At 44.6% G+C, this 246,837-nt stretch overlaps 2 protein-coding genes across 10 annotated transcripts; one reads left to right on the top strand and one right to left on the bottom strand.

The window, feature by feature from the left end:
- Window positions 1-12,119: 12,119 nt before the first annotated feature.
- Window positions 12,120-160,417, top strand: UNC79 (unc-79 homolog, NALCN channel complex subunit). Of its 7 annotated transcripts, none has more exons than XM_082231728.1 (52): window positions 12,120-12,490; window positions 25,612-25,732; window positions 32,752-32,897; window positions 36,983-37,153; window positions 40,909-41,001; window positions 43,971-44,026; window positions 46,381-46,510; window positions 48,190-48,254; window positions 50,421-50,509; window positions 52,772-52,812; window positions 56,120-56,148; window positions 60,174-60,403; window positions 64,359-64,530; window positions 65,220-65,450; window positions 65,964-66,154; window positions 67,828-67,951; window positions 70,193-70,333; window positions 71,919-72,158; window positions 75,211-75,438; window positions 76,790-76,931; window positions 78,055-78,137; window positions 78,702-78,850; window positions 79,863-80,020; window positions 81,649-81,830; window positions 83,291-83,492; window positions 84,659-84,838; window positions 86,465-86,530; window positions 87,840-88,126; window positions 92,637-92,819; window positions 94,379-94,541; window positions 97,904-98,056; window positions 101,000-102,229; window positions 104,089-104,196; window positions 107,797-107,913; window positions 112,266-112,349; window positions 114,181-114,283; window positions 116,734-116,874; window positions 119,347-119,385; window positions 119,877-119,989; window positions 120,092-120,177; window positions 122,466-122,639; window positions 123,336-123,404; window positions 125,644-125,754; window positions 134,507-134,611; window positions 142,342-142,419; window positions 144,966-145,055; window positions 146,033-146,208; window positions 147,177-147,363; window positions 149,408-149,605; window positions 152,183-152,260; window positions 155,320-155,361; window positions 158,116-160,417. In XM_082231728.1, exons 1-52 carry the CDS (start codon window positions 12,469-12,471, stop codon window positions 158,314-158,316), a joined length of 7,998 nt encoding a protein of 2,665 aa, XP_082087854.1. In that variant the 5' UTR covers window positions 12,120-12,468; the 3' UTR covers window positions 158,317-160,417. The 7 variants fall into 7 exon arrangements, with proteins under 7 accessions (XP_082087854.1, XP_082087852.1, XP_082087851.1 ...); XM_082231726.1 differs by having other exon boundaries at window positions 32,593-32,897; window positions 78,058-78,137; XM_082231725.1 differs by having other exon boundaries at window positions 32,593-32,897; window positions 149,408-149,602.
- A 27,847-nt stretch (window positions 160,418-188,264) lies between these two features.
- Window positions 188,265-246,530, bottom strand: PRIMA1 (proline rich membrane anchor 1). 3 transcript variants are annotated; one of them, XM_082234269.1, is made up of 7 exons: window positions 246,203-246,530; window positions 245,203-245,346; window positions 222,161-222,308; window positions 203,677-203,806; window positions 197,040-197,289; window positions 191,819-193,687; window positions 188,265-191,784 (listed from the first exon to the last, which is right to left on the bottom strand). In XM_082234269.1, the coding sequence occupies exons 2-5, from the start codon at window positions 245,293-245,295 to the stop codon at window positions 197,103-197,105; spliced, it is 558 nt and encodes a 185-aa protein (XP_082090395.1). In that variant the 5' UTR covers window positions 245,296-245,346; window positions 246,203-246,530; the 3' UTR covers window positions 188,265-191,784; window positions 191,819-193,687; window positions 197,040-197,102. The 3 variants fall into 3 exon arrangements, with proteins under 3 accessions (XP_082090395.1, XP_082090394.1, XP_082090396.1); XM_082234268.1 differs by having other exon boundaries at window positions 191,822-193,687; XM_082234270.1 differs by lacking the exon at window positions 197,040-197,289 and having other exon boundaries at window positions 191,822-193,687; window positions 246,203-246,526.
- Window positions 246,531-246,837: the final 307 nt, after the last annotated feature.

Here is a 246,837-nt window from a genome sequence, read left to right as displayed (position 1 = left end):
CATATTTCAAGCTATAGAATGAGGTAGAAGACATTCTTCTGTGTCCGAGATGCATCAGATTCAGATCTGCTATCAACGGCCCTGGAAAAAAAGTCACCTTGAAGTCCTACCAGCTAAAAATAGAAGCAGCAATTCCAGGTTCTGCGCCTGTTGTTCTTACCTTACTGTTGCTTTGTGAAAACGCAAATGCTTATGGACAATAACTGCTTAAAATTGTGTTTAGCATTTATTTTGGAATTTCAAAGAAATGTAACTGCATTTTCTCATATATCAATCTGCAGCAAAAATCACCATTCATCTTGAATCATGAGTAGCATTTCTGTATCACTTTTAGACTGAGCCCTGGCCCGTCCTTGCCCAGGTGGATTGGTGCAGGTTTCCATTGCAGCTATGGAACTATTGGGTAGCTTCAGTGTTTCTCCTTAGAAATGGGAATTCTAGCCTAACTGAATGGGTTAATAACAGTCATGCATCAAGGAGACAAAAGAAGAGCCTGCTGGTTCAGGCCAGTGACCCATCCTGTTCCTGCAGTGGCCCCCCCCCCCCAGATGCCTGCAGGAAGCCTACAAGCAGGAGCCAGCAGTAAATCACAATGTGCAAACTGGAGTTAACTCTTTATTAGCAAAAACAATAACAGGAGTGCCAGGCCTAATGAGCACAGCAGTACCTCTCCGGTAGTTCTTGTCCCCATGAAGCAGTTGCTGAGACTGAAGTTTCCTGCCTTCCCACAGCTGCCTATATCCCCTCCTCTCCAGGGTTCCCCCCCAAGCAATCAGAGACTGTGTCTGCATGTCACCAATCTCTCCTCCGCCCTTTCCATGCCTCTTCTGGTTCTGGGAGACAAGGAGGGAGGGGAGTTTGTCGCAACAGGAGGGGGAGGCACTCAGGACTCTTCACCAGCCTAAATAATCTTCCACCCTTGTGCTTCAGTTTCTGTCTCTGATTCTGTCACAGATTCTCCCAGCTCACTAAATCCTGTTAACTCTTCAGCTTCCAACACCCCTCTTCCCAGTCTTCTCTCTTATCGCTGTCTGACCATTCATTGTTGTCCCACCACAAATCCATGGGCTCCGGACCTTAATCCCTTGGTGGTTCCCTAACTGGTTCCTCCCATCATTCCTCCTTGCCCAAGCCTTTCATAACACAGGGCCTGTGTACAAGGACCCTCCCTCCTCCTGTGGTTTCCAGCAACTGGTATTCAGAAGCATTGCAGTTGGAGACGCAGTCTAGCCATCGTGGCTGGTAGCCATTGATAGCCTTGAATTTGTCTAATCCTCTTTTAAAGCCACCTAATTTGGTGGCCAGCACTACCTCTGTGGGGGTGAGTCCCAGAGTTTAACTACGTGCCACATGAAGAAATAGGGACACGGGTGGCTCTGTGGGTTAAACCACAGAGCCTAGGGCTTGCCGATCAGAAGGTCGGCGGTTCGAATCCCCACGACAGGGTGAGTTCCCGTTGCTCAGTCCCTGCTCCCGCAAACCTAGCAGTTTGAAAGCACATCAAAGTGCAAGTAGATAAATAGGCACCGCTCCAGCGGGAAGGTAAATGGCATTTCCGTGCGCTGCTTTGGTTCGCCAGAAGCGGCTTAGTCATGCTGGCCACATACCCGGAAGCTGCAACGGCTCCCTCGGCCAGTAAAGCGAGATGAGCGCCGCAACCCCAGAGTCGTTCGTGACTGGACCTAACGGTCAGGGGTCCCTTTACCTTTACCTTACATGAAGAAATATTCCTTCCAGTAGCACCTTAAAGACCAACTAAGTTAGTTCTTGGTATGAGCTTTCGTGTGCATGCACACGAAAGCTCATACCAAGAACTAACTTAGTTGGTCTTTAAGGTGCTACTGGAAGGATTTTTTTTTATTTTGACTATGGCAGACCAACACGGCTACCTATCTATTACATGAAGAAGTACTTTCTTTTATTTGTCCTGAATCTCCCAAAAAGAATGAAGGAGTTTTAAAAAGTTGTGAGAATTGGCAGTAAAGGGTGAAGTCTGTATTTGTTGATGCTGCACTCATGTTGGATTCTCCCGCATAATCATTTAAGTCATCATTACTCAATGCCAGCCTTCCGTGAGGATTAGAGTTAAAGTCTCTGGGGGTATCTCAACTGATCTCATATTGAGCTGCTCAGCTCCTAGGTTTAGGATAGCTCTCTCTCACTACAGCCGGCCTGATTACAGACTTATTAGGTCCATGGGAAGATTCCCATAGTTTCAAGCGTGTGCTCCTTAGTGCAGGCTGCAAAACAACCCAGTGTTCATTAGATAACACCAAAGAGATTTTGACAAGGCGCAAACACAAAACTCTGATTTTACCAGCATGGTCACGCTTGAATTGAGGACACACGAGTAGTAATCCATCGAGGTCAAGGGGATCATTCGTGCACTTTGAGTTAATGAGCGTTCCTAATTGCTTAGAAGATTTGGGATTTAGTTGCATTTCACACACCCCATGTCTTTTCCTATATATATCATACAGGAAATAACTTGATGAGAGTTTGCCTGGTATTTATCTTTCATTAAAGTGTTGCTGATAAGCAATAAGGCTGTCTGCTGATAGACAAGTAAACAAAGGACATGGACCAGAGGAGTGGGAATGGCAGGAGATGAAACTGTGGGGTGTTGTTTTTTAAAAAAGAGATAAATAACATATTTGGGAAAGTACATCAATGTTTATATATTGCTCTGAGGTCTTGAGCAGTTGCTTGAAGTGTGGATTGGAATAAAAGGCCCTGGTGCATATTTTTTTTGCCAGTTTTCCTCTGGTATTATAAAGCATGTCTATTACACGATAGGAGAAGGGGAGCTGTTGTCCTTAATTGCTTGTGATTCGCTGGCCCGGCTCCCAATTTTTGTAGTTCCTTGCCCCAGGGAGAGATAGGCAATTCAGCTGTTTGTCCCATTGGGCCTCAAGGAAGATGCCTGAATCCAGAGGCAAGAAACTTGCTCTTCTGTAGCTTAGCAGTAGCTCTTAGTTCACCCTTCTCCACTGGTCTCACAGTCATCAGAAGAGGAGATAGGAGGCTGCCTTTGTACTGGATCTGGGGAAAGACTCTTTGTGCAGCGTGATCATCTGGGGTCTCCAGCAGTTGCCCCGTATTGCTTAGTGCTGTCCATGCGGGCACTGCCCACTAGGTGCCATTTCAGGGACTGGCTGGATGAGGAAGAGTGGTGGGAGGCCCCCGCACAAGAGCCCCCCCCGGAGGGCTCAGAAGAAGAAGACTTTGATCCCAGATCCTGGTGGTGGGACACTGGGGAGCAGTCTGGAGAAGGGACAAGCTGGGAGGTGCTACAAGCAAGGGGTTTGAGCAATCAAGGGGGGTGGGCGTCAGAAGAAGGAGGCCCTTCAGGACAGAGTTAAAGTCTGAGAGTCACAATCTGAGTGCAGACAGCCCCAGTCCTGCTGACACAGTGCTCATCTGCTTGGGAGGGATCCAGATTAAAAGGTTAGAAGGGGAGGGCAGAGCTATTGGTCAGTTTCAGCAAGGTCTCAGCCGGATTAGTACGAACCGGAGGACTCTGCTGTGTTGGTATTTTCTGTTGATAAAGACCTAATTGCAACCTGTGCCTCCCATGTGTGTGCCTGCCCTGTGGTTGACCTGGCTCGTTGACAGCAACCTGACATGACCACAGCAACATTCCTGTCATGGCGCTGTCAGGCACGGAATGTCCAGAGTGAGGAATTAAGTCAAAAGTACACTTACAAGTTAGGAAAAGGCATGTCCATCAGTCCTACTTTTCAGCTACTCCTAGGTGTATACCCGGTGATGCAGTTGCCACAACAGAGAGGCCCCATGTCAGGCTGCTGCCAGCAACTCCCAAGGGCGGTTGCCCAGGAACATACAAAAACAAGGAATGTTCTTACCATCCCCTTTTTATTCAGTATTTACAGAGAGAGGCTATAGAACCCAGCTTCCTGGATCATGGTGTTGTCCCAAGTGAATCTCTACACCCTGGTCTCTCCCACTTCCTCCTTCATCACTTTTATGGGTGCTGCTATGTGTCCTCTGTCTTTGAACTCTTTGCTCTCCTACTTTCAAGGCTCGCCGGGTTCTGGGAGGGGGGGTCTGTGTCCATCAGCTGTCGCCCCCTCTTCCTCCTCATCCTCTCCAATTAGTTCCCAATTTCCCCCCTCATCTGCCTCTGAGCTATGACATCCCTCCAACCCCTGTGGTAAATCTATACTGTCTTCCTCCTCCTCCTCCCTGGAATGGTCAGGCTGGGGAGCGAATCTCCACCATTCACCCTCTGCCCAGTCCCTGACACCCCGCCCTCAAGCTTGGCTTATGTATCTCCCCTACCTGAGCTGCACACAAGTAGGTGAAGACTCCACCTGGGTGTCACCTGCTTCTGCTACCCCCCCACTCCACTCCAATCCTCTCCTGGTCCTGGGAGACAGTGGAGCAACAGAGGCAACCGCAGAAAGAGGAGGCATGATAGTGCGGTAGGAGAGCTGAAAACAATGCCAATATATTGCACATCTAGAGCAAAATATACACCAGGGGGCTTAGTTTGGTCAGTATGCACAGTATACACAGAGTTATCGCTAAACACATTACTTCTGGTAAATGAGTCGCCATAGCTGCTAGAGGGCTGTGAAAATTTGTGTCCCTTGGGAGCCGAAATCCCAAGGGAGCAAAAAGACTATTTATGTAGGCGCCCATGGCTGCATGGATGGTATTGGCCCAGAGATGGAAAAAAGACAAAAGTCCCTACCAGAGAAGAATGGCAGATCGAGTTGATGGATTATGCTGAAATGGCTAAAATGACTGGAAGACTCAGAAATCAAAATTTTAATAAGGAATGGGGGAAATTTATAATTTATCTTAAAAACCAGTTAAAATCGTTAGTAGGATTGGAATAACACTTGTAGTTTAATGGTGAATTTTGGACACCATGGAGAGGTGAAAGACTTGGATTATTATAAAAGATGCAGGAGAAAATGATTTTAAAAAGGGGAGGAGGGAAGTCCACGAGATTCGTTGGAATCTTGTTTCTATGTTGTATGTTGAGTATGTGACTGTCAAGTTTTAATCTGGAAAACCAAATAAATTTATATATATATAAAAGGAAGAAAATTTGTGTCCCTGGCTTTTTAGACTCTACTACTACCCATGTGGGATGCGGGTGGCGCTGTGGGTTAAACCACTGAGCCTAGGACTTGCTGATCAGAAGGTTGGCGGTTCGAATCCCCGCGATGGGGTGAGCTCCCGTTGCTCGGTCCCTGCTCCTGCCAACCTAGCAGTTCGAAAGCATGTCAAAGTGCAAGTAGATAAATAGGTACTGCTCCGGCAGGAAGGTAAACGGCGTTTCCATGCGCTGCTCTGGTTCGCCAGAAGTGGCTTAGTCATGCTGGCCACATGACCCGGAAGTTGTACGCCGGCTCCCTCGGCCAATAAAGCGAGATCAGCGCCGCAACCCCAGCGTCGACTGGACCTAATGGTCAGGGGTCCCTTTATCTTTACTACCCATGTACTATCTGAAACTAAAGGGGCAGAAACCAATGCCTGATGTGAATTCCACCCCCTCCCTCAGCTCTCCTACCCCACTATGAAAGCCCTGGACTCTCCACCAGCCTGGCCTGTCCCTTCCTCCTCCTGCAACTGTTGTTCACTCTGGAATCCTGCAGCTTCTCTTGCTTCTGACTCTCAACTCCTGGCTGCTACAGGGTCTCCCAGATCACCTATCCCTTCTTCCAAGCCAGTCTCCAACCTCCCTTCCCCTGGTGCCCGCTCTTCAGAATCCAGCCACTACCCCTCAGTATCCAGCCCGTCACTGATAATTATGTAAAATGCCCACAAGCATAATGGAAATCCTAACTAGCTGTCATCTGCATCACAGACGGTTAAACAGGCCTTATAAAGTTGTTTTGAAACTGGGGTTCTTTATATTCTTCTTCTACTTTGCATCTGATTTATATTTAATAGTGTTAGAATATAATTGATAGAATCTGCTGTACTGAATATATACTTTAAAGAGCTAATTGGCAGAGAACACTCAACTAGCCTGCAGGGGGATCTTGCTTTCGTCCATGATCAACGAAGAAACACAACTTCCCCCAAATTAGTAGTCTGCACAAATCTCATTAGATGCTGCTGGAACACACATCTTAATTTGTTACCATAGGAATAGATAGAATTATGTGATCTCCCACACTGATAATTAGAACACAGCTAATGAACACACATGCTTAGTTGGTTGGGAATTACAAATCTGTTTTTATATGTGAAACAAAAGCACTGTGGGCCATCTAGGAGCTTCAATGTAAAGGGGAAGAGGCAAAGTAATAAGCAATCTTTAAATATTTGAATGGCTGTCACATAGATGAAGGCGAGAATTAGATTTCTGCTGCCCCAGAGGGCAGGATCCAAACCAACATCACAAGAAAAGGGGTTTAGATTCAAAATTAGGAAGAAGTTCTCCCGGACTGTACTGTTTGACTGTGGAACGGACTGCCTCAGAAGGTGTGGAACTCTCCTTTGTGAGAGCAGTAGCTTAATTTCATTTTTTCCCCCATTTCACTTTCAATTTGTATACCACCTTTCTATATTACTATACACAAGGCGGTTTTCAACAACACAATATACAGCAAAGAACACACATCTTCACAGGCATCTCTCAGAGCTGCCGCCTTTCCTCAGTGAATTCTCCAAAGGAGTTGCTATAATGATTTGTTTAGAGATTTATTTATTTTTTTTAAAAAATCCTCTTTAGGAGTCATGAATTGGATAAAATTGATGGAGAACCAGCAGCTATCTTTAAGACAGTCTAAAAGACAACTGAATTATATAGTTATGGAAGAGCTCTTTGAATGAGTGGCAGTTTAGTTATTATGGATACTGTATTTGTAAAATCAATTGATGGGTCATGAATTTGTGTTTTCCATTGATGACATTTGTAGAATTTAATATTATTAATAAAGTTTACAAATAGAAAAACTTTTTGCTATTTTTTTGGGGAGGACGACTCTCCTTCAGCCTTGTAGCTCAGCTGATAGAGCATGAGACTCTTAATCTATGGGCCATGGGTTCAAGCCCCACATTGGGCGAAAGATTCCCACAGGGTTGGGGGGTTGGACTAGATGACACTCAAGGTCCCTTCCAACTCTATGATTCTATGAAATCTCAACATTCTTCCCTTAAAGTGTTGTGGTTTCTAGGCTACACAGAGTGCCCATTTCTGCATGTTTCAATTGCCGCCACAGGTGCATGATGTCTGCGGCCAGTGCGGGAAGTCTGAGGAAAATGAACACAGGAGATTGGTATTGGGCTGAATTAGCCCACAACTTTATTGATTACAGGTAAGACTAGGTTTGGCTAAGGCCTGCCTACAGCCTGATAGGAACCCAGTGGGGCTGGCCCTGGGGCCTGGGAGCCAGTGTGGTTTAGTGGTTAAGAGCGGTAAACTCGTAATCTGGTGAACCGGCTTCGCGTCTCCGCTCCTCCACATGCAGCTGCTGGGTGACCTTGGGCTAGTCACACTTCTTTGAAGTCTCTCAGCCCCACTCACCTCACAGGGTGTTTGTTGTGGGGGAGGAAGGGAAAGGAGAATGTTAGCCGCTTTGAGACTCCTTAAAGGGAGTGAAAGGCGGGATATCAAATCCAAACTCTTCTTCTCTTCTGGGCTGGAAAGTTGCCACTGTTGTGGATCGGGTGCCACAACCCCACACAGGCCACCATTGGGAGAGGTGCACTGGTCCATCAGCACCTTCAAACCGAATACAGTGGTACCTCAGGTTAAGTACTTAATTCGTTCTGGAGGTCTGTACTTAACCTGAAACTGTTCTTAACCTGAAGCACCACTTTAGCTAATGGGGCCTCCTGTTGCTGCCGTGCCGCCGGAGCATGATTTCTGTTCTCATCTTGAAGCAAAGTTCTTAACCCAAGGTACTATTTCTGGGTTAGCAGAGTGTGTAACCTGAAGTGTATGTAACCTGAGGTACCATTGCAGTTGCCAAGAATTTCAAATAGCATATTTTACAGGAGGCATTTGAACGCTGTTATCATCATGAATATACAATTATTATTTTTTGCTACATAGTTGAAAATGAATCTTTTTTGGTTTGTTCTCTAGTATACCTTAATGTTTTAGTTCATTTTTATAGCTATGGACCAGTTTTCACCACACCATAAATCCTTATTTAATCCCTCTAGATATTTTCCATTTTCTTGCAATAGCTATTCTGGCTGCTAGCAAGAGATACAGAATCAAATATTTATTCAAGCCATCCTCATTTTGCCCTGTCGCATATCCCCATTCATGCTAATGAAGGAATTGATATCAGTTCTTGCATGCTTCCATTCTGAATATAATTTCATTCTGAGCAAAGTACAGTCGTACTTTGCTTTTTGAACAGCTTAGTTCTCATAGGTTTTGGCTCCAGAACGCTGCGAACCTGGAAGTGACTGTTCTGGTTTGCAAACTATTTTTGGAGGCCGAACGTCTGGCGGGGCTTCTGATTGGCTGCAGAAGTTTCCTGCAGCCAATCAGAAGTGGCGCTTTGGTTTCCGAATGTTTGGGAAGTTGAACGGACTGAGGACCATTGGAAATTCTGGCAAGCTGCCAACAATAATGAGCTAGATAGATCAATGGTCTGACTTGGTATAAGGTAGCTTTCTATGTTCCAAGTCCTAAGGCAGAGATCTTTCCCAGCAGCTTCCCCACATCTGCTCTAGGTCTTTTTATTGATTCTTGTTTTATTGGAATTGCGATTTTTAATCCATTTTCACAATCTATTTAGTCCCAGAGAACTATTGCTATTGGATGACTGATGAATGGAATAAACGATCAAATAAATGAGACAGCACTGGCTCTCACATACATAATTAAGGCTTCATTTGATCTCCACTGTGTTTTCTTTGCAGATGTATTGATTTTCATGTTAGTTGTGCATTCAGACATCATACAGGGGATATAGGAAGCTCCCTTTTGCATGTTCTCTGGGAATGCCTGCATCAGAAATCCAACCAAAATCAGGGCATTAAAGGATTTAGGCTTGAGAACCTCTCTCCTTCAAATAGCAAAATCAAAAGTTGTCATGGTACAGCTTATTCTTAAGCTTCTTCAACCCCCATCTATATCCAACTGAGTATGTGGAATAATCCAACAGTCTTCTGTCTCCTGAGAAAAGGGAGCGGCATTAACTCAGTAGCAAATTTTCTTGCCAGAAGCAGACTGTTTTTGCAGATCTGCTAGATAGACCTTGCCAAGTTAACATCCAGAAAGTTTTCCTCGTTATTTAAAGCAAACACGAACCACAATTTATTCCCCCACCATTTTTAATGAGCACTCCCAAGCATTTATGAACAATAAAAACCACATTGGGACATTGCACGGCAACAAAATATAAGCTGCAAAGTACATGCCATAATGTTTATTCAGAATAAAGAATTTATTTAAATATTTGCTGCATTTGGAAGCTCACAGATCTCAGTAACTTGCATTTTAAGTTGCTGCAAACATGGACTTTGAATATGCAAAGCTCTTGTATTGTTTGCTAGATAAAGATGTTTGCTTAATAATGGCTTTGATGGCTTATAGGTATTAATTACTTTCTGCTAGCTGAGAGGGGAAGGAAAGGCAATTAAGACTGTAAACCTATACCCATTAATCTGGGATTTGGCCCCATTGAACACAAGGGGACTGACTTCTGAGCAGAAGTTTTCAGAATTGCTCTGTGAGGCTGAAGTCCTGTTCCCACTTACCTGGGAGTAAGCCCCACTGAACTCAGTGGGTCATTTCTGCGCCAACATTCACAGGATTATGTTGTAAATGCAGCCAGTTGGAGGGAGGGAGGGAAAGACATGAGTGTCCCCCCCCCATCTGGTTGGCAGTACAACCAGGAAGATGATGCAGAATATTCCACATAATTAGAGTTTTGTTTCCTACTTGATTTACTTGCAGCAAAGGGAAGAGACAACAATCTGCAGCTGGATCGCCAAGGTTCTGTAGCAGTTCACTGGAGAATTAACTAAACAAAGTGACTCTGTGGAAGTTACGGGAAAACAATGACCTTAGCATTGAAGACACTTGAGTAATTTAATTCCCAGGACTTGGTGTTCTTGAATCTGCTACATTTAGATGTTTGGACAACCTAGGAGGCCGGAGCAACCTGTTTTATGTCACTGACATCTTCAAAAAATTTCCACAGAAATGTGACCTGTCTCAGACTTCTAATTCTTCTGTGTGTATTAAAAAAACAACAACCCAAAAACCTCAAGCTTTCCCCTTGAATTCGGGGAAAGAAAAAAAAATTCACCATGCTGCTTTGTTATATTGTAAGAAGAGAGCATGAAAATGACCACTGTTATAATAAAAGGTAAAGGGACCCCTGACCATTAGGTCCAGTTGTGACCGACTATGGGGATGCAGCGCTCATCTTACTTTATTGGCCAAGGGAGCTGGCGTACAGCTTCCGGGTCATGTGGCCAGCATGACTAACCGGGTCTTTTGGCCAGCATGGCGAACCAGAGCAGCGCAAGGAAATGCTGTTTACCTTCCCGCCGGAGCGGTACCTATTTATCTACTCGCACTTTGACGTGCTTTTGAACTGCTAGGTTGGCAGGAGCAGGGACCAAACAACAGGAGCTCACCCCGTCACGGGGATTCGAACCGCCGACCTTCTGATCAGCAAGCCCTAGGCTCTGTGGTTTAACCCACAGTACCGACCGTGTCCCTTTTACTGTTATAATACCACCTTGTTATTTTCAGCTCGCTGAAGCTCTAGACGTTTTGGCACCTGGGGCAAACCACAAAATGCCTCCTGCAGCCAGGGACAAAGCAGGGAGTGAAGATCCACACTGGGAACGATGGAGGGATGGGAATTTACACAGGGAACAAGAGGGGTGAGTGAAGATCTATATCAGGAACAAGGGGTGCGGGGCAGAAAAAAATCAACCTTAAATGATGGTTGAACTGGGAAGGGACGCGGGTGGCGCTGTGGTCTAAACCACTGAGCCTCTTGGGCTTGCCAGTTCCTGCCAACCTAGCAGTTCGAAAGCACGCCAGTGCAAGTAGATAAATAGGTACCACTGCGGTGGGAAGGTAAACAGCATTTCTGTGTGCCCTGGCTTCCCTACGGTGTTCTATTGTGTCAGAAGCAGTTGAGTCATGCAGGCCACACGACCTAGAAAGCTGTTCCAATGCCAGCTTCTTTGGCCTGAAAGCGAGATGAGCACCGCAACCCCATAAGTTGCCTTTGACTGGACTTAACTGTCTGGCTCCTTTACCTTTTTACCTTTTCATCTTGATCTGGGAACCAAAGGCCTCATGGAAGAAAGGGGCCTGCTGTGAATCACTAGGCAGGAGCAGAGCCCAGAAAATGTCTAGGGGCATTGGGGGGGGGGCGCAGGCAGATGAATCTAAACTGGACGCTGCACCCAGGGTTTGAATCCCCACTCTGCCAGGAAGCTCATTGGGTGACCTTGGGCTGGTCACTGTGTCTCATCCTAACCTTCCTCCCAGGGTTGTTCTGGGGATAAAATGAGGAAGGGGAGGGAGAACCATGTACACCACCCTGAGCTCCTTAGAGAAAAATGCATTGAATAAAAAGGTAGGAATGCAACAAAGAAACAAAGAAACCAAAGAAAACACCTTGGAAGAAAAATTACAATAAAAACATGCAAAAATGCAATGTCAATTCTAGTGCTTTAGTGCAAGGACATAAGAGCAGCTGGCTGGATGGCCAAGCAGCAGCTTATTATGGGAATCCTCCACCTCCCCTGATGCCATAAACACGTGCTTATTTTGGCGGGCGCTAGGGTTGCTATGTGTCCTCTTATTCAGGGGTATTTTTTTAAAAAAACAAATTGCATTTATTGCTTTGAATGGCCGTCACAGCGTCCTCTCTCTTTTTTGCTCTCCAAAACATGGCAACCCTAATTCCACCCCTGGAGCAGGTCCTGCAAAAGAAGTCGGCGCGCTTCCCATTCAGAAAACGCGGAAGCCTCTCCCTGCCGCGGGGGCTGCGAACGGCAGTCCCTTTAAAAGGCTGGCCGCGCTCAGCCGCCCGTCTTCATGAATGGAACACTCCCCCCTCCCCCGCCTCCACGTTCCTCTCCGGTCGAGCTCATTTCATGCAAACGCGGGGGGAAGGCCCTCTTGATTATTAATTTTTGCCTCGGCTGTAAAATGGGCCCTTCTCCGCGCGTGGCCGTTTAGGCGCGCTCTCCCCCGGACACCGCGTAGCCTAGGGCACGGAACGGGGGTCCGCGCTTGGAGCGCGCGGGGGCTCCTCGAAGCCGCCGCCCCCTCGTGGCTTCTCCCCTCCCTCCTTGGCCTGCTTCCCTTCCCTTCCCTGCAGCTCTGCGGCTCCGTAGCGATGGTAGAGGCAGCCGAGGGGGAGGGATGCAGCTCGGGAGACAGGGTGACTTCACCGCCGCGGCAGGAGAGCGCCGCTCCCCGCTAGCCGACGGAGAGGACCCCGCGCCGCCAATATTGGGAGCAACCACTTCCACCCGGGCCCCACCATGTCCACCAAAGCGGAGCAGTGTAAGTAGCCCACCCCGCGGAGGCAAAGAGACTGGGGTGGGGAGGGGGGGCAAATGAGAGCATCGGCAGGGACGGAAGGGGGCAAATTGGGGGCGTCAGGTGGTTGTGGGGTGAGGGGAAGAGACGGGAAGGGACGGCGTTGTCCGTGGTACTGAATGCGGCAGGCGATTTCTCCGCCCTTGCAGGCAGTGGGGAAGCCCTGATCTAGGAAGATCGAAGAGCACTGCGGTTTAAAGAGCTTGATTCGGGGGACCTTCTGGTCTCCCCTGGGCCTTCTGCGCCCATCACGTTGGCCACCCTTAAGGATGTTCATCTACAAAGCACAATCCCTTTAAAATCATCATGAAGTGTTTGAATCCCTATATTTACCAAAAGAGGGGAGATGGTTTTCTGTCTCCACACATATAGAGGAAATGCAGGCCTTTGATACGATTCTCCTCCCCCCACCTTTTTTTAAAAAGAGGACCTAGCTTAACGCACTTGATTTGATTTCGTTGCTAGGTTTTGGAAATCTTCCTACCAGTTTATTTTCATTTCCTGATTGCACTGTACTGGATGACTTGAAAATAAAAACAAAATCTCAGGGGCCTTCAAGTAATAGGCTATCTCTTGCCTTTCTCCCACACCCACTCTTGCTTTTGTTGATATTTTGGACTGGGTGGAGATTGTCTTCCTTTATGGCTTTTTCAAGTTGCCAGTGAAATAATATTTACACACTCAGATAAACAGAGATGTAATTAGCAGAGGAAAAGAGGGATTGGTCAGATCCATATATATGCAAGGCCGTTGCTTCCAAGACACCCTATCAGGTCACTGTGAGGCAGGATCAGCTGACTGTGTAGCTTCATTGACCAACACTGAATGAAAAGGTACAATAGAAGCATGGCACCGTATACTCGCAGGGGACCCTTGGATATTGCAGGTGCTCCATGTCTTGCAGGCAAAGTATCTATGACCGGTTCTTGCCTATCTTCCTTTGGCTACCTCTCAAGGAAGAAGATTCCAGAACTTCTCTTGGAAGTGTATAGAATTGTTTCTTCATTTATAGTGTTGCACTTAGGAAATTTTAGATTCTGGACTTAATTTTTAGGCCCTTCCCCCCATTAGATGGCAATGTGTAGTTCTTCACTTACTTTAAAAAATGTGCCAAGCAAGCTCTGCTGCATTGGGGAATTTCCTGCTCATTCTGCTGGACTTCTGCTCCCAAAGTCTTGCACTGAGTCCACCACTGATCCTTTAGAATAACCTCCTTAATGTTCAATCTTGCTTCAGTTAAATGCCCTTGGTACGTAGCAGGCAAATACTTCCTCCTTAGTGTGTCTAATGAAGGAAGATATGTGCTGATTATCTGTGGTTGAGCAATGCAGGATGAAATGATGTCACTGATCATAGAACTGCAGAGCCATAAATATGGACAGATCATTCCAGTCCACAAGCCAAAGACAGAACGGCCCCTATCTGAAGTATCTATCTTGTCTTTTCCTGAATACTATCAAGGAAGGAGCTCTGGACAGTGTGCACTAGAGCTTGGATAACTGAATCAGTTTGTGGATCAGAGCAACTAACTAACTAACTAACTAACTAACTAGAATAATGGGTTGTTCTTTCTGCTTGCCTTCCACAGTTCAGGGAAATGATGCTGATGTAATTTATTTTCTCCACATATTGTTAAAGGAAACAAAAGCGTTCACTTCCTTCTCTTACCCACTATCAGTTTCCAGAAACTCCCCCCAGCTCCAGGCCAGGGGTAATCAAGCAAATGATGGACTAAAGGCTCATTGTTATATTCGCTTACCACAATGGAACTCAATGAGAGTTACTTCTGCATAGACATACATAGAATTGTGCAGTCAAAGTCCTATTCCCATTGTTTTCAGGGCCAAAGTAGACATGGAGCAATAACAGTTAAGTGAGCATTTGAAAGTCAAGTAGCAGGCATAGAGCATCCAATCCAGAAAAAGTATGCAGGTGTGGAGGGGTTTTTTTACCCATTTTTCTACCCAATTGTGGCGCCAGTCCAGATAGCCCTCCTCCATGCCTGCTATTTGCACTGGAAAGAAAGTTTCCACTTGTGCGATTGAGAGACTTCCTTCCAATGCAAATATAGGGCAAATGTCCCCTGATCCTAATGAGTACTACAGCAGGGGACAAAGAGTTGAACCCTGTTTCCTGTGGTTATGATCCAGAACAACCCCCATGCACCTGCTATTTCCTTTTTAAAAATGCAGAGCTATTAATGCATATTATGTCGACTGCAGGTGGGTTTGGTACAGAGACAGCAGAGAAGATCCCACAGAGGACTCTTTCTACTGAGTCTATTGACATAAAAAGGATCTGAACTAGCATAAGGTGTAGGAAGTAGCTGAGGAAGAGGATTAGGTCAGAACTGAGTGTTCATGAGCCTGTTAACTGTGTGCAGACCCTTCCATCGACAGACCAAAGAAATACTGCTTCATTTAGCTCAAAAAAGCGAGCTGAGAGAAACCCAGTAATGTGTTATGAAATAATCTTGAATACAGATACCTAAGCTCCTTTTGAGGAAAATAATTTAAATGAAAATAAGCTGTTTTCCCAAGCACCTGGTGATGCTTCCTGATGATCTAGGTGTTAACGCTTCTGAAAACCAGGTCATCGGATATTTTAGGTGATTTGCTCTCTATATTGTGGCTGTAGCTGTGTTCTGCGTTTGACTTGGCAGTGTCCCTGGGGTCATAGCAACAGGTTGAAGGTGCCATTTGTGTGATGCACTGCATTGATGTCTGAACACCAGGTACAAAATCTGGGCCAACCACCATACTTGAAGTCTACCTTCTGTTTCCTTGTTTTTCAGCACAATTTTTTCCCCATAATTAGAAAAAGTCTGTAATACAGTATTTGACAGAAACACACAATTATATTAATTTGACATTCAAGCCAAATAAACATACACTTATAAGTCCCTTATATCCTTTCTGGGAGATGTTCGTGTGCCTTGGCTTTGAAGGTTGACCACCCCAGTGAAAATACTGCGTAGGGAGACTCCAAGACCTGCATTTTGGAATCTGCCAGGGAAAACTGAAATGGCTCTTTTGCTTCCCTGCACACTTTTCATGCAACGGTTGGGGCCATGTGAGGCAGGGGGGTAGGTGGGAGCACCCATCCTTTTAAATACAGGTCTTCCTGTATTCATTCACAACAAGGTATGCAAGGCAAAGTTGGGTTCTGAACTCTCCTTTTGCTCATGGTTTGCTTCTTTGCAGTCTCTCTCCTGAGATGATCCCTCTCCCCCTGCACCTGATCCTGGAAGTGAACTTGGCTGGGAGACACGGGTGCCATGTCCTGACCCACTTTGTGGGTGCCTGGCGTGGGCCTGTGACGTCACGCGCGTGGCGCACATATGACATCACCTGGCAGATGGAGGCCCATTGTGGCCTCTGGAAGGCCTAATGGGGCTCAACAGGGCCCGTTGCAGCCACGGAAAGGCCCATTGCAGCCTGTGGAAGGCCCATCGAGCCTTTCTGTGGTTGTGGTGGGCCTTGTCGGGCCTTCTCACAACTGCTGGGTACCTTGTTGGCCTTTCCTGCATCTGCTGCGGGCCTCGTCAGGCCTTCCTGTGGCTGCGATGGGCCCTGTTGGGTCTTCCAGAAGTCGCAATGGGCCTCCCTGTGGCCATGTCCGCTTTATGCTGGATGATGGCAGGCTCACATTTAAAGAGAAGTGTGTGCTGCTATCACATCTACATTGGCAAAAGAAGAAGGGAATTTTATCCTGGTAGCATCCATTAAAAGGGGAAGGTGAAAATACACTCATCAAAAAGTTCTGAATTAAAAAATTAGTTTCTTCTTCTGCTGGAAGAAGCAATCCCAACAGCTTTATTATATTTTAAGGATGTATTTTATATTTTTAAATTCTCAACTGCCATTCATCCTGATGGATTGCGGTGTTGAAGAAAAAAGTACAATGTAATAAAATAATCTCACCGCACATGCTTTTGTAATACAGTGGTGCCCCTCAAGACGAATGCCTCGCAAGACGGAAAACTCGCCAGACGAAAGAGTTTTCCGTTTTGGAGGTGTTTCGCAAAATGAATCTCCTATGGGCTTGCTTCGCAAGACGAAAATGTCTATCGAGTTCCTGCGGGTTTCCCCCCCCCCCGTCCCCCTTTTTCTAAGCCGCTAAGCCGCTTATCAGCTGATCCGATAAGCCGCTAAAAGCCGCTAATAGCGCTAATAGCACTAATCCGCTAATCCGTCAATGGGCTTGCTTCGCAAGACGAAAAAACCGCTAGACGAAGAGAATCACAGAAGTGAGTGAGGTGTGAGAGGTCTTGATCAGATATTACTGTCTCCAAACAGTAGGATTATACAGCAGGGTTGGGGGGAAATTGTGATAGTTAAACTGATACAAATTTATAGTCCAGATATATTCTAGATGATTGGGCTACGGAAAGTGTTGGCTTTTAAAAATATGACTTCATTCTCTTCAGATCTGTCATTTACCAATATAGCTCTAAATCACTCACAGACAAACATCTGGTTGTCACTGCAAAATACCTGTATGTTATTTATCTGTTTATTGAATTTGTATCTCACCCTTCCTTCCAAGTTTCCCAGGATAGGAAAACCCCTCTAAATCAAAAAATGCTACTCTGGGGCCTGAAATTTGATTTGTGACTGTTTCATTCTGACCACAGTTGCATATTAATCCAATTTCTCTGTCAATACAATCTTCTACCTGCAGCTTGACCCCAATAAAGGTGAAAGCATAGTGGCTACACTTGATCTTAGCCAAAAGACTGAGAAGCAATAATAAAATCTGTGTTACTGAATGTCAGTATGTCCATTGAACACATTTTTATGCTGTCAGGCCCATGCAGCTGTTTAAACTTTGTTGATTAGTCATTTTACTGATAATTTTGTATTGTTTTCATGGTGTTTTATGTAGTCGTGGACCAGATCTAGGCACTCTTGGGAGGAAAATGATTTTCTAGAGCCATTTTAATCAGGGTTTAGGTTGAGTTAATATATATATTTTCCTGCTTGGCAGGGGGTTGGACTCGATGGCCCTTGTGGTCTCTTCCAACTCTATGATTCTATGAGTTTTGGCACAGAAACTGATTTGATTGCCCCAAATGATTACTTCTGTTGGGAGAGAGACAGGGGAAATGCGCCCCTGTTAATTCTCCTTGATCTCTCAGTGACTTTCGATACCATCAGCCATGGTATTCTTCTGGAGTTAGGGATGGGTGGCAGTGCTTTGTGGTGGTTCCAATCCTACTTGGATGGCCATCTGCAGAGGGTGTTACTTGGGGAGTGTTTCTCAGCCCCATAGAGCCTTCATTGTGGGGTTCCACAGGGATCGATTCTATCCCCTACACTCTAACATCTACATGAAACAGCTGAGTGGGGTTATCTGGAGGTTTGGAGTATGTTGTCAGCAATATGCTGAAGACACACAGCTCTACTTCACCTTTACATTTGCAGGGGAGGCAGTGGATATACTTGACAATTGTCTTACTTCAATAGTGGACTGGATGAGAGCCTACAAACTGAAGCTCAATTCATTTAGACTGAGGCATTTCTAGACCAGAAGGCTGTGAGGTTACCTGCTCTTGATGGGAGAAGCAACTACGCAGCTTGGGATATTTCTGAATCCTTTGTTGTTACCTGAGGTTCAGATGCCCTCAGTGGAGCAGAGTGCCTTCCACCAGCCTGTCCAGCTGCACCCCTAATCTTTACAGGGACAGCCTAACTTGTCCATGCTCTGGTGACCTCTAGGCTAGATTACTGCAATCTGTTATATGTAGGGCTGCCTCTGAAAACGGTTCTGCTAGTGCAGAATTTGGTGACCAGGTTATTCATGGGGGCAAGACGGTCTGAGCATAAAACACCAATCCTGGCTCAACTGCACTGACTGCCAATTAGATTCCAGGTTCAATTAAAAGTACTGTTTTTGACCTATAAAGTCTTAAATGGCTTAGGACCGCAATACCTCAAGCACCACCTCTCTCCATATGAGCCTACTTGGACCCTGAGATCATCCTCTGAGGCCCTTCTTGTGTTCCCTTCACAAGAGGTCCAGAGAGCGGCAACACGAGAATGGGCTTCCTGTTTGTGGGCTGCTCTCCCCAAGGATCAGCTGGTGCCTTCATTATACACCTTTAGGCAGCAGGCAAAAACGTTCCTCTTTAACCAGACCTTTGGCAGATTGACATCTTAATGCCCTTTTATGTGTTGTGGAAGGGGCTGAGGATTATTGGGTTATCTTTGTTTTTATTATGCATTTTGTGTTTTTATATATTGTAATTCTGTGTTGTGAATCACCCTAAGATCAATGGATACAGGGCAATATATATATATATATATATATATATATATATATATATATATATATATATATATATATTTGCTTTCGTAGATTTTCACGGGTACAGGAATGCAGGTTTTGGTGTCTTCGGGTGTCTTCCCGTGTAAGAGTCGGGGTGTCTGTGCGACGTTTCGACGAGGTCTCACTCGTCATCTTCAGGCTGGTGCTTTCGGCTTCTTGTTACTGGAACAGAGCAGAGTCTGGTGTTTGAGTTCCTATAAATACTGTTGAGGGGTGTGGTGTATAGCCTCCAATGTTCTGGGCAGAGAGGAAGTTCCTAGATTAGTGTGCCTTTTCTTCTTTTGTTCCTTAATTACTTGAGGGATATCTTGAGTGATTTCATGAGTGATATTCTGAATACCACTGGGTGGGTCATTAAGTGTAGATTAGTTGCTAAAGCTTTCGTGTCTTGACCTTTTGAGCTTGTGAAGAGTTTTTCTGAGAAGATGGCTGTGCTGCATTTAGTTGTGCTCTGGCTTGGCTTCGTGTATAGGGGCGAGCTATGGTTTTGTGCCTTGTGCCAGCCAGATCTGTGTAGGGATTGCAGGGGGGTGCAGCATCCGGAGGTGCCACTATAGTTTGGTTACTGGATGGAGTCTGTAATATGTCTGTGGAGAGGGTCTGGGTTTGGGTCTGGTGTGGTTGATTGGTGACGGCGTTCTGTGTGCCTCTGGTTCTGGTGTCGGTTTTTGTGGGGAGGGCTAATTTCCAGATGTCTGGCAGGCGGGACGTGTCGTCACGCTTGTTCATGTTGTGAGGGTGTTTCTCTATCTCGATGGTTTCCATGATTATTCTCTTGTGGTGATGTTCCATGTTAAAGAGCAATTTGGAATCTGCAAAATTAATTTCGTGTCCTGTTTCTTTCATGTGTTGGAAAAGAGAGGAAGTTTTTTCTTCTTTTTTGACGGCATTCTTGTGTTCTGCGATACGTGCATTTATTCGTCTGTTTGTTTGTCCAATGTACGTGGCTGGGCAGACTTTGCAGGGTATTTCATAGACCCCTTGGTTTTCCAGCTGGATTTTGTCTTTTGGGTTTCTGAGGATATTGGCTATTTTTTGGTTGGTGCAGAAGGCTGTTTTGATATTGTGTTTATGGAGGATTTTGCTGATTTTGTCTGTAGTGCCCTTGATATAAGGAAGGAGGGCCATGCCATTGTTTTCTTCTGTGTCTTGGTTTTTGGGGGGTGTTTCTTTTTGGATTAGCTTCGTAACCCTGTTTTTCTGGTATCCATTGGCGATTAACACATTTGAGAGATTCTGTAACTCAGTTGTCAAGTGGTCTTTGTCAGCCAGGCGTTTGGTTCTGGAGATGAGAGTCTTGGCTACGGAGTTTATTTGTGCAGGGTGGTGGTGTGATTGTGCATGTAAGTAGCGGTTGGTGTGTGTTTTTTTCCGGTAGATAGTGTGTCCTAGGGAGCCATCAGGTTTTTTGTAGATTAGGACGTCAAGAAAGGGGAGTTGGTTGTTGTCTTCTATTTCCATAGTGAATTGTATTTTGGGGTGTAGGCTGTTGAGATGTGTGAGGAAGCTATCTAGTTTTTCTTTCCCGTGTGGCCAAATTACAAAGGTGTCGTCAACATATCTGAGCCAAAGTTTGGGTTTGTGTTCTGACTTGTCTAAAGCATTGGTTTCAAAGTGTTCCATGTACAAATTTGCGATGACCGGTGAGAGGGGTGATCCCATAGGTGCTCCTTCTATCTGTTTGTATCTTTGTCCATTGTGGATGAAGTACGTGTTGGTTAGGCAGTGGTTGGTCAGGTCCAGGATGTATTTGGGGGGGTTGTATTTGTTTTGAATGGCTGTCAAGGCTTCATTAATGGGCACTTGAGTGAAGAGAGATACAACATCGAAGCTCACAAGTAGGTCATCGGGATGTAGGTATTGTTTCTTTATTGTTTCTATGAACTGGAAGGAGTTAGTAACGTGTGAAGCGATGGATTCTGCATAGGGCTGAAGTTGCTTAGCGAGAAATTTAGCGAGATTTTGTAGAGGTGAGCCTATGGAGCTGACTATTGGTCTGAGTGGTGTTCCTTCTTTGTGTATCTTGGGGAGACTGTAGAGTTTGGGGCATCTGGATGATTTTTCTCTGGGGATGATTCTTAGCTGGATTTCTTCACTGATAGGAGAGGCTTTTATTTTGGATTTGGTGGTTTTTTCCAGATAGGTGGTGGGATCTGTTTTTATAGGTTGGTAGGTAGGGTCTTGGAGTAGATTTGATAGTTTTGCTTGGTAGTCCGATGTGTTCATCACAACAGTGGCGTTGCCTTTGTCTGCTGGGAGAATGATTATGTTGTTGTCTTTCCTCAGGTTGGTGAGTGCTTTCTGTTCTTCTTTGTGTAAATTGCTTCTGGGTGGTTTGCTGGAGCAGAGGATGTTGGTGACTTCAAGTCTGATTTTATTGGCTTCATCTGGGTCGATTTTGCAGAACACAAGAATCGCAGAACACAAGAATGCCGTCAAAAAAGAAGAAAAAACTTCCTCTCTTTTCCAACACATGAAAGAAACAGGACACGAAATTAATTTTGCAGATTCCAAATTGCTCTTTAACATGGAACATCACCACAAGAGAATAATCATGGAAGCCATCGAGATAGAGAAACACCCTCACAACATGAACAAGCGTGACGACACGTCCCGCCTGCCAGACATCTGGAAATTAGCCCTCCCCACAAAAACCGACACCAGAACCAGAGGCACACAGAACGCCGTCACCAATCAACCACACCAGACCCAAACCCAGACCCTCTCCACAGACATATTACAGACTCCATCCAGTAACCAAACTATAGTGGCACCTCCGGATGCTGCACCCCCCTGCAATCCCTACACAGATCTGGCTGGCACAAGGCACAAAACCATAGCTCGCCCCTATACACGAAGCCAAGCCAGAGCACAACTAAATGCAGCACAGCCATCTTCTCAGAAAAACTCTTCACAAGCTCAAAAGGTCAAGACACGAAAGCTTTAGCAACTAATCTACACTTAATGACCCACCCAGTGATATTCAGAATATCACTCATGAAATCACCCAAGATATCCCTCAAGTAATTAAGGAACAAAAGAAGAAAAGGCACACTAATCTAGGAACTTCCTCTCTGCCCAGAACATTGGAGGCTGTACACCACACCCCTCAACAGTATTTATAGGAACTCAAACACCAGACTCTGCTCTGTTCCAGTAACAAGAAGCCGAAAGCACCAGCCTGAAGATGACGAGTGAGACCTCGTCGAAACGTCGCACAGACACCCCGACTCTTACACGGGAAGACACCCGAAGACACCAAAACCTGCATTCCTGTACCCGTGAAAATCTACGAAAGCAAATATATATATATATATATATATATATATATATATATATATATATATATATATATGATTGCTCTCCACCTTGATATTTTATATGAGCTGGTGTGCTATAAATATTTTTATAATTTTTTAAAAAAATACCAGGTCCCCAGCTATGGCCTGAAGGCACACAAGGCTATCATGTTTCTGAAGCTAAGCAGCTCTAATCTTTGGTACCAAAAGAACCAGAATTATAGAGCCAGGAGGGATCTTGGAGGTCGTCTAGTTGAACCCCCCTTCTCAGTGCAGGAACTGTGATACAGGGCATAACTACATCATCCCTGGCTGATGGTTATCCAGCCTCTGCTCAAATACCTCTAATAAAGGAGAGAGCTCACTTGAGGCAGCCTATTTCACTGTTGAGTAGCTCCTGGTGTTAGGAAAGGTCTCTTAACAGTTACGGTAGCTGACGTCTTCTTCCCTGGAATTTCCACCCATGGATGGAAGCCTTGTGGAGCCTTGTGGAGCAATGGAGAAGAAGTCTGATCCATCTACTGCAGGGTTGGGGAACCTGTGGCCCTTCAGAGATGGTTGGACTCCAAGTCCCATAAGCCACAGCCAGCATGGCCAGGGATAGTGAGAGTAGTAGTTCACGTGCAAGTAGTTCATTACAATGGTCACTCAAATATCTGCTTAGGCATGCTGAGATTTCTCAGCAGTAAACATCTCAGTGACTCTTACAGAAGAAAACAGAGGCAGATGAACTCTATGAGTCACTGTTTTCTTTGCTACATGCAATCACATGATGAATGGGAAAATCTGGGGAAAGAGAATTTTTTTTCATACATTTGTTTCATTTCTAAGTTATTATGGTAACATTCCTTTACATTTTCCCTTTCTTACGATGATTAATAGGTTCCTGCTTAATTTATTGCCTTCATTGCCGTTGGCTGCATAATAAACCTATCAATTGCTTAACTGTAGGGTGAAAGTTTATTCATTTAAAACATTTCTACCTTCCCACTGAATATACAACACTCGCAAGGTATCTTACAACTTCAGTAAAAACAAGGGTAGATTTTTATCCCAGTTGGTTGTTGGATTTGAAATTGGGTGTGTGTATAATATATATGTACTTTTTATACATGCCATTGTTTTGTATATGTTTTTACTGAATTGTGAAATTGCTCCAAGTAATTCGACAGTATTTTCAAAATGAAAACCTACCATTGGCAGATTCCTGTGAGGGGTTGCTTATACAGCCAGCCATGGAACTAAGTTGTACACCGCCCTGAGAACTATGGGTATAGGGAAGTATACAAATTTTAATAATAATAATAATAATAATAATAATAATAATAATAATAGTTATTATTACAGTGGTGCCCTGCAAGACGAACGCCTCGCGAGACGAAAAACTCGCAAGACGAAAGGTTTTTCCGTTTTCGAGTTGCTTCGCAAGACGAATTTCCCTATGGGCTTGCTTCGCAAAACGAAGCTTGCCCCCGCACCCCAGACCTCTTTTGAAGCAAGGGGCGGCGGGGAGAAGATCGCTTCTCCCTGTTGCCAGCCCCGCAATCTCCGGGGACAGAGGGGAAGGCACGCACGCACCTTCCCCTCTGTCCCCGGACCCCTTTTGAACCAAGGGGCGGCAACGGGGAGAAGCGATCTTCTCCCCTCCACCCCTTGCTTCAAAAGAGGGGACAGAGGGGAAGGCGCGCACGCCTTCCCCTCTCTCCCCGGACCCCTTTTGAACCAAGGGGCGGCAACGGGGAGAAGCGATTCTCCCCGCTGCCCCTTCCCTTGCTTTAAAACAGGTCCCCTCTGTCCCCGGACGGTCTCCATAGGAACGCATTGATTGATTTTTCAATGCATTCCTATGGGAAACCGTGCTTCGCAAGACGAAAAACTCGCAAGAAGAAAAAACTTGCGGAACGAATTAATTTCATCTTGCGAGGCACCACTGTATTTATAAGAAGCAATTTATAAATGAAATGCAGTAATAACAGCAATGATGATTAAATGATAACAAAAAGCAACAAAAGTAATAAAAGCAGTGAATTAACTACTGTGATTGCTAATACGTACGACCAACTTACCAAGTAGTAAGCGTGACAAAGCCTTGCCACCTTCTCCACAAGAAAACACACATACCACGTTTTCATTAATACAAATGACTGGGCAAAACCGTGGTAGGAAACCTTACTCTTTGGTTGCCTGCAGCCAGCCATTCTATCAGTTATATTTAGCAAGTCAGTCAATAGATCGGGCTGTAACTTATTCCTAGGTGATGCCTCAATATGGCAGTGTCAGAAGCAAGAGCCATATCTTCTGGGGCCTCCAAAAACACCTCTGGTTTCTTGTCCCCTTGGTTGATCAGCCCACTGAGTACTGAGATGATACAGTTGTCTTTACACTGCTTCTTGAGGCCTCCCTATGCCATCTCAAGCCAGCTCCTTCTTGCAATGTAAAGCACAAACACATTTCCTGGCAAACCCCTTTTTACAGTGTAAAGCACATAGTGTACAGCAAACCAGGTGTACCCATACCTTGTGTTACTTGCCTGTTTTGGTTTCATGATTACAGCCGCCTAGCCGATGGCCAGTTTCCCAGGTAGCAGTGCAGGTGAAATAGATAATACATCACTGCTTATTCTGATCTCCTTAGTTCTGTCTCTTGTACTTCCAGTGATTTGGGCAAGCCTTCGAGAGAGAGGAAACTCTGAAGATGGTGTAAGATCTTGGCTTTCTCCAAGCCTGGTAACCACAGTTTCCCCATTTTGGGGCAGAATGGGAAACTATGGTTAGCTGTAGACTTCCTGATGTAATCATGGCATGCTGAGGAGAGAAGGGGTGCACGTTTGGGCAAAATATGGCAAGCCAAACCAATTTTCCATTGTTGGCCATGTACTTCTAAGCATATTTTTGGGATGTAAGCCCATATTGGAGACACTTTTGAGGGTTGAAAGGTGTTGTATGATTAATATTATGAAGACATAATCATTGCATTGATTTCCTGTCATTTTGCTTGACTTTGTACAAATATTATATGGGGTGTGGGGGTGGGAACAGACACCAATGAAATTGTTTAAGTTTGGTGGACATTTGGAATAAAATCGAACTGGCAACTGCCTTCAGCCTGAATATATTGGATGATGACCACAGTTCAACACAGAGTTAGTCATGCGGAAGTCCATTAAATTAAATGGGTTTCGGAGTATCTGAGGGTACAGTTAGTAGTCTTCCTTCCACCAGCACTATGGCCCCAATCCGATTGAATCCTCCTTCCCTCCCAACAACTGCTGTTAACTTTTTAAAAAACTGGGAGATCCATGATCATAGATCACAGTTAGTTAGCTTAGCTGTAACTGTGCTGGATTGTGGCCTGAATGCAGAAAAACTATATGATTTTTCTATCCACAAGAACAGAACTAAGATACATGTTCTTTTTCTTCCCCTTTCCATTTTCTTCGAACACAACAAAAACCAGTTGCTTCCAAGATCCGGTACTTGCAAGAATACCATAACCGTGTTCTTCACAACATTTACCCCGTCCCCTCTGGAACTGACATTGCAAACACTCTGAAATACTTTTCTCAGACATTGCTAAGGTAAGCTTTAAATTATGCTTTCATAGAAAATATATACTGGTTAAATGAAGTGTATGAATAGCTTTATGAAAAATAGAAGGGTGTTCTGCTAGATGTGTCAGAGCTCAATGAAGTATAAAATCTGGAAGCAATAAGTAACTTCAATATGTGCAGCAGAACGTGGGGAGAATGAGGTGATGGACTGTACCACTATTGGCAAGTATTTCATCTGTTTCCCCACCAAGTAGATTCCCTGCAATTGGAACACTAGCAAATCAGGGGGAAAGGTGATCAACCCCCCTTTATCTGTTATGCTGATTTTCTATTTGCAGGAGGTTGCTAATAATATACCAGAGCATTCAGAACTGTGATTGCCTGCAGTCAGTCAGCAGTGATCTAGTCCATTCTACCTGCCTTAACTTTCTCCACCCATTCTGCTGCATTTATGAAGACCAGTCCTCAGTTTGCCCAACCAAACTGCTTAACAACCAGTGGCTATATAACCTGTTCCGTACCACAGCATAACAGGAGTGGAAGGCAACTTGGTCAGTAATATCTCCTAACTCGTCACCCTAAGGCAGGATATCCTAACCCCAAAGTAGTTCCCTCTGATTCGTCTGCCAAATTTTCGTAAAATTTCCAATGGTGATAATATAAAATGCTTGCAATTTCCCCTAATTGGAGTTGGATGTGCAGTTGGAACCTATAATTAAAATCCATTGCATGTCTTTTCCTGGCCTCCTTAGATCGTTTGGCTAATTAGTTTCCCTTAACAGATATGAAGTTTTGCTAAAGAACAAATGCTGATCAATACACAAAAGCAACCCCTTTCTCAAACGATGCTTCTGGCCATGTGGGAAGGAGCAGGGCTGTAATGGCTCCCAGGCCAATAGCTTAATGCCCCAGAGGGTATTTCATAGAATCATAGAATCATAGAGTTGGAAGAGACCACAAGGGCCATCGAGTCCAGCCCCCTGCCAAGCAGGGTATTTGTTGGAGTGCACTTTGATCTATTGCCTTCAAGTCCCACTACCTCCCCCATGAGCTAGAAACGGGCTTAAAACATTTAGAGGTTGAGCTGGTGACTTGAAACCTGCACTCAGTTTTGGGTGGAAATGTGTCCTACTTTGTCCAAAACAAATCAGCAACCCAAATCCTAGTTCTGAACCTTCCAGAAGCTAGGAGGCATTAGAAGTGAAAAGGCAATTCTCCAGGCCTAGAATGTGAAAGCAACCTGTTAAGTCGGGGGCAAGGAAACTGTGACTCTCTAGACATTGTTGCATTGCAACTTCCATCAGCCCCAGCCAGCACAACCAAGAAGAAAGCAAGACGATCCTATTGGATCAGGCCAGTGGCCCATCTAGTCCACCATCCTGTTCCCAGCCAGATGGCCAAGGGTGATGGGCGTTGTTGTCCAACAACTTCTGGGTTGTCATAGGTTCTACACCAATGCATTGATTATTGATTATGAATGAATATTGTGCCAGAATCCTTAAGATGGACATTCATTTAAATGGAGTTACCTATCAGATTCAATGGCAATAAGTCTTGCATGGGAGAAATGCCCCATGGGTTGCATTTGCACCTTAAACCTGGATATATATATATAATGAACTTTTTCCCTTTTTTGAATTCTTGACAATTTGAACTCTTAGGGTGCAATTGTAAGCATGCCTGCTCAGAAGTAAGTCCTACTGAATGCAATGGGGCTGACTCCTGGGTAAGTGTGTTTAGGATTGCAGGTTTGCCTTAGTCCAGGGATGGGGAACTTGTGGCCGTTCAGATGCTTTGGACTCCAGCGCCCACCAGTGCCAGCCAGTATGGCCAGGAGTCAGGGATGATGGAAACTGGACCTCAGCAATATCTGGAAGAGCCACCTCTTTCCCATCTGTGACCTAGACCCACCCTGACACCATCACAGGGCAGGCCACACTAAGAGAGCTCTCAGTCCAGAAAACTAAATGCTCTTTGTGAGCTGGAAACTGCATAATCTAGTAGCAACTGGAGGAACATGGCTTGTTGATAGATATTCCTGAATGGTTTGCTGGTTTTATTCTCGATAGTCATATTCTCACCTGATTCAGCTGCTAGTTCCTGCACATCTCTAGCATGGAATCATTGGAAGGGTGCAGAACACTTCTGTTCTTTACTCAGAAGTGAGTCCCACCAAGTTCCATGTAACTTATTTCCAAGTAAGAGTTATTTCGATTACTAAAAGAAAGAAAAAAGAAAAACCTAGGTTCTCTTTCTAGCTAATAACAATTATTACATATATAAACTGGCACATTGAAGGATGAGGCTGTTCAGAAGGAGTCATCCCAGCTAGGTCACAAAGATGGATTTAACGGAAATTTGCAACATGCTAACATCTTTGGGGGAACAACAGACATTGGTTTCATGATGAGGTTGACTTCCTTTGCATTTGGATTTAGTTGGCTTTCTTTTAGTCACATGGGGGATGAACATGACCCTTGGACTTACAGACATCATTAAGGTGCACCAAATTTGGGGAGGGAAATTGGGCAGTGCTGGTTTTAGATGGGTGGGTGGGAAAATGTAAAGAAAATGCTTTTTTTTTTTTACAAATAAAACATCACATTAAAAATAAATCACCATGCACAGCGCATAACACATTGATTCATTGAGCTCCTCCTTGAGTTGACCTTCAGGCCAAAGCATTTCTCTGCATTAAGCATGAATTTAATTTTCATGCATTGCTCATTTCCAGCTTGTTTCCCCCCTAACTTGACTGCAAATATAACAAATGCCCCAGAAGGAAAAGATAATTATTATTTTCTTATCAAGAGAAAACCGTGTTTCTTTATCTATAAAATAGCAGCTGCTCAAGATACAGGACAGGATCCCTTCTCAGAGTTTCTGCAGGTGCAAAAGCTGTTCCAGATTTTTTAAAAAATGCATTCCCATGTCCTGCGTCAGAGGCTATTGCTGAAGATTACTTCAACTTCAGAAATAGACTTGCAGGGGCTGTGGGGCTGTGATAAAAGAAACAGGGTGTAAGGTGCTGATGCAGAGGTCCTCATGTTGAGTGATCTTTAGGGTGACTGGGTACAAAGGTGGGGCAGGATAGGATGAAGCAGGGCTGGGGAGTCCTTGCCCCTCCTAATGTTGTTGAACAGCTTCCATCATCCCTGACCATGCAGGCTGGGGCTGGTGGCAATTGGGGTCCAACAACACCACAGTTTCTCCATTCCTGGGATAGAACGGCAAGTGCAAATTGTCATGTAAACAAGAGTGAGTGAATATTCCTACTGAATATCCAGGTTTTTGCACAAGTGTAAAAGAAGCCCTGTCCTCTTTTATATTTGGCAGTTTTAGTGAAGGTTGCAAGTGCTCCTGAGCCATTTCAAGTCAAATCACCTCTGGGAGATGGTGGTGGGTACAGATTGAAAGCTGGACTCTACACCGTCTTCCCTTGAGGCTGTACTCGCTTTTAAGTTCCTCTTTATGGGAGTTAGATCATCATTGACAGTGTACTTGTGTAACAGGGGAGCCAACTTGGGCCCCAGGTTATGGGTACCCAGTGCGCGTGATGTCATGACATCACGCTGTGACATGACATCATGGCATCATGTGCACCCACCGTCCTTGGAACCTGACTTCCGGTGGTACCGGAAGTCAGGTTCCGAGATCTCAGAAAGACCTCAGAAAGCATCTCCAAGCACTCGGACGTGACTTCCGGTGCTTTGCGATGCACCAGACATTGCATCAGGGGCCCTGTGGCATGGGTGCTCAGCACCCACAACTATAGATGGCACCCCTGTAGCATAACTAGTCTGTATGGAGGTGTGTCACCTAACACACTACAAGTCCCAGCATGCAATGTCACACTATTTGGGTTAGGAAAAGCTCCCAAGGTGCACCATGGTTTATGGGCTGCCCATTGGTTTGGACAGCTCCATGGTGAGTAGAAGGCAACAGTTCCTAACATGGGGATGCTAGGGAACTAGGGATTTTTGCATGCTATGCAGCTATTAAAGACCCTGCACAGATGCACCTGAAGAACCAATTCAGTGCTTCTGCTGGTACATCCAACTGTGTCCACACAACCTTGACCTTGCTGCCAATCCCCAACACTGTCCAGGTAAGCTGTAGTGTTGCTGGTCTTAGCAGGACAGCTCTGCCCCACCACACCAGCCACAAGTGGCTATTAGTTACCTTCCCCGGCCCTGCAGACTCTACAATTTGCCTCAATCCTCTGCATGCACACCAAAAAGATATATGATAATCTGACTTGCTAAGAAAGCACATTGCCATGCAAATCCTTGGCCTTTAAACATTTAAAAGTTCCCTTGCTCTGGCCAGAAAGCACATTCGATAGCAATGGAGAATTGCATGCTGGGATGTGTAGTCTCTCGATGCTTCAGCTCCATTTTGAAGGAGGACAACCTTGAATGCCTTATACCTTCAGAGAGCCAGAGCTGATCGAGATTTATGCTTTGCAGCCAAATAAAGAAAAATGAGCAATTGGACTGCACTGGAACAGAATGAAATTGAGTAGCTAAGGCAATGGAACAGCACAGCACAGGAGAATAAATTAACCCCCCCTAAAAAAAACACCATCAGTCAGTGTAGACAGTAATGACAATGGTCCAATGACATAAGCCAGCTTCCTTTGCTTCTATTTATTAGTGTGGACATGATTATGATAGTGGTCTTTAGGCGATTTTATTGGTTTGCATTAATACCCTCACGGTAACTGGACGTTGGGATACCAAAAGGGATGAGGAAAGTATATAAGGCACAATAAACAAGGCATTTTAAAAAGCCGAATATAATGGGTACAACCTGCTGCTGTGTGGCCTCTGTTTGTATCACTGAGACTTGTAGAGTTGAGCAGATGGTACAGATTACTTGTTGGAAGACGGCAGCTGGCATACTTGACCAACCCAGAACATTTGTACAATCTCCAAACAGGTCGACAGTTCCTTTGTCACTACAATAAGCTCTTGTCCTGCACATGTTTAAATCACTTCCCCAGTGTCAGTATTCTCACTGGATGACTTTGGGGCACCTTCCTGCGAGTTGTGCATTTGCTTATTCGTGTGCAAGACAATTCATAAGGTCAACAGCATATAATGAGGCCGGTGATTTCAGAAATATCTTAAGTCTGGCTCAACATCCATCCTATAAATGATGAACAGTCAATGGGATGCTAACTTCTGTCTTTTGTAGATGGTCAACCGTAGAAATCTGTAGGAAGAGTAAGGTCAAGGATATACCAGGGTGACTCTCTAGATGTTGTTGGACAGCAACTCACATCAGCCCCAGCTAGCATGGCCAGTGGTCAGGGATGATGGGAGCTGGGAGTCCAGCAATATCTGAGGGCCACAAGTTGCCAGCCTCCAAGTAGGCATTTCAAACAGTGTTTCTTCCATGCCAAACACACAGGGGGGAAATGGGTATCTGGTCTGATGCATTGTAAACAAAATATATTTTTTGTAAGCTAGCTAATATATAGTCGTGGTGTGATAAATTAGTAAAAAGATGTGAAGAGACAAAATTAAGCACCTTTAAGCTCCTCTGATTTCAGTGGGAGAGACCCAAGCATATTTTAAAGGCTGCAGTCCTATGTGCAGCTTACCTGGGAATAAGCCCCATTGACTACACTTGCTTCTGAGTAAATTTGCATAGGGTTGTCTTGCGCCTCTTCTGTTGATTTCAGGGAGTTGTAAAGGTGCTTAACTTTGCCTGGATTAGTGCCCTTTAATCTTGTTGCAGTAGCAGCCTTTTTAAAATAGCCATTTCAGAAAAGTGGAATAATATGGTTGCAATGATATTGAGAAGGCGTAGCAATCTAATTTTTAGCCTTCGTTTTGATTCCCACTAAGCCTTTTAATTATTCTAAATTATTTCTCCTTTAGTCTGTAGTGAGTTTGTTCAATAAATAACGTAAGTAGCCTTAGCAATGTATGATAAGACCCTGTCTGATATGCAGCTATACAACGGGTGATGCTTGCTTAGCCCTTAGATTTCAAAAGTAACCATGTTAACAAGAGAGTGTTTGTATTCAGAAAATAAGATGTTTCCTTCCCCTAAATTAAACACACACACAAACTACCATTCTCATAAGCTCACAAACATGCTGCAGCCCATCGACAATATATTATTTTAAAGCTTTTCCAAACGTAGTTTAGCTAACATTTTAGAAATATTATATTATTTCTAAATCCATGTGCCTGTTGAAATCTCATTATCTCAGATGATACTGACAGAATGTCATGAAACAGTATCATGTAATACATACAGACATTATTTTGATGCAATAAACATGTGATTTTTAAGGCTCTCTTAACAAACACACATGTTTATTCTTTGCTAAAACATGTTTCTAGAAGTGCCACACCTATTTTTTGCAAGTATTTCCTCCTTGGTTTCCAACAACGATGTTCAAAATGTTTTCCCAATATTATCCTTTTCTTATATAATAATAATAATAATAATAATAATAATAATAATAATAATAATAATAATACACACATATATTTCAGACAATCTGATGCTGCCGCCGTTGCATTGTTTTTCTCCTTCCATAGCAAATTGCATCTAATTTTGCAGAACTGTGAAACATGGGTGTGCCACTGAAACATGCATTTTTATATTTTTGCTCCTTATGAACCAGATAACACATGAGATGCAATGGAAAATTTCCCCACAAGTAGCAGTTTCTGAATTGTATTTTTTCCCCAAGCATGGAAGTGAACTGTTGCTAGATTTTGCAAGATGCACTAGTTATTGGTAGAGATTGCATCTCATGTGGGATGTATCTGGAGTTTTATTATTTGTTTTATAGTGTCATTTCAATGTAATGTGCTGTTCTTTGTGTCTTTGTTGTCTCTTTTTTTTCTTTGTCCCCCCAACAGCATTTTGTCCCGCACAGGGAAGAAGGAGAACCAAGATGCCTCCAATTTGACAGTGCCCATGACCATGTGTCTTTTTCCTGTGCCATTCCCACTCACCCCATCTCTAAGACCACAGGTCAGTTCCATCAACCCTACTGTTACTCGCTCCCTCCTTTACAGCGTCCTGCGAGATGCTCCCACTGAACGCGGCCAGCAAAGTCGTGATGCTCAGTTATCAGACTACCCTTCATTGGACTATCAAGGACTATACGTGACATTGGTGACTCTGCTGGATCTAGTTCCTTTGCTACAACATGGCCAGCATGGTAAGTGCAACTTTTGAATCCTTACAGACAGCTTGGGGGCATGGCATTAACACTAGGCTTGTATGAATGAGAAAAAAAAAACAGATTTCAAAAATAGGCTTGAATTGGCACGGATCCAAATTTTGTATCTTGTTTCTGTACTGTAGATACACCATTATCTACACTGGGCTTATGTCAATAAGAAAACCTTAAATCGGCAGATATCTAGATGTTTTATGTTTTGCAAATTTGACGGATCCGAGGACAGTTATAATGTATTGGTGTAGAGATATGTATCTAAAAATGTTGTCTTAGATTCTAGAGGCACTCTACTCTTCTCTGCAAGTGCTTTAGGAATGGAGTCTTGCTGTGTTTATTAATATTATTTATTAAATTCATATACAGTCGTACCTTGGTTGACAAACGCCTTGCGATTCGAACGTTTTGGCTCCCAAACACCGCAAACCCGGAAGTGAGTGTTCCGGTTTGCGAACGTTCTTTGGAACCCGAACGTCCGACATGGCTTCTGCGGCTTCCGATTGGCTGCAGGAGCTTTCTGCAGCCAATTGGAAGCTGCGCCCTGGTTTCTGAATGTTTTGGAAGTTGAACAGACTTCTGGAAAGGAATCCGTTTGACTTCCGAGGTACGACTATACCACCCTTCAAGATTTCAGGGTGATCCACAAGTGTTGTGGGATCCAGACGTGTTGTGGGGGTCAGTCTTGCCTTAACCTTCTCCCACTCACCCCAAATCTCACATAGGACATTGCCTTATCCTGAGTTCAAATCATTGATCCATCTAGCTCAGTATTTCTTTCACTGGATTTCAGACAGGAGTCCTAACTGGAGGCACCAGAGATCAAACCTGGGATTTTCTGCATCCAAAGCAGATGTTTTTTCCAATGATCAATGCCCTTCCCCAAGCTTTCCTCATCCATTCTGCCAGCCATTTTAGGCTGTCTGATTTCATTCGTTCTCTCTCACACAAATATACACAACACCCCAGTGGCTTCTCTCTGCTTGATGGCTCGCTGCTGTGAACGAACAAATTGGCCCAGCTGTGCAGCATTGTGTCTGCACTGGCACAAGTGTTTTCCTTGTGGTGTTGCATTTACAAAGGCTTCCTCAGCCATCTAAGCCATGGCTTGACATTGCAGCTATCAGGGAATCAACATGCGAAGCAGCCCCCTTTTTTATAGACGTTCTTGCCCTTCTTTCATTGCAAATTCTGCCATGCTTCACTTTCAACCAGAAGGTGCAGTTGGCCCTTATTTCCAGTATATATCCACTGTGTCAAGACTCCCACAGCTTTAACGTCTTCTGATCTAGGGTAGCTGTGGGACAGGAGAAGGTCCAAAGTTTGGAGGGACCAGTCTGGGTACTGGAAACTTGTGTTCCGAGCGTAAGCACTCAGCTCCCCCTAAAATGCCTTAGCTGCACTCCCTCACCCTTAGTGGCAGAGAACATGCTTTGCAAGCTCAAGGTCCCAGGTTGAACCCTCAGGATCTCCAGGTAGCAGCTGCTGTTCAGTGCCTGAGGCACTGGAGAAAAACCACCTGGCAGGGTGGACAATACTGGCTTATGTGAACCCATGGCTCAGTTTGGCGCAGCTCCATGTGTTCAGAGACAGGCTGCACCCACAGCATACATTTAAAGCATCGTTATACCACTTTAACCAGTTGTCGCTTCTCCCAAAGAATTCTGGGAACTGTAGTTGCTTAAGGGTGCTGAGTGACCAAAAGGCTCCTGTTCCCCTCACGGAGCTACAGTCCTCATCGTGGTTTAACAATCAAGCTCTCTTTTCAGGGAATTGTAGCTCTGTGAGGAGAAAGTAACTCTCAGCAGCCTTGGCAGAATTTACCCAGGATTCTTTGGGAGAAGCCATGGCTGTTTAAGGGGATGTAAAAGTGCTTTAATGGTGCGGATGTGTTCCCATTTGCTTGACTAGTTTCAGCACTGTCCTTGGGAGAAGCCATCTGCTATAGAGACAGGAGCCTTAAGAAAGGCATTTACTTGAGGAAATAGGTATCTGTCAGAAAGTTCCTCTGGAAGTTTAGTCGGAAGCTCATTTCTCATAACTTGAAGTCATTGGTTTGGGTTCCATTTTCCTTTAGATATTGGAAGATGGCTGTCTCCTCTCAGTCTCCTCTTTATCAGGCTAAACATACCCAGGTCCCTCAACCATGCCTCATAAGGCTTGGTTTCCAGACCCTTTATTATTTTGGTCACCTTCCTCTGCACACATTCCAGTTTGTTGATATCCTTTTTAAATTGTGGTGCCCAGAATTGGACACTGTATTCCAGGTGTGGTCTGACCAAGGCAGAATAGAGCACTACTATTACTTCTCTTGATCTGGACACTAAATTTCTATTTTGCTGCTGCATCACATTGTTGACTCATATTATGCTTGTGGTCTACTAAGAGCCCTATATCGTTTTCACATGTACTACTGTCAAGCCAGAGTTCCCCCAACCTATATTTGAGCATCTGGTTTTTCCTGCCTAAGCGGAGAACTTTACATTTGTCCCTACTGAAATTCATTTTGTTGGTTTCGGCCCAATTCCCCAATCTTTTAAGGTAATCTTGAATCCGGATTCTGTCCTTAGCCACCTTTGCTACTCCTCCCATGTTGGTGTAATCTGCAAATTTGATAAACATCCCAAGTTGTTTATAGTGAGGTTGAACAACAATGGACCCTGGGGCACCCCACTTTTGACTGTTATTGCATGAAGTCTGGAAAGGAATTGAACCACCATGTTTAGAGATACTACCTTTGACAAGCAACCATGTGGGGCGGGGAATGATATTGTAGCCAAGAGAATGCTGTAATTATAGTAATACATTCAGTGTGTTAAATATAGTGACGTATCTTTTAATAGCTTTTTGCTTTGCGACAGATCACTCTGTGATGGATAGCATTGGTCCAAAGTATTTCTGCTGTAGATTTTGTATTCCTTGATTATGTATACTGAGGTTGCAGGTCTGTGCTTCTCTATTTAGGAGTAAATCAGCAAAACTATTATGTTCAATTGCATCCACAGTCCCTTTGGGATCCTCTCATTCAGAAATTCTGGCAGAAGGAGCGGTAATTTGATTTTGCCTTAAAGTTCGGGAGCGATCCAGCTAACAGGAGATCATTTCAAGTCCTAGTTTGGTTTCAATTGCATTAAGTGTCCCATTGAAATCAATGTAACTTGGAAGTGCTTTTAACTTTGGAAATTTTATGCCCCCTGGAGTGCTATAGGTCAGTGGCAGATCATCTGCCTTGCATGCAAAAGACCCCAAGTTCAATCTCATGAACCTCCAGGTAAGGCTGGGCAGACCCCTATCTGAAACCCCACAGAGTTACTGCCAGTCAGGGTCAACACTATTGAACTAGAGGGACCAATGGCCTGACTCACAGGGAGCTTCCTGTTTTCCTAAAATCCAGTCAAACAGTCACCACTGGTGCCTAATGAACTGGGCTTGGTACTTGGCTTGTTGCTGAAGAGGCTAGGAAGCTGGTTCTTCGCTTTTTCTAAATGTGTTGGACCAGGCCGTGCCTTCCTCCTCTCACTCACTTCCATCCTTCCTTTGTTCTCCTTTCTCCCTCATCCATACTGCATTTTCAGTGCAGTTTGGTTTCTGATGGCCTCAAGATGATGGTCTAGACCTCCATCCACCTCCTGCTCCTTATAGTCCCTCCTCACTCTACCGGATCCCATCAGCAACCGCTAGGGACTACCCAAGGCCTGGACAAATGGCAGTACCCAAAATGGGCTTATGGGCACTCAGGGTGGCTCAGCCCTGGGCAGAGCAGCCGTTGGGTCAAGCATTATTTTGAAAGGACTAGACAGTTTCCTCCAATTTCTGTTGTAAGCCCCCCCTCTCTCTTGCCTCCCAGTTCTCCCTGTGCCCCAGAAGGACTCCTTTGGTCATCAGTGACCTTGATTGGATCTATCACAGAAAGGTATAAAGCAGCTTACCCCCACCTGATACCCCACCTGCAGATGTTTTGGAGGGGTACCAGGTGGTGTGGGAAGGTTGATATAATACGTAGGGCGCCTTCTCCCGCTTTGATGGTAGTCGTGCATTTACTGTTGTCTGTTTTCTCTTCCTCTTGGCAGATCTCGGACAGTCCATTTTTTACACAACCACGTGCTTGCTCCCGTTTCTCAACGACGACATCTTGAGCACTTTACCGTATACCATGATCTCCACATTAGCCACATTCCCGCCCTTTCTGCACAAAGACATTGTCGAGTATCTCAGCACCTCGTTCTTGCCCATGGCTATATGTAAGTGAATTCCGAAAGAAAAGGGTGGTGGAAAAACACTTGTGTTTCCCATAGCAACGTGAGTGTACTGTATAGGATTAACCAGCCTGTAGAAACAACCTCAAGGCATCTCCTTGTCCTACATAAAAATATAGATTTTATAGTTAGGATGCTCCCAGTGGAATTCAATGTTGTGCTATTACAAATGTTTTGTATCAGCCTGGCAGATGGAACAATCCCCCGTCCCTTTCTCTTGCATCCTCTTCTGGGGGTTCACCTGATTCCCCCTGAGCCAATTTCAGGTGGTTTATGGTGTGTTTGAGGGAACAGAAGCCCTTATGCAGGGCTTTCACTGATAGGCTTTGTTAGGTGAGTGGTGGAATTTGCAATTTTGCAAATAAAGCGGCATTCTGCGCCAAAGCCTGTGGAAGGATGGCTCTGGGAAATTGAAAATACTATTGTACCAAAGCCTGTCAAGAGCTCCTTACTGACTTGAATGTTCTGGGCCTTACTATGGATATGCCACTGGTTCAGGAGCTTCATCGGCGCAAAACACCTCTCATGCCAAGGTCTCCTTTATTTATTTATCTGTAAAAGTATCTGTACACTACCTATTAGATGACAATGTGCAAGTTAAAACGATAAAAGCAGACAGAGTAAAATCAGAGTAATATAAATAAAATATGAATGGTAACCCCAAGGGCACCATTAATTGATCCAGAAAGGGTGTAGGGCACAGGTATGTTTTTCATAACAAGTGCCAAAATATCATCTTGGAACTTGTCAGAGTTCTGAGGGGGCTACCACAGAGAAGGCCCTACCCCTGGCTGTCATACCCAGGATACATGGCAGTTCATAAAATACAATGGTTTGTGTCTGAAGTTAGTCATACTCAGTGTAAACCCATTGAAATTTCACATACAACCCAGTATTTTTAAGACTCAGAGCGGTGCTGATTTGCTGTTAATGTGTAGAAAAGGTAACTCTGGAAAGGCATCAGAATTCGCTTTCTGTTTACTACATCAGTATTCTGAGGAAATTTTGTTTGTGGTACTGCACCCTAAAGAAAATCATAGGGTGTGTGTGTGACCTGAAAACAGACATTTTTCAGAATGCTCTTCCCTGTGCCATACACGAAGCAGCAAAGAGCAGTTGCTTCAGATGTCTGGTTCAGATGGGCTCTCCCTGACCCATGAGACTGGACCCTGTTTTTATCTGCTTAAATCTCCTGAATTTTTGTTTCATTTGCTTTTATATGCAATTGCGTGTTTTCATACTGCTGTTTTATTGGTTTTTGGATGTATTTTTGTTTCAATAACTTTTGAAATATTGTATACAAGGTTGAGAATAGAATATTAAGTAGTTTATAAATGCTTTTTAATCTGTCACCGAATCAGTACGCTAATAATAGTGGAATACTACATTTTCTGCCCTCTCTTGGCTCCATGTCTATATTTTCCTCTTACTTATGGAATAGTTCTCAAAAAAAAAAAAATAGTCAACATTAACTCATGCATGTAAGATGATGGGAAGAGGTGTATTTCATTTTTCTTCTCTGCCCACTATGCATCTACCTTTGTATTATGCTTGGTGGGTTAAAACATACCTATTTACTCTGGCTTTTGAATCTGGGACTTGTGTTTTCAGGACCCACCCTATTTCCAGGACTGTAATTTTAATAATAATAATAATAATAATAATAATAATGCATCTTGATTGATATTTATCTTTGAATACAATATCTGTTTTATTTCTTTCCTCTTAGTTCTGCTTTTGATGCCTTTATGTGTTTTGTATTTTCAATAATATACCATTGGAGCATGCCTATTTCAGAATTTCACAGTGCGATCATATTCAAGTCTACTCAGAAGCAAAAACAATCAGAACTTCCAGGAAAACAACGTACAGGGTCACAGTCTTAATTTTTACAAGCAGAATACATCACAACCATTTCCTGGGTCAGTTTTAGAGTATGTGTGGAGTCTGATTTCTTCAGGAGAAGAATGCTATCTGAGATACAATGCCATTTTAGCGTATATAAAATCATGAGCTGCTCATGATTAGATTAGCTCATTTGCTGAGTCCCCGCCTCCTTTGATATGCAGAACTGCTTTCTATGGCCACATAGCCAAAGCCTCTCCAGCTCACAGCACTTGGAAAAGGCAAGTTCCAGTTTATTTTGCATTTTATGGAGATGATCCCCAGAAGCGAAAGACTGGTGGCTGCTCAACTAATATCCAAACGCTATTGATTTTTTACAATTAGTGTTTCACATTCCAGAAGCTCTTTTGACTGCGCTTGCTCTCCAAGACATCCCTGCACTGAAGATCTTATCTGAAAATATTCAAACCAGCTGGAAATTTCTGCACTGCAGCTGCTTTCTGAAATCATTGATTCCTGAGTCACAATATCTTTAAACCTAAATAAGTTATTGTTATTCCACATTTGAAAATCCATCCTCTTGCTTCCTTTTATCCTGTCGTTAATGATTCAGGTAGGGATGGGCTTAGATGTAGCAATCTTTTATATCGATCCCAGATCTTTAGCAAAGCTTTCTATTACTCCAAAGTAATTTATATAGTGGGATGTCCATAATATTTTGCTCCAGTTTTGAAATATCTGAACATTATTCTATTGTCCGATCTGCTAACCAGTTAATACAATTTGTAATATACAACAAAGTTAAGTTTGGAACCTGAAGCCTCTTTCCTTCTCATCGTCCTTTTTTCTTTTCTTTTTTGCTTTTAATCTTGCTTTTTTTGTAATTCCAAATGAATTTCAATGAACGTTGTTGCCAAGTGTTCAGCAACTGTAGTGATGATGCAGGAAGTGATATAGCTGCAATCCTATATGATAGTCATCTTCAATCAGCTGCAATCCTATATGATAGTCATCTTCAAATATCTCAAGGGCTGTCATATGGAAGGTGAAGCAAGCTTGTTTTCTCCTGCTCTGGAGGGTAGGACTCGAACCAGTGGCTTCAAGTTACAAGGAAGGAGATTCCGACTAAAGATAGAGAAGAACTTTCTGACAGTAAGAGCTGTTCTACAGTGAAATGGTCTCCCTCAGGAACTTGTGGACACTCCTTCCTTGGAGGTTTTTAAGCAGAGGTTGGATGGCCATCTGTCATGGATGCTTTAGCTGAGATTCCTGCATTGCAGGGAATTGGATGATATGACCCTTGGGGTCCCTTCCAACTCTACAATTCTATGATTCCTTTTGTTGGCCCTGAATCTCCCAACGTTCGTAGCAAGTCTCATTTAGGTGGATGGATCTGCACGATTGCTCGTTCTCATGACGTGATAATTGGCTTAGTGTTATGTACAAACCAGGCAAATGTGAGTCAGGGAGGAGTCTTTGGCTATACAAACTACAGTGGTACCTCTGGTTAAGACCTTAATTCCGTTCTTAACCTGAAACTGTTCTTAACCTGAAGCACCACTTTAGCTAATGGGGCCTCCCACTGCCGCTGCACAATTTCTGTTCTCATCCTGAAGCAAAGTTCTTAACCCGAGGTACTATTTCTGGGTTAGCGGAGTCTGTTACCTGAAGCATCTGTAACCTGAAGTGACTGTAACCCGAGGTACCACTGTATGCAGAAAACAAGAGCTCTAGAATACTGCAGTAAGATGTATTGGGATAACCTTCCAGATGATATCATGCTTGTAGTGTCAGTTTAACTGAATAGTTAGAAATTCGATATTTGGATGAATTGCTTAGAATAATAGGGAAATTTGCATTGCTCGCTACTAATACCTTGTTTGTTTTCTTTGAAGTGGGCTCCTCAAGAAGAGAAGGAGTACCTGCTCATGTTAATCTTTCTGCATCTTCAATGCTAATGATCGCAATGCAGTATACATCCAACCCTGGTATGTACTGGTTTTTCTAACTGTTTGTTCACCTGTCATTCTTCCTGGACATAAATCACATAACGTTTAAAACATGGAAACGGTGAAAAACGTTTTTTGAGCAAAGCTACTGGGACGCGGATGGCACTGTGGATTAAATAACAGAGCCCAGGACTTGCCAGTCAGAAGGTTGGCGGTTCGAATCCCCGCAATGGGGTGAGCTCCCGTTGCTCGGTCCCTGCTCCTGCCAACCTAGCAGTTCGAAAGCACGTCAAAGTGCAAGTAAATAAATAGGTACCACTCCAGCGGGAAGGTAAACGGCATTTCCGTGCGCTGCTCTGGTTCGCCAGAAGCGGCTTAGTCATGCTGGCCACATGACCCGGAAGCTGTACGCCGGCTCCCTTGGCCAATAAAGCGAGATGAGCGCCGCAGCCCCAGAGTTGGTCACGACTGGACCTAATGGTCAGGGGTCCCTTTGCTACTGGAAAGCTAACACTACATGAATTGCTTCTCAACCAAGTCTTAATCCCTCTTGCTGTGTTCTTATTTTGCAAAAGAACTGAAAACAGCCCCATGAGAATGTCTGAGTCTAGTGCCGGAAGCAGCTATTTTGGTGATAATTAATTTCACAGTGTTTCAAAAGTACATTTGGATCCCAGTGTTGGAGACTTTGAACCAGTTCTATAAGTTCTATTTTAACACCAGAAAATTAAACAGCATCAGATATATTTTTTTTAACTAAACAAAACCCCACAACTGCCTTAGTGATAATTAAGGAACACTGAAGTTTCACATTAAATTTAGAGACGAATGTGTTGATTGCTTCATATCCTGCACTTTGGTAAGTTTCCCAATGAAGCCTCCTTATAGAAGGGCAAATTATGCCTCCTACAGTCTCATAAGTTGATTGCAATTAGAAAGATAGGAGCAGTCATGCTGGATCTGATAAACATATTCAGTTATTCTGTGTGAGGTATATCTGCCACCTTTAAAAAACAACAACAGACTGTACCAAGCAATAAACAGCAGGTGAACCTATCTCTCTTGTTACAGGTAGGTAGCCGTGTTGGTCTGCCATAGTCAAAATAAAAAAATTCCTTCCAGTAGCACCTTAAAGACCAACTAAGTTAGTTCTTGGTATGAGCTTTCGTGTGCATGCACACTTCTTCAGATACGTATCTGAAGAAGTGTGCATGCACACGAAAGCTCATACCAAGAACTAACTTAGTTGGTCTTTAAGGTGCTACTGGAAGGAATTTTTTTATTTTGACTATCTCTCTTGTGGCATAGATACACTGTGCACTCATCCATGGGCTTCAGCTGTTGACTTTTTCCTTGTGGCACACCTATTTTGGCACTGCTGTTGTTAAAAAGATACCAGCACCAGATCCTTCAAAAGAAGTTTCAAAATATTTAGGAAATGAGTTGGCCAAGCTTCCTGTTCTTAAGGTTTTTGTTTTCCTTTTAAGATGGGTTGGATTCAGACTTAGCTGAATTTAGGGCACTGTTTTACAATGCTTCCAGTCCTACGTACATGTTTGCATCCAAAGAGGAACACCGCCAGAATTCTCTTTGCCCCCAAAATCTGGACACACAAAGTTGTTGAGAAAACTTCAAAATTCCAGACATTTGGCCAATTTCCCCTGGACACTACGTCCGTCATCCCGGATTTATGGCATCCCGGATTTATGTTACCTATTTGTTATAATTTTGGCTGTGTTATGTGTATCAACTTTAAATTTAGCAGTCTGTACACAGCATAGACACTTTTAGATATTTTAAAATACTTTTTTGCTTTATTTTCATTGTTTCATTGTTTTACCACTTCAGAGTTTGCCACCCCAGGCTCCTTCTGGGCGGTCAATAGTGGCATCAAAATAAATAGACAAACAATATATCTTATATGATGGTGATGTATAAAAAATGTAACGAATGATAAGAAAGAATGTAAGGTCTCATATACATCTTTTACTAAGCTTACGAGTTATAGAATATTTGTACTGCAAACTTTCTTTAAAATCACATTTCCTCAGTTGTTTTCAAAGCAGTTGTCAGGGAACTGACATCGGAGCTAGAGGCGGAGGGAAGGCTCTCAAATGATGCTGGAGAAGGGCCCAGCAGGGAGAGAGGCAGCTCCGCAGATGGGGAAGCAAATCAGCGCAACACCAGGGATATAGAGGGGCTGATGGCGGAATCGGTGAGAGAGCTCCAGGACTCTTCACCGGACACCAGTGGGGAGAGCACGGGTCCTCCACTACCCACGCCCACCCTGCGCAGAAGACTTCTGCGCAGAGAGAGTAGGAGGAGACTGGGTGTCAAACAACTGTTATGTTGGAAAAGATTTAAGAAACGCCCACTGACGGATTCTGCTAGCGACTGAGGCAGCCACGAAGTGAAGGGCTGCCCAGACTGAAAGGTTTAGCAAGGCAACAAAGCCTGGAGAGGCGGCAACTTATGCACGAGCAACCCATACACATTACAGCAGTGTACACACAAAGCAGTCAAGGAAATAGCTAAAGCCTATTTCATTGGGTCAGCGCTAAGCATGACCAAGTTTGGATCTAACCCAGTAAGTTTTCTGCATACAGGCATGCTGAGACACGGGGAGCACATTCACACATGCGTTCTCCCACGTGGGTTCTGATATAGGCTCATGAGGACTGTATCATGTGAGCTTGATGAACATTTGAATTGACTTCCTGAATCCATGTAAGGGATACTCATTGGAATGTGGTGGGGGCTTTTTTTCAGTGGAGGTTTTTAAACAGACGTTGGATGGCCGTTTGCCAGGGATTCTTCAGCTGTGATTCCTGCATTGCAGGGAATTGGACAATTCCATGATCACCCTAACCAGACTTAGAAACTGCTATTGCTACCCATTTCCTATGCAGGCTTTGAACTGGCAGCTATGAATTAAGCCAATCAGCATGCTACAAAGCAATTTCGTTCCTTCATTTTGTGTTTCAAGGAGTCTGCTTTTTCTCTTCCAGTGTACCATTGTCAGTTACTGGAATGCCTTATGAAGTACAAACAAGAAGTTTGGAAAGTAAGTGCCGGACCAAATATGCTTTACAAAAAGAATAGAATGAACAATGCCCTATTTTAACATTGAAATCCTAGTAAATGATCAAATCAGTTGGGAAAATGTACACGTCTGATTCATTTCCTAAAGGGCCATATTGCAATATGAATTTGTGCATGCCATTCCCTCCTGCATCCTTGGTGGAATCCTTCTACATGGTTATGGTTTTAGAAGTGACTTAGGCCATCAGGGGAAATAGCACGGGGGGGGGGATAATAATAATAATAATAAATAATAAATTTTTATTTATATCCCGCCCTCCCCAGCTGAAGCCGGGCTCAAGGGCGGCTAACAACAATAAATAGCATTGATGCAGTCTTTTTGTTTCTTTAAACCAAATCCGTTCAAAACAACACATATTCCTAGAGGGCTAGAATGTTGCTTTGTTTTGTGGTTTTCAAAATTGAGGAGCCAGCACCATTGTCTAGAACAAGGTTTCCCAAACTTGGTTCTCCAGCTGTTTTTGGACTACCCTCCATCCCTAGCTAGCAGGACCAGTGGTCAGGGATGATGGGAACTCTAGTCCCCAAACAGCTGAAGATCCAACTTTGGGAAACCCTACTTTAGAACCCAGAGTATGGGGTAGGAAGCTTGGCTTTCTGGCCTTTGCAGCAACATAGTTGGTCATTGCTGGGTCCAATTTTTGTGGTTGCTGGAGGCCTGGATTCAGGACTGGCCCTACCATTAGGCAGAGTGAGGAAGCTTACTCAGGAAGATGATTTTTGGTCTCACGTGAGGGGCAGTAAATTGATTGCTATTTAATTTTGCACTTCTACTGCCAGAGAAGGGGAGAGGAACTTGCAGAATTTTCTGTTTGCAGTGCCTAAATAACTTAGGCAGTCATGGATAACTTGCCTTTCCTTAAAGAGAATGATGCTGGTGATCATTACCTTATGCATGTTCGTCTGTGTCTCTTTGGTGCTTCATACGCTTTTTGAAGTTCTATTGTTTTATTTCTCTTTCTGGCTGCATACATTTAAAGCACATGACCAAAGAATCATGGGAACTGTAGTTTTTTAAGGGTGCTGGAAATTGTAGCCTTGTGAGAGAGTAAACTACAGTTCCCAGGATTAATTGGTACGGGGAGTAATGTGCTTTAAGTGTATGGTGCATATGAAGCCTGAATTGCTTCATGGGAGCTTGGCTCTGAAAATTGAGTAATAATTAAATGGAATAAATACAATATAGGATGCACCTCTATTGTCTGTGCAGATGGGAGTATGTGCTCTTCTGCCTCAGGTAGCAAAATGCCTTGAACCAGCTCTGACCGGATGTTTCCTTTAACTTGGATTGCTCTACTACACCTGATTGTCTTCTTTTCTAGTTTGTTCAATCTTCAGCAGCCCTGTGGTTAATAACTGGTTTGCAATTAGTGATGGGCAAGACATTTGTTCAGCTCTCGTTTTAATGTGGACCTACCTAATTCACACAGGGGGAAATAAAAAGCAGACCAAATCGCAACTATCCTTTTGAAAGTTTTGACTTCTCTGAATTTTGCGATGCAGTCCTCCACCCCAAATGTGTGCAAAATACATATATCGGCAAAAAGGGTGCACATTAATGTGCAAAAATCCATTACATATCAGGAAATGGCTTGCAAAAATGCATGTAGTAGGGAAAGCGAACACAAAAATGTGCATGAATTTTCACGATGGCTAAAAAAAAAAAAAAAGCTCACAAACCAATGTGAACTTAATTTAAGATTAGAAAAATGAGAAACTGAAAGCTTTGCCCATTCTTGTTCACAGTGCAGCCACCACCAAGACAAACTACAAAACTAAACTAAAAAGGATAAAATAGCTAATAGCTGCTGCAGTTAGAACTCTGCAGCATATAATTACGCATTTAAAGATGGTCACAATGAATCTTTTGAACCTGCCTCAGAGCAAGTAGAGTAGGAAATTCTGTGGATGTCAACAGGAGGGGGATTCTTAAGTTTTGGCACCACCGCTGAGCATTTACTCCATATACATATCCCAGAAACACAGGGCAGCTAATAAAATAAAATACAATACTAAACAGAACAGAACAGAGGCAGGCGTTTTGAGGCAGTCGTTGCAATCCTGGTTGCATCTACTTGGAAGTGAGCCCCAGTTGAGTTCAATTGGGCTTGCTCCCTGGTAAGTGTGTAGTGCCCAAGACTGCTGCCAAACATCACAATCTACTCAGTAGTAAGAGCCACTGAGTTCAAGTGAGTGGGTATAGGATTGCAGCCAAAGTGCAGGCCTTCAAAGGTGCAACAAAATGCACACGGTTTTCTGCATTCTGCCCCTGTGACGCCTTCTGAAATTCAACCTACAGCCCTGTTTCTCTTTTAGGACTTGCTCTACGTAATAGCGTATGGTCCTTCTCAAGTAAAACCACCGGCCGTACAAATGCTTTTCCACTACTGGCCCAACTTAAAACCACCCGGGGCAATAAGTGAATACCGAGGACTGCAGTATACAGGTAAGTGATGCGCAGCGCACCTGTATCTTAGAGCTGGATGCTGAAGCCTAACTCAATATTGTCATGGATGCTAAAGAGATGGATGGTTCCCACCCCTGAATCGACACATTCACTTCTAACTAAGAGTGTGTTCGCAGAACTTTGTAGTAAATGCTTAAATGCAGCAAGGTGTTTCTGGGTTAACGTGTTCCTGGTAATTTAAAAAGTAAAGTAGGCGACAGTTTCTTGACTAGAAAAAAAGTTCAGTGTTGGAATGCGCTCCCAAGGTACTCCCTCCGTGAATTTTCAGATAGCTCTCAGATATGCTTTAGACTTAGGAAGTTCTCTTTCAGGGCAGAGGGCTGGATGAGGTGATCCATTGGGCACCTTCGAATTCTATGATTCTATAATGAAATTGCTGAGTTGCGCAGTTGGTCAGGCATGACACCTGTCAATCTGCCGCTGTGTGAATTCCCCTCTTGATATCTTTTCTGTAACTTGTTTGGATTCCAGGAGGGTAAGGGAAATGTCTTTCTTGGCTTTTCTGCTCCGCTTCTGCATTCTCTCTTTGTTCTCATGTAGGGGCAGTTCACGTGTGCTATTCTTTTAAACATTTCTTTAAAAGGGGGAACAGCTCACCTGAAGCATGGAGATTGGGAGGGGAAAGTCTGATAAGAGAACCAGCTTTCAGTGTGCTAGTATACATGCCAGCCACTCAAATTATGAAGCTGGGAAGGCTTGTGCTACAGCAGACAGACTTATTGTGGGTTCTCATTTTGATACTATGGCCCGTTCACAAGTCACGTACGATCTAGAATGAGCTGCAGGTGAGCTTCTGGCTTGTGTGATCCTCCCCATCACATTTTGACAGGAGGAGCAGTTCAGAAGCTTCTTCTGCTTTTGTTCAGCCACAATGCTCCTGAGCTGGAACTATGGATAGTTTAAACAAGCCAGCCTCAGAAACCATGGCTTGGAGCTAACTTGCTTTAAACTAACTATAAGCCAGTTTGTCGCTCCAGGAATGCAACAAACCATGGTTAAGCAGAAGTGGAAGCAAAAGCTTCCAGGGTCCTTCTAGTGACTATGCAAGAGGAAGAGAGAGGAGGAAGAAGCAGGTGAGCACAAAGTTCATTGAAATTTGTTACTGCTCATTATTGTGACGTGTGAACACAGCCAGTTCTTTCTTAACTCTGCAATGGCCCATTCCTCCCTCCATGCAAGGAAGCAAGCAAGCACATGCTGCAGAAGTCAAGTGATGAATATGACTGTGCGAACTAGCTGTAGAAATATGTTTTACTGTATATGCAGAATTATAAACAAGACTTCCCAGCATTAGAATAGAGGGAGATTCTCATTGAATTCAGTGTATTTGATGCCTCTCTAGGTTCCCAGACAAAATTCTTTTCTGCAGGCAGCCTGTTAGCGTTTAAATGGACGTGCTGATCATTGAACCTGGATCCATAATGCAGGCATGCACTCTTAGTGCCCCTCCACTCTGTAGTTGCCAGAGCTGACATCAGAACTGGAGAGTAAAAATAATTCTAAACTGGTGTTCAGTATCTCAACCTGAACCTGAAACAAAATCTCATCACCTGAAATGAGTACAGCTGGTAGAAATGGTCTCTCAGCATTGCATCTGACCCATATTTAGCTCATCAATAAACTTATGTGTGTTCATCAGTGATGGTTTTGTTTTTCAGCATGGAATCCCATACACTGTCAGCACATTGAATGCCATAATGCCATTAACAAGCCAGCAGTGAAGGTAATGGACACTTATGCACCCCTTAGACTGTGCCCACTGAGGGGCTAATGATGTCCCAGCAGTTGCTGGAATAGTGGGGTTATCTGTCATTAAGAGTGAACAAATGAAGGGACGGCCACATCTCCAAAATACCTTCTATTCAAACCATGGCATTGCCAGGCATAACCAAACATTACAGCAACCCCTGTATCCCTACCTTTGAATTGGTTAGAAACTTTTCTCTAGTTTGCCCCTGGAACGGGGATTTCTTCTTAATTCTGCTATAATTCTGCACCCAGAGACAAGTTTGCCTCTCCTTGAAGAGACACATTGCTTCCCATGCCCCTTGTGCATTGGACTACTTGGAATGTACACACTTTATAGAGGACCAGAGGCCTTACTGTGCCAGGAGCAAAGTGTGACCAAGAAAAGGTGGCCCTAAATTGGCCCCTCCTCCTATATAGGATAGTCCTACCTGTTGGAGCAGATGCTATCTGTCTTTGAGCCACTGTTCCCATCCTTCAGCTACAGGACTGGAGTGCTGGGCAACTGTAAACCTAAAAAGTACATTGCATTCTGTACTGTACTTTTGACAGCAGAATACTGGTAAAAACCACTCCCCAGTTTGGGTTTGGTGTTCCTGGGTAGCATCTTCATTCCTCAAATAGCTCAGGATGAAGGGTTAAACTACATATTATGCTGAGGACATTGTCATCGTGCATGTAATTGGATTTTTTTAAATAAGAAAATTAATACAAACCATCATTGGGGGGGGGATTTTCATCAGAACCGCAGTGCATGGGGAGGAGAGGTTTAATCCTCCCTTTGGCATCTGTGATGCCAACAAAAAGTGCCCTCCATGCTGCAGTGGGGTTCCCCCCAACCATGTTATTTGCTGCACTGGGAGGGGGATTTTTGTCAGGATCATCACAGCTGGAAAGGAAAGAGTCAACCCTCCTCTCTCCATGCGCTGTGGTTCCAATAAACATTTTCCCCTGTGCCTAGTACATGGCCACTCGCTACACGTTAGGAGTATAAATTTGTTTGGTCCTAATTGAGTGGATATGATATGGGGACATGGGTGGTGCTGTGGTCTAAACCACAGAGCCTAGGGCTTGCTGATCAGAAGGTCAGCAGTTTGAATACCCACGACGGGGTGAGCTCCCATTGTTCAGTCCCAGCACCTGCTCACCTAGCAGTTCGAAAGCACATCAAAATCCAAGTAGATAAATAGGTACCATTCCAGCGGGAAGGTAAACGGCGTTTCTGTGTGCTGCTCTGGTTCGCCAGAAGAGGCTTAGTCAGGCTGGCCACATGACCTGGAAGCTGTCTGTGGACAAACGCCGGCTCCCTCGGCCTGTAAAGCGAGATGAGCGTGCAACCCCAGAGTCGTCCACGACTGGACCTCAGGGGGTACCTTTACCTTTACCTTTAATTGTCAGATAGCTCTGAGTCGATATGATAGCATTTGAGCAGAGCTGAATGTATGATCTCATGGTAATTAGAGCAGAACATACTGAACATTACAGAAGACTCGGAGATACCACCCAAACTGATGTCCCTGTGTTGAGCTCCCCCAACCATGAGTAGTACCACCCATTTCCTATGTTGATATCAGGGCATAACCTGCGATTCCTGAGCAGTTACATATCAGGGGTTAACAATGACCCTGAATGACTCTCGTGCTCTAAAAGAGCCTGCTCGCATCCCTTCCATCCAGTAGGTTGCTTCCACATTTCAGTTCAGAAACAAGGGGATCCGGTTGTCTCTTAATATTGTAGTTTAACAGCCTTTTCTATTCTTGTCCACCCCAAATCTTGTTTGTGCAGAAGCTCTGCTTAGTTTGTGACTGATTTTTCTCCACAGAGAGCTCTGCAAACATTAATACGTTATTCTGAACCATTAGCAATGACAGTATTCTGTCTTCTTTCTCTGCAATTCCAACATCCCAAACAAAACATTCAGCTCACCTGTGCCATCTTAATTGATGAGCCTTTCCCATACCTAAGCACAAAGAAAGCTGGTAAGAATGCCCGAGAGAGGCTTGAGGCTCATGAACACAGATTCCCTTTCGCCAGTGGAAGCAATGAGGTGGTGGTTTTTTTGGTCACATGCAGGGGATTTGTGTTCACTGACTAGAGCACATTTCTGGAGAGAAACTGATTCTGTCCTTCCTGTGTGTTTCAGATGTGCATAGACCCTTCCTTGTCTGTGGCTTTGGGTGATAAACCACCCCCTCTCTACCTTTGTGAAGAATGCAGCCAGAGGATTGCAGGGTGGGTAGACTTAAGAGAGGCCTACCAAACCAAAAGAATCATGGTGAACTTAAGAAAATCTCTATCCTAAAAAGCTATGTAAAAACTTTGGAACCTGAATTAAGTCAAAAGCAAAAGCCACACAGTTTTCTCTTAAGCTGAATGGTTAAGTACTGAAACTTCTAGAAATCAGAATAAATCAAGGCACGTTTGCAAGTAAGTGCAAATGCTATTTGATGATTGAGCATGGTAAACCAATCCAGTCTGATTTATTAGACACCCAAGTCCATGTGGCATCACAGGACATGATTTGTTTGGAGGCAGTTCCACTCTTGCTGTCAGAAGTTGCTGTCTCCTGATTGCAAAACAGCCCGGTTTACTTTGGAGAGGGAGAAAAGGGATTCGCCGGATGTTGCAAGGAAGGATTTTTGGTTCAGGATGAGCGACGGCAAACTGGGAAAAGCAAATTGTTCTGATGGAAACCTATATCCACAAGAAATTGCTCAGGTCACTTCTGATTTTGTAGCTTGGGAGGGACAATATTCCCTCTGCCTTTTGAAACACATCCCCAGAGGCGTGAGGTCTGAAAATGGGACTGCAGCAGGGGCAGAGAGGGTTTTTTTTTTAAAAAAACAACAATAACAACAACAACTTACCTGCATATCACGGTCCCAATCTAAATCAAGCCCTAAAAAGTTGTGTGCAGGGCAACACATCTAGTTTGGCTCTGAGGGGGTCTGATATGGCCTCCTCACATCTAAACCTGGCATTTCATTTATTTATTAAATATATAACGGGGTCTGTGTGTGGCGAAATTCCAAAGTGTAGGTGCCCAATTCTGATATTGTACAGAGGAGACCTCCAGATAAGATGGTACAGTGGAACCTCGGTTGTCGAACGTAATCCATTCCGGAAGACCGTTTGGCTTCTGAAACCTTCGACATCCGAGGTGCAAAGGGCTGTCCGCAATTTCAGTGGTGAAAATTGAGAAACGTGCCTTGGAAGCCGTTCGACTTCTGAGGTGTGTTCAAAAACGGAAGCAATCACTTCCAGGTTTTTGGCATTTGGGTTCCGAAACGTTTGGCTTCCGAGACGCTCAAAAACTGAGGTTCCCCTGTACCTGTGTGAGGCCCTCATCTTCAGAGTGCAGTGATTAAGATAAGGGTTGAGAAAATATTTCAGGTATCCTAGTCCCAAGCTGTATAAGACATTACACACCAGAACTAGCACCTTGAAATGTGGTAGTCAGTTGGCAACCAGTGCAATTTTTTGAGCAGCGGCATAACATGCTGGCCCCAGTGAGCATTCAAGGTACTGCCTTTCATACTAACTGCACCCTCTGGACCAACATCAAGGGCAGCCCCACACAGAGTGCATCGCAGTAATCTCTCTACCATCCAACCTTGGCTGTACAGGATTAGGTTATAAACTTTGGCACAAAATCATGTATTTCTTCTCCATGCACCAGTTATTACAGGGAAGGGATAACACGACTTTCCATCTCAACAAGGCGTTGTTATTGCCTTCCGCAAGACATTTAGAAGGGAGCATATTTATAGTGTAATAAAATAGTGTAACAGTGGTTGCCGTTCAGTTTGGCGGGTTGCGGTTTAGAGAAGCACATTTTAAAATACACCGTGGCTTCACCGCTTTGATAGCGTTTTGCCTTAGTTTCAGAGTCCAATAATAATAAAAATTTAGGGCAAAGAAATTTACATTTACTAAAAATTAGACCAGAAGGTGCACTTCCTATTTTTGCCTGCTGCTTTATAGTGGCCTTGGCATCACAGCGAGGCCATTTGCAGAAGGGGGGGAAAGGTAATTTAATTTTATAGAAGTCACCTTGGTGTTGAAGTCATCTTTGATTTAAACCTGAAGTGAAAATAATTAAATTTGCTAGGAGCTCTGGCTTTTAAGCAGGAACAAGCGAATTAGATGGTGGAGCTGTTTGTTCTCTTTTTATGTTGGGATCACACCCGTAGCCATCTGAGGATAGTCAAAGGTGCTCTGTATTTCTTCATCTAATTGGGAATTTTCAATATAAGCTGCAAAAAATGGGTAGAACATAGCAGACCTGACATCAGTACAGCGGTAATGTGTGATAAATGCAATGTGACAAAGCAGTCCAGTTCAGAAGTAAAAATAACAGAGATCCATAATCAGGAGGAGCCCAGCCTGCGCAGTTTAAAAATCGCTTTTTCATATTTTATTTTATTTTATTTTGGTGGTGGTGGTAGGGAAAACACATCATAAACTACTCTGATTCTTTCCTTTCCTTTTAAGGGATCACAGTGAATGGTTGATTGATGTACTTTTACCACAAGGTAAGACCATTTAAAGTTGGATAGCAAGTACTAATGGCAATACCGTGATACGGGTGTTTTTATAGAATCATAGAATTGTGGGATTCTAAGGGTGCTCAAAGGTCATTCAAACCAAGCCCCTGTATCATAGCTTGGGGGTAGAGAACGTGGCATGCATGCAGGAGGTCCCGAGTTCAGATCCCCGGCACCTCCAGTTTAAAAAATCAGGCAGCAGGTGATGGGGAAGACCCTCTGTTTGAGACCCTGGAGAGCTGCTGCCAGTCAGAACAGGCGATACTGGACTAGATGGGCAAATGGTTTGAGCTGACATGAGTTCAGGAATGATCAGAGTTGAAATTAAAGATGCCAGAGAATTCAGACTGTTAAGTTGTGGGTGAACATATCAGACGACACAGCGATTCTTCAAGCAGCTCTTGTTTATTCACAGGCCAGAACAGAACAGGACTGAAGGGTTCAGTCAGCCTGCTTATATAGAGCTCCAGTACACATAATTGTAACAACTTTCTAAAACTATCCAATCACTGAACGTCACTTTCGATACCTTATTTGCATAACTATCTACAGTATCCCCCTGCTGGCCCAGGGTGAGAACTTCAGTACATAACACAGACAAAAGTGGGAAAGGAAGCGGAAATAACAGCAGTTCAGTTTCCAAAATGGAAATCAGTCAAACAAATATGACTCATTCACATTGTTGCTTTTAAGTCTACCATCTATACATAATTAGATAGATAGATAGATAGATAGATAGATAGATAATTTATTATGGTTGGAGACCAGCTTATAAAACACACTTGGGGGTACAGTCACAGAAGAAAAACAAACAATTAAAACAATGTACAGCAATAATTTTTTTAAAAAATGTACAACAATAAACTACCGCAGGGAGCCGATCCAGAGTCACCCATAGAACCGAGTTTGGGGATTTTCTTAACGAACTAGTTTGAGTTGGGAGGTGGTCTGCGCCTACAGGTCTGTACACAGAATCTGACGACCATCTGGGTCGTCTTCTGATCTTTGCCTAACAGAAAAAGGTCGAATTTTTGCTTTTCTGGGAGGTCAGCGAGCCTCACCAGCGGGGGATCAATGGTCTTACTACGTGCCTCTTCATAAAAGGGACATCTAAAGAACAAGTGTTCTGGGCTTCCTACCTCCCCCAATGGGCAGGTGCAAAGTCTCTGAGCACATGGGACTTTTTTAAAGGCTCCTTCCAGGACCGGTGAGGGTAGGGCCGAGCTTCTGGCAAGTGTAAAGGCCCTTCTTGCATTTTTAGATACGAGAAAGAAGAGATATGCTGCCGATACGGCTATATATCGCTTGATTTCTCCAATTTTATAGTCAGGGCACCTTGAACAGTCCCATTGTCTCTCAGTGTCTATGATTCTTTGCCTGACTGTAGCTTTTGCCTGGCCCAAGCCCAGACTTAGAAGGGCTTGAGGGGCAAAACCCAATTTCTGGAGGGGGTTCAGGACTGCTGTCTGCCAGCCTGACTGGAATTGGTCGCAGAGAATCAGTGGGACTATTCCTCGGGGGAGCAGCTTCAATGTCAGCCATTTGTAGATTGATGTTAGGGACATAACTACTGTATTTTTCGCTCTATAAGATGCACCAGGCCATAAGACGCACCTAGTTTCTGGAGGAGGAAAACAAGAAAAAAAATATTCTGAATCTCAGAAGCCAGAACAGCAAGAGGGATCACTGCACAGCGATCCCTCTCCCTGTTCTGGCTTCTGGGATAGTTGTGCAGCCTGCATCCGCTCCATAAGACGCACACACATTTCCCCTTACTTTTTAGGAAGAAAAAAGTGAGTCTTATAGAGCAAAAAATACGGTAGATACGTTTTTGACATTGTTTTAGCATTTGCTTTCCATTGAAATGAATGTCATGTTAGTTACATAACTTACATTAAATAGTGCACAGTGTGATGAATCGTGTATTCCTCACCGGAATCTGAACAGCAGCAGAAAGGAAGCAGCTCTGATTGCAACAAATACAGGCTGGAACGGTGGCGTAGGAAGGGGGGAGCGGCAGGTGCAGGGCGCCCTGGGTGTCATCCCTGAGGGGGGTGAATGCTGGGCCTGGCTTGCCGCGCGCCTGAGCCACACATCTCTTTTTTCAGTCGGAACTCACTGGAACTCGGTTCCAGCACCTCTCAGGTGGGCGCCATTGACATTCTAAGAGAATGAGGGAGGTGTTCATGTTGAGTTCTGGCACCTCTTTTTCTAGAAAAATAGCACTGCATTTATATTATACTATTATATTATATTATATTATATTATATTATATTATATTATATTATATTATATTATATTATATTATATTATATTATATTATATTATATTATATTATATTATATTATATTATATTATATTCATGCAGTGCTGGTTCCAGAATTTTGTGTTTTGTGCAAAGCAGAAATGGTAGCACTTTTCTGGAACCTGGCAAATGCTAGGTCTTGACACCCTCTGGTGCTGATCTTGTTCTTTTGTATTTCACTAACCCTGAACATTTTGGGGGTAATTTGTTGTGAGTTCGGCCAGTGCTTCTTGTGGTGAAATCCAGATTCTAGTAAGCCCTGAGTCTGGTGCCAGGAGTTCTACCCCACGGAGGCCTAACAATTTATTACGAACCCAGAATTTAGTGGCACTCTCTATTCCAGCTTTTCTCTTGGCTCAGACTACTTTTACCACCTGTGCATCTCTTCTTGTGCATATTGCTCCGATGAATTCTCTGGCTTCTACCTCTGTATGAACCTCTGCAGGAACAGGGTCATGTTACTACTCCTTGTGTTGGACTGGCCAGAATCATTTACCATTTCCACGCAGGTGGGAAGCAGGGAACACCGGCCATGTTTTAGAACTGTAAGGGGAAGAAGCTCTGAATTACAAAAGACGTCTCATTCTAGACGTCTAAACCTGCTTAGCTTTGCAAACAGAACTACAAGAGGTGCCTCATTCTGGAAGTGTCCTGTATGGCTAGTGGTCTGTTTCCAGCACACATATAATAAGAGAAGCTCTGCTGGATCAAACCAGAGGCCTATCTAGTCCAGCATGCTGTTCTTAAAGTCTCCAGCCAGACATCTATGTAAATGGAGGCATTAGTGCAATACAACTCTCCTGTTCACGATCCCCAGAAACTGCTATTAGGAGACATAAATGTGCTGAACAGGCAAACAAGATTTTTGATGGTCACACTATCACCACCTCATAATTCCATTTTCTCTAGAATATCTTGTAAGGCCCCAGATCAGCCTGTTAAAGGAGTGATCATAACTGTTTTGATATTCCGTTTACCTTCCCATTACAGCCGAAATTTCTGCTATATGTCAAAAGAAGGTAAGACTCTTCCATCTATGTGATGGGGCATCACTCTCAGCTTTTTATTTTTGTCTGTGATTTCATCTCGTCGTCACACGCAGTGCAAATATTCTCCCATTGTCGTCGTTTTTGGTTAAGAGATGGAGTCTGTGGAATGTTGCTGGAACGTGTTGACATTGTGCTTCTGATTACTGGGCGTTGATATTCAGTGGCTATTTTCAAGTGCTGCCTTGTTGCCATTCATTTCACCTTGCGCAGTTCGGTGTGAGTGCAATCCACAAACAATTGCTGTGGCACGAGGCCCGTAGGAATGAATGGAGATTACAAGGATAATTTTAAGGCTTCAGCAGAACAAAATGAAGCATGCTTACAAATTTACTCTCATCTAGTGATTCCTTTTAGCTCCCCAAATGAACAATTTGTTCTCGTTTGCTCAGACTGGAATTGCTTCAGCCAGGCTTTGCACCTTGGAGTTGTCACTACTATTCTATCAAAATATGGCCTTCTTGTTTTAAAAACAACAACACAAGATCAAGGCACTGCTTACCTTTCCCTACCGTATGCCATGACATAAAGGAATTGTGGCACAATTAGACCTAGGACACAGCTGTACAGCTGCAAATACAACATTTTAAGTGTGTTTTAAGGGCATTATACTAAATTGACACTAGATGGCGATGGTGAGCTTATGGCAAATTCATTTTTTAAAAAATGATATTTATTGAAAAAAGAATTTTTTAAAAAAATTACAAAGAAAAAAGACAAAAACAGAAAAATAAAAAAAATAAAACCATCATTTTCAAATTCTCCACTTTCATTACCTTCTTTCCATAACCTCCTCCTCCTCCCATCTCTTGTATCTTGATTAATAATTGTCACAGCAAATCCTTTCCATAATTCATAATATTCTGTCATCATATTACCTTACTCTATTTTCATCTTATCTTATAAAAAACCTTAAAACTTAAAACTTAAATCTTATTTTTACCAGCTTTTCATAACCATTACCTTTTTACCTAATTCTTTAAACATTTTTACAAGAGCCGAGTAATTTCATTTCAACATTTTTCCATCGTTCATAAAACATTTCTAATGATAAAAAAGAGAATAAAAACAATCCAATCTTCTGGTCCCCGGGACTGTCCCCCTGGTCCCGGGATTGTCAGTCCTTTCTATACCATTAGTCTGGCACATTAACCTGGTGATCTTATATCCGAGGCCTTCAAATCTCTTCCATGTCCCTTCTGCAGCTCTTCTTCATATTTTCCTTTCACTCGTGGGAACTCCAGCTTAGTAGTGTTTTGGACCCTTTTCAACAAATCAGCCCCTTTCCCATAGTCCAGACTAGCCTCCATGTGGTATTTTAAGACATGTTTCAAATTCCCTCCAAAATTGGAAGTCCCAACAGCTCCAAACCTCTGACGGCCCATTGCCAGACTTGGAAAGTCCAAACATCCCTGCATAGGGGGGTCAGTCCAACCCCCCATTTCCAAATCAATCCAAACTTTGTCTTTCCAAATCTGGTTTTTTCCAAGTTCATTTGTCAAATCCAAAGGCTCATTTTCCTGCTTGGCCAAAAGTCCCCCCATCTCTGGCGCCCAAGATTCTGCAACATCCTCTTCTATCCTCTGCTCTGTCAGGACACACTCCTGTTTAAGTTCCTGGGTGGGCCCCATATAATTTCCCACTACCTTTTCAAATGTTCTGGCCGCGTTAGTCATCAAATCCATCTTCTGACTTAACTGATCCAATAGGGCATTTATTTTACAGAAAGCACCCAACAGTGCTTCTGAAAACATTGTCCTGCAAGGTCACAAGTCCTTTCCCACAGTTGTAATCTGGCAGCTGCAAGCTCCCTAAAATTGGTTGCAGTTTCACAGTCCCCCTCTAGGGGGAAACTTCTGATTGTTCTTTCTTTTAAGGACAATAGCAACAAAGTCTCTTTTTTAAAGATATTTTGTCAATATTTGTTCCTTTAAAATGTGAAAGGAAACACTGGAATCACAATGTTACTCTTCTTTTAACTATCTGTCAAAAACATTTGTCTCTGGTCAATGAGCTTCAAAACGTCAATTCTGACACCCCGCTCCAGGGTCAGGACGGTGGAAAGTTACTTTACTTTAAACTCACTTCTGCAGGTTTAAACAGTCCAAAAAAGATCCCCCTTCTTCTCCTGCTACCGAAGGGGGGTTCAACTCTTTTAAATGGTGAAAACCAATCCTTCAAAAGTAATTTTCTAAGCTCTGGTTTACGTTGTCTTTGCTTTCTTCTGACTACAAGGAAACGGAAGGCTGACTTCCTGTTTAGACCTTTCCGTTTCAGTACCAAATTAAGGTAAATTTTTAAGTCCAATTCCTTTCTAATCGCCAGTTTTTATTTGAAGTCCAATTGCTCAATGTTTAAGTACTCACGGATGGTTACTTTAGATGCCAAATTTTCCCAGGAAAAAGGCAGCACTCTCCGGCAACGGCTGTGCGGCTTCGCTCCACGGAAATAGCAGTTGACTCACAGCACCGCACCACTTCCCCCTCTTTGCTTCGGAGCCCGTTAGTGGGTTCCTTTGCGGGTTGGGGGGGCGCTAAAGGTGGAGCTTATGGCAAATTCAATATATTTTTCAAAACGGTTTTTAAAAAGCATTTTCACAGTGTGATTTTTTATACGTGTCTAGAATCCACCCTAGAGCAGGAGACTGAAGATGGCAAGAGGAAATGAGATATCTTGTTCACAGTTCCTTGTTTCATTGTGTATGGCAGACTTGTGGGGTCTTCTTTATATATATATATATATTTAAAAAATAGTACCTCAACACCAACCAAGCTTAGCCATGTATGAAATTGTGGGAGCAGCCAGTTGCAAAATGGTGGCCCAGGGAGTAGAGCCAGTTACCTCCTGCGCTCTGGGCTTTCTTAAGTCATCACAGTAGTTCCACACTATACATTCAAAGCATATTCAGCACACACATAAATCACATTACTTTGCCCAGATAATCCTAGGAATTGTAGTTTTCCCCCTCACAAAGCTACCATTTCCAGTGCCTTTAACAACTTGCAGCTCCCAGAATTATTTGGGGGGAACTCAGATGCCTTAAATGTGTGTTGAATATGTTTTAAATGTTTAGTGCAGATCTTGACTGAGAAGCCCGGGAGCAGAATGCTGAAGGGTCCTCATTTTACCATGTGCTATAAAAAGGAGAAAATGCCAATGTAATAATTTCATGAAACATATGCATTTGACAACAGAAGCAGTGTAAGATTCCATGTCCCTAAAACTGAAATATATACACCCTCCAAAAGAATTGGAATTCACTTGCATTAATACCATGCGCCATCCTAAGCTTATTTTCTCTGAAATAAGCCCTACTGATTTTGATAAGATGAACTTAAGTGACGTTATTTATAGTAAGTATTCACCGACCATCTTTTAAAATGCACACATTGATCAGGGGTATGATTTAATGTTTTGGAGGGCACACTTGGAATTTTGCAAAAGTGCTGTGTGTTGCCACAAAATGGGTGCCACGTGGGAAGGCATAGCCAGTCACAAAATGGCTGCTAAAAAAGCCAATCATTTGAAACCCATGTTCTGCTCCTGCAGAACGTCCATTTCACAGTCAAGCCAGCCGATTTCACCAAATCACATCCAAGTAAAATTCTCCTCCCAACCTAGCAGTTTGAAAGCACATCAGAGTGCAAGTAGATAAATAGGTCTACTATTGGCAGGAAGGTAAACGGCGTTTCTATGCGCTGCTCTGGTTCTCCAGAAGCGGCTTAGTCATGCTGGCCACATGACCTGGAAGCTGTCTGCGGACAAACACCGGCTTCCTTGGCCAATAAAGCGAGATGAGCGCCGCAACCCCAGAGTCGTCTGCGACTGGACTTAATGGTCAGGGGTCCCTTTACCTTTACCTAAAATTCAAACTACACACCTATGCGTTTCTCTCCCTCCTGCTGGATAAGCTGCTAATTCTTTGAATAGATAGCTCTTTGATTCTTCCTCTCAGTCACCATGATGGGCTTAATGGCACTTACATTGCTTCTTTCCAGAACTGTAGCTCGCATGTTAGGAGGGCTGTTGTCACGTGTTTCTCTGCCGGCTGCTGTGGTCGCCATGGGAACAGGCCGGTGCGCTACTGCAAACGATGCCACTCCAACCACCACAGCAGTGAAGTTGGGGCAACGGCCGAGACACATCTCTACCAGACATCGCCGCCTCCTATCAACACTCGGGAGTGTGGGGCTGAGGAGCTTGTTTGTACTGTGGAAGCTGTTATCAGGTAACCCACAGCAGGCAGATGAACACACGCGGAACCCAAATCCTGCTCTTGTCTGTCCCGTTCCCTCTTCCATCCATGCATGGAAATCATTCTAAGCTCTTAGAGCTCAACATGGTAGCGGGTGGCGCTGTGGTCCAAACCACTGAGTCTCTTGGGCTTGCCGAACAAAAGGTTGGTGGTTCAAATCCCTGCAACGGGGCGAACTCCCATTGCTTTGTCCCAGCTTCTGCCAACCTAGCAGTTCAAAAGCACACCAGTGGTTAATTCTGTTTCCAGGGCGGCTGTCTATCAGCTCCACCTGGTACACAGGCTGAGACCCTACCTGCCTGCGGACTGTCTTGCCAGAGTGGTGCATGCTCTAGTTATCTCCCGCTTGGACTACTGCAATGTGCCCTACATGGGGCTGCCTTTGAAGGTGACCCGGAAACTGCAATTAATCCAGAATGCCGCAGCTAAGCTGGTAACTGGGAGTGGCCGCCGGGACCACATAACACCGGTCCTGAGAGATCTGCATTGGCTCTTAGTACGTTTCCAAGCACAATTCAAAGTGTTGGTGCTGACCTTTAAAGCCCTAAATGGCCCCGGTCCTGTATACCTGAAGGAGCGTCTCCAACCCCATCGTTCAGCCCGGACACTGAGATCCAGCGCCAAGGGCCTTCTGGCGGTTCCCTCATTGCGAGAAGTGAGGTTACAGGGAACCAGACACAGGGCCTTTTTGGTAGTGGCGCCAGCCCTGTGGAACACCCTCCCTTCAGATGTGAAGGAAATAAGCAGCTATCTTCTCTTTAAAAGACATCTGAAGGTAGCCCTGTTTAGGGACGTTTTAAATATTTAATGCTGTATTGTTTTTAACACATGATTGGAAGCTGCCCAGAGTGCTAATGAGCAGGGGAGATGGGAGTTGTAGTCTGACAACATCCTGAGAGTGTCATGTTGGCTGCTATCCCTTCAGAACAAATGGTCAGCATCTCCTGATGCGGCAAAGCTTTTCAGCAGCCTAAATGCCACCATATAATTTATCCCCAGTATCCATATTTTGATTGTGCAGTGCTATTCTCTGCTTAACCCAATTATCCTTTCAAAGCTCAGCAGGAGGGAGGAGACTGGATAAACCCCACAAACTTCTTCCCTTGGGCTGCAGGCGCTAATTTGTTTCATTTTATTTTTAATTCCTGCTATTTCACTTCAGCGGGTGCAAAATAACACTTAAGAAAAGAGAAGGAAATGTAGGTGCGTTCTCACTAATTAAAAAGTGTAAAAAAGAGGGGGGGGAGAGAGAAAGTATGGTACCGAAAGTAGATAGGAGGTAACTGCTTCAGGAAACAATGAATTTAAGCAGCTGTTTCAGATGCCTGGAGAAGGGGAGGTGAGGAGAAGGAATTAATAAAGCCTTTGACTATTGCAGTTTGTCAGTTTCAACTGCTGCTTTCCCTCATTCCTTTGAAGAAACAACTTGCAGGAAGCAATAAAATTAGAGCGGTGGCTTTTGGACTGAAAGTGAACATGAGGGGGAGGAGAAAGGGGAGAAGAGCCCTGCCCACGTGATTATGTCGCTCCCTCTGCAGGGATGAAACATAGCGAGACAAGATGGGCAAACCAGGAAAATTGCCCCCCCTGAAATGCGAGACATCAAGTGCGATTCAACTTGTAGTTTACAGCAGAAGATCAGTTACTGACCAGCACTAGGAGCTTCCTGTCTAACAAACTGGTTTTCTTTCATTTGATGTGTTTCCATTTGTTGCATTGCTATTTTAAAATTTTATTTAAAATAACATATAAGAGGAGTTTCTCAGTTTATTACACGTTGAATAATTTAATTTAACTTAATAATTCAATCCCTTCCTTTAGCGAGCTCAGGGAAACCTATTTTTGCCTCACAACAACCCTTTGAGGTAGATTCAGATCAGACAGAGAGTTCTCTGACTTAGTAGAAGCAATAGACCTACTAACAAACGCTTGTTTGATTCCAATGGGCCTGCTCTGAGTTCTGACTTAGTTGGATGCAACCCAGAGGGGTTGGCTTTTGATCACTCCGTGAGCTTCACAGCTGAGCAGTAATCTGAAGTCGGGCCACTCAGGACCTAAAAGTGGCTGTCCAAATAATTATGCTATGTGGAGAATAATGAATACATAGAGATGAGCATAATCTATATTAGCAGCACCAAGGGTCTGGAGCTACTTGTTCTCCACTGCTTAACCTTCTGCCTCTGGTACTTTGTAAAGTAAAGGTAAAGGTAAAGGGACCCCTGACCATTAGGTCCAGTCATGGCCAACTCTGGGGTTGCGGCGCTCATCTCGCTTTATTGGCCGAGGGAGCCGGGGTACAGCTTCCGGGTCATGTGGCCAGCATGACTAAGCCGCTTCTGGCGAACCAGAGCAGCGCACGGAAACGCCATTTACCTTCCCGCCGGAGTGGTACCTATTTATCTACTTGCACTTTGACACGCTTTCAAACTGCTAGGTTGGCAGGAGCAGGGACTGAGCAACGGGAGCTCACTCTGTCATGGGGATTCGAAGTGCCAACCTTCTGATCAGCAAGCCCTAGGCTCTGTGGTTTAACCCACAGCGCCACCCGCTTCCCACTTTGTAAAGTAGATGTCTCCATAAAACAATTCATGGACAATAATACACCAGATGAGCTCCTACAGTTTGCTATGTAGCATAATCAAGGAATATATATGGCATGAGAACAGGTTACTTAATGGACTGCTTTTACTAATAATGAGGTTGCCCGCATCCTGAGATCAGCTTCAGAGGTCCTGCTTGTCAACCTGCCTATAAGATCAATCAGAGACAAAGCCCCATGGATATATAATTTCCTCCCAGATGTTATGCATATGACCCCATCAGTGCATGTTTTTAAGCAGACTCAGAATAAACCCACTTTTCAAGCTGCGCTTTCTCTTGCAGCAGGGGTGGGAGACTTGTGGCCTTCCAGATGGTGTTGGAGTACAACTCCCATCACCCCTGACCATTGGCTGTGCTGGTTGGGGCTGATGGAAGTTGTAGTCCAACAACATTGCAATTCTGGGCTGCATCAATAGGAGTATAGCATCTATATCAAGGGAAGTAATAGTGCCACTGTATTCTGCTCTGGTCAGACCTCACCTGGAGTACTGTGTCCAGTTCTGGGCACCACAATTCAAGAAAGACACTGACAAACAGGAACGTGTCCAGAGGAGGGCAACCAAAATGGTCAAAGGCCTGGAAACGATGCCTTATGAGGAACGGCTAAGGGAGCTGGGCATGTTTAGCCTGGAGAAGAGGAGGTTAAGGGGTGATATGATAGCCATGTTCAAATATATAAAAGGATGTCACATAGAGGAGGGAGAAAGGTTGTTTTCTGCTGCTCCAGAGAAGCGGACACAGAGCAATGGATCCAAACTACAAGAAAGAAGATTCCACCTAAACATTAGGAAGAACTTCCTGACAGTAAGAGCTGTTCGACAGTGGAATTTGCTGCCAAGGAGTGTGGTGGAGTCTCCTCCTTTGGAGGTCTTTAAGCAGAGGCTTGACAACCATATGTCAGGAGTGCTCTGATGGTGTTTCCTGCTTGGCAGGGGGTTGGACTCGATGGCCCTTGTGGTCTCTTCCAACTCTATGATTCTATGATTCTATGAACATCTGGATGGCTACTGACTCCCCAACCCTGTCTTTGAAGATTTATATTGGCGATAATTCGAAAGTGTCTTGATTTATTTCTAGTAAATTTTTCAGTAAGGGTGGGTTGGTAGCCCATGAATTATCTTAGAGACTGCTCCTTTAAATTGCTGCTTTTCTTGAAACATGATACTGTATACACTTCAATTTTATTTTTTTGTAGAATGTGCCTTGTGAGGAGGGGTTTGCCATAAAATCAAGGGCAACACAGAAAAACATAAAGTAATAAATGTGGGGCCTTGTGCACAGCTGTATTTTTGGCATCTGTTTAGAGACACCTGATGTTGTTGTTTAGCTTGCTGAAGGAGGCTGAACTCCACGCAGAGCAACGGGAGTATGAGCTGAATCGCAGGAGACAGCTGGGCTTATCCTCTTCACATCATTCTTTGGACAACACAGACTTTGATAACAAAGATGATGACAAGAACGACCAGCGCCTTCTGAGCCAGTTTGGAATTTGGTTTTTGGTGAGTTTCTTTTGCTTTTCCCGTTCCTCTTTTTCTTTGGATTCTAAAGAGCTTACTATAATATTATAGTTTATTGCAGAGCTACATAGTCTAGAAAAGCAGATATGAAACAGACTTTATGTAATTTTCCAGAGTCACTTCTCAAACAGGTTTTGTAGGTTATGGAAAAAATAGTAGTAGTAGTAGTAGTAATAATAATAATAATAATAATAATAATAATAATAATAATAATTTATACACCACCCATCTGGCTGGGTTTCCTTCTAACAAAAGATTAAAATACAATAGTCCGTCAAACATTAAAAGCTTCCCTAAACAGGGCTGCCTTCAGATGTCTTCTAAAAGTCTGGTAGTTGTTTTTTTCTTTGACATCTGGTGGGAGGGCATTCCACAGTGTGGCTGCCACTCCCGAGAAGGCTACAAAACCTGCAGAACTTACTTGATCTGAGACCTTAGCAGGGCCAGGAGGGTTTAAGTGGGTCTGTTGCTTCTTTGTTTAACATTCACACACTGCTTTTCCAAGTAGTGTTGCACAAGCTTGATATCAGCCTTGTCCCTCCTCGTGGTCTTTTCCAAAGACTTTCCAGTTGCACACATCCTAATGCATCTCTTTTCTCCCACTGCAATGAGAGTGATTGCAAGAGAAAGCTGGAACTTACTCTGACTTCTGAACAAAACATGTTTTCCAGGTAAGCCTTTGCACCCCGAGCGAGAACACCCCCACAGAGAGCTTGGCTCGGCTTGTGAGCATGGTCTTCCAGTGGTTCCATTCCACGGCCTACATGATGGATGACGAAGTTGGCAGCCTGGTGGAGAAACTCAAGCCCCAGTTTGTCACCAAATGGCTGAAGACAGTGTGCGACGTCCGGTTTGATGTCATGGTGATGTGCCTCCTTCCTAAACCGATGGAATTTGCACGGGTGAGGAGTCTGTCCATGTTTTCTTCTGTCAGTAGCTTGTTATGAACTGTGTTCTGAGTGGAGGTTGACCCACTGGGGAGAATGGAGCGTTGCCCTGTCAACCTCGCTCTGCTTCCAGCCAATCCCCTGCCCTACCTTCTTTTTTTCTGGAGGGTGGCACTATGAGCTATCATTCAGCACCTCCTTAATCTCGGTGTTGCCTTTCTGGAACTCAACAGGGAGAAGGAGGGGGAGGGGGCAAATCAAGAACGAGCTCCACCTACTCATGGCCTCTCTACCTTCCGTCCTCCAAGTCCCAGTGGGCACAAGCCATCACAAGCTCTTTGGGCCACCTCAAATTGCAGAGTTTAGCTTCACTTTCATTGTTCTTGCTACAGGAGAGAAGAAAATGTACTGTTGTGGATTATTCAGTAGTGTTTTATGACTGCATGGTGCCATGTATGTGTTGGGCTATTTTGAAGGGGGGGGGGAAGAGTCCTTAATGAAGTCTTTCCCCCCAATAAATTCCTTTAGGTGGGTGGATACTGGGACAAGTCCTGCAGCACGGTGACGCAGTTGAAGGAAGGTCTGAACCGGATCCTGTGCTTAATTCCGTACAATGTAATCAACCAACCTGTGTGGGATTGCATTATGCCAGAATGGCTGGAAGCCATCAGGACTGAGGTGCCAGACAATCAGCTGAAGGAGTTCAGGGAAGTATTAAGGTAAGTAGGAGGATGTGGAAGCTTTCCAACTCTTGGTGGAGGCTTCTGTGCATGTGTCAATCAAATTGTAGAGGGGGAAAAATGGCATCTGGGCTTTCGAAAATAGAGCGCCAAAGTTAGTTACTCTTTAAAGGTAAAGGTACCCTTGACCATTAGGTCCAGTCACGGACGACTCTGGGGTTGCGGCGCTCATCTGGCTCTGTAGGCTGAGGGAGCCAGCATTTGTCCACAGACAGCTTCTAGGTCATGTGGCCAGCATGACTAAGTCTCTTCTGGCGAACCAGAGCAGCACACGGAAACGCCGTTTGCCTTCCCACCGGAGCAGTACCTATTTATCTACTTGCACTTTGAGGTGCTTTCGAACTGCTAGGTTGGCAGGAGCAGGGACCGAGCAATGGGAGCTCACCCCGTTGCAGGGATTCGAACCACCGACCTTCTGATCAGCCAGCCCTAGGCTCTGTGGTTTAACCCACAGCGCCACCTGTGTCCCATAGTTACTCTTTAGTCCATTGTATTTACATATATTGCTTCACATATCTGGAGGCACCCTGAAGTGGCTTGTAATGTGGAAGAGGGAATGCTTTAAGCTTCAAATCCATCAGTTGTGAAATTTGGGGTGCTCATTACTTCTCAACCATTGAGTGAAGCACAGGTGGTTTCTTTTCAATAAGCAGGAGAATTGATTTGGGGCCAGTGCTCAAATTATAGGGGATCAGAGGGTCCTTTGCCCTGTTCACCACTTTTGATGGTTTTTCTGTAGTCATAAATGTCTACAGATGGTCCATGGTTCTAAAATTGAATGGAGACAGGGTTGGTGGTTCATGCTTCAGATTAACCTGATTAATCTGAGGATTGTTGTATATGGATGAGTAGTTCTATTTGGTTTTCATTTTGCATTATGCTGTTTTTGCAATCTGCCCTGGATTTTACTGTGGAGGGCAGGCAAGAAATATTATAAAATAATATTTAATGCTGGTTTTTGCTATTGGTTGAAGGGAACATTAGACACACAGGTCCCGCTTTATGAAAATTCACTCTGTGAAAATTCACTTATCTGAACATAAGGTATTAGTGCCCAAACTTCACTGTGAGCACCACAGATTCAGATACCTGGACAGAAAGCATGCTTTCCCTTCTCGATTGCCTCTTGCTGGTAGGCTCAGGGAGGGGGGAGAGACTGGACAAATCAGAGATCATTTTTGTCTGGGTTCCCCCTGCTTTGGCAGGGGTGTGTGTGTGTCAAAATTCTGTGGTTGCGAATGTATTAGAAATTTCCCCATAGGAACCAGTGGAAATTGTTGACTCGTTATGCGAACACTTACCTAAGGAACGAATTCCAGAGAACGCATTGTGTTTGTAAAGCGGAACCTGCAGGTATTTTATTTCATATAGCAGGCACCTCTATATTGAGAGGCACCTTTGCCTGAAGGCCATTTATAGGTTTGACAAACAAACAAATACATATCTGAAGAAGTGTGCATGCACATGAAAGCTCATACCAATAAAAAACTTAGTTGGTCTCTGACGTGCTACTGGAAGGAATTTTTTTATTTTGTTTAAACAAATACAGAGGTTTCGTTCTTCTCATGTTATGTACAACTTTTGGTCTTTTGTGAAAAGAGCTTGCGAGAAGAACTTACTGATAAGCCCTTTTTGTCTTTTGTGCTTTGTAGCAAAATGTTTGATATTGAGCTGTGCCCGCTCCCTTTTTCCATGGAGGAGATGTTTGGCTTCATAAGCTGTCGGTTTACGGGATATCCTTCTTCTGTACAAGAGCAGGCTTTACTCTGGCTTCATGTAAGTGCTCCCCCTTCATTCCTATGATCAGGTCAACGTTGTCTCTGTACCAACAGGATTATAATAATTCACTAACCCTCATAGTTAAACATAGTTACCATAGTTAGTGTCGCCCTCCTTGTGGAACGCCCTACCATCAAATCTCAAGGAGATAAAGAGCTGTAGAAGGCATCTGAAGGCAGCCCTGTATTGGGAGGTTTTAAAAGTTTGACGTTTTATTATGTTTTAATTGTTTTGCTGGTAGCCGTCCAGAGTGGCTGGGGAAACCCAGCCAGATGGGTGGGGTATAAATAATAAAATAATTATCATTATTATTTTATTAACACTCTGTTAGCAGCAGCATGGCTTTTACTTATCAGTATTTATTGGATTTTCGGCCTGCCTTCCCAAGCAGAGATTTGGTCTGCTTTGTAAACCCATTGCTGTTTTGTGGGGGTAGCAGGGCCTGCCTGCTCACGAGGCATGCTGAGGCAGCTTCCTTGGGTGGAAGAACCCCCAGAGACAGTCCCCCCCCGCAGGTGCCCGCAGGTGGTAGCGGCTTCTGGTTATATCTTGCAGGTGCCACCATGTGACCTGGGTAAGCGAGGCTTCGACAGGGGTGAGCTAGTGGGGCGGCACATCCCGCTTCTCCCCTGTCACTGAAACAGTGTTAGAATTCCTGCTCCATGATTGCAGTCATGGGATTGTTGTCTTTCACATGACAGTATATGTTTTGACTCCACTCCACAGAGTGGGAAGTGACGGAGACAGGATGTTTGTGTTACTGTGTTCCGTGAAGTGGGACTATTGTCCTTTGTTCTTTTTCTCTTTGCTGTCTGATGCTAGAGAGAGAGGAAGCCATGTTGCAGTGCTTCATGTATGTTTATATGTAAATAAAGTAGATTAGCCAAAATGCTGCGTTGCCGAGGTCTGTTACGCTTTATGTGCAAACTCTGCGGATCCCTAAGTGTGCCAGTGTCGGTTGGCATCGGTCGCTGTGATGTTCAGGTGGAAGAAAGCTTTTGAAGCTCCCGAACGATCGACCAGGAGGGAGAGAACATGCGTCTCTGCCAGGGTCCTACTCGAGTGTAGGCTGAGCTCCTGACAAGCAGGACATGCCGCCTTTGGGTGGTAAGAGCTTGCTGTAAGCGAAGCACGTGGCTGCGAGCCAGGAAGAAAATTCCACTTCATATCTCAAGAGCTATAAGCAGCATTGTCAGGGACTGGTCTGAGGGGGGGTGAGACTGAGGAGGAATGGTGGAGACCGTCCCCCCTCCTCCTGAAGCTTCCAAAGAAGAGGAAAGCAGTATCAAATTACAGCAGTGGTGTGAGGAAGGTCACATCTCATAGATAGGTGAACAGAAGAGTTGGGAGGTGTTGGGAGAAGAGAAGGAGATATAGCTGCCAGCTGACACGTTATCACTGGAGAGCATTTCTGACCCCTTCTCCCAGAACATAGCATGCATTGAAAGTGGAAGAGCAAAGGACTCAGAGACAATTAGCCCCTGGCGGCCATCTTAAGGGGAAGTGGGGGAGGAACTCAGTTGGAGCAATGCCATTAACCCAAGAGGCAGCATACAGAGGCCTCTCACTGTGAATATTAAATAAAGACTCGGTAAGAGCTTCCTTGTCTACTTCCTTGGCTGTCTGCCGTGAGGGGAGGTGGGGAGGATCGGAATTCACTGAAACCTGACAAGCATGTTGAGATTCTTGCATTGCAGGGAGATGGACTAGATGACTCCCAGGGTCCCTTCCAACTCTATGATTCTAAGTCACTACCCTTCAGTCTTGTTACCTCCTCTTCCACAATATGGGGATAATACAGCTTCAGGCACCTGAGGCAGCAGCCTTAGGTGTGTGCACAATACAGCTTCGTCTGGACCCAGTGCACTCCAGCCCCTGGTGTTGAAAGCCATGTATGCATGATATTATCACACTAGGCAGGTTCAGATGAACCCAAATGCTCCATTTTTAACTCCCAACAGCTTCTGACGGTGGGTCAAAACTTACAGAGGTTCCTAACCAGGGATTTTTTCAGCCAGAACTCATTGTAACTCAGTTCTGGCATCTCTCAGGAGGGCACCAATGCCATTATAAGAGAACAAGGGAGGCGTTCATGGTGAGTTCTGGCACCTCTTTTTTGGGAAAATGGCACTCCCCTACGTTAAATGCCTGCTTAAGTTCACTGTTCATTTTGGCCTAGTGCTAATATTAGCATTCACTGCATTTTTGGTCTGAGAACTCTCTCTCTATCTCTTTTAGGTGTTGTCTGAATTAGACATTGTGGTCCCTCTTCAGCTACTGATCAGTATGTTTTCTGATGGGGTTAATTCTGTAAAAGAGCTGGCAAATCAGAGGAAATCAAGAGTAACGGAACTAACTGGGAACCTTGCAGCTCGAAGGGTAATTGATTATCAGTTTATCTTTATGATAAGAGGGGAAAGCATGTCTCACCTCTTTTGGCAAAGGCAGCTGGTGAAATCCAGCGAAAACGTAGCGTGTTGTTTTCTAAACTCCACTGAATTCAGTGGCACAAGAGTATGTAGCGTTTGAAACTGAACACACTTACTGAGAAGTAAACTATGGTGAACCCGGTGAGGCCTAATTGCATGTAGATGTGTTTATGATCAGAACCAAAGTTAGATGTAATTTCATCCTTGGAATTTTATGTTGTAAACCACCTTGTGATCTTCAGACGAAAGGCAGTATATAAATGTAATAGGTTTTTAAAGACTTTTGTGCAAATGTGTTTTTTTTTAATTAAAAAAATTAAATGTAAATGGTAGGTGCATTGAGTGGTTTCAACCTTTTGGCACTTGCTGGGGTTCCATTCTGGAGTGCCCTATTCCCCAATCCCTGCTATTTGCATAGGGAAGGAAATCTGTTTGTGTGAATGGGAGCTTTCTTCCCAATACAAAAAGCATGTGCCTAGGGCCCAATCTGCTGGGACCACAGTGGGTAGTAAAGGGTTAAATTCTCCCTCTACCAGGTTCCCCATTGGGACCAGGTTCTTTGAGCTTGCTGTTTACTTAAAAACATTGTGTAAATGGTGTCCCACGTCTTACTTGCCCCTCGGTCACATCACTCTATATTTCTCTGTATTATGCCTCTGAACAGTTTCGTTTTAAGAAATACTTCATCAGTCCCTGTCAAGGGGATGATTAGCTGCTTGTGCTTAAAATTGTGCCCCTTCAGAGTTTGTGCGGCCCCACAAACCTCTGTGTGTGACAGAGCTCCTCAGACATGTCTGCTCTAGTCACTAGTAGAGTCTGACAGTGGCTGCCTGCGGAAGCGCTTCCAGCAAAGAAGTTCCTTAACGGAAACGCGTCTCCTGGACTCACGACGTGGCAGCTTCCGGCGAAGCATGGGTCTCCCTGCAGTTGCTTCTGACACCTCCCCGCTATTTTCGCTGGATGTGTCTCTCACCCCTTTCTCTCCCCTGCTGTTTCCTGCCTGGGCTGCTGCGTCTCTCTCAGCATTACTGAGATCCTCCTCCAGAGACCCCTCGCTCCCCCTCCTTGTCCCTGCTTTGGCTGCTGACTCTCTCCCAGTCTCTGGGAGCCCTACCAACTCCCTTTCCTCTGATGTCAGTTCCCTGACAGTCCCAGTAAGACATTTTTAAACCACTTTGTAGATGTGCTTAGGTGTGATTTCTGGGAAGATACCTTTGAGATATTGTTGTCACCTTTTTCTTTCTTTATTTTAAAATGATGTTTAACTAATGTGCAGCTTGATCAGTAGCAGGTAATAATGATGATCTCCATGCTGTTTTTTGTTTTTAAAAAGGTTTTGCTCCATAGAAGCCTGCTGTTAAATGCACAGAAAGAAGCAAGGCAGGGCATGTCTCCCAAATCATTTGACGACCCTACTTTAAATGAACTGTCTCCTTGTTTCTGTTGCAAAATGTTGATGTGTTTGCTTCATGCTAGTCAGTCCACAAGAGCTTAGCATTGATTTTGTGCATGTTGGGTTCTTCATACTTCTCTAGGTGAGCATTGCTTCTGATCCGGGGCACAGAGTTCAGCATAATACACTGAGCCCGTTCCCAAGTCCATTTCAGAGTCCTTTTCGCAGCCCCATGCGAAGCCCCTTCCGTAGTCCTTTCAAGAACTTTGGGCACCCAGGAGGAGGAGGAGGAGGAGGAGGGAGGGCTATTGACTTCGACTGCGACGATGAAGAAATGAATCTGAATTGTTTCATCCTGATGTTCGATCTCATCTTAAAGCAGGTGACAATGCAAAAGAGAATTCTGGTATTTTAAACGAGGACGGAAATAAAGGTGCAGAGTGATGCATGAGTTTCTGGAGGGTTATCTAATAACGCTGTTGTTGTTTATAAATGTTGTACATGGGAACCATGCAATATCCAAGAGTGTGAGTCACTTGTGATGCTTGGTTCTGCATTTGCACAATGAGATTTTGGATGCATAGAATAGTCTCAGCTTGTTTTCCGAGATCCGGTTTGCAAAGAGAGGAACACATATTAGTGTAATGGGTGGCCCAGGAAGTTGCATCATTCCTTGTTACCTAATCCATGTTTATGTTAGTAGCAAACAATGTAGCCCAAAGAAAGCGAGAACCTGGTAAAATTGGACTTCACAAGGTTGTGGATGCATTTCTTCCTACTTGAAGTTGGTGCGGCTTTGGGACAAAGCAAATCACATCACATGCTACCAACCCCAGGACCTAAGCTTCCTTTTCTCTCTCTCTCTCTCTCTCTATTTTTTTTAAAAAATGATATTTATTAGAAGTTTAAAAATTGCAGAAAAAAGAAGAAAAGAAAACAACAAAAAATTTAACAAGACATACATTACAATACATAAAAAAGATAAAAACCAATACAACAATACAGCAAAAAAGAACAATAACATTAAAACACACATCCAATATTCCATATATTTATCTTTCATTTACTTGTTTCATCGACCTCCTCACACCTCCCTTTTTGTATTCTAGTTTAATTAATTGTTTCAGCAAATTCTTTCCATCTTTCTCAATTTTTGTTGAGTAATTTATCTTAACGGTCTAACCTATTAATTAACTCAGCGAATCCTTTCCATCTTTCACTATATTCTGTCGTTCAATTTACCTTAATTTATTTAACCTTATCTTACCATAAAATACCTTAAAGCTTAAAACTTAATACTTATTTATACATAACTCCTTATATCATTTCTACTAAAGCCAAATAGTTTCATTCCAACATTTTTCCTAATACTCGTTAATTTTACACTAATTCTCAAAATAAATTTTAAAAGCTTTCTTCCAATCTTCATACAACGTCTCTTCTTCCTGGTCTCGGGTTTTGTCAGTCCTTACTGTCCATTCCATCTAGTCCATCAACCTGGTGATCTTATGTCCGAGGCTCTTAAGTCTTTTCCATGTCCCTTCTGCAGATCTTCTTCTTGTTTATACCTGCACTTTACCTTGTCTTTTGTTGATCTTTTTCTTAATTTCTTTCCTTTCTCATTGGGGAGTAGGTCTCGAGGGGACTCCAATCCAAAAATATATCCATCTCCCCTCAGCAGGTCAGCCCATTCCCCCCAGTCCCATTCCCCACAATCAACACTGTAGTCCAGAAAGTATTTAAGAGCATGTTTCAAAGTCCCTCCATAATTAAGAGCCCTCACAACTCCAGACCCCCCCCCGGTCCACTCCAGATACAATCTTCAAGAACAGCAGCTTATGCTCCTGCAGGGCCTCGGGTCTCTCCATTTGTGTTACTTGAGGTTCAACAGCATCCTCCTCCATTATCTTCTGCACTTGCACTTGCCCTGTCAAAACAGGTTCCTGGGTTGGTTCCTGAATGATTTCTATATGAGTATTCACCGTTTGTCCAAAGTTTTTGACTGCAACAGTCATCAAATCCATCTTCTCATGCATCTGCTCCAACAAAGCGCTTGTCTTGCAAAAAGCAAGCACCAAAACGTCTTCTAAACACATTTTTATTCAAGGTCAGAGTCTGGTCTCACGATCCTAATCTCCACAGCTGTGAAATCCCCAGATCGACTCCAGCAACAATTTAACAAGCTCCCTCTAGAGGAGTATTTGTATCCATCTTTTGAAAGCAGGTCCAACAAAAGAAGATTACTTTCATTTTTCAAATATTTTGTTTCTTTTGAATGCAAAAGGCAACATTGGAATCAATTTGTTTCTCTTTTTTAACTATCTGTCAAAAGACATCCCATTCACAGTCAATGAACTTCCCCATAAATTTCTGTCTCTGACACCCCGTTCCCAGGTTTGAGACGGTGGAAATTTATCTTTCTTTACTCTCTCTCCTGCAGGCTTGAACAATCAAAAATTCCCCCCCTTTTCTCCTGCTTCCAAGAGGGGTTTTGGTGGTTATAACTGAAGGAAATTTAGACCTTTATATACGACTTTCCAGACTTTAGCTTACAAAATTTTGCTTCAGTCTATTTACAAAAACGGAAGGCGGACTTCCTGTTTGGAGCCTTCCCACTTCAGTGCCAAATTAAAATGTTTCTTAATCCAATTTTCCATTCTACTCACGGGTACTTGTTTAGAGTCCAATTGTCCACAGGAAAAAGTCAGCGCTCTCTGGCAATGGCTGTGCGGCTTCACTCCGTAAAAGTAGCGGTCGATTCAAAACACCGCACCGCTCACCCCACATCGCTTCGGATCCCCGAAAAAGGGTTTCCCTGCGAGTAGGGGAGGCGCTCCTGGGGTCAGCCGAATCCCACATTCCCAGGCTTCCTCCGCCTGGGATTTTTAAGGGGTCTCCGCCTTTGCCGCGGCGGCAAGACCCGATTTTCACGGAGCGGGTTCCTCTCGGTCAGAGGAACTCCGCCATTGCCGATGGCGCTAACTCGGAAGTTCCTTTTTCTCTACTCATATTATTTGCCATTATTCGGGCGATCTCCTCCAGCCTCACATTTTGTAGACTGGTTAGAGAACCTGTGGCACACCAGCCACCTCTGAACTCAAACTCCCCTTAGCCCCTGCCAGTATGGCCAACAGTTAGGGATGTTGGGGGCAACATCTGGAGGCCCCAGATCAAGCCACCTCTGCTTTATTCCCCTGCAGCTTGGCAAGAAGAATTTCAACAGTTGCAGTTTTTCCTGGCATGGAGGAGTAGTGATTTTCACCTGTTGACGTCTGCTTCTTACGCAGCTGTTTTGAACGGATTGAACATCTGTCTTTCTTTTTTTTTAAGAAAATAAGTAGCCTAGGAGGTGCTTGCTTATAGATTTTGTTTTATGTCAATAGCGTGTGTTTCAGTTGCTTCGTTAATTATGCTCCTTAAAACTTGCTTTTCAGATGGAATTGCAAGATGACGGCATTACCCTGGGTTTAGAGAACAGCATATCCAAAGACATAATTTCTATCATCAACAATGTGTTCCAAGCCCCCTGGGGTGGCTCTCATACCTGTCAAAAAGACGAGAAGGCCATTGAATGCAACCTGTGTCAGTCTAGTATCTTGTGCTATCAGCTAGCTTGTGAGTTGCTGGAGAGACTAGCCCCCAAAGAAGAAATCCGGCTAGTGGTAAGTGATAAACAAATGTGCAACACTCAGCACACACTGCCCTTGATGTAGTGTTCAAGCAACACCTCTTGCTTGTACCTGTTGTAGACTCAGGGATGCTTTGCATATTGCCTGGATGGAAAGATGCATGTGTTTAAGTGTGTAGAAACCACTTACTTTTGCCTGGCTAGAACGGAGCCTATTGTACGAAGTTAGGAGTTGCAGCCAATGCTCTCCTTGCTTTTGCCTCTGCCCTGTCCACCCCTGGAACGTGGCTCCTGGAAGGTTGCCAACCAGCGAATGTGGCCCTTGGGCTATAAAAGGTTCCCTGCATAACCACCCTGCTCTGGCTGGCTGAGGAGCCATGCGCACAAACATGAGTGTGGGGTTCTTCCCTTGATGCAGACACCAGGACTGCCTATTCATAGCACCATCAGAAATTAGCAGTTGCACCAATCAGACTCTGGGAAAGGAGAGCGTGGCAGGGAATCAGTTCAATTCTTCCCACTTCCTGCTCCTCCCTGAAATGATTGCTGACTTTTTGACAGGGCAGCACACATGGAAAAACCTTAACCCTGATACTGAATCCTGGCTTGCTTGCCTGGTTTAGTACAGTTGTACCTTGGTTGCCGAACGCCTTGGAACTTGTATGTTTTGGCTCCTGAATGATAGAAAAGGGGAAGTGAGTGTTCCAGTTTTCAAATGATTTTCGGAAGCCGAACGTCCAGTGTGGCTTCCACAGCTTCTGATTGGCTGAAGGATGCTCCTGCAGCCAATCGGAAGCTGTGTCTTGGTTTTCGATCATTTCCGGGAGTCAAACGGACTCCCAGAACGCATTCTGTTTGAGAACCAAGGTACAGTGGTGCCTCGCAAGACGAAAATAATCCATTCCGCGAGTCTCTTCGTCTAGCGGTTTTTTCGTCTTGCGAAGCAACCCTATTAGCGGCTTAGCGGATTAGCGCTATTAGCGGTTTAGCGGATTAGCGGCTATTAAAGGCTTAGCGGCTTAGCGGCTAAAAGGCTATTAGCGGCTTAGCGGCTTAGAAAAAGGGGGGAAACGGAAAAAAATTGGAACACTCGCAAGACGTTTTCGTCTTGCGAAGCAAGCCCATAGGGAAATTCGTCTTGCGAAGCAGCTCAAAAACGGAAAACCCTTTCGTCTAGCGGGTTTTCCGTCTTGCGAGGCATTCGTCTTGCGGGGCACCACTGTACGACTGTATTTAGTAAATACAACACAAAAGTAAAGTTAAATCTGCTGTCTGTTGATCCATCTTAAGATGTCTTAAGATGTCCTTCTAAGGAATGCTTGATCTAAAAACATGTGAATGTAGGCATCTGAAAATCAACATCATTCCATATTTGGTTTTTGAAGGAACCTACAGATAACCTGGAGGACAGTCTTCTAGATTCTAGACCTGAGTTCATTATAGGAATTGAAGGGGAGGGAGAGAACAAATCAGCGTCGAAGCATGGAGAAAACCCAGGAAATCACACAGAGACAACGGAAAACACAGGTAAACTGGAGATGAGCAACCGTGTTTCAAAACTTTACGACCACCTGGATTTTACGATGGCGACCAAATCTAGTGCTTGTTTGATGGCATGAATTCAAACTCTTTCAACACACCCATGCCATACATTTAAAGCACTCTTATACCACTTCAACAGGCACGGCTCCCCCACCACCCGCACAAGAATCCTGGGAATGTTGTTTGATCACGGGTGCCGGGTATCATAACTGTGTGAGGGGCCTAGGCAATCTGAACATATAACACCAATTTTATATCTGCTACACTGGTTGCCAGTGTGTTTCTGGGTTCAGTTTAATGTGCCGGTGATTACATTTAGAGCCCTAAATGGCTTTGCACTAGGTTATTTGAAAGACCCCCTGTACGAATCTGCCTAGGCCCTAAGATCACAACAACAAACAAACCTTTGGTCACGTAAAGCATCCTCAATAAACACACGAGACTGTGTTCTTAGATAAATAAGGTATACTATTCATTGTATCGAATTTCAACAGAAGTAACTCATAAAGTTCAACAAACGAACAAAGCAGAAGACCCATTGGGTCAGATCATTCTCTAGCCAGTTCATGCATGAGGTCCATCCGTGTAATGGTGTCTATTCCACCTGTCTGTTCATAAAGTCCAAACAATCCACATGAAAGGTTGTTACAGTTCCACAAAATCCTTTCACAGAGTCTAGACAAGGCTACTGGCCTTGTTTTGCCGTCCTGGGCTTCATCAGTAGTTAAAGCACATTGAATAGTATACCTTATTTATCTAAGAACACAGCCGGTTACATCTTGTGTGTTTATTGTAGACCCTAAGATCAGGCACAAAAGTCTTGACGGATGGATATGATCTGTCAGGTTGATGAACATGAGTGACAGGGCCTATTTTGTGCTGGTTCTAGCCTTACAAAATGCTTTCCTGCTGGAACTATGCCCGTCTCCCTCACCGACTGTTTTCTAAACAGGCCTTAGAAATTTGGATGTTTCACCTTGCTTTTAATTTTTGCCGGTTTATTTTACAAGAGATCATAACTGCTGCTGATATATGGGAACTGTGGGTTTCTTTCTTTCTTTCTTTTTACAAAATTGTCTGTGAACCTTTGCATATGCCTTTTTTATAGCAGCCATCAAAAATGACACTGAGAGGAAATTTTGTTACCAGCAGCTTCCAGTGACACTGAAACTTATCTATACAATATTGCAGGTAAAGTTTAACTTAAAAAAAAAGTATTTGTGGATTTGACTATGTCATAAAGTGGTCTCTTGATAAGACACTCCCATTGAATAATGATTTTGCGACTGGTAAACTGTGGGGCACCATTTGTTTGATCATTTTGATAAACTCTTTAAGTGGAGGGGGGAAGTAAGATAAAGAGGTTTCCCCAACCCACTGGAGAAGATTTCGGGTGCAGAAGGAGGGGCGGGAATGACAAAAATGAAACCTCATTATGTAAGTAGAAGTTTGTTCCAGTTGTATGCTGATATTGTATTTCTCCCTGAAAGTGTGTGTGCTTTTCTTTTAATAATGTTTACTGGTTTTCAGTAGTCACAAGCACAGACAATCTCCCAGAAAGTATTAACGTACATGCAGCTTAAATTGCCCTGAGTCTCTATTGCTATTTATGTTAATATTAGTTCATGGTTCAATTGATGCAGTTCTGCTTTAGCTCAGAATTATAGTACCAAGTGCTCTGGTCTTATTACTTCTGCTTGGTGTTTCTGATTAATTGCATGGTATTTTGTCTGCTTGTTTCTAAATTTGGCAAAGGAAATGGCACGGTTTGAAGAGCCAGATATTCTATTTAACATGCTCAACTGCTTGAAGATTCTCTGCCTTCATGGAGAGTGTTTATATATTGCAAGGAAGGACTACCCACAGTTCCTAGCCTACGTTCAGGATCATATGCTGATTGCCAGGTATACTATTTTCGCCCAAGAGAAGTGTTGATACTTTATATGAAGCTAGTGCAAGCTTGTAGGCTAAAGCAGCAACAAGGTGTTTTGGACTGCAACTCCCATCAGCCCCAGGCAACATGGCCAGTGGTCAGGCATGATGGGTGCTGTAGTTCAAAACATATGGAGGACCAATGTCAGGGAAGACTGGGCTAAAGCCAATCAGTTATGGGTGACAGGTAACAAACTACTAAGTGTTTCTTTTAAATCTGCATTGGGGAACCTGTAGACCTCTTGATGTTCACAGGATCATAGAATCGTAGGGTTGTAAGGGAGCCCTAGGGTCATCTAGTGCAACCTCCTGCAATGCAGGAATCTAAGCTAAAGCATCAATGACAGATGACCATCCAACCTCTGCTTAAAAACCTCAAAGGAAGGAGAGCCCACAACCTCCTGAGGTTCCGCTGTTGGTGGACTCCAACTCCCATCATCCCCTGCCAGCACGGCTAATGCTCAGGGGTGGTAGGAGTTGTAATCCTAGAACATCAAGAAGGCCTTCACCCCATCCCTGTTTCAAGTCCATTGTTAGATTCAAAGTAGTGGTTTGTGGAGGGAAACCACTGAGTTCATTAAATTCACATGCAGGTGATCAAAGGTAGAAATTGTGGCCTTGTAGACAGTCCTGGCCGTATAATTCTGAAGACCATAGCTACCCTGTATATAGCAGCTACCCTGTATATAGGAGACAGTGTCAGCACACATCATTTGCTTATCACTCCTATTTTAAACCTGCCATTTGAGTGGCAGGATAGTGGTACATCTGGGTGTGGTGGGAAGATAATTTCTCCCTGCATCTCCTTGAGGGAAAAACAGTGCTGGAACTGGGTTCTCTGGCTCTCCAGGGAGGAGTAAGAAGTTCCTGGAGCAGCTGTTTCCATTGTGCTCTCAGCAAAGTAATGCAACCATTTTGTGAAGTTGGGAAGATAAACAGATTGCAAGCTGATTTGCTTGCGTCACCTCTCTCTCTCTTCCCCAGCTTATGGAGGGTTGTCAAATCGGAATTCTCCCAGCTTTCTTCGCTGGCGGTGCCCCTCCTTCTTCATGCTCTGTCTCTCCCACATGGAGCTGATATTTTCTGGACCATCATCAATAGCAACTTCAACAGCAAAGACTGGAAGATAAGGTTTGAAGCAGGTAAGCTTTTAACATTAAAAAAGATGTAAGTGTGGAATCTGTGCCCCTCTAGAACCTTTGGACTACAACTCCCATAAGCCCCGGTTAGCATGGTCAATGGCCAGGGATGATGGGAGCTGCTGTTGTTTCTGTTTATACCATTTCTATTTTTGTGCTTCCTTGTTGGCCAGCAAACAACAGAGCAAGAAAGCAAGAAAGCAATACAACTAAAAATAATTGGGTTGTGCAGTGGTCAATGTGGCACCTGGGCCAAAAATGGTTAATCCCCCCCCCCAATGTGAATAACAAATGCCAGCCATTTATTGCCAAGTCTTTTGTCATGAACATAGGCGCCGACTCCATGGGGCTTGAGGGGGCTCGAGCCCCCTCAAAAATTTTTTTGGGGGGGCTCAGCCCCCCAATAATCTCGGGCGGGCGCCCTTCCAGCAGAGCGCCGCCGCCGTCCCCCGCCTCCTCCTCACCTGCTCCTTCGCCAGCCAGCCAGCCGCGCGCCCTAATCGGAGGCACTGCCGGAAATCCCGCGAGAACAGGGGAATCCCGACTGGCCACACCTCCCAGCCAGCCAATCGGCTGGCTGGGGGGGCGTGGCTTGCCCTATTTAGGGCCAGAGCCACTTTATTTGCATATTCATGAGCTTATTTATTATTCATGAGCTTTCCCGGCCCCCCCCAATATTTTTTCTAAGTCCGCGTCCCTGGTCATGAACTGAATGGGGGGAAATGTGAGTTTTAAGCAAAGGAAATGAAACAAACCTACATATTTCCAGATATTTATTGCATTAGAAAATACAAAAAGCAGCTGGCTATGGTGTCTCTCCTTACTCTAAAAAGGTAAAGGTACCCCTGCCCGTACGGGCCAGTCTTGACAGACTCTATGGTTGTGCGCTCATCTCACTCTAGAGGCCGGGAGCCAGTGCTGTCCGCAGACACTTCCAGGTCACGTGGCCAGCGTGACAAAGCTGCTCTAGCGAACCGGCACCAGAGCAGCACACGGAAACGCCGTTTACCTTCCCACTATAAAGCGGTACCTATTTATCTACTTGCACTTAGAGTGCTTTCGAACTTCTAGGTGGGCAGGAGCTGGGACCGAACAACGGGAGCTCACCCCGCCGCGGGGATTCGAACCGCCGACCATGCGATCGGCAAGTCCTAGGCGCTGAGGTTTTACCCACAGTGCCACCTGCGTCTCCTTACTCTAAAGCCTACCTATTTTTCTGATTGTAAATTGGTGCCAGAAACCCAGGATTACACCTTTCCAGTGCCCTGTTGCTTGCTGAACCTCTCGCACTTTCTGCTACGATGAAACGATGGAACATTTAGCTAGCCAAAGACCCACTTTGACCCAGAACTGACTGGCACAATGACTATATGTTAGTTACAGCATCCAAAATGTTTCTGTCAAACCTTTCTACCCAAAGCTGAAAAGGGACCTGGAAGTGAACGGAAAATGTGGGTCTTCTTTCATGGGTGTTTTCTCACAAAACTTCCCATGGGCATCTGGTTGGCCACTGTGAGAACAGGATAGTGGATTAGATGGGCCGCTGACCTGAGCCAGCAAGATATTTATGTTCTTAATGTCTGATTAATGTGTTCTTTTCTTTTATCTTGGGACTTTGCTGTCTGCTGCAGTGGAGAAAGTAGCTGTGTTGTGTCGGTTCCTGGATATTCACTCCGTGACCAAAAACCACTTGCTGAAGTATTCCTTAGCACATGCCTTTTGCTGCTTCCTGACTGCTGTTGAGGATGTCAACCCAGCTGTGGCTACCAGAGCAGGCCTGTTGCTAGATACCATTAAGAGGCCAGCTCTGCAGGTAGGTTAACAGTGGCAAAGGAAACATGGTCAAACCCAGCAATATACCAAACGGAAGTGTTTGCGTTTTCCGAGCACATTCAAAGTGTTGGTGCTGACCTTTAAAGCCCTAAGCGGCCTCGGTCCAGTATATCTGAAGGAGCGTCTCCACCCCCATTGTTCTACCTGGACACTGAGGTCCAGCACCTTCTGGTGGTTCCCTCACTGCGAGAAGCCATGTTACAGGGAACCAGGCTAAGGGCCTTCTCGGTAGTGGCACCCGCCCTGTGGAACGCCCTCCCACCAAATGTCAAAGAGAACAATAACTACCAGACTTTTAGAAGACATCTGAAGGCAGCCCTGTTTAGGGAAGCTTTTAATGTTTGATGTATCACAGTATTTTAATATTCTTTTGGAAGCCGCCCAGAGTGGCTAGGGAAGCCTAGCCAGATGGGTGGGGTATAAATAAATTATTATTATTATTATTATTATTATTATTATTATTATTATGCTTTTTTCTGAGTTTGCTTTCTTGCTAGGGGCAAACATGTCAAAGATGCAGTTCAACCCGTTAGCGCAATCTCTCAACGTTCTTGATGAAATTGCGAGATATTATTCCGTCCTATGGGGAGGAATAGCATTTTTGTCACCTGTGGTGAGCTGTGTCAAAGCAGCTTGGCTCCCTGCCCATGCCACCTGCCTGGAATTAAGCCCCCATATACTAAAAGGGTGTGTGGAAGCATTATAAGCAGCAGAGAAAGTTGAGGAAAGGGAGGCAGGAAGGGGAGGAAGAGCCAGTGAGAGGACAATTGTATGGGAGTAAAAGGGGCGGCTAGGAATGATGCAGAAATATTGTAAGGTTGGATAAATGGTTTGTAGGAAGTGGTGGGGGAGAAGCTGCCCCAGCTGATTTCCTATGATGTGTTGGGGCTTTTAGGTCCCACGGCAGAGACCAGGAGTAGATCTAGGCCACGGGTTGCCCACACAATGCCTGCACCTGCACCTGCAGAGGCCCACAAGGTTGTGTGCCTCTGCCTCCCTCTCCCCTTGAAATTAGGTTCAAAAGTAACCTTCAATTTAGAAGGAGCTGGGATAGCTCAGTTGGTAGAGCAGGAGACTCTTAATCTCAGGGTTGTGGGTTTGAACCCCATGTTGGGCAAAATATTTCTGCACCACAGTGGGTTGGCGGTTCTCAACCTGTGGGTCTCCAGATGTTGTTGGACTACAACTCCCATCATCCCTGAGCTCTGGCCTTGCTAGCTAGGGGTGATGGGAGTTGTAGTTCAACAACATCTGGGGACCCACAGGTTGAGAAAGGCTGGATTAGATGATCCTCATGGTCCCTTCCAACTCTACAATCCTATGATCTAAAGCTTTTTTGAAGCCTAATTGTAGTGGCTGGGGAAGGCGTGTGTAAGCCCTAGTGACACCACAATTAATGTGTGTGTGTTTTACCTTTGCTTTTTCATTTCTCCTCTCTAGGGCCTTTGCCTTTGCCTTGATTTCCAGTTTGATACTGTCGTCAAGGACAGGCCCACCATCCTCAGCAAGCTTTTGCTTCTTCATTTCCTCAAGCAAGACATTCCGGCGTTGAGCTGGGAATTCTTTGTGAATAGGTTTGAAACCCTCTCTCTCGAGGCACAGCTCCACCTGGATTGCAACAAGGAATTCCCATTCCCAACGAGTAAGTGTCACTTCCCGATGTGACATTTTGGTGTGGGTGGGTGTTTATGTGGAGGGGATAATATTGTCACAGTTAAATGTTCCTCACCTTTATAAGGCCTTCTTGTTACAAACATGGGGGTAGAAAGCCCCATGTTTGCAACAAGAAGGCCTGCTATATGTTCTGCTTCATTGGTGAGGGAACAGCTCCCAAGAACACCTGTTAAATTTGTTGATGACTCCAGAAGTACAGCTCTGCCTTTATGGGAACTGCCTTATGGGAGTGAAATTCTCTGCCCCAAAAGTTCTTAAAAACCAGACAAACAGAGGGAGTGGCCTGGTTCATAAACCATGGTTTATCAGTCATGAAATCTGGACTAGCAAACTCTGGTTTAAGAACTCCCTCTAAATTAATGTATGAAACCAGGATCTTGCGCATATAACCCTTTTATATATTTATAAAGTTAGTTATAAAAGTATTTTTATACGGCCGTATCATAAAAGATTGAGGTGGAGTACAACATTGAAACACAAAACTCCACTTTAAAAAATACAGAGAATCGTCAAAATGACTGGATAATAAAAATTTTGAAAAGCTGATGTCCTGTGGGCATCAAAAGGTGTTCCATGAGATACCTGAAATGTTCAATGATTCAGTTGACTATTATTATTTACATCACAACTGGAAACATAATTGTTTAGATTTTCTGCAGACTGCCTCTGGTATGATGTTTTAATATGTGATGTTCTGTTGTGGTTTTTTATATTTTGTTGGAAGCCACTCAAGTGGTGGCTGGGGCAACCCAGTCAGATGGGTGGAGTATAAAATACTAATAGTAGTAGTAGTAGAAGTAGTAGTAGTAATAATAATAATAATCATAGAAAATTCTGGTTACAAACCATGATAGCTTTGCTGAAAATGACTGATTTTTTGTGGGATCATAATATCTGAACTGGTTTCCTGTATCAGATAAAGTTGTTTGTGCAGATGTTGGGTGCGGGACGTCTGAACTCCACATTTACTATCTGTCTGTACTCATCTGCCGAAGGAGTGGGGCTGACAATCCGAAATCCTTCTTTTGCAATGAGATGCACATGGTGCTTTGAAGGTGTGGCGTTCCCTTGGAACAATTTGGTCTGGAACGTGCCAAGAAATTAAACTTGACTTGTTTCATTCTATTCAAAAAGCGATTACGGCTGTCCGGACGAATGTTGCCAACTTAAGCGATACAGCAATGTGGAAAATCAAGAGAGCTCGGTTTGCCCGGAATCGACAGAAGAGCGTGCGCTCTTTGAGAGACAGTGTGAAGGGCCCAGTGGAATCCAAGAGGGCACTTTCTCTCCCAGAAACCCTTACAAGCAAAATCCGTTGAGTATTGTCTCTCCTTCATTCTCCTTTCTTAATTCAAATCTGTTACCAAATTGCTTCTAGGTGGAGACTGGTTTTCATTCATGTCTGAATAGGTTTCTCTTTCAGATGGATGTAAACATTACTCCAATAGGTATAAGACAGAAATTTTGACAAAAAGGAATACTGACTAATTAATTCTTTTAACTCTTGTTATTAGAACACTCCACAGCATGTTCCACAAAGTATTGTTAATAATATATGGGACATCATATGAAATATAATCTGCTACATTGGTTCCCAAACTCCCCTTCCCGCACAGACCACTTGAAAGTTGCTGAGGTACAGTGGTGCCCCGCAAGACGAATGCCTCGCAAGATGGAAAACTCGCTAGACGAAAGAGTTTTCTGTTTTGGAGGTGCTTCGCAAAACGAATCTCCTATGAGCTTGCTTCGCAAGACGACAATGTCTTGCGTGTTCCTGCTTGTTTTTTTCCTTCCCCCCTTTTTCTAAGCCGCTAAGCCGCTTATCAGCTGATCCGATCAGCAGATAAGCCACTAAAAGCCGCTAATAGCACTAATAGTGCTAATCCACTAATCCGTCAATGGGCTTGCTTCGCAAGACGAAAAAACCGCTAGGCGAAGAGAATCACAGAATGGATTCTTTTCATCTTGCGAGGCATCACTGTATTTAGCAGACCACTTACTGATGTTCCTGCCTATTTGTAGCTATTGTAAGGTGCTATGATTTTTTTCTTGTGTTTTTCTTGTTCCATTTCATTTCTTATATAGTATGTTTTACTGTATTGCAGTTTGAACTCGATAGATATCAAATTGTAATGCAATGTAAAAATTAAAGAAGTAGTAAAAAAACAGTTAAAGATCAATATGAATATTTAATATGATTGATGCGTCATCTCTTGTCTTCAACCACAAATCCATAGACACTTTGTGGACCACCTGAAGGAAGCTTGAACCACATTTTGGCAACTGATGATGTCCTAGATGTTTCTGACACGGGTGGCGCTGTGGGTTAAGCCACAGAGCCTAGGACTTGCCGATCAGAAGGTCGGCGGTTCAAATCCCCACTACGGAGTGAGCTCCCGTTGCTTGGTCCCTGCTCCTGCCCACTTAGCAGTTCGAAAGCAGGTCAAAGTGCAAGTAGATAAATAGGTACCGCTCTGGCGGGAAGGTAAACGGCGTTTCCGTGTGCTGCTCTGGTTCGCCAGAAGCAGCTTAGTCATGCTGGCCACATGACCTGGAAGCTGTCTGCGGACAAACGCTGGCTCCCTCGGCCAATAAAGAGAGATGAGTGCCGCAACCCCAGAGTCGGTCACGATTGGACCTAATGGTCAGGGGTACCTTTACCCTTTACCTTTATTAAGCACATACATCCTATGTACCTAGAACTGAAGAGTTGGAAGAGACAACGAGGGCAATCTAGTCCAGCTCCCTGCAATGCAGCAATCCTTTCCCCAGCATGGGATTTGAACCCACGAGAGTCTCATGCTCTACTGACTGAGCTGAAACTCTTTGTTTTTTCAGTAATAGTTACAACATGTGCCCTGTCACTGAGTTATGGGTGTGGCTGCAGAGAGACTGTTTTTCATCTAATATTAACAGGCCTATATTTTTATATTTATTTAGCTAATAGGCTGATGAGACATGAGCAATCTGCTCCAGCACTTGGTGGGACACCAGAACAAACTCAAGGTACCTACTGCGTTTGTGTACAGTACACGATTGGTTCCAAGACAAGAGAGGAACATTTATGCAAATATTCAGATATTTTTAGTGTGAGAAGGAGGTGTGGTTCAGTCCAGTCCACACAATGATCATGTTTAGCATCTGGACAGTGATTTAGAAGAATAGACCCATAGGATTGTAGAGTTGGAAGGGACCCCATGGGTCTTCTAGTCCAACCCTCAGCAATGAAGTATTGTTCACTGGTAAATATATGGAATGGATTGTGTCCTTTTAAAAAATGTGGTGTTAGAAATAAGAAATCAAATTCCACCCACCCCAGTGCCTACTTTGTTCTCCTTGTTACAGTTGGGTAAATCTAGGGCAGAGGAGTGCAGTAATTAAATAGTACAGTAAGGCAGGTGGTTGGAAGAAGAAAGAGACTTAAGGTTTGTTACTCCTGGCAGACAAAGCCATTCTGAATATAGCCTTTGCAATATGGAGGCATGAGAGCACACTAGCTCATACGTGGACTAACAAACTTGGAAAAAAAAGCAGGAAGGAAACATGAGCCTCAATTTGCCCAGTATACCTGAAGGAGTGTCTCCACCCCCATTGTTCAGTCCACTGAGGTCCAGCTCCGAGGGCCTACTGGTGGTTCCCTCACTGCAAGAAGTGAGGTTACAGGGAACCAAGCAGAGGGCCTTCTCGGTAGTGGCGCCCGCCCTGTGGGACGCCTCCCCATCAGATGTCAAGGAAGTAAATAACTACAGTACCTTGGTTCTCAAATGCCCCAGAACTTGTACGTTTTGGCTCTCGAACAATTGAAAACTGGAAGTGAGTGTTCTGGTTTTCAAACGTTTTTCCGAAGCCGAACATCCAGCGCTGCTTCCGTGGCTTCCAATTGGCTGCTCCTGCAGCCAATCAGAAGCCGCGTTTTGGTTTTCAAACAGTTCTGAAAGTCCAACATTCCGTTTGAGAACCAAGGTATGACTGTATCTGACTTTTAGAAAACATCTGAAGGCAACCCTGTATTGGGAAATTTTTAATGTCGAACGTTTTACAATTTTTATGTCCTTTAATCCACCCACAGTGGCTGGGGAAACCCAGCCAGATGAGTGGGGTATAAATTATTTATTTATTTATTTCTGCCTCTCTATCACTCCCCATTGGTTACGGTAACTTATTGCAAGCATCGTTGCTTTACTCCCAAGCCTCCATGCCTATAAACATCCCAGGAACATGCCAAGACTCCTTCAGGAGGGATGTTTAGTTTACATCTCCCTTGTCCCATCAGCCATCTATGCATTGCAATGTGTTCTTTTTTCTGTGCTAATAGGGCAGCCTTCTCCAGAGAATGACAACACCATAAAGGACCTCCTCCCAGAGGACGCTGGCATTGACCATCAGACTGTCCACCAGCTCATCACAGTGTTGATGAAGTTCATGGCCAAAGATGAGAGCAGTGCAGAGTCGGACATCAGCAGCGCTAAAGCCTTCAATACAGTCAAGCGCCACCTGTATGTCTTAATGGGCTATGATCAGCAGGAAGGATGCTTCATGATCGCTCCTCAAAAAATGCGCATTTCAACATGCTTCAATGCTTTTATTGCGGGGATCGCTCAAGTAAGTCAGCTTTATATTCCGTGTCCAATTCCTTGCATTTTTTATTATTATTATTTTGGTGCAAGCCACTGGATTACCTGTTCATGACTTCAAGGGCAGCTCCAGGTTTCTGTGGCCCATGGGCAACACAGAATCAGTCAGCCCCTTCCGCCTCTGATCAGGCAAGTAATAGAGGCTGTTGAAAAAAGATGTTACTGGTGTTTTGGAGGGATATTATAACCACATCAAATGAAGCCTACTTCATATCTCAGCTCCCAAGCTACCAAGGCAATGCTCTGAACCTTTCCTGGAAAATATGTTAAGCCTGGAAGACTGTTCCACAGAAAACCATGGAAATTTTGGCACTGATTTTCCTATGCCCTGTTGCCAGTAAACTGTTTGCGATAACGCAACAACCAGTTTGCAAGTAAACCCCCTGTCTGGAAGCACCGTAGGTCTTATAAAGGATGACGGTGTTCATTTCACAAAGCAGAATTTGCAAGAGAGAGACAAAAATGTGGTTGGAGACAGGGTGGAGTTCAATGTAATGCTCAGAAGATGGTTCCATCAGCGCAGGAGTTTCTGCCTGCCAGATGGAACAACCTCCCTTCTCCTCCTCTTGCACAAAGTTCTGGAGCAGATCTGGGGGAGCAAGGAGATGCGGGGGGGGGGAGTCCCATTGCACTTGAGTGTTCTTGCACTGGTTTCCACTAGCAGAATGAATCCTGCCTTCTATCAGCCTCTTGAATCGTCAGTTCAACTTTTCAATTCCTTCTTCAGAGAAACCTGGTTTCTGAAAGATGTTATTTCATTCATTTGGATATTGCTGCTGTTTTCAAAGGGGACAGAGATGCCTTATAAACCTGAATATCATTTGGATGCTGGTCCACCAGAGGGTGGTGTTGGACAGGTTTTTGTGAAAGAGACTGTAGCGGTGACCTGCCTGGATATCTCTTGTCAAGGCTGGGCAGTATTAAGTCCTAGCAGGGATGGAACATTAACCATTAAGCAAAGGGACATCACCAAGCAAGTGGGCTAGAGCAGGGGTCAGTAACCTAAGGCCCCTTAGGGTCAGTAGCAGCCCACGAGACTTGTCTAACTGGCCCATGGCAACTCCTGCCGCTGCCCCCACTCTTACCGGCATGGTGTGGGGACCGACTTCCAGGTTGATGGTACCTTTGCACATGGGTGCTCCTCTGACCCTGATGTGCACCGGAAATAGCGTGTGTGCATGCGTGCAGGATGGAGAAGCACCCATGTGCATGCACATATGCTATTTCAGCGCACTTCCGGATCAGAGGAGCACTGGTAATAGCGTGTGCACACGCTCATGGGTGCTCCTCTGACCCGTAAGAGCGCGCATGCGCACACACTCCGGCCCGTTCTCCAGCAGATGGAGTGGCGACCTGCCCATCCTTCGATAAGGTTGCTGACCTCTGGACTAGACCATAATATGGGCAAAAGTGTCCCAATATAGATAACACACCCATGCTGCTCCCTGCGTTGGTTTTCTATAAAATGCCTTATGGTTGAGATGGCAATTGCTGTTAGTAAGAGGGCCTAAGAAGAGTCCTGAGGTCAGCACCCCATGTCACACACAATGGCCAGTCAGGTGCCTGTGGTGAATCCACAAGCAGGACGTGAAGGCAACATCCCTCTCCCACTGCTGTCCCCCAGAACCGAGTATTCAGAGGCAAGCTGCTGTTAATCCCAGAGGTAGCTGAAAGCCATCATAAGAAGAGCTTGCTGGACCAGGCCAATGGACCACCACCTAGTTCAGCATCCTGTTCTCACCATGGGTACCCTGATGCCTGTGGGAAATCTTCAAGCATGGGTGCAACAACACTCTGCTTACCTGCGATACCCAGAAACTGATATTCAAAGGCATAACGCCTCTGGAAGCAGAGGAAGAACATAGCTAGCTTGGCTGGTAGTCATTGTTGACATGCAGAGGGGCCAGAAGGCCAGCTGGCAAGCCCAGCTCGGACGTGTCCTTCCATCTGCCCGTGCTCCGACGTAAATCAGCGACCCGAACTTCAAAAGCCAGGGCACGCAATTAGCAGAGTGTACTGCACACCCAGAAGTAGGCGTGAGGTGTAAGTCATGCTACAGCTACAGATTTCATAAACCAGAACAAAGGAACATGTCATCTCTCATGTCGTCTCGGAGAGAACAGCAAAAGCAAAAGCTATACACAAACGGAAGTTCCCAGCAAGCTGTGCTAGAATGTAAACAGACATGTGACATGCAACAATCTCATGCCTGTTCGTTAAGGTGGAATGAAATTCTCAACAGTCATTGATGGCCCTCTTCTCCACAAACTTGCCTAAACCTCTTTCAAAGCCATCCAAGCTGGTGGCCATCACTGCCTCCTGTGGGAGCAAGTTCCATAGTTTAACGATGCATTGCATGAAGAAATCATTTCTTTTATCTGTCCTGATTCTTCCAGCATTCGGCTTCATTGTATGTGCCTGAGTTCTGGTGTTGTGAGAGAAAGGAGAAAATATTTTGTGTGTGTGTGTTCCCCTTTCTCCATGTTCCTCCTTAGAGCTCTTGTTTCATTCTTCCTTCCACTTGCTTCTTTTCTCTCCCATGTGACTCCAGAGTGTATATGGAGCAGGAACTTTCCCTGTACTTTAATTCTGCAAATGTGCAACGTGTGTATTGATGGTCTTTTACAGTTAATGGCTGCACTTGGAATAGCTTTCCTGCCAGGCACATGCACCATGTGTGCGTTTGGGGACCCGTCACTACACATTTGCAGGCACATAGATTCAGTCCGTGAAAGGACACTTGCCAATCATAGCGAGTGCTGATTCATATTTTGTCCGGGCGAGCTAAGCAACGAGCTTTGAGGGGGGAAATTGCCTGCAGCAAACTATGAAGTGACAAGTATCAAAGTGACAGTGTCACGGAAGATGACTCCCCATTCTGACACCATGCAAGAGGCTAAGAAAAACGGCAGCTTGTCTCTCTGGACATTTTCCAGGTGATCATGAGAACACAGCTTTGAATTTCCATTAACACTCAGCCCCGCCAATTAAAATTGGCTCCTCCTGATCAATAAACACGCAACCCATTGTCAGGAGTTCGGCTTACACTCGAGTAGGCCTCTGGCAGAGACATATGCCTGACTGGCATGTTCCCTCCCTCCTGGTCGATTGTTTGGAAGCTTCAAAATCTTTCTTCAGCCCAAACATCACAGCAACCGATGCCAACCGACACTGGCACACTTAGGGATCCACAGAGTTTGCGCAGTTCGCATGACAGACCCAGCAACTCAGCATTTTGGCTAATCTACTTTATTTGCATATAAACATACACAGAGCACTGCAACATGGCTCTCTCTCTCTAGCATCAGACAGCAAAGAGAAAAAGAACAAAGGACAATAGTCCCACTTCATGGAACACAGTAACACAAACATCCTGTTTCCGTCACTTCCCACTCTGTGGAGTCAAAACATATACCATCATGTGATAGGCAACAATCCTATGACTGCAGCCATATTATATTCCATATTGTTGGACTATAATTCCCATCATCCATTGCCATTGACTATGTTACCTGGAGCTCATGGGAGCTGGAGTCTAACGGCATCTGGTGGGCCACAGGATTCCCATACCTAGCCTAAAGCTTTTGTTGGCTGCTCTACTATGGGGTGGGCAGGGAACCTTTCTTTAGCCTGTGGCAGATGGAGCCAGAGGCAAAAGTGGGCAGAGTGGTGACTGCAAATCTTCCTTTATGCAGGAGGCTGCTTTCTACACACACTCACAAGCAAGAGTCATGAGCAGAGCTCAAGGACCCATTCCAGCTAAGTAAAAACACTCAAGGAGGGTGTGAAGCAAGGCTGGTGAGGGGTGTGGCCTGGGGCAGGGGCATAGCATGGGTTAGGGGGTTGCCGGGGCGATTTTCCTGGGTGCCAGTCCTGCAGCACTTTGTAAGGCTGGGATCTGATCAGTTCCCAGCCTCGCAAAGCAGCTTGGGGAGGATGGAGTGAGAAAGGCGCCTTGGATCCCAGGTTTGCTCTCGAGGGGCTGAGATCAAAGTGTGCAAGGCGTCCTTCTCATGCCACCCTCCCCAAGCCACTTCGCAAAGCTGGTATCTGATCAGCCAGTGCCCTATGCCAATTTTGCGAGGCTGGGCTTGTTCCAGCCTCACAAAGCAGCTTGGAGCTGGTGTTGCGTTGGCTGTGCAGGCTGTGCTGGCACATAGTGGGCTTTATTCACCTTCCATGTCCCACTCCCTGCTAACATGTGTGCCCCGGGCACCATAAATACACGCTCTGCCACTGGCGTGGAGAGAGGAGGTGTGGCCTGGGAAGAGGCCAAAGAGTGAGGAAGAGAGGCCTGGATAGGGTTGCATTTGGACCCTGGTTCTGAGGCCTGCTGATCTACCAATTTAAAGCTTGCAGTCATTTTCTTGAATCATTGCCAGTGTTTTTCTTCTTCCTGATGCCTTTGTTGCTATTATTTTCTAAAAAATGTAATTTTAGTAAATGCTCTAAATTCTAAATTGTGTGTTCATTTCTAGGTGATGGACTATAATATTAACCTGGGGAAACACCTCCTCCCTTTAGTGGCTCAGGTGCTGAAGTACTGCTCATGCCCTCAGCTCAGGCATTACTTCCAGCAGCCGCCCCGCTGCTCCCTCTGGTCCCTGAAGCCCCACATTCGGCAGATGTGGCTGAAGGCGCTGCTTGTCATCCTGTATAAGGTAAATGCTTCTGTGTTGCTTGCCTGAGTCTTTCCTACAGCAACCGGCATGGATCCTGGGTAAGTATAGTGGTAAAAGACAAAGGCACAATCGAGAGCATGGCTGATACCTCCAGCCCTGTTCTGTGTGGTTTATTTAACTCGGAACTGTTTTCTGTGGGGCTCTCAAATGACGAAAGAAGCATCACTAGTGAACAGCCTCCTAAATGTTTTGAGGCAGTGTAGAAATATTTAAAATAAGAAGTAAGTAAATATCATTGCTTTTGTGAGATGACAGACAGGGTTATATGCATAGAAAACCCCCCACTACATTTAAAGCATTCTTATTTGTTTCCTATCCCTGTAGTTCACCAGTGTCTAATACTATATTCCCTTAATATTCAACTGCATTGATGAAAATTGAGCAACGTTCACTGATTTTTATCCACTTACACAACTGAAATCTGCTTGTGCAACAGGACTTCTGGTGTCTCCCCTGCTCTCCAGCCCCCTACTTGCCCCCCAAATTGCCAACACCCCTTGGAAGCTGCAGGGGGAGGAGAGGAAGGAGAAGCCCCATTGCATGAATGGACACTTGCTTCTGCTATGTTGGATCTTATCAATTAAACGTCACAAGAACCATAAGGCTTTACTCATGGAAATATTGCTGCTCAGCAGGCTGTGGAGTGAGAGTGTAGAAGCCTGTGGATGAAAACGGTGCACAAAATAATAGCAATACATGACTAGCTTGGTGGTGTTACAAAAACCACTGGCAGTCAAGGGGAACTGTAAACCAGATTGGAGGTGAGCCATATACTTGATAAAATAACTAAAGCGAACTAGACTTTGGGTGAGTCATGTCATTTAATAAGGGCAATTTTATATTGCCAAATAAAGCTAATTTAGTTGCTTGTACAGTGGTACCTCAGGTTACATACGCTTCAGGTTACAGACTCTGTTAACCCAGAAACAGTGCTTCAGGTTAAGAACTTGGCTTCAGGATAAGGACAGAAATCGTGCTCCGGCGGCGCGGCAGCAGCGGGAGGCCCCATTAGCTAAAGTGGTGCTTCAGGTTAAGAACAGTTTCAGGTTAAGAACAGACCTCCAGAACAAATTAAGTACTTAATCCGAGGTACCACTGTATTTATATATTTTTACAAGATAACTAATGTTTTGGGAAAAGGATCATTTTCAGCTGCTAGCCATGATAGATTCCCCCTCTTTCAGTGAGATAAATTCTGCAGATCTCAACAGCTCTGAAATGCATTTTTACATTCAGCTTCACAAGGAAATTTGTATTTCTAGTCTGTTCAGTGGCTGGTTTTTGGCTACAATATGAGAGTATTCCACACATTATTTTGTGTGCTGTTGTTGTAATATATTGCACTGGCCCTTCTGTTAACTATATCACACATCTCCTTTAATGTTTATAGGTTCCCGTTGACTTTGTCTATCATTTTCGTCCTTGGTTTTCTTCTGTTTCAAAACCTTCTCCTTTGCACTTGCATATTATGTTGTTTAGGTCAGTGGTGTTTTCAATACAAAAAAACAACCTTTTCCATTTTTCTTGTTGTTGGACAGTATCCTTACAGAGATTGTGACATCAGCAAAATCATGTTGCATCTCATTCACATAACCGTCAACACTCTAAATGCACAGTACCACAGCTGCAAGCCTCACGCCTCAGCAGGCCCTATGTACAGCGACAACAGCAACATAAGCCGCTACAGTGAGAAGGAAAAAGGTATTATATAATATTAAAATGTGAATGTGAAGCTGAGGAAGCTGTGGGTGGCATGGATTAAGGAAGAATGTTTTCTGGCATGCTTAGCCTAGATTGAGAGGCCAGCTGTCCATGGACTGAGTTGGGTCAGCTGAAGGAGGATTTCCTGGCCCTCAAATGCCCTACCAAATTTTAACCATGTGGCTCATGGTTTCAATTGTAAGGAAACACACTTTTTTCCTCTCAGGTAGGCACCATTGCCATTTGTAAGAGAACAAGAGAGGTGTTCCTGGTGCGTTCCAGCACCTTTCCCTAGAAAAATAGCACTGCTCTTATTTAATACAAATTCCCTGCTGTACTTCAGGTGTCACACAATAAAAGCAAAAGAAAGCTTTCTCACATTCAGCTGAACAGGGTAGAGGAGTAACTACCTGTGTCCATTATAATGTCTATGGAGAGCTCCCTTATGTGAAAATCTTACTCTTAAAGTAAAGGGCTCACAATCATGTGAAGAGAGCCTTCTGTAACTGTGTTTTTCTAATTTCTTGTACACAAGGCTTTCAAGTCCACATAGGAAAGGAAGTAGATCATTGTTTTTTAAAAAAATAAAAGACACGGGTTGCCTAAGCTTAATGTTGCTTCCATTTCTCTTTCTTGCTAGCAACTTTTAACCAAAAGTATAAAAACAGCATTTAAAGAGAAATGCATAACATTTCTGAACAACATGAGATAGAGAACCAATGATATTTCTATGATTCTTTACCCTCTTTCAGAAGCGCTTATGGATATGCATAAAGGGAAATGAGATGTTCGTTATAAAGTCCGTAAGGAACTCCTGCATATATAAAGAATATTTGTGGGGTTTTCAATCTAATTTACAGGAGGAGCGCTTAAGAAGGATTAGAATTTCAAGCAAGATAAATGACATATGTAACATTTCAAAGTATGAAACTGAATTAAGCTATGGTTTACGACTTAGGTGGGTTCCAACTAAGTTTTCCTATGAGTAGACCCATTGAAATCAAGAAACCTAACTTAGGCTGCATTCCTGAGGCAATTTATTCTATTTTGATTACTTTTCTCTAACTGTTAAGTTCCACACTGAGCTTTCACACAATGTAAAAGCCACTTCTGGAACTATAGTGAAACACAGTGCAAACGGAGTGCTCATTTCTGTGTTGTTTGCTTCCAGGAAAAAAAAAAAATCTGTTTGCAAGCAATATGGAACTGAGTGCTAACTTGTGCTGTATTCCACTATAGCTCTACCATATTCTGCTATAGTTCTGGAAATGGCTTTTACATTGTGTGAAAGTTCAAATATAATGTGGAAATTAACAGTTTGGGATATATCGTGAAAATGGAATAAACCCCATGTGAATGAAGCCTTTAGGCATGTTCATTAATTTTAGTGGATTTACTCCGAGTAAAACTTGGCCGAATGCCACTCTTTATTTTGCAAGCTGCAATGTGACATTTAATGCAGCAATTAATTTATATTATTTCCTGAAGAGATTTGGAAAGCCGAAACTTCTTTTTTTAAAAAAAAGGGGGGAAAGAACCGGAATTACCGTATTTTTCGTCCTATAGGGCTCACCAGCCCATAGGATGCACCTCGTTTTTTTGGGGGGAAATGAATAAAAAAAAATTATCCCCCCCACTGCGTCTGCCGCCCCAAGCCTTGCGCACACCTGCCCGAAGCACGGGGCACCCTCCGGAGGGCTCCCCGTGCTTCGGGCGACAGGCTGCCGCCCCAAGCCTCGCGCGCTCGGCGGGACCTCCTGCCGGGTGTGCAAGGCTTGCGGACACTCGCCTGAAGCACGGGGAGCCCTCCGGAAGGCTCCCCGTGCTTCGGGCGACAGGCTGCCGCCCCAAGCCTCGCGCGCTCGGCGGGACCTCCTGCCGGGTGTGCAAGGCTTGCAGATAGCTTCCTGAAGCCTGGAGAGCGAGAGGGGTCGGTGCACACCGACCCCTCTCACTCTCCAGGCTTCAGCAAAAGCTTGCATTCGCCCCATAGGACGCACACACATTTCCCCTTCATTTTTGGAGGGGAAACAGTGCGTCCTATGGGGTGAAAAATACAGTAAGCTTGATACCTCAAGCAGATCTGGTGTCACTTTTAATAAAATCTACAGGAGACTTGCCTCAGAGGCTCTCCTAGGAGGACAAAGTGGAAAAAGAGTAAAAATAGATGCTGGCCTGCAGCAGTACCTTTTCTTACATGGTCTGCCTGCTTGCCTCACAATTCTTGTCTTTAAGGAAGGAAAAATAAAAGAACATCTGTCACTAACTGAATTCACACATTCAGGACACACCATGGACCCTTTCTAGGCTAGGTGTTATGCTATCTGAATTTAATGGAACCTTGGTCAACAGGTGTTTTTTTTATAAACAACAACAACGTGATTTTGGAGTGAGGAATGTGTTTGCAGATCTTGTTAGTTCTCATCATCTCCAGTCAGCATGGACAATGGTCAGGGAAGATGGGAGTAAGATCACCAACATCTGGAGGGCCATAAGTTATTCTTTTCTGCTGTAGACCTTTAGTAGTTTGGAGGGGGGTGGGGGAAGCTGGCTGTAACAGATAGTGGCATCTGAACTGAGTGAAACACCCACCAATTCTTCTGTTCTAGCTTCAGAGGGCAGTGGTGCATTGGTTACATCTTTCCTACCTGAGTTTGCTGGAACAGGGGTTAGATGAAGCTCCTTTTTACTGTGTTAGAACATCCATCCATTTAGTCCAGTGCTGTCTACTTTGCCTGGCAGCTGCTTGGGTCACTCTGCACTGTACCATGGCTAGAAACTGTGACACTGTCCAGAATGCAAGTGGCTACCCAGCTTGCTTGGACAGTGGTACAAAAACTGAAATATAGATACATTTGTTAGTTTCAGGTATTGGTATCCAAGAAGGCCTTTATATCAAAGGGAAGTGGTAGTCCTCTTAGTACCAGGACTATGACCTTGAAATGGAATTTCAGAGTTTTTCTCAAACTTCCACCAAAGGATAGGCCAGTTCCTATAAAGGAAACCAAAACTTGTTGTTTCGGGATGTTATACAACAGAGAGTCGGCACTTCTGACTATGCTAACTCCAACAGCTTTCTTAATGACCACTAGGGATCTCTCCTTCCCAAACTGCTCTAGGAAGCAGATGGCCCTCCCATCACATATTAATTCTCAACTCACCGTAGTGTTGGCATACTTGCTGTGTGCTCAGTGAAATACTGTTGTGATAGAACTTACGCTGTTTGCCATTATTTGACCTTTATTTTTAAAACAATAAAACTGAAATAGAAGATCAGTGCATGAAGTTTTGATTGCCAAACTGTTTCACGTGCGATATGTTGCCTTTTGCTGCAGAATCAATGCTTGTATTTCTCTCTCCAGCGGAGGAAGACAGCGTCTTTGATGAGTCTGATATTCATGATACACCCACTGGAAACGGCAATAAAGAGTCTCAAACTTTCTTTGCGAGGCTGAAAAGAATTGGGGGCAGCAAAATGGTGAAATACCAGCCAGTTGAGATGAATGCTCAGAGAAGTATGTCATAAAAAAAGAGACTCACTAATTTTATTTTATTTTTTTCAAAAATTTTAATTAAATTTTCCACATTTATAACAAACATAAACAAAAAACATAAAAAACCAAGCAAACAAACAAACAAACAAATAGCCTAACTGTAAAAATTCCACTTTTGTTATCATTGTTGGGTGACTTCCTCAAATCCCCCTGGCTGAGTTTCCATATAAATCATTGTAGCAGTTTTCCAAAACCAGTTTCACATAAAATTTACTTGATCCATTAACCTCTTTCTTTCTTATCATTTTAACTTTTATCCATAGTATTCTACAACACCACATATTTAAATCCTAGGCCAATCTGATACTCGCAAGTAATTCTATTTAATTTATCTTAACATAGTTAACTGAATAATCTTTGAATTTCTTCCATTCCTCTTGATACTCCTCCTCTTTCTGGTCGCGGACTCTTCTGGTCATGTCGGCTAGCTCCAAAAAATCCATCATCTTCATCTGCCATTCCTCCACTGTTGGTACTTCTTGTGATTTCCAATGTTTGGCCAGCAAAATTCTAGCTGCAGTTGTGGCATACAAAAACTATCTGACATCTTTCTTGGGCAATTCCAAACCTATTATTCCAAGTAGAAAGGCTTCTGGTTTCTTAATAAATGTATATTTCAACATTTTTTTTCAATTCATTATAAATCATTTCCCAGAAGTCTTTCACCTTGGGACATGTCCACCACATATGGTAAAAGGTACCTTCTTTTTCTTTACATTTCCAACAAAGGTTATCACTCTTGTTGTAGATCTTTGCTGGTTTTACAGGGGTTAAGTATCATCTATACATCATTTTGGGAGAGTGACTCATTTTAAATTTAACCGAACATCTTTTATGCTATACGTTTTTCTTTTTTATACCTTTTAAAAATGGTGTTAACCAAACTGACATGTGTACCAGACACCGCATCGTATGCAACATGATGAGCACAAAGAAGGATTGTGGAGCTCTGGAAATAGATCACGAGGACTCCAAGGAAACATGGGGAAATGTGTGCCATCGAATCATAGAGTGGTCTTGTAGTTTGATGCAGGAAAGCCAGAGATTGATATAGGAAATCCCCAACAGGCAGCTCTCCAAACTCTGCTTGAAGATCTCCGATGATGATGAGCTAGTCTGGGAAATTGGCTCTATTGTTAAACTGCGCCTCCACTGTTAAACTTTTGCAACTCATTAGATCTTGTCCAGCCCTTCTGGGCAACAAAGATCCAGTCTTTGGCCAAAGGTGAGAAATCAGGATAGTATTGGCTCTGGAAACACAGTTGAGGAATGGCAGGAAGTGGTGGGTATTTTTTTTAACTAGGAGAAGGGAGCATTAGAAGAACCTGGCTGCTGGAGCAGGTCAAAGTCCCATGTAGTCCAGCATCCCTTTTTCACAGTGGCCAACCAGTGAAACCAGTGCTTATGGGGAGCTTGAAAGCAGGACCTCAGTGCATCAGCATTCTCTCCCCTTGTGATTCCAGCAATTCAGAGACATACTGCCTGCAACAGTGGAGGTAGAACATAGCCATCATGGCTAGTGGAACACATTGCTGCTGCTGTGGCTTATAATTGTACCCTGCTCATCGGACTGGGTTCCCCAGCCACTCTGGGTGGCTTCTAGCATATACAAAAACATAATAAAACATTAAACATTAAGAACGTCCCTATATAGGGCTGCCTTCAGATGCTTTCTAAAGGTTGCATAGTTACTTATCTCCTTGACATTGGATGGGAGGACATTCCACTGGACGGGTGCCACTACCAAGAAGGCCCTCTGCCTGGTTCCATGTAACATCACTTCTCAAGGTGAGGGAAATCCCTCAGAGCTGGGTGTTCATCTGTTAGGGATGCTGTAGTTGCAGATGCTGCACTTAAGCAGGGGGTTGACTAGATGACATTAAAGGTGCCGTAACAGTCTTTCAAGTGTGTGAGAGTGCTGTCCTGTCCTGTCCTTGTCAGTTTTTTCCCGTCTGGATGTGCCATACAATGCTCAGCGGGGTGCTATTGACCTTGCATTTACACCTGACACTATTAGCTCTTGGGGTGTGCAACTAGTGGATTGAGGAGAAAGGAAGGCAAGGCACCACTGACTCTCCAGATGTAGGTGGACCACATATCCCATCATCCCTGATCATTGGCCATGCTGGCTGGGGATGATGAGAGTTGGAGTCCAACAACATCTGAAGGGTAATTCTAATTTATTCAGTCCTATGCATTTCCGTTTCAGTGCTTCATCAAACAAAGTGCTCAAGAAGCTACTTAGCCCGCCTGGTCATTTTGCAACAGAACATGTGGTTTTACAGTGCTCCTGGTGAAGACTGTAATTGAAACCTGTTGGCTGAATAAATCATAAATATATTGCACCGTAGAAGTTCCCTCTTGTTCTAACAGCTGGATTGGAGCCAGATTCAGTCAAAAGCTCACTATTGATTTTATTTCTTTCAGTACCGAGTTTTTCTCAATGTCCTGTTTGTTAACTGATTTTAGAAATATCTTCCCATGTTTAAGATTATAGAAAACCTCATGTTGGGCCAGTCTTGAGCCAGCACTGTGTTATCACAGAGTCATAGAATTGTAGAGTTGGGAGGGACCCCATGGGTCATCTAGTCCAACCCACTGCATCTAGTCCAACCCACTGCTAAAGCTTCCATGACAGATGGGCATCCAACCTCTGCTTAAAAACCTCCAAGGAAGGAGAGTCCACAACCTCTCAAGGGAGACTGTTCCACTGTCAAACAGCTCTTAGTGCCAGAAAGTTTTTGTTGTGTCTTGTGTGGAACTAATTCTGCATGCCTCTAAATTAATTTTGAAATCAACGCTAGGATTTGCATCAAAAATGCGATAGTGCCTAATGATGGGGGGGGTGTGGTGGAAATGCCAGTGACTTGCATGGTAATAGCTCTTTCCCCCTGTTTCAACCAGGTGAAATAGAACTTGCTGAATATAGAGAAACAGGAGTATTGCAAGACAACATTCTGCGCTGTGTGAGAGAAGAAAGCATTCAGAAGAAGAAACTGCGCTCACTAAAACAAAAATCGCTTGACATAGGAAATGCAGACTCCCTCTTGTTTACATTGGATGAACACCGCCGGAAGTCATGCATAGACCACTGCGACTTAGAGAAGCCTCCCGCCACTTCCACAGCACTAAGGCAGAATGAGTACGGGCGGCCGCGGCAAAATTCCTCCACCAAGACGGAAGATGGAGACGGAGGGGAGAAGGAGAACCCACCTGCGGTCCCAGAAAGAACCCTAGCAAGGCGGAGGCCTATCATACCAGAAGTCAGGTTAAACTGCATGGAGCCATACGAAGTGAAAGTGGATTCCCCAGCCAAATGCTCTCCTCCAAAGGAGGACTTGGACCTTATAGACCTCTCCTCTGATTCAACTTCAGGACCTGAAAAGCAGTCGGTGGTCTCCAATTCAGACAGCGACTCATTGGTCTTTGAACCGCTCCCTCCTCTCAGGATAGTGGAAAGCGACGAGGAAGATGCTGACCTCCCAAGCCAGCGGAATGACAGCATCTCCGGCAAGATGGCTCCCTCATCTCCATCAAGTCCCACCAGCCTCTCTGTGCTCAGCCTCAGCACGACCCCTCTTGTGCAGTTCAGCATTGAAGATTGCTCCAAAGATGTGCTCCCTTCTGCATCAAGCCATATCGTTTCATTCGCAGAAGAGGTAGCCACCTCCATTCCTCTGGAAGGTCAGAAAGATGTTGATCAGCTAGCTAAGCCAGAAGAAGTCCACGAGGCACCCCCCGGCAGCCCCCTCACGCTGAAGCAGAAACGAGATATGCTGCAGAAGTCCTTTGCTCTTCCAGAGATGTCCATCGATGATAACTTTGATTTATGCATAGAGGAGATTAAGCCGATCGGGCCCTTTCCCAGTTCAAGTGGGAAAAGCGTCTTCATCAAGGCTCCTGAGGACTCTGAGGTCCAAACGGAAAGTGATAAGCCGGACGCCGCTGCAGAATCTGATACAGAGCAAAGCACAGAACAGAAGCAGGAGGAGGAAGCCGAAGAGTCAGAATTTAAGATCCAGATTGTTCCAAGGCAGAGGAAGCAGAGGAAGATTGCAGTGAGCGCCATTCAGAGAGAGTACCTTGACATTTCCTTCAACATCTTAGACAAGCTGGGGGAGCAGAAAGAGTCAGGTAAGCACAAGCTGTGGGTCAACCCACCTGAAAAATAAATGTTCTCTTCTTGCTACTGTGCTAGAGGAAAGAGAGAATTTCTTACCTTGCTTTTCCCAGCAGTAATGGGGTGAATTCGCAGTTGTGGGAATTTGAAGTAAGAGCTCCCCCACTGTGAAAGGCCTCATCTCGGTTTGAGCCAGGCTCAGACCCCCTCAAATCTGAGTATAGCTCACAATGGGCTTTGTCCATTTCCCTCACCTCTTTCCTAAGGATTCCCCCTTAATTTGAGAAGGAAAAGGTGAAAACTGGCAGGGAAGGTGGAGGCACATGACACACACACACATGTGCACATGCACACACAGAAATAAAATTTTCAGACCCTGTCCTAGTTTTCCTAGGTTCTGTCACCATTGAGAATCAAGCCAGCACCACTCTGAGTAGCATTGCCTGTTCCTCTGCAGAGTCACATCCTCAGTTACACTAGCAGGAGGGTCCCTCTAGCATGTCGGAATCTGCGTTCGACCAAGCTGATAAGGCTCATCTTCCTCCGACCGAGTCCTTTGGAATTGCCTCCAACGTGATTACCAACCTGAGCCTTTGATGAGGCCTCAGGCACATTCCCACCCAGCATAGAATCAAAGCAGCATGCAGAAGTGGTGAGATTTATGGCTACATTGCAAAGAGTTTTATCGCTAAGCTGCGCAGACAGAAAATACATCCTCTCTCTGTGAAAGGCAGAGAGCAACTGAAACAAACAAAGGAACAGGAAACCAGTAACGTCACATCCGTCTCCCGTGAGACTTCCAACAGCCTGGACTGTCTCTGGAATGTAAACAGAGTCTTGTGACTCTAAGCAGCAGCACAGTGGCACAAACAGAAACTAACATAGCACAGCATTCCCCAAGGTGGGCGATACCGCCCCCGGGGGGCGCTGGGACAATCCATGGTGGGGGGTGGTAGTAGCCTTGGGTGCAATTGGGGTGGCGGCATTGAATAAAAATAAGGGGGGGGGTGGAAGCATAAAGGAATCAGAGAAGAGAAGGAAAAAATGAAGAAAAAATATTTGTACATGTTCCATCTGTTGTGCAATGACACTTACCACCAGGCGGTAGGCCAAATAAGTTTGGGAACCTCTGCTCAACCATAATGGGCTTTCCCCTTTCTCACCCCCCCTCATGTCCCTTCATGCACTCCAAAACAACTCTGTGGAGTTGGGAGAATTTCCAGGACGGCATGTGCAAGGAGAGGCGATAGTTCTGTCTGGCGAGCAGAAATGAGGGTGAGAATTCCGGAGCTGGGGTGCCACTTTAGAGAAGACCCTGTTCTGGTTTCTGACCAATTGGATCTCTGTTAAAGGTGCTACAACCGCAATGGCCTCCCCGCCGTATTTCAGCTCATGGGCATACTGTAATATTGGGAGAGGCATCTTGAAACAGGGTTTTGTATATTTCTGAGTTCCCCAAAGAGGTGCAATTTGCACCCTTCTATTACGCCCCTTTTAGGATCTCTGCCAATGAAGGGGTGGGAGGGTAGGACCTTGTGCAGAAGCTTCCGTGAGTGAGGTGCATTTATCGTCCTCCTAGAAGTGAATGCCAAGTGCTCACATAAAGTAAAAGCCAAACACTTCAGGATGTTTTCCTTATGCACAAATCTCATTTCAAAGTCATTTGTAATAAGCGGGAGCCTTTTTTCTGTCAAAGTGTCTCGTTTATTCCAAACCATCGCTTGTAGAGCCAAGTGGTGTATTGGGGCGAAGTGGGGGGTGGGAATTAGACTGGGAAAGGGTGGTTGATGAACAAGCGTTCCCTGGGGTTTTGGTTTTTTTTTTTTAAGGCCAAAAAGAGAATCTGAGCTTCAAGCACTGTTTCTCTTTGCAGATGCTTCAGCTAAAGTCCTTTCAACCCTCGAAATGCCAAGGGAATCATCATCTGCGCCGACACTTGAAGCAGGTGTACCAGAGATGAGTAGCCATTCTTCCATGTCAAGTAAGTTTTCCCCTGGCTTTGAGGAGAGGAACTCTGTTACGGCACTTGAGGGCTTCTTAGGACGGTTTTGCCATCTGGCGCATCACCTTCCTCCACTAATTTACATTTGACTGGTCCTTTATGTGCCTTGTGCGCAGGCCGATTAATTGACTCTGTGAGAATGGGAGTGGCGTTGGCAGTCTTAAGAGCAAGGCATACTAGGAGGAAATGGATAAATCAGTTTCTTTCAGCTCCCTGTTTTTCCAGTCATAAGTTCCCCATATTTCCACATTGGTTAGCTTTTTTCTTTTATGAAGTCCTCATGAAAATTCATCAACATACACATATTATTATTATTTTTGCAAGCATTTCCACCTAATACATTGTATATGCTGTTTATGGCATGGTGTGTGGCAATCAGCAGATCATCAGGGATTGCCAAACTCCTATACAAGCTATCTGGCAAGCATGGATGGGCCATTCCATATCAAGTAATTCAACTTTTTTTACTTTTTTGTCATCCAATTTTCTTAATATTTTGTACACTTGTTGAATGATCAAAACTAAGTTTAATTCTAAAATTTTGATTTTTTATCTCATCCCGTTTGTGAGTTATGAGGGTTTGATATTTTTTAAAAAAATGACAATTTTGGCCTTACACAAAAACATTAAAAGCTCAGTGTTTGGTGTAAAGTATAAATAATGGAAAAATAAATGTTTTCAGACCCATTTCATGTGCAAGGTTTTTTCTCCATAATTTTGTTTGTTATTCGTTTTATTGTAATGTTCATGAAAAGAAGTACTAACAAGAATTCTTTCAAAATATTTATTCTATCATGCAATAGCAAGCTATCACTTCAAACACCTTTTTAAAAGAGCCTGACTAGCTTTTCAGATACAACTTTTTAAAGAAATGCTTGATATTATAGTTTGAAGTCTTGTTTATTCTGTTACATTTTACTCCAAGAAGACCCATTCATCCTAAATAGAACCCAATAAAGCATTTAAAGGAAGTCCATCGTGTGGCATATCATACTAAAGCCCGTGAAGTTCTGAAGAGATTGCTGTTTTTAGTTTTGACACATCTCAATTGTGGGCCGAGCTTTTAAGGTTTTAGTGTAGTCTGGTAAGGCCAAAATTTTCAAATTTAAAAAATTTCAAACCCTCATAACTCACAAACAGGATGGGATAAAAAATTAAAATTTTAGATTTAAACTTAGTTTTGATCATTCAACAAGTGTACAAAATATTAAGAAAATTGGATCACATGCGGTAAACAGATTGGATCACTTGATATGGAATGACCCGAATACCCAACTGATTGTCGGGCATTACAAATGCCCCATGCATCTTTCTTCGCAAGCGCTGACGATTAGCTGTGCAGGGGAAGATTGGTCACCTAACATCACTGTGACATCAAGAGATTGACAGCTGGGCACACCTGTCAAATGCAGCCCTCAGGGGTGGGGTGGGAGAGATAAGGATCTGGTGGGATCCAGTTTCCCTCTCTTGTCATAAATGAGGCAATTTTGATCTGGTTTATTGGTTTAGTTTTTTATGTTTTAAAGTAGGCTTGTAATTTTTTCTTGATTTTGCTGCTTTATCTTTTGTAAACCACTTTGAGGTTCTTTACAGCTAATAAATTTTATGAAATAAATAAATAACTGTTCCAAGTTTTCTGGGCCATGTATGGCTACTTTAAAATGGTTGCCAGATTGATTTTATAAAGCCATTGATAGCGTGGTCATGCATAAAATATTATGTGAGAAAACTCATATAGTCAGAAACATGGATATTGTGCTGTATTGGCCCAGCTGCACCTCAAATATTAGAGAATCCTTTCATTCCCACCCCCATTATAAAAATAACCACTCCAGTATTAATAGTCAAAGCTGTCCTTGAGACATCAGATAAGTAACTCCCAGAAACCGAAATCAGTGTTCTGATAATGAATAATATGCCTAAGAGAAGCTTTAATTTCCATTATAAAAGCAAAGGAGCAATTTCAAAACAGCCAATTTCCTATGTTTTCAACTCTCATCTGCGCCCCAAGCAATAATGTCTGCTCTGAAATTTTAATTGCTGTTCTTTCATTGGGAAATTCAGTGTTTGATAAACTGATAAGGCTTTCATTTCAATCCATTGCACTGGAGCTGATGGAAGTTATGTTGTTCCCAACTGGATGTGAAAGACTTCTTTCTGCAGGATGCTTCTCTTTTAAAAGCACAGAATCCTATTATATCAAATCCTGTTATATCAAATGGAACCAGAATTTGCATCAATTCCAGCAGGTTAGACAGGATGTTGTTTGGGGTATTGAAAGAAGCGAAATGTGCACAAGTGCATCCGAGGGCAGCACTCTGCACTGAAATACTTTTGAAATGGGTTCAGTCGGACATTCACCAGCAGGTGACATGGACCGGTACTAATGCTTGCTTTGGATCCAAAAACCAAATCCTTCCAAACAAAACCACACAGTCTCTTCAAATTTTATTTTCCTTAGGGCTTTGCATTGGCTCCTGGTAAATCCTAGATTCCAAACCCTATCAGGCTGATGATGGGATTCATCAAGGCTGAAGCTTCACAACTATAAAAAATCCTCTGGGGAAAAAAACACATTTTAAAGCTCACAATGAGAAATTTCATAGAGTTCCTAATTCAGCTCTACAGCGCCATACAGCGTTATAACACATTTATAACATTTTATTTTCACTAATGTAGCTGAGTTCCCAGAGTGAGTTGAGGCAGCCATGGGCCAGATTTCGGAACATGTTCATAGTTTCTTACGTTCTTCTCTTTTTTAAAAAAATGTTTTTTTAATATGTTCTACTGGATCAGACCAAAAACCTATCTAGCTTTCTGTTTTCACATCACAGCAGCCAGCCTGATTCCTATGGGGAAATCAGAAGGAGACCATGAGTGTGGTAGCACTCTTCTACCCAAGATCCTCAGAAACTGTTATTCAGAGACGTAGTGATTCCAGTATTGGAGGGAAAACATAGGCATCATGACTGGTAGCCATTGGTGGTCATTTATAGCCTTCTCTTTGCTGAAATTGTCTATAAGCCATACTCCTCCCTTTCCACATGGAACACTGAATGGTGAGAAAACACACACACACACACACACACACACAAATCTCACTGGATCCGGCGATCAGTTTCTTCAAATATTCCCGAAGGACTATCTTGCAAAAGATGGAGTAGACTTGTTTTCTTTAAAAATAAAATAAAACCCAATTTTTCATTTTACAATGTTTCTACAACAAAAATTAAATCTAAACAAACATCAACATTTTCTTTGACTTCCCTCCCCTCTTCTCCGTGGTTCCTTGTTCTGCGTCTCAATCTTACTGCATAACGAGTTCCAAAATCATATTTAAACATGTATTTCATCTCAGTGAACTCATTTCGGAATGTATTTTATCCTAAAATAGGTATTCTTTTATTTTATTTTTTAGCCAAGGACTGTATTGTAGAAAACAGAGGAGCGCAAAAAGTCGAAGGATGATTACATTCTGAACTATGTGTTAGTAGGGGAGGTGTGGTTAGATCGGTTCACTTTATAATATGTGCCTAGTGAAAATCTCCATCCTGAAACTCTTCCATTTCTGACTTGCAGCCCAGTTCCGACAAATGAAGAGGGGTTCTCTGGGAGCTCTCACTATGAACCAGCTAATGAAGAGGCAGCTGGAACACCAATCTAGTGCCCCTCATAATATCAGCACATGGGACACTGGTAAGTATTTCCACCCTCCATCCCTGTGTCCCTGTGTGCCTCTCTTTTCCCTTTCCTTTCTCTTCCATCTTTCTGGTCCCATAGGCTAATCAATGGCTGCGTCTGCTTGCTGTGTTGAATTGCTGGTGTTGTAGAATCTTCCACTGCATAGCTCAGTTGGCTAGAGCACGGTGCTGATAACTCCAAGGCTGCAGGTTCGATCCCCATATAGGACAGCTGAATATTCCTACATTGCAGGGCATTGGACTAGGTGATCCTCTTGCAACTCTACAATTCTATGATTCTTTGGAAAGAAGCCTGGCTTAAAACCAAGTCAACGGAAAGACTACGATCTTGTTGATAGGGAAGCCACTGTTTTTCTTCTGTGAAATCTTCAAACACCACAGATTGAACACCAGTTTGATCTAAACTGAGGATGTGCATGGCTGGATCAATGGATACTGCTTTTGCTTTCATATATCTCTGCTTCTATATTAGGCAGGGGCAGCCCTACCATTAGGCAGAATGAGGCAACCACAGATGCTGGGGCACAGTAGCCTGCAAGTCTTCCATCTCAGCTTCCTAGCTATTCCTCTCTGTTTTCAAATGGCCTGTCCTTGGCCCCCTAACCTGGCCTGCTGCTGCAGGTGTGGTCAAGAATGCTATCTTGACACCAGTGTTGAATTAAGATTAATCTGACAGTTCAGTCAGTTTCTATACGTGGAGTGGGGAGAAGATGCGATCCTATTCTTTAAACCGCTGAGCCTCTTGGGCTTGCCGATCAGAAGGTTGGCAGTTCGAATCCGTAAGACGATGTGAGCTATCATTGCTCTGTCCCAGCTCCTGCCAACCTAGCAGTTCGAAAGCACACCAGTGCAAGTAGATAAATAGGTACCGCTGCAGCGGGAAGGTAAGTGGCGTTTCCGTGTACTCTGGTTTCTGTCACGGTGTTCTGTTGCGCCAGAAGCGGTTTAGTCATGCTGGCCACATGACCCGGAAAGCTGTCTGTGGACAAACGCTGGCTCCCTCAGCCTGAAAATGAGATGAGCGTCACAACCCCATAGTCTTCTTTGACTGGACTTAACCGTCCAGTGGTCCTTTACCTTATATGTTGTAGTCCAACAGCCAAATTCCTTGAGCCAGTCCTGATTTCAGACCTCTCTCTTGATGACCACAGGTGCACCTAGGCATGGTGTATGAGATCCTGCTAATTAGAACAAATAGGACCGTGAGTGTGTGTGTGTGGTCACTCTTAAACCACTTTAACACTCGCGGAGAATCCTGGGAACCGTTATTTGTTAAGAATGCATCCTTAACAAGCTGCAGTTCTCAGGGATTCTCTGTGACTGCTAAAGCAGGATACGCGTGTGCTAAGTATATGGTGTGGGTGTGCCTTCTGTGTGGATGTGAAAGAGAGAGAGATTTGGATCAGCCCACAATGCTGGGGGAGGTGAGTTAACCCTTTCTCTGCTGCATAACTTTCCTGATGAAAATCATCCCCCAAAGCTACTACAGTGGTACCTCAGGTTACATACGCTTCAGGTTACAGACTCTGCTAACCCAGAAATAGTACCTCGGGTTAAGAACTTTGCTTCAGAATGAGAACAGAAATCGTGCTCTGGTGGCACAGTGGCAGCGGGAGGCCCCATTAGCTAAAGTGGTGCTTCAGGTTAAGACGAAGAAGAGTTTGGATTTGATATCCCGCCTTTCACTCCCTTTAAGGAGTCTCAAAACGGCTAACATTCTCCTTTCCCTTCCTCCCCCACAACAAACACTCTGTGAGGTGAGTGGGGCTGAGAGACTTCAGAGAAGTGTGACTAGCCCAAGGTCACCCAGCAGCTGCATGTGGAGGAGCGGAAACGCGAACCCGGTTCCCCAGATTACGAGACTACCGCTCTTAACCACTACACCACACAGTTTCAGGTTAAGAACGGACCTCCAGAACAAATTAAGTACTTAACCAAAGGTGCCACTGTATTTCCTTGACCAGGAAAACACCACTTTGTCCCTCTCCCATTTTGCTGGGTTGTTTGTTTGCTTTTAGAAGTGTATGGGGTCATTTTTATGCAGCTCTTCCCCCCATGTTTAGTTGGGTCCTTGGAAACGAAAAGGCAAGTATTCCTCAGAGAAGTATTCCTCAAGGATTTTACTTCTGTGCACTAGCAAAAGGTATTTCCCTGGGGAAAGAAACACTCGCCTCTTCTTCCCCTGGTTGAGCTTCATCATTGGTTTCATAGTAGCTCAATTTATTCCCACACAGGAGGCAGCTATGCCACTTACAACCAGCGGGTGGTCAAAGTAGAACGTGATACCCTGAAGGAGGGATGGTGGAACCTGTGGCCCTCCAGCCATTGCTGGACTACAATTCCCATCATCCTCAGCCACTGACCATGCCAGCTGGGGCTGATGGGAGTTGGAGTCCAACAGCATCTGAAGAGCAGCAAGTTCCTCACACTGGATCGGGTCAGGCTGGACCGCTAGTTCATACAAATTGTGGTCGTTTTTATAATCAAGACTTCTGTCCTCCTACTTCCCTTATCGTTGTTTATAAACAAAATGAATACATTTGGTTTTCAGTGTGTGTGTGTCTATTAACATATCTTTGCTAACCACACTAAACATTTATTAAGCCTTTGGCTCTCTTTCCCATCCCTCCATAATTCTGTAGAATCCTCCAGGATGTCCCACTCGGCTGATGATTTTACAGAATGATAGATCCTGGCAAATTACAGGGACCAGATGCTTCACTGCAGTTATCTTCCAAAATTATGCATTTGGGGAACTTCTGCAATGAAGCGGGAAATGCCAGGAGAATTCCCAAGATGGAAAACAAGGGAAATGTTTCTGTCACAAGATTAGTTGATGCACATGGATCAGAAACGGCCGTTTAATTCAGAATCAGTTTAGTGTTCTGTTCCTTCTTGGGCACCTGTGGTTCTGAGATCAGCATTGTTTCGGATAACTCACCCTGGGATTGGACTAAAGATTCCTGTTCATGAACAGTCCCAGATTTACCAGATTAATTTTTCTGCTGTCTTGTTTGCTATATCATACAGTCCCATTTCTGCTGTTAGGCCCCGTAGTGTGCCAATGATGTCACTGAACCTTCACTGCACTGCCCATCCTTCCCCCATTTTTCCTGCCATCTCTGAAGAGTTAGCATTTCTGGCAATATGGGGACTGTACTTGAGGAGTGCATGGGGACAGCAGCATGCACCAAGCTGTGCCATTCAGGCTTCAGGAGCCCTAACACAGCCTCACAAGATTGGCAGTGGTGAGATTGCAGTATTCCAAACCCAGATGGACCTTCTGGAAAATGTGGGAAATCCCCTCCCCCCAATTCTGCGGTGGGTTTGATCCTGCCAGACTCCCAAATCTGCTGGTGACAACTCTGCTTATTTCACCTAGAAAAGAAGAACGCTAGTTTCATTTACTTCTTGGCTACCACATGTCTTCTGCTCTGCTTCACCTCTGATTTTAACATAGATAATTGCTAAACTTGTTTCAGAATTGGTGCAGTTTGCCACAGTTTGCCATTCTTTTCCATTTTCTTTCCGCTCCACAAATGTCTTTAGTTAGGGGGGGAAGCTTCAGTTTTGTGGAGGTGACTTTTGGGTTCGCCTTTCTCACACTTCATTTCAAACTGTCCATCCTCGGATTCTTTTTCTGCAATGCAAATTCGCCATGTAAACCTAAAGCATCCTGGTCCATTGTGGTGAGCATCTTTGATCTTGTTTTGCTGTTTGCTTGACATTGCCTTCTTCTACAGCCCTTAACATATTCCATTTCTTTCTGTATATAGTTCCCAATTTCATATATAATCCAAATCCTCTGACCACTTCAGCTCTTCTACAGTTTGGTAGGAATGACGTGGTGCCCAAATCTAAAGATCTGAGGAACGTTAGACCGCCCCTCAAAAAAACCAGTAGGTCTTTGTGCTTGACCCCAGCTGTTGCTATTTCAGCACATTCTCTGCCTTCTTTAAACTATATATTTAAGTTAGGAAGTGGGCTCAGCATCTAGGCAGGGGATACCGCTCAGTGGGGGAGACATACTTCATATGCAGAAGGTACCAGGCTCAATTCCTGGTATCTCCACTTAAAAGATGTGAAAGACATTCAGCGAATGCAATCTCAGGTTAAATCTCAAGGCAGGGCTGGGGAAGACTGCCAGTTCACAACAATGAGCTAAATGGACAAATGGTCTGACCTGGTCTTCCTTCTTCTCTTTCCAGTAGGAGTTGTCTTTTTTCTAGTTGCCTTGCATTAGCTGTTTGTCGCTAGCTGTTGTGCTCGTGTTTGGTGTCTTTGTGGTGCTGGTGGCAGACTCTCAACGGAGACTAGAGGGGACTGAAGTTCTCTGTTTATCCACAGAACAGATACAGCATGGGAAGAGGCCGTGCAATGTCTCAGTTTGCCTAAACCCTGACCTGGAGGGACCACCACTAAGAATAAGAGGTTAGTTCAGTGTCCATTCAGCCTTGGTTTCACCTCCGCAGCTTCACAACCAAGGTGCTTAGTTAGATCTGAATGTGATGGTGGTTCTGGCAGTCTCTGAGCTGACCTCATCGACCATTTTGCACAGAGCCTTGGATTACAAGACTAGATATCTCCCCAGCCCAGGTTTGAAGTGGGCAACTTGGAGCTCTCACAATGTTCTTCTTTCAGCGCAATCGGTTTTTTCTTGTTTATGATCTCTAGCAAAGTTTGGCAACTGTTTCTTTGCAAAAGAGCAGCAATCTGACTCTGAAATTGCTTTGTCTCTCAGGCGTCTCACTAATCTAACCCCTGTAATGAATTCTGAGCTATCCTTATTTCATGTTATAGCACAATACGATAGGGGATAGGGAAATTGTACATTCTTATTGCGATGTTCTGGTTAAAGTAGGTGACCTCCCCTCGCCACCTGCTGATATACAGACCTGCAACTTCATGTTATCTCCTGGCTTCTAACTGCACACACCAGCTTCCAGCTGCCTCAGAATTTTGTGCTAGGGAAGCCATTCAATCCCTTAAGTCACAAAGAAAGAGTTAGGCCAGGCACATGTAATCAGTACAGCTTTCAATCTGTGTTATCATTGTTGAAGAGTTCTGAAGACCAAGAGTCCATCAAGTTAAGCTCAAAAGGACCATTGAAGATATCCATTCTCAGACTTGATGGAGGAAGTCTTTGCAGAGAAGAAATATTTGTACCAAGCTTAACACAATGATTGTTTGAGGTTGGCTTCCTAGTCCATTTTAGCACGGCAGGATCTAACACTGATTCCAAATGATGTTGCAGTAACCTTATTTACCATAAGAAAGTGTTTATGTAATGGCAGCTGCAGAAATCACATCTGTATAACTACCATGGATTGCCAGGCTTCTTTGGACATGTTAACCCCCCAAAAAAAAACATTATTAATTGCCCAGTAGTTCACTACCTGTCTGTGTTTTCCAGATAGTCTTAGCTCTGTGACCCACTCTCCTTAACCTCTGACTCTGCCCCCCCAGGTTTACACGGCTTCCCCATGTTTCTATTTGAAAAAGGCGCTGTAGTGACCCTCTTTCAATTGTACTCTTTCTAAGCCCCAAATCACCCAGCATATATAGATGATGAGTTTACTCTCATATCGGCCTGTTTTGCCTCTGACAGATGCTAGCCATCCAAAGCTAAGATTTCATTTCGCCTCCTCTGTCTAAGTGAAACTGTTTGCCAGGTCTTGATGAATGGACACTTTCAGTCCCTAACCTTTCTTAAAGGTGAGAAGTATTTCATCTAACATCACAAAAAGAACCAACCCAGTGATTGAAAGAATCTCTGGCTGGCCAGCTCTGTTCTGTAGTGCGCCTCTTTCCTCTAAAGAAGGGACCGGAACAGGATTGTGAATGCAAAACTGGAACATCCTCTTGGTTTCTTCTTTTGGTGTCTTTGACTTTGATAGAGAATATCATAGAAGAACAAGAAACCAAGTATGATCGAAGGGGTTCTCCAAACTCACTGCTATTTGTGCTTCTAGCGCGGCTCTTTATTGGGGACGATCCTTCAGATTTCTCTGGAGAAGTATCCTCTAGCAGATCTTTGATTAGTTTAGAGACATCTCATCACTTTTGATAAAATTTACATCAGCAGAAGGTATTGTCAATAGGATCCATTGGTCAAAAGAGAAATCTACTTTCACGAACAAAACAGTTACTTTTGTTTTTTAATCCCATTAATATTCAAGGATCCTTCCTTCCTTCCTTCCTTCCTTCCTTCCTTCCTTCCTTCCTTCCTTCCTTCCTCTTTCTCTCCCCCTTCTCTCTCTAGGTGCCACAAAATCTAGCTTGCTGTCAGCACCCAGTATAGTCAGTATGTTTGTACCAGCACCCGAAGATTTTATTGATGACCAACCGACCATGATGACTGACAAGTAAGCATCTTCATTTCTTCATACTAATTGCACACACAAATGATGACAAACACACAAATGATGAAACAGTCAAAACATCTACAAAGCTATTCCAGTGCAGGTTCAGACTGGGAAAGGTCTCTTTTAAAAAGGCTTGTTAAAAGAAGAAAGTCTTCAGTAAGCGCTGAAGAGGCAACAGAGATGATGCCCGTCTGATACTCAAGGGGAGGAAATTCCTAAGAGTAGTTTTGTGCCTGATTCCTACATTGGGTGAAACAGACCCCCTGATATCTACAGAAGACCTTCAGCTGCAAAGTGCAGTGGTCTGACTGGCTATATAAGGGGAGAGATGATTTTTCAGGTATCCCAGTCCCACCCCGTATCGGGCTTTATACACTGAAACCAGCTTAGAACTTAGCCCAGAGGTTAACAGGTAGCCACTTACGTATTTAGTGGTTTGTCATTTAAGACCAACCATAGACATAGAGCTGTTTTATAAGCAGCAGCAGCAGCAGCAGCAGCAAACTTTGTAACCCAAACAAAACTGGAAGTATCTTTAGAAGACTTTCTTAAACTTTTCAAGTAAAGAAAGTTGGAAGGCCAAAATAGAAGGCACTTGTAACAAGATTTAGACTAGATGAGAACTGGGGATTATTATTATTTTGAAAAAAAGCTCCCTCAAGGCAAGAAAAACCTCCCTTTCCCCCGATAGGAGTATGATTCTCATTTTGATGATTTGGGTGGGGTGGGGCAAAGGGAGGGGGAAATAACAAGAAAAGACTGCAATGCAATTTTTGACAGGAGTCCTATTTTTAAAGGGACATTATGGGGAAATAACAGGTTTATTTATTGAGTTATTTGAATATTTATTCAATGTGTATCTTTCCTCCCCCCCCCCTCGCCCAAAAAGGAGCCCTGGGTGCCAAACACATCAATCAAAATCACAATTAAATTAAGTTAAAAATATTCTTAAAACCATGAAAATCATTGTTTCAGCCAGAGATCTCAGAATTGCCAGGAACAGTGCCATTCAGTCATATTATTATTATTATTATTATTATTATTATTATTATTATTATTATTCCACCCTTCATCTGAGGATCACAGGATAGTTGACAATATAAAATGCCTGGGTAATCAGGAATGTTTTGAAATTCATACTGTAAGTCTGCTTTTCTGTTTGTTTTTATGCTGTATTTTTTATGTTGTGAACCCCCTGAGATCTACGGATGAAGAGCGGCATACAAATTTATTAATTTATTATTAATAATAAGTCAATAATGAGGGGGACAGATGCACTTGACCAGGGAAAGCATTCCACAATGGGGAGCTGCCACTGAAAAGGCCCTGTCATGGAAGCAGTGGCAACTGGGCAGATGCTAGGATGATGAATTGCACACAGCCCAAAAAGAGGACTGGGGAACAGGTTGGCATAAAATTCACAATGCTTAAATCCATGCACATTTAGACATAATTACTGTAGTGTAAATAGAACTGTAGTACATCTCGCAATAGTGAGAAAGATGGACCTGTTCAGTGTGCTATCCCAGCGCTAAGCCTTGATGGGCATCTTCAATACAGCTGTTCTTCCTCCTTCTTTATCTTTAAACTGGGCTGGGATTGAAGAACCCTCGAAACAAGGTACGCCTTCAAATAGAGGACTGTCTTGTGTAAAACAGGACATGTGGCCACCCCTGGAGGTGCCCAGAGGCAAAGTACTCAGACAAAAATGTGTTGGGAATGGTATCTCACCTTGTGCTCTGACCATTCTTCATTACTCCTCTGAATGCATTAATCAGGTACCAGTGGCTAGAAAAACCCTGACTGTAGCATTACAAAGGGAATAAAAGGAAGTAGAATTAAGATTTTCATTTTATTTTTGCAAATGACCAAATCTCTCGTGAGGTTAATTTTGTATCAGCCGGTCAGTCAGCCTGCTTCCAGAAAGCTTTGGCAGCAGGTAGTAAACTGGGCTAAATGAGATTGACTTTCATGACCTTGCTGGCATTTTCTCCTGCTGCTGCTGAGAGGGAAGAGGAAAATTGCCTATACAATCCCATTAAGTTCAAATATCACAATCTGTTGGAGACATTAGTGAGTGGTTGATCAAATTACCCAAGCATGCCCATTGGGCCGATATGTACTGGTTTCCCAATGTTGTTTGTCTCTTTCTGTGCCCTGTGATATTCTGCCTCATCTCTCCTGCATCTGACATGTCCCTTAAGATCACACATTACACACACACACACACACACACACACACACACAGCCTTGGCAAAGTTTTCAAAGATGTCTCTTGGCATTGCAGGAGCAGCCTGCCAGTCAGTGCCCACAGCAGCTAATGCTGAATAAATGTCTTCCTTCCTTTCCTGCAAGCCAACCCACAGATCCATCAGTCATGGCTTTAATCACTGTAGGGATGTAATGTCCTCTTTTAATCCCCAGACTTCCTCTTCATAATTTTCTTATAGGTGCCATGATTGTGGAGCCATCTTGGAAGAGTATGATGAAGAAACATTAGGTCTGGCCATTGTGGTTCTCTCCACGTTTATTCACCTCAGCCCAGATCTGGCTGCTCCTTTGTTGCTGGATATCATGCAGTCTGTAGGAAGGTAAGAAACTTGCCTTGCCTTGCCTTGCCTTGCCTTGCCTTGCCTTGCTGCTTTATACTGACTCAGACTAATGGTCCACCTTGCTTAGTATCACCTTCATTGACATAGAATCATAGAAAGGTAGAGATGGAAGGGATCCCAAGGGTCATCTAGTCCAACCCCTGCAATGTAGGAATCTAAACTAAAGTATCCATGACAGGTGGCCATCCAACCTCTGCTTAAAAACCTCCAAGGAAGCAGAGTCCACAACCTCCTGAGGGAGATCATTCCACTGTTGAACAGCTCTTAGAAAGTTCTGCCTGATGTTTAGTCAGAATCTTCTTTCTTGTAACTTGAAGTCATTGGTTTGGAGTCCTACGCTCCAGAGCAGGAGAAAACAAGCTTGCTCCATCTTCCGTGTGACAGTCCTTGAGATGTTTAAAGGTGGTTACTTTCTTGGGCTCCATGATCACTGCAGATGTTAACTGCAGCCACGAAATTAAAAGACGCCTGCTTCTTGGGAGAAAAGCAATGACAAACCTAGACAGCATCTTAAAAAGCAGAGACATCACCTTGCTGACAAAGGTCCATATAGTTAAAGCTATGGTTTTCCCAGTAGTGATGTATGGAAGTGAGAGCGGAACCATAAAGAAGGCTGATCGCCGAAGAATTGATGCTTTTGAATTATGGTGCTGGAGGAGACTCTTGAGAGTTCCATGGACTGCAAGAAGATAAACCTCTCCATTCTTAAGGAAATCAGCCCTGAGTGCTCACTGGAAGGACATACCCTGAAGCTGAGGCTCCATTCCTTTGGCCACCTCATGAGAAGAGAAGACTCCCTGGAAAACAGCCTGATGTTGGGAAAGATTGAGGACACAAGGAGAAGGGGACGACAGAGGACGAGATGGTTGGACAGTGTTCTCGAAGCTACGAACATGAGTTTGACCAAACTGCGGGAGGCAGTGGAAGACAGGAGTGGCTGGCGTGCTCTGGTCCATGGGGTCATGAAGAGTTGGACACGACTAAATGACTAAACAACAACAATCATCTCTCCTCTCCATTTCCTCTTCTCCCGGCTAAACATACCCAGCTCCTTCAACCATTCCTCATAAGGCTTGGTTTCTAGATCCTTGATCATCTTGGTCACCCTCCTCTGCACACTTTCCAGCTTGTCAACATCCTTCTTAAACTGTGGTGCCCAGAATTAGACACAGTATTCTGGTCTGACCAAGGCAGAATAGAGCAGTACTATTTTACTGCTCTATTTTACTATTTTACTTCCCTTGATTTAGACGCTATACATCTGTTGATGCAGCCTAGAATAGCATTAGCTTTTTAAATAGAAGCTCCCCAGGGTTTCAGGCAGGACTCTCCCCCAGCCCTATCTAGAAATGTCAGAGATTGAATATGGGAACTTCTGCATGGAAAGCAGATGCTCTGTCACTGAGCTATGCATCTTGCTTCCCTCCCTTCTGTGCAGAAATGGTTTGTAACCATGAGGGAGCTGACTATCGTCGCTGTCACTCAGTAATCCTGAATGTATGGGAACGCTTATATTAGGGATGGGGAACTCAAGTGTTGTTGGGCTACAACTCCCATAACCCCTGACTGTCATCCACACTGACTGGGGCTGGTGGGAGATGGAGTCTGACAATATCTGGACACCACGCGATATAAGAAGGGGCATGGAGGAATTTGAAAGGTAGTTAAAGATTGTTGCTAATATCCAGGATGGAGAGGTTCATGTCCTCTAGATGTTGGACTCCAAAATCCCCAAGCAGCATGGCCAATAGTTCCCTGTCCTTCATGATAAGTGGCATGGAGAAACCTGAAAATTGGTTAGAGATTGCTGCTGAGGGATTCTGCCCGGGAACTGCTGTAAACATCAGATAACTGATGAAGTTTTGATGTTTAACCTCACAGTGAGAACTACTGGTATCTGGGGAAAACTGCTTCTTGCAGAGGACAGTGGGCTCCCAGCTGAAAATGTCCTGCCCCCATGTCATATCCTCACCTTTCGCTTTCTCCATAATTTATACTTTCACTTGCCTGTGAAGTTGGAAGGGATTGGACCTGAGCCCATTTGTATGCTAAGTGCACATGCTTTCATCACTTCCTCTTTGTCACGAGAAGGGAAAGTGAATAGAAGTTCTGACAGTTTTGCAACAGTGGCCAAGCTGTTCTGCATAGCTCAGTTGGGAGAGCATGAGACTCTTAATCTCAGGGTCATGGGTTCGAGCCCCACATAGAGTGGAAGATTCCTGCATTGCAGGGGGTTGGACTAGATGACCCTTGTGATCCCTCCCAACTCTATGATTCTATGATAATGGTTTAGCAAAAGTATGTCAGATTTTGCCAGCCAGGTATTGACCAAAGATAGTCTTCATGATTGTGAAGTCATTTTATCTGGGATTTGATTTGATTGCACCAGCCATTTCGACTATTTTACTTTAATAAAAATAAATTGTTTTTGTTTGCCTCCTTCTCCGCCAGGTTGGCTTCAAGCACCAATTTTTCTAATCAAGCAGAAAGGTACAGTACAATCAAAACAAGTTTTCCCCCCTCTATACAGACCACAAACAAGTGTATAAATATCCCCTGTTTGGTGGAGGTAATTTTGAATTAAGGAAGGGAAAAAAAAAAAAAAGAACAAAAAACCCACAGCAAACATATTTGGTTTCCTCTCCCTTGCTTGTCATCATGCTGCAGTTTGCAGCACCATCCGTTGGCAGCCGCATGAACTGCTGTGTGACGACAGCCTTACATTTTTATGTAACAGGAAGATATGCAAGCTGGGGGGGAAGCACTAATTTGAGCGAAGACATTCGAATCACATGCAGTGAATGAGTGTTCATTCAGTGCCCCCCCCAGTTAACTCTTACTCTTTTCTTACCACAATGTATTTGAAAAGAAATTCCTACTGAACATATCAAAGTGGATGATGTTTCGTTTTTCCATGTTGAGATATGCTTGAAGAATCATGGCATCTCCCTCCCTCTTTATTCCTTCATTTTGTTCCTCAGCATGATGATCCCAGGGAATGCTGCAGGCGTGGCTAAGCAATTTCTCCGCTGTATTTTCCATCAACTGGCTCCCAATGGCATACTTCCCCAGCTGTTCCAGAGTAACATCAAAGGTAATGTGCAAATGTCTGAGATTTGTTTCCCTTCCTCTCCACAACCTCCGTGCTGAAGCTTCTTTGGAAAACAACAACAACCCCAAATGTTGTCATTTGCAGATGGAAGTTTTCTACGGACCTTGGCTACATCTCTCATGGATTTCAGTGAACTGAGTTCCATAGCTGCTTTGAGCCAGCTCCTGGAGGTTAGTCTACCATCTGTGTATCTTTCACAATCACTGTTTTCTTTCCCACTGGATGTATTTTACATCTTCTCATCTCACACCCTAAACGTTTCTACTCTCGAGTTTTACTTTTACTGGGGCAGAGCTGAAACTGCTCAGATACTTCCATTTTGTGTAGGGCAAACACCGCGTTTATTTTTCAATGTGTGTCTTCTCTCACAGCACTGAGAACTAAAGAAGAATCATAGAATCATAGAATCATAGAGTTGGAAGAGACCACAAGGGCCATCGAGTCCAACCCCCTGCCAAGCAGGAAACACCATCAGAGCACTCCTGACATATGGTTGTCAAGCCTCTGCTTAAAGACCTCCAAAGAAGGAGACTCCACCACACTCCTTGGCAGCAAATTCCACTGTCAAACAGCTCTTACTGTCAGGAAGTTCTTCCTAATGTTTAGGTGGAAACTTCTTTCTTGTAGTTTGGCTCCATTGCTCCGTGTCCGCTTCTCTGGAGCAGCAGAAAACAACCTTTCTCCCTCCTCTATGTGACATCCTTTTATATATTTGAACATGGCTATCATATCACCCCTTAACCTCCTCTTCTCCAGGCTAAACATGCCCAGCTCCCTTAGCGGTTCCTCATAAGGCATCGTTTCCAGGCCTTTGACCATTTTGGTTGCCCTCCTCTGGACACGTTCCAGTTTCTCAGTGTCCTTCTTGAATTGTGGTGCCCAGAACTGGACACAGTACTCCAGGTGAGGTCTGACCAGAGCAGAATACAGTGGCACTATTACTTCCCTTGATCTAGATGCTATACTCCTATTGATGAGGCCCAGAATTGCATTGGCTTTTTTAGCTGCCGCGTCACACTGTTGGCTCATGTCAAGAGTCCTACTGGATCAGGCCAATGGCCCATCTAGTCCAACATCCTATTCTCACAGTGGCTGATCAGGTACCTGTGGAAGCCAAGAAGCTAGACATGAGCGCAACAGCTCTCTGCCCACCTGTGATTGCCAGTAACTAGTGTTCAGAGACATGATGCTTCTGACAGTTCAAGCAGAACATAGCCATCAAGACTAGTAGCCTTTGGCTACTAGCTGGCCTTAGACACTTGAGGTGTATTTTTTTTGTTCTCACCCTATTCTTGTGATTGTAATTTGTTTTAAACTGTTTTAAAGTTGTGTTTTAAGTTGTTGCAACCCACCCTGGGGCCTTAGGGTGAAGAACAGGTAATAAATAAAATAATTCATTTGCACAACGGGGCTTTTCATAGAATTAGAGAATTGTAGAGTTGGAAGGGACCCCAAGAGTCATCTAGTCCAGTCTCCTGCAACGCAGGAATCTCAACTAAAGCATCCATGACAGATGGCCATCCAACCTCTGCTTAGAAACCCCCATGGAAGGAGAGTCCACAACCTCCTGAGGGACACCGTTCCTCTGCCCAACAGCTTCCTTTCCTCTCCACTGCATCCCCAACACTTTGCTTGGGGACCCTCAGCAGCAGATTTGTGGGACGGGGGTACACAGAGGCTGGAAAAGGGAGGAGAGAAACCCAAAGTCTCCTTGCACAAATGGATTTCCCTTGATCAAACAGGCAGACGTGTTGTCCCATTGCTACTATAGGTAAAAAATAATATCTGTGTCCAAATGCAACGTGGCACTGAATACCTGTCGCTGGGGGTCAAAAATCAGGGGAGGGATGTCTTTATTCTCTGGTTGTGGCATTTCCAGAGGGATCTTGCTGGTTGCTGTTGAAACTAGGATGCTGGATTAGAAAGACCTTTCATTATAGCTGTTCTTCTAACTCATGCTTACTACACACACACACACACACACACACACACACACACACACACGTGTATCTCCAGATCAATTTCAATTATCAATTTCTTATCATTACATTTATACCCCACCTTTCCCTCCAAGGAGCTCATGGTGGTGTATGTAGTTCACTCTTTCACCTTTACAACAACCCTGTGAGGTGTGAGGTAGGTTAGGCACCACCTACATATTTGCTTCTCCCCATTCCTGTGATGTAGAACATACACCAGCCTTTCTCAATCCGATGCCCTCCAGATGTTTTGAACGCCAACTCTCACCAGCTATAGCTGGCACAGGTGTACTGGTTGGAATGGATGCAAGTTGAAGTGCGGTAGGTTAGGAAAGGTTGAGATACAAGGTAGTTTGTAATTTATTTGTTGGAGGGAATAGGAAATCAGTCCCTACTGTCTGCACTTTTCAAAAATGCTCCTCACCGCCTTAGTTTTTTTGCGAGCAGGGTTTGAATTGTCCATGTACTTCTTTTCTTAGGGCTTAAACACCAAGAAGAATTTACCAGCAGGGGGCGGGATGCTACGCTGCTTGGAGAACATTGCTACGTTCATGGAAGCTTTGCCGATGGATTCCCCCAGCAACCTCTGGACCACGATCAGCAACCAGTTCCAGACGTTCTTTACGAAACTGCCCTGCGTTTTGCCACTTAAGGTACAGTGCTTGCAATCCCACATTCAGTCCTTGGCATCCCCAGGTGCTGCTGAGAAAATCGCCCACCTAAAACCTCAGACAGCTGTTGCCAGTCATTGTAGATAATGTGAAGCTAGATGGGCCAGTGGTCTGACATGGCAAGGACCTATCCAATCTGAGTGGAGATTTATCTCTCTCTCTCTCTCTCTCTCTCTCTCTCTCTCTCTCTCTCAATTCATACAGGGTTTGGTCAAGGAGGACTTGCACGCTGGCAAATCTGTGTTAGCCAGACGTTCTGCTCAACTTACCCATCATCTAGTACAGTGTTTCCCAAACTTGGGTTTCCAGCTGTTTTTTGACTAACATCATCCCTAGCTAGCAGGAACAGTGGTCAGGGATGATGGGAACTGGAGTCCCAAAACAGCTGAAAACCCAAGTTTGGGAAACCCTGATCTAGTAAGTAGCAGGCACTGCCATGCACCACCTGCTAGAGCTGGCTATCCCTGCAGGAGTAGAAGCGCAACAGAGTGGTACCTCCAGCCCAAAAGCCCACTCTTAACTCAGACAACTGCCTCTCAGATAGTCTCACGTTGTGTGCTTCTGCACTTTTGTACGGCTGCCTTTTCTTTAGCATCCTGTATACCTGGCAGGGCTAAATTACATTTTAAGGAAAGGCACTAACTCTTTCTTCTGTGTCCTGCCTCGTTTTCTCCCCAGTGTTCTTTAGATTCTAGTCTCAGAATAATGATCTGCTTGCTGAAGATACCCACCAGCAGTGCTGCCAGAGTAAGTGCTCAAGGTTTTATATATTTATATAAAACCTCCCGTTTTCCTCATCATTTCAGGTTTCTTCTTTATCTCTTAGTAGGAAGAGTATTATAGCCATGCAATTGTGCCGTGTCAAGCAGGATAGGAGTTCTCCGAATCTAGGTTGCATTAATGTGTGGGAGGGATTACATTCACTATGTGGGTGGGAGTTTATGTCTTCTTAAGGAGTTGGATTTCTTTCTCTTCTTTTTTTAAAGCGGCACCAGTAGATTTACCTAGAGCTTTGCAGCTTGGGACAAACCGAACCGAGATGAGAGCAAGTACAGGATTTGGTTAATGAAAAATATTGAATAGCAGAGGCTGCATTTCTTGGGACTTTCATGTCTGGTTTAATTAAGGGAGGCAAGCACATGACTTAATGGCACATGGCTGACGGTGTGAGCCAACGTCATTGAAAAATGTTGCGTTTGAGGCAATGCGATGGCCAACTTTTTGTCTGCAGCTGTCGGCTTGTGACTTTTAGCTGCACCTGAAAGCTGTTGCCTGGTGTGTTGGACAGCAAAAGATCATCATGTTTGTGTGGACTGGTTTTCCAGAAGTAAGGTCAACCAGGCAACTCTAAGCAGAGCAGAGCATGCAGAAGGCCTCACAGCCATTCCCTGGGATTTTCCAGTTTAAAGAGCCAGGTAGCAGGTAATAAGAAAAACTCTCTGCAGGAGACCCTGGGAAGCCACTGCCTGGCAGAGTAGAAAATACTTGGTTAGATAAACAAATAGCCTGATTCCTATGACTGTTTCAATAGCTTTGATCTCAAAGAGAGTGAGATGCTTTTATCCATGTGCATTTGTGCTCACCCACATGGTTATTTATTATTCATTTTATTTATTAGATTTATACCCCGCCCTTCATCATAAGATCTCAGCGCAGTTCACAGAGTATGGTTCACAGGGAGCCTATGGGAGCTAAACAGTTTCCTTGCTCAACTTAAGAATACCCCAGGGGAGTAGGGTTCTGATCCTTCCTGGAACACTTTGTTGTTGATTTATTAATTGCCTAGTAAACCACTGCCTCAGTGGGATTTACACATGATATAATTAAAAGCAGTTAAGGACAAAAATAACTAGTAATATAGGGTTGTGGGTTCAAGCCCCACGTTGGGCAAAATATTCCTTCATTGCAGGGGTTTGGACTAGATGACCCTCGTGGTCCTTCCAGTTCTATGATGTAAAACAAGGCAAAAACCCTGGCAAATGGACACTCAAAGTAAAGGGCCATTTAAGGTAAAGGTAAAGGACCCCTGGACAGTTAAGTCCAGTCAAAGGTGACTATGGGGTTGTGGCTCTCATCTCGCTTTCAGGCCGAGGGAGCTGGTATTTGTCCACAGACAGCTTTCTGGGTCATGTGGTCAGCATGACTAAACCGCTTCTGGTGCAGCGGAACACCATGACAGAAACCAGAGTGCATGGAAATGCCGTTTACCTTCCCACCGCAACGGTACCTATTTGTCTGCAGTCTGCTCACACTGCTGTGCTTTCAAACTGCTAGGTTGGCAGGAGCTGGGACAGAGCAACAGGAGCTCACCCCGTCGTGCAGATTCGAACCACTGACCTTCTGATTGGCAAACGCAAGAGGCTCAGTGGTTTAAACCACAGCGCCACCTGTGTCCCTTCAAAAGGCCATTTATTCAGCAGGGAAAGTCTGTATGAACAAAAATGTCTTCAGTTGTTTCTGGAAAGTACATATAGTGCCTGTCATATGTTGACAGGATAGCTGCTCCATAGAAATTCATATCTTGGCAGGAAAGTTATTCCACAGAAAGCCCTACTCAGTATTATTGTGGAGTGGGCTTCTGAGATGTTTGGAAGTTGCAGGAGAAACTCTCCTCCAGAAACTCTCCTGCAATCTGCTGGGTGTATAAGGGTCTCTCAAGCAAGCTGGTCTTGAGCAGCGTAGGGACTTGTATGTTCATGCCAACACTTTGAACTTGGCCCGGTTGCAGATTGGCAGCCAGTGCGAATCTTGCAAGCAGAACTCTTTCCAGGAGTTCTCTCAAGGTGGTGGCTGGGAATCCCAAAGTGTGACTACAGTCATTGGAACGAATCAGTTTGGGGAGCTGCAACTTCATATCCTTCATGGTTTTTTTTAAAAAGGGGGGTAGGCTTTGTTATAATGAATGATTTCACAACCCACACACCCTTCATTTTGCTGAAAGAAGCATATATTTCCTGACATGCCCTCCATCTTCCTTTCATTGCAGAGCCTGTTAGAGCCATTTTCCAAATTGCTGAGTTTCGTCATTCAGAACGCCGTCTTCACCCTAGCGTATTTGGTAGAGCTGTGCGGTTTGTGTCACAGAGCTTTCACAAAGGTAATTAACTGGCTTGTTTCCTTTTAATTGCACCAGAGACAGGGGCAAACGGAGAACCCACCTACCCCTTATTTTTGTTCTCAAGCGAAATTGACATTGAAGCAACCTCTGTTCCGTCTGCTATTTAAAATCAGAGGTAAAGTTGAACGTTACAGAAAGGAGCTGAAACTCTGGCCAAAACCTGCTTGAGAGGTTGTGCAAATATTATACTTTACCTTTTCCTTAATGGATCTGGGGATAGCTCATTAATAGAAATTCTGGACTCTACTAGGGGTACTTTCACACCGATACATCGGTGTGGAAACCTTTTCAGCCCAAGGCCCTCATTCTCTTCTGGGCAGCCCTTCAGAAGTCACATGTTAGAGCCAAAAGTAGGCAGAGCAATTGATGCAGCCTTCTTTCTACACAAGCTTACACATCCCTATCTGTCCTCCATCCACATGAATGTGTGTGTGAGCGGGGGGAGATGTTTGCATCTTCCATGTCTGCCATGGTTTGAGAGTTATATTTTTCATTATGTCCACTACTTTCTACCTCACTGCTGTGGTGTTTGCATTATCAGTAATTCTACTGAACATGCATTAGGCCATCCTGTTTCTCAAAAATAAGAGAAGTTTCCTCCCCATCTGACAAAAATCCAGATGAATAAACTGTAGGGACATCTGGAGTTCATCTCACAGGGGAACAAATTAGCTTGGGAGTGGGGGGTTAGAAAGTTGCCCTCCCCCTATCTTTCCATTTGTCTATGCACCAGGACAAAATGCTCAATGGAACAGCAGATGTCATTGACATAATCCTCTCAGATGCAAGATGCCCTTCCCTCCTGGAAGAGAAATCCTTTGCATCACAGGGGATAGGAGCTGTGGAGTTTAGACAGATGCATAAACACACGCAGGCCGTTGTAGGGCACTGAGCCCCTGTGGGAACGCCGATGTGTGTGCTCTATGAGCAAGCACACACCTCACTGGTTTTCTTCTTCTTTTAACTCTGTTTTCTTGCTCAAATTCTATGGACCCTAAATTCCCATGAAAGGACTTGTGTATGCATACTACATTTAAAGCACATTACCTCCCCCAAAGAATCCTGGGAGCTGTAGTTCGTTAACAGTGCTGAGAACGGTAGCTCTGTGAGGGTAAGCTACAGTTCCTGGGATTGTTTGAGGAATGTCATGTTCTTTAAATATATGGTGTGGATGCAGCCCGGAACTCCCTTTGCAGGATGAGGCTGCTGATTGAAAGGGGTGGTGCTAGGGGAGTTTTAGAAATTGCCGCTATATTCCTCTGTTCCTTCTGAAAATCTGTTTCAGTGGGGACTGCAGAGTACGGACGAGATGGAGGGATTTTCTTTCTGGAAGCAATTTTACAGATGGCAGGAGAATACCTGGTATTAGGGATAATAGCTTCATTGATGCACAGGGAACTGAGGCAGTGCTACAGAAACCTGCTACAGGGCAGAAAGCTACAAGAAGGAAGTAGCTGGAGGGAATGGCACATGGTTTCAGTTGTGTCTATACTAATGCACAGAGAATGAGAAACAAGAAAGATGAGTCTGAGCTGTTGATACAGAATGGCAGATATGACCCAATAGCCTTTACTGAAACCTGGTGGGATGAGATTTATGGCTGGAATGTAGAAATTGAGGGCTGTAACCTTTTCAGAGGGCATAGACCAAACAGGAAGAGAGAAGGAGTAGCATTATAAGTAAAGGATATGTACACTTCTGAAGAGATCCAGAGGTTCAAGCAGAGGTTGGATGGTCTAAGCTGTCATGGATGCTTTAGTTGAGATTCCTGTATTGCAGAGGGATGGACTAGATGACTCTCGGGTTCCCTTCCGACTCTCCAATTCTTTGATTCTGTGAACATGAGCCTCTCCTGGAACACAATCTTCCTTCATGGAAGGCAGTTCAGGATCTAAGCCTCTGTATGTGATTTGTATATAAAAGTGATTTAGTGGTTAGTTGTCAGCGGCTGCCTCAGGTCTCAGCTCACAAAAGACCAACGCCGAGCTCTTCTTATATACAAGGATGTTTATTGCAGTTCATTATTGGTTCCACAACCGAGGCGCGCAGCCCCGAGTCTCTAACGTCAGACATTTGAAGTCCCCTCTGAATCGGTCCCGCCCCTGCACCAACTTAAGAGGCTTGTGCTAGACCACCTCTTCCTGTCTTTCCTTTTCCGCAGGGTCTTTCTGCCCCCCTGGGTTCCTTCCCTCCTGCTCTCTCCTGAAGCGGATTCCTGAGATGCCTGTTCCCCCCTCCTTCGTGCTTTGGGGCTGGGCTCCTCCTCCGGGCTTTCTCCATTTCCGCGCGCCTCCACATTTGAACTTGGCACGCGCTCGCTACCCCTGACCTTCCTTTTGACACTTACACTACTCCCTGTACTACTCTCCGCCTCTTCCGGCAGGACGTTCTCCCCAGATCTCCTTCCCCTGTCTCTTTCCTGCTCCGCTCCGTGTGTCACACTGGGAACCCCCCTCTCTTCCCTTCGTTCCTGCTGGGAAGCCGGCCCCAATCTCCCACTCCCGCTCGGGGTTTCCCTGCTGCTTCCCTGCTCCTGGCAGGTCCCCCCTGTGACCCCCCTTGTCCTGACTAGGGGCGCCCCCTCCTGAGAATCCTCCGATTCACTTGAGAGACTCATGGAAGATCTCAAGTCATTGTCATCCTCTTCCTCACTGTCCTGGGATTCTTCCTCGTCGCTCTCCGTCTCCTCCCTCACCTGTGCCTCTGTCTCTGAACCCCTGACATCCATCCCCCCCTCGAAGCCCCCCCTTCCCCCCTCCCGCTGCTCGGGCGCAGGTTCCGGGGGCTCCGTCGTTGCGGAGGTCGCTGCCGGACACAGGTCGTCGACGTCGATCTCCTCTGCTTCCAGTTCATTGTTTGTGTACTCGAACCCATTGTCCTCTCCCAACATGTTCACGTCCTCCCCACCCCCTGATGCCTGGGTGGGGTCTGCTTGCCAAGGACCCACCCGCCACCTCATGCGCCAGTCCTCTTCTGGTTGGTCGTCCCACCAGTAAGAAGGGTCGGTGTCCACCCCCAAACACGATCCCCTTGGAGGGCTCGACTCTGGCGTCGTTTCCTCTGCGGAGGAGAACCCTCGGAAGGTGCTGGCGGAAAGTGTGGGCGTAAAAAGCCAATCGTCGAAAAACTGTGCTGGCATGGGCCTGTGTGGGAAAAGGGCATGGAACTCGTCCTTGAGGAGGGGTTCGTCCAAAGCGTAGTCCAGCACCCAACTGTTGGTGCTGGCCGGGGCGCCCTCCCTGGCGAGAAAATATTCTACTCCCTCTTCCCCCCATCTCGAGTCCAGAATCTCTGTGACCTCGTTGACTGGTTCGTCCTTAGGTGACCTCCCCCTCTTGGGCGACTCCCTGCTTGGTTCTGGTGCCGTCCCTGACTCCTGAAATCTGTGTGGGGCCTTGTAGGGGGTGAGCATCGACCTATGAAAGACCGGGTGCATTCTGGAACCCTCGGGGAGGGCCAATCGAAACGCTACGGGATTGATCCTGGCCTCAACTTGGTACGGCCCTAGTTGCCTGTGTCCTAGCTTCTTTTTAGCTAACGACTTGGCCGGCACCGCTTGGGCCGCTAACCATACCCAGTCTCCCACCTGGATGTCTTCCCCCTCCCTCCTGTGTTTGTCCGCCTGCACCTTATAGGCTTGTTTAGCTAGCTCTAAATGTCTCCGTAGCTCGTTGTGCACCTCTTGCAATTCTGCTGCGAAATGGTCGGCTTCCTGTGGCTCCCCCTCCCCCGTCGTTACGAGCCCCGGGAAGGTTCTGGGATGCCTTCCATTGTTAGCGAAGAACGGCGTCACCCCCGTCGACGCGTGCTTCGTGTTGTTGTAGGCAAACTCAGCCATCGGCAGGTAATCCACCCAAGCCGCGGGTCGCTGATTGGCGTAACATCTCAGGTACTGCTGCATGATCGCGTTGACCCTCTCTGCTTGGCTGTTGGTCTGCGGATGTCTCACCGACGACAGGTTGATTTTGACGTGCAGGATCCCTAGGAGCTTCCGCCAGAAACTGGACACAAACTGGCGCCCCCTGTCGGACAGAATGGACCGTGGCAACCCATGCACCTTGAACACGTGGTCGATGAACAGTTTGGCTGTCTGCTCCGCTGTCGCCACCTTCGCGCAAGGAATGAAATGCGCCATCTTGGTGAACAGGTCTACAACCACAAGCACCGCCGTCTTGCCTCGCGAACTGGGCAGATCAGTGACAAAGTCCAGCGCCACCCTCTCCCACGGTTGCAGTGGCGTTTCCAGCGGTTCCAGCAGTCCCGCTGGCTTCTGGTGCACTGGCTTGGACCTTTGGCACGTGTCACACCTGGCGACGTACTCCGCGACCTCCCCTTGCATCTGGGGCCACCAAAAGTCTCTGGCCACTAATTCCGTTGTCTTTTCCTTGCCGAAGTGGCCAGCGCTGGGTGCGTCGTGCAACTGCTGCAGAACCTTCGCGCGGAGATCGTCTCCCGGAACGTAGAGAGCACCTTTACGGGTCAGCAGGCCGTCGCGTATCTGGAACTCGTCATCCTTTGCTGTGCCCCTCCGCACCTCTTCCATCTTGGACTGTGCGAACGGATCCGCCTGCAACGCGCGACGCACCGCCTCCAGGTCCACGGCGGCTGAAGCGCACGCCCACGCCTGCGGTGCAAAAATGTGCTTGGCTGCCACCGGTGCCGCTGCCTCGAGATACTGCGGTTTCCTGGAGAGCGCATCTGCTATGACATTGTTGTCGCCTGGGATGTACTCTATCCTGAAATCGAAATCCGCAAAGAACTCCGCCCAGCGTATGTGCCTCTGGCTCTGTAGCTTCGCCGTGCGCCAGTACTCTAGGTTCTTGTGGTCCGTGCGGACCTGCACGGTGTGCTTGGCTCCGATGAGAAAGTGCCTCCACGCCTTGAAAGCTGCGTGGATGGCCAGCAACTCCCTGTCCCAAATGGTGTAGTTCTGCTCCGACTTGCTGAGCTTTCTGGAGTAGAAAGCACAGGGCCTCCAGTTTCCCTGCGGGTCTTCCTGTAAGAGGACGGCCCCCACCGCTCTGTCAGATGCGTCAGTCTCCACCCTCATGGGCCTGCCAGGATTCACGTGTAGCAGCTGTTCTTCGGACGCGAAGAGACTCTTAAGTCTCCTGAAGGACTGCTCCGCTTGGTCCGTCCAGGTGAACTTCTTCTTCTTGGAGCTGAGAGTGTCCGTGATAGCTGCCGTCTCCTTGGCGAAACCCCTGATGAACTTGCGGTAAAAGTTGGCGAAGCCGACAAACCTCTGGACCTCTTTCCGATTTCGCGGGCTCTTCCAGTCCAACACCGCGCGGACCTTGGTGCTGTCCATGGCTAGTCCCCTGTCGGACAGCCTATAGCCCAGAAAATCCACCTCCGTCACGTCGAATTGGCACTTCTCCAGCTTGGCGTAGAGCCTGTGCTCCCGTAGCCTCTGCAGGACCTCCTTCACGTCGCTCTCGTGAGCCTCCGGCGATTCTGAGAAGATCAGAATGTCGTCGAGGAAACATACGCACTTCTTGTAGAGGAGTCCCGCTAGCACATGATGCATAAAAGCTTGGAAAAAGTGGGAGCCATTTTGGAGACCAAACGGCATAACTCTGTATTCGTAGGTGCCCAACGGCGTGAACATGGCCGTCTTCCACTCATCACCCTCTCGCACGCGTATGAGATTGTAAGCTCCGCGGAGATCCAACTTGGTGAAGATCTTCCCTTTCCGCACCGTTGCGAGCAGGTCGTCGATCTTGGACATGGGAAAGGCTGCGGGCTTTGTCTTTGAGTTTATGAATCTGAAGTCTACGATCAGCCTCTTTTGGGGCGTGTCTTTCTTCTTCACAAAAAACACAGGACTACCCCCTACAGCCTTCGATTCTCGGATGAATCCCCGCTGCAGATTGTGATCTATGAATTCCCGGAGCTCCTGCAGCTCCTCCTCGGACATGGAATACAGCTTCACAGGCGGCAGCGTTGTCCCTGGCAAGAGGTCAATAGCGCAATCGTAGGGCCGGTGAGGTGGCAACTGGTCAGCCTCCTTCTCGCAGAAAACCTCCAAAAACCCCTTGTACTTGAGGGGTACTGCTTGCGCCATGCTGAGACGTAGCTGCTGCCCCTCCTCTTGGCCCTTCTCCTCCTGACCGGTCTGGATGCAATGCTGCGCGCAATAGGACGAGCCGAAGGTGAGCTGCCGCTGGTACCACGCCATGGTCGGGCTGTGCCTATCCAGCCAACTCATGCCTAACACTATAGGCGTGTCTGACAGGCGGGTGACGTTGAAACTGATGACTTCTCGGCGATTGCCAATCTGCATCACCATGGGCGGCGTCTGTTGTACCACTTGCCCCCCCAGCAGGTTCCTGCCATCCACTGTGACGACGTTCAATGGCAGCGTGGCTGGCAGAAGCTCTATGCGATGCTGCTTGACGAACTGCACCCCCACGAAGTCTGCGTTGCTCCCACTGTCAATTGTGATGGGGACCTCCAGGGTGCGTCCATTAGGTAGCTGGAGGGTTGCAGTGAGCTGCACTACAGGTTTGGGTGGCAGGGGGTCTGTAGGCTGCAAAGGCGCTGGGGACTGCTCTATTGACTTGCCTGGCTGTGCCCCAACATTGCTGATTCCAGCCAGGCATTGTCGTTTCCCTGACACAGCTCTTCATGCTGTGCTGCTGCATTTACTGTCGCCAAGGCTGCAGTGTGCTGCCGGAGCCTCTGGGGACACTCTTTCGCCATGTGCGTTGCACTGTCACAGACGTAACACTTCCTGTTCCCTCTAGGAGGCTTCTTCTTGACTGTTCCGGACGCTGGGGCTCCGGCCACTGACTGAGCCTTTGCACTCCCCAGTTCCATAGGCTCCTCCCCTGGCTGCAGCTGAGGGGAGAGACGCGGACGTCCTGGATCTCTGGGAAACAAAGGAGGCACTCTAGACGGTGCGTGAAGCTGGCTACCCCCCTCATTGCGCCAAGGGCGTTCTTCCTGGCGCACTCCAATGGCAAGCGCACGCTGCACCACGTCTGCCAGGGTTTTAGGTCTGTCCCCCCTAGCCAGCTCGTCCTTCACCGGGCCAGAGAGCCCCTCCCAAAATAAGTCTCTGACAGCCAGAGAATCTTTCTCCCATCACAGCACATTCAGCAAGGCGAAAAAGCGAGCATGGTACTGACGTACGGAAGCCTTGCCTTGCCTTAAACCATGGATCTGCTGGCGTGCCACATCCACATCCACGCTAGACTGAAAGCAAGCGTCCATGCATTTGATAAATTCATCAGACTCCCTTCGAGCAGGGCAATCCTCGCGCCACAGATTGCGCAGCCAAGCCCTCGCTTCCCCATGCAAGTGGGACACAATGAAACCCACCTTTTCCTCCTCATCTTTAAAGTCGTCGCGAAGCAAATGCAACGCATATTCTACGTCTGCTTTAAAACTGGGGTATTGCTGCAGGTTCCCATCGAAGTGGGCTACCAAGTTGCCCCCTCTTCTGCCCAGTGCTACTTCAGCAGCTTTGGTCCCCGGGAACCCCACTTGGCATGCATGATCCCACCTGGCTTGCAGATCTTGGCACCGCTTTTCCGCCTCTTCCCCCTTCTTCTGGGAGACCACTACCTCAGTGGTAAGTCGGGAGACTGCGTTGCGTAGCTCAGCTATCTGCTGCTCCATACTCATGGCTGCCAAACTTCGTGAGCTTTGCAAAAAAAAATTTTGCGTAGTTTTTGAGGGGACTTACTGTCAGCGGCTGCCTCAGGTCTCAGCTCACAAAAGACCAACGCCGAGCTCTTCTTATATACAAGGATGTTTATTGCAGTTCACTATTGGTTCCACAACCGAGGCGCGCAGCCCCGAGTCTCTAACGTCAGACATTTGAAGTCCCCTCTGAATCGGTCCCGCCCCTGCACCAACTTAAGAGGCTTGTGCTAGACCACCTCTTCCTGTCTTTCCTTTTCCGCAGGGTCTTTCTGCCCCCCCCTGGGTTCCTTCCCTCCTGCTCTCTCCTGAAGCGGATTCCTGAGATGCCTGTCCCCCCCTCTTTCGTGCTTTGGGGCTGGGCTCCTCCTCCGGGCTTTCTCCATTTCTGCGCGCCTCCACATTTGAACTTGGCACGCGCTCGCTACCCCTGACCTTCCTTTTGACACTTACACTACTCCCTGTACTACTCTCCGCCTCTTCCGGCAGGACGTTCTCCCCAGATCTCCTTCCCCTGTCTCTTTCCTGCTCCGCTCCGTGTGTCACACTGGGAACCCCCCTCTCTTCCCTTCGTTCCTGCTGGGAAGCCGGCCCCGATCTCCCACTCCCGCTCGGGGTTTCCCTGCTGCTTCCCTGCTCCTGGCAGGTCCCCCCTGTGACCCCCCTTGTCCTGACTAGGGGCGCCCCCTCCTGAGAATCCTCCGATTCACTTGAGAGACTCATGGAAGATCTCAAGTCATTGTCATCCTCTTCCTCACTGTCCTGGGATTCTTCCTCGTCGCTCTCCATCTCCTCCCTCACCTGTGCCTCTGTCTCTGAACCCCTGACATTAGTTAAAGGCGGGATATCAAACCCAAACTCTTCTTCTTCTTCTTCTTATAGGTTGCTGTGCGATTTTGAGCATGGTGTTATTTTATGGATTTTATGTTATTCTTTTAATGTATTTGGCTTTCTTCTAAACCGCTCTGTACTTGCGCAAAGGGAGGCACATAAATCATCTAAACAAATAGCAGTCAAGGATTTGGTGTTGAAGAATGTTGGAAGCATTAATTTAACCCCGATTTGTTCACTTTTCTTTTAGGAAAGGGATAAGTTCTACTTATCCCGCAGTGTCATATTAGAGTTGCTGCAAGCTCTGAAGTTAAAATCTCCCTTGCCAGATACGAACCTTCTGCTTTTGGTCCAGGTATGGAACAAACACTTTTAAAGAAATGGTTTAACAGTGAATGTTTTGCGTGGGGTTTCCAAGCACTGGACAGCCAGTAGCTAAAAAGGGTTGAATGTCTGCATATCTGGAAATGTTTGCCTAAACAAAAATGTTTTAAGCAGACATTGAAAAGAATACAGAACTCAAAGTCATGAAGCAAGAGCAGCTGGGGAAAAACCAAAACATTACAAAAACAAGCTATGGTTTCCTTGATCATTGTCATGGGGCAACACATGGTTAACTCCTGTTAACCAAACCATGGTTTAGTGTTAAGTGTGAGCTAGGCCACTGAGAGAGCCCCCTCCCAATTAAATCACCCTTCCTCTGTATTGGGCCTGAAGGACTCCTGCGCTACCAGATTGGAAGGAAAGCACACAGCAGATGTTGCTCACTAGAGAGACACACAACTTCTTTTTTAAAAAATACAGCAGCCTGACAGTAGCCATCCTCCACTGCAGAATGACTGGGCTGGCAGTTGCTGGCACTTAATCGCATCGAAATGACAAGGAGCTGAAATGGAAGTGACCTGGGTGGCCCACGGCACAATGCACAGCTCTGCAGACTTGCTCCCCGGGTCACGCACAGTTCCACATGATTGACAGCCTCTTTTCTTTCCGCCCTCCGAAGTGCCTGGCGCTGCGCTTGGGCATATGTTTCTACGAGCCGCAGCTTCACGTAAGCAATGGGCACATTAGTCAGAGAAAATTAGCAGTTGCCAGGAGAGTTGGAAAGTAACATTGACGTTCTAAATCACAGAGGGCTTAGAATTTCCCTAAAAACAACTATTATAATATCAGTGTTAAGAGGAGAAGCTGTGTGTATGTGTGGTTGGTTGTTGTGGGGGGGGTGTGACACACCAGGTAATGGGTTCGGGGGGGGGGAGTTGATGTTACAAGTACCTTTATTTATGTATTTAAAAAGAGGAGAGGACAGTCCTTTCTACTTCTTGGACACTGTGAGAAACCGGCAACGTTACACAGAATGACAGAGTACTTGCCCCCCCCACAGACAAATCTTCCCACCCTACAAGAAACACATACACATGTATGCACAAAGGGTCTGGGAATTGCACTCTGTTTGTCATGGCATACTGTGATCGCCAGCGGGGCATTTTTTAGGACTGAAGCTTGGGACGAGCTACTCATGGCAGCTCTGTTGTTGTTCGAAACGTTGGGAAACAGTCTGACGTCGTCATGCTTCTTGAATACCAGCTGCTGACAACCACAGGAGGGGAGAGTGCTGTTGTGGTCAGGTTCTGCTTGTGGGTTTCCCACGGCCATATGCTTGGCTCTTGTGAGGACAGGATGCTGGACTAGAGCGGCCATTGGCCTGATCTAGCAGACCTCTCCTTACATTCTTGAAGCTTTTTCTGTGAGGCAGGGAAGGATGGTTTTTGTTTCCCCTTGGCTGCCTTGTGTCAAGGGTAAGTCTCTCCTGCCCCTCGCATCCCACAAAAAATATATATATTCTAGAATTCAGCAGCATCCCTGCAAAAGCCTCTGGACCCCATGCCCACTTTGGTAGGAGCTGAATGGCTCTATGGAACTTGGGTGTGCATTTTTTGGCCCAAGCCCTAGCATCAACCTCTCCCAACCCGGTGCCCTCCAGATGTTTTGACCTATAAATACCATCCTCCCTGACCATTGGTCAACTTCACAGGGGTTGGTGGGAGCTGTGGTCCAAACAGTCTGGAGAGTGAAAGATTGTGGAAGGCTTACTTACATAATCATGGGTCTTCCATGCCCCCTAAGAAGAGGAGGTCTGAGGAAGGCTTCCTCAACACCCTGCTAAAGATGTCCCTAAAAGGAGGGTCCCTGGGAGACAATGAAGCCTCCATCTTCCCAAATAGACCATGGAGGTGGCTGGTCCCTCCGTTTTGTCGGCGGCCAGGGGCACCCCTAACTCGCCGGCTAGGGCTGTGAAAGCCTCCAGCAGGGCGGAGCAGCGTGGTTTGCTATCCGCCGCCAAAATAAAATCATCGAGGTAATGTGACACACCCAAGGACCCTGTTCTGAGGCGTAGGGCCCAATCCAGGAATGTGCTAAAAGATTCAAAAGCTGCGCAAGCTACGGAACAGCCCATGGGCATTGCTTTGTCAATGAAATATGCGCCCTCAAATTTAAAGCCCAACCATCTGAAGTCATCTGGGTGAACTGGAAGAAGGCGAAAGGCAGACTCAATGTCGCATTTTGCCAAGAATGCCCCTTGTCCGAATCTACGAATCATTTTTACAGCCTGATCAAAGGAAGCGTATTTCACTGTACAAAGTTCCTGGGGGATCCCGTCATTGACCGAGCCTCCCCTTGGGTAAGAGAGGTTATGAATCATGCGGAATTCCCCCCGGGCCTTTTTTGGTACGATGCCCAGCGGGGATAAGTGAAGCCCTTCGAAGTTTGTGGGTCTGCCTCCATCCTCGGACCCTACTGGGTTGTCAGATGGATCCAGTTCCACACCCCTGCTATATAAAGAACAGGAAGTGACCTACCACAATGGGAAGGTAGTAGAACAAGGTGGGACACTGAAATACCACTTGAGCAATCACTTGATACTCCTGTGTATAGCTGCGTGAGACATGTAGGGACTCAAGCTGCTTCTTGATTTGACAAAGATAGCAGTACGGGGGCTAAGAACGTTAAATAAGAAGCAAGGTGGGCTGAATAGCAAAAGATATATTCCTGACATTTACATTTGATACCCCAATTATTTCCACGTTACTCATCGCTGTCAGAATTGGTAGTGACACAAAACAAGAGGAAAGCTTTCTTTATGCTGGAGGATGGAAAAGTTTGGGTAGGTGTGTAATCTGCATGAGGAGTTCATATGAACTTCCCTGCGAGAAGAGCAGTTGTGGGGCAGGAAAGGTGTGGTCCCACTAGCTGGCCTCCCTTGGAAGCGAGAGTGACGCTGCCAAAGGCTTAGGGTGTGTCTAGGAGTAAAGCCCATAGGGTGCTGGGGTTCGAAACCTGTCCTCATGCTCTTGACATGGGTATAGGGGGGGGGATTCCCTGGAGCAGAACTGTTCCTGGAATCAGCAGCTGTATGGGATTGTGGGGGTAATGACTGTTAGCTATTTTTTTAGTGATTCAGAGCAATGCAGCGGTTTCACTCTCAGACCTCAGGGATGGAGTGGACTCCAGACACAAGAACTGAAGATGAATCTTGACTTGTCAGGATGGCAGCAACAGAGCAATTTGTATTATTCATATGTATTAAGTCCAATGCAATACCTTTCTCTCCCTTGAGCCCAAGAGAGGGTTTAGTCCTTTTGCTTTCAAAACTCCTTTGTAGCAGTGCATAAGCCATTGGTCCATAGCTTGTCTGTCCTCACAAACCCCTCTGGACAGCATCTGCTTGAAGTCTTCACACTCCCATATTCTCAGTCAGCAAAACTCAGTCAGTGAAAAAACGATGGTACAACCAGCCGAACCTTAACTCCCACCCTGTCTAAGGCACTAACACACTCACTTTTAAAGGGAGTTAAGTTAACAACACCATAGTTCAGCATTTCTGTCACCTTAATGGGAACCACCTGCTTTGCAGCTGTTACATTACATGTGTTTTCTTTTCCGCAGTGAAATTTATTCTTTGTAAAATGCATTTTCTAACAAATACAGTGCACATACTAACAGTGACCACAGCAGATGGAACAGGGCTCTTCTCTTTGCCCAATCCTATAGCTAGGCACAACACATCTGTCCCCAAACTGCTGCCCTCCAGACAAGAGCTCTCATCAGCTCCAGCCAGCATGACCAATGGTCAAGGATAATGGGACTCATTGTCCAGAACATCTGGAGCCCATTGGGGGTGTGGAAGGCTGGTCCAAGGTTTCTGCTACCTGAGATCCTTTTACTTGGAGATGACAGGGACTGAACCAGGCACATTCTGCATGCAAACTGCCACTGAATCATGCCCCCATCACCAGCCCTGACTCTGGTCAGGGACATCAGTTTGTAATTCCTTCAGGGTGGGAGGGAGAGATCTCACGCATCTTGAATGCTACGGGGTTTTTCTTTCCACCAAGGCCTTAATATTGTCTCCATGCTGATTTCTCCTGACAGCAACAAGGCGCAAGCATAGGGCAGAATGTCATGTGGCCATAGCTCAGTGGTGGGCCGTACGGAAGGGCCTAGACTCAATCCCCCTCATCTCCAGGTAGGGCTGGGTGAGGACCCTGCCTAAAACCCCAGAGAGCAGCTGCCAATCAGTGTGGACAATTTACACAAAACAAATAAAATACCGTGAAAATCCCTGAAACGAGAAGTAATCAACTAGAAATATTATCTTATAGAATTAAACTAAATAAGAAAAATCAAAAAGTTTAAGGAAAAAATTAGAAAAACCTAGAATTGAACAAAGTCTTAATGGGATGACAGCTACAAACCTCGTTTCACTGCACTATTCAGTTTCCTCAGAAGGAAATAGAGAAATCATAAACCTTAAATGATTTTAAACAAACTCAAGAACAGGGCTGAAGTGCTCCCCTGAGTTTACAAAAAAGGTTTGAAAACCTAAAGTTTTCAAGTTTTAGACATAGCCCTATTTAAAGAAAGCCAAGCAGTTGTGATAAGGAGTTGAGGACTCGGCTGTGAAAACTCTAGTATTGCCTTTACAAAAAGGTTTAAAAAACCTGCATAGCACAAATTCAAAGAAAGGAATACAAGATAAGCTGTTTTAGATTTTAAACAAACTTAAGAACGGCTGAAACGCTCCTTTGGTCTAGATGTTACTGCTGAGGTTAAAGACTGATGATGTTAAAGATTAATCAGTGTGGACAAAGCTGAGCTGTGTGGACAAAGCTGATTCAATTTAAGGCCGCTTTCTTATTTTCCAAATCTAGGCCCTTGCATAGGCCTCAGCCTGTTGCTGAGGTCATTCTCTCCATCCCCAAACCTAGACTACTTGTCTTCCTGGATCTCTGCCCAACCAACTACCCCTGAAGCCTTTGCTGACGCTTTATCACAGACAGCAGATTTCTAGGGAGAGGCACAGCAGACATTTATCCTGTTTATGTTCTGTTGTTTTGTGGCTTTTCAATACTGGCATTAAATCTGTTGCCAGTGACATTTTGGCATCTTGCAAGGAGTTGATATGGGTGATAGTGAGATGCTTTGGAAATAAGTGGTGCGGCCTTTGTCTAGTTTGCCCAGTCTTCCGCTTGCGATGTCAGGTTGAAACACACCCCACTTCCTGGAGGGATGCAGATAATGTCCAAAACGAGAGCCTCGGAAACAGTAAAGATGAACAGGAGGCCATTGCTCTTTGCAGATGCATGGCTGTTGACACCTGTTCACATTTAAATGATCTCAAAACACATTCAGCTTAATTATTTGCATGTGCCAGATTAGCCGGTTGCAAAAAAAAAAAAAGGGAGCATTTGTGCACCTCTGCTTTACCATATGTGCACATACATACAGTGATACCTTGGTTTACATACGCTTCAGGTTACAGACTCCACTAACCCAGAAATAGTACCTCGGGTTAAAAACTTTGCTTCAAGATGAAAACAGAAATTGTGCTCTGGTGGCGCAGCAGCAGCAGGAGGCCCCATTAGCTAAAGTGGTGCTTCAGGTTAAGAACAGTTTCAGGTTAAGAACGGACCTGCAGAACGAATTAAGTACTTAACCCGAGGTACCACTGTAGTTTGTATAGCCAAAGACTCCTCCCTGACTCACATTTGCCTGGTTTGCACATAACACTAAGCCAGTTATCACGTCATGAGAACGAGCAATCGTGCAGATCTGTCCACCTAAATGAGACTTGCTACGAACGTTGGGAGATTCAGGACCAACAAAAGGAATCACAGAATCATAGAATTGTAGAGTTGGAAGGGACCCCTGTATAGTAAAGATGCTGAATATACTTGAGGACCATAACTCTTTGTCCCCAGTTTCTCAATTTACTGCCTTGTTTTTATTCCAGTCTTCCCCCAGCCTGCTGTGCTCCAGATGGTTTGGACTACAACTCCCATCAACCCTAACTGCCATGGCCATGATGGGAGTCGTGGTCCAAAACATCGGAAAGGCGCCATGTTGGGGAAGGCTGTTCTAGTCTGTCCCTGTAATACATCGTGGTTTCTACCAGGTGGAACAAAGTGCTGACCATTTGTTTGATTGCAATATTTTAATTTCCTCCCGACTCACAAAACAGTGATACGTCACTCTGAAATACAATGATTTACTGCATCAAACTTTCCAATGGCAGGAATTCATCCAAGTCTCTTCCATTTTCTGTTATGGTTGCTTGTGTCACATAACCAGGGGCCAGCAAACTTTTTCAGCAGGGGGCTGGTCCACTGTCCCTCAGACCTTATGGGGGCCGGACTATACAGTGGTGCCCTGCAAGACGAATGCCTCGCAAGACGGAAAACCCGCTAGACGAAAGGGTTTTCCGTTTTTGAGCTGCTTCGCAAGACAATTTTCCCTATGGGCTTGCTTTGCAAGACGAAAACGTCTTGCAAGTGTTCCGATTTTTTTCCGCTTCCCCCCCTTTTTCTAAGCCGCTCAGCCGCTAATAGCCTTTTAGCCGTTAATCCGCTAAGCCTTTAATAGCTGCTAAGCCTTTAATAGCCGCTAAACCGCTAATAGCGCTAATCCGCTAAGCCGCTAATAGGGTTGCTTCGCAAGACGAAAAAACGGCTAGACGAAGAGACTCGCGGAACAGATTAATTTCATCTTGCGAGGCACCACTGTATTTTGAAAAGAAAAAAAATATGAACAAATTCCTATGCCCCACAAATAACCCAGAGATGCATTTTAATTAAAAGCACACATTCTACTCATGTAAAAACATGCGGATTCCCGGACCACCCGTGGGCCAGATTTAGAAGGCAATTGGGCCGGATCCGGCCCCTGGGCCTTAGTTTGCCTGCTCATGCACATAACCTCATGTTGAACCTTGAATGCAATGTGCTCCCATCCACTGCATTCTGTTGGTTCGGGGTAAGAAAGATTCACATCTTGGAATCTCTTTCTGTCCTGGAACGCATTAGTTGAGCAGAAGTTTGCTGACATGGCACCCATGGGTGCCCATTCACCCACAGAGGCCTTCCTCAGGTTGGAAGGAATATTCTGTTGTAGGCAATAAAATAGGTTGTAACGTGTGCTTGGTTATGGTATATGAATGGTGTTGCTTACAGTTTCTCCAGTTTGCAAATATACTCATGGGACCCAAAAAGTTGACAACCCTGGTTTTTAATACATGGTCCGTATTTTTTTTTTAATCACATGTTATTTCTAAAAATTCTATCTGATGTATAGAATAGTTGCTCACACTCAGTAAGAAAAAGAAGAGAAAATTCACAAGGAGGGGAAATGTTTTGCTCTGGAATGAAAGCCTTCATTAAGTCAATTGGAACTATAATTGACATAATGGTACCAGGACTGCAGGCTGTGTAATGAGCTTTGATTGAAAATCCTCTTTCACTTTAAACTTGCTGCTGAAGAAATGAGAATACACGTCTTAATTTTTATACAGTGCTTTAAATATATGTATGTATGTATGTATGTATGTACGTATATAGTGAAAAAGAATTGGATTGACTTCTTGATAACGGTTCTTGTTTCCAATATAAGCTCTCCCTTTTATGAGCAGCAAAATTACCGCAAATATCAGCAAGATGAAACTTTGTTTAATAAACTAATAAATTAGAGATTATTGCATCCTTACCACCAGCAGTCCACAAAATTGGTTAATATGTTATTTCTTATTAGTTTGTTTGTGCAGATGCTGGAACAAAACTAGCTGAATCATTGATCTTACACAAGCAAATGATCGCTTCCATCCCTGGAGTAAGTAACAAAACATAAGTCGCCTCTTCATAAGCTATGGATTTCTTTACCATTCCTTAGCTTTGTATGTATGTAGCCCAAATTTTCCAGTTGGAAGGGACTTGAAACAGAAGAAGAGTATATATATTTATCTCCATATCCTTGACTACTGGCCATGCCAGCTGGGGCTTGGGATATAAAAAGGCAGCGATTTCCACCCTGTGCTATGTTGAACACAATCAGCACTGTTTCTTTTCTGCCACAGTTTGGCTTCCACTAAAACCTGCATTATCCACTTTGCTTTGGCAGAAACAAACATAATCAATTATTTAATTAATTTCAGTTCAAGGAAAAGGCAAAAACTGTGCAGAAAATAACATCATTGTTTATGTAACATTGGCCTTCATCTGATGTAATGGTAATAGTAATAGTAATAGTAATTTATTATTTGTACCCCACCCATCTGGCTGGGTTTCCCCAGCCACTCTGGGCGGCTTCCAACGAAGATTAAAGGTAAAGGTACCCCTGCCCGAACGGGCCAGTCTTGACAGACTCTGGGGTTTGTGCGCCCATCTCACTCAAGAGGCCAGGGGCCAGCGCTGTCCGGAGACACTTCCGGGTCACGTGGCCAGCGTGACAAAGCTGCATCTGGCGAGCCAGCGCAGCACACGGAACGCCGTTTACCTTCCCGCTGGTAAGCGGTACCTATTTATCTACTTGCACCCGGGGGTGCTTTCGAACTGCTAGGTTGGCAGGCGCTGGGACCGAGCAGCGGGAGCGCACCCCGCCGCGGGGATTCGAACCGCCGACCTTTCGATCGGCAAGCCCTAGGTGCTGAGGCTTTTACCCACAGCGCCACCCGCGTCCCATAACGAAGATTAAAAATACATTAAAATGTCACACATTAAAAACTTCCTTGAACAGGGCTGCCTTCAGATGTCTTCTAAATGTCAGGTAGTTGATTATCTCTTTGACATCTGATGGGAGGGCGTTCCACAGGGCGGGCGCCACTACCAAGAAGGCCCTCTGCCTAGTAGGAAGCTTGTGCCACCATAAATCTATTACTATTTATATCATGGGACTCTTCTTAGGTAAATAGATAGGAATATGACCCCTGGACAGAACGGAGTCAAAGGTTTGTGCTAATCACTGCAGAATCATATGGCATTCCATCCACTTTGAAACTTAGTGACTTAGTTTCAATATAGTGCATGCTTTCTGTCTTTCAGGAGAAGAAACTCCAAACCAGGGGTCATCAACCTTTTTCAGCTGTGGGCCGGTCCACCGTCCCTCAGACCATGTGGTGGGCCGGACTGTATTTTGAAAAAAAATAATACTGAACTAATTCCTATGCCCCACAAATAACCCAGAGATGCATTTTAAATAAAAGGCCACATTCTATTCATGTAAAAACACACTGAGTCCCAGGCCGTCCACAGGCTGGATTGAGAAGGCAATTGGGTCGCATCTGGCCCCCGGGCCTTACGTTGCCTACCCCTGCTCCAAACCTTCTAAGCTTAAATGATACTAACAGTCACAACACCACCCCCCAGTTGAACTATAATGTTTTTTGAGTTAGGATGATACAATGGAGACTGGTAGCTTGAGGGCAGGGGTGGAAACATGGAAGAGCAGATTATTCTGTTTGTACTCAACATATTTAGTGCAACGGGGAGAAACTGAATAAAAAGAAAGAGAAAATCCTTCAGATTCAGTCATTGGTATTCAAGGGGCTGGTGCACAATACCCTTTATCGTTCTGTCATTCAGTTTGAAAGAAGCAACATGTGGAATCCTTCTTCCAAGCCCACTGGAAGATGAAGGAGACTTTGACAGGGCTCTCTGTGACCTTATTTTTGCTGTTTGTTGTCCTGTCAAGCCGACTGACAGGCATAACTGTGGAGGAGACAGAAGGTGGTGTAGTTCAGCCCTACGTAGATTTTATATTAGCATAGAGAAATGAGAAGCACTTGGGTCAGCTGCAAAAATGCAGAATTTGAGCAGATTGTCTCTTCTCTCGCCCTCCGAATTCCACCAAGTGAACCTCAACTGAGACTCTCTGAATTTGTGGGCCCAAATCATCGCTCGTCAAAGAGGGGCAATATGTTATCCATATCAGCTGATTACTTTGGGTCGGAAAGGGAGTTAAGGTTGAATATTTCGTTGCAGGACTGACCAGTTACATTCTGAATTCTCTGCCCCTCCACTCCAGGCCAGAAAAAAATTCAACTACAACCTTACCACGATTGGCAGCAGCCAGTGTTAGGATAGTAAGCCTAAAAAAAAATCACATTCACTTACAGTACTATTAGTCCTTTTGCAATCAGTGAGGCTACACTTGTGTAACTGATTAGGAACAATATTTGTCTCGAGATTAATCAGCTATAAGGCTGCAATGCTGTACCCACTTACTGGGTCCAACTGAACCCAGTGGGACTTACTTCTGAGTAGACATATATAGGGTTCAGGATTCAGTTAGTTTTGGGCTGGGTGAGGGAAGGAAAATGGACTTCTATTATTGTGCTTTGAGGAGCCCTGATAGTTGACCATTGTTCTTCCATGTTTTAGTGTGGAACAGCAGCCATGGAATGCATGAGACAGTACATTGGTGAAGTTTTGGATTTTATTGCCGATATGCATACGTTAACTAAATTAAAGGTGAGTACAGCATTCAGACACATCAGTTCAAATGATGTTATTGCCTTGTTTGGGGAGTTCTACATTTTGGCCATCCATATAGTTGGGAGAACCTTTAGATGCTTTCTGAAAGCCCTTGCCATGTTTTATGGGAGAATTGAATAAGTAGCTTCCTACAATAACGATTATAGAAAGGGTGACTGTACGAGCAGCAAAAAGTAGAAAATAGTGACCAGGGTCCACGGGGGTGTCAGGACTCATTCAAATAACTTGTGCTAGGCCAGTGGAACTGCTGAGAATTGCTTGCTGTGCTAAAGCAGGAAGCAGGGCCTTGTTGGTAACTGCACCCTTTGAAACTCTCTCCCCCTAGAGGTACAGACGGCAACTTCATTGTTGGACTTGGATTATCTAGTCCCAACAGAGCAAACTTTTGGAGGAGTTGTTTAGCCTGTTCTGGGCTGTCAGATTGCCCTGTTCTGCCCTGTGTAAACTGCATGATCTGATTTCCAAATTGTATTTGGTTTTAATTTATTGGGTTTTGGTGTGTGTTTGTTGCACTTTTGGAAGTTGCTTTGGGGCCCTTGGTGAAAAGTTGTCTCTATAAGTAAATGAATAGTCAACTCCAAACACTCATAACTATCAATAAACAATAAGAGTAGCAGTTTTTTTAAAAAACTCCAATCACAACCAAAGCTCACTCTCAATCAACCAGCTCAACCAAACACTTGGGCAAACAAACGAGTCTTCACCTTTTGCAGGTATAATAAAGGTATTTGATAAACGGATAGAAGTATCATATAACCTGGATATTCGGTCTTTAGTGCAGCCTTTAACTCCCACCATTTGTAGTTCAAAACATCTGGAGTTGGTGAAAACTGCTCTAGTGAACACAGTGTTTTCATATAAATGGAACAGGTTCCTTGGCCTTCAAAATGCCTTTAATCACCCAATGTCTTACTTTTAATACCCTCAATATGCTGAATGTCCTTCCACCACAGAGTCACATGAAGACATGTTCCCAGCCATTGCATGAGGACACTTTTGGTGGGCATCTGAAGGTCGGTTTAGCCCAGATTGCTGCGATGGAGATCTCGCGTGGCAATCACAGGGACAACAAGGCCGTAGCTCGTTACCTCCCTTGGCTATACCATCCTCCATCTGCAATGCAACAGGGGTAAGGAAGTATCGGCTGCAAACAGTGTAACATTAAGAGCGTTAAAACGCATTACCAGATGGGTGTGCCATGAAGAGGGGTGAAAGTGGGGAGTTGCGTCCATCACTTGTAATGGCAAATGTGGTCTCCAGGAGGTGAGGGTAGCCAATGGGTCTCAACCCCTCAATGAGTTAGGGACTTCCCCTGCATGAGAAGACAGGCTTCCCTGGACCCAGCAATGGGTCCAACTGTCAAGAAGGTGGTTTCTGCACATGCTGTAGAGGGAAGTGAGGGGCACTCACTTCTCCATCTGGGAGAAGGAAAACGCTGATCCTAAACCTCATCTGCCTTGTGGGTTCTTTTCGGGAGAAGAAATGGCTCTGCACCAAACCAGAGTGGAGTCCCTAAGACGGTTTGATGGTGCCTTCTTCTGGCAACTCCTATAGCCAAGCCAGTGCCAAACGTATTGCTCTGCTTTCCTTTGGACCACATCAGCAAAGCTTGTCATCTGGGCAATTCAGGACTGCCTAGCCTTGCACCCCAAAGAGGTCACTTCAGTTCACCCCAGAGCTACACTCCATTGTCTCCTGAGGCAGATGGATGCCAGCAACATCATCACTATGTACACACTAGCTGGGGAGCAGGAAAGAAACTGAAGTTTCCTGGAAACAAAACATTGCAGTTTGTGCTACTTCCCTTCAACAAAAATAACACATTGAGAAAAGACATCTGAATCTGCACCACAGTTCCAGCGGCCAGGTATAGAGGCCTGAGGGCCGTGTTTGGCCCTCTGCCTGAGGTTCCCCACCCAATTCACTGTTTGAAACAAATGGATCACCTGAAAAGGCATGTTAATATGTACTTTGCCCGTGTTTTGCATCCATAATACAGTAATGTTCATGCATTTGTTAGCATAATAATATTTCAAGGCATAGGGAATAAAGCCTTTGGGATAACAAGACACTGAAATGCATTTTCTTTCCCAACAGGCCCAAAGAATTCATTGAATGCGTATCTCATATTCGTTTGCTCTCGTGGCTCCTGCTGGGGTCGCTGACGCATAATGTCATCTGTCCAAATTCCCCTTCGACATGTATGCCCATTCCACTGGATGCTGGCTCTCATGTTGCTGACCACCTCATTGTGATCCTGATTGGGTTTCCAGAGCAGTCCAAGGTACAAGTATTCTGCTGGTTGTGCCTAAACAACATTTGACTATATAGATTTCAGCCTAATTAACCCGAATGGCTGCCTACTCTGCTGCCAATTTGCCTGGGTAATTAAGATCCTTGTCAGAGCTACTGCCCCTTAGCAGTGGATGCTGAGAAGACTCTGCAGCTGTTGCACAGTCTTTTGATCAGAGGCTGATGGTCAATAAAGTTGGTTGAATCTGTCAATTTCCGTTTCTCATTCCCTCCAGCCTTAAGTTCAGTTCTCCACTTTTAGCCCTCGTGAAAATTCATCAGCGTCTTAGTACAAATTTTCCCCAGTAGGTTTGTGTGTAATTCACCCTAATATACACATTTTTATTTTTTGCAAAACAGGGGTCCTTAGCAGAATGTACTTTGGGGCGTTATTTTTAGTGCTTTATTGCAAACTTTGTCCTAATATATGCATATGTGTGCACATGGCTTGGCTGGAGAATTGCATTACAAAATTCGAAGGAGCGTGAATTTCAAAGGGTGGCTGTGTTTCACTTTGCATACTGTTTCAGAAAGTGTGAATTGGGTAGGCTCATCTTTAAATGTGAACTGAATCAAGATGTCATCTGCATGCAGAAGTTCCCAGGTTCATTCCCGGTCATCTCACGTGGACATGACAAAGGAGGCAGTATAAGAGATTAAAATATTGAACGTTTTATGGAAGATTGGAGCCTTTTTCTCTGGAAAACATTAAAGTCAACAGAAGCTGGATCAGGATCCGAAATAGCAGTGGATGGGAAATGGATAATGAATTGAAATAAGGGGGAAATAAATGAATAATTACTGTAAATGAAGGGGAAATGTAATACAGTGGTACCTCAGGTTAAGTACTTAATTCGTTCCGGAGGTCCGTTCTTAACCTGAAACTGTTCTTAACCTGAAGCACCACTTTAGCTAATGGGGCCTCCCGCTGCTGGTGCGCCGCTGGAGCAAAATTTCTGTTCTCATCCTGAAGCAAAATTCTTAACCTGAAGCACTATTTCTGGGTTAGCGGAGTCTGTAACCTGAAGCGTATGTAACCTGAAGCGTATGTAACCCGAGGTACCACTGTAGATAAAGTATGTTATATAACACAGCAGGAAAGAGTGGTTATGGAAACACCTGGGAGAAAGGGTGGGAACTCAACTTGTAAACATTCTTTTAAAATTGTAGTTAAATTGTTAAAAATCCTTGAAACTCAATTTTAAAAACTGGGGGTGGGGAAATCCCTGCCATCTCCAACGAGAGCTGGGAATGTTTCTACAGTGGTACCTCGGATTATATACGCTTCAGGTTACATACACTTCATGTTACAGAATCCGCTAAACCAGAAATAGTACCTCGGGTTAAGAACTTTGCTTCAGGATAAGAACAGAAATCGCATGGCAGCAGCAGCGGGAGGCCCCATTAGCTAAAGTGGTGCTTCAGGTTAAGAACAGTTTCAGGTTAAGAACAGACTTCCGGAACGAATTAAGTACACAACCAGAGGTACCAGTGTATTCTAAAACCCTGCAGAGCTCTTGCTAGTGTGGACAGGACTGAGCCTGACAGACCACATGTCTGTGTTCCCAGCTCCCATCAGCCTCAGCAAGCATAGCCATTGGTCAGGAATGATGGGAATTGTCATCCAACTAAATCTGAAGGTCACCAGGGTGGAGAGGCTGTTCTAAACACTCCAATATTCTTCCATTTCCTTTTTCTCCCTGTTCTAACAGCTCTGTGGTTCTGTGAGTGTTTCTTTTTCACTTTTAATGGCCTTCAGCTTGTCTATCCTTTTGCCTAACTCTAGCCTGTGAATTATAAGCCCGCTATTTCAATATGAATGAGTTGTCATATCGCTCACTGACAGGGAAGGAAAATCTGAGGGAATTCTTGACAGAGCCATATTTGATTAGGATTGCTTTGACGGGCGGGCGTGTTATTATCGGACGAGGGAATTGTCATGCTCTGGTACTCCGGGGCAGGGTGTGCGCATCCCATAATGCACTGCTGGAAGGAAAAAGCTAACGCTCCCCACCCCCCGGTTCTCTTTTCTGCAGACGTCCGTCCTGCACATGTGCTCCCTCTTCCACGCCTTTATATTTGCTCAGCTGTGGACGGTGTATTGCGAACAAGCAGCGGTTGCGCCCACGGTGCAGAACCAGAACGAATTCAGCTTCACCGCCATCCTGACCGCCCTGGAGTTCTGGAGCCGCGTCACCCCGAGCATCCTCCAGCTGATGGCACATAACAAGGTGGTGAGTTAGAGGCAGTGAGCAGAGCTAGCCGAGATCCCACAAAGCCCCCACGCAATAGATAGACCAGGCATAGGCAAACTCTGGCCCTCCAGATGTTTGGGACTACAATTCCCATCATCCCTAGCTAACAGGACCTGCGGTCAGGGATGATGGGAATTGTAGTCCCAAACATCTGGAGAGCCGGAGTTTGCCTATGCCTGAGATAGACCATTTGAAAATGAAAATCGTAGGGCATGCACACATGCACACATCTGGCAGCCAGAAGACTATAGGGCTATATAGCTCAGTAGTAGAATAAATTGCATTTCCAGGAGAGAATCTTGCAATGTGGCAGTACGCATGCTTTGAGACTCCCTGCCTTTTAGGCAGGCGCCCTCGCAACATTTCATAAATAAATGGAATATATGCATAAATATTGCTTTAGATTCCTGCTGAAAGATTATTATTATTATTATTATTATTATTATTATTATTATTATTACCCTGCTGGGATACATTTATTTATTAAATATATATACCAAAGGAGCCCGACATTATTAGGGTTGCCATATTTTGAAGAGCAAAAAAGAAGACAAATTTGCCGACTTCTACTTTTAACTGTGGATCGCTATAGTGACTCTACCTATGGAAAAAGAGGACGTGTCCTGGAAAAAGAGGACATATGGCAACCCCACCCAACATGGAATCCCTCGGGAGGTGGTGGACTCTCCTTTCTTTTTTAAGCAGAGGTTGGATGGCCACCTGTCATGGATACTTTAGCTGAGATTCTTGCATTGCAGGGGGTTGGACCAGATGAAATTTAATTGGGTTGTTCTGACGTTTAATTAAAATATCCAAATAACGATGAAGCAGGCTACCAAAAGGGTTTAACTTTATCAGCAATATTGAAAATTCTATGGCCTTTTCGTTATCGAGTTACATTTGCCTTGGTTTACCTTTATATTTACATCACATAAAAGTTACAACCCAAGGCTGGGAGACATCCCCCTGCCCTGTATGCCATGTTTTATGCTTTGAAGATTACATATTCATAGCTCGCTGCTGATTCAGAATGATAAATCGCTTTGGATGGGCAGGGAATAAATAGGACCCAGATAGCAAGTTAACTTCAGAGAGAATCCAGTTCTTTTTAAAGAAATCCGGCTCTGCTATGCATGGCGGTTGTCCTGAATGGGATGCTTGAAAAGCCTTTTCAAGGTTAATTGAAATATACAGAGCATCATTGGGTTGCACTGGTGGAAGCTAAAACTGGAAAAAATCTCTTACAGATTGTCATGGCTATGTGAAAGGTAATGTTGGGTTTCCACTTCTTTACTGGATATTCAGTCTGATGTGTTGATGGTTCAAGGTGATAGCTCAGTAGGTAGAGCATGAGACTCTTGATCTCACGGTCGTGAGTTTGAGCCCCACATTGGGCAAAATACAGGTGAAACTTGGAAAATTAGAATATTGTGGAAAAGTTCATTTATTTCAGTAATTCAACTTAAAAGGTGAAACTAATATATGACATGGCTCCCCAAATCAACACAGACTGTGGAAACTTCACACTGGACTTCAAGCATCTGTCATTGTGTGCCTCCCCATTCTTCCTCCAGACTCTGGGTTTCCAAATGAGATGCAAAAGCTGCTCTCATCAGAAAAGAGATTTGGAGAGCCATGTCATCAGCTGGTGTTGGTCCACTGTGCTTCATTAAGTGTAGGGTCAACACAGCCGTCTACCAGGAGATTTTGGAGCACTTCATGCTTCCTTCCGCAGACGAGCTTTATGGGGATGCTGACTTCATTTTCCAGCAGGACTTTGACACCTGCCCACACTGCCAAAAGTACAAAAACCTGGTTCAATGCCCATGGGATTACTGTGCTTGATTGGCCAGCAAACTTGCCTGACCTGAACCCCATAGAGAATCTATGGGGCATTGCCAAGAGAAAGATGAGAAACATGAGACCGAGCAATGCAGAAGAGCTGAAGGCTGCTATTGAAGCTTCCTGGTCTTCCATAACACCTCAGCAGTGCCACAGGCTGATAGCATCCATGCCACACCGCATTGAGGCAGTAATTGATGCAAAGGGGGCCCAAACCAAGTTCTGAGTACATAGGCATGCTTCTGCTTCTCAGTGGTCCAATATTGCTCTATTTGCAGTCCTTGTTTTGCTGATTTCATTTAATATTCTAATTTTCTGAGATTGTTAATTTGGGGTTTTCATCAGGTGTATGCCATGATCATCACAATTATAACAAATAAAGGCTTGACATATCTTGCTTTGCATGTCATGAGTCTAGCTCATATATTAGTTTCACCTTTTAAGTTGAATTACTGAAATAAATGAACTTTTCCACGATATTCTAATTTTCCGAGTTTCACCTGTATCCCTCCATTGCAGGGGGCTGGACTGAATGACCTTTGTGGTCCTTTCCAGCTCTACAATTCTGCGATTCTGTATTGCTTTCATTTAAGTACCATGCTAATGAATCTAGGTTAATCCCATCAGTCTCGGTTCTGTTTTGGTGTGTTTTGTTTTCACGACGATATGGCACTGAGTATTTACTTTATTTCAACATCTTTCTCCCCTCCACAGATGGTAGAGATGGTATGTCTCCATGTGATCAGCTTGATGGAGGCTTTGCAGGAATGCAATTCTACTATTTTCGTCAAGGTAGGTCAATTCTCCATTGTGTATACTTTTTCCTTCTTCTTTTTTTAAAAGATGGTTAGAATCCAAAATCCTGTGCATCCGAAAGGAGAAATTGCAGTCAACAGAACTGGAATTTTTCCTGCGCTCCAAGTAGCATGCAGGATGGAGATTCCTTCATTCGTAATAGAGAGGAAATAACTCTGGTGACTGGGTTCAGCTGGTAAAACAGTTTTAATGTAACTCAGCTGCTTCCTTTCCCCAAAACGATGTGGTTCTTAGGAAACTTGGGTCAAAGAGACAAGGGGAAAATATAAGCAATCGTTCTTCTCTGCTTTCTTCCAGCCTTTTTACCAAAAAGCTGCCTTTGTTGTTCAAAAGGTAGCATCTGTTGCCAACTGATGGGCTTTCTCTTGGAGCATTAGGTGGGAAGAGCCATCAGAACGCATGCCGAAAATTTATTTTTTATTTTGTTTATTTAAGATAAAATGTTTTTGCCGAGGGAGACCCCATTCCACTGTCCTAACAGCTTTTACCATCAGAAAGTTTTTCCTGATCTTTAGTTGGAATCTCCTTGTAATTTGAAGCCATTGGTTCAAATCCTACCCTCCAGAGCGGGAGAAAACAAGCTTGTTCCATCTTCCAGGTGACAGCCCTTGAGATATTGGAAGATGGCTATCATATCTCCTCTCAGTCTCCTCTTTTTCAGGCGAAACATACTCAGCTCTTTCAACTGTTCCTCATAAGGCTTGATTTCCAGAATCTTGATTGTATTGGTTGCTCCTTCAACTGCCTTCATCCCCAGTCGCTAGCTGGGGCTAATGGAGAGAGCTTCTGCACCCCAGTTTTCTATGGGGTTAAACACACCTCTTTCGCCCCATGGGGCATACAGCATCCTAGCTTTTTGGCTTGCTGCCTGCTTGTTAGAGATCCAGGCTTGTCCATCTCTGCTTCTGTGTGTAATTGACAGTCACTGCAAGGGCAAAGCCATCTTCCTAACATTTCAAGATCTCACCTCCACGCTGTAATGCAGTTGTGTTCTGCTCTTCACTGGGATTCCCTAACCAATGCTGTTGGTAATTAGGGACAACGACCCACTAACAGAACACAGCCAAGTATTACGCCATCTGGTTTGGTCAATGAAAGCGCATCCTCTGGAGGGTGGTTTATCTCATGCTGTCAATACTGATTAGGTTGTACACGGAGCTCTAGGGAGCTTAATTGGAAAATTGCAAATCTTGATGCCATTTGGAGGAGCGCTTTAGAACAATATGTCCAACTCCTTAAATAATATGGGAGAGCACGGACAACATGTCAAAAGGGCCTTCGGACTTGAAGCGAACCTGGCACACACTTAAAAATAAAATAAAAACAACAACCCCAAACAAATCAACCGTTGCAGCCCTCTTCGTTTCTTCCACAGAATTCTGAGCTTAGCAAATGCCAGAAGCAGGCACAGTTAGCAGATGTGACACAGGCATGTCCATGTGCTAAGAAAAATGTGGAGGTTTGGTTGAACACCATCCAAGGTATTGCAGGTTTCAGGTGACGCCTCCTGTGTGTCACAGGAGCATGTACAGAAAAGTAGGCCAATGGTGGGCACGACCACCGAGGGCAAACCTTTGCAGGACACATGCTGACTGTGGGTGGAATGAAACCAGTAATGTTCCAAAGCCCGAAGAGGTGACTATCCCCTTTCCACCCCCTCACACTCTTGCTCTCTCCCTCTTCTTCCCCACCCAGTGGGCAGGTGGGGAGGGACAGATCACTCTTGCCAGAGATCTGAAGTGATCAACCACAGAAGGTGTGTGTGTGTGTGTGTGTGTATAGGACCAAGGGCTGCATGAAAGTTGAGAGCGGTATTAGGTTAGGGTTGCCATATTTTGAAGAGCAAAAAAGAGGAAAAATTTGCCGACTTCCACCACACCTGCTGAAATTCCCCTTTCCATGCACACACCTCCTGCTAAAGGTGCAGACGCTCCTCTCAGCCTTCTCACCTGGAGAGGCTGCTGCAGATTCCCCGGTCCTCTCACATTCCCGAAGACCAAAGCCTTCCTATCCCTTAGCAGAAGACATTTCCCCCAGCTCCTGGAAACTCCATGTGCAACGTTCTCACCCCACACCAAGACCCCCGCTTCCTCCTCCCTCCCCGCTTTCCAGTTCCCTGGCCACCTGCCACCCTCCCCAGCACATTCCCAGCCAGCCCCAGGGACCCTCTCTCCATGCAACCCCTCACTTTTAGCACCCAGCATCCTCAAATGGATATATTCACAATTGGTTTTCCTGCTTTACCTACCCCTGGTCTCCCAGGTCCTGGTCCAATATTCTAACCTCTACACCACCATTTTGCATGTAGAACAGATGTTCTGGCACTGGGCTACTGCAACCCTTCTCCACCTTCCTAAAAAAAAAGGGGGGGAGCCACCATGTACAGGTCAATTTAAATTGAGCATGTGACAGCTGCCACTGCTCAGTGGAGTTGGTTGCATGGCCAGTGGCACGTCACATGGACTGAGCAGCTCTTTAAACACCTCTGCAATTCCCTCCCCTGCCTGTCAGTTCTGGAGCTCTGAAGACAATTGCATAACCCCGATGGCACCCTGCAGTACATAGGCAGTCGCAGGCACCATGGGGAACAATTTGAAGCAGATTCCACACCATGGCAATTTCACTGGAACTAGCTGCAGTATCTTTACAAAGCAGAAATGAGGGGGAAATTGATTACAAAAATCTCAGCAAAAATGTGTTTTTAAATAAAGTTTCAAGTCATTTATAAATATCTCTTTTTTAAAAAAGAAAAATGCTCTTGTTTTTCTGGAATATTTAAACATCAGTTTATTAAAAGATTTTACTTTTTTAAATAAAAGACATGGCACAGAGCACGGCTTAGCCAATGTTCCCTGCAAATGTTTGTCGCACTACCTGTGAATGAATGTTATCAGCAAGGTTTATGGTTTGTTCTTCAGACTAAGAAAATTAGTCACATCCTCTTCTGACTGTGTGTAACTATAACAACATGGTGACTGTAATGAATTAATTCTCACTACGCCGAGGAAAATAATGCAATTTCTGTCTTCCATCAGCTGATCCCGATGTGGCTGCCAATGATTCAGTCCAATCTAAAGGTAGGCTCTCCACTTCCAGCTGCCCAACTTCAACCTTTTCCCCATGTATTTTTATGTAAGAAAACATTGAATTTTGTGCCCAAATTCATCATAAGAATTCTGGATTATTTGTTTATTGCAGCTATCCATTGGTTACTACAAAAACATATCAAAGCAACTTGCAATTACAAATGCATACATGATACAAAATGCAAAATACGTCAAAAAGATAGAAGGGTAATTCATAGACTAAAAGTGTCGTGCAATTACACTGAAAGGACAAATCCTATCCCACTCTATTAAAAGATGGGCACCAAGACAGGCTTGGGTATCGTCATACTCTATGACCCATACTGAATGCCAAATACCTATGTGGGCATGAATGTATTTGCCTCTTGGCTAAAAGCTGGCAATGATCACGTCAAGCATTCCTTCCTAGGAAGAGCATTCCACTATTTGGGGAGCCACCACTAAAAAGGCCCACTGTCATAATGCCACCCTCAGCATCTCCCTCAGAGGGGGAGCACAAAGAAGGGGGTAAATTATTAGTTTTTATTTCTTTATTCAGGAATATTTACACCTCACCTACTAACCAAAGTTCTCAAGGTAGTTTACGATAAATTAAAATACAATAAATTAGGCAATGGTGCAGTAGTCACTACAGCTTCATCTTCTAGCCTAGGGCTGACTATTGAAGCAGCTAGATGTGAGTCCCATGCAGGACAAGACTGCTCGTGTCTCTCACAGCCCTGGCCCTAGTGGGAGGTGCTGGAGAAGCAGAGATGCCTCCCTCTGGGGTTTCAGATGTTTCTACATGAACTGAGATTCTAATAAGTTCATCCTCAGCCATGTCGTTGTACCTTTGCCCATTAGGGACATGAGTGGCGCTGTGGTCTAAACCACTGAGCCTCTTGGGCTTTACGATCAGAAGGTCGGCGGTTCAAATCCGCGCGATGAGGTGAGCTCCCGTTGCTCTGTCCCAGCTCCTGCCAACCTAGCAGTTCGAAAACATGCCAGTGCAAGTAGATAAATAGGTACTACTGCAGCGGAAAAGTAAATGGTGTTTCCATGCACTATGGTTTCCATCACTGTGTTCCATTGCACCAGAAGCGGTTTAGTCATGCTGGCCACATGACCTGGAATGCTGTCTGTGGACAAACGCCGGCTCCCTCGGCCTGAAAGTGAGATGAGCGCCACACCCCATAGTCACCTTTGGCTGGACTTACCTTTACTTTTCACCTTTGCCCCATGCAACCCAGGACAAGGGAGTCTGGGGCTAAAACAGCTTGCAAAAGCTCCCCCAAACCAAACCCTTTCCAGGATGCTACTTCCAGGAGATAATACAGAAGCAGCTCCTTTGGAATCCGAGAAGGAATCACTGAACTTCCACATGGCTCAGCCTCTCAGGGCCTTGCAAGGGAAGGAAACCAGAAGGCCAAGCAAGGGAACTTTAGAGAGCAGCACAGATAATCAAGCTGACTCAGGCAATTCTCTGTGAAGCCTCAGTTAGGTGCACAAGGCAATACAAAGGCAGCCCCTTGAGGAGCCATGCGGTTTGCGCAGCAGAGCAGGAAGCTCTGGGAGAGAGAAGTGAAAGCACTGGGTCTGTTGTTGACATGTGGCTATTGAAAACTCATGTAGACCTGGATGAATCATCTGAAATGGAGAGGACCCCCTACTTTAGAAGAGCCACACTTATCACAGCCTCATTGTATTGGGTTGTGGCAGCTAGAAAAGTTGTTATTTTTGCAGGCCTGTAATAAATAGGGGAGCGCATTGGATTCAGAGGAATGTAGGAGTGTAGCAGGATGCTTCAGAATTACACAGGGCTCATCAGAGGCGAAGCGGGATCTCTACGAGGAGGCATGAGGCGAAGAAAGGGCTTTGTGGCACTTCTGCAATCCAGACATAAGAAATGCTACAGACATTAGTGTTTGCATGAAAGTCCTGTCTCCTGCATTTACCAACAATGCCAGGGTGAGAGGATACGGGGAAGACAGGGAAAACATGAGCAGACTGTGACTGACAGGTCTAGCATGCAACCAGAGGGAACGATTTCGCCAGTGCTGTCCAATTCCAGTGCTGGGGGGGGGGGGGGAGGAAGTAGCTTTGCTAGGGTGCAACTTGCATCTCTAAGTTTAAGGAAGATGCCAGGAAGGGAAGGAGAGGGGAATGATTTTACCCTGGATGGTAATTTGTTTCAGTTCTTCCCACTCCAAATTAAACTTCTAAAGTGCTTAACACAAAGGCCCCTGCACCTCTTTGCAGTTTGGCAGGTTTCAAAGCAGCTCACGTTAATAAGGAGAGTAGAGGAAAATGTGGGATTTCCCCCTGTCTTATGCTGGGTGTGAATATTGATTGTTTTATTTCAGAATGACATTGTCTTAAACAATTGTTTGAAAGTTAATTTTTATAGCCCATGGTTGAAATCCTTTTAAAATAAAGAAAATGACTGATATATCAAAACAAACAATTCAATTCAATTCAAATCTTTATTACGGTCATAGACCAGCATAAAAGGGTGGGATATAGGCATTTAAAATCTGAAAAGCGTTTTGGAAAGCTAAAAGGTATTAAAACAGAAGGTGAATATGAAAGTCTATAAGAATTTAAAAGAAGCTAAAAGAAGGGATAGGAGCATTGGGTGGGTGTGGAAGAGCATAAAAGGTTGATACATAAACGACTTTAACTATTAATTTACAGAGCTCTCTGATATGTTCATTTAATCAAACAAATTAAAAAAACAACAACCCCACCTTTTGTATATTTTAACAGCATTTATCTGCTGGGCTGCAGCTCCGCCTGCAAGCGATCCAGAGCAACGTGAACCATCATAGCCTTAGGATGCTGCAGGGATCGGGCCAGATGAACACCAACTTCACCGTCCTCCGCAAGTGGCTGCAGTGCACCCAGTTTAAGATGGCCCAAGTGGAGATCCAGTCGTCTGAAGCAGCCTCTCAGTTTTATCCGTTATGAACCGGGCAGAACCTTCCAGAACCTTCTGCTTAGACTAGCAATAATAGGGCTAAAAGCTATAAGACTAAAGGCCATCCTTAAAAACAGTACTGTAGCTACACTCCCCCCCCCCCTTCGTCTGGTAAGTGTATACAAATAGCGGAAGTTAGCGGTCTGGCCGCATCCACTCCTAACCACAAATATGTATTTGCTCGTGTGGGTAACAGTCCGGTGTCCTCTTCACATTGAGGGTACAGCAAATGAGGGAGGCAGTTTGCCTCTGAATGTCAGTTGCTGGAAGCCACAGCGGGTGAGAGTGCTGTGGCACTTGGGTCCCTGCTTCCCAGCTTCCCATAAACATCCGGTTCGCTGCTGTGAGAACAGGATCTTGGAACAGATGAGCCATCAGCTTGATTCAGCAGGCTCTTCTTATGTTCTTCTGAGGCCTGCGGTAGCAAGATGTTAAACTGTGTGTGCTTCAAAACCTTTCCTCCTTCCCTACCCCCAGCCGACCCTAAGAAATTACTCTTCCCCCTGCTTCTTACTTTTAATATCTTTCAATCCCACCGTTGTTTGTGCTCACCGATACCAAGGAGTGCTCTGTGCTGCTACTTTAAAACAAGCAGGGTTTTTTTTTAGAAACCTCCTCAGTGCTTTCTTGCTGCTGTCGTCGTCTCGAAACTCAAAAACTCAGTAATGCAATAAACCTTGTCACTTTAAGACAGTGACCCTATATAATGAGGATTTTTGCAGGCGTTCTTTCTTTTCTCTTTTCCAAATGGCAGCGGCCACTTCAAAGCATGACTGGTTGCCAGAGAGGCAGGGCCTTGGCCCATGATCTGCAGGTCCAGAAGTGCCCCTTATAGAGTAACCCTATGCATGTCTGCTCAGACGTTAGGCCTGTTGAATTCCATGGGACTTAGTCCCAGGTAAGTGTGTCGAGAGCTGCCACTATACAGAGAAGGTGGAGAATGGGTTGTTGAGAAAATCGAGTTGCCGGGATTGCACCAAGCAAGGCAAGGGGTGGATGGGTGGAGGAGCTTTATTCCTCCTCCTCCTGTGGGACATCTGCTCTAGGCTCCCTGTAGGTCTCCCCCTTCATCGGGGAAATGGGAGGACTTGGAACCATGCAGATCCAAGGCCTCCCCCAACCTGCCCCTGCAACACAGCCTTCCTGGGCTTTTCCAGCACCAAAGGAGCAATGGAGGTGGATGTTTGCAATGAAGCAGACTTCCTCCCGTGGCCACAGACCTCCCTCTCCGCTGGTGAGGGTGGGGAAGGCTGCATCATCAAATGACCCCTTAGCCACCCTTCTCTAGAAGCTTCAGGTTGCCCCTTTGGCATCCCAGGAGAGAGAAAACTGCCACATTAACCACTTGCCAAGGGAGGGTAGGTGAGAAGGCAGTTGAAAACATTAAGGGTTCTAGAGTCAGTTCTGGCATTTTGCTTTGGGGGATCGGAGTCCTGCTTGTAGAGAGCATTCTTACAAAAGTGCACTTAGAAATTAGGTGGCTAAACAGTTGTCCTTTTCATTTTAAGTAAATTTAAGTGCTTTAACATCGTTTCACCATTGGTACTTCCCTGCAGTCCTCAAGCTACTAAGCATCCCTCTGTATACTACCTGTATAGTAATCCTGTATCTTATTCCTTCTTAAAATACTTGTATACTGTAAGATTTAAAACTAGTCCCAATCCCGCGGTCACTAGGGAGAACGCAAACTTCCTAGCTTCCCCTGGGAAAAAGGTTTGGGATTGTAGATTTGCATATAGTACATAGAAATTATAGAGTCACTGCATAGAAAGCGATGTTAAATATTTTTAAAAAGCGAATTTTAATAGCCTTGAGACAGACTGATCTGCTGAGATGTATAGAAAAGCCCATTGTTGCTTTGCACTGGGCTTTGAATCAGAGCCTAACAACAGAAGAAGACCTTGTAATTAAAATTTAACCTTTTCTGTGTATACATAGCCGAGATATACTGTATTTATTGCTGTAATCTGCTGAACAAAAGAACACAATTTTAAGCTTTATATTAAAATGCTATAAAGTGAACAACTCTTTAATACTACTCTTAATAATATTTGTTATTATTTTCCTTCAAATAAACTCACTAGCGTGTTACACTGGATTCGTCGTCATTTATCTCTGTACGTACCTGCTGCACAGCAGTGGCAGAAACTACTCTCCATTGTGAAGGTTGTGTGGGTTTTGTGCCCTTGCTCGCTTGCAGGAGATTACACAGCAGATTAAATGCAGTTGGGGCATGTGCCAGTTGCTCAGCCAGAAAAACATGAAACTACACATTTAGAAACATTTGAAGCATAGGACTCTGTCTTATACTAAGTCAGTTCATCGGTCCATCTAGCTCACTGTTGCTGGCACTGACTAGCAAGAGTTTCCCAGGGTTTCAGGGTGGAGTAATTAGGTGTGTGGGTGCTCTTTCCTAGCGTGGGCACCCAGAGCCTGCAGGGGGAGTGGTCCCCATAGGACCTGTTTCTACCTTTCCATCATACCACCCCAGGGATACAAGCAACTCATCAGAGCATTATAAGCCTTTGCATTCCTTCCTCTCCGGCTTATATAAGTTGCCCAAGCTCAGGATCTCAAGTAATTTTTCTGTTTCCTCTACTCTGGGTCAGTGCCGGGGGGGGGGGCATTCTATGCACATGAAGAGGAGTTTTGGATTTGATATCCCTCTTTAACACTACCCTAAGGAGTCTCAAAGCGACTCACAATCTCCTTTCCCTTCCTTCCCCACAATAAACACTCTGTGAGGTGAGTGAGGCTGAGAGACTCAGAGAAGTGTGACTAGCCCAAGGTCACCCAGCAGCTGCATGTGGAGGAGCGGAGACACGAACCCGGTTCACCAGATTACAAGACTACCGCTCTTAACCACTACACCACACTGGCGATGCCTGGCTGGTGGACCCTGGGAAGGGAAGATCTCCCAGGGTGGGAGGCTGGGGGAAGAAAGGGAAGCTCCCAGGTGAGAGCTGGGAGAGTCCGCCCACTTCTGTGTGAGACAAAGGTGAAGATCTACCTTCAAGAGAGGACTCTGCATTTTCTCCTCTCTTTCTTTGTTTCTATCAAGATTGGTTTCTTTTACTGTATTATGAAAAAGCTTTAATAAAATATTATGGGTGGAAGGATCCTGAGTAATTGGTTGTTTGGTTGTAAGCCACTTTGGGTTGTCTAGGGCAAGATAATGTGACAGACAGACAGACAGACAGACAGACAGACAATCATCTGGAGAGGAAGTGCTGATAGGGGTACAGCGCTCACACCCAGATATCCCATTCCTTAACATTTCCTATTACATGGCTTGGGTACCCAAAGAGCAGCAGAGGACTCTCCATGTTTTGAGACCATTTGCCAGTTATATGACAATTATTTGCTGTACACACACTTGGAAGAGTCATCCTCAGACACTGTCCACTAAAATGCCTCCATCTTCTCCAAATTTATACACATTGGCCCTAATCCAAGAATGCTCTTCTACAAGGCATCCGGGAAGGAAATCAACAGGGCTCAATGTGTACTTTCAACCTTTTGATATACATTGAAGCCCCTTACCACAGGGGTATTACTGCTGGGGTATTCCTGGGGTATTACAGGGGTATTACTGTGATTACTGTTGGATCAGCATGAAATCATGAAAGAAGAATAAGAAATCGTTGTGTGCATGTCTTGGTTGGGGACATAATCGGAAGGGTGTTATTTAATTGGATAAATACTAGAGACATCTTTATCGGTACCCAACAATACACAATGTGTCAAGTTCCTACATTGCTAAGTACAGTATTTTGTAAATCAGCATGAAGCCACCAACCAGCAACCAGAGCAGTTGCCAGATCTGAGTGCCTTCTTTATCCTAAACCTATCAAGGCTTCCTTTACAGTGACTGGAGGGTTATGAGCATGTGCTGCATACAAAGACCTGGAACATTTGTCTTTGAAAAAAGAGCTCATTGCAGGGATATTGGAGGAAATTCTGGACTGCAAGTCCTGAAGTCCTTTCTAGCTCAGGTAGTGCCTGTGGCAATAAAAGTTGGCCTTAGGGAAACCTCATTAAAAATAATAGAATCTTGGAGCTGGAAGGGACCCAAGGGTCATCTAGTCTAACCCCCTGCAATGCAGGAATCTCAGCTAAAGCATTTAAGTCGAAGCCAAAACCAACCATTTAGCAAAAATTGGAAGTGATCTGCCTTGGAAAGTTTCCCTGTCGCAGAAACTTACTTTGTTCATCCAAACGTACAGAAGGGCTCTCATTTGATATGTCTTAATGAGATTAATATTCATCTGTGTAGACTGTGAATTGTCACTTGACTGACAGTAGGCAGAATGGGGATAGCTGTTTGCAGCAAATTCCCCTCCCTCCTGCAGCCTCCCATGTCCCCCTAAATCTGTTCTACCCCCCACTAACCCCAGGAGCAGCTTTGGGGTGCGAGAGCTGCAGGGGAGAGTAAGAATCGCCAAATATTATTTCCCTCCCCATTCTGCTGATGGAAACCTTAGCGATATCAGAGTGGAGGCAACCCTTTGAGTCATCTGACTGTGGGAAATAACATAAAGTCACTACATGCAGCCAACCAGCTAACCCTGTCTAATGACATGTGCAAGAGATTTGCTGGACGTAGATCAAAGCCGCCAATACTACATGCAGAATCTCTTTGGCACAAACCTGCCAAAACCACAAGATCACCTATGATTTTTTTTAAAAAAAATCAAGAAGCACTGTTTTACCTCTTTGAAAGTTAGTAAAATATTAAAAAGCCATAAGCGTTTTGTTTGCCCAGCTACTGCATTATACATGGAAAGAGTTGACCTAGCCTTCCATTACGTCTATCAAACTGGCGGTCATGGTTGGTTTGCCAGCTTTGATGGGGAGCTGGTTAAATACAATTTCAGACTGCTGTGTTGCCCAACATTGCCGGTGTAAGGGTACGCCTAGGGATCTTGGTGCTCGAGTCCCTATTTATTTGTTGATTTGTTTGTTCATTTTCTCTTATAAAAATGAATTGCCTTTCCACCTGAAAGGAACCCAAGGTGACTTACAACTCACACAGCAGCTAAAACAATAAAAAATATAAACAACTATCTAAGCAAGAACTTTAAAATGCCCAGGAGAACATAAAACGTTCTCTCTCCAAGTAACAGATGCCAAAGGGTGGCTTAGCTGAATGTTCTGCAGGTTAATTTTTGGAACTTGAGACAAGTGATTCCTGGGGTGTATGAAAGCCCTATTAATGCTACCTCTTTGTGGCTGTACAACAACACACAGAGACCGTCTGCTGCTTGAGAGTCTCTCTCTCTCTCTCTCTCTCTCTCTCTCTCTCTCTCTCTCTCTCTCTCTCTCTCCCCCCCCCCCCGGTTTCAATGCTCAGCAAGTACTGGGAATCTCAGCCAATCAGGGTTCACAGGCTTGACTACTTACTATCATTGTCTATCACGTCATTCCAAAGTTGTGCATTCCCCCCAGGCCTTGCAAAATATTACACCATGTAAAGAAAGAACTCTAACTCTGTCCTGGGCAGAAGTGGTAGCTCAAAACATATGAAAAGCACTAGGTTGGGGAAGTATGCCCTAAACATTTGCACCCTAAATACAGGCCCTCCAAGTGTCTCTATTTTGTCCCTGATTAGAAGCCATCCCAGTTTCTGATTTGATCTTGGAATATCCCACTTTTCCTTAGGATGTCCCTATTTTCATTGGAGAAATGTTGGGAGGTATGGGGTTATCCCTTTTGAATTCTGGTGCTGGAGGAGACTCTTGAGAGTCGCATGGACTGCAAAAAGATCAAACCTATCCATTCTTAAGGAAATCAGCCCTGAGTGCTCACTGGAAGGACAGATCCTGAAGCTGAGGCTCCAATCCTTTGGCCACCTCATGAGAAGAGAAGACTCCCTGGAAAAGACCCTGATGTTGGGAAAGATGGAGGGCACAAGGAGAAGTGGACGACAGAGGACGAGATGGTTGGACAGTGTTCTCAAAGCTACCAACATGAGTTTGACCAAACTGCAGAAGGCAGTGAAAGACAGGAGTGCCTCGTGTGCTCTGGTCCATGGGGTCACGAAGAGTCGGACACGACTAAATGACTAAACAACAACAAATGGGAATATCCCACGCCTGAGCCGTCTGAAGGCAATCCTGTATAGGGAAGGTTTTTTTTTAAAAAAAGTTTAATATTTTATTGTATTCTTACATATTTTGGAAGCTGCCCAGAGTGGCTGGGGCAACCCAGTAAGTGTTGAGAATTCCATTCCTCCTGTGCTGCAGATGTGTGGGATTGTTACATGTCACATGTCTGTTTACATTCCAGCAATGATTATTGGAGTCTTGTGAGTGGATAGATACGCTGTTTCCGCTCTGTATAACTATTGCTTTTGCAGTTCTCTTTCTGAGGAAGAAAGACAGAGGGAGAAACCATGTTTTCTTTGTTCTGTTACGTTTGATTTAATTTGCAATAAATTAGGCTTAGATGTTACTCCTCAAGGCTGGGCTTCTGTTTGGACTCTGCTAGTCTTGTGCTCGTATCCTTGGATATGAGTCACATCAGCGTGACAGGAGACTGGAGGGATGAATCCCAGGCGACGCTGCGTTGGGGGGGAGGCACTGGCCTTGGCGTTATCACCCAACAGTAAGATGTGTGGGGTGTGGGGTATAGTTGAATTATCGTTATGGAATGGGACATCCCTATTTTCACCGGAGAAACGTTGGAGGGTATATAAATGTTTAATGGGGACATGCGTGGCGCTGTGGGTTAAACCACAGTGCCTAGGACTCGCCGATCAGAAGGTCGGCGGTTTGAATCCCCACGACGGGGTGAGCTCCCCTTGCTCTGTCCCAGCTCCTGCCAACCTAGCAGTTTGAAAGCACATCAAAGTACAAGTAGATAAATAGGTACCGCTCCGGCAGGAAGGTAAACGCCATTTCCGTGCACTGCTCTGGTTTCGCCAGAAGCGGCTTAGTCATGCTGGCTACATTACCCATAAAAACTGTCTGCGGACAAACGTTGGCTCCCTCGGCCAGTAAAGTGAGATGAGTGCTGCAACCCCAGAGTCTTTTGTGACTGGCCTTAACTGTCAGGGGTCCTTTACCTTTACCTTTATATAAATGTTTGCATAAGCACAACTTCCCTGCATATATTTATGTTACTGTGCCTTCATCAGCTTCATGAGACAGAAATCAAAGATGTGTAGCTTTCCCCAATGGGGAGCTGGAGCAATAGGAAAAACTCCACCTGAGCTCTGTCCAGCAAAACAGTGGTGGCCCCATTTGTGGTGTTGTGTTTTTGGAGTGGGCTGCTCTAAGCTCTGCTGTGCTGGCACAGCAGGCCTTGGGCTGCAAATCACTTAATCCAAGCACTTGAGATACCTTTCTAAAGCCTTTCTTGCCAACCCCAGAGAGGAGGCAATCTCCTTGCTGGGCCAACTGAATTTTCTAATGACACTCAGAGACATTAAGATAATGTCCCTTCGTTCGGCTTAATGAGATTAAAACGGAGAGAGAGAGCAGGATATTTGCTGGACGGTGTGCAAGCCTTTCCAACTTTCACTTATAAAATGAAGCATTTTCTGGATCAGGATGTTACCATTAAGTATCCTGGAAGTGTACATATGTTAATTCATTTTCTCCCAATCTTCTCGGGGATGATGCTTATTGGCTTTATGAGTGGGATCTTAATACCTTGTTCACTGAAACAAAATTGGGTTTGCCTAATAATACCCATCTGCAAATTAATTGCATTAACGGAGATATACTTAGCTAAGGTTGCATTTCCCTGTTCTTCATCCAGCTCATCCAAATAGCCCCAACTGGCAATGACTCTGCTCATTCTGTTGGCTTTTATTTGGATCTGATCAAGCACAGAGACACTGGCATGTGGGAGAGCAGACTTGTAACCAGGATCCCTCTGTCCCAGTTATTTATTATTTATTTGTTATTTCATGAGATTTATGAGATGCCTGACAATACAAATTATCTCGGTGTTGTGCAAATAAAAAGAAAACAAACCCCTAAACAAGAAAACTATGCCACAATAAAAGCACAATAAACTTGAGAGACAGCCGGCCGTAAAAATCCCAAATGCCAAACCAGCACAGTAAAATACAACTGTGACGAAAGTGAGCTGTCAGAGGCATATATTAAAACCACTAGCCATACTACAGAGACTTTCAAAACAGCTCTTTAAAAAAACCAAGGAGAGCAGAAGTGTATGAACCTGTTGCCAAAAAGGCAACAACTGTGGGTAAGGATTTTCCTAGGAAAGAACATTCCAAACATAGGCAGGGGCTGGGCATCAATGAAAATGTCATATTGGGTGGCTTTAAAAGAGAACTGGACAAATTCATGAATGATAAGGCTATCAATGGCTACTAGCCACAATGGCTATGCTCTCACGCAAGGGTTGGAGACAGTATGCTTCTGAATTCCAGTTGCTGGAAGCTGTAGGTGAGGAGAAGTCCTTGCACTCAGGTCTTTCTTCTCATAGGCATCTGGTTGGCCACTGTGGGAACAGGATGCTGGCCTAGATGGGCCACTGGCCTAATCCAGCAGGCCCTTCTTGTCCTTAACTTCCCAAAATATATTGCGCATATAATAAAAATATAAGGGTGTCGTTACACTGCAGTTTGCTTGTCTACAGATAGGTGGAGCTGCAAACTGCAGCACAACAAAAGGTGGTGAATAGGCAGCCCAGGTGAGCCACAGAGGGACAGCCAGAGCAGAATGCAGCAGCCCTGCAGCTGAACTAGCTTCTCTATCGGTCAGCCCTGGGGCCCCAGCTCCAAGTATCCAGGGCCTGGGCTTGACAGCACTAATACTTAGTGCTGCTTACCACTTTGCTCCTCCCTGACAAGCTTGGGATCCTGGTGCTTCTGCTACTGTGGTTAATTAAGACCGTGATTTTCAGCAGAAGATCTTCTTCTGCCCTCGATCCTGTGTTCCTCCTCCTGTTGGGCTGATTTTTCGCCCCATTTGGCTGAAGTGGGAAAGGGAAGGTCTTAGGAGTGCCCCTTGCTCAAAGAGGGATGGACACTTTCCGTTTCTTCCTCCCCGACTGCTCTTCGAAACCATTCTGCAGAGCTCCTTTCCACCTCTGACATGCATGAGGGAACTTAGCTGCGCAGAGAGACTTTGAAAGCCCTTTGTCATCCTCCGCCTTTCTTCTTTGCACCCCAGATGTCAGGCTGTGGAGGGAATCACAAAAAGCTTTCAAAGCCTCCCCATTCTTCTTCTCCAACCTTGGAGGTGCCAAGGAGCCCATTGTGAGTGTACCTCCTTCTCCTTTTCATCTCAACATTGAAAGTTTAAACAAGTAGTGCTTGTGAGTACAGTGGTGCCTCGCAAGACGAAAAGAATCTGTTCTGTGATTCTCTTTGTCTAGTGGTTTTTTCGTCTTGCGAAGCAAGCCCATTGACGGATTAGCGCTATTAGCGCTATTAGCGGCTTTTAGCGGCTTATCTGCTGATCAGATCAGCTGATAAGCGGCTTAGCGGCTTAGAAAAAGGGGGGAGGGGAAAAAACCAGTAGGAACTCGCAAGACATTTTCGTCTTGCGAAGCAAGCCCATAGGAAATTCGTTTTGCGAAGCACCTCCAAAACGGAAAACTCTTTCGTCTAGCGAGTTTTCCATCTTGCGAGGCATTCGTCCTGCGGGGCACCACTGTACAGTGGTACCTTGGGTTAAGAATTTAATTCGTTCTGGAGATCTGTTCTTAACCTGAAACTGTTTTTAGCTTGAGGTACCACTTTAGCTAATGGGGCCTCCCGCTGCCGCCGTGCCACCGCCACATGATTTCTGTTCTCATCCTGAAACAAAGTTCTTAACCCAAGGTACTATTTCCGGGTTAGCGGAGTCTGTAACCTGAAGTGTCTGTAACCCGAGGTACCACTGTATTGCAAAGTCCTTTTCTGCATGCCCCTTGCATGCAGGTTGAAAGAGGTTGAAAGCAGGGGGATGCCTCTATTGCCACCACTACTGTGGGAAGCAAACAGGAACCCTGCATGTTAACCCCACAAATGATTTTGACAGGACCCTAAGCGTCATCTGGTCCAACCCCTGCAATGCAGGAATCTCAACTTAAGCATCCATGACCGATGGGCATCCAACCTCGGCTTAAACACCTCCAAGGATCCTTCCACCACCTCCCAATGAAGTCTGTTCCACTGCCCAACAGCTCTTACTGTGGGAAAGCTCTTCCTGATGTTTAGCTGGAATCTCCTTTCTTGTAACTTGAAGCCATTGATTGAAGTCCTACTCTCCCAGAGCAGGAGAAAACCAGCTTGCTCCATCTTCTATGTGACAGCCCTTGAGATATTTGAAGATGGCTATCATATCTCCTCTCAGTCTCCTCTTCCTCAGGCTAAACATACCCAGCTCCTCCAACCATTCCTCATCAGGCTTGGTTCCCAGGACCACCTACTTGTAGTTCATGCACTGTCATAATGTCACCTTGTGGTTGACAGGTGCGTTGTCCCACCCATCTGTCAAAGTTGGCCTGCTTGGTTGGAGCCAAAAAAGTTTCCCCACCCATGGGGTCTATGGGGTTTTACAAAGTCTAGGTATGGCATTGGATAAGGAGTGGGGTGGTGCGTGAGGTTGGCAAGTGGAGACACAGCTCCTAAGGTAAAGATAAAGGGACCCCTGACCATTAGGTCCAGTCATGGCCGACTCTGGGGTTGCGGCGCTCATCTTGCTTTATTGGCTGAGGGAGCCGGTGTACAGCTTCCAGGTCATGTGGCCAGCATGACTAAGCCACTTCTGGCGAACCAGAACAGCGCACGGAAATGCTGGTTACCTTCCCGCCAGAGCGGTACCTATTTATCTACTTGCACTTTGACGTGCTTTCGAACTGCTAGGTTGGCAGGAGCAGGGACTGAGCAACAGAGCTCACCCTGTCGCGGGGATTCGAACCACCGACCTTCTGATCGGCAAGTCATAGGCTCTGTGGTTTAACCCACAGCGCCACCCGCATCCGTAGCAGATAAATAACTCTAAATATATTAAGCTATCTGTATTTATGTTGTAGCTGCTCAGAGTCCCTGCCCCTCTAAGCGACCTGTAGAGCTTCAAACCCCCTTTGTACTTCTCTTTCTCTAGTCTTTTCCCTTTCCTCCTCTGACATTCAGAGGCAGCAGCAAATAACTTCAGCTCTGATTGCACAGAGGCAACATTACCGCCTCCCCTTTCCTGCCCACCATGAAGTGGACTCCCTTGGCTTTTTTAAGGAACAATGGCAATTTCAGCTACTGCGGGACTGCTTGTTATAGGTAAGAATCAGAGCGTAATCAAGCCTGAAGTACCAAAAAACCCCAACAACAACACACACAACATTAGGTTTTTAATACAATCAACACTTCGTTAGGCAGCAGGGAAGCTTCAAGTCATCTGCTTCTCGGAAGACAAAATATAGGACAGAACTGCTGAGTCAGTTCCCTCTCTTGCAATGCTTTTCTGTTTTGCACCATTAAATATTTTGGAAGGAGGGTATAGTAGTTTCTGCCTTTAACGGCAGGTTTGAGATGGATGCGCCTGTCAAAACAGAAGCAAAATCCTATATTGTTTTTCTCGTCTCCCCATTCTAAATGAAATTAGGAAGACTTAAGTTTTTGAAGCATGACCACTGCCTGGCAAATTACTGATGGAAACTCTGTTCACCTTCCCGGAGGTATTTCCCCCTAACCCAAGAATGTTTTCTTGTTGTCTCTTTCATCGATTAGGATTCATGATTTAAACTTGATTTGCAAGTTTATATAAATATGAACAGTACATCAAGCTCATATACTTTGTGCTGGGAATGGAATAACCTTCCAGCATACATAGAAGTAGCCTGAGAGAAGGCGTGCAAGCCTTCTTACAACTATTTTCTTTTTAAAAGCTTTCCTGGCTATAGGTCAGTTAGATTATTATTGGGACGTCAGAAGTATTACTGCTCTGATTCCAACATGCTTGGAAGAAGGACCCTGGATTTTGGGACACACGTTGACGATTAAAGTATTGCTGCAAATGCGTCCTCTGAGAATGCAAGATGACCCTTTTTCAAGGCTTTTGTATAGTCTATTGCTTGCTTGCTTGCAAGGGGGTGTAAATTGAGCTGGCTTAAAGTTGCACCAGATCCAAACCCTTTTCAGCAGTGGGGCTGCTGCTGCTGCTGCTCTCCCTAAATCTGGCAGAGGGAAAACAAGCCTTTAAAATAAAATTCCATGACAGGTTGCCTGGTTACGTGACTGAGCTTAGGATCTGGCCTAAATCCCTCCCTCTCTGGTCCTATCCCTTCCATTTGTTGGCTGAAAGTTCTGTCCCTAGGAACCCTGTATATGAACATAAGAATATCCGACTGATTGGCCAATTTTGCCCAGCATCCTGTTCTCACAGTTGCCAACCAAATGTCTGTGGGGAGACCCATAAGCAGAAGCAGAACACAAGAACATTCTCCCCTCTCCCAGTTTCCAGCAAATGGTATTCAGAAATATTTTTTTAGGAGTTTATAACTGTTTTTAGAAGGTTGCTTTCAACTGTTTCCAGAAGGTTGTTTTTAGACATTTTAATTATCTTGTTTTTCTACTATTGATGCGCATTCTGCCCTGGGCTCCTCTGGAGGAAGTTGTGGGACATCAATTTAAGAAAAGAGAGAAATGTGTGTGTTTGTATGTAGTACTGGGGAACCTGTAGATGATATGGGAGTCTTCCTAAATAATGTGGGATGGGCTGCACAAAGGTGAAGGAGGGAAGAGGAACTCTATCTCCATGAACTTCCTTAAGTCAACTTATTGGAAGATCCACATCCAATTTTTGGCAGCTCCCCCCTCTCCTACCATCCACCATCACCCCATATCATCACTGCTGACCTTGGACCAGTTACTGTCTAGCCTACTTAAAAAAAGGATGAGGAACCAGATCAGACTTGCCCTCAGAACTCCCATCCCCTATTAATAAATTTAATAAACAACAACAACATGAGAATGGGCCTTTTCTGCAGTGGCTCCCCATCTGTGGAATGCTCTCCCTGGGGAAGTTTGCTGGCGCCTTCATTATACGCCTTTAGGCACCAGGCAAAGACATTCCTTTTTAACCAGGCCTTTGGCTGATTTGATTGACAGTCTATGCCCTTTTAAAATGTGTTTTTTTTGGGGGTGTTGTTATCGGGTTGTTGTTTTTATTCTGATTATGTATTTTGTGGTTTTATATTTTTATTTTGTTCTGTGAGCTGCAGGTACAGGATGGTATATAAATAATAATAATAATAATAATAATAATAATGATGATGATGATGATGATGATGTTGGCCAATATAGTTCTAGAAGATGGCATCATTGCTCTGCTATACCACTAGCTGTGGTTATGAAGTTCATATAGACTCCCAAACATCTTCAACAGTTTGAAATCTCCTTTTGAATCTCGCTTCTGAACATCCTCTGCAATGAGATATGAACACAATCTCTATAACTATTTCATATCTAAGGAGCACGGCTGCTAAAAATAGAATCGCTCCCCGCTTGCTCGCACACAAAGTTTCCCCCACTACTTTGATTTACTAAGTATTTTATTAATCCCTCCAACACGATCAGCGTAACTCCTCTCTCATCTTCAGGCTATCCCCCCCCCCTTCCCTTTGACTTATTGAGATTGCCTGGTATTTAAGTATGCAAAGCCACATTTTCTCACACTGGGATCAAGAGTTAAGATGCGCTAATTTCAATCAGCCTCACATTTGTAACAATTTAGCTCCCTGCAGCAGGTTGATTAGATTCATTGGGAAAGACAGTGGCAGAATGTCCTGTGGCAGAAAAGAATGGGTTTTTGTTAAAAGCCCTCATGTTGAGGGAAGAGATTCTGATCGGAAGGAGCAGCAGTGGGTAAAATGGAAAGTACTTCCTCCCCCCTCAAGGTTAAAATATGGTTGTCAATGGAGCAATTAAATCTCCCAGGACGGATATGTATTTTTTAGTTCCCTGGAGCATCTTTAACTTTGTTGCCCAAATCCGAGAGACAAACACAATGCAGGATGCTATCTGGCTTGGTAAGGTACTTGAAGAGGATAAGGGATAATTTTAGGAAGTCATTAATTTAGGAAGGTTTTAATGGAAAGCATGCAAAAGCTTCGGAACATAAGCTGACGTTTCAGTCACTAACCATTCAGTGATATGAAAGGATAGAAACTTGGGACTCAGCTACATTAGTAAAAATACAAAAAACAAAGAAGTGTTATAAATGTGTTATAACACTGTGACACCAGATGGCGCTGTAGAGTTTGATCTTTTAGCAATGTGATTTTGCATTATGAGCTTTATAGTGGTACCTCTGGTTATGTACTTAATTCATTCTGGAGGTCCGTTCTTAACCTGAAACTGTTCTTAACCTGAAGCACCACTTTAGCTAATGGGGCCTCCCGCTGCTGCCGCACCACCACTGCGCAAATTCTGTTCTCATCCTGAAGCATCTTAACCCGAGGTACTATTTCTGGGTTAGTGGAGTCTGTAACCTGAAGTGTATGTAACTTGAAGTGTATGTAACCCAAGGTACCATTGTACAGTGCATTTCCCTGATTTTTTTAAAATAAATGTGTCTAGATCAGGGGTCCTCAAACTTTTTCAGCACGGGGCCAGTCCACTGTCCCTCAGACCTTGGGGGACGATGACTATATTTTGAAGGGAAAAAAAAGAACGAATTCCTATGCCCCTCAAATAACCCAGAGATGCTTTTAAAATAAAAGGACACATTCTACTCATGTAAAAACGCAATGATTCACGGACCATTCACGGGCCGGATTTTGAAGGTGATTGGGCTGGATCTGGCCCCCGAGCCTTCGTTTGTCTACCCATGTTCTAGATCCAGCCTTGGGTTTGGTAACACTTACAGAAATTTCCAGTGGGTATGTGGATGGTGCACACACACACACACACATACACACACACACGCACACACAGATCTCGCACCTAAAAATGGGGTGGCCCAGGCAAGCAAGAATGTCTGTAGCCAGGCTATTGTTGGACAGCTGCCAAGGGCTCATTCTCACAAATCTGTTGTCTCAATGGTGCCTTTCCTCTTCCCTCAATATACTGTCACCCCTGCTTCTTCCCTCTCCTTCCTCTTCCTCCTTGCTGCTTCTTGAGGGGGGGGTCAAACTCAATGATATGTCTGCTAAAAGTGGGCTGCAGTAGGATGGAAAGACTGCTTGGGTGAAGATTGTCTTTTTTTAAAAAAAAATATTTATTGAAATTTTACAGACAATAAAAAGTTTCAAAGTTTAAGCATAAAAAGGAACAAAGAATAACCCTAATAAAAAAGAAAAGAACTACAAAGATACAAAAACAAAACACATGAAAAATGCAAAATAGAAAGCAGTTAACAAAAAGAAAAAAAGAAAAAAAATCAATATTTTCATATCTTATACTTCATTTACTAGTTTCCTGACCTCCTCACACCTCCCTTTTTGTATTCCAGTTCAGATATTTAATTCAGCAAGTCCTTACCCTCTATCATTTGTCCTTGCTCAGCATCTTAAGCTATTATAAATATATATTTCCCACCATTATCAATCCATATTTACATATTCTTGTTAATCTTTTTACCAATACCGCTTGTTTTCAATCCTACATACCTTTAACATTCATTAATTTTACATTATTTCTGCAAGTAGTCTTTAATTTTTTTCCATTCTTCTTCTACCGCCTCTTCTCCCTGATCACAGATTCTGCCAGTCATTTCTGCCAATTCCATGTATTCCATCACCTTCATCTGCCATTCTTCCAGGGTGAGTAAATCTTGTGTCTTCCAATACTCTGTGATGAGTATTCTTGCTGCTGTTGTGGCATACATAAAGAAAGTTCTATCCTTCTTTGACACCAATTGGCCGACCATGCCCAGGAGAAAGGCCTCTGGTTTCTTCAAGAAGGTATATTTAAATACCCTTTTCATTTCATTATATATCTTCTCCCAGAAAGCCTTTTGGGTGAAGATTGTCAGAGCCACCAATTTGGAATGGGAAGCCTCCAGCAAACGCCTAGGCTTGGGCAAGGAGAGGTATAATCGCAATCTAAACATTTGTTTATTTCATAAAATTTACACACCCCTGGATTGTAATAAAAACAAACAAACCTCAGAGAGATTCACAAAAGATAGAACAGCAAAATCAAGAAATATTCACTACCATGCTTTAAGGCCTACAACAGTTAAAATACTGAAACAGATTAAACAGATTAAAATCTCCTCAATTTCCTAATCATCTCAGTTGCCCCAGCCACTCTGGGCAGCTCCCAACAAATTAAAACATCAACCACAGTGAAGCATCAAACATTATAAACTTCCTTATGTGGAACAGGCATTATGTGGCACCTGTCAATAAATATTTTTCAAAGATTTGGCATTGATGAACATTGTAAGCGTTGAAAGCAGAACCACGTTATTGGATCCCCTAAACTTGTTTCTGCTAGAATGAAAATGCTGAAATGATAGAATGGATGGCACCATTTCAAGGGAACGCATAGGGAATACCACTGACGAGGTTGAATTCTAGGTGGCAGGATGGACTGCACCAAACACAGAGCGTCTGAAAGGGTGAAGAAGTTCGTTTCAGCATTCTAGCATTTCCTTTGCTTGCTGTGTGGACCTAGCTTAAGCCAGTGAAGATGACGGGGAATAAGATGAATAACTTGTGTTCTGCTGTCTCTCTCCCCGCCACCCTCAAAGGAGGCAAGCAGCTGTGTTTTGCTGAGTCAGTGACTGGGTGATGGCCGTCACATGGAGAATGCGCCTGGTTTGGATCTCCCCAGGGAATTTTCCTTTCAGTAAAGGATTCTTTACTGCCTGTTGGGGATTTCCACATTCTTACAGTCCTTCAATGGCAGCCCTTTTTGTCTTCAGCTTAAGAGTCTTACCCTGACTCTTTGCCCTCCAAATCTTTTTATTACACAAACAACAGAAGCGCCCTTCCCCAGACGGGTTGAAGGCGTCAGTTTATCAGCACTTATGTAATAACAACGCTTTATCCACGGGATCTTGCTTTCCCTTAGAATCAATCACTCGCCGGGCCTTGTAAATAATGGAATTTACATGAGGCAGGCAGCACTAGACGTACTGTCCTCGAGTGATCTTGCTTGGATTCGCTGTTTTGTTTTGTGATGCACTTTCTTTCTCTCTCTCCCGTGAAATCATCCTGCTGTGTTAATTTTAAAAACCTGCTGTGAGGCGCAAGGTAGGGGCAGCATTAGCTTGTAAAGAGATGAGGTGGTGGTGGTGGAAATAATATAATTGCATTCAATGTTTCAGAACCTTATACTTGTTTTCTCATTTCTGGGGAGAGTCAGTGTGTGTGTGTGTGTGTGTGTGTGTGTGTGTGTGTGTGTCTACTGCTCTTCATACCAAAGTCCAGATGTTTAGTTCTTGATTCTTCTGGGCCAGAGGTATTGCCTTGATAAGAGAGTGTGGTGAGCCAGGGTGGAAGGTATCAGGTGGTGTGTTTGAATGAGAAGAAGAAGAGGAGTTTGGATTTGATATCCCGCCTTTCACTCCCTTTAAGGAGTCTCAAAGTGGCTAACAATCTCCTTTCCCTTCCTCCCCCACAACAAACACTCTGTGAGGTGAGTGGGGCTGAGAGACTTCAAAGAAGTGTGACTGGCCCAAGGTCACCCAGCAGCTGCATGTGGAGGAGCGGAGACACGAACCCGGTTTCCCAGATTACGAGACTACCGCTCTTAACCACTACACCACACTGGCTCTGTTAAGAACAGATAACATAAGGAGAGGGCTTCTGGATGAGGCCAAAGGTCCATCTAGCCATAGATTTATACAATTGAAGAGTTAGAAGGGACCATGAGGGTCATCTGGTCCAGGCGTCTTCTCCAGTATCCTGAGTGACTGAGGTAGCCATCTTTGAATATCTCATGGGCTAGGGATGAAGAGAACTGAGGACCAACAACATTTGTGTTAAGAGGAAGGCAACCAAGATGATCAGGGGTCTGGAAACCAAGCTTGACAAGGAATGGCTGAAGGAACTAGGTATGTTTAGCCTGGAAAAGAGGAAACCGAGACAAGATTTTTGGTACGCCCATTAGCCCGCCTCTTCAGCGCCTGCATGGGCTGGGCAACCGGAGCACATTCACCAACCCTCCAGTCACAGGAACATAGGAACACCAACGCAGCATTCCTGAGGAGCAGGTCCTGGTGCTGTGGACTCACATCTGCTCATGTGAGCACCCAAACTCAGCGGAGTAAACAGAAGCAAAGCTATGGAGGTTTTGCAGCATACCTAATTTATTTCTACCAATTAGTCAAATAAAAGAACATAACAAACATGTACGAGAGGAGCAGCTCTCATACAGACATCCTGTCTCTTTGCAAGACAGATCAAAGAAAAAGTACAACAGTACCAATGACGGAAGTCTCGAAGAGTGGCTTCCTCCCCTTCCTTTCTCACAATATGAAAGTAAACAATAGGATCAGGTGATCCTTGCAATGGGAGGGATGAAAATACTGACAAAGATACCATAGCCACCTTCAAATATCTCAAGGGCTGTGACATGGAAGAGGGAACAAGCTTGTTTTCTCCCACTCTGGAAGGCAGGACTCGAACCAGTGGCTTCAAGTTACAAGAAAGGAGAATCCGACTAAACTTTCGGGGAAAAAAACTTTCTGACAGCAAGAGCTGTTTGGCAGTGGAACAGACTCCCACGAGAGGCGGTGGACTCTCCTTCCTTGGAGTTTTTTAAGCAGAGGTTGGGTGCCAATCTGCCATGGATGCTGTAGCTGAGATTCCTGCATTGCAAGGGGTTGGACTAAATGACCCTTGAGATACCTTCCAACTCTACAATTCTATAATTCTATCACTCTATGATCCTGTTCTCATAGTTCAGAGCCAGTGTGGTGTAGTGGTTAAGAGTGGTGGACTCATAATCTGGGGAACCGGGTTCGCTTCCCCGCTCCTTCACATGCAGCTGCTGGATGACCTTGGGCTAGTCACACTTCTCTGAAGTCTCTCAGCCTCACTCACCTCACAGAGTGTTTGTTGTGGGGGAGGAAGGGAAAGGAGAATGTTAGCCACTTTGAGATTCCTTCGGGTAGTGATAAAGCGGGATATCAAATCCAAACTACTACTACTACTACTACTACTACTCTTCTTCTTCTTCTTCTTCTTCTTCTTCTTCTTCTTCTTCTTCTTGCTAAAAAGATGGCTGTGCGAAGCCCATAAGCAGAACTTTAGCATGCTCTTCCTACTTTTGTTCTCCAGAAACCAATTTTCAGAGGAGTATTGCCTTGACAGCGGAAGTAGAAAATAGCTATCTAATAGCCATTAACAGCCTTGTCCACTACGCCTTGGCTGAATCCCTTTTTAAAGTCTTCCAAGTTGATGGCCATCACTGGTTGCTATCAGAACCAATTCCATAGTTTAATTATGTGCTGTGTGAAGAAGTAATTTTGCTCGTGTCGAATCTGTTGTGAAATTAAGAGATGGGATAGCTTCATACTTGAGGGGACCTTCAGCAAAATGTTGTCGAAATGGGCTCCATTCTACACTGGTGGGTTTCCTTGCATTGCCTGCCGTATTCACATCGCTCTTCGAGCTTCTATGACACACAGGCAGGTGCAGTGATCAAGTCAGGAATATGGATGTGTGAACCTCAGTAGTGCAATGGCAAATTCAGAAGTGCAGAGTCCCTTCAGGAGAGCCACATCCATGCCTCTTAAGCTGCACTGCTTCTAAGATTATACAATAGCCTTATACAACAAAAATAATTAGGAAGGCATTGCAATCTCCGTGTGTTGCTTTTAACTATATCTGCTATTTTCTGTGCGCATGCAGAGGCAAAAGGATTCGGAGTGTGCCAATACCACCTTTTGGACTGAATTTTGTGTTTTCCCTGAAGTTCAATAGCATGTAAGAGAGCTCATGCACCATTCTCTTTAAACTGAAGCACCTTGTGCTTTCATTGTTCCTAAATGCTTAGCTTTGGAGCATGCAGCGGCTATAGAGCTGATTGGGCAGCTGTGGGAGCCCGGAGACGGTGACCCTGTTGCAGAAACAGTAATGAATCCTTGACACTCCCGCCCCCCCGCCCCCTGACCCCAGACCACTACACTGCTGTTGAACCAGTGTGAACTGCTTTCAGGCCCACAGTAGGTACACAAACTGTGTAAGAGCTGCTACTGCAACCCATAACCACCACAAGATTCATCCTTTTGAGCCTAATTTAATTGTGTGCTTCCTTCAGCCTCTGGTGGCCATTATTTGTATCATATTTGTGAGATTGATTTCCTTAAATCTGGTTATCAAGAATACACAGGGTAGGATACATAAGGCCATCAATCTAGCTCTGTGGATAGTCTGTGGACTATAAGCTTCAAAACAATGTGGTGTATCTTCCCTCAGGGGAACTGATAAAGCTCTGCCTTTCATTATGACACACGGCGCATGCTAGTGTGTGGGACAGAGATGGAAAGCTAGCATTGAGAATGGGAGGCCCCATTTTTCATGCCCGCCGAGTCAAAATGTCCAGTTGAGTGGGGAAAATGGTTTCTACTGAGAAAATCACATTTAATAAGCAGAGAGTCAAGTGAATGAGATGCATGTGAGACGGGAAACACTGCTGGAAGTGAACTTGGGTTAATCTGTCTGGAAATTCCGCTATAAATAATTATTTTTATAAACAATTTAGCACAACTGAAGTTCATGCATTTGGCCCAATGTTGTTGTTGTTGTCTAGACGTTTGGTCATGTCCGACTCTTTGTGACCCCATGGACCAGAGCACGCCAGGCCCTCCTGTCTTCCACTGCCTCCTGCAATTTGGTCAAACTCATGCTGGTAGCTTCGAGAACACTGTCCAACCATCTCGTCCCCTGTCGTCCCCTTCTCCTTGTGCCCTCCATCTTTCCCAACATCAGGGTATTTTCCAGGGAGTCTTCTCTTCTCATGAGGTGGCCAAAGGATTGGAGCCTCAGCTTCAGGATCTGTCCTTCCAGTGAGCACTCAGGGCTGATTTCCCTCAGAATGGATAGGTTTGATCTTCTTGCAGTCCATGGGACTCTCAAGAGTCTCCTCCAGCACCAGAATTCAAAAGGGATAACCCCATACCTTCCAACATTTCTCCAATGAAAATAGGGACATCCTAAGGAAAAGTGGGACATTCCAAGATCAAATCAAACTCATGCTGGTAGCTTCGAGAACACTGTCCAACCATCTCGTCCCCTGTCATCCCCTTCTCCTTGTGCCCTCAATCTTTCCCAACATCAGGGTATTTTCCAGGGAGTCTTCTCTTCTCATGAGGTAGCCAAAGTATTGGAGCCTCAGCTTCAGGATCTGTCCTTCCAGTGAGTACTCAGGGCTGATTTCCTTAAGAATGGAGAGGTTTGATCTTCTTGTGAGGCTATTGCGAAACATGCAAAACCAGGCAAGATTCAGCCTGAGTTAAGGACTTTCAAACACCATTGATTTCATGCAAATGCTTATTGGCCACTCTAGCTGAGATTACAGAGCAATTCGCATACTTTTGAATTATATTTCTGTTGTATGGGGACAATGAGACTGGATCTTATGTGCCTAATGGTCACTAAGAGACTGATAGAGCATGGAAGGATAAATAAGCGCCATCTATTATGCAATGGTCTGAAGACCTTGCTACATTTGAGCATCCTTTCTACAAGCACCAATTTGTTTGGACATTTGGGTGACATAAACGGCTGTCTTTCTATAAGCTACAATGGGTGCATTTATGTTTAAACGTATTGTCAATGTGAGGTGATGGCCTTTCTTCTTTTCCCTTCTCCTTGGGTTCCTCCGTGCACCTTAATGAATTTATAATCATAATAAAAAATTTAAAAAGAGATTACAGGGACTTTGTAATTGGATCGCCTGTTTCTTTTAAAAATTGTACTAACCTCTGCCACTGTGGGGGAAGAGCTCCAACCCTTTCTGCAGGCATTATTTTCCTACTGAAATTCCACCCCCCTAACCTGTCCCATAAGGCCATCTAGTTCAGCATCCTCGTCTCACAGTCACCAGGATGATGCGTGCAGGAAAAAGGCAAGGAGGACCCGATCACAAGAGCATCCTCCCCTCCCATGGCTTCCAGCAGCTGATATCAAAAGCATGACTGCCTCCAACTGTGGGTATCTGAAGAAGTGTGCATGCACACGAAAGCTCATACCAAGAACTAACTTAGTTGGTCTTTAAGGTGCTACTGGTATCTGAAGAAGTGTGCATGCACACGAAAGCTCATACCAAGAACTAACTTAGTTGGTCTTTAAGGTGCTACTGGTATCTGAAGAAGTGTGCATGCACACGAAAGCTCATACCAAGAACTAACTTAGTTGGTCTTTAAGGTGCTACTGGAAGGAATTTTTTTATTTTGACTATGGCAGACCAACACGGCTACCTATCTGTAACTCCAACTGTGGAGGCAGAGACCCATCTCCCTCAGAAACGGGAGGTTGGAAACTGACCCATAGTTAATAGGGTTGTCGAGGGGTGCTGTGTCCCATTTTGCTGCTCAAGGCAAAACAGGAACATGTTGCCATGCCACCCTTACCTGGGAAGCTAAGGAAGCAGTGCTCCTCTCCAGGGCCCTCTTCGCCCTGCCATCAGCAGATAAGCAACAGCAGTTTCCAACCAAAACTTGCCGGAATACTTCAACACTGCTCCACCTTGCCTCATGGCCCTCAGGTTACCATTACAAAATGATGGTTTCTTAAGGTAGCGGGGAATTTCATCGCTCCTTCTTTTAAACTCATTAACAATTACCAAAGCATTCCCACAAAACAGCATTGAGGGGAAAGGATATCATGGCAGTTAGTTATGTAGGGATGTGCACAGATGCTAGGAAAAGATATATTTCCTAGATATTATCTGTGAGATCAGCAGAGTGCATCGTTTTGCAGCTTACAAGAGAAGCTTAGATAGGCTAGTTTTAGCCTTTTAGTTTAAGGAATTGGGGATGCTTTAAGGCAGGCTGGATTCTCCTGGTATTCCCCCCCCCCCAAAAAAGCAACAACAATAATCACACAAACAGCCTTGTTGGAGCTCAGACATGTAGATGTTCTCACATTGCTGGAATGAGGTCAACGAGCCAAGAGGATGTGGTTGGCCAGGTGAGGAGATGCATTTCCCCTGTCAGGGCACAGTGGGAGCCAAGGGTGGAGGAAGGGGTGTGTGGTGGGGGCGGGCCACTCCAGGTGTCACTACTTGGGGGGGGGCAAAACGGCGGGCGGCACTTACCGTGGGGCCTGCAGCACACCTGAGCCATGTGTCTCTCCTGGGAGTGATGCGGTGGCTTGGGTGCCTGTAGGCTCCGCACTGCCCCAAACAGGCTGCCTGCTGCCTGCCGCTCAGCTGTAGGGCGGCTGAGTGGGAGGAGGCAGGCAGACTCCTCGGAGGCCCCGTGGAGCGTCCTGCCTCGGTTGGCCCCGCCCCATGGCACAGGGTGCGCACACTGCCCCAGGCACCTGATCGGCTTGCTCTGCTGCTGTTGGTGAGAATTCCCTCCAGCAAACTTACAGGAAAGCTCTGAGCTTCAGCTCCTACCATGTGCCTGTCTAGCAAACTGCATGGTAAATATCCCACAAGTTATACAGTACTGTGAATATCACTTAGTTTTGTTTAGTCACAGAGCCCCCCCAGCAAAGGTTTCATTCTAGCTGTCTGGGTTTAACAAGCCAGGAAGGACAGTGATCTAAGCTTCATGTAGTGGCCTTCCTGACCTCAAACAGCCTGTCAACATTCTCCAGGAAATCAAGCTGTGTTCATCCAAAATGAAGGTGACAAGCAGCCACCTCTGACACTTCTGCCTCCATCCAGACCAACAGGGTTTACTTCCATGTAGTAATGCTTAGGACTGCGGTCGTAATAAATCTGTTAACAGTGCCTTGTGTTTGAGAATAGTTTGGGGAGTCAGAAAGTTTTGGACTTGAAGCGATGATGCAAATCATGTCAAGCTGCAACTTTTTTGGGGGAAAGTGCATACCGTCCAACATTTCTCTGATGAAAATAGAGAAGTCCCATTCCACCATGATTTTTTTTGCATCTTACTGGGTTGCCCCAGCCACTCTGGGTAGCTTCCAACATATAAAATAACATAATAAAACATTAAACATTTAAAAAACTTCTCTATACAGGTTTGCCTTCAGATGGCTCGGGGGTGGTATAACTCCATACCCTCCAACATTTCTCCAAAGTGGGACATTCCGGGATCAAATAAGAAACTGAGACAGCTTCTCTAAATCAGGGATTGTACTAGTCCCGGGGGGAAGGTTACCGTTGTCGTAGTCAAAGTCCAGTCCTGAGTCACTAGCCTGGAAACAGTTCACAAGGAGCAAGGTGAGGTCTGAAGCAGGAAGCCGGGCGGGGACAGGAACACTGGAAGGTCAGGTCTGGGTCCGGGCAAGAGCAGGTACTCAACGACAACGTTGCTCCCGCAACCTGGGACTGGGCTGACTGGCCTTTATCTTCTCTGAGGCCAGGGGCGGTGCCGGCCCCCAGGAGACCCGCCTCTCCTGGCCTTAAGGCGAGCACTCCTCCTGGGAGAAACCAGTTCCCTTCACCTCTCTGCCCTGAGCCTCTGCAGTTCAGGAGAGGCTGAAGGGTTACTGGGCCCAGGGGGAGACTCACCTGTAGGCACTGAGTCCTCAACCACCTCTGGAGCCAGAATGGATTCACCTGGTGCCTGCTCCTGAGGATCCGGCACAGGTGCAGGCGCCTCAGAATCAAGGCCCTGCCCCAGTTCAGCCGGCCCTGGAGGCGGGGACTCCTGTGCAGGCTGGGATTCCTCCGGTTCATCCTCTGAATCGGATTCCCAGGCCATCACAGGGATGTCCCTGGAAAATAGGGACATTTGAAGGGTCTGAAAGTGCAGAGTAATATTTTGGAAAGATGCTGTAGTGGTTAAGAGAGAGAGGGGGAGAGGGAGGGAGAGATTGTGATTTGCTCCAGAGAAAATGTCCTTGCTAAATGCCTTCAAATTTTTGGAATTTCACAGAACCCCATGTTGTTTCCACCAGCTTGATTTCTTTATTAGATAAAAGCCCCAGCTTGGTTTCTTTATTAGATAAAAGGCCATTTGTTTCCAGAACATGCTGCTAGACTGCAGCCATCAAAACAGATGAATTGGCTTTTTTAGGCATCCAAGATTATTCTCCTCTATGGCAAGGAGCCAGACAGCATGAACAAATGATATACTCTATCATATATGAGACAAATGCCTTCAGAGTGCACTCAGGCTATTGAACAGGCTTGTGATATATTCAGCAGAACCAAGGGGCAAAGCTTTGCCTGCGCTGCAATGCTTTGAGCTGCAGGTACAAAGGTTGATAGGTTGGTAGGATGCTTAAATTGTTCCAATGAAATAAAATAATAAAATAAACCCTTGCACTCAGCAAATAGCACATGCATGTACGTTTGCAGGCTAGCCTACCTCTGATGTGGTAGTTATAATTTATTTTATACATGAGATTTATGGTTTTCTATATGCAGTGTTAGGGACGCGGATGCCGCTGTGGTCTAAACCACAGAGCCTATGGCTTGCCGATTGGAAGGTCAGCAGTTCAAATCCCCATGACGGGGTGAGCTCCCATTGTTCGGTCCCAGCTCCTGCCTACCTTGCAGTTCAAAAGCACGTCAAGTGCAAGTAGATAAATAGGTACCGCTCCAGCAGGAAGGTAAACGGTGTTTCCATGCGTTGCTCTGGTTCACCAGAAGCAGCTTAGTCATGCTGGCCACATGATCCGGAAGCTGTCTGTGGACAAACTCCTGCTCCCTCGGCCTATAGAGCGAGATGAGAGCACAACCCCAGAGTCGCCTGCGACTGGACCTAACGGTCAGGGGTACCTTTACTTTTTATATGCAATGTTACATTTTCAAACATTCTGCCCCATGGCATATCCTAAGCTACTTTAGAAACTGGCAAGCCACTGTGAGAACAGGATGCTGGACAAGATGGGCTATTGGTCTGATCCAGCAGGCGCCTGTGTTGTTATAAAACAGCTACCTTGCTTGTCAGTTTGTTTCGGGGTCCAATACAAGGTCTCACATTTGTGCTGAAAGCCCTGCTTGACTCAGCACCCACAGATAGTTTGCATGGGCAGACTGTAACAAGCAGTTCTGGGTCCATTTATTTTAGTTTTGTATTCAACTTGTGTATTTATTTATGCCATGCCACCAGAGCAGGAGATTACAATATCTGCATTTTAACAGTGCAACAACAAAAGATAGAGAAGGAAAGGAAGGATAGAGTGACAAGGCATGAATATGTGCAGAGACAGTTATATATGCACCATATTTTCCCATGTATAAGATGACATTTTTTCTGATTTTTTGTGATAATTTGAGGGTCATCTTATACACGGGTTAATATGCTAAGTAAGCGAGGGCTGGTGCTGTGGCAGAAGCAGGGAAATGTCAGAGGCGAGGCTGCTTACCCGCTCCTCCCAGTTTAGGAAGAGTATTTGGTGAGTGCCAGTATGTGGGGTATTACGGCACTAGAGCGGGGGATCATCGAAAAGCTGCTCAACAGCTCAGTGAACTTACAAAAGAAGCTCAGCAACTGTTGAGGGATCCCCAAAATAGGGATCATCTTATACATGGGGGTATTATACATGGAAAAATACGATACTTATGTTTTGTTTCAGGTAGGAATCAGGGCTAAAGGCTGATTAAACCATAGGCTTCAAAGAGAAGTTGAGTTTTCCTTGTGAAGTGAAAAAAGAATTATTATTTTTTATCCTATTGTCAGAATATCAAGCATATTCTGATTTTAAAACTGGACTTGCTAGCCCATGAGTTAAATGAATGACTTCAAAAGTGATGTGAATTGACTAACTGGAATTAAAGGTCAGAGATGAACAGCTGTGGTCTATTGGAGGGTTGGCTAATTGGTGGCACTCCAGACAGTGGCGTAGCGTGCGGGGTGCCAGGGGTGCCGGCCGCACCGGGCGCAACATTTTGGGGGGCGCGTTTGGCCGGCCCTCCTCGAGGAAGCAGGAACCCCACTGTCCTTGGACCTCCTCCGAAGCCTGGCGGTGGGGCGGAGAGACCTTCTCCCCGCGCCAGCCTTCGGATGGCTGCCCTGAAGACTTGTGGTGGGAGCAGTGGTGTAGCGTGGGGGGTGCAGGGGGGCCTGCTGCACCTGGCGCAACATCTGGGGGGGGGAAGAGACTCGAGTGCTAAAATCCACGGGTTAGGGGGCGCAAATTACTTGCCTTGCCCCGGGTGCCGAGAACCCACGCTACGCCACTGACTCCAGATGTTGTTGGACTACAACTCCCATCATTCCTGACCGTTGGCTGTGCTGGCTGGAACTGATGGGAGATAGAGTCCAACAATATCTGGATAGTTGGAGGTTAGCAAGCCCGGGCCTATTCATCAACAGAAAGGAGTCATCAACAGCACTATGCTAACCATGTCCATTCAGCAATAACCCCTATAAATCTGGTGGGACTTACTCTCGGGCCGCTTCACACCATACACTGAAAAAATATGATACTACTTTAAACAGTCACGGCTTTCACGAAAGAATTATGGCAACCGTAGTTTGTTGAGTGTGCTGAGAGTTGTTATGGGAGCTCCACGCAACGCACAGAGTAGATTAGCAATCAATTCTTCTTCAAAGAGAATTTGGTAAATTGTAACTCTGCAATGGGAGTAGGGGTCCCCCAAGAACTCTCAGTGTCATGACAGTTCCCAGAAATATTTGGGGGAAGCCCATGACTGTTTGAAGTGGAATAAGAGTGCTTTAAATGTATGGTGATGTTGTGTTAGTTTGTAATCCTATACTCAGTCTAACACAACCACACCACACACTTTTAAAGTCATGGCTTCAGCAAGGAAACCTAGGAACTGCTGTTGGTTTAGGGTGCTAGGGATTGTAGCTCTGAGTGGTGAACTATAGTTCCCAGGATTCTATAGGGGAAGCCATGTGCTTTAAATGGATAATGTGGATGCGACCTAAGGCTGCAATCCGATGCCCTCTTCCATGAGGTAAAGCCCCACTGAATGCACTGGCCTTTTCTTTTGAGTAGACATGTAGGATTGTTCTGTTAGTAATCACTCTCTCTCCCCATTCCCCAGGTTTGAAGCATCGGGATTTTACTTAGCTTGCTAAGGCTGTCAAGTCTTGTTTGCTGCAGAAATGATAATGCTTTGGCACTGGACAATGCACAAATGTTTAAATTGCTTGAAATGTCTAATTGAATTACCTTCAAATTGCAAATCAAAAATGGGAAAGGCTGTCTCCGACTCACAGGCTCACTCACTCGGATGTGTCTGCTGTGTTGCTGCCTTTCCCCCTCGCTCTCCTTTGATTGTGTGAAAAGAGATCTTAAATGACGATAGGATGCGGTCTAATTTTGGCTATTCAAAATAGACTTGAGTATGGTTCAGAAACATCACTTCAGATGCTGGAAGGGAGAAGAGCAAAGCGACTGTAGCAGGGGAAATATATGATTCAGCAAGTCCAAAGGCTGGATTGTGGATGCCAGGGGTCCCCAGACTAAGGCCCATGGGCCGGAAAAGGCCTAAGGGACTTGTTTATTCGGCCTCGCGGCAACCCCCGCCTCCCGCTGCCACTGCCTGCTCTTACCGGCGCTGCGCTGCGTGGCTGCTCACTTCCGGGTCGGAGGAGCACTGGAAATAGCGTATGGGCACGCGCTCCCCCGCCCTCCGGCCCACTGCATGATTGGCGCTGGAGACACCAGCCTGAGGTGCGGCAAATTTGCTGACCCCTGGTGGATGCCTTCAAAGTTTCACAAGAAGCATGTTTTCAATTATGATTATTGCCTATTTCATATTTCACCATAAGAAGAGCCCTGCTGGCTCAGGCCAGTGGTCCACCTAGTCCAGCCTTCTGTTCTCACAGTGGCCACTCAGATGCCTGTAGGAAATCCACAAGCAGGACTCAAGCATGAGAGACCTGAGCTCTCAATTCCAAGCAACTGGTTGGTAGCTTCCAGGTAAAGGGACCCCTGACCATTAGGTCCAGTCATGGCCGACTCTGGGGTTGTGGCGCTCATCTCGCTTTATTGGCCAAGGGAGCCGGCGTACAGCTCTCGGGTCATGCGGCCAGCATGACTAAGCAGCTTCTGGCAAACCAGAACAGCACACGGAAATGCCGTTTACCTTCCCGCTGGAGTGGTACCTATTTATCTACTTGCATTTTGACATGCTTTTGAACTGCTGGGTTGGAAGTAGCAGGGACTGAGCAATGGGAGCTCACCCCGTTGCGGGGATTCGAACTGCCGACCTTCTTATCAGCAAGTCCTAGGCTCTGTGGTTTAACCCACAGCGCCACCTGCGTCCCTGGCAGCTCCCAACAGAATATTAAAAACAAGATAAAACATCAAACATGAAAAACTTCCCTAAACAGGGCTGCCTTCAGATGTCTTCTAAAAGTTGGGTAATTCTTTATCTCCTTGACATCAGGTGGGAGGGCATTCCACAGGGTGGGCGCCACTACCCAGAAGGCCCTCTGCCTGGTTCCCTGTAACTTGGTTTCCTGCAGTGAGAGAACCGCCAGAAGGCCCTTGGAGCTGGACCTCAGTGTCTGGGCTGAACGATGGGGGGTGGAGACACTCCTTCAGGTATACTGGGCCGAGGCTGTTTAGGGAGTTAAAGGTCAGCACCAAAACTTTGAATTGTGCTCAGAAACATACTGGGAGTCAATGTAGGTCTTTCAGGATCGGTGTTATAAGGTTTCGGCGGCAGAGTAGGGTATGAACGGCGAAACTTTTTGAATGGAGCTCAATATATTCCCAGATCCAGGCACAAGTTACTCAGGCTGTGCACACTTATATGGGAGATGGCCTCATTAAACTGACTTTTAACTTCTTTCCAAGTAAAACGAATCAGGCTGTTGATCCCCGCGCTAAGAACAATTAAAAGCATTTTGACATGTCACCTTTGCAGCACACGGTAAGCAAAGTGTAAGCAAAGTGTCACCTTTGCAGCACACGGTAAGCAAAGTGTACACATAAAAAGAACAAGACGGGAAACTTTTTATAAGTACATTTTTATTTAAAATAAAAATTAGTTATGGTGCCTTTTTAAATAGGGTACTGCACAATCTGTATATGCGACACAGGTTTGGTTTTTTTTGTTTTTTGTTTTTTTGGTACAGAACATATGTATTGAGCAATATCCTTAAATGCTAAATATACATTAATGGCTTGTCTTAGAAACATGACAACATTAATTCTGAAATTGATTTTGGCCATGATCCAAGGAGCTCCACGCAAAGCTTCTGAGCCTCCCCTTCCTAAAGCAGCCACCTTGGTGCGTCCAAGAGGCATTTGTGCTCCTCCCTGGGAAGGAACTCTTTGAATCATGGCCATACTTCGTAGTCATTTAACCACTGGTACAGATTTCCTATGAACAGTAGTAGCTGTTTTAATCTGTACACCTGGTACACAGTCAAGAAGGCAGGTCTTAAGAGTATTTACATTCATGCATTGGTTTTTAACACACTATCTTTGCAGTTTAAAAATCATATATTTGTTTGTAGAGATGCAGGGGAGGGGTTGTGAAGAATATATAAAAATATATTTATAACAGTCACGATTCTCCATTGTCTTGGACTATGAGTTGTTTTATATACCTGTGCAGAGCGAGTACAAAATGGGTACAGGGACAGGTTTATACTCAGTCCTGCATGGTATAAACCAAACTGCAAAGTGCGAGACAATGGAAATTCAGGTTCATAGCTATATAATATATGGCTAGCATCCAGACAAATTTAAGCACTTTTAAGCTCCATTTCAAGGGGATTATTTTAGTCATTTTTTTTTAAATTAAGAAAACGTGCTTTCTTCTACTCACCCACTGAAATAAATGGGATTCAGAAGTGCTTGAATGATGCTGGATCATGCCCTCTCTGTATACAGTATCTATGCCATAAATCTTTTTTATTATGGAACAAAGTTGCAAAATAGGGAAATCTTAGCTCTTTGGGTCAAATTATGGCACACAATCTGCTAGTCTTAGGCAGGGCAATGCTAGGATACACCCAGCTGAAAAGCTTGCTCACTACATGCCCTCTAGGTATGTAGAGCATTTCAGCATCTAATTTTAGAGAATAAAAAATAAACTTTAAATCCCTGTAAATTGCTATCTTTTCAGTGTAATGGGTCCCCATTGTAAAGAAGCTTTTATCTGTCAAGACTTGTACATTTCACTGGTATTTAATGGAAAGGTTTGTTTTTTTGTTTTTTTGCAAGCAACTGGTAGAGTTTTGAACAAAACCCTGGTTATATTTCAAAGCTCTGGGAGTCAGCTCCTGAAAGCATTGCTTAACTTGCCCTTCAGCTCTGAAGATTGAGGACTGAGCCATATTCTCAAAAGAATCATATGGTACCATCCCTTAAGCACGTACATAGTTTTACTCCCCATTGTAAAAAATAAAATAGGATTTCTCCGCATACAAAATGTAGGGGACGCAAAAAGGTATCTGGCACGCTAGCTCCTCCCTGCTCCCCGTTACAAGTTTTTTGGGTGTGTCATATAGACATGAGTCCCTCCATCTGCCCTCTTCAGTGGTACAGTATTAGGGCTCTACCTCATTCATATCTTTATGTTCTGGTTTTTAGCTCAGTTGGAGATTAGGACAAACTCTTAAAGTGCCCCACGTTGAGCAAAAGATTTCTGCATTGCAGGGGGTTGGACCCAGGGCTATCTTAAGCATATGTGGCACCAAGATAAGCTAGAGACCCAAGTTTGGGAAACCCTGGTTTACACCGGACCTTCAGATGGGGGGAGATGCTGTGGATTGAACTTGGGACCTCAAGGCAGATGTTCTTGCCCCAGCACATCTCTCCTAAATGACTGGTTGTGTGTACAGCACATATAAAGCAGGCATCCCCAAACTCGGCCCTCCAGCTGTTTTGGGAGTACAACTCCCATCATCCCTGACCACTGGTCCTGTTAGCTAGGGATGGTGGGAGTTGTAGTCCCAAAACAGCTGGAGGGCCGAGTTTGGGGATGCCTGATATAAAGCATATCACATTGAATTAAAATAAACGTATTTCAAAATCTATCTATCTACCATCTATCTCTCTATCTTTTATTCCTGCACTATGTCATACCTATGACACAATAAAATAGAAAGGATCGGGGGAGGGTGTCAACTACACTGAAAATAGCTTGGCAGTGTAGAAAAAGCAAACCGACCCAGATAACAATTGTTGCAGCATTAAGGGGGAAAGTGCAATTATAAATATTAAGTGACAGTGGATTCCATTGAAAATATGTCAATCAAAACAACCCTAGGTCAAAAAATGGCAACTCTTTTTGAGCAACTCTATGCTCCAAGAACACAGAAGCTGTGCACCAAACTAACTGGAAGGAGTATGGAATGAATGACTCTTTCTTTTTTCATTCTACCTTCAGCAAGTCTTGACATTTAAAAGGATATAAAGGGTAATCCCCCCCCCCAAAAAAAAACACACAACCACCTTTCTAGCTATATTCTCAGACAGGGAAGAAAGGTCAGTCAGGGAAGTGAACGAATTTCCACTGAATTCTTTCGTAAGGGTAAATAGCAGCTTTTTTGTTTTGTTTTCCCAGATATATTTACACATAACACTTTCGTAAAAACCCAAATCTCAAATATTTCATGGAGGATAGGTCTAAGGGCCCAGTCAGAAGGTACTTTTGTATAGAGGAACTCCATGTGGTACCATTCTGGGCTCAAAGATTCAAATGTTTAGGCCAAAATGACTTAGGTCTCAACCATCTGAAAGATGGCCTCCTTCCTTACCGACCTCTTGGGTGCTGAAATCAGTGGGGTGGGGGCTCTTGGTAGTTCTACAACTCTCAGAATTTGGAGGGGGGGAGGAGGCATTCTCTGTGGCACCGCTGAGGTTGTGGAATTTCTTCCCCACAGAGGTGCACCTTCATTGCACAGTTTTTGTCAAATGCTGAAGACTCATTTCCTTTCCTTGACACCTGAGGGATATATTTCCAGGACCCACATTTTTCCTGTTATTATAATTTCTTGTAAACTGATTTTTAAATATTTAATCTTAAGAAATGGCTATAATCTGCCCTAGCGTCTTATGGTGAAGGTCAGGTAAGAAATCTAATTATTAATAATGATAATAAGAAATAACAATGGGGATTAACCTTGAGTTTCCCTGTGTCCCCTCTCTCTCTCTCGCCATCACCTTTTATCTTTTAAGAAAGGTGTTGAGATGCAGAACATTACGTGAGAGACAGTCTACATAGAGAGATGCTGTGTGGACACACCTAGCACCATCTCTTCTGTTACTAAAACCGTGTTTTTCCTCTGAAAAGAAAATAATGGTTAACCAAACCCTCACGTCTCCAAATATCACAGATGCTTCATGTTAGTCATACTCAGAGCAGATCCATTTCTGGTTGGCTGTGAGTATCACCTAGTTGACAATTAACTTGGACACCATGAGCCAGTGACCTTACCAGAGATGAATATGGTGGTAGTGATCATTGAGAGCACCAAAGAAGCCAACTCCTAGGCCCTGAGGTCCTTTTGGCTCCCCCACTGAAATATTTGAGGGGACAGTCAAATAGGGGACCACTGAAATATTTGAGGGGACAGTCCCCCAAATGTGATGGCCACTGCCATTTAAATGGCGTGTGAGCTGCATCTTGTGATTGATTATGTGAGGTGGGGCCTACCTGGTCCCCCAATATTTTATTCAAGTTGGCACCCCTGTACCCCACCACCTGCTAATAGGAATTTACCCATACCTCCTTTGTTGGCACAGATACAGGGTTCTGGATGAAGGTCCAGCTCTTTGGAGTCTCACTAGAGGTTTCGTAGACTGGGCCCATCCTTGGATGAAATGGGCCAGAACACCAGCTTCTCAGCACTAATAGGCTGTACTGACGAAATGCAGTGATTCTATACAGACAGGGCTATGACGGCTTGGTTTGGATTGCTTGAAGACACAAAGACGGAATATCACTGAAGCCTGACAGCAAGACAAGAAGCACATTTTGGTTTTCGTTGATGCGGCTCTCGGAACAGAGGCAAATGAAGACGTACAAGAGGAAAGACAGAAAATCTTTTCGTGGGTTGTTTTTTTTAACCATCTTAATCCAGGTGTGGGCGGATACCAGTGTCTGAACAGCAACTGTTTCTTTAAAGAAATTAAAGTGACTGAGCCTAATAAGGTATCGCGCAAAAATGGGTTTGGAGGGTTCAGCTTCTAAGTCATTTGCAGTCCTGATCACAAAGTGGTACAACACACGAGCTATCACATATAATTTTGGCACAGTTGGCAGTCCCTTGTCAAGAGAGAGGACTGAGCTTTCACAGCTTTCTCCCTAAAGCAGAGAGTCCTTTATTCAGAAGAAGTCCCCCAGGAAACCAGAGATCTGAGCTTGCAAGGAGGGCTAGGAGGACTTCAATTTTCACTGCAGCCAGTCTCCTTCCACGCATAAACCTGATTCTTTTAAAGCCATTCTAGAGAGATCCTTCCTACAGATCTGTGTGGTGTAAATACATGTGCAAAATTGTGCAAAACTGTTAACTGAGCAACACAAAAATTTGGAACTTGTCAAAACCCAGGGAGAAAATGCTACATGGTAACAACATGGGGAAATAAGACTGATTGTGGGTTAAACAGTATTCAAAGCACCTTTGAATGTTATTACCTATAATAATTTTCTCTTTTATCAGCAACGCTAAGTGCTACGGATCCTACTGTGACTACTTTCGGTCTGAAAAGTCTCCTGCTGTGGAAATTGCATAGTCACCAGGCTGTAGATGTGGTTGTGTATTTCATGACATCATGCAATTTTTCAGGAGGCTGCCTTGGGGTCAATGGAAACTCTGCCACTTAACAATGCAATAACAATTCAGAATGGGGATGGATGTGGCTGGTAAAAGGTAAAGAAAAGTGCAAAGCCATGCAAGTAAAGCTTGAGATTTCAGACCCAATCACCATTGGCTGCTGCCACAGATGGATCACCTTTGCCATCAAAGGATCCTACTGAAACATTTTTTTAAAAAACGAACTGTCAATCAAAAATAAGAAGGAAAGGAAAGGAGCGGAATGATGTTGCTTTGTTCTAACGCGGCATGCAGTGAGTGTGTGCCTTTTTGTGAGGTCTTTTCTCAGAGTAGCCCTGACTGGCAAGTTCATCCCTCCCTTTGTGACAATCAGCTAGACAAAGAGGAGTCTCGTCTGCTTTTCTTCTCAGGATAACTGATACGTGCACAATTTCTGAAATGAAGTCCTGGGCCACAGGGCTTCTCTCGATGCTCTCGTTCCACCCAACTTGCAGACGCCGCATGTGCTTTTGAATGTTTACTACTCAAGAGGAGCCTCGAAAATTATACCACCGCATTGTTAGCATCAACTGTCTTGTTGTTTTGGGAAGAGGTCATTGCATATTCAGCTCGACTTGTTCCATTCTCTTCTTTTCTCAGCGGTTTCCTTTGTTGTGGTCCAGTAAGAGTAAGGATATTTATATATATATATGGAGAAGAAGGGAGAGAAAGAAGATAAAGAGATTAATTAGCAATCAGTGCTAACAATAGCTTATGGGGTTGCAAACCCCCCTTCAAACCCTGGTTCGGGAATGTTGGTCTGCACAGGGGATAAGTAATGTCAATAATCCAAAGGCATATGATGATTTAGGAAGGTTAATGATGGATGAAAACATGATTATATATATCAATGTATTCAGAAGAATTTCCATCTTCACAAAACCTGGTTGGCATTTCCTGGCAGATAGGTACTCAAGTTCATTAGTTTATTGTTCTGGCCAAAGGTCAGGACAAACTTACAATAGGCAATAGTATTAATAAATCTAAAAAAGAAAAAATCAGTCAGAAATGCTGACACGTAAGGAAATAAGACCTAGCAATAAAAAGATTAAAAGAATGTAAAATCATGCATTATATTCAATTATGATAAAAAATTCCTTCCAGTAGCACCTTAAAGACCAACTAAGTTAGTTCTTGGTATGTGCTGGAAGGAATTTTTTATTTTGACTATGGCAGACCAACACGGCTACCATTCAATTATGAGTACATCAAATTAGGGTTAAATTAATAAAAAAAATATTCATTTCAGAAATATTAAAAATATGAGACATTTTAAAATGTTTTCCCAGATTGCAGTTCAGAGAAGTCTTTCGTATATGCTAGATGTGTATGCTATTATGAGGTGTGGGGAGAGACATGGCCTTCTTCCACCTGCCTTGCCCCACCCCCCAGCCCTGGGACTCCTCATAAGGAAGCTGTGCCTGGAGGAAGACCTGTGAGGGGAGAGACTTCACCAGGCAAGGCCTTCCTCCACCTTGAAGTCAATCTACTTCTGGTATCTGTGAGCAGAGCCGTGTGGTGCACTCTTATAATTTATCCAATCTTTGATTTTTTTGGGTGCTAGCTCTTGCTGTGTTTTTCAACTGGAATAAGATGGAAGATTCAATATGTAGTGTGGGAGAGTTAACTTCTAGTGAATGCCATCAGCTAACTTTCAGTCACAGAAAAGGGATTGAGAATGTTAACAGTTTAAGCGAAGAGGACAGAGAGCTGTTGCATTTAAGAACTGAAGCTAAAGCTGAAGACTTAGAAACTATTTGCTTGCATCACAAAGTGTATACTTGAAGAAATTTGAATATCTTCAAAAAAACCCTGCAGGGATCCTTTTAAAAAGCACAAAGGTGATGTTGAAGGCAGTTGCGTTCAACCTGAAGATATAAGTTTAGAAGAAAAGACCAGTTTGGAGAGAAGAGAATCCATTTAAAGTTTCTGACCAATTTTTTTTTTTTTTTTTTTTTTTACTGATTTCACGATAGAGCCAATTTTCATAGTTTTAAATACCCAAAATGGAAAAACAAGTCTGCACTTTTGGGGAAAAAAAACTGTAATCAATATTATTTTAGATTTTAAGATGAAAAACTTTGTTTCATTATTTTTTTCTTTTACAGCTGTGGATTGTAGGAAAGTTGTACGCAGTAGCCATCTTTCCCCCACGGTGTCCAAAAACGTAAAATTTTGTTACAAGACGTAAGAGACCCATAAATTTTATTCTTTGTTGAGAAAGAGCATGCCTTTGCAATAATTTTCACCATCAGAAACTTTTGATTGCATTGTGCCCTAACACTGAAAATTTAAGTTTCCTAAACCTAGTTTTTCCATGAAAAAAGCTACATTTATGTTATTGATCTCTGTGTAAAATTTCAAAGAGATCTGATCATTGGTTATGGAGAAGAAGAAAAAAATGCACACAAGATTGAGGATCTCAAGAGGGACAGAAACACAGATTTCACGGAACTTTGAAGTGCTATAAAATTTAAACCGTTTGAGATAGAGGGAGAAAATTTAAGGGGGTTTCCTTCAACCATAACAGAAGGGTGTACACCAAGTTTCATCAAAATCTGAGACGGTGTGTGGCGAAAGCCTTGTTTTTTGCATTGATTTGATGTGGAATGACCCTAAAGGAATATGTAGCAAAACCTCCTACTTGGGATAAGGCTTCTTCAACCCCATTACTTGCACATTTGTAAAGGTCCAGGGCTGTCCATGCAAGATATATTAATTTCATTTTGCCGCAATCACTTTGCGGTTGCCTCTGCCTCACTTGCTGAGTCACAACAGTCCAGCATAGATTTCTGGACTAAATTTGGCAATGGAGTTGTGGACGTTTTAACTGAAGCACTCACTACGTGTCTGTGTCTGTGTAATAGCCATATTAAAACTGTTAAATCTGCAGAGTATCCTTTGCTCAAGATGGTCTTCTAAGTGTTTCTTATCAGTTTAAAATGCTGAACCAAAACAACTGCTCTCCCAGTTCCTGTCGTCCAATTAAAATATACGGCTTTTAAGTCCACATAGAAGTAAAAGAGATAAAAGAGATATGCTCCTTGCCTGTTTTATAGCAATTAACATTAACTGCTGAAAGCCAACCAGCTACTATTCAAGATAAAAACAGTTTAAAACAAAAACAGATCGCAGAGCTCAAGGACAAAGCAGCCTTGCTCGTCGCCATTTTCACTTGGAAGCAGATAAGTACTCAAGTTTAACAGAAGTTAGTGGTGGTTTCAGAACAGTACTGGAGGAGGCAAATGACAAAACATGCTCAGCTTATAAGAAGTCTTGATGCTGATGCCTTATGGGTGGAATCCATTATTACGCAAGTGGGCATTTGGTTATGCAGTAGGACTTCTTCCTCTACCCTCCCATGCAGGTCTTCCCAAATCTGCTCCCAATCTGGTTGGCATATGAGGGGCTGCATGGGGGAGAATGAGAGAAAGTCCTGTTCTTTGTGTGGAAGACTGTTCCACGCAATAAAAAATTGCTGTCATCTTATAGCTTTCAAGTCTCATTTCTAACTAGTGAGACTTTCAGGAGTACAGATCAAATGTTTTCCTTCTTCATTCTTCTGCATTGTCTATATTTTAAAATATTCAAAATCTGAACATTTGCAGAGTATGCATGATTTTTAAAAAATGATTCCGTTTTTAAAAACTGTACTTTATGGAATTGCAAAATATAGCCTAAAATTATAGGTGATCTGTCTGCTGAGGAAAGCAGTTTTTCATTTGAAAGTTTTCATTTTTCTGATTTTACAGAATGCATACAAAGCCAATTATATGTTTTCTATACCTTTTACTTCATTTTGTTTTCTCTGTCTTTTCCTTTTGGCCTACCAAGATCCTTCTCTCAACCACTCCAGTTCCACTTGGCTTTCCTGCCTACTCCAGTACATCTTTTAAGCAGTAGTTATTCAAATTAGTATCTCTTGAGTGTTAAGTACTTTTGAAATCCGTAATACTCACTCTATGGCCAGAAAATACAGGCAGCTCTTTAAAAGGTATTTCATCCACCTGTTTAAAAGATGGCTACATATATGTAGCAGAGCTACATATCACACATTGACCTCTTTGAAAAAAATGGTTTAAAAGGAACAGAGCATTCCAGCTCCGGATAAATGAAAACCGTTCTGCATGGTTCCCAGCAAAGTTATAAAACGGGGCTTCAGCATCTGCCAACCTCTCCATGGCTTGCATGTACGCATTTTCATAACGCCTAAAATCAAGAGAATATCACTTAGAAGTTATTTTAATTAAATATACCCAGTTCTTATTTAAGAACCAGTGATACCAACATAAAGATAATTTATGGAGACAGACAAATATGGAGCACAATCATCAAAAGGTCATTGCCGCTAAGGTGAAAGCAACTTTTAGTGAATCGTGTCCATTTTCCTTGACACCTATTCATCTGGTGCTGGTTTCTATAACACTGAAACTGAAGATAAATTGAACAAAGTAAGTGCCTTAATTGGTTCTGTCCAATTAAATAAAGCAACTAGGCTCACTTTCCATATTGACTGTGAGTCTTCGCTCGTTGAAAGTCACTCTTGGGGTGTCATGGGCCCCTCGACTCTGTCAGTAGCCTTGTGATTCCAGTTGTTGCAGAGTGGGAAGCTGATCTGCTGACTCTCCCCAGAGAGAGCAGAGCCTCATTGTGGAGGGAGGTGGAAGACTGAGAACAGCCAGTGGGGACATAGCAGGAGACAGAGGTTGCTATGGGGAAGGGCGGCAGTCTTGTTGCCAACAAGACGCCACCTCTGCAGATGGGATCGGACTGCACTCATGGACTTCCTGTCTGGTGAGAGACTCTCATGAGTGAGCTCACCATACCTTATCTTTAAAAGCTGGGCAAGAGGGCTGTGCCAACTGTTCGGACATCTCCACTACTTCTGTTCAATTCTGAATATCTTGCCTTGCTCCTGTACAGTGGTACCTTGGCTCTCGAACTTAATCCGTTCCGGGAGTCCTTACCATTCAAAAACAAAGGTGTGGCTTCCAATTGGCTGCAGGAGCTTCCTGAGCTCAAGCAGAAGCTGTGTCGGATGTTCAGCTTCCGAAGAATGTTCACAAACCAGAATACTTACTTCCAGATTTGCGGCATTCGGGAGCCGATTTGTTCGACAACTAAGCCGTTCAAGAACCAATGTACCACTGTACTTTTGAATCATGCTTTATGGACTGCTAAACTATCCTGTTGCCTGCCCAGAAAAAGAAGAAGATCTCTTTCTTACTTCCATGTAAGAGCCTCTATTTGGGATGGTAGGCAGGACACAGCTAAGTTCCTCATTCTTTGGAACATAAGCAGAGTAAGTGGGGAGGTGACTAGGTGCACAGCAACCCAAAGATATTTTGCCACCTGAACTGAAGAACAAGATGGCGTGTAATGCGACCTGGCCGGAAGCCGGAAGTTACATCAACACTGCCTTCACCACATCTTGGGGCAGCTGGCTGGTTTACGAGCTGTGGGGCAGGCAGGCAGGCAGGCAGGCTGCATGACACACACAACTCTGTCCTTCGACACCTTGCTGCTGCTCCCTGCCTGCCTCACAGCATCTGTCTCCTGAGGCGGCTGCCTCAGGCTGCCTAATGGGATTGCCAGCCCTCAAGGTGGAATCATCTGTCATGTCTATCCATGCTAGTCCTATGCCCTTTCAGAATCCTGTCTCTGCATTAGTTATGCCTTTGATTGATGGCCCCCCCTGTATTTCCTAACTTGTCTCTCCACCGATCTTCCAAATAGTCTTTAAAAGCGCCTTTCCTATCAGCCGGCCTTTCTGTGCCCTGACCTCAGACAAACCCTTTACTGTTTATGTGACAGATGAGATTTCCAAGAGGCAGGTATACACGTTGAAAAACAACCACCTGAAAACCCTTTAAAACCTCTTCTGACTTGCAAAGATGAGAATAAAGTACCCAAGTTTGCAACCCAAGTCTTCTGAAGGAGGAAAAGAGACCCGTTCTGTAACTTAAATTAATTTAAAGAGTTTCACTGCATCTTCTCTGATTTCAGAGTAGTTTACTGTGGGCCCCGAAGACTCACTGATGCACATTCTCCGGTCAGTTTGCATAGTTTCCAAGAAACATGCTCTTGTTTTATATCTCTAGTTCAAATGTGTGCAATCTGACCTGTTGAATACAATGTATATTGGCCACAAAATGTAGAAAATTCAGTTGACATTTGCACATTCCCCGAGGCTCATAGGAGATGATGTATATTGAACAGGATACACACACATTTCCCCCTTCATGGATGGATTATGCACACATTCTCAAGGAGGTATGGTGAATGTGCACAGTGGCTGGGTTTTATGTACATGAACCACCCGTTACCCCTAACATATAAAACCGAGAAGACGAAGACTTTTAATGGGATCCAAAATCTGCCTCAGCTGCCCCTGCTACCCAGAAGGGGTGGTAGCTTAGCACACGTTATGCATGCAGAAGGAGGTGCCAGATTCAATCCCGAACATTTCCTGGATTTTTCTTCTTAAAAAAAAAAGCAGGTGCTAGGACCCTGGAGACAACCAACAGTAGACAATACAGAGCTGGAAGGACAAATAATGTGACCTCACAGAAGGCAGTTTCCTATGTCCCTATCTGGCTAGTTGGGCTGCTAGTCTGACTATTTGAACCATTGCTCTCCACTCGTAAGCCACTTTATAATATGAACTCTATGGTATGGTTTTCTTTATAGGGCATTATGTTGTGTTAAAGCTAGCACCTAGTGATAAAACCTGCTATTCATTCAAGGGCGTGGACACCCCAAGGAACTGATAGTACTTTCCTCCTCTGGGTTGAGAGTCACACCTCTGAGCATCTTGCAGGTGACGAGGGACCACGAGTCTGACTTCTTCTGCTGACTCAGCAACAGCATCATTTATCAGCAACTCCCAACTCCTTTGATGTCAGAGAGGAGTTACTCATGGTGCTACAAATCCAGGAGGGTGAAGAAGTCACTTGCTCAGGCTGCCAAGAAAGCCATCCTTGGAAGTTTGGTTCTGGCACTGATTTTTCTTCATAGACCCTTTCACATACTAAATTGGGAGGGGGGGGAATCATTTGGGACATCTCGCATCTAGTCTGTTGCTCCCTTGCAGGATTAAACCTTTCACCTGTACTAATCATATGCATTTTAACTGCTTCCCTTCCACATTCCTATCTTCTTCTTCTACACCTATCCTGGACATGCACTCTCATTTGTACTGCTGCATGAATGTTGCATAGTCCTAGATTAGATGTTGTTTTTGCCTAATAGCAATAGTCTTCCAGTGGTGTAGGTGGCCTTTGTATTACTGGAACTGGAATGGTTGAGAATATGTGAGTGTGGGTGAATGGGTCAGGTGTTAAATTCACTGAGGTACAGATGTGTTAGTAGATGTTCATAATGAGTGTGCACAAGGCTTTTGAGGGAATGGAATTCTACATCACGGAGTCTGATGTGTGATATATTGCATTATTAACAATAACTTATATACTTTCACTGGCAGGGTATACTGAATTATTTTTTATGCCTTCCACACTGAATTTAATTTTTATTGTTTTACATGTTGTTGTTTGCTCCTTCTTTGTAACCCACTCTGCAATCTTTTCTGATGAAAAGCAGTATATTAAGACTTTAAATTTTGCCAATAGCACAAGGGCCTGGGAAGTACCGTTCTTGCAATTCCCGTTACGTCTCTGGAGACAGTTACTGTCTCATGCCTTTACATAACGAGAGAAAGGCTTGTGTTCTTTTTGCTTTTTATATAAGCATCTTATCACAATAAAATTCCACAGAGACACTAAAATTAAGAGAGAGGATATTACATAATGCCTGCCCCCATCTTTTCATCCCATATGTTATTTTAACTATGGTGCTTAGCCCTCTTCAGACTGCCAGCTTGCCCCCTAAATCTTTTCATCTTGCTCTGATCTAAGTCCTTACACTGTAAAAAAAAAAAAAAAAGGATTCAGAAAACAGATTAGGAGACAATGAGATCACCTGCTGTTCCAATTGGTCTCACTGTACTGCCTGAACCAGCACTGATTTATGTTTGCAAGGGATATGGCTTAGATAGCGCTGTTTTAGAATACAATGAATTTACAGAGCAATCCTAAGGAGACTGCAGATGCAGTGAATGATCTGCTGTTCTGCACCCCAAGGCAGAAGATAGGAATATCACTGTTTTGTCCCCAGGCTGGCACAGAAGAGGGTCCTTGATCAAGTTCCTCTCTAGGAAATGGCCTGGCTTAAGATCCAGTGGATCCATGCCTCACTTGGCTGTTCACATTTTTAGCAGAACTAGTAAAAAAATAGTTGGTTTCTCATCAAGGTCAAGGAGTGAAGGAGGGATTAGGGAAAAAATGTGTGGATAAGTTCAATCACATGAAAATTTCATCTATGTTGAATGCATGTTGTAAAAATGAGTCTTAATAAGTCCTGGGCTTGCATGTTCCTGCCTCATCCTCTGGCATGGCCACAAGAAGGAGTTCAGAAGTTTTTTTTGTTCTATTACAGACAAGTTTGTAGGAACATCTGAAACCAGACAAATCGTACACTCAATTGTAATTAGTGCAAACAGGCCAACTTCAGATCATAATTTACAAAGCCGGCCAGAGTTTAGGGGTAAGATGTAACACTAAACTGTGGCTCATCTAAAATGCAAGTAGAAACATCCAAACTTCTCTTTGCAGCCATGCTGTTGGATAGAGGAGATCCTGCGCCTCAATTTCACTACAGCTAGCCCAAGCAACACTAAATCAGATGATGAAATATGGGGGCAGGGAGGGAGCAGGTGAAAGGACCAAAGGAAGAGAGAGATGGAGAAACTTCAGGTTCTGTGCCTTCTGTAAGGTACTGTACTGCAACATGGCACCCACCACCACGGGGTTCCAGAATTGCCTATGGCTTCTGCCGCCCCCTGCAAACAGGCCTTGAGCCAGCCTGACAAACTATGTGCACCCCCTGCATACTTATGATGCTGCGTGAGTGCAAAATCTTCTGCATTCAGCAGCTGTGAATTCAGGGATCTGTATATATAGCCCCAGCAAGATATGTTCCTGGCATACTTACCAATATTCAGCTGCTATGCCACCTTGCAAGAACAGGAAGGCCAGCTCAGATACCCCTTTCATGCCACCAGCTAACCATGCATTAGGCAGGGGGCACTATAACTTTAAGTGTTGCTATTAGGCAATAAGACATGCCATTGCACTACATGAATGAAAAAACGAGGACAATCCAAGTGATGGGTAATTTACAAATGTCCTGCAGGCAGACGACGGGATTTTGTGACATATGGCGAGTTTTCAAAGAACTAAATGAGATTTCAAAATGGCATTTCCTTGTGATTTCATTTAAGAGGGGGGATTTCCACCTCATGTGTTGCAAATGCTTATGTTACATGTCGAATTATTGGACTGTTTATGGGAATAGCTTTTCGCAGGATTCTCACCCCCTCCATTAAAGGCTGTCTCACATTTCTTATGAATGAAGGTGAAAGGATGGGTGATTATGTCAATTTCGACCTCGCTCAGTTTCTCAGTTTTCCAATCTTAAATTTGCATGAGTTTGTGCTTTTTATATATATATAAAAAACAAAACAGTCCACATGAAAATTCATCAGCATTTTAGAGTGAATTTGTCCTATCATACACAATTTTTGCATACAAATTTGCCTGGAGTTTCTTAACTTTAAACATATGTCAGATGTGTATGGGACTGCCTGCATTTCCTGGCATCATTCATTTATTTTAACAATTCATATGCTGCTTAATTACAGTCATCTCTAATGATGAATGAGAAACTCAATTCAATGAAAATAAACACCAATTAAAATTATAAGATCAGAATTCAATTAAAACACTTGTTGGAATAAAGTCTTTAATAGGAGCCAGGAGTTCAACAGGGAGAGGGGCCTGTCTGATCCCAACCTAAAGAGAGCTCCACAAGATTGGACCCCCAACACAGAATTCACAACTCCTAGTGGATACAAGCCATGTATCTGAGCAGCAGGATCTGCTAACTGTGGCTCCCCTGAAGTCCTCAGTCCTTGAGGTATTCTGGACCCAGATTGTTACAGGCCTTGTAAGAACCTTGAACATGACCTGGTAGCATATGGGAAGTCAGTGCAAGCTTTTGAGCACTGGAATTGCTTGTTGACAATAGTTGGTCCCCATCAACAGTAGAGCTGCAGTGATTTTGCAACAGCAGGGGCTTCTGGACCAAGTCCAGGGATAGCTTCAAAGAGAGCAATCATCTTAAGGTTACCAAAGCATGAATAATTATGGCCAGACTACCACTGTCCAAAAACAGCTGTAATTGGTGTACCAGCCATAGCTGGTAAAACACACCCCCCGCCACTGAGGCTACCTGGACCTCCAATGACAAAGATGGATTCAGAAGCTTCCCCAAACTAACAACCTGTTATTTCAGAGTGAGTGCAACTCCACCCAGAACAGGCAACTGCTCAGTCTCCCATGTTCAGTACTTGTTGACTTGTCGTCTGAACATTCCCAGGCTAGTAACTCCTTGAGTTTCCTTATCACTGCTCTTCTTTTGTAAGTTATAAGGTAGCACATCCACAAAGCATCTGATCTTGCAATACACTTACAGTCTTACCTTTTTATGGCTTTGTAGCAAATGATGAAAACTAGAAAGAGGAACACTAGTGTGGTACAGCATGCTGCAATAATTATAACTGGGCCTGGCCACCACGTCTCTCGAGTAGGGCAACTTGGAACGGTAGGAGCTGGAAAAGATAATGTGGAAAAGACACACATTCAGTTGAGTCCTATCAAAAAGACCTTAATGCTCTAGGAAGCTCCACTGGCCCAGAGTTTACTCCCGGGGACATGACCAAGGAATTTAGTTTACAACCCAAAGCACCTTTTCCCTACTCTATTACCTAGAGTGTGTTGTGGTTTCCTTCTGAATACCACAATACAGCAGCAGACAACAGATCTTTCTGCTACATCAGCTCACTGAAGCTTCCTTGTAACAACTGTTGGTCCGCACAATTCAGTGATGTCTACATGGATAGGCAGCTGACCTTCAAGGATTTAGGTGTGAATCTTTGCCAGTCCTACTTGGAGATGCTAGGGACTGAACTCCAGGTCTTCCTCTTGCAAAAAGTCTTCTTCCACCCTATCTGGAGATGCTAAGGATTGGACCTTCCATAAATGAAGGGAGTCTTCTGTATGTAAAGTATCTTTCCCAGCTCTATCCAAAGATGCTGGGACCTTTCAGATGCAAAACAGATTCTCTACCACTGAGTTACACTTCATCCCCTAACTCTTAGACCACTGAGACAGGGGTCAGAAATGGTTCAACAAGGTTGGCCGCCATCATTTATTGGTAGCTGCCCATCAGATGCAGCATTAGGTTGGCTGAGATTGCCATAATGACACGTCCAGTTATAAACCCTATTAAGGAAGTTTTATCAAGCACAAATGGTACAGTCGTACTACTTTACCACACTGGCTATTCTGGAGTAGTTTGATTCCTCCATATTCCAAGAAGACATAAAACATTGACCACAGCAGCCCAGCTGGGAATAGCGTAAGGCCTTTCAACCTCCCACAATTGTGACCAGACAAAGATGGCTATTCATTTCTCAGAAAATAAAAGCTATTCACTGAGCTCTTGCCAAAGATTTGCGTACTGTGAAAGAATCAAAGCAGCCCCCAATGTTTCATAGTAGTACCACTCTGCGTGAAAACTCATATAATTCCTTTTCAGTGTGGGTTTAAAGCTTAAGGCAATGGAGACTTCATGTTTTATCAGAGCATCTCAGGCTTGTATTATTCACATCGTTTATATCCCACCCTTTCTCCAAGGAACTTAGGGCAATGTACTTCCCAAATAACCTCTCAACATTCCCACAACTCTGTGAGACGTCTAGCTAGTCCAAAGTCAGCCAGTGATCTTCAAAGGGAAACCTAGATTTGATCCCCCATTTTCCGTGGTCCAGGGCTCTGTCTGCCAACCCATCCTAGCAGATTTGTGACCTTGCGCAAAACTGCAAGCACCCCCACAACAAAGCCACATCATTTGTTTATTTCACAAAATTTGCAATAAAACCTCAATACGGTTTACAGAAAAAATAAAACTGCCAAAATATCAGTAAAAAACAGCCCTGAACAAAAAACAGCTCCAGAGAACAATGCAGGTTCATAATGTGGCTGATAATGATGGCATCAGCATCAAAGGACAAAGAGCAAACTTTCCCCCGTTTGTCTCCATAGTCATTTTAGATCTTAGAGCTCAAGAGAAGACCATGGTGTAAAGAGGGTGGTGGCCAATGGAAATTTGTTTGGGAGGATGTTGAAAGCACTGAACACCAGGACACACAAGATCCCTTCTTGGGTCAGTCCAAAGGCCCAGAAGCTTCAGAGCTTCTTGTATGTTTGTGGGCTGACCCTCATGCCTTCCTCTGGTGCTAATATGCCAAGGAACTGGCATATGGCTTTGTGCTCTTAAATAATGAATCTGCACATGTGCTAGTTGGAAACACTGGAGGCTCAAGACTTTTTGTTGGCTAAGGAAGAGCAGTACTTAAACTCCTTCCCCAAGCCTGGGTGCATAGGGTTGCATTCAACTAACTTTTAATCTGATCAGACCTACTGAAATGGATGGGCATGGCTAACTTAGGTCCATGAATTTCAGTGTTTCTACTCTGAGTAAAAGATAGCTGAGTACAACCCATGGTGTGTAAAGTGGGAAGAACACATCCATTACCAATTCTGACCTGTGATTGTCACATGCAGTACTGTTTCCCTTCTCCTTCTGGCAAAATGTATGGCTGGTATCCATTGAACAAGAATTTATGTTTGTAAAATAGCATCTCCCCACCCCACCCCCAACCCCAATGCCTGCCCTGAACTTGCTCTGGGGGATTTAGAAGAAGGGGAGCAGTGGGATTGTACCCAACTAAGTCCTACTCAGAACTGAAATTAACAAACCTAAGCTAAACATGCTCATTGTCTTCAGTGGGTCTATTATGAAAAGGACCAGCAATGCATGCAACCCTATGCTACAGGTTTTGCTGTCTGCTGTTATGGATTTCTAAGTAAACTATATTATTTCATGCCATTTGCTTCAAGGCAAAGGAAATCCAATGCATATTGGTGTGGGTGCGTGTCATCAATTAGATATAATTTGTGCACTGACAGCAGTGAATACCAATAGTATTTGCTGGATTGATTTTTTACTCCAGATTTGGGAAAAATGAACAACACTGGAAATTTCCACTCCAGTTTCTCCTGAAATTCTCCAACATAACTATTAGTACAGTGGTGCCACTGGTTAAGAACTTAATTCGTTCTGGAGGTCCATTCTTAACCTGAAACTGTTCTTAACCTGAAGCACCACTTTAGCTAATGGGGCCTCCCGCTCCCGCCGCACGATTTCTGTTCTCATCCTGAGGTAAAGTTCTTAACCCGAGGTACTATTTCTGAGTTAGCAGTGTCTGTAACCTGAAGCGTCTGTAACCCGAGGTACCACTGTGCCCAAGTTATTTGGCCACTTGAGACAAAAAAGGATTTCTTTTCTTGAGATTTTATTAGTATTTTTATTTCTTCTACTACTACTATAATTTTATGTATATGTGCTGAATTCCAAAGCAGGCTTCTGAAAGTGGCTTACAATGTTATTTATCAGCAGTTTTCAAAGTAAGTTAAAAATACAAGGCCCCACCTAAATGTTTACAGTCTAAGAAAAAAGTTGAAGTGCTCCAACACTCACTCAGTGTTTGAAGAAAATATATATATATGTTTCAGATCTGGGCTTTCAAAATTTATACGTCTTATAAATATTCATGAATGCACTTCAGTGATTCTTTGGCATATCCAGAATGTCACCATATCAGCTTCGCTTCACAGTTCCTGACCCCCAGAAATGCATCTGGCAACGCTTGATCAACCACGAGCAACATGGAAAATTGCATCAAATCTTGGAGCAAGAGGAGATTCTGATAACAGCATGTGGTTATTAGACAGACGCGTCAGAATCTGAAATCCTTCACAGGCCACTGGACTAAAGATATGACTTGCAAAAGCTGAAATTGGACAGAATGGTTTAATTCTCTGCTGAATGGTAGGCAACCAGGGTTGGGAACAGCCAACTCGTTTTGTAGGAGTGACAGTGTAGCGAATGTTGTATGTTTGGTATACTGCCTAAAAGAGAAAAAGCGAGCCAAGAAGAAATTTTCGTATTTGTAACTGTTAAGTACTGTTTTATGCTCTCTAGTTAGAGAAGCCTCTTTCAGGGTGATAGCAATCTTTCTGAAACACTGCAGAACCACCCAAGGCTCAAACTCCCTCAATTAAGTTTACTTCTCGCTACATCTAAAACCTGCTTTTTCAGTCCTAAATAAAATCCAGATGAAGTATGAAAGCTGTAATGAAGAGGAATGAATGTGGTAAATGATATTCCTTCTCATTCATTTTCATGAAATTCCTAGTGGAGTGTGCAGAACAAGAACTCTATTATTACAAAATTATTAAAATTTTGGGGTTTTCTGAAAGCAGTTTACGTGCTTCTTCTTCAAACATAGGTTTACCAAGCCAAATGTTCTCCAATCACAAAAATAAAGGCATATTTGAATTCCTCACACACATATTTTTCAAACCCCTCACTGAAGAAATTTGCAAAAATTAAGTCCCACCCCCTAGAATGACCCACCCTGCTAACACAGGCGTAAAAGCACACAGTATGCACACAAAAAGTCCAGGGATCTTCCTGTGGCATCACCAGGCAGGACTGGGGAGAACTCATGCCTAAAAACCCCAGGGACCCATTGCTCAGTCAGAGTAGATAAAACATTGGAATCCCTCTTCTGGGAAAAGTCAGATTCTGTTCCTTAATTTTATTGTTATAATTATGTGATTCTCAGGTGAATGGCGGTAGGCAGGCAGAAGCCACTTTTTAAGCCAAATATATAGAAGAGGTGGAATACAGTGGTACCTCTAGTTAAGAACTTAATTCGTTCTGGAGGTCTGTTCTTAACCTGAAACTGTTCTTAACCTGAGGTACCACTTTAGCTAATGGGGCCTCCCGCTGCCACTGTGCTGCCGCTGCACATTTCTATTCTCATCCTGAAGCAAAGTTCTTAACCCGAGGTACTACTTCCGGGTTAGCGGAGTCTGTAACCTGAAGCGTTTGTAACCTGAGGTACCACTCTACTGAACTTAATCTGAGAACTTTTCAGATACTATTTATTGAACAAAGGCACTGGAGTACTTTGTTCATACATTCAGTGGTAATACCCCGATCATACCTGAGCAGCAAGAGAGATGGAGGGAGGCTAAGAAGGCCGCTGTTTTCACTTCAGTTAGTTGCCCCCCACCCCTGCCAGGCCATCTGTCAGCAGCTGCCCTATGGGAGAGAATCCATGGGGAGTCCTTATGGGGATTGAACCTGCAATCTTGGCATTAATAGCACCACACTCTAACCAACTGAACTATGCAGCTAAAGGTGTGGACAGTGGGGAAAATCCACACTAAAATGCTCTTCACTAGAACCGTTTTTCAAATAATAGTGATCGCAAACTGATGTGAAAATGTGGAGAACAGACTGTAAGACTGGAAAAATGTGAAACCAAAACTGATATATTTGCCCATCCCTACTTCTAAATAAATATGCCTAGGTGTGTGCTGTAGATAGCCACATATTAGTATTATTACTGTGCACAGATATATGGATGGAGAAAACCGAAGGCTACACCAGCATGAAGCTGGAAAGCTGCAAATCGTGTTAAGTACGAATCAATACAGAGTATTATCCTATAGAAACCATGGGTACCATTCACTCCATTGTACCGAAAGGAACAAACCAGGAAGGCATTAAACTGTACGTTCTGTCACATAACCATGTTGTTAATTCTGGCACCTCAGCTCCCAGATGTGTAGAGAGATACAGTTCTACAGTGCTGCTACAAATCTGCAGTCATTTAAAAAACAACAACAGTGTAGCGGTTTTTATTTCCCTTGGTTCTGTTTTTTGCTTTTTTGTTTTTGTCAGCAGAAGCCCCCACGGCAAGATCTAAAAATAAACATAATGAATGATACATGGGAGTTGCGCTCACCATTTTAAAAGGATAAATGTTTTGCTTGCAAAAGGTGCCAGACTGACTGCCTTGGAAAAAAAGAGCCATGCCGTTTTGCAGGAGAGAAACTGCCTGGGAAGCAGGGGGCAGGGAGCTCTGTTATCAAAGCCACTATGGATAAGTCAATCACAAGTGACTTGTGAGTCACAAGTCACACATCTTCTACAGCAGAATAAAATTAGGCTGCTGGTCCTGGCCTTGTGCCAGTCACTCGTGAACCCTCTCTAAATTCCGGTGGTGTCACAGAATGTTCTTCATCATTCTAATTTCTAGAGGAAAAGGCTCAGTTCAGAGGAAATTGACCAAGTAGGACGTTCCACCCCTCAGAAGCGTATCCAAAATTTTTGGGTTGCCCTCAGTATGTTTCCAACTGGTATGGCTGCCACTCTCATCAGAAGCTCTGTTCTCTCTGAAATAAAGACACAACTGAGGTGCTCAATGCAATAGCTTCTAAGCACCCTCTCCTACTTGACAGAGCCCTAACCTGCTTTTGTTTTTTTAAAGAATGAGGCAGTCTAGGAGACAAAATTAAAACTCAAGGGGTGGTAGTTTTAAAAATTAATCCGCCCTAACAAATATATGAGTTCATTATTTGGCCTATAATGTGGTGGTTATTAGAGCAAAGTAGCCATATTTTCCCTCCACCACTGTGGATGCTTTCAGACAGCGCTTTGTTCCATTCGCACAATGTTTTGCTGCCTGTTAACTTTTGTGTTTTTTTCAATCTTTTATGTGACATTTTTGGAAATCTAGTGGAATCAACTGGAAGCTTAGCATTCATTTCCCTGTTAATTGCTTCCCTTCAACAACAACAACAAAATCTGTTTGCAATCCTGTTGACCTGGAAAATCGTGAGAGATAGGCACAGTTATTTCCCTGCCATTTTCATGGATCACGCCATGTGACAAACTTTGGGATGGTATTCCAGCATTTCCCGCCATTTTCATGAGGGATCAGAAGCGCGCATTCACATAAAGGGTGGCAACATGTTGTCCAATGATGTTCGCTATTCATAGCTGTCAGCTTTCCCTTTTCTTGAGAGGAATCCTATCTGGAATAAGGGAATTCCCCTTTAAAAAAGGGAAACGTTGACAGCTATGCCGCTATTGTGTTGAACCCTACTGGTGTGAATGAAATTTAGCAGAACATGCCCACCAGTATACGAATCAGAAAGCCACAGTTCCGTAGTGCAACAGGTAACACAGTGTAAAAGGAACATTCAAAACCCGGACTAATGTTCTAGCATTATAACCAGGAAAACTAGAATAACAACCCACACATCTGAATGTACCTTGTATCTTCATGGTGCCAACCTGAATGAAACACTTGGGGGGGGGAGGTAAACCCCACCCTGCATAATGAGTCACAAGCTGTGCACTGAAAGCCACCTCAAAAACTGCAGGTGGGAGGTGGGATACAAATATTTTGAACAAAACAAATATTCCATTTGAATATTCCACAAAATAAAACGATCCCACAGTACAGTAAACGAAACAGCTTTCTTCAAAAGTACTTTCAGTCATGTTCGACTATAAAGTACTCTCCTCACATTCTAAACGGGGGTTGTCTCTACACTAATTATTTAGAAATTTGCAGAACGATATTGAGGTTGACAAGCTGAAGACAATGAACAGGCTTCATATTACTGAACATGCTGAGGCAAGCTCATTTGGCCCAGTTTACGAGCTGGATGATAGAAGCTGTCATCTTTTTATTTGCAGCCTTTGGGAAGCAGTTATCTGCTCTGGTCCACAATATGGTAAATGCCTATGTCAGCCTTTCCCAAACTGGCGCCATGCTCACTTGGGCGGACTGCAGCCCAAAGCAGGAATTGCCAATTTAAGTGAGGGGCCATGGGCACATCTGTGAACAAGAGGATGTGTTGTGGACAGGGATCCGTTACAACACAGTACTTCTTTCAAGCAAAATTGGTAAGGGGAGAGGACTCAGGGAAGGCCTCTGTAGGCTTCTGTTGATGACTCCTCGGCCACAACTTCTGGTGGGCACCAGCTTGGGAAAGGCTGGCCTAAGTTTCAAAGCTACAAATCCCAGGGAGTGGTTTAACCATCAATTCCTCTCCCCAGGCAACCCTGAGAATTGTAGCTGTATGTGTGGGAAAGGGGCTTCCTAACAACTCTGAGCACTCTTAGCTACATTTTCCTGGATTCTCTGGTAGAAAATGTGACTGTTTAACACGGTACGGCGCTGCTTTAAATGTATAGTGTGAATGTATAGCCTTACCAAATGTCTCTAGTGTCCTGTGCCGTACGCAATACACAGAATGCTCCGTATTTTCCAAAGACTAATAGGGAAGCAGGCACAGTGCCAATTTCCCTCAAATAAACTCTTGCTTTCCACTTTCTTAAAAAGTGGTTTCATCCAAGGTCAAAATGGAATGTACTACAGCAAGGCCCCTGGGGCTACAGAAACAAGAATGCAAGAAATGATTTCTTTCCTCAGCTGTGTCAGGCCCTGAACCAGAAGTTCTAATAGCTCTTTTATTTACAGTCATGACCGTTCTGTTCTCTGAACACTGGAAAGTTCAGGGAGAACTCTGCAAGGTCAGGTTTATTTGGAGGATGGCACCTCGAAGCACCGTCTGTGTGAAAATAGCGGCTTGCATAAATTTACAAATGGCAAGTGAATTAAAGGGATCCAGCTGCAAACCTAAAGGGTACTAGCCTTAAAGCAAGATCAGCCCAGGCATGGACTCGGTGTATAAGGTCCAAGATGCAATTCTCAGCAACTCCAGCTAAAGGATCTCAGGGAAAGGGCCTAACTAGGAAGACCTGGTGCTTAAATGTGTCTTTGCATTAAATGTGAGTGTTCTTTAAGACAGCCGTTGTCGGCAGTGAGGGATTTCCTCCCAATAGAAAAAGAAGCAATTTTCATTGGGACTGCAGCAGGGGAGGAAAGGGTTAACACAAACACATCCAGCCTGCTAAGTTCCCAATAATTTTCAGTAACCACCCGCATCCTGGAGGGTTGCTTTTTGCATTTTTTAATAAAGTAAATTTCGAGTGCAAAAACGCATTTTAATGTCAAATGTAATTTAGCCTTGAATCCTTGCAGAGGCACTGCCAAAGTTAGATCATACCAGACTACATGTGCCAATGGTTCAAATCAGTGGGAGCTTCTGTATTTCTTCACTCCCTTGCAAGAACGGAATAATAGCCTTCCCAGAAACATTCACCAGGTGCCCGTCTACTCCCTCATCTTCTGAATACTTTTTTTTTTAAAAAAAAATGATTTTATTTTCTCATGCTTTCAAACAAGCATTAATAGAATCTCTGGTTCTATTTTGATGCTGCAGCTCATTCTGTTTATTGTAGTTTGCATTTTAGGGCTGACTGCTTTCAGAATCTTGGTTCTTAAGTTATGTGTCTTTTATTATAAACTTGCAATGTAAGCAGACCTTACAAAGTGAAAAGGCAGGATGGATGTAGCTTAAGTTAACTCACTGGAAAACAGCAGAACTTTTGGCACTGAATTCTCAGTCCAGTGAGTTATGACCAATAGCCAGCGCAGAAAATTGGACTTACCAACTTAAAATTAGCTACCGTTTGGTTTGTATATAGGGTGGTAAAATTTTATCTTGTATGCAAATCAGGATACATGCAGCAATGTTTTTCAAAGCCTTTCCTCAGATTATAAAAAAGAGACCAAGCACAAACTGTAATATTATGAAAAAGTATACAGAAGATCTCAAATGGACCCTACATAAACGCTTACTTGCAAACTATCTTCTGTTAGTCATTACAAGACGTAACCATCTTTTTCTGATGCTGCATTTTGGAATTATTATTATTCATTTTTAATTGCTGTCTTGCAGAAATTTTAATCCTCAGATGTTTTGCCTGTGAATTTATATTTTTTGTTTCTGTTGTCATTGTTACTACACTTACACCATGTCTTTCCTCCAATGAGTTCAAGGTAAGGTATATGCTTTTCCCACTCCTTGTTTAATTGTCACAACAACCCTGTGAAGTAGGTTAGTCTGAGACACAGTGACCGGCCCTAAGTCATGTAGTGAGTTTCATGGCTGTATGGGGATTGGGACTCTTGCTTTCTGATATCTGAAGTATTCTAATTCCACCTCTTTTCTGCATGGTGAATTTTAAGACAATATAATGCCTTTCAACATAAAAAAAAGCAACAGCAGCTTGAAACCATAATGACTCTCTGCAATGAGCTTGTGCAGGCAATCAGGACAATGGCTTGGATCTTGTTTCTAACAGGTTGGGGCTTGTGCCAATTAAGATACATTTATTGAATTGTCAGAACGAAGCACAGCTCTGTTCCCGCCACTGCCAGGGGAGCCTAGAGATTACTTTGGATGAAAATCAGCAGCATCTGACTCATCAATAACATTCTCTGAAGCATCTGAGTCTTCAGTCTGTAGAGCAAAGGGCATGGACAAATGGGCTAACATTTGGGGTTTTCTTTTTATTGAAACGTTTTTACCCAAATGGAACAATATTGCTAAAAGAGAGAGTGACTCACAGCAAAACCAGAGGGATTTCAACTAGCTATTTAACAGAGATCAAATGAGAAAGGAATACACAGCCCATAGTTAAAACTATGGAATTTGGGACTGCAAGATGTGGAGATGGCCACTGGCTTAAAGGATAATAGGAGCATGGTGTAGTGTTGATAAGAGTTGTGGACTAGGATCAAGGAGATTCAAATCTCCCACTCAGTCACTCGCTGACCTTGAGCCATGGGCCAGTCACTCCCTCTGAGCCCAGCATACCTCACATGTGAGGATCAAATGAAGGGAGAGAAGGAAGAACCATAGATGTTTTCTTGAGCTCATTTCATTGGAGATGGAAGGATATGGACACACACACACACACACACACACACACAGTGAATAAAAATGTGATTAGATAAATTCACCAAGGATATGACTATCAATGGCTACTAATAATGATTGGCTCTGAATACCAGTCATTGGGGAACAGCAAGAGAGGCTATTGCACTAATATCCAGCTTCCAGGTCTCTCATGGGTATCTGATCAGCCAAGATGCTCAACAAAAAAGACCTTTGGTCTCATCCTGAAGAGCTCTCATGCTAAAGTCTAATGAAGAAACATTAAAAATCTAATTCACTTGTTCCCCTGACCATACAGAGAGGCATGCAGAGAGGCATTGTACTCCCTAGTCCCTTCCCTGACCTCCATCCACCCAACAACACAAGTTCTCTGCATGTACATCTGGAGGTCCACACTTTGAAACCCTACAGAAGCAGAAGGTGAGGAAGGGGAAGTGACCTTCAAAAATGTATTTGTGGGCAGCTGCAGTGGCAGCAGCTCACTGGGGCTGAATCTACATATACACATATATTTTTAAAAATGCTACGAAAGTGCTTTTTAAAAACGTTTCAGAATATATTTGGAACTTGCCATTAGCTCACCAGCACCATCTAGTATCACATTTCTATAATGCACTTAAAACGCACTTAAAACATTATATTTGCAGCTGTATAGCTGAGTCCTAAGTGGAGTGGAGTTGCTATGCTGGTTTCCCAGCAGGTGGGTCACTGCTGCTTATGGGAGGGAGAGGAGGGAGGGAGCTCACCACAGTGGAAATACTTGCATCCTCCCTGTCATTCATGGTAAGCAACAAAGACTCACTCGCTGGGATACTTGCATAGTGGCTCTGCCCCATCCAACGAGCTGTTTCTGGGCAGTTGAGATCTCTTCCCCTGAAGAATTTACCTTTGGTAAGAAAGAGTAATGGACTGCAAGAAGATCAAACCTATCCATTTTTAAGGAAATAAGCCCCGAGTGCTCACTGGAAGGACAGATCCTGAAGCTGAGGCTCCAATACTTTGGCCACCTCATGAGAAGAGAAGACTCCCTGGAAAAGACCCTGATGTTGGGAAAGATGGAGGGCACAAGGAGAAGGGGACGACAGAGGACAAGATGGTTGGATAGTGTTCTTGAAGCTACCAGCATGAGTTTGACCCAACTGCGGGAGGCAGTGGAAGACAGGAGTGCCTGACGTGCTCTGGTCCATGGGGTCACGAAGAGTCAGACACGACTAAACGACAACAACAAGAAAGAGCACAGCTGCTCCCATAGCTGAGGACTGTGGATTAGACAAAGAGCAACACACACACTCTCTCATCTTTCAGAGCTGCAGCCCAACAGCCCTCTTGTTGCTACATATCATTACCGTAAGTCAATTTATTTGCATACCACATTTCCCACAAATATATCTGTGCTCAAAGTGCTTCACATGAAACACAGAGGCATTATTCAACTCACTCATCCTGTCAGTGCAAGGATTTCCACTTGTGCAATGGAACTCCCCACCACGTGTCTTCCCCAATTCTGCTACAGAGGCTTGGGGGGGGCGTAGGCAGAGATTTAGGGGGTGCATGGGGAGAGGAGGAGTCAAATTCCAATGCACAAGCAGAAATCCTTGCTCTGATGGAACAAGTTAGTTGGATACTGTCCCATCTAAATATAAAAGCATAATGAAAAGTTTAGTATCACTACAACACAGCCCTAAAATAATAATAATCAACAGCTATATGAAGAATTAACAGACAACAAAATTTAAATGAGCATAAAGATCACCAACAGGTCAAGAAAAAATGCCCAAAGCTTCACATGTAAAAGTAGCCCCAAAGTTGATAAGGTTATTATCTAGCAACCCAGTCCCTGATCTTTTAGGCCTCAACCCAAAAGGCTTTGAGATAACCGTGCCGATTAAGTTTCCGTTCATGACAACTGCACAAACATTCCAAGTTCCACCAAACTGAACTGTACACTTTGTGCTGGAATACTTGCCAAGTAGTTACTTGGAAAGGTTTTTCCCCCCATCTCTTTTATGTTGGCATGGGTACAAGTACAAATCAGTAACAAATTGGGGCCATTATCGTGGCTGAGATTGAAGATCTTGAGTTCCAGAGATAATAATAATAATAATCATTAAAAAAAAGATTTGAGGGAGACCTTAGCTCAGTATGAGAGCTCATGTTTTGCACGCAGAAGGTCCCAAGTACAATCTCTGGCATTTCTAGTGGTTTTTTTTTCATTAAAAAACAAACAAAAGGAAAAAAGAGGATCACATCTCTACATGAGAACCTGGAGAGTCACTTCTAGAGGCAGAGCTTGAACTATGTGGCTCATGCAATGTGATCATGCACCACCACATCAGTTGCCTGCAGAGCCAACCAGCTCCTTCTGCTCAAAAGCCAGCCAGCAGTTCATGGCTAGTTAAAGTAACTTTAACTAGGTTTATAATATGCACCACTGTTACTGTGTATACATCACCGTTAAAGCCCTAAATGGCCTCAGCCCTATGTACCTGAAGGAGCGTCTCCACCCCCATCGTTCAGCCCGGACACGGAGGTCCACCTCCGAGGGCCTTCTGGTGGTTACAGTGAGGTTACAGGGAACCAGGCAGAGGGCCTTCTGGGTAGTGGCGCCCGCCCTGTGGAACGCCCTCCCATCAGATGTCAAGGAGATAAATAACTATACAGCTTTTAGAAGACACCAGAAGGCAACACTGTATAAGAAAGTTTTTAATGTTTGATGTTTTATTATGCTTTTGTTATAAAGAGTGGCTGGAGCAACACAGCCAGATGGGCAGAGTACTACTACTACTACAAATAATAATAATTGCTTTTTTCAGGGGAAACTCATAGGAACTCGGTTCCAGCACCTCTCAGGGGTTACGGAACTTCTCAGGTGGGTGCCACTGCCATTCTAAGAGAAAGAGGGCATTCATCATGGGCGTAGCCAGGATTTTTGTTGGGGGGGCAGACTTTTGTTGGGGGGCAAGCCTCAGATTTGTATTGATCTCTATTTATTTCGATAAATTTAGGGTGGTAGCTGCCCCCTGCCCCCCCGGCTACACCGATGGTGTTCATGTTGAGTTCCAGCACCTCTTTTTCTAGAAAAATAACGTTAGTTATTACTATTATATTATGACTGTGATTTTTATTGAAATTACTAGTGGCACAGATGCTGCCTGGAGCGACCTTGCCCACAATGCTTGATGAAGGACCCATTCACCAGAGTGCAGCACTGAGAAGGAAGGGGAGGCAACATTCACAATACCTGCCTCAGGTAGCACAGTTTCGCTGGTCAGAGTAGACATTACAGGGCTAGATGAACAAAAACTTTGATTTGGTGTAATGCAGCTTCCTGTGTTATTCTGAAAGAGCCTGATGCAGCATGTGCGAGCATCATCAAAGAACGGAAAGAATAGGCTTTTGAAATATTGCTTTATGCTCATGCAAATGTTTGAAGGCCTAATGAATGCATCAATTAATGGGCTAAAACAGAAGCCGTATAATCAGGCAACCAAGGTGTCTTTAATTGTATGACAATGTACACATAAAGACTCTGCATGAGCAGGGGCTATCCTGGTCACTTTAATATCAGAGAAAGCTCCAGGGGCAAATGTACTTATTTGTTTTTAAAGAGTAAAGGTAAAGGTAAAGGGACCCCTGACCATTAGGTCTAGTCGTGGCCAACTCTGGGGTTGCGGTGCTCATCTCGCTTTATTGGCTGAGGGAGCCAGCGTACAGCTTCCGGGTCATGTGGCCAGCAAGACTAAGCTGCTTCTGGCAAACAACAGCAGCGCACGGAAACGCTGTTTACCTTCCTGCCAGAGAGGTACCTATTTATCTACTTGCACTTTGACATGCTTTCGAACTGCTAGGTTGGCAGGAGCAGGGACCGAGCAACGGGAGCTCACCCCGTCGCAGGGATTCGAACCGCCAACCTTCTGATCAGCAAGTCCTAGGCTCTGTGGTTTAACCCACATCGCCACCCACATCCCTTTTAAAGAGTATAGCAGCCTAAAACAATAAAGCATACATACAATAAAAGCTAATCCACAAAATGCAATAAATACCAACTTCATGACCCCTCCAAAATCAAAAAGCAATCAAACAACTTATCAACAAGACAAAACAAATAAATAACAACTTGACACCTAAGTTGAAGCACAGGGAAAAAACATGAAAATATGTATAACAAAGAAATTAAAGTTTTTCAGCTGAAGGCTGAAAAACAACAACCTGAAAAACAACAACCTGCTTTGGGTCAAACACCTAAAATCATAAACTGCTACAGAGAATTTCCCCAAAGTGGATCCAAGCACCTTCTGCTTGCATGTACAGGTCTCTCTGCCCAATGTAGTCACTGGACAGACCCCAAAACAAAGCCAGAGAGATAAGCCAGAGAGATCTGGCTGCTCAGATACCCTTTGTTTTCTCAATTTTGGGGGTGGGGATGGAAGAAAGTGATTCAGTCAGTACACTGTCCTCCTAAACGCTGACACTTTTTTTCTTCCTGAAACTCAATCTACTGACTTTTTATTTTTAAAGCTATCAATATACAGTATCTTTGCCAAATGGTACAAAATACTGTTATTTTGCTCCTTGCTTTACACCCTGCGGTGTGGCACAGATACAGACAAATATCCCCTTGCAAAGAAACATTTCCAAGACAAAGACAGAGAGAAGCAGAAAGACAAATCTGCTTCTTTCATTCTCTCCAGCCCTAATCCTGCTAATATATTTCTCTAAAGAATGCAAGGACTGGTATTAACTTTTTTAATTTTGCAAATGAGGACACTGACAGGGTTTTCATTTGGGGAGTTGAAAAATGGCACAATCATAGATGGGTGCTATCTATCCACACACACACACACAGAGAGACAGAGAGAGAGAGAGAGAGAGAGAGAGAGAGAGAGAGACTTTCATAAATATTACATTCCCATAATGATGTATAAAGCGGTATTTATTTGAGCGCTGATAGGAATGAATGGTACGAGCTCTCTTTCCAAGTGAATGAAATGCCAAATTGCAGGCAACTGGGCAATTTTCGGTAATAAAAAGTAGGTTTTCCTGTGAAGGCCTTCACTTACTAGGCACCACTTTTAACCTGGTAGGCACCCCTCCCGGTGCACAGTGTGATGACACAATGAGCTGAGAGCAAAGAATCTCGCAACTATTATTAACAATTAGTGCAATTTCAAGCAACAGAGAGCATGTGTTTCTGCATTCACAATAGCAACAGCTCCATTTGCACACTGAGGATGCACACGCACAGCTGCCCTGCAACTCCACGTGAGCATCAGAGCCACAGTGCCACAGCCCTCTTCCCCAACCTCTCAGCCAGTATGGTCAATGGTCAGTTGGGTATGATGGAAACTGCAGCCCCATAGCATTAATTTTAGCAAGGATTAAAGGGGCCCCTGACCATTAGGTCCAGTCGTGGCCAAATCTGGGGTTGCGGCGCTCATCTCGCTTTATTGGCCGAGGGAGCCGGCGTACAGCTTCCGGGTCATGTGGCCAGCATGACTAAACCGCTTCTGGCGAACCAGAGCAGCACACAGAAATGCCGTTTACCGTATTTTTCGCCCCATAGGGCGCACCTAGGTGTTTTTTTTTGGGGGGGGAATAAAGAAAAAATATTTTATTTCCCCCCAGGTGCGGGGCTGGGGCGGGGGAAGCCCGAGCTTCCCCCAACCCCAGCCCCCAGAACAGGCTGCTATCCGCAAGCCGGCTAGCGGAGAGCTGTGCGAAGCCTGAAGCCTGGGGCGTGCTGAGCTCAGCGCGCCCCAGGTTTCGGGGTGCAGGCAGCTCTCCCACAGCTTGCAGAAAGCTTCCTGAAGCCTGGAGAGCAAGAGGGGTTGGTGCGCACCGATGCCTCTCGCTCTCCAGGCTTCAGCGAAAGCCTGCATTCACCCCATAGGATGCACACACATTTCCCCTTCATTTTTGGAGGGGAAAAAGTGCGTCCTATAGGGCGAAAAATACGGTACCTTCCTGCTGGAGCGGTACCTATTTATCTACTTGCACTGCAAGCTTTCGAACTGCTAGGTTGGCAGGAGCAGGGACCGAGCAACGGCAGCTCACCCCGTTGCGGGGATTCGAACCGCCGACCTTCTGATCGGCAAGTCCTAGGCTCTGTGCTTTAACCCACAGCACCAAGTATAATTATATTTTGTATATATTAAGTATATACAAAACGTACAGGGGAGTGAAAGATAAGCCCTAGTGGAACAGAGATAATTAGAAGCTTATGGGAACAAATGGCAAGTTAACAATTACGTGAAAGAAGCAGAGGGATTACTGAGAAAAACGGAAATAACTGAAGTCGTTCATGTAATGTAGTACGATTGCATCTTACGCGGCGGTTCAGTTCCAAGGAGTTCTGTGTAAAGGCAAAAACACCTATAGAAACTCTCCATTTGTGTGCATTGGGAATGCACATGCACACCGTTTTGGGGAGTGGAATGGCGGCAAATGGGCTTGTGTGCGCCTGCTGACACATGCATTGGCCCTGACGCAACCCCTGTGCAAATGGGGAGTTGCCTGTATACTCAAACCCTTGGAACCACCCTGACACGAGCTTCCTAGGTGTTCTGCAGGAGGTACATTCCACAACTGGGGTCTAGCAATGCTAAATGACTAACGCCTAGCTGAAGCCTGGTGGGCTTCTGAAACGCATTGGTGTTTTCATTGAAGTCATGGAGGGAGCATGCGACAGGACAAATGGCCTGCATCTGGCCCAACTCCAGTGTGCAATTCTTTGAATTTTGCAGTGGTATTTTAGTGTGCAAAAAAGTGCACGTGAAAACCATATTTTATTATTAAAATGTGCACAAAGTGCATATGCTACAGGGAAATGCACCAGAAAAAAAAATACCTATTTTGGTGAAAATATTGTTATAGGCCACCCCAATCTCTGCTGAGCTGTGCAAGGGATTCCAGGGGGCTTGACTACGGAGGACTGAAGATAGGGCAGAAGCTGTTATGTATCCACATATTTACACCTGAATTTATATGGAGAGAGTCCAGATATTACAGCATGGGGCTTGTTCCCCATAGCAGTGCAGCACTGAAGTCCAAGGCATCTCTCCCTGCCTGCCTTCAGCCAGCCAGGTTTCAACCGGCTGCATATCCCACCAATGACACTCCTGGTTGCCTATTTGCATGTGGAAGGGGGAGTGTGGCACTGGTGGAGTGACCCTTGTGACCAGGAGAGCTGAGTGGAAGGACACCTCTTCCAAATCCAACACACACAGACACCACAGAATCATAGAATTGTAGAGTTGGAAGGGATCCAGAGGGTCATCTAGTCCAACCCCCTGCAATGAGGGAATCTAAGGCTGTAAGGGTGGGGTGGATTGCTTAGTTGGGACTGTGGCATTGTTTTGTAACCTGCCCTGGGACCATCTGGGGAAGGGCAGGTTGTAAAGATAAGCAAACAAAAGTTTGCAATCTCACACACCCACACATCTATTTACACTTCCAAAGCTGCGTGCGGAGGTGAGCTTGTTAGGATTCATCTGGGGGGAACTATAAACCCACCAAAAGGCGGGATCATAAAATATTTAGTATATGCTAATGCAAATCAAAAGGCAACATAGGAAATGAACGACTCAGTGGCTCCAACGTTAACGAGCTGCTTTGAGAAAACAGCCACCTGGTTGGGAACAGAGGGAATTCGTCTGGCTCCGCTGAAGAAATTCCTGTTCAACGAGCCAAAACACATCTCCCTCTTTTAGTCAGAACATGTTCCAATTCTCTAAATGGAAAAATGAAAGTGAGGCCATATCCACCCAATGCATTTAAAGCAGTATCAGACCACTTTAAATGCTTCCGCCGCCCCCCCACCCAATAATCCTGGGAACTGTAGTTTGCTAAGAGCCTGTTTGGAGACCTCTATTCCCTCCTAGAGCTACAATCCCCAGAGTTCAGAGAATTCCCTCTTCTGAGGGAACTTGAGGAATCGTAGCTCTATGAGGCAGCAGTGTCTCCAAACAACTCCAAGCAGTCTTAACAAACTACAGGTCCCAAGATTCTTTGAGGGAAAGCATGACTGTGAAAGTGGTACCACAATGCTTTAAAAATATAGTGCGCAAGCAGTCCCACATTAGCTCTGGCCCACTCACTTTCCCACATGCACTTTGCCCAGGTGTGCCTTTTTTTGACACAAATAGAAATAACCACATTCTACTTACATGGGACCCCGAGCAACCTGGGGGGTGGAGGAGGTGGTGGCGGTGGCGGTAGCGGAGGTGGTCTACATTGGCAGATCTGTTGGCAACTGTCTGTAACTTTCTCTGTTACCGGCTTGGCGCATGATTTCTGGGGTTCACCCTGAGTGATCTGAAAAGGGAAAAAATAGCAAAAGAAATCCTGACTGGTTGCATGACTCCTGGGTTAAAGCATTCGTACTGCAAGGATCCAAGGCTAGCAATTCATCCCTCATATTTGCAGAGAATGTTTGTGGGCAATGCATGTGATACGATTCTTCAGATTCCTACCCTGGTTTCCTGCTCCTTCTGGGGTCACAGCATAACCACCTTGTCCTTATCTTTAAAGCATTCCAGAGCAGCTCTTAGTTATTACAGGGTGAGTCCTTTAAAAGAGGCCCCGTGGATACAGAGTACACATATTCCACGCGGCCTCTTTTAAAAGACCGACCATGTAGCTTGTTGGAGAATTTTTACTCAGCTCTTCAGCAAAAAGAAGAAGCCCCCCCCCCCAGCAACTTGCAAAGATAAGGAATAGGAATTCCTTGCCCTCAGGCACACGGCACAAAAGGGATGTGTGGGGAGCAATTTCAGGTTCTTACTTTTGGTGTTAGCATAATAACATAGCCAGGTGTAACTGAAAGATTTCAAAGAAAGGAATAGCCAAAAGTTGTAGCACAGCTTGATGGAATAGCTGCTGTCAGGCAACAGATGAAGGAGGGTGAAGCCTGATGGAACTGGCTCTTCAGCAGAGCTGGTGGTGACTGTCTCTGCTGAATCCCAGTTTGTTTGTGGTAATTGCATTCAATACAACTGTGGTGAAGCTGTAAAACTAAGGGGTCTTTGAGGTGGGAATCCACTAGCCTGAAAGAAGGCACAATGGGTCAGTGCATCTGGATGTTAAACTAAGGTTACCAGATTTTTTCCAGTGAATTCGGGGACACTTTTCAACTTCAATGGATTTCAATGGATTTTGTATGGGGACTGATTTGTAAATCTGGGGAATGTCCCCGGGAAACAGGGACGTCTGGTAACCTATGTTAAACAGAAGGTTGGGGGTTCGAGCCTACTCAGAGACGGCTGTGGGCAGGATTCCTGCATTGCAGGAGGTTGGACTAGATGAGTCCCTTCCAATTCTATGAAAGTCATAAACTGTCCCATGATATTTTCCTATGGTTAATAAATGAACAGACCGCTCTTCTTCCCAGGCTGAGAGGAAAAATAGTGAAAACAGGTTATTTATTGGGACAGAGTGACTTTTGCAGCTGTTGTTAAAGCTGCAAAACAATGAAGCACAGGATGGAGCGATGGAGAAATTTCTGGAACAACAACGGGATATCAGCCCAAGGCATGACAGATAACAGCAACAACCGGGGGAAATAAAGACATAACATCTTACAAGGACAGGAAGAAACACCACGGACAGAATAATTGCCATACACAGGAAGAACAAATATATAGTTTGAGTTCCTCACTCGTAGCTTTATAAATCATTTAATGTGTTAACATGAAAAGAAGTTATGAATATTGCAGTTGTTGTATAAGGGATGATTATGATGACAGGGATGTAATGGAAATTAATAAGATTTTGGAATGCAGAAATAAAGCAAATAGTTAATCCATTAAATCTAGCACATGGGGGGGCACTTTATCTAAATTATATAATTCGGTATTTGAAAGATTGGTATTAATAATTGCATTATAAATTGGTATTGTTATAATGAGGCTATTATTGAATTGTAATTGTAAACTAATAAAAATATTATTTTTTTAAAAAATGAACCTTTGCCCAAGAGATCTGTTTCAGCCTTGTTAGAAGAGGTCTTTAGAGATATTTGCTGTGATGCCCCTCTTCCAAACCAGATCAATTCAACATTCATCTAGTTGCAAAAATACATATAATCAGCCTGAGTGCGCCAACACCTCTCAGGTGGGTGCCATTGCAGGCCCCTCACCTGCTTTTTGCCTTTATGTACTTCTCAGAAGATGAAAACAAACAATTCAAGTCTAAATGGAACACTTTTTTTTAGATCCATGACTCCACCTAGCTCCTAGCTATTCCTAGCCACGATTGGTTAAGCTATAGGGCGGGGCCAATTTATATTTCCTTTTTCTTCAAACCATATCCCATTCAGCCTCTACTGTTATATGCATGCACATTTGCATGAGGGCCCTTCTGAGCTGTCCTAGCCATCTGCCTGAATCTAAGAGAACAAAGGAGGCCAGGGCACATTTGTTTGACCTGCACCAGAACCAGGGGCGACCCCCAAACCAGCTTGCCACACCTCCGCGCATTTCTATTTTTCTAGAAAAAGAGGTGCTGGACCTCACCATGAATGCCCCCCTGTTCTCTTATCATGGCAATGGTGCCCACCTGAGAGGTGCCAGAACTCAGATCTGGCAAGTTCCAGCTGGGAAAAAAATACCTCCCAGCATGGCTGTTGTCAAGCCAGCATCTGTTCAGGGCTGTCTCAAGTCGCCTGGCGAGTTCTGGCACCTATTTTTCTTGGAAAAAAAGCACTCTACACAATACAAATACTGTGGTACCTCAGGTTAAGTACTTAATTCGTTCTGGAGGTCCGTTCTTAACCTGAAACTGTTCTTAACCTGAAGCACCACTTTAGCTAATGGGGCCTCCTACTGCCGCTGTGCCACCAGAGCACAATTTCTGTTCTCATCCTGAAGCAAAGTTCTTAACCCGAGGTAATATTTCTGAGTTAGCGGAATCTGTAACCTGAAGTGTATGTAACCTGAAGTGTATGTAACCCAAGGAACCACTGTATATGGAACTGATGGGTGGTTTTAGAATTGATATATTCTGTGACCGGGGGGGTGGGGGGTGGGGGTGGGCAAGGACACCACGGTTGCATCAGTAATAGGTTTGCATTTTCTGCTGTGTTACCTGAAAAAGCAGGCTTGATTCAAAGGAACTTACATCTAAATGCCACTGAAATAAATCAGGCTTAATGGTGTGCAGTAGTGCTTTGCAGTGCAATGCTATTCTTCAAATACCCAGAAGTACACCCCATTGTGCTCAGTGAGACTTTCTCTTGGGTAATTGTGGATAAGATTCCAGGTTGCAAACCTGCATTTGTTTACTAGGGCGTAAGCCCCATTGAATTTGATGGGATGCACTTCTGAGGATTGCAGCTCAAGCCTCCTTGAATTCAATGGGCCTTGGGCATACCTATCACATTAGGGATTGTACCAAAGAACTCAGATAATTTATGTATATGCCTTTCCAAGGCAGCACTTTAGTATGTTATTTAATGCAAGTATGCTATTAAGTGCAGTTCTCAACAGGAAATTATATTTTAAAACACACACAACTCAGACCCATCGCAGGAATATGTGAAGCATGGAATTAGCAGTGACCTCTCAAGTCATTTTAGTTGAACATTCATGTGGTTATTATATAATGTTAATCCTTTGAAAAAGGAACCAAAATTTCTTCAACCTCCTTGCTATCAGCATCAAAATTACATACATAGAATGTACACTCCTCTAGTTAAAGTTTTTAAAAAAGACAGAAGGAAAGAAAGAATGAGTACAATGTAGTTCATCACATGCCCAGATGCAGAAATTTAAAGCTTTCTTTCTCTGATGCCTTGGAGATAGCATTTTGTACCTCAAAGGCCTGAGGGTAAGAAATACACACACACATATATAGAAAGATGCTATGCTTAGCTGAACTGCAAAGAATTTCCAAACAACACATGTAAACAAACTTTCGGTACTTTAAATAGCTTGTCAGAGTCTATTACCATACATAGGAAAGACCAAATTTAATCACAGAGAGTATGCCAACATTCCTCTTATGGTTAAAGAATAACAAATCCCTATTGTTTTAAAAAGCCTGGAAAAAGTTCTGAGGATTCTTTGCTGCCAACATAGTAAATACTGTTGATCGCTCAACCACAATTAAAAGAACTGGAGCTGTTCTTTTGTTCTTTGTTGGTTTTTAACCATAGTTTAGGGTTACATCTACTGCAGGCACTAACCATGGTTAACACCAAACCATGCCTGCACAATTTGTGACCCACTCACCACATACTGTGGTCTGCCAGGTATTTGACAGCCCCTTGGGATGTGTAGTCTCAGAAAGGCAACAAAAACAAGAGATTTATAAGGGCTACATGGAGTATAGGACGCAAACATATACAGAGTCACAACACTGGTCTATTTAGCTCGGTTTTATTTACATTGGCCGGTTATGTTGGCTGTTTAGCCGTAATAATAAACATTCACATTGACCGGCAGTGGCTCTCCAAGCTTTCAGAGAGCAGACATTCCCCACCCTACTTGAAGATGTCAGAGACTGAATCCAGCACCTTCTGCATTTAAAGCAAATGCTCTCCTCCTGATCTATAGCCCTTCCCCTTCCATGGCGGCTAAGACTAATGACTAGTGGTTGGTAAATCACAAGTTGCGTAGGCCTGAGTCGCTTTTGACGAGGGTTTGGAAAACCTCCTTCAAATCCCCGCTTCATATATTTCTTAAGTTGGGAGGACTGGTTAGCATCAACCCTCTTTAGCATCTGTGCAGATGAGACGTTGTTAAAGGGAAGAAGACAAAGAAGTGGAAATTCACACTGCAGGGAGCTTGTGAGTGGTCAGTCTGTTTCTGACCCCTTTACCTATCTCATGCTCTCATAACAAGTGACCTCCCGGGGCCACATGCCTAGACAGTGCGTATGGAGGTCCTAGGCTGCCCAGATGACAAGACTCCCCTCTCGGCCTCACTGATGTGGTCCAAAGGAAAGCAGAACAATACTTTGGCACCAGATTGGCTGCAGGAATTGCCGGAAGGAGGCATACAAAGTTCCATCCAACTGTCTTAGGGAATCTGGATTTGTGTAGGGTGAAGCAAGGTTGCATTCTGGCTCCCACTCTTATAAACTGTTATATTAATGATGGACGGGGTGAGCTCCCGTTGCTCGGTCCCAGCTCCTGCCCACCTAGCAGTTTGAAAGCACGTCAAAGTGCAAGTAGATAAATAGGTATCGCTCCAGTGGGAAGGTAAACAGCATTTCCATGCGCTGTTCTGGTTCACCAGAAGCAGCTTAGTCATGCTGGACACATGACCCGGAAGCTGTCTGCAGACAAATGCCAGCTCCCTCGGCCTATAGAGCGAGATGAGCACCGCAACCCGAGTCGTCTGCGACTGGACCTAATGGTCAGGGGTACCTTTACCTTTACCATGTTTAGCCAATAAAAACTCCCCCTCAGCAGTAATTAGGAACATAAAGATCTCAAAGGCTGTCTATTCCTAGAATAGACTACAGTGGTACAGTGGTTCTCAAATGCCTTGGTTTTCAAATGCCTTGTTTCTCAAACTCTTAAAACCCAGAAGTAAGTGTTCCGGTTTTCAAGCGTTTTTTGGAAGCCGAACATCTGACTATCGGCTATTGTTTCCGAGCACCTGCACCAATCAGAAGCTGTGCCTTCATTTTCAAAGATTTTGGAAGTCAAATGGACTTCTGGAACTGATTAAGTTTGGCGCTTTTGTTTTTGCTATTTATTTTGCATTTTTGTTTTTGAGGCTTTTTCGATTACTGTGATTTGTTTTTGTGACTATGTGGAACCCAGTTCAGCTACTGATTGACTGACTGTGAGACTGCGGAAATGAATTAAAAAAAACAACTGTCCAAACAATGACTATCATCAGTGCAGGTAAGATTTATCTTTTTTTTATCATCTACAATACTGTTTTATTTATTTTATAGTACATTGATTATTGCTTTCAAAAATCATGTAAGATTCCTCAGATACATGTAAGATAAAAAAGGTAAAGGGACCCTGACCATTAGGTCCAGTCGTGGCCGACTCTGGGGTTGCGGCGCTCATCTCGCTTTATTGACCGAGGGAGCTGGCATACAGCTACTGGGTCATGTGGCCAGCCTGACTAAACCGCTTATGGCGAACCAGAGCAGCACATGGAAACACCGTTTACCTTCCCGCCAGAGTGGTACCTATTTACACCGCCGACCTTCTGATCGGCAAGTCCTAGGCTCTGTGGTTTAACCCACAGTGTCACCCATGTCCCTTACATGTAAGATACCCCCATATAAAAGAAGTGCAAGGCAACTGAGGCCATAATATCTAATGCAGTCATAGCAGAGGCAAGATTTGCACTGGAGACTTGATAAGTTATAGCAGTTGTCATTTGACCCAAGTAATATCTACTCTGACTGGCGGCGGCACTCCCAATTTTTCAGGCAGACAAGTGTCTTTCAGATCATTCTAGATGGAAGTCACCAGGAATTAACCTTGGACCTTCTGCCTGGAAACAATGTTCACTGCTACTGATCCCCCTGACTTGAGCTTCTGCTATAATTGCTGTTTAAACTGTGTGAATTGCTATGTTGTTGTAATGGGCTTCTTTATTGCACATATTAATTGTGGCTGTTTAAAGTCCTGATGAAATTGCTTTATTGCATTTTAATTACATGTGGCTATATTCTTTATGGTCTGTTTTATACCTGCAAACCTCTTGGAAGGCATTTTTGCAAGTAAGTAGTATATAAAATAATACATTGTAATAGGGATGGGGAACCTGTGGCCCTCCAAGATGATGCTGAACTTCAAATCCCATCATCACTGGCCATTGGTCATGCTCTTTGGGCAGGGTTTGAAATTAGCAGGGCGCCAGGCACATTTTGTGCCTATAGATTCTCCATTTGCGAGCACCTCAAAAAGTCTGGGTGCCATTTTTTTGTGCCTGGCTGACATTCAAGGATTACTGAAATGTAAGTGCTCTGCAGCCTCAAAGTATATGTTAAGGATAGACAATATACTAAGGATTTTAACAATAAAGAGTAGAGTGATTTGAAAACTGAAATATAGCACCAACATTTTTATTGTAAACACCAAATTAAACATGTATTAACAGTTTCTGATAAAAATGTTATATTAACAATGTGTCACTTATGTGAATTGCGTATGAGTTCATGCTTATCAAAAAAATAAGCCATGTCTAATAACTAGACATTCTGTTTTGCCCCCCAAAACCCAGATCCCAGAAACCATTTGGCTCCTAGCTTTTCTATGTGTCTGGGGCTGATGGGAGTCCAAAATCAACTGAAGGGCCACAGGTTCTCCATGCCCGATATACAGTGGTACCTCGGGTGGCGCTTGGGGGGGAATTGTCATCGCGCCACTCCTTGGTGTGTGGAGTGCCTCAGGGTGCGATTCTCTCCCCGATGCTTTTTAACATCTTTATGCGCCCGCTCGCCCAGCTTGTCCGGAGTTTTGGGTTGGGTTGCCATCAGTATGCTGATGACACCCAACTTTATCTGTTGATGGATGGCCATCCTGACTCAGCCCCAGACACACTGACCAGATGCTTGGAAGCTGTGGCTGGATGGTTACGTGGGAGCCGGTTGAAGTTAAATCCTTCGAAGACAGAGGTCCTCTGGCTGGGGTGGGACGATATGGGATTGAGGGGGCAACTCCCATCTCTTGCGGGGGTGCAATTAGTGCCAGCACCGTCCGTTAAGAGTTTGGGTGTAATCTTTGATACCTCCCTCTCTATGGAGGCGCAGATTACAGCTATAACAAAGGCGGCATTTTTTCATCTCCGCCAAGCTAAGCAGTTGGCCCCTTATCTCTCTCGCCCTGACCTAGTCACTGTGATCCATGCGACGGTCACCTCCAGACTGGATTATTGTAACTTGCTCTACGTGGGGCTGCCCTTGAGACTGACCCAGAAACTCCAGCGGGTGCAGAATGCCGCGGCGAGACTCCTTATGGGGTCTTTGCTGCGAGATCACATTCATCTGGTGCTGTACCAGCTGCACTGGCTCCCGGTGGAGTACAGGATCAGGTTTAAGGTGCTGGTTTTAACCTTTAAAGCCCTATACGGCCTAGGACCCTCGTACCTACAGGACCGCCTCTCCTGGTATGCCCCACAGAGAAACCTACGGTCTGCAAATAATAACATCCTCAAGGTCCCAGGCCTCAGAGAGGTTAGGCTGGCCTCAACTAGAGCCAGGGCTTTCTTGGCTGCAGCTCCAATCTGGTGGAACGCTCTGTCACAAGAGACTAGGGCCCTGCGGGACCTGACATCTTTCCGCAGGGCCTGCAAGACAGAGTTGTTCCGCCAGGCCATTCGTCAGGGCGCAGCCTGACTCCCTCCTCTGGCAACCTGCACAGAATTTTGCTTAATTGGTTGCCTTCAATTTGATTTAATTAATTTTTATAATGAAATATTTTTAGATTGTGTAACTATTTTATTGTTTGATTATTTGATTGTTGTTAGCCGCCCTGAGCCCGGCTTCGGCTGGGGAGGGCGGGATATAAATAAAATTTATTATTATTATTATATTATTATTACATACGCTTCAGGTTACATACGCTTCAGGTTACAGACTCCGATAACCCAGAAATAGTACCTCGGGTTAAGAACTTTGCTTCAGGATGAGAACAGAAATTGCATGGCGGCAGCAGGAGGCCCCATTAGCTAAAGTGGTGCTTCAGGTTAAGAACAGTTTCAGGTTAAGAATAGACTCCGGAACGAATTAAGTACGTAACCAGAGGTACCACTGTATTCCCTTCCTCTGTGTAAACAGCTGCTGCAGAAATGGTAGCAGAAGAAGGTGCAAAAATGTCTCTCTCACAGCATAATCTTCTTAGAAATGGGAGGACTGAGAAGAGAGATAATGTGTGGTGCTTGGGGAAATGGCAGCAAACCAATCTTGAGGGAGAGGCTAGAACTGAGGGCAGATTCCCAAACCCCTTGTTTACATCCTCAATCGGGGCAGTCAACACAGTGTCCTGCAGATGTTCTTGCACTACAACTCCCATCACCCCTGACCATTGGCCATGATGACTAGGGTTGATGACAGTTGTAGTCCACAACATCTGGATGGCATCATATTGGCTATCCCTGCCATTAACAAAAACTAAATGAAAGCCTGTGCTCACTGGAAGGACAGATTCTGAAGCTGAGGCTCCGATACTTTGGCCACCTCATGAGAAGAGAAGACTCTCTGGGAAAGACCCTGATGTTGGGAAAGATTGAGGGCACAAGGAGAAGGGGACGACAGAGGATGAGATGGTTGGACAGTGTTCGCAAAGCTACTAACATGAGTTTGACCAAACTGTGGGAGGCAGACAGGAGGGCCTGGCGTGCTCTGGTCCATGGGGTCACGGAGAGTCGGACACGACTAAACGACTAAACAACAACAAATGAAAGCCTACATTGGACCTTCATCATTTCCAAGGTTCTTCAAAATTCTGTACATATCACCTCAAAATGTGAAGAAACCTCCTGTCAATTTATTTTTTTCCAGCCGTGAAAAAGACTCCACGTGGGCCCCTTTTAAACAAAACAGAACATCATATTACTAGAAAATGTGTGGAAGACTGCTCCTCTCACAAAGCGTGATGACTCATATGATGTGTAATTGCTCTTTTCTTTCCCTAATGCCTATACAAGCTGCCTCTAGGTTGGCAGATGAGAAGGCAGCGAAGCTATGCCCTGCAATGAAAGATTCTGCTATAAATATAGACCTGTCACAAATTTTAACACTTCATGATGCCTTTTAATGATCAACCAAACCAATATCTGACTGGCTTTCATTCAAGCTTACTTCTAAAAGAGAGAGAGAGAGACTTCTTTTCCATAGTCATTCATAAGCTGTTTTGCCTGGACTTCGCTGCTAAGATATTACTGTCAGGCGTCTCAGTGACATTCCTGTCAGAGGAAATGGCTAAACTGTTGTCCTTACTGGTCTGTCTGAGACAGAAACCCTTTGGCCTGAATCTACTTTGCATTCCATAATGTTTTGATGCAGGGGTACCCAATGTGGTGATATCAAGATGTTGTGAACTACAACTCCCATCAGTCCATGCCCATCGGACAATGGGAGTTGCAGTCCACAACATCTGGATATCACCACATTTGTTGTTGTTTAGTTGTTTAGTCGTGTCCGACTCTTCGTGACCCCATGGACCAGAGCACGCCAGGAACTTCTGTCTTCCACTGCCTCCTGCAGTTTGGTCAAACTCATGCTGGTAGCTTCGAGAACACTATCCAACCATCTCGTCCTCTGTCATCCCCTTCTCCCTGTGCCCTCCATCTTTCCCAACATCAGGGTCTTTTCCAGGGAGTCTTCTCTTCTCATGAGGTGGCCAAAGTATTGGAGCCCCAGCTTCATGATCTGTCCTTCCAGTGAGCCCTCAGGACTCACCACATTAGCTACCTGTTTTAATGTCTCCAGCTGTCAACAGTGTGGAGTTTGACAGTCTATGAGTTTTATCTAAGCAAATCATACTTTCATAAAGGTAAAGGTAAAGGTACCCCTGCCCGAACGGGCCAGTCTTGACAGACTCTGGGGTTTGTGCGCCCATCTCACATCTATAGGCCGGGGGCCAGCGCTGTCCGGAGACACTTCCGGGTCACGTGGCCAGCGTGACAAAGCTGCATCTGGCGAGCCAGTGCAGCACACGGAACGCCGTTTACCTTCCCGCTGGTAAGCGGTACCTATTTATCTACTTGCACCCGGGGGTGCTTTCGAACTGCTAGGTTGGCAGGCGCTGGGACCGAGCAGCGGGAGCGCACCCCGCCGCGGGGATTTGAACCGCCGACCTTTCGATCGGCAAGCCCTACTTTCATAGATGCACTGAAATAACTGGACTCAAGTTGACTGAGTTCAATGGGACTACACGGAACATGGCTTACTTGGATACAACTCTGTTGCTATTTAAACTTCTCTGTTAACATGCTTTCTGAGATGGTAGGAACTCTCCAAAAACATCCTATTACTTACAACGAAGCTTGAAGCATGTCTATGAAAATAACCAGAAAATTGTATCAGCTGTTGTCACAGAGGAGTTAGGAAGTTAGAGGAGGAAGAGCACTCCTGAAAGTTCATTTGCAGTGGAATTTGAATTCATCACTGTTTCAGTCTGGTGCTGAATACAAGGTCTTGCTACTTTCTGGAGGGATAGTTTCCTCTTGAGAGCTCCAAATTTGCAGCAGGACTAGACAAACAAGCTGGCTCACTAGAAGGCAGTTTTCTGTATTCCTTTGTCACTTCTCTGAACTTCTTCCCACCAACAGCACCTCTGTTGCTAAGCCTCTGGAGCCAATAGACTAACTTTAATATTCCATTTTTAATAGTGTTCCAGTTTTAATAGTGTTCCATAATCGTAATGGAACTCGGGCTCATTTTTTTTAAGAAGTGAAACCAGTCCAGGCAGCTGAAATTGATGAGGTTCTGGAGTTTAAGATTAGCTCAGTCAAAAGCACTGTGAAGTCTCAAACACTGTAGGGCTGTGTTTAATTCAGTTTTTTAAGGAAGTTCCTGTGCTTTTCTCTTTCTCCCCAAAATTGCTATCTTTCTGCCAAGCTACATAATATGACACCCTGTTTCAGTACATCCACAATTACGGTAAGTACCTTAACAGCTCATCCAAATCTACTGCAGCATCTGAATCACTATTATGATATGCAATTATTTTAGTAGAGTTGTTGTTGTTTCAGATGTACTTAAAAACAAACACACATTGGAACCAGAAGTGAAGCTTCAGTATCTCAGACCACCAAGGCTTCCTTTGCACTGACAAAAGACAGGACAAATAATTCCCCAAAAAAGTAAAACGAAAAGAAAAACTAGCTGTCTGCATCAGCCAGTGATTGCAAATAACTGTGAAGGTGTCATACTTTCATAAATACAGCAGGATTCTGAGTCTCCTGCCTCAGTGCTAAGCTGTGCTACTTAAACTAACCTGGAACTAAGAGAAGACCCTTTTTAAATCCTAGCATTGTAGCCAACAAGAAGTATAAGCCAGCTGCTTAATCTCTTTTTCTATCTGTATACGAGAGTAGATGTGATGTTAAAAATGTATTTGCATTTCATCTGCATTTTTGAAAGAAAGAAAGGATGGAAGGGCACATTGCAGCTGCTGCACTCTTGAACGAGAATCATTTCACTGGGGGACTTCCGGGTTAGCGGCTCCGGTAATGGCTGAATTCCTCTGACTGGGAGGAATTCGCTTCGTGGAAATTAGGGTCTGACTGCCACGGCGAAGGCGAGGACCCACAAAAAATCACAGGCGGGTGAAGCCTGTGAATGTGGGATTCGGCTGGCACCTTTTGTGCCTCCCCTACTCGCGGGGAAACCCGGTTTCGGGGATCCGGAGCGACGTGGGGTGAGTGGCGCGGTGCTGCGAATTGACTGCTTCTTTCACGGAGTGAAGCCGCATTGCTGTTGCCGGAGAGTGCTGACTTTTTCCTGTGGACAATTCGATTTTAAAACAACTACCCATGAGTAGAACGGAAAATTGGATTTTTAAACATCTTAATTTGGTACTGAAATGGGGAGGTTTCAAACAGGAAGTCCGCCTCCCCCTTTTGTAAATAGACTGGAGCAAAAAAGCTGCAAGCTAAAGTCTTGGAAAGCTTTCCATAAAGGATTAAACTTCCATCAGCTAAAATCATCAAACCCCCCTTGGAAGCAGGAGGAGAGGGGGGAATTTTTAGACTGCGCAAGCCTGCAGGAGAGAGTGAAGAAATTCAAATTACCACCGCTCTGAACCTGGAAACGGGCTGCTAGTAGGACTGAAGTTTTGTATATGTTCATTCACTGTGAATAGATCGTTTGTTGACAGTAAGTTAAAGAAGAGAAATACATTGTTTCCAATGTCTCCTTCTGAGTTTAAAAAGGAGTAAATTGAAACTAACTTTATTGTTTGAATTCTGCCTAAAAGGATTGATACAAATAGAAATTGTTTCCCCCTAGAGGAAGCCTTTGAAATTGTTACATGAGCTGAGTGGGGAATTTCCAGCTGTAAGACAAGACCGTGAGAATCTGGGATTGACCTTGGACTGTTAAGAATGTTGACAGAAGAAGCCTTAGTGATTGCACTATGTAAGATTAATGACTCACTGGAACAGCTCCATAGGAAGACGGATGTGACGATTATAAAAATTGATAACTTGGAACAAAAAGTGACTAATTTTGGACAAAAAGTGAATATTAATACAGAAACTATTCAGGAATCGATACAGGGATCTACCTTGACATGGCAAATTGAGGAGAAGGCGGGGGAGAAAGTTGTTAGAGCTCCAGCCTCACAGATGCAATTTGATGACTATAAGTGGATGCCTTTTATGACGGAATCTAGAGAAAGCCAGACTTTGAGGATTGGAGCCCCACTTGGACTGGAGAAGAAAAGTTGGATAGACCCCTTCATGCAGGGATTCATTGACTTTTGGGACTCGGACTTGGGCCAGGAGGAGACTGGAGTTGTGGGGACTGCTAGATTTGGAGGAACTTTGAAATATGACTGGAAATACCTTGTGAATTTTAGTTTTAACTATGGAGATCTGGCTGATTTGTCGAGAAGGAACAAAAACATTGCTAGGTGGGAATTTCCTCGAGATTTACTTTTCAGCATCAGAGGAAGGAAAATAAGAACAAGATCAGGAGAAGACAAAGTAAAGTGCATGTATAAACATGAAGAAGACTCGCAGAAGGGACTTGGAAAAGAGTTAAGAGCCTCGGACAGAAGATCACCAGGTTAATGGACTATCTGGAATTGACGGAATTGACTGGCAGAATCCGAGACCAGGGAGAAGAGACGGTGGAAGAATACTGGAAAATGTTTAAAATCTATATATGGAAATAATGTAAAATTAATGAATGTTAGAAAAATGTTGGAAGGAAATTATATGGCTTTAGTAGAAATGCTTTTAGGAATTAAGTATAAATAAGTATTCTAATTTTAATGGAAAATAAGGTTAGGTTAAAATATGTTAAGATAATTATATGACAGAAAATAGAGAAAGATGGAAAGGATTTGCTGAAACAATTAATAGAAATGGAATACAAAAAGGGAGGTGAGAGGAGGTCGATGAAACAAGGGAATGAAAGAGAGGATATTGAGATGGTATGATGTGTGTTTTTTGAACTGTTTTTGCTTTTATTTTGTTTAATGTGTTAATGTTGTGTTGTGTATTGTTTATATATTGCATTGTATGTTTCTTCTTCTTCTTCTTTTTTCTTCTTTGTAAGGTTTAAAAATAATAAATATTATTATTATTATTATTTTAAAAAGAGAATCATTTCACTGAAGCTGCTATTTGCCACCTGTGGGAGATTCCCTCCCAATACTTCAATTTCAAAGACTAGATTTTTATCACAGGAGGAACAGGTTAAACCCATCTTTCCTCTCTGCTGCTCCTAGTTATCCAGAATGCTTCCATTCACAGATGTACAGATCAAGAGCAGAAACCCCTCACACGTTCCAGATGAGCCAATGTGCAGTCGTCGGGTTAAAGCTGACCATGAATCTGCTTTTATTAGCTGCCCTCTTTCTTCACAGCAACCCTGTGATATAGGCTACACTAGGCTGAGAGACAGGCCCTGCGGTAAGTGCTGCCTCCCCCCCCCCGTGGTGTGGTGCCCTGTGCACCCCCCCCCCAGCTAAGCCTCTGGTGATTGCCCAACAAAGTCACCCAGGATGTTTTAAGGCCGAATGGGGATTTACATACCCCTCTCCCCAGTCCTAGTCCAACATGCTAACTCCTACACCATCTTACGTTGTTTTTAACCATGTCAATATACAATAATCTTGATCAGAAACAATGGCGTCCTCATGGAGGAGACCTTTGGCAAATGGGTTGATTCCAACCTAGGAGACACAGGAACAATTTTCCTGTTCAGAGTCCTCCACTTGCATAATTTACCATACTTTTCCGTATATAAGGCAAGGGTTTTTTTATTAAGAAATTAAGAAAAAAATTGGGGGTCATCTTATACATGGTTAGTGCATAGGGGGGGCGTGGGATTGGTTTCTGCCGCGAGCCGGAGATTGTCATCGGCTATTGGGCATGTTATTGGTGGCTGCGTCAAGGGCTGGTGTTGATTGGCTGTTGCTGCGGCAATAGGGCGGGCGATTGGAGGCTTTTGTCGGTGAGGGGACAGATGATTTTCAGCAATCTCCCCTAAAGAAAGCTCAACAACTCTGTGCCAGCCCTCCCCCCAAAAAACTCAACAACTCTGGGCAATCTCCCTACATTTTCTTAATTTGGAGTCCCCCAAAATAGTGGGCGCCTTATACACGGGAGCGTGTTATACACAGAAAATTACGGTGCGTATCCCTGGAATGTGATCCCTGCACCAGTTGCATTTTGTCTGTATAGTATAGTAAAATAATGTACAGTGGTACCTTGGGTTAAGAACTTAATTTGTTCCGTATGCAGAACTGGCCAAATGGACATCCAAATTGCAAGACAAGGACAACTGCGACTTCAAGGAGGAATGGGAACTTTATACAAAATATCTAAAAACACAACAAAATGAACTGGACTCCTTGGCAGGTTTTGAACAAAAATACACAAATTTATTGTTGATAACATGATGGACAGATATGTAAGGATATATACAATTTTATAACATGCAGAGAAAATATGTACAGCGAAATCAGGGAGAGGAGCTGAGGGAAGTCCATGGGGGGGAGGGGGGAATTATGTAGCTGATTATATGGTTTGATAATTTGTTATGTGGAAATATATGTAATATATGTGGAAATGTGAGTAATATATATATATATATATATATATATATATCTTAATTCATTTCGGAGTTCCCTTTCTTAACCTGAAACTGTTCTTCACCTGAGGTAGCACTTTAGCTAATGGGGCCTCCCGCTGCCGCTGCGCAATTTCTGTTCTCATCCTGAGACAAAGTTAACCCGAGGTACTATTTCTGGGTTAGCGGAGTCTGTAACCTGAAGCATCTGTAACCTGAGGTACCTCTGTATATAGTTTATGGCCCTAGTCAACTTGTCTTGCATCCACTGTTCCACGAAGTTTTTCAAGTGGCTACCCTTGTCTTAGATTGCCAAAGCAGTAGTTGAAAAAGGAGTGGTGTTTGTTAATGCCTCTGTTACATCTTTAAGGTCCTGCACCTGTAATTACCTGCAGCTTTCTGATGCCTGTGTCTCTAGACAGTGAGTGGGATAATGCAAATAAAAGAAGAAGACATGATACCAACAAATCTCCACTCACTTTTTCTTGTTTCTGTATGTGTCTAATCATGAAGTGTCCAATCATCATCCTTTTTTGCAGAAATTCCCTATGGCCACCAGGATTGGCAGTGAGCAAAAGACACCCATTTTGCCTAAACATGGTAGCCAACCTTCATTTCTAGTAGCCCACGAGGCTCAGCTTTTTTACTTCCTGTTCCAAAAAGACCAAGTAAACACATCTTTTTCACATTCACTACCTACTGAGCATTTTTACATAGGAAGTATGCATCATGGCATTGGTGTTACATCCCAGTACGAACATGATGTCATTTTGAAAAGTCACTTACTGCCTCCCTGGGAATGCTGGAGGTTTCTCTTTCTCTCTCTCTAAGATTTGTGACTTCTGTGGAAGAATATAGTAATTTAAGGCTTTCTCTGCTGTTTGCCAAAACTGATTATTTTGGTTGACACGGATGACATGGGAGACTGTATCTATGGGAGACAGGTCTGAGGTTTCTAGATCTGGAAGAAGGTTCCTGTGTTTCGAATAGCTACTTAGAAAGGTTTGAGGTTTGAGCTGATCTTTCTGTTTTGCTACAAAGCTGGAAGAGGAGAAGCAGAACATGCTGAAACTATTTCTTCTGTGAAACTGTTAAAAGCACAAGACCCCATGTCCCCTCTACTGTGCCACGCTGAACCTGGCAATTTCGTGTGGCACTGATTATACCTAAGGGTCTGTCGCCACAGGAATGTTGGAAGAGTCAGGGCAGATAAAGGGAAGCACTACTTCAAGCAACACAGAGTTAAACTATGGAACTCGCTCCCACAAGAGGCAGTGAGGGTCACCAATTTGGATGGCTTGCAAGAGAGTTGAGACAAATTCATGGAGGAGAGGGCTAAGACCACTAGCTGTAATGGCTCTGCTCTGTCTCCACAGATGGAGGCCTAAATGATTCTGAAAAGCAATTGCGGGAAACTGCAGGAGGGGAGAGGGCTCTTGAGTTCGAATCCTGATTGCTGGTTTCCCACAGGCATCTGATTGGAAACTAAGAGAACAGGATGCTGGAGTAGACGAGGTACCGGCCTGATGCTGCAGGCTCTTCTCGTGTTCTTATCACCCCACGGAAACGGTACTATTGCTGAAATTCTAAAGAAAGTTGCTACATTTAACCAAATTGCTTCTGGTTTGATTCCCCCCCCCCCGTATGCGTCTAATGCGGAATGAAACAGATTCATGCTGATAAAAACGCTAGCATAATCTATGGATAAGGCAAAATCATTTCCCCCTGGTAAAACTAGAAAGGGAAGCCCAGGCATAATAAGGACCCTTGTATACTTACAAACCTAATTTAATGTATTAGTGATTTGTATATACATCACCTATGAAGCTTGCATAAGGGGTGCTTTTGTAAGTCATGGAGACTGACTGATTGATTGGAGGGTGTCGGTTTCAAAAAAGAAGCAGCAGATCCTTTCACATAATTACATTTGCCTTCAAAGCATGCACAGTTTCAATTACACAAGCTTGTTTAGCCACCCGGATTTCAGAGCGTGGCAGGCGGCAGCGGCGGCAACACAAGATCCTTGTTGTGCAATTGGACGGCTGACAGATCTTAAGACGAGAGGCAAAAAGTTAAGTCAAGCAACATCCACAGCAAAATGCGGAATCTGCCAAGTTTAGAACAGAGGGAAAGGACAGCATTTTCTTTGTACTTACAGTACTGAGGTTATCAGTTACTCCCTCAAGATCTAAGTTACAAGCAAGGCGTTAACTCACAAAAGGTAGCATGTCAAAGGGAGTGGGGGGGGGGACCACATAATTTGCTGCTAGAGAATCTGCTGTGCATGTAGAAAGTCTCAGATTCAATGCCCGACATCTCCTGGGCTGGGAAAGCCTCCCGAAACCCTGCAGCCGCTGCCACTCAGTGTAGACAATACTAGCTAGGTGCACCAATCATCCAATTCAGTATAAGACAGCTTCCTATGTCCCTTGGCTTCAATGTTCACAATGCTGCTTACTTAGGTTGCATATATCACAGTTGCATATATCACTGCAAGGTTGAAATAACTCATCTGTATAAATTGAACCCTGTCCTCTGGGTCTATGCAGCTTGATCGCTGGTCACCACACATATCCACAGAGGTCAACCTAGATGGCAAACCAGAGGACCAGAGAACCAGGAAAGCTGATTCAGCCTACACTCAGTGGATTCCGAGTTCACAGCCACATCACAGACGCCTTGCCAAACTGCTAATGAAATTAGGCTATTTGGAGAGGCCTAGTTTTGCACACATTGCCACCTACAGTCATTAGACTTTGAAAACCCTCTTCCCTGTCAGCACATTCAGGAAGACTCAGATCCTGCTCTGAATTAGCAAGCTGAATTCTACGGGCACCAAGTTCAATGGCGTTGATCGCTTAAATGCATTGGGGAAGGATGAAGCCCTTTAGCACACAAACAAAAATGGACTGTTCTCAGTAGGGCAGCTATGGTTGCTGTGGTTCAAATTCTATTTAGGAGACCCGACATGGAAGACAATGGCAAAGGTTGTAAATTTTCGGGGAGTGGGGCGCGGGAGGTGAATAATAAATACTTTTCTATGTGGAAATGTGAAGTGCATGAAGGGATTATGAAAAACACACAGGCACCAAATGCTCATAAACACGAAATAATAATAATAATAATAATAATAATAATAATAATAATAATAATAATATATTATTATTTATACCCTGCCCATCTGGCTGGGTTTCCCCAGCCACTCTGGGCGGCTTCCAAAAGAATATTAAAATACTGTGATACATCAAACATTAAAAGCTTCCCTAAACAGGGCTGCCTTCAGATGTCTTCTAAAAGTCTGGTAGTTGTTGTTCTCTTTGACATCTGGTGGGAGGGCGTTCCACAGGGAGGGTGCCACTACCGAGAAGGCCCTCTGCCTGGTTCCCTGTAACTTGGCTTCTCGCAGTGAGGGAACCGCCAGAAGGCCCTCGGAGCTGGACCTCAGTGTCCGGGTAGAACGATGGAGGTGGAGACGCTCCTTCAGGTATACTGGACCGAGGCCGTTTAGGGCTTTAAAGGTCAGCACCAACACTTTGAATTGTGCTTGGAAACGTACTGGGAGCCAATGTAGGTCTTTCAAGACCGGTGTTATATGGTCTCGGCGGCCGCTCCCAGTCACCCGTCTGGCTGCTGCATTCTGGATTAGTTGTAGTTTCCGGGTCACCTTCAAAGGTAGCCCCACGTAGAGCGCGTTGCAGTAGTCCAAGCGGGAGATAACCAGAGCATGCACCACTCTGGCGAGACAGTCTGCAGGCAGATAGGGTCTCAGCCTGTGTACCAGATGGAGCTGGTACACAGCTGCCCTGGACACGGATTTACCCTGTGCCTCCATGGACAGCTGTGAGTCCAAAATGACTCCCAGGCTGCGCACCTGGTCCTTCAGGGGCACAGTTACCCCATTCAGGACCAGGGAATCCTCCACACCTGCCCGCCTCCTGTCCCCCAGAAACAGTACTTCTGTCTTGTCAGGATTCAATATCAATCTGTTTGCCGCCACAATTATAAGTACACATCCTATACCACTGTTGATGTAGGAATTCATGTGTCCAATTATGCTTTCCAATTATGCAATTATGGCAGGCCTGCTTTTTTATGTCTCTGAGGCCTGAAATGTTGGCACTGTGCTAGGAACAGATGTATACTTGAGTAAAAAAATAAATACAATGTTTGGGAAGAGCACCATTACTATTACTATTAATTACCCATCCTTCACCTCAAGGTCTCAGTTGAAACACAATGTTGAAAACAGTTTTAAACAACTTAAAACTACAGAGATAAGAATGGTCCTTAAATATACATCTCAAGCGTACAGGCCATGATAGAGACGTGCATCTTCAGCATTCACCAAAAGTGTGCAATTCAACTATTTGTTGTTGTTGTTTTGGTTGCAGATATGAGACTCTCATAACAAGCTGCCTTATACAGTAGTACCTTGGGTTACATACGCTTCAGGTTACAGGTGCTTCAGGTTTCAGACTCCGCTAGCCCAGAAATAGTACCTCAGGTTAAGAACTTTGCTTCAGGATGAGAACAGAAATTGTGCAGCAGCGGCGGGGCAGCAGCGGGAGGCCCCATTAGCTAAAGTGGTGCTTCAGGTTAAGAACGGACCCCCAGAACGAATTAAGTTCTTAACCCGAGGTACCACTGTACTGGGTCAGACCACTGGGCCACCTAGCTCAATATTGTCTACACAGACCAGCAGCAGCTCAGGGAAATAGATTCAATCTGGAGATGGAACCTGGAACATTCTGCAAGCAAAGCTCTACGTCTGAGCTATGGCTCTTCTCCCTTCACCACATCCAAAGTATTGGAAGGACAAAAACTTTTACAAGGCGCAGACAGCCTTAAGCTGACACCCCACCCCTAAATCACACAAGCTCCTTTATCCAAGTTAAACATTCATTTTCAGTGAAGCACAGTGAGCAAAGAGAGAACAAGTCAGATTCTGACTTTTGATGCAGTGGTTTGAATCTCTAAACTGCACCCTCTGTTTGATCAAAATAATCTTCTTAGACCCGTCTGTAACACTTAAGATTTCCCAGAATTAAACCACTCTTGAGAAAACATTGCCACTGCAACTCCATCACTTTCCTGGCAGTCTTTCTTCACAACACAAGTATTAGGAAACATTTCTGGACAGCCACCCAAGATCTGATTTGTGTTACCTTGTTTGAACATAAAATTGCACTGCTCTGCAAATAGCTGAAGTCTAGCAACAGCCTTGTATTGTGTGATCCTATGAATGTTTACTTCAAATGAAGTCCCATTCAATTCAGCTGGGCCAGGCAGGTGTGCAGAGGGCTGCAGTGTAACAAAAATTTGAAGGTACAGTACAAGGAAATTCCCTCCCCCAGCCTCACAACCTGGTAGGCAGCAAGTCTAAGCATACTTAGTTGAAAGTGTCACTGAAATTCATGGCACTTACTCGGAAGTAAACATGCTGCCAATCATCTCTTCCCTAAACTGAAAACATCCAGCGCCCTCAGCCTAAACGATATTTCCAGTGGCGTAGCGTGGGTTGTCAGCACCCGGGGCAAGGCAAGTAATTTGCGCCCCCTCTGCCCTAGGGGCAGAGAGCTGCGAGTGTGAGCGAGCCCCCCCCCCCCGATGTTGCACCCGGTGCGGCCGGCCCCCCTGCACCCCCACGCTATGCCACTGGATATTTCCAAAACACTTTTTACATCTTCCATGTGTTTAAAGAAGTGTTTTACGAGGCAGTTGTAACCCTACTGAAGATATATTTAAAATCGTGTTAAGTTTAGGAGCCTGAAGAGTTGCTATGCTGGACTGCAGTAGAAAAAGGAACATGAAAACACGTAGGATCTCAGGCCCAAATTGTCTGTGACCGCAGCAGGCAGGTATATTGAAACTAAGGTCTTTTCACCCAAGTGTAAAGTGGCAGGTGGGGGTGCAATTTAAAGGAGGAAGGGGTAAGAGACCAAAACCGTCTCCAGCCTATGTTTCCTCTTGCAGACTATTCCTCAATCCCATCTTCTGGGCAGTTTCACTTCCAACATCAGAGCCTGATAATCTTAGTAAGATTGTGGGACCAAGCCAGGGGGAAATTAGGGTTGGGCAGGAGAAGATTCAGCACCCTAATCCCTTTGGCCCTTTCAGTCTGACCATCGATCTCTCTCCCCCTATTCCATTTTGCAAGTGAATGGAGCAGACCTGCAAGGAAAGAACAGGTCTGCTGCTTGAGCCTCAGAGGCTGGCTTGCTTATTTAGAAATTGGGACCCAACCATCTACTTTACCGGACAAATGAGGTACGCAGCAACCAGAGAAAGATACTTCTACATATAGATTTAAGACACATTGGAAAATAAATGGAATGAACAAAATGCTGCAGTATGGAATCCTCCCCTAGTCCAAATTCCAGCCCCTCCCATCCATGCCATGCTTCCCCTCAGTTTTCTATTTCTTCCCCCTTTCCCCAACAGTCAGTTGGGATTTCATGTCTTCACTGGGCTTTGGGTGGGGTGGGGGGCAGGATACTGCTCTTAATTCTTTTCCTGAAGTTTTTATTTTTTAAAACTGCTGCAAATGTTGACCAGCTGATAACAGGTGGCACATGGGTGGTGCTATTTGGCTACATGAGGAGCAGCGCTCACTTCCCGTACATCAGAACTAGTATGCATGAAAACCGGGAACCAAAGATTATGGTCATTCATAACCTCGAACCACATCCACTAATCAGCAAGGACCTTGGGTCCTTTATTTCCTGTGCTCAGAGAAACACCAAACACACTGAACAGAAACATTGATCATACACAGAAATGCGCTCTCCCTCTCTTTTTCACCACTGTCACACATAGGACTTCCAAAGAGGTAGCTATATTAGCCTGTAGCAGGGGGAAAAAACAGCAACAGAGCTCATGGCACCTTAAAGATCTAATGGGTTTATTATGGGATAAGCTTCCATGGAAGTAGCCCACTTCATCAAATGCATGACTTGCTATCCTGATCAGGTACAGAATCCTGTACATATGTCTGCATGTTTGTATCCTGTACGTGGGTACAGAGAGGAGTGAACAGCAGGTTCAAGGATCAACGAAATGCAAAAAAGCATACCCTGTATCAATTCTTTGCAAAGCTTAAGAATTGCTCAGGGTGTGTTCACAACACAAATCATTCTGTTATTGCTAAAATCATGTAGTAACTGCTTCTGACACACGGCAGCTCTTTGCTGCTGCTGCCTCCCTGCCTTAGTCCTGTGTATGGCAAAAAGCTCAAATCTAACTACAATCATACCAGCTTTACTTTGGGACACCTGGGCCAGGTATTCACATCTCAAAGAGAAGCACAGTACTTTGCTACAGCAGTAACCCTAGCAATAAAGCACTTCCTTTTTGTACTTCACCCCTCCGCTGCCCACAAACGTCGTGCAATAAGGACAGTTCAGAAGTACTTTGCTGCAGAAGTTTGTGCTCTTTGAAGAGCACAGGTGTGGGCTACCAGGGCAAGAAAGGAGGGAGTTCCTGACATTACCTGAATGAAGCCCCAGATGGGATGGAGGGTCCAGTGCAGTAGCAGGGAAGACCAGCAGCACTGAAGGAGCAGCAAAACTTCTCTGATGAGCATCACTCCTGCAGGGAAGCGGGGATGTCTCCTCCTCGCAGCAACCTGTGTTACCTTGCAGAGGAGAAGAAGAAGAAGAGAGAGAGAGTTTGGGCAGCTGTGGTGCCTCATCACATCCCCTTCCCAGTGCAAACAGCTGACTCCCGTTCTCTCCCCAGCAATGGCAAAACTCAGATTGGATTTGGTTAGGAGAGCCTCTCTCTCCATAGCTGTCAACTTTCAGATTTGAAAACAAGGGATCAGCAGCCTCACCTGTCCCAGGGACAGTCTACGGGATATCTAACAATCCGGGATAGCAGCAGGAAGCAGCGGGAAACGGCGCTGGAATAAGGGAATTTCCCGCAGAAAAAGGGAAGGTTGACAGCTATGTCTCTCTCTCTCTCCCCAGAAAAGCCCCGGGGGAGAAATAAAAAAGGAGGACAGGAAGAGTACCCACAAGCAGAAATCAATAAGAGCACCCCTTATTCCACTTCACAGGGTGGTTGTGATGAGAAAGCGGGGCAGCTTTTGCACCAGCTTCTGAGCTGGGATGTGGGCTAAACCTAAAACAGTTGGGAGTGGGCTCTTATTTCTGTGGGGAAGTCTAACACCACCACCAGCCTTGCTGCAAAACGAAACTTCCTATTAGCAATCCACCACTGCCATGATTCAAGCACACCCACCAAACATTAATAGGATCCCAGAGTTTCCCCACCCTGGTATAGGGGGCGAGGGACGCCCCCTCCCTCTGCCTGAAAGCAGGGTAGTGCGAGGCAGCTGCTGCTGCAGCCTCTGCGCGACGGCGGCCGCGCGCTATTCGGAGCAGACGGAACCCAGTTTACTGCCGCCGCTGCAGCAAGCAGCGCCCGCTCCAATTTGGGTCGCTTTCACCAAAGACCCAGAAACAACAAGGATCTCGCCTTTCTCTTACCCTTGGGAACGGAAGGGGCCACGTCTGCAGAGAAAGAGGCCGTCGCTGGCGCTCCCTTTTACATGCTGGAGTTGCGCTGACGCGGGCAGGGCTCGGGGTGCTTTTGCCCAGGAAAAAAAAGTTTGCGAGGAAAGCGGCTTGCTCCAACGCGACCGAGGCGCCTGAAGTTCCCTCCTAGCGCCCAGGGAGCCCGCTCGCCGGAGGAACCGGTGCGGGGAAACTCCTTTCCGGAGGAGGGATGAGGGATCCCCTGCGACCCAACGCGTGGCAGCGCGAAGCGGAGCCTCCCACGTATCCCGGGATCGAAAGAGCAGCGGCGGCTGGGGGGGGGGGCGGCAGAGGCACGGAGGGCGGGGCGGGGCGGAGAGGGGGTGATCGGGGAAGGAGGGGACGATCGAAGCAGGATCACAAGGAGGAGAGAAGCGGAGCGAGGCTTGTTGTGGTAAAGGAGCACCTTCTGCTTCCTTCTGCAGAGCGGGCCCTTTGCTCCCAAATTGGGGGTGGGGGGTGGTCGTTGCCTTCCAAGTCCCGGCTCCTCTTTCCTCAAAGAGGACCAGAAGGACCACCACGCCAAAAAAAAAAAAGTCCCAGGGAGGGTTGCTAATTGAGGGCGGGGGAGTCAACTCCTCCCTCCC

This window comes from Podarcis vaucheri (assembly GCF_965113315.1).
Source record: "Podarcis vaucheri genome assembly, chromosome: 1".
Taxonomy (NCBI): Eukaryota; Metazoa; Chordata; class Lepidosauria; order Squamata; family Lacertidae; genus Podarcis; species Podarcis vaucheri.
This window is presented reverse-complemented; position numbering and strand designations above follow the sequence as displayed.

What these genes read in the sequence shown, in the direction of transcription:
- UNC79 (XM_082231724.1), top strand. Translation starts at nt 12,469, where the DNA reads ATGTCCACCAAAGCGGAGCAGT. An exon ending in ACCTTCTGCTTTTGGTCCAG is followed by an intron (nt 134,612 to 142,341) that starts GTATGGAACAAA and finishes ATTTCTTATTAG; the next exon opens with TTTGTTTGTGCAGATGCTGG. An exon ending in ATACGTTAACTAAATTAAAG is followed by an intron (nt 145,056 to 146,032) that starts GTGAGTACAGCA and finishes CTTCCACCACAG; the next exon opens with AGTCACATGAAGACATGTTC.
- PRIMA1 (XM_082234269.1), bottom strand. Translation starts at nt 245,295, where the DNA reads ATGCTCATCAGAGAAGTTTTGCTGCTCCTTCAGTGCTGCTGGTCTTCC. An exon ending in CCATCTGGGGCTTCATTCAG is followed by an intron (nt 222,309 to 245,202) that starts GTAATGTCAGGA and finishes TTCCCTTTTCAG; the next exon opens with ATCACTCAGGGTGAACCCCA. An exon ending in TGCTACAAAGCCATAAAAAG is followed by an intron (nt 197,290 to 203,676) that starts GTAAGACTGTAA and finishes TCTTGATTTTAG; the next exon opens with GCGTTATGAAAATGCGTACA.